General features: G+C 45.3%; 1 protein-coding gene across 2 annotated transcripts; it reads right to left on the reverse strand.

The window, feature by feature from the left end:
* Positions 1 to 19,879: 19,879 nt before the first annotated feature.
* TRMT12 (tRNA methyltransferase 12 homolog) lies at positions 19,880 to 174,367 on the reverse strand. Of its 2 annotated transcripts, none has more exons than XM_073549924.1 (8): positions 174,216 to 174,367; positions 158,017 to 158,196; positions 113,279 to 113,447; positions 102,288 to 102,486; positions 102,061 to 102,211; positions 101,876 to 101,985; positions 100,809 to 100,966; positions 19,880 to 20,378 (listed from the first exon to the last, which is right to left on the reverse strand). In XM_073549924.1, the coding sequence occupies exons 2-8, from the start codon at positions 158,088 to 158,090 to the stop codon at positions 19,995 to 19,997; spliced, it is 1,245 nt and encodes a 414-aa protein (XP_073406025.1). In that variant the 5' UTR covers positions 158,091 to 158,196; positions 174,216 to 174,367; the 3' UTR covers positions 19,880 to 19,994. The 2 variants fall into 2 exon arrangements, with proteins under 2 accessions (XP_073406025.1, XP_073406026.1); XM_073549925.1 differs by having other exon boundaries at positions 174,159 to 174,321.
* Positions 174,368 to 288,358: the final 113,991 nt, after the last annotated feature.

Here is a 288,358-nt window from a genome sequence, read left to right on the forward strand (position 1 = left end):
ACGCTCAGAGGTAATGGAGCCTTCTCCACATGAAATGCAGGCAGCAGACTATCCCCACCAAGGTGGTCTCTAACTTTCCATGGTTTAAGCAAATTAATATGGTAAACCTGTTCTGGCTTCCTCCAACCTGGTTAGTGTACCTTGTAGTATACTGACCCCACCTTCTCCATAATCTCATAGAGCCACTGTCACCTTGCAAGAAATTTGCTCTCTACTGTAGGCACAAGTACTAACACCCGATCCCCAGGATTTAAGGTTCTTACTTGAGCCTCCCGGTTATAGACCCATCCCATCTTTGGAAATTTTTTTTTTTTTTTTTTTAACATGCTCTTTAGTGTCTTATTGAATCTTTCTACCAGACCATCAGGGGATGATAGACCGATGTGCACAATTGTTTAACATTTAACAAGCGGTTAAGTTCCTTCATAATTTTTTACAAAAAGGGGGTTCCCTGGTCTGTTAAAAAATCTCTTGAGGAATCCCCTCCCACGAAAAAATTCCCATGCGTTCCTTTACTATGAGCTTAGCTGATGTGTGGTGCAGCCGAACGGCCTCAAGATATCGGGCAGCATTATCTAGAACTACAAGGATGTGTTGGTGTCCCCTTGCTCACTTATTGACAGGCCCAACCAGATCCATTGCCACTCTTTTGAAAGGTACCTCTATAATTGGTAAAGGCACCAAAGGACTCCGAAAGTGAGGCTGGGTACTGGTTACCTGGCACACTGGACAGGAATTACAGTACCATTTAACTTCTTCTGGACAGCTAGCCAGTAAAACCGCTGCAAAATTCGGTCTAGGGTTTTCATTTGGCCAAAATGCCCACCGAGTACATGCGCAAAGTCCATTACCAGCCTACGATATGCCTGAGGTACCAGTAACTGTTCTACCATTTCCCCAAGTATTTTCTCGACTCGATACAACAGATCTCGGTTCAGCTCAAAGCGTGGCAACACTGTAGTAGCCCCAGGTTGTTGGCGCTCCCCATTGATAAACAGTACATTTTCCCTGGCTCTTGCCAAAGTAGGTCAAAGAAGGTAGTTGCGCGGCGCCGTACCAAAATTTTCACCTGATACATTTAAGTCTGACAATTCAGGTCCCGGCGGCAAGTCTTCCACCTCTCCAGCCAATACTTCTATGGGAGAATTTTTCCCCTCCTCCACCGAAGGGAAGGTTATCCCTGCCGCCAGCCCTTCTTCCTCTGGGCCACGAGGTTCATGAGACAAAAAGGCAGCAACACTTACCTGCCCAGGTCTAAAGGGCCTGTCACACTAAGAGATATCGCTAGCAATATCGCTATAACTTGTGATGCTATAGCGATATTGCTAGCGATATCGCTATATGTGACACTTACCTGCAACCCGCTCCCCCGCTGGTTATCGCTGATTGCACGAGAACGTCCTGGACTGTTCCTCATCGTCAGCTTCCTACGGCGCTTCCTGCTGTGACGACGAGCGACGTGTGGAGCCGGGCGGGAGGACGCAGGATCACCTGGTGTGACAGGTAAGTAGCGACCCCCGTCCCCAGCGATGTCGCTGGTGAAATCTGCCTGTGTGGCAGCTCACTAGTGACCACTTAGCGATGTACCAGCGATCCTGACTGTGTCATATCACTGGTCAGGATTGCTGGTACATCGCTAAGTGTGACAATACCTTTAGAACAAATGCACTGCAGGGTGCAGCCAGCCCATAAAGCAAGATGTTAGCAACACAGGTGCAAAACCTGTGTCTGCTGTTTAAAAATGAAATTTTGGAGACCTTGAGTCTTCTTTAGTGGCTTTGCTATTTAGTTTAGTGTAGGGAACTTTGGCGCAGTTTACGGGCTCACGTATTTTGGCCAAAATATCAGCTAAGGCTGGTTTCACATTAGCGCTTTTGTGCGCAGCGCATCGGGCGCACCAGTGCGCATGCGCACTGCGCACCTATATTTTACATGATGTGCGCATGGTCTTGCGCATATTTGCGCTTTCGTGCGCATGCGTTTTTTTGTCTTTTGCGCCAGGCGCGTCAGACGCAACATGTTGCATCTTTGGTTCCGCCCTGTCTCGTTAAAACAACGCATGCGCACGGAATGCGCACGGAATGCGCAAAAACACCACATTGGAGCCTATGGGAGCGCAATACTTGCGCATGGTCTTGCGTTTTTATGCGCATGCGTTTTTTACATAAACATGACTGAAATTTGGTCTAGACAGTAAAAAAAAAAAAATTGAACCAAGGTGATAAAATGGTGTGGGCACTGGGATTCCACAATACTTTAAGGATTGCTCACTAGTGGACACACAGCACAAGCTGCACCAATGTAAGTATGAAAAACCTAATGTCTGGCTGAAATTTCAATACATTTCTATGTACTTATGTCTCTTTTTTTTTTTATTGCAGCATGTCTTCATCTGGTGAAGAATATGTCCCCGGGACAGGGCAAGAGGCAGAAGAAGTGAGTACTATGCTTCCGTATGGATTTGAAAAAATAAACACATGTGATTAATTTTTTTGGTTTAATTTTCAGAGCTCATCCTCCATCACGCCACCACCACCGGAGGAACGGCAGGAGCAGCAAGGCCAAGTGCGGGCGGGTAGACGTGATGTAAGTACAGACGGACTGTTTTTTTTTTTTTTTTTTACTTATTTTCTAGTCTGGTTTTTTTTTTTTTTGTTGGTATTTTTTAGTTTTTTTTTTTTAAATTTTCATGGTTGTTTTTTTCGATGTTTGTTGTTTTTTTTCCATTTATTTCCATTTAAAACAAATAATTTTTTCATGGATTGTTTATCAATATCTAGGGCTCAAAGTGTGTATGTGTGTGTGTTTGTGTGTGTGTGTGTGTATGTTTGTTTGTTTGGGTATATGGGCACGGGACTATGGGATGGAGGATATATATGATGGGTATATGGGCACGGGATAGAGGATATGTATGATGGTATATGGGCACGGGACTATGGGATGGCGAACATGTATCATGTGTATATGGGCACAGGCATATGAGATGGCGAATATGTATGATGGGTATATGGGCACAGGACTATGGGATGGAGGATATGTATGATGGAATATGGGCACGGGACTATGGGATGGAGGATATATATGATGGGTATATGGGCATGGGATGGAGGATATGTATGATGGTATATGGGCACGGGACTATGGGATGGCGAATATGTATGATGGGTATATGGGCACAGGCATATGGGATGGCGAATATGTATGATGGGTATATGGGCACAGGCATATGGGATGGCGAATATGTATGATGGGTATATGGGCACAGGACTATGGGATGGAGGATATGTATGATGGAATATGGGCACGGGACTATGGGATGGAGGATAATTTTAAATTTATATAACTAACCACAGTTAGTTACTATGCCCGGGCAGCGCCGGGCTCTTCAGCTAGTTATCGATATTTTTTTTTAAAAAATCTTTCAAAGATTAATGTTTGTCTTTCTTTTCTAGGCTCCACAGCGGGAGGAGGACCTCGCCCTGGACAACGACGAGCTCATCCGTCTAGTCCAGGAGCGAGTCCCGTTGTGGGACACCCGTCACCAACTGCACTCGGACAACGTGGTGATCCGGCGGCTCTGGAACGAGGTGGCCGCATCGCTGATGGATGGCTGGGACAACGCCTCTCCCCGGGTCCGCAAGGATTTTCGTAAGTATTTAAATGCAGTGTGATGCAGCAGTGATCTTGGCCGGGATCACCCAACTGTGTGTGATGCTATTAACTCCATGGAGTTTCTATCATCACACACAGTTGGATGATCACAGCCTCCAGTGCATAGTCTTACTTTTTTTCTTTTTTTTTTTTTTTCCATCACAGTGAACAAAGTCAGAACCCGTTGGCGCTCGATGAAGGACCGCTTCAACAGGGATATCCGTCAGGAGAATAAGGTTCGCAGTGGTGCTGCGGCAAGGACCGGCACGAAGTACCGATACCATCGTGCCTTGGCATTTTTAAGACCGGTCCTTGCCTCCCGAACGTAAGTATTTTCTAGTTGTATTGTGTTTTATTCTGTGCTTTTCTATTCCACAGGAGTTGGCGATTGTTAATTTATGGTAGTAATTTCTTTCTTTTCTTTTCACAGCACCTGGAGCAGCACCCTGCAACCTGGTCCCGAAGCGGTCCTTCATCAAGCTGCCCCGGACCCCTCCCAGCCATCCATCAGCGAGGAAGCACCTTGCAGGTCTGCACCACAGTCATCTGGAGACCAGGAAGCTGGTCGCTCAGGTGTTCCCCTGTCCCAGGTCTCTGCCACTGGTTTTGCGGGCACTTCCCGCCAGCAGCGGCAGAGGACCTTGGACAGGCCTCTCATGCCCGAGTTCGTTGAATTGAGCTCGGTCTTTCAGAGTAGCCTCAAGGCACTCTCCGATAGACTTGAGAGTGGTTTCCTCCTTTTGGACCAACGCTACAAGTCTATCGAGGGTCGCCTTGAGCGCCTGGAAGTCGACCTCGCCAGACCAGCGCATCATTTTTATACCCAAATAGCTCGGGACACGGCGGAACACCTTACCCCTGACCTCCAGTTGACTGTCATGCAGGCCTGCAACAATGCTTTTATGCAGGCTATGCAGCAGAGTAGGATTATGCAGCAGTCAGTGGTGGCATTTCCACCGGTGCCACCACTGACTCGTTTTACAGCATTACCTACTTCTGCTGCATATCACTGCACAGCCACCACACTTCCAAGCCTCGCCGGACACCAATATACCGCCCCAAGTCCGAGTGCAGCTGGACACTTACCCGCCAACACCATGCCAAGCGCTGCTCCTGCCTGGCCCACCACTGCTGCCGCCACCACCACTGGATGGCCCGTCGTCACCACCCCTGCCTTGAGCGCCGCAACCACCACCACCAGCGGGAGGACCACCCCGGTATGGACCGCCACAGCCACCACGCCTGCATGGACCGCCACCACCACCACCACCACCACCACCTCGGAGCAGCATCAGCTGGGGGACCCGCATTCAATATTTACGGCCCCTGCCAGGACATCCACCACCTCCAGCATGCCACAGCTGGAACAAGATCCTGGCAGGCGGTCAACAAGTGCCAGGCGGTCCCCCAGCTCCAGCCAGTCCCCAGCCTCCAGGCGTTCCAGAGGCTCAAGGCAGTCCAGAGGCTCAAGGCGGTCCAGAGGCTCAAGGCGGTCCCCGGGGTCTAGCCAGTCCTCAGGCTCAAGCGAGGACAGCAGGAAGACGACGGGCCACCGTCCTAAAAAAACAAAGAGGAGGACTCTTATCCTCCCTCCTCCCTCACCTCCCACTTCACAACTTTCCTTGCCTCAGCTCCCTTCCCCCACTTCTTTGGTTCCTCCTTCCCCTAGAACCCCTTACTCCACCCAAAGCCGTTCCTCATCCCTCCACACCCCCCAGTTTCCAGCAACTAAAAAATAATTTAAATAAATGTTATATTTTTTTTTCAAAATAATGTTTGGTTATTGTGTCTTTCGCCGCCTGCACACACTGCGCCCTACACTATGGTTTGTTTTTCTTTACTTTCTACCGGATGGTCAGCCATCCAACTCTGAAAGGGATACTATATTTCTTTTTTATATATATATATATATATATATATATATATATATATATATAAATAAAACAAAAATGAAATATAGTATCCCTTTCAGAGTTGGATGGCTGACCATCCGGTAGAAAGTAAAGAAAGGGAAACCACCAAAAAAAAAAAAAAATATATATATATATATATATATATATATATATATATATATAAATATATATATATATATTTATATAGATATATATTTATATATATATTTATATATTTATATATTTATATATATATATATATATATATATATATATATATTTTTTTTTTATTTTTTATTTTTTTTTTTATGGTGGTTTCCCTTTCTTCAATTTAACCTGGGCAGATGAGTAGTGGAGTTTGTTAAGACACAGTACACTGGGTACAGGTATAAAAAACCATGTATTTTATTTTTAACAAACAACAAAACTATTAAACCATTTGATCCTGCCATGCTACACGACCAACATCGGATAAAAAGTAGTCCGCAAATTGGTCCCTCATTTGGGCAACTTCGACTGAGGACCGAAGAGGGTGCTGAGTAAAATCTGGCAAAGGGTTGGCAGCAGGCTCATCCATGTCAAAGTTCGGCCGCTCCTTTGCCATAACAAAATTGTGGAGAACCACGCATGCCTTCACGACCTCATCAACTGTTTCCATTTTGAGATTGATGGCGGTGCTGAGAATTCGCCATCTGGACACTAGAATGCCAAAGGCGCACTCTACAGTCCTGCGAGCCCTCGTAAGCCTGTAGTTGAAAATTTTCTTGCGGTGGTCCAAGTCACGGCTGGAGTACGGCTTCAGCAGGTTTGGGCACATCTGAAATGCCTCATCCCCAACCACTACAAATGGCAGTGGTGGAGTTTGGGTTTGGGGAAGAGGCCGTGCCAGTGGAAAATTGAAATGGTTGCCGTACAACCTCCAGCCCATATCAGAGTTCTTAAAAGTCTGTGAATCGTTGCCCCGTCCGAATGCCCCTATGTCCACCGCCACAAACCGGCAGTCTGCATCCGCAATGGCCATTAGGACTGTGGAAAAGTACTTCTTGTAGTTGTAGTACTCGGAGCCACTTCTTGCGGGTTTTGTGATGCGGATGTGCTTCCCGTCCACCGCTCCTAGGCAGTTCGGGAAATTGCAGACTGCCCAGAATTTCTCCGATATTTGAAGCCACTTTTCGGCAGTGGGCAATGGCAGAAACTCCGGACACAGAACATCCCACAGAGCCCTGCAGGTGTCGGCAACAATCCCAGATAAAGTTGAGATTCCCAGCCGGTACTGGAAATGCAGGGATGAAAGACTCTCTCCAGTTGCCAGGAACCTGCCAAACATAAAAAGAAAAAATAATTATATTTCTGTCTTGGGTATTACTAAAAACACTGAAAATAAAAAAGTACATGGCCTAACTATTTTGCATGTTTTTTTAATACAACATAGCAAAAAAACATTTTATAAAGGCTTGGGATTAGTACATGCCAGAAGAAAAACCATTATGCAAAAAAGCAATTTCACAAAAATAATGTTAAAAATCAATAGCCAAAAAAAACCTAATTTTTTGGACCAAAAAAAAAATAAAATAAAAAGCCAAAAAAATTATGCAAACATAACAACACATACCGTAAGGTGACAAGGAGCCTTTCTTCGGGAGGAATGGCACGCCGGAGCTGAGTGTCCCTTCTCCGGATGTTTCCTTCAACCATACCCAGCAAGTCAAGGAAGCTTTCCTGGGACATCCGTGTATAGTCAGCAAATTTCTCCGGGTTTTCCTGTAGCTCGCTGTACAGCGTGTGATATGCTCCACGGCTTGGCCGGAGTTCGATGATTGGATGCCTCCAAAACCTACGCCGCTGCCGTCTCTGCTGTCTCTCCCTCTCCCTTTCTTGCTGGCAACAAAAGACATACGCCTGAGACAGCGCAATGTCAAGATCCAGCTTGAAGCGGAAATTATCCAGACGCAAGTCCATCTTGACACCGGAAACAGCAGCAAAATCTGATGAATTCAGCAGTACAGGGTCTATAAAACATTCCAATGAAACACGCCCACTGGTGACCCATTGGTGGTCAAAGATTTTGCTATTGTGAAATGTCACACCTAAAAACGCATGCGCATAAAAAACGCAACCGCATGCAAAAACGCATGTAAAACGCAAGTAACACTGCGTTATTTTGACGCATCAGCGTGCGCATGAAGAAAAAAAACGCACATTTGTTTTGCGTTTTTCTTTGCGTTTTTTATGCGCACGATGCGCTGCGCAAAAAAACGCTAATGTGAAACTAGCCTTATACCTCACTAATTTTGTACTTTTTGCACTATATATTTTTCAGGGTGCAGCTGAGCCCAGACACATCTGGTCTCGTATGAGGGGTGTTCACACTGGGATGCATTGAGGGTGTGCTGGTCAGCCTGCCTAATCGAATAGTAGGGGCGTGACTAATTAGGCTGTGAGCCAGACACTATGCAATTCCCTTTATTCCCTATACGGGCCTTTATTGTGCAATTTTATACGGGGCAGTCACCCCCTCCAGGAATGGGTATGTGGAGAGTGGCTGTTAATCTGGTATTTTGCACCTGTGTTGCTAACATCTTGCTTTATGGGCTGGCTGCACCCTGCAGTGCATTTGTTCTTAGAACTGGGCAGGTAAGTGTTGCTGCCTTTTTGTCTGCTGTTTAAAAATGAATTTTTGGAGACCTTGAGTCTTCTTTAGTGGCTTTGCTATTTAGCCACGAGGTTCATGCCCTACTTTGGGAGAATAACCTGGTTGCCACCGGTGCCGGCTGTTGTTCAGGGGGTGGGACAATAGTTGTCCAAAAGCACATTAAATAAAGGAAAGTCTGTTCCAAGTATCACTTCATAATGCAAATTAATCACAACCCCCACCTCGTGGCACTGTCTCCCTGCTAGTGTGTTTATCACCACTAGTGGTAGAATAGTCTTTTCGGTCCCCATGTATACACAACACCCCAATTTTCCGACCAGTATACTTGCTGGTTTGTACCCAGCTGGCTCGAATCAGGGTCACGAGACTCCCCGAGTCCAGTAGGGCCACAGCCGGGATGCCCTACACTTCAACCTTACACAAATGTTCCATACTGGGACCCTCTGGGGTGCCCATTGAACACATCGGTTTGGCATAGTGGGATTGGTGGTACCCAAAGTTTGTGTCCATGGGCTCAGCCAGGTGGGGGCAATCAGTTCTCATATGGCCTGGCTCCTGGCACTGCCAACAGATTATGGGGCCCCTTTCTTCCCCAGACAAGTCTTGAGTGGGCTTTCTGGGCTCTGCTCGCCGAGCCAGGGGTGGAGACTTAAGGGACCTTCCTGCTACCTTCCGGAGAGTCCCTCCCTGTAGCTCTTTGGTAGCCCCATATCTTTCTATGAGGTCTATCGTCTGGAGTGCATTAGTAGGGGATGCCTGTCCGACCCAGGTTTGGAGGGAGTGGGGCAAAGCACTCCAAAATTTAATCAGTCTCTAAGTGGTCCAGCATGGCCGTGGGAGACAACACCTCAGGCTGCAGCCACTTTTCTAACAAGTGCACAGGGTCGTAATACTGGAACCGAGCCTGCTGGGAAGGGGCAACCTCCCACTGGTGTACCTGCTGGGCCCAGACTTACACATTTACCCAAAGACATGCCAGTATCTCACCCTTGACGATTGTGTAGTCCACCCTTTGCTCAGTAGGTCCTGATAGGCTTTCAACGGTCCTGGGGCCAGAAACGGAGCGATTTCTACCCACTGGTCCCGGGGTGTTTCTCCCTCTCAGCCACTCCTTCAAACATCTCCAGGTACTTCTCAACATCATCAGATTTCTCCATTTTGGTAACCTCTTTCCAGACATCATGGATTCCCCAGGCAGTCCCTGTTGTCTGGGGTGTCGTGAGGCGCTGTATCAATAGCCAGTTGGTTTCCAGCTGCTGTTGATTAAATATCAGCTGCTGCGTAGCCTCTTGCTATCGCATGGCCTCCATAAGCACTTTTACCTTGGTCTCCATTACTGGAAAGTTCCCCACCTGGGTCTGCGCCACTCTTTTCACCCAGGACATAAGCTGGAGTACAGAGCAAAAATAAGCAAAAATAGCCCAGCCTCACTGTGTATTCCCGCATTCAAGCCACCAATTGTAGGGATTTGCTCTGGTAGGCAGAGGCAGGGCTGCAGTAATGAGGCAACACACTGGCTTAGAGTTCTACTTCAGTGGTTTAATAACACTTTTAAACAGCAGGTTAGCAGAAAGTAAAAGAAACATACTCCAGCTTGGAGAACCACTGGTCTCAGACTCACCCTTGCACGGACGGGCTTAAGGCTTAACTAAGCAGCTGCCCGGTCAGCGGCGGCTGCCAGGTGCCATTCCCAGGGTTGTTTTGAGTCTTGCTGCTAAAACTTTGCAGCACAGGTAGTCCAATAAAACAAGTTCAGGCTAACTCCAGCCAAGTTCCTCCTATCTTCCACACACACACAGTCACCATGTGCCAAACAACATCACCATTGCATAGCCCATAACCCCACCCACAGGTGAGGTACACATCACATGGGCTGATCACGTGATTGTGACATCATTGCAGATCCTCCTCTTTAGGGAAAATCCTGGCCAAACGTTATCCTGCTGGGAGAAATGTATCTCCCATCCAGCACTGCACTGTGATGACCAGCGTGATGAGCATACGTCACAATCCCACCACTGACACGGGTTTGTCAGCGGACGGAGGGACGCGACGCACTGCCGGCACACGGCTATCACAGGCACAGTGGGGGCTTATCTTAGTTATCCCACCACTGGCACCATGTAACCAAAACACAGCAAGCTAATCTTGCTCTAACAATTTACCGCAGGGGGGTATTTTGGATGCCCCACCACTGCTAACAACCTTCCAAGAACTGCGGGGATTTATGTATATCCCACTTTCTCAGTTCTACTTTGGAACTCGCAGCTCTCCGGCGCCCCCCTTACCCTCAGGTCAGTCAGGGAACTCCACCTAGGATAATTAGTCGCCAGACGGGCTGCTTGTTGTGCACGGCCAATTAGACTACTGCAGTAAGGGAATTATCAATGCTGTGGCCTCAACCACTCATTCAGCAATATAAGACCCTTCTGGACTGCCATCTAGCCCAACCAACCGTACACACCAAGCTGCCACCAGCTCCTGGTTTCTCCATTTAAGTTAGAGACTTAATGGAGGGGTTCGAAGCCAACCCGAACAGTAGCGTAATTATCTAAAAAAGGTGCATAGTTCGTTTCTTAGAGCATGAAGGCAGACTGAATAATTTTATAATTTATTTCCCAAATGGGCAGTGATTACAGATAAAAGTTGCTATAAATTGAGACATTAAGTATGTACAATGCAGTATAAAACAAAAGGATTAACAAAGAGTAACACTTACATGTGCTTAGTCGATATTAGGCAGACCATGTGGCTCGGGGGGATGGTCCGCTTAGCCAAACGTCCCCTGTTATAAATGAGTCACCGTAGGAGGCAAAAACAGAAATACTAGCTAAGTCCAGAAAACCAGAGAAGTTGGCAGCTATTGGATTGCAGACCCCTGAACCTATCAACAACAACTAGCAGTAGCCGTGGGGGGTTCCTACGGTGCCCTAGACCCCTCGATCACAGCCGGAGAACTACATAGCCTAAAGACAGAAAGGGAAATCTAAACTGCCCCAGAGCAGACCCCAAAGCAATAGGCAGCCCCCAACATATAATGACGGTGAAGCAAGATGAACAAACACTCACACAGATAGAAAGATAGGTTGAGCAAATGATGGGGCCCAAGCTAACTAAATAGGACAGGATAGGAAAGCTGCTGTCTGCAATCCGCCAAAAACCCTATCAAAACAAGGGCCAACAGGCTGATAGGGAAAAAGGCCCTGAAGACGCTAGGCTTCAAAGAGACTATATCAGTACTCAGGTATTTTCTGAAGACAGAGCAAAAAGGAATTCAACTAACCCTAGCAGGGAATGGCAGAAATTCAGAAAAACAAGGCAAGACAAAACACAAATGCAAAAAGCAGTGCAGAAAACTTAGCTTTTGAGGAGCAGGAATCAGACTGGTCTCCTAGAATCCCTCAGAGAGATCACCAGCAAGGCAGAAGGGCGTCGGCTGCCTTATATCCAGTCAGCAATTCCCGTCACCCAGTCATCATCATCATACCCAGGTGCTTGGTAATCAGCCTCACTACCTTCCTTCACCAGAAGAGGGAGTTCATCAGACCTCAATGGTGAAGGGGAAAATGAACTCACAACAGTCCCCACTCATCTGGGGTTCTTGTCAGCATGGACTCTGCAGCTCCAACTGACTGGAATTTGCCAGGGAATACCTTATAGCCTAGGGTCTGTGACATCACAAATTGGGCGGTCTGGTGAGGTCCAACCCCCCTTTCTCTAAGTTATGGTTTGGCTACAAAACTTAGGATAACTATATCTAAACGAGAAAAGCTCGTACCAACACAGATAAGCCATCATTGTTTGTGATTTACTGAATGGAATCCACCAACACCAATCATGCCATAATTAAGACACTCCATTTGAGAGCAATCCACATCTCAGTTTCTGGAGGGATTAGGATCATGAAAATTAGGGATTGGTAAGCTGGTTTCGTTGCCTATGCAGTGATATGGTTATTATATCTCTGAGATGTATGTTTTTTGCCATATGACTTGTTTTAATACTTCTCATATACTGGCACCCAGTCTCGTGTCCAGAACAAAATAGATCTTTTCCCTTTAGCTGTGCAGGGGGGGGAGGAGGAGGCTTCGAGAGGAGATGCTCGGTATCAGGTTTCAGATGCAGGCAGAGAGCACACACACACACAGACAGCTGCTAAAGGGGGAGAAACCAAAAGGAGAGGGTGGTGTTATGAATGGGAAACAGAGGAGGAAAAACAAGACAAGCTAAGTCTCAGAAAACCAGAGAAGTTGGTAACTATGCAGATTGCAGATCCCTGATCTTAACCGCACAACTAGCAGCAGTCCTGGAGCATTCCTACATTGGTCCTAGATGCCTCGTCACAATCGGAGAACTACATAAGCCTAAAGCAGTTAAAGAGGAAAACTAACTGCCCCAGAGCAGACCCCAAAGGAAAGACAGCCCCCCACATGTATTGACGGTGAAACAAGATGAAAATACAAACAAAGGCAGGAAAATAGGCTGAGCAAACTATGGGGCCCGGCTAACTAAAAAGGACAGAAAAGGAAAGACACTGTCTGCAATCTGCCAAAAACAACCTACAAAAATATTGTCCAACACTTCTGATAGCAAAATTAACCCTGAAGTCACTAGACTTCTAAACCTATATCAGCACTCTGAAATATTCTGAGACAGAGCAAAAAAGAGGCCAATCTAATAAGGGACAAAAAGCAGATTGGCAAATACTGATTAATAGGAGTGGAATTTCAGCATAGCCCCAGCAGGGGTAGGCTGATTACACAAAAAACTGAATTGACCAACAAGCGCAAGTGTGAACAATAGCAAAAAACAAACTTAACTTGAGAAGACTGGAAGAGAGCTGAAGTCAGGACCTGAGAAGCAGACTGAATCACCAGCACCCGGATAGGGCGTCGGCTGTCTTATATCCAGTCTGATACTCCAGAGATCCAATCGTTATCTTCCTCATCAGGTGGCAGATCACTACCACTTAAACCAACCGCACTACCTCCTGTCACCACCAGAGGGAGAACGGAAGGGGAACTCTCAACTGGTGGAGCAGAAAATGAGTTCATGACAGAATCCTGTATTTTGTCAAGCAGCGCATGGAAGTCCATAAATTAGTTCCATAAGAAAAGAACGAACTGGAGATGAAACGACTGGGAGTTATTCAGCCATCTCACAGTTCTTGGGCCTCTCCTGTCATCTTGGTCCCCAAGAAGGATGGTACAACACAATTCTGCGTTGATTACAGATGATTAAATGATGCCACCAAGAGTGATGCTTATCCCATGCCCAGGATTGATGATCTATTGGATCGTCTGGCCAGTGCCCAATTTGTGATCACGTTAGACTTGAGCAAGGGGTTCTGGCAGATACCCCTAACGGAGGATGCTCGGGAGCGCTCGGCCTTCATTACTCCATTTGGGCTTTATGAGTTCCTGGGAATGCCCTTTGGGATGAAAACTGCCCCCGCTACTTTCCAGAGACTGGTAGATCGACTGTTACAACAATGTCAGGACTTTGCCTGTGCTTACTTAGACGACATTGCCATTTTTAGCACAACCTGGGAGGAACATCTTAAACACTTGGGCATAGTTCTAGACTGTATCCTTACTGCAGGACTGACCATTCGCCCTGATATGTGCCAAATAGGGATGGCTGAGGTGCAGTACCTCGGGCATAGAGTAGGGGGTGGGACCCTAAGGACTGAGCCTGCCAAGGTGGAAGCCATTAGCAACTGGTGTAGACCCCAGACTAAAAAGCAGGTACTTGCATTTTTAGGAGCTGCTGGTTACTATCGCAAATTCGTTTCTAACTTCAGCACCTTGGCCAAGCCCCTAACCGACCTGGCCTGCAAGAACATGCCTAGGAATGTGATGTGGATGACTGCATGCCATGATGCCTTTTCAGCGTTAAAGACCGCCCTCGTCACTGCTCCTGTCTTGGCTGCCCCGGATTATAAGCGTAGGTTCCTCGTGCAGACAGATGCATCCACCTTTGGGATTGGGGCAGTACTTAGCCAAGTGAACGCCGCCGGAGAAGAACATCCTGTTGCTTTTGCCAGTCGGAAACTACTGGATCGGGAAGTTGCCTCTGCCACTATTGAAAAGGAGTGCCTTGCCATCGTAAGGGCGCTAAAAAAATTGCAGCCATACTTGTATGGCAGAGACTTTACAATTGTTACAGACCACAACCCCCTCACATGGCTGAACTGCGTATCAGGGGACAATGGAAGATTGCTGTGGTGGAGCATGTCCTAACAACCCTACAGCTTCTCCATCCAATACAAGCGGGGAAGCCAACACCAGAACGCCGATGGTCTGTCTCGACAAGAGCCATAGGCTCCCCAGGCTGACCTACCCCTGCCACTGTACAAGGAACAATAAATGGTTGAGCAATGTGGACTAAAGTGAGCAGGCCAGAGGTCTGTGTAGACCTCATAGCGTGCTCACTTATTATGGGGGGGGAGAGGTTGTGGTGGTGTGATAGGCTATGTGGATATCATTTTGTGTATATTTCTATTTCACTTATTTTCAGTGTTTTTCTTGTAAACATAGCCTGACTGTATCTGTCTCTTGATGACCCCCTGTAGTTCTTTAATCCCCAAGGCTCCTTTGTTCTCCTCTGGGAGGCCTTGAAACTGCCCCAACCTGTTTTACTACCCCTGGACACAAGGAAGGGGGTGGGGAGGACAGGAGCTGGTCAAGACAGTTCCTGTGTGGAGAGGATCGTGTAAAGACTGCACTTCAGAGAGAAGGACCCATTTTATCCTCTGGTGCTAGAGTTTTGGAATCTCGTCTCCCTGGACATTTTATCCTGTTACTGGACTACATACATTGTTGTTCTGACTATTGTATCCTCAGTGTGGTGGATTGTTTATGGACCTTCTAATTTTGCCTGTAATAAAGGTCTTGGGATTGTTCACCCTTCCCTCGCTCTGTTGATTGTGTGGTATCGGAGAAGGACCCCGTGACAGCTAGTCACAAGGTATGTGTTTCAGAGATTAAAGTGGTGGCTCGGACATGGAGAAAATAACAGCAAGGGTCACATAGTCCTTTATTGGATTCAATTGTAGGAAGATCTATGTGCAGTAGAGATTCCCAGACTAGCCACTGGGTGGCAGAAATACGTCATATACAGGAGCATCATGAACATGTAGTCTTTCTTCCTTAAAGATGGCAATTTGGCGCCAAAATTAACCAGGAGTGATGTTGCCTGTCTCAGGAATTGTCCCCAGAGCTCCCTCCGTCTCCAAACAGCGCCAAGGAAATTTTTGCTGGGTATCATTGGCTTAACGAGGTGATTCCCGGCTTCAATTAATGTCTATCTCCGCCATCCCTGTCCCCAGCACCCTCCGTGTTAATCAATATGGCACCTGCCAGAAGTGGGAAAAAAAAGCTTTCAGCACCGCCGCAGCAGCCTCATGTCCGTCCCCTCGGCAACCCGGTCTGTTAGGCAGCAGGGAAAAGAGGCGCGCATCACAGCGGTGAGTACCCGCAGCGTGTTGCCCGTCGGCAGAAGCCTCTCCGCTCCGCACCGGGGAGCCAGGGAGGGAAGGAGCAGGAGATCCGAAGGCGCACAGCAGCGCTCAGCGTATCAGAGCCGAGGGCCACAGGAGGGTCAGCGGGAACGGACAGATCTAGCTAAATCAAGCAGGGGGAGGGAAGGGACAGGGCTCAGCAGATTCACCAGACGGTACCTCCAAGGTGCATATCACCAGCACCGCTTCAGAGTCAGCAGCAGCTCCCTTGTGTTGTGAAGATGGTGTCCGTCTTCTTCCCAGCTGGTCTCCACAATCTGTTTCCCGGGTCCAGCCAAATTCGTGCTGATTTCTCCTCCAGAGGATGCAGGATGGGTTGAGATTAATCCTGGGGATCAATTTAGCACACAAGGCTCACTTATTTCCTAAATTTTCCTGGTTTTGCAGGAGCTCCTGTCAGCCACTTCTTTTCCCTAGTGCAGCTAGGCCACGCCCCCAGGACTGATTTTTTTTTCCTTTTCATTTTTTCACCTGTTCTTTAAAGCGCCATAACTATTGTTTTCCATCTACATTAGCTGTGTGATTAAGGTCCTGGGAAAGAGGGAGAGCGCTAAGCGTAGTAGGTGAGTCAATTCTGCTTGGTGAGAAAAGTACAACTTCAAACTTGCTCACCTGGTGTGGTTGTGCAAGGAGGCAAAATGTCTCACCCCAGAGGCCGTGGGGTACTCAGTGCCAGGCCCGTTGATTTCAATGGGAAATGTCACAGTGTCAGTGACCCGGTCCGTGGCCTCAGGCAGTCAATGTAAAAGGGGTAGAGTGATGGAGATAGTTATTGGATTCGTGACGCCACCTGTGGTTTCTGGTCAGTTTGACCAGCGCTGCAGGGTTGCTTCTCTGGGACAGATGTGGTGCAGCAATGATGTTGCAGTTCCCCACAGGTGGAGCTGTAGTCCCAGGGCATTAGTAACAGGAGATGAGGTAAATGGTGTAGTGTTAGGCACGGAGATGTAGCAGTGCTGGACGAGTGGCGCAGGAATAAGTGGAGGAAACAAGGGCTTGCAGTTTCAAAGGCTTTACTCAGTCTGGTGCACACAGATGCCCGCTTCAGTGCCGTGTCCTCCAGGTCAGGGGCTCAGCCAGCTCCCAAGCAAGATAAAGTACACCGTTCCAATACTCCGCCAACATGTGCCTTCTCTGAACATCTCCTCACTAACGACTAAACTGTAGTACTTGTAGTTGTGAATTAAACTCAAGTTCCTCCTTCCAGATGTTATTTAGAACTCCACTCGTACAGCAGACAGCTGTAGCCCGCTTCGAGGACCGCCTACTATCAGGTCCCGGCTCACACACGTTGCTATTATGCCCCCAAGTCTTAGGTGGGAATAAAGTGGTGACAGCTTCTATTTCTCTGGTTTCTGTTGCGGGAACATCAGTATCCATACAACCTCGGATACCGGTCTCCGGACCATGCGCTTTAACTTAAGGAAGGGCTCTGCTCTCACCCTTGTTCTCCATTCTCTTCTCCCCATGTTCCGTACTAATCTATCTTCCTTCTGAAGAATTAGGCTCTCTCTTGCTCCTTCCCGTGCAAACAGCTCCGACTCACAACAGTCTGCTGCAGCACTTGCTTCCGCTCCATCCCTCTCTGGGGATCTTCTCTCACTAACTTACCCTTTCCTAACATTGTCCCGCTCTCTTGTGCAGTCTCAGTTCCACCAGCTTCCCCAGCACCCTTCATGAACCAAAGCAGCTGGCTTACAGGGTGCTCCGCTATTCTAAAGTGTCTGTGCTGGGTGCAGGTGTTGGAGTGTGGTCAGGTGTCTTCACCTTACCTGGATAGTGGGGTACCACACCTCAGGAGGAGGTGCAGTACCTCTGTGGCGACTGTACCCTCAGGGGCGCCACAAAAACACTGGGAAAAGTTTGCAAACAAGGGTGATCCTTCCATTGGTATGCTGCCCGTCTGTAATAGCATGGAGATAATTTTCCTCTCCCAGAAAGAAATTTTCCTCCACGTGATACTGCGAATAAAGAAATGTCAGGGCGCTTCCTTCAGAGGATCCTTAACCCAACTTGGAGCAAGAAGGTTATTTAGCCAAATAATTGAGTATCTCTGATGTTAAATCAGATGATATTTTATTGGCTAGGTAAAATGCTAAATTTTATAAAAGACAATAAAATATTTTTTATTATAAAAAAACAACGTGTTTCGGCCATGTAGGCCTTCATCAGGTGTATAATAAAATGATTTTGTTGTAAGCTATTTATACCCCGTTTTCATTGCTAATGGGTGTGGTTATACTAACCAATCACTCTTAATCAAACTTTTTAGCAGTTTAAGTACGTATATTGTAACTTCATCCCCAAGAAAAGAATGTTGTGCACGCATATTATATAACATTATCCCTCCTTCACGGTTAAAACAGTATATCTGTAAATTTTAGGCAATCACACGTCAGTGTACATGTTAAAAAAAAAACAAACAAAAAACAACCTGTACATACGTTTGATTAAACACCTCACTTCTCTTGGTGCAAGTGGTCAGGTGGTAAACTAGAAGAACTGCAGGTACTAAAGATAATAAAAAACAAAAATATATTTATTTTTTTTAAAATTCAACCAAATGTTTAAAAAAAAATTTTCAAATTTTTTTTTAACAAATTAAAAAAACAAAAACAAGACAAGCGGGGAATCTATTGATTGATCTATGCGAGATCAGAGACCTGATTCATTCAGTCCATCAAGTATTGATTTTTTTATATTAAAATTTTTCTTAAAATGATTTATAATTTTACAATAGTCAACATTTTTTTTCCACATTTAAAAATTCCTAGAACGATTAAAAATTATATAGCACCTAGTTATTTACACCCCTCAAAAAAAACAATACCAATAAATGTGGCATCTGTCCAAAAAATGAGAAAAAAGGAATTTTTAACATGTGGGAAAAAATCATTGTTACTGTTGTAAAGTTATAGATCATGGTAAGAAAAATGTAAATATAAAAACAGCAATACCACATACAATTTTACCCGAGAATTAACCTGTGGTTCTGATTTTGTTGTGTATGTGGTGATCTGTGTGTGTGGACTTTTATATGTCGGCCGCACTACACAGTCACTACGAAATCATATGAATGGTCATAGACAATGTGAAAATAGGGTTTTTAAAACAAAGTTTATCTAAGCACATCACTCTATACATTCAAAGTTTGTTATGTATAAAAGGTCATGCCAATAGAACAAATACCTGCAGCAACGAGAAACAGAAAAGCAGTTATTAATGCCTAAGAGTCCTATTGGATATACAGACTTGGCAGTCTGTACCCTGATGGACTGAATGAGATCTCATATCTCATATAGATCAATCAATAGATTCCCCGTTTGTCTTTTTAAAAATTTTTTGAAAACTTATATATATATATATATATATATATATATATATATATATATATATATATATATATATATATATATATATATTTTTTTTTTTTTATTTTATCTATCATCTTTAGTACCTGCAGGTCTTGCCTGACCGCTTGCACCAAGAGAAGTGAGGTGTTTAATCAGGCATATGGACAGGTTGTTTTTTTTTTTTGTTTTTTTTTTTAAAATGCACACTGACATGTGTGAATGCCTAAAATTTACAGATATACTGTTTTAACCCTGAAGGAGGGATGATGTTATATAAGCACCGTGCACAACATTTTTTTCTTGGGGATGAAGTTACAATATACGTACTTTAAATGCTAAAGAGTTTGATAAATAGTGATTGGTTCCTCAGTTAGTATAACCACACCCATTAGCAATGGGGTATAAATAGCTTACAACAAAATCATTTTATTATACACCTGATGAAGGCCTACATGGCCGAAACCCGGTGTTTTTTTTTTATAACAAAAAACGTTTTAATGTTTTTGTCTTCTATAAAATTTTGCATTTTACCTAGCCAATAAAATATCATCTGATTTAACATCAGAGATAATTAGTTATTTGGCTATATAACCTTCTTGCTGCAAACTGGGCTAAGGATCCTCTGAAGGAAGTGCCCTGAAACTTCATTATTCGCATCTACATTGGCTGTGAGAGCCAAATCACTGGCAGAAAGAGGTTTATGTGACGTTTGTCTGCACATGGCACGCTCATCCTATAAGAGCATGTGGTCATAAAGCAGCCGGCGCTTGTGTTACTGGTCCCAGACTTAATATATAGCCTTCCATGGTACGGGGTTAATCACATTCTGCTTTATGTAATGTGACGAGACCCTCAGTACTAATGCACAATACCAAATAGTCCTTATATCATCAAATACAATGATGGCAGTAAGAAAATCAACATTATAACTTTTTTGGTAATGGCCGACAATCCAGGTCCAAGACGACGTGGTCCACACGTGGTGCGTAGGACTTCACCTTCTTGATACGGACAATGCGCGTCTGCCATGCAGTACTATGAATTTCTTGTAATAACGCCCGTATTTTAATCTCAGTAGCCTCTGCCCACTTTCTCCAGAATATTCTCTGTGATCTTCCGGCTTCCTGTGAGGTTGTCTCACTTTTATCACCCGTCTCATGTCTGCTGAGGAAAGCGTCCACATTGTGGTGAATATGCAGCGTGCCGCCAGTGCTTTTCTTCAGGACTCTACAAGCTGCAGGATATCCAGCCTCAGATGTCGGGATTAGGCCTAAATTCACACGGTCCGCTACACTGTGGAGCAACAGCTGGAAGAAAAGAAAAGAGAAATTATAGAACAAATGTCCATGCAACAGTCACTAACAAGGGAGGGTGGAAAAATACAGAATTCTTATGCAATGTGGATTTGCACAAAATTAGCGACTTTTGGTGGTTTCACACAAGTCTGAATCACCTCAGTAAAAATAAGCGGAGCTTTGAACAAATTATTAAACAGAATGTATGTAAGTACCTGAATAAGAATACAGTAATTAACCAGAGCCAGCATGGATTTGTAGCATACAAGTTATGCCAAACTAATCTTATTTCCTTCTTTGATTGAATCACTGATTGGATCAGGGAAATGCGGAAGATATAGTATATCTCATTTTCAACAAAGCATTTGATAAAGTATCTCATACTATTCTTATTGAAAAAAATGACCAACTATGGGACTGACAAGGCTACGGTTAGATGGATTCATAACTGGCTCAGTGATCGTACTCTGTCAGATATACTTATATTGTATACTTATTTATTCAGGACACTTTACCAGATGCGATACGCTAAATAAAATGTCACAATGTTTCTTATAAAAAATCTAGTGGTTTATTGGATTGTCCCCCAAAAAGCATCAATACAGGAAAACATAAAATAGGTGAAATAATTACAAAGAGATTGTCCATATCAAAGTTTGTTCCCCATCATTCCTGAATAGTAGATTGCGTCTGTCTCGGTCATGAGCATGGCTGAATAAAGAAGCATGAGGTTAACTCACATACCATCTGTCCAGCGTACAACCTGATATGTGTAGAGTGTGTGCCCCACTTCCTGTGGGTCATGTGTTATATACATACCACATAGCATGTGTTCTCTCTATATGGTGTTACCATTTACCCTGAGCTAAGTGGACAAGAGTAACACGTGTAATGTCAGCTAAACCTTCCACAAGGCAATGTGCTCAGTACAGAATTGAGTGTAATAAGAATACAATAATAACTAAATCAACAATTGATATTTAATATACTCAAAAAGTGGTAATAAATGGTTGAACTTCCAATTGGAAGAGTGTTTCAAGTGGGGTACCATAAGGCTCTGTTCTGGCACCAGTGTTGTTCAACATTTGTATAAATGTAGATAAGGGAACTGAAGGTAAACTTATCAAATTTGCATATGATGCAAATTTGGAGGGATAACTAACACTATAGAAGACAGATAAAGGATTCAAAAGGATCTAGATAAGCTTGAACAATGGGCAGCGACTAATAGAATGGTATTTAACAGGCAGAAATGCAAGATTCTACATCTGGGCAAAAATGAAAATGACATCTATAGAATGGGAGCAATAGAACTAAGCATGTGTGAAGAAGACTTGGGCACACTAATAGATCACAGACTGCACGAGTCAACAGGATGATGATGCAGCTAAAAAGGCAAATATAGTTATAGGATGTATTAAGAGAAGCAAAGAGTCTAGATCACGTGAAGTAATTATTCCCCTCTACTCGTCCTTGGTCAGGCCTCATCTGGAATACTGTGTCCAGTTCTGGGCACCACATTTTAAAAAATACATCGAAAAACTGGAGCAACTTCAGAGAACAGCTACCAGGAAAGTGAGCGGACTGCAAATTATGTCCCACTAGAAACTGTTAAAGGTTCTGGGAATATTTAGCTTGCAAAAAAAGAAGGCTAAGAGGAGACTTAATAGCTGCCTACAAATATCTGAATGGCCTTCACATTGTAAAGGGATTATAATTCTCATTTGCACATGGAAACATGAGAAGCAATGGACTAAAACTGGAAAAAAAAAACATTTTGACAGTAAGGATGATCAATAAGTGGAACAGGTTGAAACGAGAGGTGGTGCGTTCTCCTTCAATGGAAGTCTTCAGAGGCTGGACAGACATCTGAGATGGTTTAGTGACTCCTGCATTGAGCAGGGGGTAGGACACTATGACTCTGGAGGTCCCTTCAAACTCTAACATTAAATGAACCCTAGGAATCAGAAAAATGTATTTCTTTGGCCAATATAAGTACACATTTGCTCCTTTATTTCACAATACTTACTACTATCATTCTATGATTCTATCTCCCATATATCAGAAAAACAAGTCCTTCGACCCTATCTGACAAGTTATCGGAAGTCATGTCTGCATGTGACTCCAGAGCGCTGATTACGGAAAATCAGGGCCCCACTCTCACAAGTGGAAGCAGCACTTCAAGCATTTCCACCATTTCATTTTGATAGTCCACAAATGTCCCAGATGGTCATATCTTTCAAGCATTACTATGACCCATAGGAGTGGTGTAGTATGATACAGCGACCCATAAGAGTGAGATAATATGATACTGAGACCCTTAGGACTGGTGTAATATGATACTGAGACGCTTAGGACTGGTGTAATAGGATACTGAGGCCCTTAGAACTGGTGTAATATGACACTGAGGCCCTTAGGACTGGTGTAATATAGTACTGTGGCCCTCAGGAGTGGCGTAATATGATACTGCGGCCCTCAGGAGTGGCGTAATATGATACTGCAACCCTCAGGACTGTCTTAATATGATACTGAGGCCCTTAGGACTGGTGTATTATGAAACTGAAACCCTTAGTACTGGTGTAATATGGTACTGTGGCCCTCAGGAGTGGTGTAATAGGATACTGCGGCCATCAGGAGTGGAGTAATATGATACTGCGGCCATCAAGACTGGCGTAATATGATACTTCGGCCCTCAGGACTGGCGTAATATGATACTGCAGCCCCCAGGACAGGCGTAATATGATACTGCGGCCCTCAGGACTGGCGTAATATGATACTGCGGCCCTCAGGACTGGCGTAATATGATACTGCAGCCCTTAGGACTGGTGTATTATGAATCTGAAACCCTTAGTATTGGTGTAATATGGTACTGCGGCCCTCAGGACTGGCGTAATACGATATTGCAGCCCTCAGGACTGGCGTAATACGATACTGGGACCTCAGGACTGGCGTAATATGATAGTTCAGTTGGTATAATACTGTGTTCCCTGTGCCAGAGGAAGGTAAGAGGATTCCCATCAAAGCCAATGTTTCTAATCTTGGAGATCCTTATTCTATTCCCCCACTGTAAGGTCATCTATAAATTGTACAGATAATAACCTCTGTGATCCTGCTAATAACTAACTCAATATTAATCTATTGCATTATTAAAGATACTCATACTAATTTTAAAGCATTTAAAAACCTTAAGATTCCTGCCACCCACCAGAACCATTAGTGTCAACATTTCATTTTGTGTACCTTGAGGCAAGGCCTCATTTGATCATGGGCCATTTATTTCATTAAAGGGAATCTGTCACCCATTTTTAGCCCTATCAGCTGCCGACACCACTATCAGGGGCTTATCTACAGCATTCTGTAATGCTGTAGATAAGCCAATCGATGTAACCTGAAAGATAAGAAAAACAAGTTAATTATACTCACCGGGGAGCACAGACGGGTGCGGTGGGTGTCGCGGTCCGGAGCCTCCCATCTTCTAGAGATGATGTCGTCCTCCTTACTTCTGCCGCTGCTCCTACGCAGGTGTACTTTATCTGCCCTATTGAGGGCAGAGTAAAGTACTGCAGTGCGCAGGTGCCGGGAAAGGTCAGAGAGGTCCGCGGCAGAAGTAAGGAGGAGGACGTCATCGCTAGAAGATGGGAGGTGCCGGACCGGACGGCGACACCCATCGGACCGGACCGCGACACCCATCGGACCGGTCACCCGGGTGAGTATAATCTAACTTGTTTTTCTTATCTTTCAAGGTTACATCGGGGGCTTATCTACAGCATTACAGAATGCTGTAGATAAACCCCTGATGGCGGTGCCGTCACCTGATAGAGCTAAAAATAGGTGACAGATTTCCTTTAACTGAGACAATATCACAAAAAAAACCAACACATTTTGTTTTGTGTAACCACAGTGAAATAGTAGAAAACATGTTTACTAAAAACTAGCAAAAATACCAGGGCTTTCACTCGCTGAAAATGGTGTTACATTGTTTGTTACGCTTGCTAAGGTTACATTTTCAGTGTTGAATGCCGACCACAAGAGGTAGTAATGGCCGACACTATTACAGCCTCTATACAAGGGCTGGATGATTTCCTCAATACACAGAAGATTGCTGGTTATAGTAAATATAGCAACAAAATTTACAATTGGTGTTGAGGGGAACAACAACTACTCTTGAATGTTTTTTTTGTTAAATATTAAAATTTACTCTCCTTTCACAAGCACATAAGAAAAAAAAAAAATTAAGAAGTTGACCACATAGTGCAACCCTTCAACCTCCATCCCCCAGTGTATCTATTAGTGGTTAACAGCAAAGGAGTAAGACTGGTATACCTAAACACAGCTGCCAGAGACAGTTTTTGCTTTCTTAGCTTTTGAATTAATTTGCCCAATAGAAGGTCGTTTATTTGGACAGCATTTTAAAAAACAGTCCTTAGTCTTATGACCCTTAGTAATCACCTCACACTCAGAGATCTAATAGATGAATGTATGTACATAAAGCAGAAAATGTGTGACTACTCCACAGTCTGACTGTTCTAGTGTCACGCACAGTGTGGAAAGACGAAGTGCAACACGAGGGGAAGAGGGAAAGGAAGCCCAAACGCTAGGGAAAGGGGGAGTGGAGACCCCTAGGCAGATCTAATAGCGTCCTGTCTCCCCTACAATCCCTATATTGGTTCCACACGAATCACCAAGCAGGAACCTAAGCCCTGTATATCCCTAGAGCTAGGCCCTGAATAGTGAAGAGGGGATGCGCACTGGTCACTCTCCACTGTACGTTAAAGAGAAGGGAGACAAACAAGGGGGCAGCAACTTGAGCAGACTCAGAGGTAACACCAAACAGGGGAGGACATACCGCATATGCAGCTGATGTAGCTGCACCAGGGCCTGGAGGTGGAGTGGGGCCCTAGCAGGGCGACTAACACTGATGGTAATCTGACCTGTTTAACTTGCCCTGAGGCTCCGGGGGGCTCCTGGCCAGATTGCCCTCATGTGTGGCAGGCAGGGAGTGATCCCTGCAGCTCCGCTGCCTACAGGAGAATATGGCAGTGGAGCGGAGCTGCAGGGTTATATCTTGCGCTTCCTGCCCGCGCTTCCTGTCTGACACAGCAGTGCGGCTAGATTATGTCAGCATTTAGTGCGCGGCTGCATCAGAGAGAAACCTGCCGGCGATGAAGATGCTACAGCTGTGAGGAAGGGCGAAGAGGTGAGTGGTGCTGTTTGCATATGTATAGGTGGTGGAGAGGGCAATGATGGAGGTGGAGAAAAGGACAATCATGGGGTGGTGGGGGAGAAGGCAATGATGGGTGTTGTGGGGGAGAAAGCAATGATGGAGGTGGTGGAAAGAACAATGATGTTATGTGGTGGGGAGAAGGCAATGATGGAGGTGGTGGAGAGGTAAATGATGGAGGTGATGAGGAGGCCAATGTTTGGGGTAGCGGAGAGAGCAATGAAGGGAGTGGGTCTGAAGGCACTGATGGGTGTGGTGGAGAGGGCAATGATGGGGGTGAGTCTGAAGGCATTGATGGGGGTTGGTAGAGAGGGCACTGACGGGGTGGTGAAGGCAATGATGGAGGTGAAGAGGGCAATGATGGAGGTGGGGGATAGGACAAAGATGGGATGCAGAGAGGAGGAGGACAATGAGTGATGTGAGGGATTAGAAAAGGGGTACTTATAATGGACTTACAAACGGGGAAGTGGAGGAAGACGTTAGATATGGATGTAAAATGAATTGGGTGGTGGTGAAGGGTGCTAAGCACCTTATAGCGGTCCTCCCCATCTCACAATTGTAATGGTTTCCAAGAGAAAAAGGTCGCACTCTACGGGATAATGATGAATGTTTATTGACACTGAATTACATGTCACGTCGGGGATGTGAAGGAGATTGTGTCAAATGGCTGACTACGGCCGTTTCACGCTACTCAAGCGCTTCCACGGGTCAAAGTGCAGGAGGAAATGACGGGTACTATTGCACACCAGTCACTCCTCCTGCCAGCCACTACAAAACTAACAAGTGAAACAAACAAGTGTTAAGTGCAGACATATAAAAACACATACAATTTACCGCCTCAGCGGGAACAGTACCTTTACATGTAAAATTACAAAGATTACAAGGAACAATAAATGATTATCAGTATTACTAGTTAACCCCTATAATTAAGTTAACTCTTCTGGATGACCTATTCCGAACCAAGTATATGCTCCCATTAAATATAATATAATTATGATATATTGCAATTATGCCGTAGCTCCTGTCACCAGGATAAAAATCACTGACACCTATCTTTTTGCCATTTATATTATAATAATATCCTAGAAAAACTATTTTCTCCCGATCAAATCGGATTAAGACAAATTTAACTATGTAGTACAAAATTAAGCGAATAATAAACTGCCCAAATTTATGTAGATTTTTTATCAAGCAAAATACTATGCCCAATGTCATAAATGTATATACCTCCCAAACATGATTCGTGTGTTATAATCTCATAATTTTTAAGCAAAATACATATATATGAATCAGTTATCATAAAAAAATGGCCATATCTACTTTATCATTGAAACCTGATCCATTTCGATTCCCGCTGCAATAATAATTTATGCAAGTTCCCCCCTTGTGGGGGTAACATCACTTTTTCAAAACCCGCAAAAGTAAGGACACCCGGATCCGTCCCATGTACAGTCCTGACATGGTCAATGAGACGTGGCACTCCTTTTCCAGATTTTATCGACTTAAAATGCTCCCGAAATCGAACATAAAGCGGGCGTATTGTCTTTCCTATATAAAAAAACCCGACATGTACAGAAGATAACATAAACCACATGATCAGTCTTGCATGTAATAAAGCTGGACACCGTATGTCTAACTGCACCCATTTGCAGTGTACGATCAGTACAACGATACCTACAATAGGGACATTGTCCACATTTATAATTGCCTTTAGGTATTCCTTGATTTAACCATATGTCACGTTGAGTTATTAAACGATTCTGGACTAAAACGTCCCTAATCCTTGTACTGCGTCTATTGGAAATCAAAGGTCCTCTAGACACTATATCAATCAATTCCCTATCTTGTTCCAAAACATGCCAATGTTTCCTTATTACGGATCTGATTTGTCTATCCATAGAACCATAACGGAAACAGAAGGTAAATCTTTTTTCTTTCTTACTTTCTTTACTCTGTTGATTTATTATGCATCTCCTGTTGTCATCCCATTGTGATTTTACTTTTTGAAGTGTAGTATCTAATAAATGGTCAGGGTACCCTCGTTGTCTCAATCTCTCATGTAATTCTCTGGATTGTCGTTCCCGACCCTCGACTGAATTATTGACACAAAATATTCGTAAAAATTGACTGTATGGTAATGAATTGACAGTATGTGTGGGATGGTAACTATCAAACCGCAATACGGAGTTGGTGGCTATAGGTTTCCTAAAAACCGATGTACATATAGTATCATCCTTGATCTCCAAAAGGACATCAAGAAACTCCAATTTGGTACCTCCAAAATTATATGTGAATGCCATGTTCATGTGGTTCATGTCATTTAAATAGTTAACAAATTCCACAAATGTCTCTTTTGTACCCTCCCAGATTATGAACACATCGTCCACATATCTGAGGTATAGTCTGATGTGTCTGAAATACCTCTGCATATTATAAACATATTTCTCCTCAAAAGCTCCCAAGAACAAATTCGCAAACGTGCAAGATACCGGCGTGCCCATCGCAGTTCCCACATTTTGACAATACCATTTCGAATCAAAAGTAAAAGCATTGTGTGTTAGAATAAAGCTCAATGCATCACAAACGAAATCTATGAAACCTTGCTCTTTCCCTGTCGTACCTAAAATTTCCCTAATAGTGTCAACTCCCAATTGTTGAGGAATTCTTGTAGAAAGTCTCTATACATCTATTGATGTTAAAAAGAAACCAGGTTGCCACCCAAACTCATGTATTACTTCTAGAAAAGCTTTAGTGTCTCTTATATAGGACGGGATCTGAATAAGCATTGGCCGTAATAGCCAATCTACATATTGTGAAAGTGCCTCAGTCACTGATCCTATCCCAGAAACAATGGGGCGACGGGATTTGTGTATCTTAGGTACATGGTACCAATGGGGACGTGTAGGAAAGTCAGGCAACAATTTTTCTGCCTTTTTTTCAGAAATATTTTTTGTGACATATTGCCTGAGTAAAGACCTCAAATCATTTATGAATTTGTGGGTAGGATCCCCCATCAATTTCGTATATGTAACTGTATCTGATAGATGTCGATGGGCTTCTGCTAGGTACATGTCTCTCGGCAATAACACTGTATTTCCTCCTTTATCTGATGGTCTCACTACTGTGTCTGTCCATTCTCTAATTTCTCTCAATGCTGACTTCTATGCCACTGTCAAATTTGAGGGAGCTGTGGGATATACTAATGCCTCTACATCTTTAATGACTAACGTCTCGAATAAATCAATAAGATTTCCTGGGGAGACAGGGGGCATATATTGTGATGTTACCCCCCTAAAAAAGGTGTATAAATCGTTTGTGGGTAGTCACCACTAGATTCAGTGATACTCAACAATAGGGCAGCATCTTCATGCACTTCTGCCAATGTACCTACTCCTGCCATAAATCCCAAAGGACCCACTTCACATTGTACCTCCCCTGATAATGGAGTGTTAATGGGGGTTTGTAGTAAAAATTGCTTATGCAGATGCATCTTCCTAATGGATTTAAATAAATCAATCTTAAATTCTGTCAAATCAAAATTATCTGGTATACAAAAATTCAGACCCTTAGCTAATAATGAATGATGTGAATCATTCAACACATGATCAGTTAAATTTATTACTGCATGCGACAGTGTGTCCCTTATCGTCTCGGTCTCCATGAGACTTGCTTTCTCTTGCGGTTTTGTCCATACAGCCTTCCTCCTTCCTCTTCTGATCCTCCGCCTAAAGGGATATTTTGTCCAGACACACCTGCTTCTGCTGATACTTGCTGGTCAATTGCAGTCATGGATAAACTGGCTCCCTCTCCCATACTTGAATCAGAATCCGTTGTTAAATAATCTCTCCTGTTTGGAGCCTGATTCTGTTTGCGATAATGGCGCTTATATTTCCCTTTTCCTGATTGTCCAGTATGTACATTCATTCTTTGCTTATTCCAACTGAATATCTGGCCATTCAAAAAATCATGTTTGTCTCGTAAAAATTGGTCTCGTTTTCTAGACTTAATCTCTGCCTGCATCGGCAACAATTTGCTGTCCATTTTTTTATTAAATGTAAGCCACTGATTATCTGTCATTCTCGATTTTAACTCTTCTTGTGATTTCATTAATTCCTCTTTAACTGTATCATAATTACGCAAGTTGGTATCCAAGACCAATTGCAATAAATATTGCGAACATTTAAGTAGAATTTTCTCCCATTCTGTTCTAAAGGAAGCATCACCTTTGAACTCAGAAATTTCCTTCCACACTCTCAATCCGCGGGGTACACGTCCACAATCTCTGTAGGACTTCAATGAATTATTGGTCCAAAATAACTTTGTTTCCCTCTCAGCCAAATTCGTTAATTTAAATTCCAAAGCTTTAGTGCTTAAAGCCTGCACTTCATCACACGTTTCACACTCTTCATCCTCCCGACCAGCCTGTAAGCTCAGTCCCAGTGTGGCTGTATCCGCCTCCATGTCCAAAGACATGGTTAAACTACTTCATATGCTGCGTCTGGATAATCCAAACTAACAATCCGGTAACCAAGCGTGCTCAGTCCAGAAACAAATAAAGCTAATGAAGTCAATACAAGAAAGCGGGCGGCACCGCTGTTACCGTACTAAGGTCCGTGGGTGGCAGCAGGCGGAGAGCTCACATCCAGGACTCCCGGGTGCTTGACCTCGTAGCAAGACGATAGTAGTTTCCAAGAGAAAAAGGTCGCACTCTACGGGATAATGATGAATGTTTATTGACACTGAATTACATGTCAGGTCGGGGATGTGAAGGAGAGTGTGTCAAATGGCTGACTACAGCCGTTTCACGCTACTCGAGCGCTTCCACGGGTCAAAGTGCAGGAGGAAATGACGGGTACTATTGCACACCAGTCACTCCTCCTGCCAGCCACTACAAAACTAACAAGTGAAACAAACAAGTGTTAAGTGCAGACATATAAAAACACATACAATTTACCGCCTCAGCGGGAACAGTACCTTTACATGTAAAATTACAAAGATTACAAGGAACAATAAATCATTATCAGTATTACTAGTTAACCCCTATAATTAAGTTAACTCTTCTGGATGACCTATTCCGAACCAAGTATATGCTCCCATTAAATATAATATAATTATGATATATTGCAATTATGCCGTAGCTCCTGTCACCAGGATAAAAATCACTGACACCTATCTTTTTGCCATTTATATTATAATATCCTAGAAAAACTATTTTCTCCCGATCAAATCGGATTAAGACAAATTTAACTATGTAGTACAAAATTAAGCGAATAATAAACTGCCCAAATTTATGTAGATTTTTTATCAGGCAAAATACTATGCCCAATGTCATAAATGTATATACCTCCCAAACATGATTCGTGTGTTATAATCTCATAATTATAATCTCTTGGAAACTACTATCGTCTTGCTATGAGGTCAAGCACCCGGGAGTCCTGGATGTGAGCTCTCTGCCTGCTGCCAGCCACGGACCTTAGTACGGTAACAGCGGTGCCACCCGCTTTCTTGCATTGACTTCACAATTGTAATGCTATCAGGACTTAAATTTTTTGGGGCAGTGGGAGAAGAGTGGGTAAGGTGCATAGGTGGCGGAGAATGCTCAGTACCTGATAGCGTCTTCTCCAATCCCCAAATTCATTTGTATGTTATCAAGGACTTAAAATGAATGGGGGGTACACAGGACAGCTACTAAGGCTATGTCCACATGTTCAGGATTTGCAGGAGAAAATTCGGCTGTGTATCCTAAAGTGTTGGCAGGAAGAAAGTTGCGTAAAATACATTTTATCTCCACATTTCTGCCATGCTTTTGTTATGTATTTTTCCCCATTAGTACGGGTGACATATGCTGCAAAAATGAGATTATGCAGATTTTAACCCTTTTACTCCCAAGGGTGGTTTGCATGTTAATGCCCGGGCCAATTTTTACAATTCTGACCACTGTCCCTTTATGAGGTAATAACTCTGGAATGCTTCCATGGATCCCGGTGATTCTGACATTGTTTTCTCATGATATATTGTACTTCATGTTAGTGGTAAAATTTCATTCATATAACTTGCGTTTATTTGTGAAAAAAACGGAAGTTTGGCAAAAATTTTGAACATTTCACAATTTTCCAACTTTGAATTATTATGCTCTTAAATCACAGAGCTATAGCACACAAAAAACTTAATAAGTAACATTTCCCACATGTTTACATCAGCACAATTTGAGAGCCAAAATTTTTTTTTGTTACGAAGTTATAAGGGTTAAAAGTTGACCAGCGATTTCTCATTTTTACAACACCATTTTATTTTTAGGGACCACATCACATTTGAAGTCACTTTGAAGGTTCTATATGATAGAAAATATTCAAAAAAGTGACACCATTCTAAAATTGCACCCCTCAAGGTGCTCAAAATCTGATTCAAGAAGTTTATTAACCCTTCAGGTGCTTCACAGAAATTTTTTGAATGTTTAAAAAATGAACATTAAACTTTTTTCACAAAAAAATTACTTCAGGTTCAATTTTTTTATTTTACCAAGGGTAACAGGAGAAATTAGACTGGAAAAGTTATTGTGCAATTTGTCCTGAGTACGCTGATACCTGATATGTGGGGGGGGACCACTGTTTGGGAGCATGGCAGAGCTCAGAAGGGAAGGAGCGCCGTTTGACTTTTTCAATGCAAAATTGGCTGGAATTCAGATCGGATGCCATGTCACATTTGGAGAGCTCCTGATGTGCCTAAACAGTGGAAACCCCCAACAAGTGACCCCATTTTGGAAACTAGACCCCCCCAAGGAACTTAAATAGACATGTGTTGAGCCCTTTGAACCCCTAAGGGCTTCACAGTTTATAACGTACAGTCATACAATTAAAAAATCATTTTTTCCAGTAAAATGATCTTTTCACCCCCAATTTTTATTCTCCCAAGGGTAACAGGACCCCAAAAGTTATTGTGCAATTTGTCCTGAGTACGCCGATACCCCACATGTGGGGTTAAACCACTATTTGGGCACATGGCAGAGCTCGGAAGGGAAGCCACACCATTTGACTTTTTTGGCTGGAATTGAGATCGGACGCCATGTCACATTTGGAGAGCTCCTGATGTGCCAAAACAGTGGAAACCCCCCAATTTTATCTCCAACCCTAACCCCAACACACCCCTAACCCTAATCTCAGCCCTATTCCTAGCCCTAACCCTAATGGGAAAACGGAAATAAATAAAAAAAAAAAAATGTATTATTTTTCCATAACTAAAGGGGTGATAACGGGAGGTTTGATTTACTATTTATGGTGGGTTTTTATATTTGGTAGCTGTCGCACGCTAAAAGACGCTTTTCATTGTAAAAATAGTTTTTGCATCACTACATTTTGAGAGCTATAATTTTTCCATATTTTGACCCACCGAGTCATGTGAGGTCTTATTTTTTAAGGAATGAGTTGACGTTTTTATTGGTACCATTTTCGGGCACGTGACATTTTTTGATCGCTTTTTATTCCGATTTTTGTGATGCAGAATGAACCAAAATGCTTTATCATCATACCGCCGAACAAAGTGCAATAACGCGCGATCAAAAAGACGGATATAAATAACCATGGTACCGCTGAAAACGTCATCTTGTCCCGCAAAAAACGAGCCGCCACACAGCATCATCAGCGAAAAAATAAAGTTATAGCTCGCAGAATAAAGCGATGCAAAAATAATTATTTTTTTTATATAAAATTGATTTCATTGCATAAAACCGCCAAAACATAAAAAACGATCTAAATGAGGTATCGCTGTAACAGTTCTGACCCGAAGAATAAAACCGCCTTATCAATTTTACCACACGTGGAACGGTGTAAATGCACGCCCAAAAAGAAATTCATGAAATGCTGTTTTTTTTGCTTCGTTTTTTATTTTTATGGGGTTCAATAAAGGGGTTAACTAGTGGGACAGTTTTGTAGGGCGGGTCGTTACGGACATGGCGATACCAAATGTGTACTTTTATTGTTTTTTTTTATTTTCAAAAAATGAATTTATTAGGGAAATTTTTTTTTTCAATTTAGCGATTTTTTATAAATTATTTTTACACTTTTTTTTTTAACTTTATTACACTGTCCCAGGGGGGACATCACTGTCATGTGACAGATCACTGATCTGACATCACAGATCGCGGTGAAAGATCAGCGATCTGACGCAGGCACTGCAGAAGGCTTCCTCACGCCTGCGCTCTGCAGGCAGCGAGGAAGCCGGCTCCCTGCAGGCTCCTGCCTCCATATTGGATCCGGGGAAGGGAAGGAGGCCCCCAGAGCAGCGCAGCACATCGCGCTGCTGCGGGGGTCTCAGGGAAGCACGGAGGGAGCCCCCTCCCTGCCGATGCTTCCCTAAACCCCCGGTACACTGCGATCATGTTTGATCGCAGTGTGCCAGGGGTTAATGTGCCCGGGGCGGTCCATGACCGCCCCTGACACATAGTGCCATGTGTCAGCTGTGATAAGAAGCAGACACCCGGCCGCTGATCGCTATGACGTACTATTCTGTCCTTGGGACTTAGGTCTCAGGTTAAATGGACGGAATAGTACGTCTAATGTAGGAAAGGGGATAATCTACTGCAAATCTGCAAGGAAAAACTAAGCAGTGCATGCATGAGACTTCAGGGATCTCATTCACTTTTCCTGTACTGTAAAACCATATCTTCCGTGCACACATAGCCTTTCAGATAATTGGGTAGAGTCACAGAGTGAAAGATTTATAATATTGGGAGGCGGAGATTATAGGTAATGGGGGGCACAGTGGTGCTTATCACTTTATATTTTTAATGGTGCGTGGCTAATAGTATATTAACCCCTTAACCCCCAAGGGTGGTTTGCACGTTCATGACCAGGCCAATTTTTACAATTCTGACCACTGTCCCTTTATGAGGTAATAACTCTGAAACGCTTCCATGGATCCCGGTGATTCTGACATGGTTTTCTTGTGACATATTGTACTTCATGATAGTGGTAAAATTTCATTCATATCACTTGCGTTTATTTGTGAAAAAATGGAAATTTGGCGAAAATTTCGCAATTTTTCAACTTTCAATTTTTATGCCCTTAAATAACAGAGATATGGCACACAAAAAACTTAATAAGTAACATTTCCCTCATGTTTACTTTACATCAGCACAATTTTGGAACCCAAATTTTTTTTTTTTGTTAGGACGTTATAAGGGTTAAAAGTTGACCAGCGATTTCTCATTTTTGCAACACTTTTATTTTTACGGACCACATCACATTTGAAGCCACTTTGAGGGGTCTATATGATAGAAAATACCCAAAAGTGACACCATTCTAAAAACTGCACCCCCTTAAGGTGCTCAAAACCACATTCAAAGTTTATTAACCCTTCAGGTGCTTCACAGGAATTTTTTGAATATTTAAAAAAAAAAAACGAACATTTAACTTTTTTTTCACAAAAAAAAAAACTTCAGGTTCAATTTTTTTTATTTTACCAAGGGAAAAAGGAGAAATTGGAGTGCAAAAGTTATTGTGCAATTTGTCCTGAGTACGCTGATACCTGATATGTGGGGGGAACCACTGTTTCAGCGCATGACAGAGCTCAGAAGGGAAGGAGCGCTGTTTGACTTTTTCAATGCAAAATTGGCTGGAATTCAGATCGGACGCCATGTCGCGTTTGGAGAGCCCCTGATGTACCTAAACAGTGGAAACCCCCCAAGTGACCCCATTTTGGAAACTAGACCCCCCAAGGAACTTATCTAGATATGTGGTGAGAACTTTGAACCCACAAGGGCTTCACAGAAGTTTATAACGTACAGCGGTACAATTAAAAAATCATTTTTTCCACAAAAATGATCTTTTCACCCTCAATTCTTACTTTTCCAAGGGTAACCGGACCCTAAAAATGATTGTACAATTTGTTCCGAGTACGTTGATACCCCATATGTGGGTGTAAACGACTATTTGGGCGCATGGCAGAGCTCGGAAGGGAAGCAGCGCCATTTGACGTTTTTGGCTGGAAATGAGATCGGACACCATGTCGCGTTTGGAAAGCCCCTGATGTACCTAAACAGTGGAATCCCCCCACAAGTGACCCCATTTTGGAAACTAGACCCCCTAAGGAACTTATCTAGATTTGTGGTGAGCACTTTGAACCCTCCAGTGCTTCACAGAAGTTTATAACGCCCAGGCGTGAAAATAAAAAATCGTATTTTTTCCACAATCATGATCATTTAGTCCCCAGTTTTTTTATTTTCCCAAGGGTACCAGGAGAAAATGGACCCCAAACGTTGTTTTCCAATTTGTCCTGAGTACACCGATACCCCATATGTGGGAGAAAACTACTGTATGGGCACACGTCGGGGCTCAGAAGGGAAGTAGTGACGTTTTGGAATGCAGACTTTGATGGAATGGTCTGCAGGTGTCATGTGCGTTTGGAGAGCCTCTGATGTGCCTAAACTATTGAAACTCCCCACAAGTGACTCCATTTTGGAAACTAGACCCTCCACAGAACGTATCTAGATTTGTGGTGAGCACTTTGAACCCCCAAGTGCTTCACAGAAGTTTATAACGCCCAGGCGTGAAAATAAAAAAATCATTTTTTTTTCCACAAAAATAATATTTTTGCCCCCAGTTTTTTATTTTCCTAAGGGCAACAGGAGAAATAGGACCCCAAAAGTTGTTTTGCAATTTGTCCTGAGTAGGCGGATACCCCAAATGTGGGGGTAAAACACTGTTTGGGCGCATGGCAGAGCTTGGAAGGGAAGGAGCACCATTTGACTTATTCAACGCAGAATTGGCTGGAATTGAGATCAGACGCCACGTTGCGTTTGGAGAGCACCTGATGTGCCCAAACAGTGGAAACCCCCCAAATTCTAACTCCAACCCTAACCCCAACACACCCCTAGCCCTAACCCTAATGGGAAAATGGAAATAAATACTTTTTTTAATTTTATTATTTTTCCCTAACTAAGGGGGTGATAACGGGGGGGGGGGGGGGGGGGGGTTGATTTACTATTTATGGCGGTTTTTATATTTGGCAGCTGTCACACGCTAAAAGACGCTTTTTATTGTAAAAATAGTTTTTGCATCACCACATATTGAGAGCTATAATTTTTCCATATTTTGACCCACTGAGTCACGTGAGGTCTTATTTTTTGCGGGACGCGTTGAAGCTTTTATTGGTATCATGTTCGGGCACGTGACATTTTTTGATCGCTTTTTATTCCCATTTTTGGGACACAGAATGAACAAAAAACAGCGTTTCATGAATTTCTTTTGGGTGGTGCGTTCACTCCGTTCCGCGTGCGGTAAAATTGATAAAGCGGTTTTATTCTTCGGGTCAGTACGGTTACAGCAATACCTCATTTATGTCATTTTATGTTTTGGCACTTTTATTCTGCGAGCTATAACTTTTAAATTTTTTCGCTGACGACGCTGTGTGGCGGCTCGTTTTTTGCGGGACAAGATGACGTTTTCAGCGGTACCATGGATATTTATATGCGTCTTTTTGATCGCGCGTTATTGCACTTTTTGTTAGGCGGTATGATAAAACATTTTTTGCTTCGCTTTTATTTTTATTTTTTAAGGGGTTCGCTAAAGGGGTTGACTAATGGGACAGTTCTATAGGGCAGGTCGTTACGGACGCGGCAATACCAAATATGTGTACTTTTATTGTTTTTTTTTTTATTTCCAAAAAATGAATTAGGGAATTTTTTTTTTTTTTTTTAATATAGCGATTTTTTTAAAATTATTTTTACACTTTTTTTTTACTTTATTAGGTTGTCCCAGGGGGGACATCACTGTCCTGTGACAGATGGCTGATCTGTCACATCACAGATCACTGACAGATCAGCGATCTGTCACAGGCATTGAAGAAGACTTCCTCTTGCCTGCGCTTTGCAGGCACTGAGGAAGCCAGCTCCCTGCAGGCCCCTGAAGGTCCCCCGTCGCCATCTTGCAGGGAAGGAGACCCCCGCAGCAGCGCTGCACATTGCGCTGCTGTGGGGGGGCTCAGGGAAGCACGGAGGGAGCCCCCTCCCTGCCGATGCTTCCCTTTAACCCCCGGTACACCGCAATCGTGTTTGATCGCGGTGTGCAAGGGATTAACGTGTCGGATATCAGCTGTGATAATCAGCTGACACCCGGCCGCGATCAGCGGCGCTCAACACGTGGGCGCCGCTGATCGCTGTGACGTACTATCCCGTCCCTGGGAATTAAGTCCCAGGGCACATGGACGGGATAGTACGTCACATGGCAGTAAGGGGTTAATGGTGGGATATATATCCGTATTTGGGGGGAGACACAATACAATGTATGTGACCTTGTTATTTTCAGGGCTGCGAAGATCATCATGACAAGACTAGTCAGGGCTGGGAGATGTTGACATGAAGGTTTGACCAGATGGAGAAAAAACAGGAGACAGCAGCTCTAATCAGACGAGACGTCAGCAGTAAGTGCCAGGATGTAAATATTATTCTGTATCTGCACTGTGTGACGTGGAGTGATAACATTATCTGTAAAATCCCTTATTCTACATTCCCACATTTGTGTGAAATGTCCGTGTGCTTCCAGATTTTTTTTTATAGGATGGCACACGAACTTGTAGAGTTTTCTAGATTCATTCACACATACATGAAAATCATGGATCTAAGAATGAAATCCGTGAGGGTCAGAGAATGTCCTCTTCAGATCCAATTTTGAGGATCAGAATACGACATGCTCAATGAGTCTGGAAAAGCGGGCAGCACACCGACACTGCACACAGATACAGGAATGTAGCCTTATTACATAGAGCACAGTCTCTTAGAATACAATATACTTACTTATTATGTATAGTACAGTCCTTTAGTATATAGTGTACTCACGTATGCATAGCACAGTCCATTAGTATATAGTGTACTCACTTATTATGTATAGTACAATGCCTTAGGTTACAGTGTATTCACTTATGTATAACACGGTCCTTAGTTACATAGTTACCTCTTTTATTGTGTATAACACCATCACTTACTATGTACCATCCTCTCTAGTTATATATGGTCCCGTCCTTTATTATATAGCTTCCTCTGCTGTTATGTACAGCACTGTCTCTTACATAGTGCATTCTTGTTATTTTTGTCATTCACAGTGCCCTCTTTTATTACATAGTTCTCTCTTGTTAGATATATTTAAATTGAATGCTGATGGAGCAACCTTTCACCGGAAGAACAGTCCATCAGCTCCTCCATTAGAAAAGAAGCTTTCCCATACTCCATCAGCTGTCATTCCATTATACATCTAACAAGAGAGTACAGTATGTATTAAAAACAGGGCTCTTTACAATCCGATATGTAAGTAACGGTGCTGTACATAACAAGAGAGGGTACTGTGTAATAAGAGATGGCAATATACATAATAAAGGAGACTATATAATATATATACACATATATAGCTTTGTCGCCTAAGAAGTAGGGGGGCCCAGACACATTTCTGCCACAGGGGCCCCAAGCTGTCAGTATCCGCCTCGACACCAAATGTCCTCCAATGCCAGAGAGTAAATTAGCCAACTGCTATTGCTCCAAACCTTCACAAGGGAAAATGTGATTATCACCGGCAATTCCCTGAAGCAGACTGGTAATCTATAAACATCTAGGTCCAGGTGTATCAATTAGAGCCGGAGGGAGGTTGCCACAGGGTGCAAAATTCACAAGAATTAAGAAGGCGTCTGCAATGCCAAATGCAAAGCAACAATCTGTAGCATCTGACACACCCGTGACATCTAGTTGTCCATAGCAAGCAATCGGAGCTCAGCCTTCATTTTACCTGAGCAGCTTTACTGCTGAAAGTTGCACTCTGGTTCGTATAGGCAACCAGAATCATCTGTGAGCAATTCTCATAAATGAGGCCCAAGTTACTTCTGCAGTGGCTATAGTCAACCAGAACAATCTTATTGTGAGGCAATTCTAATAAAAAAAATTACAGACTTTAGAGCGACTTGTCAGGTTGCCGCATCTTAGCGACTATATGGCTGCTGCTCCTTTAACTCCTTTACCCCTGAGGGAGGTTTGCATGTTAATGACCCGGCCAATTCTTACAATTATGATAACTGTCACTTTATGAGGTAATAACTCTGGAAAGCTTCAACAAATCCCAATGATTCTGAGATTGCTTTTTCGAGATTTGTTTTTTCGAAAAATATTGTACTTCATGATAGTGGTAAAATGTCTTCGCTATAACATGCTTTTATTTGTGAAAAAAATGTAAATTTTGCCCTTAAATCAGAGTCATATTATTATTATTAAACCTTTTTATAGCTCCATTTATTCCATGGTGCTTTACATGTGAAAAGGGAAAATATAGACAAGAACAACATGTGCAAAACAAGACACACAAGTACAGAAGGAGAGAGGACCCTGCCCGCAAGGGCTCACAGACTACAGATATCAAGTAATGATATAAGGCATAGGGTGAAATAGATTACTGACATCTGGTAGTGTTGCTAGTGTTGCTGTAGTATTGGTATGCTAGATGCAATACTTTTTTCCAATGATGACCGCTCATTCATAGAGGCTATAGGGCGAATAGTGATGCCAGAAAGGTTGAACCTGAGCAGATGCGATTACCACTCTGAAATGCGAAGTGTGACTTGTGGAGATGAGTTCTTGTGCTCATGCGTGGTCACGTCAGATATACCAGGAAGGAATACTGCACTAGCGCTATGCACGGCTAGGCCCCCCCCCGGAAATACTGGGCATTGACCTGTACGGTCAACATCTAGGCCCCTCTTGCAACCCAGGAATTGGCAGTGTATATCGGGAAGACAATACAGGAATAAGGTATTCTAGCTACTAAAAACAGTTTTAGGCTGGAGTCATACTGCTGTATTTCTCCTGCGATAATCGCATCGCACTGCACGGACTGGCTGGCACCTCTCCTGACCTGAGCATGACATCGTGATGGATTACTATGCAGCTGTCAAGCTCAGGTCAGGAGAGGTGCTGGCCAGGGCAAGTTTTATGATGCAATTCTCGCACGAGAAATATGGCAGTGTGACTCCAGCCTTACACCAAAATTGTTGCCACGATGCAGATCTATGCATAGGAACATCCTCTGTATATATTTTTGATACTGGTTTGTGGCTATTATACAAATATTAGTATACTCTTTACCACCATGTAAGAGGAACTATGATTTGTTTATGCTTGGTACTAGGTACTAAATGATTGGTTGACCCCCTGTGACAGACCCTAGGTTTTAAAAGGTCCAGCAACCCATTTTTGTCTCATTATAGCCTTAACAACCTGATGACGCCAGTGGTACTGGTGAAACAGGTTGGGGATGTTTAGGGCAGCTTTTAATAGCACATGTCAGTGAACTATATTGGGGCAATAGATGTGGCATATAAAGTAGAGGCCGCACCTGAATCCACATGCCTGAATGAAGTGATATAAATATATAGGTACAGTGGGTACGGAAAGCATTCAGACCCATTCAATTTCCTCACTCTCCGCCTCATTGCAGCCACATGGCAAACTCAAAAAGTTAATCTTTCTCTTACCATTGTACACTCTGCACCCCATCCTGACGGAAAAAAACCGAAAGGCATATCTCACAAAATAGTTAATAAATAACATTTCCCACATGTCTACTTTACATCAGCACAATTTTTGATACATAATTTTTTTGTTAGTAAGTTATAAGGGTTAAAAGTTGACCAGCGATTTCTCAGTTTTCCAACAAAAAATTTACAAAACCATTTTTTTAGGGACCAGTGAAGGAAATAATTAATTTGATCCCTTGCTTATTATTTTGTAAGTTTGCCACTGACAAAGACATGAACAGTCTATAATTTTAAGGGGAGGTTAATGTTATCATTAAAAAATAAAATTCAGAAAATCACATTGTATCTATTATAAATTTATTTGCATTTTGCAGTGAGAAATAAGTATTTGATCCCCTACCCACCATTAAAGGGAATCTGTCACCCCTTTTTTGAGATATCATATAATGATATCATTCAATTGTGTGTCACATAAGGATTCTCTTAGCACTTTTGCTTCCCCCTGACCCCGCACCTTTCATGCATAAATACCTTTTTTATATCAGTTCAGATGTATGTAAACTGCCACGGTCCGGTCCGATGGGCGGGGCTTATTCACCTGCTCCCCCCCTCCCTGATTGGTTTACGCATTTCTTCTTGTGTAGAGCAAGACAGGGAGGAGGGGAACAGTTGAATAAGCCCCGCCCAGCGGACCAGACCGTGGCAGTTTACATACATCTGAACCGATATAAAAAAGGTATTTATACATGAAAGGTGCAGGGTCAGGGGGAAGCAAAAGTACTAAGAGAATCCTTATGTGACAGATCATATAATGATATCATTCAATTGTATCTCAAAAAAGGGGTGACAGATTCCCTTTAAGAGTTCTGGCTCCTACAGCCAGGTTAAGACGCTCCTAATCAACTTGTTACTTGCATTAAAGACAGCTGTATTACATAGTCACCTTTATAAAAGACTCCTGTCCATAGACTGAATTACCGTATATACTCGTGTATAAGCCAACCCGAGTATAAGCCGACCCCCCTTAATTTTGCCACAAAAAACTGGGAAAACTTATTGACTCGAGTATAAGCCGAGAGTGGGAAACGCAGCAGCTACAGGTAAATTTCAAAAATAAAAAGATACTAATAAAAGTAAACTGGTGGCCCCCATAAGATGCTCCTTATTAATATATGCCCCATATAATGCTGCACAAAGGTTAATGGTGGCCCCATAAGATGCTCCATATTAATATATGCCCCATATAATGCTGCACAAAGGTTAATGGTGGCCCCATAACATGCGCCATATTAATATATGCCCCATATAATGCTGCACAAAGGTTAATGGTGGCCCCATAACATGCGCCATATTAATATATGCCCCATATAATAATGCTGCACAAAGTTTATTGGTGGCCCATAACATGCTCCATATTAATATATGCCCCATGTAATGCTGCTGTGACTTAAAAAAAAAAAAAAATGACATACTCACCTCTCGTCCGCTGCTCCTCAGCGTCACTGGATCTCTGCAGTGACTGTTCAGGCAGAGGGCGCACACTAAACACATCATCGTGCCCTATGACATGAAAGTCACAGCCAGAGGACCCGGGAGACTGATAGGTGAATATGGCATAGCTGGCTCACCCTCCCCCAATCCTACTCACCCTCCCGGCGTCTGCATATCTGGCTCTGCTACATCTCAGTCCCGGCTGTCTGCATCTTCCTGTCTTCTTCCTGTGCGGTCACATGGTACCGCTCATTAAAGTCATGAATATTCGGCTCCACCCCAACGGGAAGAAGACAGGAAGGGAGATGCAGACAGCTGGGACTGGGATGTAGCAGAGCCAGATAAGCAGACGCCAGGAGGATGAGTATCATGTCTTCTGCTACCCCTCCCTCGCCGGCTTTCAGTTGTATGACTCGTGTATAAGCCGAAAGGGTCTTTTTCCTTTTTCAGCCCAAAAAGGGGCTGAAAAACTTGGCTTATACACGAGTATATACGGTAATCAGTCAGACTGTAACCTCTACAACATGGGCAAGACCAAAGAGCTTTCTAAGGTTGTCAGGGACAATATCATAGACTTGCACAAACCTGGTATGGGCTACAAAACCAAAAGGGTATGCTTCCACACTGCGTACTTGCAGCGCTTTGGACGCAGCAGAAACCCCGCTCCGCCCAAAGCGCCGCCTCCTGTTGTAAGCAAGGTGATACCACATGTGCTCATTGAACATATGCGTAATCACCGCATCGTATCTATAGACTGGGTTATTTATCTTACAGAGACGGAGCGTCTCAGCAAGATAAATAGACATGCTGCGGTCTGGAAAGATGTGCCGCAAGTCAGTAATTTTGGGTGTGTCATCTGCGTCCCTGCACGCATAGTGGACATGGGATTTCATAAAATCCCTCCACTTTGCTGTAACATCTGGACGCTGCGGATTGAATGCTGCGGCTGTACGCAGTGTTCAATCCGCAGCAAATACTGAAAACATACGCTATGTGGAAACATACCCTAAGTAAGGCTAGTTTCACACTAGCGTTTTTGAGCGCAGTGACGGCCTGCGCACGGCCGCCGCTAAGCCCCGCCCCCTGCCGCGCTTACGCCGGTAGCTCCGCCTACCGGCGCATGACGCTGCATGCGCCCTGCGTCCCCTATCTTTATCACTGGGGGCGAAGGCCGTGCGCAGTATGCGTTTGGCGGCGCATGCGCCTTTTTGACGGTGTGCCGGCGCAACCAAACCGCAACTGTATTATTTATTTGTGGTCGTGGGTTATATAGCCACCCACAACTTATGTTTCCGCCATCAGTTCCGATTTCGAGCTTGCAGCTCTCTGGCGCCCCCCCCTTACCCTCAGGTCAGTCAGGGAACTACACCTAGGATAAGTAGTCATAAGAAAGACTGCCCTGCCGTGTCCTGACTATTGGGCACTCTGCAGTGAGGGCGGTATGTATGTCCCCAGACCCAGGGCGGGTAATACACACATAAAACCTCTGTTCCGTCACTGCAGAGTTTCCCAAATCCCCTGAACACTGTGCTGCCACAAGCTCCTCGTTCTACATTAAAATCAATATCGGTCAAGAGCCAACCCACACGGTAACGTAATTAGCGAGGAGGTAGTGGCGGTATGTTACAGAGCAAGGAAAAACAAAATTAGTAAATTTATAGATTTACTGTAGAAAATATAGGCAGTGTTTATAACAATATAAAAATGTTGCAAAAAGAGATAAGATATAGTATATACAGACAATTACAAAATAAAAGGGATTGAAATATGAAAGTTACACATTTCAGTCAATGGTATGACGTGTTGACAGGGGAGAGGAGCACCTTCCCCAAGGGAAAATGGTCTATCAGCACAGCTTCCTAGCTGGCACTCCAGGCAAATGACACCCCACTGAGTCAGCATCTGAGCTTTATAGCTTTCCTTTGCTGACCTCACTGGGGGAGGCATGCTGAGCTCTAGGATATACGCCCCCTTTTGTCCAGTTATCAAAAAGTCTATTTGCTAGAACTCTGGGTGGAAATCTTGCAATGAGACAACAGGGGTATCATTTTTCTTATTACGAAATTACCTTTCTATTGAAACGAAACATTGTATATCTCTGTATTACTGGGAGGCATATACCCTTTTCTCGTGTTCTGGTGGACAAAGAGGTCACAAAACGTTGCTGGGTGTAGCCTCAATTGTGCAGATTCTAAAAATATGTTTCCTGCTCCTATGACTATTCTGTGTTATTAAATTTGGGTTTGAAGGAACAAAGAAAGCATGTGCTCAAACATTAACTTCCTGTTTGAGCAGGCCAGACTAGGGTCTCACATTACACAAGCTGGTATAGGGGGAGGGGTGGGGTGAGTGGATATTCCAACTGGAGGAAAAAGGGAGGGGGTTGGACGCTGCAGTGACGAGCCTGCACATAGCTCAGTAATGCATGGCACAAACGTAATGGGGGAAGGGCAGAACGAGCCCTGGAAGTGTACATAAAATGTAAACATTCATATTTTCTTGACAGGCAACATGCAAAATCTTACCTTGTGGGGTATCCTTGATCATGAGGAGGTTGAGAGAACAGCCTAAAATTACACGGGGGGAACTTGTTAATGATCTCAAGGCAGCTCTAACCACAGTCACTAAGAAAACCATTGCTAACACATTACACCGTAAAGCTTTAAAATCCTGCAGTGCCAGCAAGGTCCCCCTGCTCAAGAAGGCACATGTGCAGGCCCATATGAAGTTTGCTAATGAACATCTAGATCAGGGGTGGGGAATCTTTTTTCTGCCACGGGCCATTTGGTTAATTATACCATCCCTCAGGGGCCATACAAACTCTGCCCACAAAATACATTCTGACACTGGTGTCAGGATGTAATCTTTCATTGCATGCCCTTCAGGGTATGTCTCCACGGTCAGTATTGGCAGCGCTTTGGATGCAGCACATGTCCGCTCCGTCCAAAGCGCTGCTGGCTTTTGGACGTGCGGTGATTCTGCATGTGTTCAACCATACGGAATCACCGCATCCTATACATTGGATGGTGATATTTATCTTACGGAGACTCGCGTCTCCATAAGATAAATGGATATGCTGCAGTCTTGAAAGACATGTCGCAAATTCGGTTACACAGGGAAGCCGGAGGCATCCTTGTACGTATAGTGGAGACGGTATTTCATAAAATCCCCTCCACTATGCTGTAACATCTGGACGCTGCGGTTTGGACGCTGCGGCTGTACGCAGCGTCCAGTCTGCAGCGTTTACTGACCGTGGAGACATACCCTCAGTGTTCAGTAGTGAACACTGCGTGTGTGTGCTAACAGAGCAAAAAGAAATTAATGAGCTAGCGGCAATCAAATTACAGCTCCCTGCCCAAGAATGTGGTCCCTAAGAATCTGCCTGAGGGCCCGATAAAAGGTCATCGAGGGCCGTAGATGGCCCGGGGGCCTGAGGTTCCCCACCCCTGATCTAGATGATCCTGTGAGTGATTGGGAGAAGGTGCTATGGTCAAATGAGACAAAAATTGAGCTCTTTGGCATTAACTCAACTCACCGTGATTGGAGGAAGAGAAATGCTGACTATGACCCAAAGAACACCTTTCCCCCCACTGTCAAGCATGGTGGGGGAAACTTATGTTTTGGGGGTGTTTCTCTAAGGGCACAAGACTACTTCATCGCATCAATGGGAGAATGGATGAAGCCATGTACCCTAAAATCATGAGACAACCTCCTTCCCTCCACCAGGACAGCAACCCCTTCATGACCGGAGCTTTTTTCGGTTTTGTGTTTTCATTTTTCACTCCCCTTCTTCCCAAAGCCATAACTTATTTTTCCGTCAATATGGCCATGTGAGGGCTTATTTTTTGCAGGACGAGTGGTACTTTTGAACAACATCATTGCTTTTACCATGTCGTGTACTAGAAAACGGTAAAAAAATTTGCAAAAAAAAGTGCAATCCCACACTGGTTTTTTGCTTGACTTTTTTGCTAGGTTCACTAAATGCTAAAACTGACCTGCCAGTATGATTCTCCAGGTCATTACAAGTTCATAGACACCAAACATGTCTAGGTTCTTTTTTATCTAAGTGGTGAAAAAAATTCCAAACTTTGCTAAGAAAACAAAAATGTAACATATTCCGATACCCGTAGCGTCTTTATTTTTCATGACCTCGGAGTGTCAAGCGACACATCACCTAATCCAACTCCAGCTAAAACCAAATTTAGACCTGAAAAATCTGCTCTGGATCCAGGACCTGACCATCCACCATCTCAGCAATCTGCTAGCCCTCAAGACCCCAGCCAAGACATGCTCAGTAAACTGTTTAATTCTATGAACAAAAATTTTGAGCTATTAAGCCAAAAAATGGATAATAACTTTAAAAAAATATTGTGGGACCATCGACAGGCAACTAGCCAATCATGAAGAAAGACTGTGCAAACTTGAACGAAAGTCGAAGGAGTCCTCAGTCGACATTCAATACTTATCAGCCGAAGTACGAAAACAGAGTCAAAATGGCCGACCTAGAGGATAGAGGAATAATATTAAAATCCGGGGGATCCCCGAAAACATCCTCCAAGAAAATCTTACAAGTCATATCCAAGAAATTTTCAAGCTAGCCATCCCTGACCTATCCGAATCGGACTTGATAATAGACAGAGCACACAGGCTGCCTCGCCCGCCAAAAATTTCTCAGGAACTTCCAAGAGACACAATTCTTAGAGTCCATTTCTATCAAACTAAGAAAAGGATCCTAAATTATCTCAAGACCAACAAATTCTTCGCTGACCCATACAAAGATCTCAAGGTTTTCCCAGATCTATCCAAGGAAACGCTGGAACTACGTCGGTCCTTTCGTAATATAACTGCAGCCCTTCGGGACAAGGACATACCCTATAAATGGTGGTTTTTCCGTCAAATTGCTGGTCAACTATAGAGGGAGAATGATCCCCATCTTCACTCCAGAGGAAGGAGCTGATTTCTTGGATTCAAAAAGGAACAGTCATTCCAGGCATAATAATTGATCTAATCATACACAGCCTGCCTGCTTATTAACCTTTTTTTTTTCCAAAAGGTACTCAGGCCTGTAGTCTCTTATAATGGAGGTTTACTCTCCTATTCTAGTTCACTGAATTACCCCCGATATTATAGAGGTAGTTTCTTTGCTTTGACCTACTTGAACAGTTTTACAGTTTAAATTGTTCCGTTATATATAATTTGAAGCAAAAGTTGAAATAACATTTGATAGTTATTTCTTTTCATTAATTGGTCTAGTTGCTTTGTTAGCTTCCAACCTAAACCATTTACCAGCTCTCTCCTCATATCAGTGGTCCGTCTCTGTCTTTCCTCAGATATGAGTCTTAAATTCTTATCTTACAATGTTAGAGGCTTAAACAGCACTAAGAAAAGACACACTTTTTGGAGAGAGTTGATAAATGCACGTGTTGACATTGCATGTGTTCAAGAGTCGAAGTTCCTCAGAGACAACCACCCATACTTTCAACACAGCAAGTATCCTCATATTTATGAGTCTTGCAACTCTAGCAAGAAAGCAGGGGTTATAACGCTGATTAATGGATCTATCCCCTTCGAGGCCTTAGAGGAACATGGTGACGAGGAGGGTAGGTTCCACATATTAGTTTGCAAACTGAACAATCAGATCTGCACACTAGTCAATTTGTACGCACCCAATCGAGGCCAACATAAGTTTCTCATTAAGTTGATGAAAAAGGTATCATCTGTGAGGAGAGGAGATCTGTTTCTCCTGGGCGATTTTAACCTCACCCCAGACAGCATGATAGGCTCATCTTCACTATCTAGACCCATTACTGATAACCTAAACACTTGGCTTGATAAAAATGAGCTGTTCGACACTTATAGATTCCTAAATTCTTCTTCAGTAGAATTTTCACATTTCTCTGATACCCACCAATCCGCATCGCTAATCGACCTCATAATTTCTGATGTTTTTTCTCTTACCAGATTTGAAGATGTCTCTATTGGCCACAGAACAATGTCTGACCATGCACCGGTTATTGGAAAAATTTTTCTAGGTCCTCCGCTAAGAAATACCAAACTTTGGAGATGTAACGCCAACATTGTCAATAACCCCATACATAAAGCTACCTTACAAAACGCTATCAACTATTTTAATGTGAACAAGCCAGAAGACACCAGTCCGCTAACAAATTGGTGTGCTCACAAGGCAGTGGTAAGAGGTATCCTAATAGAGATTTCCTCTAAGAACAAAAAGGAAAATAACCTAAAAATTTCCAATATCCAAAAATCAATTCGGAAAATAGAAAACATAATAATTGGTTTGCCCTCGCCATCACCACAACATCAATCGGACCTATCAAAACTCAGAATTGACCTTAGGAATCTAATTCAGGCCCCCTATGAAGCCGCAGTGAGATCATCCAAATTCAATTACTATACCTCTCTAAACAAGCCCACAAAATACATGGCCAACAAAATTAAAAATAGCAGAATTCAAAGTAAAATAAACAGAATCAAATCTCTTGCAGGAAACTCCAAAATTTGCCATCTTCAAGAGATTTCAAATGAATTCGCAAAATTTTATGCCAATCTCTACAACTTAAATACCAACCCCACATCTTCGCTTCAGAATACAGCAGAAATTGCCAATTACCTCTCATCTATTAACCTCCCCCTTCTTTCAGAAAATGACCTTTCGTTCTTATCCGCCCCAATAGACAAATCAGAAATTGAGGAAGCCATCAACAAGCTCGACCTCCACAAATCTCCAGGCCCCGACGGGTTCACCAATACGTATTATAAAGCTTTCAACACTATCCTTTCACCTCACCTTGGCCTTTAACCATGCTTCCAATACAGGTCAATTTCCCTCTGAGATGTTGGAAGCTTCCATCTCAGTTCTACCTAAAAACAAAGGAGATCCAGAGGCTATCGAGAATTTTAGACCCATATCCCTCCTTAACACTGATGTTAAATTATATTCTAAAATTCTAGCGAACAGGCTTAGCTCCATTCTCCCTAGGCTTATTCACAATGATCAGCCGGGCTTTATCAAAGGAAGGCAACCAGCAGATGCCACAAGGAGACTGATAAACTCCATAAAATGGGCCAATGCTACCAAACACCCTAGAATCCAAATTTAGTTAGGGTCAAATGATTCACTAGTAAAATCCATAATGGCTCTTTACTCATCCCCCAAAGCCAGAATAGTTTGCAATAACCATGTATCTGACACATTCCTCATAAAAAATGGCACTAGGCAAGGTGGCCCCCTTTCTCCTCTCCTTTTCAATCTTGCCATGGAGCCCCCAGCAGAACGAATTAGAAACCATCCTTCTATCAAAAGGTATAGACACGCAAAACCGCCAATATAAAATTAGAATCTATGCCGACGACTTATTCCTTACTCTTACGGACCCCTGCATCTCCATCCCTGAAACTATCCTTGAAATTGACCAATTCTCTGCCATATCTAACTTTAAAATTAACCACCAAAAATCATATATTCTCCCGATTAACGTTAATGAAAAATCAGTCTCTTATATCAAAACAGTTACTTCTCTTAATTGGACCAATAAAACTCTTCCCTACCTAGGTATACTCATCTCCAAAAACCTCACACAGATGGTCAAATACAATCTTAATAAAATGACTGAAATCATCAATAAAGACAATGCCACCTACAAAACCAAACACTTAACCCCTTACCTACAAAGGACGTAATATTCCGTCCATGTGACCCTGGACCTAACTACCATGGACGGAATATTACGTCCCAGCGATCAGCGGCGCCCACGTGGTGAGCGCCGCTGATGGCGGCCGGGTGTCAGCTAATTATCATAGCTGACACCCGGCACAATGTGTCAGGGGCGGTCACGGACCGCCCCCGACACGTTAATCCCTTGCACACCGCGATCAAACGCGATCGCGGTGTACCGGGGGTTAAAGGGAAGCATCGGCAGGGAGGGGGCTCCCTCCGTGCTTCCCTGAGCCCCCCACGGCAGCGCAATGTGCAGCGCTGCTGCGGAGGGCTCTTTCCCTACAGGCCCCCGGATCCAAGATGGCGACGGGGGCCTGCAGGGAGCTGACTTCCTCACTGCCTGCAAAGCGCAGGCATGAGGAAGTCTGCAGCAGTGCCTGTGACAGATCGCTGATCTGTCACAGTGATCTGTGATGTGACAGATCAGCGATCTGTCACAGGACAGTGATGTCCCACCTGGGACAAGGTAATAAAGTAAAAAAAAAAAAGTGTTAAAAATAATTAAAAAAACAAAACAAAAAAAAAAAAACAAAAAAAAAACCAAAAATCGCTAAATAAATTAGTAAAAAAAAAAAAAAAAAAATATTCCCCAATAAATCCATTTTTTCAAAATAAAAAAAAACAAAAATAAAAGTACACATATTTGGTATCGCCGCGTCCGTAATGACCTGCCCTATAAAACTGTCCCATTAGTTAACCCCTTTAGCGAACCCCTTAAAAAATAAAAATAAAAAACGAAGCAAAAAATAATGATTTATTATAATACCACCGAACAAAAAGTGCAATAACGCGCGATCAAAAAGACGCATATAAATATCCATGGTACCGCTGAAAACGTCATCTTGTCCCGCAAAAAACGAGCCGCCATACAGCATCATCCGCAAAAAAATAAAAAAGTTATAGCTCGCAGAATAAAGCGATGCAAAAATAATTATTTTTTATATAAAATTGTTTTCATTGCAAAAAACCGACAAAACATAAAAAAACGACCTAAATGAGGTATCGCTGTAACCGTACTGACCCGAAGAATAAAAATGCTTTATCAATTTTACCGCACGCGGAACGGTGTAAACGCACCCCCCAAAAGAAATTCATGAAACGCTGGTTTTTGTTCATTCTGCGTCCCAAAAATCGGAATAAAAAGCGATCAAAAAATGTCACGTGCCCGAAAATGGTACCAATAAAAACGTCAACTCGTCCCGCAAAAAATAAGACCTCACATGACTCGGTGGGTCAAAATACGGAAAAATTATAGCTCACAATATGTGGTGATGCAAAAACTATTTTTACAATAAAAAGCGTCTTTTAGCGTGCGACAGCTGCCAAACATAAAAACCGCCATAAATAGTAAATCAAACCCCCCGCTATCACCCCCTTAGTTAGGGAAAAATAATAAAACTAAAAGAAAATGTATTTATTTCCATTTTCCCGCTAGGGCTAGGGTTAGGGCTAGGGTTAGGGCTAGGGCTCAGATTAGGGTTAGGGTTGGAGTTATAATTGGGGGGTTTCTACTGTTTGGGCACATCAGGTGCTCTCCAAAGGCAACATGGCGTCTGATCTCAATTCCAGCCAATTCTGCGTTGAAAAAGTCAAATGGTGCTCCTTCCCTTCCAAGCTCTGCCATGCGCCCAAACAGTGTTTTACCCCCACATGTAGGGTATCAGCCTACTCAGGACAAATTACAAAACAACTTTTGGGGTCCAAATTCTCCTGTTACCCCTTAGGAAAATAAAAAATTGGGGGCAAAAATATAATTTTGCGGAAAAAAATGTTTTTTTTATTTTCACGCCCAGGCGTTATAAACTTCTGTGAAGCACTTGGGGGTTCAAAGTGCTCTCCACACATCTAGATAAGCTCCGTGGGGGGGTCTAGTTTCCAAAATGGGGTCACTTGTGGGGAGTTTCAATAGTTTAGGTACATCAGGGGCTCTCCAAACGCACATGACACCCGCAGACCAATCCATCAAAGTCTGCATTCCAAAACGTCACTACTTCCCTTCCGAGCCCCGACGTGTGCCCATACAGTAGTTTTCTCCCACATATGAGGTATCAGCGTACTCAGGACAAATTGGACAACAACTTTTGGGGTCCAATTTCTCCTGTTACCCTTGGGAAAATAAAAAAAATGGGGACTAAAAGATGATGTTTGTGGAAAAAATACGATTTTTTTATTTTCACGCCCGGACGTTATAAACTTCAGTGAAGCACTGGGGGGTTCAAAGTGCTCACCACACATCTAGATAAGTTCCTTGGGGGGTCTAGTTTCCAAAATGGTGTCATTTGTGGGGGGTTTCTACTGTTTTGGTACATCAGGGGCTTTCCTAACGCGACATGGTGTCCGATCTCAATTCCAGCCAAAAACGTCAAATGGCGCCGCTTCCCTTCCGAGCTCTGCCATGCGCCCAAATAGTGGTTTACACCCACATGTGGGGTATCAGCGTACTCAGGATAAATTGCACAATATCTTTTAGGGTCCTGTTACTTTTGGAAAAATAAGAATTGAGGGTGAAAAGATCATTTTTGTGGAAAAAATATGATTTTTTAATTGTACTGCTGTACGTTATAAACTTCTGTGAAGCCCTTGGGGGTTCAAAATTCTCACCACACATCTAGATAAGTTCCCTGGGGGGGTCTAGATTCCAAAATGGTGTCATTTGTGGGGGGTTTCCACTGTTTTGGTACATCAGGGGTTTTCCAATCGAGACATGGTGTCCGATCTCAATTCTAGCCAAAAACGTCAAATGGCGCTGCTTCCCTTCTGAGCTCTGCTATGCGCCCAAATAGTCATTTACACCCACATATGGGGTATCAGCGTACTCAGGACAAATTGCACAATAACTTTTAGGGTCCTGTTACCCTTGGAAAAATAAAAATTGGGGGTGCAAAGATCATTTTTGTGGAAAAAATATGATTTTTTAATTGTACCGCTGTACGTTATAAACTTCTGTGAAGCCCTTGTGGGTTCAAAGTTCTCACCACATATCTAGATAAGTTCCTTGGGGGGTCTAGTTTCCAAAATGGGGTCACTTGGGGGGTTTCCACTGTTTAGGTACATCAGGGGCTCTCCAAACGCGACATGGCGTCCGATCTGAATTCCAGCCAATTTTGCATTGAAAAAGTCAAACGGCGCTCCTCCCCTACTGAGGTCTGCCATGCGCCGAAACAGTGGTTCCCCCCCACATATCAGGTATCAGCGTACTCAGGACAAATTGCACAATAACTTTTGCAGTCCAATTTCTCCTGTTACCCTTGGTAAAATAAAGAAAATTGAACCTGAAGTATTTTTTTTGTGAAAAAAAGTTAAATGTTCATTTTTTTTTTAATATTCAAAAAATTCCTGTGACGCACCTAAAGGGTTAATAAACTTCTTGAATGTGGTTTTAAGCACCTTGAGGGGTGCATTTTTTAGAATGGTGTCACTTTTGGGTATTTTCTATCATATAGACTCCTCAAAGTGGCTTCAAATGTGAAGTGGTCCCTAAAAATAAAATGGTGTTGCAAAAATGAGAAATCGCTGGTCAATTTTTAACCCTTATAACTTCCTAACAAAAAAAAATTTTGGTTCCAAAATTGTGCTGATGTAAAGTAAACATGTGGGAAATGTTATCTATTAAGTTTTTTGTGTGCCGTATCACTGTGATTTAAGGGCATAAAAATTCAAGTTGGAAAATTGCGAAGTTTTCAAAATTTTCGCCAAATTTCCGTTTTTTTCACAAATAAACGCAAGTTATTTGAATGCAATTTTACCACTAACATGAAGTACAATATGTCACAAGAAAACAATGTCAGAATCACCGGGATCCATGGAAGCGTTCCAGAGTTATGACCTCATAAAGGTAGTGTGGTCAGAATTGTAAAAATTGGCCCGGGAGTTAACGTGCAAACCACCCTTGGTAGTAAAGGGGTTAACCTGGTGGGGGAATGTCTTGACAATGAAAATGTTCACTATACCTAAACTTCTTCACATACCTAGATGTCTTCCTCTCCCAATATTCTCTATCCACCTTACCAGCATGCAATCACAGATAAATTCCTTTATATGGGGCCATAAGAAGCCAAGAGTTGCAACACAAATGTTATATAAAAAGAAAATACACGGAGGCATTTGCATACCAAATATCACAGCTCACTGTAACACGCTTTTAATCAGAGTGCTCACTGGCTAAACGATTCTCACAGCCCAGCCTGGCTTGATTTGGAAACTACTCTGAATAACAATGTACACCCCAAAGCCATACTTATCAAAGCTATTACCAATAACCTCCCCAACACTATTGCTCACCCAATCTTCCAGGCCATTGCTACAGCCTGGAAAAAGTTCTCAAAAACAAGACTAAAAATTCAGCAAATTGAAATAAAAAAAAAACAAAAAACTCCCCCTTACTTTCATAGCAAATCTCGTCAACCGTACTCTGTCTCCTATCTGGGCAGATTCCAATATTTTCAAACTAAGAGACATCTTCCACGAAAACAAATTCTCGCGTTTTCTTTATCTCAAGAGAAAATATAATATTTCCTCATCTTCTTTCCTAGAGTACCAAATCCTCAAAGACACCATACAATCCTTTCTAGACCTAAAATTCAATTTCTCTGAAGCATCTGTAAAGTTATTGAACAATCATGAACATCAGATCTTTTGGAGCCATAGCTTCATATATGATAATCTTAATAACCACACATTATTACTTAAAAATCCCTCAATGTTGAGTTGGGAGAAGGATCTCAACTCTTCATTCTCTGCTGAAAGTTGGGAGGACGCTCTTTCTTCAGTTTACCAGTCTGTAATGTCCATCCCACTACAGGAGACCCACTATAAAACTATCTCCAGATGGTATTACACTCCCAACAGACTTGCTCACATAGGTTCCTCAAACTCCCCACTTTGTTGGAGAGGATGCGGCTAAAAAGGGGATATTCTGCATGTCTTTTGGGGATGCCCAATGACTAAATTGTTATGGTCTCAAATCTCTTCATCTATAAATCAACAAAATAATTGGAAAGCCTTTCAACCTTACTCCCTGCATTGCCCTGCTTTCATTAAATTTGGATGAAATAGATTTTTCACTGAGACCTATTTTCAATCATATATGTCTCGTCACGAACACCATAGCATACCATTGGAAATCCAATTTTTTTACCTAGTTCTAATGACATAATTAAACTGATCAATCAACATAGATCACATGAGCTACAATTCGCTCTTCATAATGATCACTTCAACAAATTCTTCAAGGAATGGTCTGTATGGGACCATGTCTTCCCTCCCCCGTTAGTATGAGTTTGGTAGGATTTTTATTTAATAAAGTGGTCCCTCAACTTGATTTGTGACCTCCCGTTTATTGTACTTTATCCATTACTTCGATAGCTATGTTTGCGCTTGCACTTGATTTTGTATGATCTAACGTCTGTTGCGTCAATTAATGACTCGATGTTATTGTCTTGTTTTGTTTTGAAAAACAATAAAACTTTGGAAAAGCAAAACAGCTGACATGTCCCGGCTTTGAGGTGGGCTCACCGCCGGCGCCCACATCAAAGCGGGGCATACTGCCATCGGACGTACTATACCGTCTGATGGCAGTAAGGATTTAAAAATGGGTCGTGGCTGGGTCTTCCAGCAAGACAATGACCCAAAACATACAGCCAAGGCAACAAAGGAGTGTGTCTCAAAAAGAAGCACATTAAGGTCATGGAGTGGCCTAGCCAGTCTCCAGACCTTAATCCCATAGAAAACTTATGGAGGGAGTTGAAGCTCCGAGTTACCAAGCGATAGCCTCAAAATCTTAATGATTTAGAGATGATCTGCAAAGAGGAGTGGACCAAAATTCCTCCCGACATGTGCGCAAATCTCATCATCAACTACAAAAGACGGCTGTGCTTGCCAACATGGGTTTTGGCACCATGTATTAAGTCTTGTTTGACAGAGGAATCAAATACAGTATTTTTTGGATTATAAGACGCACCTTTTTTCCCCCAAATTTGGGGGGAAAATGGGGATGCATCTTACAATGCGGATATACCTTACCTGCCGCAGTGGAGCAGGGTCCCAGGGACGCTACTGGAGGAGGAAAGAGAGGAGCGTTGCTCCAGTCCGCAGGCTGGGATGAGGGGGTGTTTGGATGTGCGGCGCGCCGCTGCGGGTGTCCGGTGCTGCGCGGCTCTGCCGACATTTTGTGAAAGGCCAGAGCCCCCGCAGTTCCATGGTTTCCTATATGGTGGAGTCCAGGGAAATGGCAGTCGGGGGCGGCGCATGCGCCGATGAAGATCTCAGCACCAAGATTTCAGGAGACCATGAAACTGCGGGGGGGCTCTGGCCGTTCACAAAATGTCGGCAGAGCCCCCACATCACCGGAGACACCCAGCGGCGCGGCGCACATCGGAATACCCTCTCATCCCAGCCTGCGGCCGGCAGCAAAGCTCCACTCTTGCCTCCCCCAGCAGCAACCCTGGGACTCTCATTCACTGCAGTCACCACTTCCGGTAAGCAAGAAGATGCACCACCATTTTATTAAAAAAAAAAAAAAAAGAAAAAGTTTTTTCCTATTTTTCTCCTCAAAATTTGGGTTAAGTCTTATAATCCGGAGCGTCTTATAATCCGCAAATTACAGTACTTGCTTCTCACTACAAAATGCAAATAAAATTTATATAATTTATACAATGTGATTTTCTGGATTTTATTTTTGATATTCTATCTCTCAATGTTAAACTTAACCTACCCTTAAAATTAGAAACTGTTCATGTCTTTGTCAGTGGGCAAACTTACAAAATCAGCAAGGGATCAATTAATTATTTCCTTCACTGTATATGACAGAAAATACCTCAAAGTAACACCATTCTAAAAACTGCACCCCTCAATGTGCTTAAAACCACATTCAAGAAGTTTATTAACCCTTCAGGTGCTTCACAGGAATTTTTGGACCCATTTTTTTTTTCTCAAGGGTAACAGGAACCCAAAATTTGTTTGGCAATCTCTCCTGAGCATGTCGATACCCCATATGTGGGGGGAAAACCACTGTTTGGGCGCATGGCAGGGCTCAAAAGGGAAGGAGTGCCATTTGAATGCAAAAAAAAATAAACAAATCACATTTTCCCCACAAAAATGTTTCTTAGCCCCAAGTTTTGCATTTTTACAAGGGTAACAAGAGAAACTGCATTGTAAAATTTGCTGTTCAATTTCTCCAGAGTACACCATTATCCAAAATGTGGGAGAAAACTACTGTTTGGGCGCACGGCAAGGCTCGGAAGGGAAGGAGTATCATTTGACTTTTTGAATGTAAAATTTTCTGGAATCATTAGCGGATGCCCCTGATGTGCCTAAACAATGGAAACCTCCCCACAAGTGACCCCCATTTTGGAAACTTGACCCCTCAAGGAATGTATTTAAATGTGTGGTAAGCACCTTGAACCCCCAGGTGCTTCACAGAAGTTTATAACGTTAAGCTATGAAGATTTAAAAAAAAATAAAAAAAAATAAAAAAATGTTAAATTTAGCCCCATTTTTTCAAAAGGGTAACAGGAGAAATTGCACCATAAAATGTGTTGTGGAATTTCTAGCGAGTATGCCGATTCCACATATGTAGGGGAATACTACTTGTGCGGCACAATGCAGAGCTCAAAAGGGAAGAAGCGCCATATTGGAGCTTAGATTTTGCTGGAATGCTTTAAGGGTGCCATGGTAGAGCCCCTGAGGTGCCAGAACAGAAACCCCCTATATGTGAACTGGTTTTACAAACTACACTCCCCAATTAAATCATCTAGTATTGTAGTGATTATATTGACACCATATGTGCCTCCCAGAATTTTACACCATTGAGTAGTGAATAATGAATACCGTATATTACATTTTTACGACTAAAATTTTGTTTGTTTTAGTCCCAAGTTTTTAAATTTTCTAAGGGCTAATTAAGAACATTTTTTTACATCAAACTGACGTCCTTTTTTTCCCCACCGAGTGCACCAAAACCCTACATGTAAATTGGGATATATTTTTTAGGCACAGTGCAAAGCTCAGTAGGGAAGGAGCACCACACAACAGTGCAGATTTTAATGTTCTGGTTTGCAGGTGCCATGACTCATTGGGAGAGCCCCTGAGTTGCCAGAACAGCAGAAACCCCCATAAGTGACCCAATTTTACAAACTATACCTCACATCGAATTTATCTAGTGGTGCAGTGATCACACCACACCACGGGTGTGTCACAGAATTTTATACCATTGGGCAGTGAAGACAAAATTACATTTTTACCACCAAAATTTTGTTTTAGCCCCAGATTTTACATTTTCACACAAGAAGTGGGTAAAAATGGCACCATGATCTGTCCCACAATTTGTAATGAACATGACAATACCCCATAAGGGGCTGTACAGTACTGCTTAGCCATACAAAGAGACTTCTGGAGTGCAGATTTTCCTAGAATAATTTGCGGACTTCATATACAGGGCCCCCAAGTGCTAGAAGAGCAGAATCCCTCACTCAAGTAATCACAATTTGGAAATTATACCCCTTTGGGAATTTATCTACAGGTGTAGTGATGATTTTGACTCCTTGGGTGGTTTCCAGGCACAAGCAGCAATGAATGTTGCAGAGTGAAAATTGCAAACTGCTGATTATATTATATTATACATTATGCCCAACTCATGCTTCTGGAGACATACACTCGTAAGATAGGTGGGCTCTCATTGCTTCAGAAATGCCAAACATGCGGGCGCTAGAAGTGGTTTAGATACACTGTGGAGCTCAGAAAGGTGAGGGGCATTTGGATTTGGAAGCACAGAATTTGCTGAGTTTCTTTTGAGGGGCGAGGAGCCATTTTGCTTTTTCAGAGCCTTTGTGCTACTAATAAGGTGGCGGTCCCTATAATTCCGTTAACAGATGACGAGACCTGAGTGGAAACTTGTTTTTTGTGTGGATTGAGTTGAAGCTTTTCTTAGGATCATTTTACATAACATTTGGGATCACATTTATCCTGCGCTCTACGCCTAGCCCTTATATCGGGGTTTCCATCTAAATCTCCGAGTGATGAGATTCAGATGAAAGTACCGACTGATTCATTCATGATAATGAGGCAGCAGAGTTACTCTGGACTCCCGTCTGTCCTCTGTTCAGTGGAGTCCTTTTCAGACGTGCACAAACTATGGCCGACGGTACTTTTATGCAATCCTAAAAATACGGACACCACCGGATCACATGTTCCTATGGTGTCCACAGTTCCTCCATCTGCCTCATTATAGGGAATCTTCTGCCAGGGGGTTCCGTCAATCACGTATTTCAGAGATTTACATGGAAACCTCGTGTAAGCACTTAGTGCAGAATAAATGTCGATGAGCCTTACTGTGATATTTGGGAGACGCAATGAGCAAATCAACAGCAGGTGAAGAATTGGTTTTATTTTTTACGCCGCTCTTCGTGTTGTATAAGTGATATGGCGACTTTATTCTTCGGTTCAGTGCTATTACAGCGATACCAGATTTATAATCTGGTTTTTATGTTGGGCTGTTGTCACACACTAAAGACGCTTTTTATTGCAAAAACTAGGTTTTGCATCCCCATATTTTGAGAGCTATAATTTTTTCATATTTTGGCCCACAGTCATGTGAGTTCTTGTTTTTTGCGGGACGAATTGACGTTTTTATTGGTATAATTGTCAGACATGTAGTTTTTTTTATTTTTTTCCCTTTCTGATTTTTGGGAGGCAGACTGAACAAAAACCAGCAATTCAGGATTTTTTTTGTCATTCCACATGTGGTAAAATTGATAAAGCAGTTTTTTTATTCTTCGGGTTAGTATGATTACAGCCAGCTCTGGCAAAAATTAAGAGACCACCACATCAAAACCCTGTCATGGCGAGCCCAGTCTCCAGACCAGAACCCCATTGAAAACCTCTGGAATGTAATCAAGTGGATGATGGATAGTCATAAGCCATCAAAGAAGAACTCCTTTAATTTTTGCGCCAGGAGCAAAGTGAAAGACTGGTGGAAAGCATGCCAAGACGCACAAAAGCTGTGATTAAAAATCATGGATACTCCACAAAATATTTATTTCTGAACTCTTCCTGAGTTAAAACAATAGTATTGTTTTGAAATGATTATGAACTTGTTTTCTTTGCATTACTCAGGTCTGTATGTTGTATGTTGTATAACAGCAAGTAAGATAAAATATAACTTTTAATCCATAACTCTAAAAATAATCAAACCTAAAGTGTCACCAAAAGTGATTAAAACGAGATGCCCATACATTGGGTAATCCCCAAAGGATAATTGAATGCACCCAAAAGCATCAGATAGGAGTATAGAATGCAGTTAATGTAATAACCAAGCAGCAATCTATATATATTGGATACAGCATAAAAAATAGCAAAATGCCATAGCCAATTGCACTCATATGTTTATATACTGGCTAAACCAAGGAAAGGGAGAAGAGGTTCATAGCCACAAATAGATGAGAATAATAATAAAAGGAACAATCTCACCAATATTTTGCAGACGGTGAGGAGTCTCCAGGGATACTCATCATACATATGGATAGGCAGCAGTGGGAGTACAATACCCTGTCACAACCCTCATAAGCTGACCATTATCTGATCCCCAGACTCCTGCCCTGACAAGGGCAGTCCACAGCTAGCCCTAAATTGCACAAGCCCTACACATTCCCTTCAAGGAGTGTCCCAACGTGTTTCATCCAAGTAATTCTTCAGGGGACTAACGTGTTCAAAAGTGCCACAGTGCTAAAGCTCTCAATACTATCTGCTGTCTGCAGACAGTAGTCCCCTGAAGAATTACTTGGATGAAACGCGTTGGGACGCTCCTTGAAGGGAAAGTGTAGGGCTTGTGCAATTTAGGGCTAGCTGTGGACTGCCCTTGTCAGGGCAGGAGTCTGGGGATCAGATAATGGTCAGCTTATGAGGGTTTTGACAGGGTATTGTACTCCCACTGCTGCCTATCCATATGTATGATGAGTATCCCTGGAGACTCCTCACCGTCTGCAAAATATTGGTGAGATTGTTCCTTTTATTATTATTCTCATCTATTTGTGGCTATGAACCTCTTCTCCCTTTCCTTGGTTTAGCCAGTATATAAACATATGAGTGCAATTGGCTATGGCATTTTGCTATTTTTTATGCTGTATCCAATATATATAGATTGCTGCTTGGTTATTACATTAACTGCATTCTATACTCCTATCTGATGCTTTTGGGTGCATTCAATTATCCTTTGGGGATTACCCAATGTATGGGCATCTCGTTTTAATCACTTTTGGTGACACTTTAGGTTTGATTATTTTTAGAGTTATGTATTAAAAGTTATATTTTATCTTACTTGCTGTTATACTTTATACATTGTTGGGTGAGAATTCATTGTCAATCCCTGATTACTATTGGCATTTTTGCTGTATACTATTACTCAGGTCTGAAAGCACTGGTTCTTTTATTTAATTCTGACCATTTCTCATTTTTAGAAAAAAAAATTATTGCTTGGAAATTCAGACATGTCAGTAAGTTTATAGAATAAAAGAACAATTTATATTTTACTCAAAAATAGTAAAATATAAAGAGAAAAATCAGACAAACTCAAAATTTTGCATTGGTCTCTTCATTTTTGCCAGAGCTGTATGTTTTGGCATTTTTACACAAAAAGTATTTTATCGAAAAAATAATTATTTTTGCATCGCTTTATTATGAGAGTGATAACTTATTTGTCTGCCTGTCCTTATTTGGACCTGTACGACAGCTTGTTTTTTGCTGGACAAGCTGACGTTTTCACTGGTATCATGTTTATTTATATTTGTCTTTTTGATTGCATGTTATTCCACTTTTTGTTCGGCGGTATAATGTTAAAGCATAGTATTTTGCTTTGGTTTTTATTCTTTATGGTGTTCACTAAAGGGGTTAACTAGTGGGACAGTTTAATAGGTTGGGTCCTTCCGAATGCGGAAATACCAAATGTATAATTTTACTGTTTATATTTTTTTCGTTAAAATATTTATTAACGGGTACAATATATTTTGATTTTGCTTTTATTATTTTTACAATTTTTTTGAAACTGTATTTTTTTTTTTTATTTTGTCCCACTATGGGACTTTCATTTTTTGCAGGCTGATCGCTTGTATAGCATTTGGATGCAGCAGCATCTCTATGCTATGCAAGCTGTCAGCGCTGCACTGACAGGGTAAGTTGCTGATTATGCTCTGAGCATGATCAAGCAACGTTGCTAGCTCTGGTGACCCGGATGTCGGGTCACCATGGCAACGACTGTGACCCAGCGATGACATGCGGGGTCTCTGATCCAAGGGCAGAGGGGCTTTCTTCCCTCTGCCTGCTCGCAAAAATGCTGCGATTGAGTTCATTCAGTAACTCATTGCACTCATCTCAGTAAAAAGAATAAAAAAGAACCCCCAGAGAAGATGTCGTTTGTGTTCCAAGAGAGGAATGAGGCATGATACCCACTATTATTGCCCACAATGCCCATCATTGCCAGCCTTATGCCTCCTTGACTGCTTTAAAATCTTCCACACAGAATGCTATAGATAAGCCCCTAATGGTGGTGGCCACAGCTTATATGCGAAAAATGAGGTGACAGGATCCCTTTAAGATCATGTGAATGGGGTTCCTGCAGCCCCTTTTATATCCTCAGATGTGCCCCTGCATCCCCGAGAAACACAGGTATTACTTAGTGGTAATGTGTTTTTTCACAACCCATGAATGCAGAATGAGAGAGTGGATCCGTGCTTCAAGGACAGGAAACCTTCAAGATAAAAAGGGCGGCTCCTCTCTCCGCATCAGTTGTTCTACAGAGCAAGAGAGGAACTCCCAGATTAGTCTACACCCAAAAATAATACATTCATATTTATACTAAATCTAGCCACCAACACCCAAACTAGTGTTTAACAAAAACAAAGATTCACCGAACCAAAGAAGTGATCAAATAGGGAGGGAATATAAGGGTGCCGCCATGCGTCACGAAAAAACACACATTACCGGTAAGTAATTTTTTCAGTCACCCATGACGGCACCACAAGAGAATTTCAGAGACTTATATTCTTAGGGAGGGACCACAGCATGTAGAACCCTTCTCTCGAATGTGAAATCAGAGGAGGCAGATAGGTACAGCCTATAGTGTTTGAAGAAGGTGGATAGAGAGGACCATGTAGCCGCCTTACATATCTGGTCAATGGAGGCATCTGCTCTTTCCGCCAAGCACGTCACCATGGCACTTGAGGAATGGGCCTTTAGACCTTCAAGAATGGCGTTATCTGCACTGACATAAGCTAGCTTAATGGCCTCTCTAACCCACCTCGCTATAGTCTGTTTAGATACTCTAAGGCCCTTTCTCGCCCCCTGAAAGGATACAAACAGGGCCCTCTGCTTTTTCCAGGGTTCTGTCACGTCTAAATACTGCAGAAGGCACCTCCTAACATCTAGGGTATGTAGTTTTTCCTCCTTTTTGTTGCTGGGGTTTGGACATAAGGATGGTAATACTATTTTTTGTGCCCTGTGGAATTTTTTAATCACTTTACGGAGGTAAGCCGGGTCTAACCTCAAGAGTATCCTGCGTGTATGGAGGGTCTGCTGAAAAAGCCTGCATGTCACCTATCCTGCAGGCTGACCCAAGTGCTACCAGTAGGGCTGTTTTGAATGACATTACTTTTTCCGAGACGGAGAATAATAGTTTGAAGGGGCTTTCTCTTAATGCGGACAATACTAAATTAGATCCCATGGAGGGGGGCTAGGGGACGGAACTGAGCTGGATCTACCACTGGTCTTAACGAATCTGGCAATTCATCTATTACTTGCCAGTTCACAATTGTATAGGGCCCCCAAGGATTGAGACCTGTACCAAAGAGTGCCAATAGCAAGGACAAGCTCTAGACCCCTCTGAAGGAACTCCAGTAGAGATTGTAATGGGATTTCCCCTTCCTGTACTTCTCCTGAAAAGGATAGGAATTTCCTCCAGGTCCGCTTATAGATTCTGGTGGTCACTGGATTCATGCTACTAAGCCGGGTGGAAATTAACCTAGCCGAGAATCCTCTCTTTTCTAAGAGTGACCTTTCAAATTCCAGGCTGATAAATGCAGCCCGGACGTCTGAGGATGTAGAAAAGTCCCCTGGGATAGGAGATCCCGGACTTCCGGAAGGACCCAAGGATCTGATAGCGACATTGCTTTCAGCCAGTAAAACCAAGGCCTCTTCAGCCAGAACTGAGCTATCAGGATGACTGTGGCTCTGTCTTCTCTGATCTTTCTTAAGACTGAAGGGATAAGGCATACAGAGGGGAAGGCATAGAGTAGTCCCGATATCCATTCCATCCTGAAAGCATCTACCATGTAAGGCCTGTCTACCGGACTTGAACAGAATTTTTGGACTTTCCTCTTGTCTCACGAGGCAAACAGGTCTATCTGGGGTTGACCCCACATGTCCACAATCTGATCGAACACAGACTTCAGGGACCATTCTCCCTGTCTTGGCTGATTGCATCTTAGGAAGTCTGCTTTTACGTTTTCTGTTCCTCTGATATGCAGGGCCGATAAACGAGAGGTGTTTTTCTGCTAGTAGAAATATTTGTTCTGCCACTGCCATTAGTGATCAGAAACGAGTACCCCCTTGGTGGTTTATATAAGCTACTGTGGTCCGATTGTCAGACAGCACCCTCACATGGTGACCCTGCAGATGAGGCAAGTCATTTTAATGCTCTCTCCACCTCGAGGAGATCCCAATTGTTTGACGAGAGCCTCCTTTCCACCTGCGACCATGCCCCCTGCAGCCAGCGGGCATCCAAGTGGGCTCCCCACCCCCCAGGGACTTGAATCCGTTGTAACTACACTGGATACCCCATTCATCCATGGTACTCCCCCCCCCCCCCCCCCCCGGGTGTCGAATCAATCGCTAACCACCATGTGAGGGAACGGATCACAGTTTCTGGGAGGACTCGTTACTTTTCCAAGCGTCCCTGCAAAGCTAGTTCGATTTCTAACACGCACCACTGAAGACCTAGTACGTGGAACTGAGCCCATTTGACCGCTGGTATACAGACGATTAGAGATCCCAATAGAGACATTGCCCTTCTGAGGGACATTCTTGGATTTGCCACTGCTGAGGAGTTCAGACTCTTGATGTTCCTTTCCTTTTCTACCAGGAGGAGACATTCCTGGCTCACTGAGTTTATCACTAAACCTAAAAAACCTGTGTTGTCACTGGTTCTAACATGGATTTTTTTTAGATTTAGATGCCACCCCAAAGACTCTAAAGTGTTTTTGACCATCCTGACTCATTCCTGACACTGGAGAAATAAGTTCCCTACAATCAGAAAGTCGTCTAGATGTAGTATTTCTAAAATGTCCTTCTCCTGGAGATGAGCTGTCACTTCCGAAATCAGCTTCGTAAATACCAGGGGGGGGCTATTGCCAGTCCTAAGGGCAGAGCCCTGTACTAGAAGTGCCTTACTTTTGATTGTATTTGAACCGCCACTCTGAGAAACCTCAGATCCTGCTTGAGGATGGGAACATGATAATAGGTGTCTTTGAGGTCCAGGACCACCACGTAACAGTGTGGGAAGAGAACCTTCACCGCCGTCCTTCCAATTCCATCTTAAATGAAGGGACGATCAAGAACTTGTTTAGGGCCTTTAAGTTTATAATGGTCCTTAATGACGCATCCATTTTTTTTTAAAATCAGAAATAGGGGGGGAATAGAATCCCTTTCTTCGTTTCCCTAGGGGAATATCTTCCAGTACATGTTTTTCTATGAGAGACAGGATCTCATTTTCCAGGATAAGTTATTTGTGCTGAGAAGGCTGCACTGGGGTCTCCATAAATCTCTGGGCCTGATCCTACAATCTGGACGATCCCGGCACTGGAAGAAATTCTTTCCCAGGCTGGGAGGGAGAAAGAGCCTCCCTCCCAACAGGGAAAAAAAGTCATTGGTGGGCTCTCTGTATGGCTTCCTCTTGGAACTGCATCCCTTCCGAAAGGACCGCTGAAAGGATGGAAAGGGTGCTCTAAGAAACCCTTTCTTCTGATCCCCCGCTCCCAGTTTTTCACCTGGGCACCGATGTGCTTCCGGGCGGCGTCTTTTTGCAAAATGCCTACACATGCCTGCTTAGAGAGGGCACCTCCGAGGCGCTACCGGAACCTGGTGGCGACCGAAGCAGACCAGTCTGCCAAACCTTGGCCGTCCCAGGCATCCTCTTCCATCTTGACTTGCCGATCTTATCCTGAGGGTTCCCCATCAAGGACAGGAAACCAACTGATGTGGAGAGAGGAGCTGCCCTTTTTATCTTGAAGGTTTCCTGTCCTTGAAGGGCAGATCCCCCTCTCGTGGTGGCCTCATGGGTGATTGAAATTAACGGATTACATACCGTTAATTGTGTTTTATAGAGTTCTTGAAAGCACCCACTGAAAGAGGGGATCCGCCCACAGGAACAGGAAACCTACAGATAACAAAGGGGCAGTCCTCCTCGCCTCAGTTGGATTGCAGAGCATGAAAGGAACAGCCAAGAAAATTTTAGACAATCTGAACATGAAGACCATGTTGCTGCCTTACATATCAGATCAATCGAGATGTCAGCCTTCTCAGCCCAGGAGGATGCCATGGCCCATTCTGAATGGGCTCTTATTCCATCCAGAGGACTTTCACCTTTTGCTGAGTAGGCCAGACAGTTTGCATCTCGGATACATCTTGATAAAGTGCCCTTTGATCCATCTTGATAAAGTGCCCTTTGTGACCCAAAACTCCATAGCCCTACTCTGCCTCCAGGGATGAGTTCTGTCTATATAATGTAGGATAGCCCTCCTCACATCTATTTTTATGCCCTTAAAACAGAAATATGTCACACAACTTTGTTACTAAATAACATTTCCCACATGTCTACTTTACAAAAGCACAATTTTGGAAACAAATTTTTTTTTGTTAGGAAGTTTTAAGGGTTAAAAGTTGACCAGCGATTTCTCATTTTAATAAAATTTACAAAACCATTTTTTTTAGGGACCACCTCACATTTGAAGACACTTTGAAGGGTCTATATTGCAGAAAATACCCCAAATTGACACCATTCTAAAAACTGCACCCCTCAAGCTACTCAAAACTACATTTCAAGAAGATTATTAACCCTTCAGGTGCCTCACAGGAACAGAAGCAACATGGAAGGAAAAAATGAACATTTAACTTTTTAGTCACAAACATGATCTTTAGCAACAATTTTTTTATTTTCCCAAAGGTAACAGGAGAAATTGGACCCCAAAAGTTGTCCAATTTGTCCTGAGTACGCTGATACCCCGATATGTGGGGGGGAACCACTGTTTGGGCACATGGCAAGGCTCGGAACGGAAGGAGCACCGTTTGACTTCTTTAAACTAAAATTGGCTGGAATTGAGATCGGACGCCATGTCGTGTTTGGCGAGCCCCTGATGTGCCCAAACAGTAGAAACCCCCCACAAGTGACCCCATTTTGGAAACTAGACCCCCTAAGGAACTTATCTAGTTGTGTGTTGAGAACTTTGAACCCCAAGTGTTTCACTAAAGATTATAATGCCCGGATGTGAAAATATAAAATCCTATTTTTTCCCCACAAAAATGATCTTTTAGGCCCCAATTTTTAATTTTCCCAAGGGTAACAGGAGAAATTGGACCTCAAAAGTTGCTGTCCAATTTGTCCCGAGTACGCTGGTACCCCACATGTGGGAGAACACTAATGTTTGGGCACACGTCGGTGCTCGAAAGGGAAGTAGTGACGTTTTGGAATGCAGACTTTGATGGAATGGTCTGCGGGCGTCATGTTCAGTTTGCAGAGCCCCTGATGTGCCTAAACAGTAAAAAAAACACAAAACAAAAAAAAAACACCACATGTGACATCATTTTGGATACTAGACCCCCATGGAACAAATCTAGATGTGCCCCAACTAATCTAATGTTTCCGGTAAAGTAAATTAGTAGTGCATGGTGGTGTGGTACAATTTGAAGCAATCCTTCATACACAGGCCAGGTTTTTCGGGGCACGTGTCGCATTGATAAATGGTGTCCCTGCGTATTCCCTTTTTGTAACACACTCGGCACCTTTTTTGGGGCTTACCTTTTCTTCCGGTTGGCGGGACCACTCCCGGAAAATGCTGACCTGGTACAATACGAGCACCTTCAGTGCCAGAAGTACTGGGGCCCGCTCCTTCCGGAGTGCCAAATATCAGGGCCTTAACCACTACCTCCTGCTACTGAAGATATGACGTATCGGTGTGGCCTGCACATCGTGACAGCAGAAAAGCATTGAGCATTGCCATTTGGACAATGTGCACTGCCAGCTTTTTGTACCACACCTTGGCCTTTCTCAAAGCACTGTGCGGTTGAAGGAATTGATCGGAGAGATCAACACCTCCCCCAATGTTTTTGTTGTACCGCAGTACACAGGTCAGTTTGCTGGCCTGCGTAGAGGTACCCCGTACAGTGCAGAGGGCGCTGCCATCACAGTGTATGATGGTCAAGAGAAGGACATCCCTCATGTCCTTGTACTTGACCACCAGCAGACGGTTGCTACATTGGGCTCTGCTCTCACCTTTTCTGAGCATCTGCCCAAGTAACATTTTTGGGAGGCCTCTCTGATTTTTGCAGACAGTACCGCAGGCTTCGGTACCTCACGCAGAGAGGGATCTGTAGAGTGGGACGCTGATATAAAAAGTTATCAGTGTAGAGGTGATAACCTTTATCCATCAGTGGGTGCACCAAATCCCACACAATTTTCCCACTCACTCCCAGGACAGGGGGACACTCAGGGGGTTCAATCATGGTGTCCTTCCCTTCGTAAACTCTAAACCTGTGGGAGTACCCCGAGGTACTCTCACAGTTTGTAGAGTTTGATTCTGTACCTGGCCCTCTTGCTGGGAAGGTACTGACGGAATCACAGCCTTCCCTTAAAATGAACCAAGGACTCACCTATGCAAATGTCCCTTTGTGGGCACGTACACTTCAGCAAACTTTTTGTTGAAGTGTTCGATGACCGGCCAAACTTTGAACAGATGGTCTAAGTTGGGGGTCATCTCGTGTGGGACACTGGAGTGTTATATAAAATATCAACACTCTAATATTGCCGAAGTTGTGGCTTCTTCAGGATCCCCATATGAAGGACCAGGCCCCAAAACTGCGTCATTTCAACTGTATACAGGAGACCAGTTGGAAAATTAATGAACGCAGGTTTTGTTCCAAAAATTGACGAGCGTATAAATTAATTTGCTCCACCATGAGGTTAACAAAATCCTCAGAGAAAAAGACTTTGAAAAAGTCTATTTTTGTGAGGCCGATGGTGTCAAACTTGATTCCTGCTTCTGCCACAAAATCAGGAATCAGTGGCTCATAATTTTTGGGGAGCCCCGAGGAGGAAAATGAGGAGGGAGAAGAGGATGAAGAACCCAAAAAGTACAGAAACATGGGATCCTCTCCCTCACTATCAGTGTGGGAGGCAAGGAAAGAATATATGCTTCCTCCACCGAATAGCGCTGTTGGGACAAATTTGATGAGAAAAGACATTTTTTGTGTGAATATGGTGCTTTGTGTACTTTATTGATAACTGTATGTGTGTGTGTGTGTGGGGGGGGGGGGGGGGACAGAGATTGGTGTAAACTATTCTGAAAATAAAAAGCCAAAAGAAAAAAAAGCAAATAGGGAGAAAAAAATGCCAGTGGAAAAAAATGTCTAAAACAGCAGGCCCTAGCTCTGATAAGTGAACTGTTTCACCCATCAAAGTTCGGCGGCAGCTGTATGTGCGCACGGTGGTGGCGCAAGGGGGGGGTGAAAAAAAAGGAAGATGGCAGGCACAAACTCTGGTGAGTGAACTGCGTCACTTTTCAAAGTTTGGCTGCTGCGGGATGTGTGTACGGAATTGGCGCAAAGGGGGCTGAGGAAAAAAAGCGAGCACGAGTGTTGATCGGTGAACTGCGTCACCAATCAACGCTCGGCGACTGTGCAAAGGGGGGGTGGAGTAGGGTAAAATGAGGGGGAAGGGGGGTTGGAGTGGGGTAAAGAGGGGGAAGGGGGAATTGAGGTGGATGAAAAGAGATCGGGCAGGGATCAGTTAGGGCTGTAGTCAGGTGGCGCAAAGAGGGGGTGAAAAAAATGAAAAATGTGCGCAAAAAAGTTGGAGTGGTAAAAAGAGGGGGAAGGGGGGGATGAAGATAGATTGGGCATGGATCAGGTAACACTTACAGTTATAGGGTTTCTTTATTCTTTTTTCTGTCTTCTTTCTTCTGCAGGGATTGTGGTGCTACAGGCTGCTGTGACACCACAATACCCAGCACAGGAGCTCATGCTGTGTGTGACCGCTCTGCAGGAATCCTCAGCTTGAGTGAGGACCCCTGCAGTGCAGTCAAACAGTATCACTGGCAGGTGACAGACAGGTCACAGAGCGGTCACACCGCTGCTGTGAACTGTCATTGGTGGGATCGAATGATCACATCGATCCCACCAATCACTGCTCTGCCTGGTGACGATGACAACAGCCTAGGATTGGAGCTCACAGCTCCGGATTAATAGGCAGGTCACAGCCAAGTCACCAGCAGGGCACAGAGCGGTCACAGCATGACCACAGCTGTGCCCTGTGATTGGCGCGATCGACGATGACATCGATTGCGCCAACCAGCTCCTAAAGGCCCTACTGGGGATGATGAAATCATTTTTCAAGATGATGCAAAAACTGTGAAAAGATTCCTTGAAAAAAAGACACATAAGGACAATGTCATGGCCTGCAAATAGTCCAGATCTCAATCCAATCGAAAATCTTTGGTGGAAGTTGAAGAAAATGGTCCATGACAAGGCTCCAACCTGCAAAGCTCATCTGGCAACAGCAATCAGAGAAAGTTGAAGCCAGATTGATGAAGAGTACTGTTTGACACTCATTAAGTCCATGCCTCAGAGACTGCAAGCGGTTATAAAAGCCAGAGGTGGTGCAACAAAATACTAGTGATGTGTTGGAGTGTTTTTTTGTTTGTTTTTCATGATTCCATAATTTTTTCCCTCATAATTGATTTGACTTCATCATTTTTCCCCTATGGTTGGTTTAAAAAAGTAACCATTACTGACTACCACATTTTTTGTTCTTTATTTCTGTTAGTGTTTCTCAAAGCCAGAAAGTTGCCATTTGAAATGACTTTAGTTTTGTGCCATGTCTGTGATCAGCTTTCTTTTTTTTTTTTTTACAAAATTAAACAACTGAATGAATGAACATCCTCTCCAAGGCCGGTGATTCCATAATTTTTGCCAGGGGTTGTACTTTCAAAGACACAGTCATTCTGCCACTGAGGTGACCTTGCAGATGCTCTTCCGACTAGAAGATTTCTTGCTGCAGTCACCTAGTATGATATTGGGCCCACTGAACAGCTGGAATGCAGGACGTAAGGGACCCCAGGAGAGAGATAGCCTCCCTCAGGGACATATGAGGGTTAACAATTGCTGTCCTAACTTTATCCATTATAACTAGCATTTTTACCTCCAGGAGGAGACACCTTTGACTTACTGAATCTAGGTGTAGACTAGGAAAGACTGAAGAGTTACCGAGACTAGTCTGGATTTATCCAGGTTGATTATCCAGCCCAACACCTGTAAGGATGAAATAGCATCAGCATGATGACCTCTACAATAGAAGGCAGGCTTCCCTACTATCAAGAAATCATCGAAGTATGGAATAATCAGTGTGTCCCTTCAGACGCACATAAGCCATCACCTCAAATATCAACTTTCTGAAGATACGAGGAGACATGGATAGGCCAAATGGCATCGCTGCGAATTGGAAATTTCGGACACGACCTCATAGAATCATAGAATCGTAGAGTTGGAAGGGACCTCCTGGGCCATCTGGTCCAACCCCCTGCTCAAAGCAGGATTCGCTAAATCATCCCAGTCAGATGCCTGTCCAGCCTCTGTTTGAAGACTTCCATTGAAGGAGAACTCACCACTTCTCGTGGCAGCCTGTTCCACTCATTGATCACTCTGTCAAAAAGTTTTTTCTAATATCTAATCTGTGTCTCCTCCCATTCAGTTTCATCCCATTGTTTCTAGTCTTTCCTTGTGCAAATGAGAATAAAGTTGATCCTTCTACAATGTGACAGCCCTTTAGATATTTGTAGACAGCTATTAAGTCTCCTCTCAGTCTTCTCTTTTGCAAACTAAACAATCCCAGATCCTGCAACCCATGATGACCACCACTCTTAGGTACTGGTGGAACTCGACATGTATGGCCAGATGGTAGTAGGCATCCTTCAGGTCCAGGACAGTCATGAAGCATCTGGGAAATAAAAGTTTAATAGTCGACTTTAGAGACGCCATTTTGAAGGTGTGAAATAGAAGGAACTATTCAATCTCTTTATATTAATGATGGTTCTATAAGAACCATCTGGCTTGGAGACCAGGAACAAAGAGGAATAAAACCCCCTTCCTTCCTTGTCCCCCAGGACCTCTACCAGGACATGCTTAGATAACAGACTCAAAACTTCCAACTCAAGAGTCTCCTGTTGTGCAGGGGATTTAAGAGAGGTAAATATAAAGGAATCCCAAGATATTCAATGAAATTCCAGCTTCAGACCCGATGATACTAGGCTCAGAGTCCAGGGATTAGAAGTAATTTCTCCCCATTTATTGCAAAAGAATCTTAACCTGCCATCCACAGGAAGGTCAGGGTTAACGGAACTTGTTTCCGCTCTTAGAAGAAGATCCACTAAATAGGGCACTTTTTTGCTTGGTTTCCCTAGTCTCCCACTGGTCCTAGCTTTTATAGGACCTCGTTTAAGCGAATGGCTGTGTCATCATCCAGTCCAGAGTATGTTTTCTTCTGTCTTCTCTTTGGACTGGTCATGCGGGGGTTAATCCTCTCTGTTTCGTTCTGGAGCTGGCTGGGCTATTTCAGTCCTCTGCAGCCTGTGGGCCAGCGTCAGCTATACTGCTAGCTTCCAAGCTAGTACGTCTGACCTGTATTCCTTTAATGTTCCTTCTGCTCTTATTACCTGGACTTGTGTATGACTCGGCTTGATCTCTGGACTCTGCTTCTGTTTTACAATACCACACTTTCCGACTGACTTTTGACCCTCTGGCTTGTACCCTGACCACGTCCTACGTTTCTGATACCACGTTCCTGGTAGGTTCTGACTTCTTGCTCGTTCCTGACTACGCACTTGCTGTCTCCCTTGGTACTTCTGACTTTGGCTAGTCTGACCACTCTTTCTTTACCTGTGCTGTTGCTCTGTGTTACTACACTGTGTGTGCAACCTCTCTTCCCTCACAAGCCCCCCTGGTGGAGGTTGCGCAGTACTGCACTGCAGGAGCACGTTACATTCTGCTTCTTGATGGCCCTCCTGTAGGATGAAACAAATTGGCTAGGGAACCCCTTCTTTCTATCTCCCGCCTTAGTGAAGATCTCATCGAGTACCTTGCCAAACAGGTACTCATCCTGACATGGAACTGCGCAAAACTTAGACTTCACCCTTCCAGCCCTTCAGCCATAAGGCACGGTGAGCAGAATTTGCAAGACCAGATGACCTAGCCGCCAGGCGTAGGGAGTCTGCAGAAGCTTCCACTAGATATACAGTAGCTCCCCTGATCAATGAAATAGAAGACAATTTCTCTCTAGAAACTCCCTTCCTGATCTGCTTTTCTAACTGATCAACCCAGATCAACATTGATCTTGCTGCACAAGTGACAGATATAACTGGTCTAAAGGCCCCGTACATGACTCCCATGATCTTTTAAGGAGCGTTTCTAGAGGGTCAGATAGAAACCCAGAGTCTTCTATGGGTAGGGCAGACCGTTTCTAAGTTGAAGCTACTGCAGCGCCCACTTAGGGAACTTTGGACCAGGTTGCCAAACCATCATCAAAGGGATATCTCCTACAGGAAAATGAAGGGAGAAACCCTCGCTGTCCCTGCTTCTCCCACTCCTTCCTGACCAAGTCTTTCACTGCTGTGATCACTGGAAACGGCAGTCTCTTTTTTCCGAGAGGCCCGCAAACATGATCTCCTGCCGATTTTACCAGGTTAATAATGCTCCCTAAGGGGAAACAGGATCGTCCATCCTCGTCAGATGATGTTGAATGAGAAGAACCAGCGGACCTAACCCAGTCAAAATAGTCTGGGTGAAATGGTGGATGAAGATGAGGAAAAATCCAATATGCTAAATGACTTTTTTTCAACAGTATTTGCACAAGAAAATCCCATGACTGACAACATGATCGGTGATAACAAAAATTCTCAATTTAATGTCACCTGCTTAACCCAGCAGGAAGTACAGAGGCGTCTAAAAATAACTAAAGTTGACAAATTCCTGGGCCCGGATGGGGGTACACCCCCCGCCCCCTGAGTACTGCAGGAATAAAGTACAGTCATAGTTAGACCATTATTTTTAGTCTTTAAAGATTCCATAATAAAAGGGTCTGTACCACAGATACATAAGAAATGTGGTGCCAATATTCAAAAAGGGGGCAAAAACTGAACTTGTAAATTATAGGCCAGTAAGCTTAACCATTACTGTGGGTAAAATCCAGGATTGCTTTCTAAGAGATGCTATACTGGAGTATCTGAAGAATAACCTCATGACCCAATATCAACATGGGTTTAGGAGGGACCGTTCCTGTCAAACTAATCTGATAAGCTTCTGTGAAGAGGCAAGTTCCGGACTGAATCAAGGAAATGCAGTGGACTGGACCAAGGAAATGCAGTGGACGTGGTGTATATGGACTTTTCAAAAGCTTTTGATAAGGTGCCACTGAAAAGGTTGATACATAAAATTAGAACAATGAGGATAGGGGAAAATATGTGTAAGTGGGTTAAAAACTGGCTCAGGGATAGGAAACAAAGGATGGTTACTAATGGAACACACTCGGACTGGGTCACAGTTAACGGTGGGGTACCACAGGAATCAGTCTTGGGCCCGCTTCTTTTTAACATATTTATTAATGTCCTTGTAGGGGGCATAGAGAGTAGAATTTCAATATTTGCAGATGACACTAAACTCTGCAGAGTAATCAATACAGAGGAGGACAATTTTATATTACAGGAGGATTTATGTAAACTAGAAGCTTGGGCTGGTAAATGGCAAATGAGTTTTAATGGGGATAAATGCAAGAAGAAATAAGATGTATCATTATGTGCTTAATTGTTAAACATTGGACAAAACGGTCACTGAAAAAGACCTGGGTGTATGGGTGGACGACAAACTCACATTTAGTGGGCAGTGTCAGGCAGCTGCTGCAAAGGAAAATAAAATAATGGGATGCATTAAAAGAGGAATAGATGCTTATGAGAACATAATTTTACCTCCATACAAGTCACTAGTGCGACCACACGTATAATACTGTGTACAGTTGTGGTCTCTGGTGTATAAAAAAGACACAGCTGAACTAGAGCAGGTGCAAAGAGCGATCAAGGTTATTAGAGTACTGTGGGGTCTGCAATACCAAGACAGGTTATTACACTTGGGGTTATTCAGTTTGGAAAAACGAAGCCTTAGGAGTGATCTTATTATAATGGATAAATACAAGAGGGGACAGTACAAAGACCTTTCTAATAATCTTTTTACTCTTAGATCTGAGACGGGGACAAGGAGGCATCCTCTACATCAGGAGGAAAGAAGGTTTAATCATAAACGCAGATTCTTTACTGTAAGAGCAGTGAGATAATGGAATTATCTGCCGTATGATGTTGTAATGAGTGATTCACCTCTAAAATTTAAGAAGGGCATGGATGCCTTTCTTGAAAAGTATAATATTACAGGTTACATATACCGTATATACTCATGTATAAGCCGACCCTCCTAATTTTGCCACAAAAAACTGTGAAAACTTATTGACTCGCGTATAAGCCTAGGGTGGAAAATGCAGCAGCTACTGGTAAATGTCAAAAATAAAAATAGATACCAATAAGTAAAATTAATTGAGACATCAGAAGGTTAAATGTTTTTGAATATCCATATTGAATCAGGAGCCCCATATAATGCTCCATACAGTTCATGATGGCCCCATGAGATGCTCCATAGAATACACCCCATATAATGCTCCATAAAGGTTAATAATGGCCCCATAAGATGCTCCATAGAATAATATGCCCCATATGCTTCTCCATAAAGGTTATGGCCCCATAAGATGCTCCATAGAATATGCCCCCATAAGATGCTCCATAAAATATGCCCCCCATAAGATGCTCCATAGAATATGCCCCCCATAAGATGCTCCATAGAATATGCCCCATAAGATGGTCCATACATTATGCCCCCATAAGATGCTCCATAGAATAGGCCCCCATAAAATGCTCCATAAGATGCTCCACAGAATAGGCCTCCATAAGATGCTCCATAGAATATGCCCCCATAAGATGCTCCATAGAATATGACCTCATAAGATGCTCCATAGAATATGCCCCCATAAAATGCTCCATAGAATATGCCCCCATAAGATGCTCCATAGAATATGCCCCCCATAAGATGCTCCATAGAATAGGCCCCCCATAAGATGCTCCATAGAATATGCCCCCCATAAGATGCTCCATAGAATAGGCCCCCCATAAGATGCTCCATAGAATAGGCCCCCCATAAGATGCTCCATAGAATATGCCCCCATAAGATGCTCCATAGAATATGCCTCCATAAGATGCTCCATAGAATATGCCCCCATAAGATGCTCCATAGATTATGCCCCCATAAGATGCTCCATAGATTATGCCCCCATAAGATGCTCCATAGATTATGCCCCATAAGATGCTCCATAGATTATGCCCCCATAAGATGCTCCATAAATTATGCCCCCATAAGATGCTCCATAGATTATGCCCCCCATAAGATGCTCCATAGAATAGGCCCCCATAAAATGCCCAATAAGATGCTCCATTGAATATGCCCCTATAAGATGCTCCATACATTATGCCCCCATAAGATGCTCCATAGAATATGCCCCCCAAAAGATGCTCCATAGAATAGGCCCCCATGAAATGCTCCATAAGATGCTCCATAGAATATGCCCCCATAAGATGCTCCACAGAATATGCTCCCATAAGATGCTCCATAGATTATGCCCCTATAAGATGCTCCATAGAATATGCCTCCCATAAGATGCTCCATAGAAGTCTTCCTTCAACCTTAACCCTTTTGTGCCAGCAGACGTACTATCCAGTCCATGTGCCCCGGAACAATTAGACCATGGACGGGATAGTACGTCATGGCGATCGGGGGGTAGCGCGGCCGAGTGGCAGCTGATTCTCATAGATAACTCCTAGCACTAAGTGACAGACCGCCCCCAGCACTTTAACCCCCGGAACACTGTGATCAAATAAGATCGCAGTGTTCCTCTGCCTTTGGATCAGAGACCCCGCGACGTGACGCAGGGTCCTGATCGATGCTTTGGTAACCCAATATCGTCATGACGACATCCAGGTTACCAGTGCTGAGAAACTTCCTGTCATGCGTAGTGCATGTCAGGAAGTCTCAGGTCAGTGTGCAGAAAGTGCAGCGCTGACAGCTTATATGGCAGCTTATATGGCATGAAGATGCTGCTTCATCTGCATGCCATATAAGTGATCAGCCTGCAAACATTGAGTGTCCCCAAGTATAAAAGTAAGAATACAGAAAAAAAAAAAAAAAAAAATTTAAATAATTGTAAAAATATTTATAATAAATATTTTTATAATCAATAAATAAATATTTGAATGAAAAAAAAAATATATAAACAATAAAAGGTACACATTTGGCATTACCGCATCCATAACGACCCGACCTATAAAACTGTCCCACTAGTTAACCCCTTTAGTGAACGCTATAAAAAAAAGGCAAAAAAACAATGCTATATCATACCACCGAACAAAAAGTGGAATATCATGCGATCAAAAAGACGAATAGAAATAAACATGGTACCGCTGAAAACGTCATGTTGTCCTGCAAAAAACGAGCCACCATACAGTGTCATCAGCGAAAAAGTAAAAAAGTTATAGCTCTCAGAATAAAGCGAGATGCAAAGACAAAAGGTATTACGTACCTGGTAATGTGTTTTTTCGTAACCCATGACGGCACAATGGGAGAGAGGGGATCCGCCCTTCCAGGACAGGAAACCGTCAAGATAAAAAGGGCGGCTCCTCTCTCCGCATCAGTTGTTTTCCAGAGCATAAGAGGAACTCCGCCGATTAGTGTACACTCAAAATAACTTATACAACTACATATTTAATTTTTACAATTCACTCCTAGGGAATGACTAAGGTTGGAGTCACACATAGCGACTCACCAGCGATCCGGACAACGATATCAATGTGTCAGGATCGCTGGTGAATCGCTATGTGATCGCTGGTGAGCTGTCAAACAGACAGCTTCACCAGTGATCAGCACAGCGACGCCGAGCGCCCGCCGTCACTGTGCACGTTAGTAACCAGCGCGCTGATGCAGGGAGCTGGTAACTAACGTACACATCGGGTATCTAAGGGACGTGCGTCCCTAGATACCCGATGTGTACGTTAGTTACCAGCAGATCGCTGGTCTCCCGCCTGTCACGCAGCGATGCGTGCTGGCCAGCGGGAGACCAGCGACCAAAAAAAAGTCCTGGCCTTTCCTGTAGTGATCAGCGATACCAGCAGGGGGGCCGGTCGCTGATCGCTGTCACACACAGCGTTCTCGCTGGCGAGATCGCGATGTGTGACAGGGCCTTAAGATTCACCGAACAAACGAGAGTGATAAAGTAGGGAGGGAATTTAAGGGTGCAGTCATGGGTTACGAAAAAACATTACCAGGTACGTAATACCCGTGTTTTTCAGTCACCCATGACGGCACAAAGAGAGAATTTCAGAGATCTATGTTCCTAGGGAGGGATCACCACTTGCAGAATCCTTCTCCCGAACGTGAGGGCAGAAGAGGCAGAGCGGTCTAGCCTGTAGTGCTTGAAGAAAGTAGAAGGAGAGGACCATGTGGCCGCCTTACATATCTGGTCGATGGAGGCATCTGCTCTTTCCACCCAGGACGCCGCCATGGCTCTCGTGGAATGGGCCTTCGGACCTTGAGGAATAGCCCTGCCTGCACTAACATACGATAGCTTTATGGCTTCTGTCATCCACCTAGCTATGGTCCGTTTGGATAGGCCTCGTCATCTCTAAATAACGTAAGAGGCACCTCCTAACATCTAGGAAATGTAGTTTTTCTTCTTTCTGATTGGTTGGTTTAGGGCAGAAAGATGGTAGGACTATTTCCTGGGCTCTATGGAATTTTGTCATCACTTTGGGAAGGTATGTCGTGTCTAATCTCAACACCACCCTATCCCTCCATGACCTGAGTGTAGGGAGGGTCTGCTGATAAAGCCTGTAAATCACCTATTCTTCGGGCCGAAGTAAGTGCTACTAACAAAGCCATTTTTAATTAAACAACCTTCTCGGAGGCCTCTCTGTCAATTGTGACAATACCAGATTTAGAGCCCATGGAGGGGGCCCAGGTGATGGAGCCGAGCTGGATCTAGTACATGCTTTAATGAACCTGGCCACCCACCTATTATTGGCCAGATCACAGTTATATAAGGCCCCTAGTGATGAAACCTGAACTTTAAGGGTACTAACGGCTAGGCTGAGTTCTCGACCTTTCTGAAGAAATTCTAATATGGATTTTAACGGAATCTCTCCTTTCAGAACTGGCCCCAAAAGGGATAAGAATTTTTTCCAGATCCTTCCATAGATTTTAGCAGTAACCGGCTTCCTGCTACTAAGCAGGGTGGAAACCAATCCTGCCGAGAAACCTTTCCTTTCTAAAAGTGACCTTTCAAATTCCAGGCCATTAAATGCAGCCCGGACATCTGAGGACGGAGAAAGGGCCCCTGGGACAGGAGATCCTGATCTTCCGGAAGGACCCACAGATCCGTTATCAACATTACCCTCAGCCTGAGAACCAAGGCATCCTCGGCCAGAACAGAGCTATTAGAATCACTGAGGCTCCGTCTTCCTTGATTTTTCTTAACATTAATGGTATGAGGCATACTGGAGGAAAGGCATAGAGGAGCCCTGGTGCCCATTCTATACTGAACGCATCTACCGCCCACGGATCGTCTGCTGGGTTCAGGGAACAGAATTTCTCAACTTTCCTGTTGTCCATTGAGGCAAAGATGTCTATCCGAGGATGACCCCACATGGCTACTATTTGTCTTAAAACTGACTGTTTTGGGGATCATTCCCCCTGTCTTAACTGGTTGTGACTCAGAAAATCTGGCCTTGTATTTTCTGTTCCTCAGATATGCAGGGCCGATAATGAGAGGAAGAAACTTTCTGCTAAAAGAAAGATCTTTCCAGTTGCTGACAGAGGACGAGAGCAGGTACCCCCTAGTGGTTTATGTAGGCTACTGTAGTTTGATTGTCCGGTAGTACTCTCACGTGGTGACCTTGTAAATGAGGTAAGAGTCCCTTCAACACCTCCTCGACAGCTTGGAGCTCCCAGTATTTTGAATAAAGACCCCTTTCTTCCCGCCCCCAGGCTCCCTGAAGCCATAATGTGTAAGGCTATGTGCCCACGCTAGCGTTTTTAAACGCTCGGGAAAAGGATCCCCTTTTTCCCAGAAAACGCACGGAAAAAGACACGCGTTTCTTGCACGTTTTTTGACTCGTTTTTTGACACGCGATTTCTGGGAACATTGGGGATGGCTAAAAACGCTCAGCTATGTGGAAAATACCACCATGGTTACTTACCGGTAGCCGGTTTTTCCGGAACCCATGACAGCACCACATGAGAGAGGGATCCGCCCCGCCAGGACAGGAACCTACTGAGACATAAGGGGCGGCACCTCTCCCCCGCTTCAGTTGGGTTACAGAGCATTGAGAGGACTTCCCGGTTAGTTACATGTTTATCCAACACCACAACACTCAAAACACCCTACTAATTGTGCACACCATACAGTGAAAAAGGGGGGGAATGTACGGGTGCTGTCATGGGTTCCGGAAAAACCGGCTACCGGTAAGTAACCATGGTGGTTTTCCCTTCACCCATGACAGCACCACATGAGAGATTTTTGGAGACTTCGAAACACCTTAGGGAGGGACCACCGCTTGCAGCACCCTTCTACCAAAGGTTAAGTCAGCAGAGGAGGATAGATTTAATCTATAGTGCTTAAAGAAGGTTGAAGGTGAGGCCCAGGTAGCGGCCTTACAAATTTGTTCGATTGATACCTCTGCCTTTTCAGCCCAGGAGGTCGCCACGGCTCTGGTGGAATGAGCCTTGATGCCGTCAGGAATCGGGATACCACTAGCTGAATAGGCTACACTAATGGCTTCCCTGATCCATCTAGCAATAGTCCCTTTTGAAACCCCATAGCCTTTCCTGGCACCCTGAAAAGCTACGAATAGGGACTGTGACCTCCTCCACTGGCTAGTGGCAGATATATATTCTACAAGAGCTCTTTTAACATCCAGACTATGGAATTTTTCCTCCCCCAGATTTTTTGGATTTTCGCAAAAGGATGGAAGAACAATTTCCTGACCCCGATGGAAATCTGACACTACCTTGGGCAGATAACTGGGGTCTGTTCTTAACACTACCCTATCCTGAAAGACTTGCGTATAAGGAGGATTTACTGAGAGAGCCTGTAAGTCGCTTATCCTGCGGGCTGATGTGAGGGCTACTAACAGGATCGTTTTTAGGGTCAAAAACTTTAGGGGTAGCTGATGTAATGGCTCATACGGTTCTTTTGTAAGGGCTTCTAACACCAGGTTTAAATCCCAGGGGGCTATTCTAGGTATTGGAATAGGTCTAGCTCTATGGCAGGATTTAATAAATCTGGCTATCCACCTATCTGATGCCAGTTTGCAATTGTAGAGCGCCCCTAGTGCCGACACCTGAACCTTAAGTGTGTTTACTGCTAACCCCATCTGCAACCCAGATTGTAAGAACTCTAGGATGTCACTAATCGGAGGTTCTTTCCCTAACGGCTTACCCAAGAACTGTAGGAACTTATCCCATGTTCTGCCGTAGATGTTAGTAGTCACCGGTTTCCTGCTTTTTTGCAGAGTGGCCACCAGCCCAGGGGAGAACCCCCTATCTATTAAAAGCGACCTTTCAAATTCCACGCCGTCAGATGGAATCCTTTGACCTGAGCGTGTAATATTGGACCCTGAACTAGTAGGTCCGGGATTTCTGGCAGAACCCAAGGATCGGAGAGGGACATCTTCCGTAGCAGAGCGAACCAGGGCCTTTTTGGCCAAAATGGAGCTATTAGAATCACCCTGGCTTGATCGTTTCTGATTTTTCTTACCACAGTCGGGATCAGAGCTACTGGGGGGAACGCGTAAGCCAGTCTGAAGTTCCACTGGATGTGCAATGAGTCCACTGCCCATGGGTTTTCCCTTGGGTTTAGAGAGCAGAACCTTTCTGTTTGCCTGTTGTGCTTGTTTGCAAAGAGGTCTATCACCGGTTCCCCCCAAAGCTGAATTAACTTTTGAAAAATGGATCGGTTTAGTGCCCATTCTCCTTGCCTCAGGGTATTGCGACTCAGGAAATCTGCCTCTATGTTTTCTGCCCCTTTTATGTGTAGGGCTGTCACGGAGTGTAGGTGATCCTCTGCCCTGCTCAGAATGTTTGTTGCTGCTTCCATTAAGGAGTGTGATCTTGTCCCTCCTTGGTGGTTGATGTATGCCACTGCTACCTTGTTGTCTGACATGATGCGTACATCTTGACCCTGGAGTAGCGGAATGAAGTGGTTTAGGGCCTTGCCCACTGCCCACAGTTCTCTCAGGTTGGAGGATGCCTTCCTTTCTTGAGGTGTCCAGGAACCCTGACCTATGAGGCCCCTTAGGTGTGCCCCCCACCCCGAGGAGCTTGCATCTGTTAAAATTATATCTGTCGCCTGTCTGTCCCATGGTATTCCTAAGGTCAGATTTGTCTCGTTCAACCACCAGTTGAGAGAGTCTCTGGTTTTTAAGGAAAGCTCCAGCTTTCCTTCCAAACGCCCTCTTAGCGATCTTTGTGCTCTTAGTATCTCCCTCTGGAGTTGCCGGGTGTGAAACTGAGCCCACCTGACCGCCGGAATACAGGATGTTAGGGTACCTAGCAGGGACATTGCTTTTCTTAATGTCATACATGGTTGGTTTCGGCCCGCCAAGGCCAGATTTTGCACCTTCTCTATCTTGGACTCTGGGAGCAGACACTCTTGCCTTTCTGAGTCCAGTATAAATCCTAGGAAGGTCTGTTTCTTTAGGGGTTGTAATTTTGATTTTTTGAAATTGACTATCCACCCTAACTCTTGCAAGGTGTTGATCACCTGAGTCAGCTGTGCTGTACAGTGGTCCTCTGAACTGCCCACTATAAGAAAATCGTCCAGGTATGGTATTATGACCGTATCGTGAATCCGGAGAAAGGCTGTCACTTCCGCTATGACCTTGGTGAAGACCCTCGGGGCTATGGATATGCCAAACGGAAGAGCCCTGAACTGAAAGTGCCTTAGTGTGCCCTGAATATAAAGCGCTACCCTCAGGTATTTCTGGTAATCTGGATGGATAGGGATGTGGTAATACGCATCCTTTAAATCGACTACGGCCATGAAGCAATCTTGATGTAGCAGCTTCACTGCCGTAGTTACTGATTCCATCTTGAAGGTCGGGTTCTTTATCCATAGATTGAGGCGTCTGAGATTTATGATTGTCCTGAATGACTGATCCGGTTTTTTTATTAGGAAAAGGGGCGAATAAAACCCCTTTCCTTCCTGTAAGCGTGGCACCTCGGACAGTACCCGCTTGTCTATCAGGCTCAGGATTTCTGTTTCTAAGGCCAGTTGTTCTTCGGTCATCTTCCTGATAGGTGTGATGACGACCACGGATTTTGGCTGACGAATAAAGGGGATTTTCAGGCCTTCTTTTAGGATGCTCAGAATCCAGGTGTTGGAGGAGATCTTTTCCCAGGCCTGGAAAAAGAGTGCCAATCTCGCTCCTACTGGAATACTGGCGTCACTGTGGTGACTTTTTGGAGGTGGAGGTGCCTCCACCAAACATAAACCCTGATTCTTTCTTCTTTTTATCCTCCCATCCTCTCCTGTCAGCGGGAGGACGTCCTCTATTGAATCTTCCCCTCCGAAAGGGCTGTCTCCTCTGATCCATAGGGAATCTGGGGAAGCCTTTTTTCTTATCGCCTGCTTTCTCCAGAATATCGTCCAAGTTTTTGCCGAACAGGAATCGGCCATCGCAGGGGAGAGAGCACAAATTGGCCTTGGACTGAAGGTCACCTGGACAGCCTTTAAGCCATAACGCGCGTCTAGCAGCATTTGATAGCGACGCTGCTCTGGCTGTTAATCGCATAGAGTCCGCCGAGGTATCTGCCAGAAAAGCCGCTGCCCCGTGCAAGAGATACATGTCTGATAAGATCTTCTCTCTTGGGACCCTTGACGCCAGCTTCTCTTCTAACTGCTGCAGCCAGATCATGAGGGAGCGTGCCGTGCAGGTGCCCGCTATCGCCGGCTTAAGACCTCCTGCTGTTGCTTCCCATGCGTGCCTCAAATATGAGTCCGCTTTTTTGTCTAGCGGGTCTCTAAGAACCCCTGCGTCTTCCAAGGGCAGGGCCGACCTTTTGGAAGACCTGGACACCGCTGCATCTATTTTTGGGACTTTGTCCCATATTTCCGTATCCTTGTATTCAAAGGGGTATCGCCTCTTAGAAGCGGATGGAAGGGCCCCCGATTTTTCAGGCTTTTTCCACTCCTTCTCAATAAGCGCCTGGATTTTCGCGTTTACTGGAAAGGTTCGTTTTTTCCTCTCCTGAAGCCCCCCAAACATGACGTCCTCTAGGGTTTTAGCCGCCCTTTCTTCCTGTAGGCCCATTGTGGTTCTAATGGCCTTTAGGAGGGCATCTGTATCTTCTACAGGGAAACATGGCTTACCCCCTGTGTCACTATCTGAGGAGTCTGAGGAGGACGATTTTTCCGCCTGAGATGATACTGATGCGGAATCTGAGGGGGAACTAGGGAAATCCTTCCTGCTTTTTTTCCCTTTTTTCAATAAGGACTTAATTGAGCCTTCCATTTCTGACCTGAGGGCAGATATTAGATTGGCTGCGAAACTAGGCGCTTCCTCCGCCATAGTTCGCTGAATGCACGAAGCACAGAGATCTTTTTGCCAGTCTCTTGCTAGGGGAGATTTACATATAGCACAATCCCTATTGTTCTTCTTGCTTCCTGCTTTTCTGGGCCTTTCCTACAGGGTGAAGCATACAATAGAAAAACCCCCTATTAATATACTGCTGACATTCACGAAGATCACTCACCACCCGTAATCAAGGGTACCGGATTTGGAGGCTGCGTCGGAGCACCTGACCCGCGCTCTTTGGACCTTGAGGAGTGCCCCGACCTGCGGCTGGGGCGACTGCTGCTTGAATGGCTTCCATGCTTTCTGCCAGAGGGCTGTGAGGGAGGCAGGGACGCTGAACGTTCCTGCTCGGACTCCATCTTGCACCGCCGATCTACCGCTGTCTTCCCCTTTTAATTTGCATGCCTCCGCCTGGTGAGCGTCTTCCTCCCCTCCCCCCTGCGACCGCCGGCCCAGCGCTTCAGAAAGCCGGCCGGCGTCGCACCCGGCGCCATTACACCGTCGCCTTCTGCTGACGTCAGCCGGCGCACCCAGCATTCCAAGCGCCGCTGACGTCAGCGGCCGGAAGACGCCAGCGTCTCTCCCCTGCCACGGGGATCGAGATGCGGCGTGCGCGAGGGGAGGGCGGCGCGGTGGGGGCTTCCCGGAGCCACCGGGATCCCATCCACGCCCGCACGAACCCGGAGCCCCAGGGACCCCGGGGACTGCGCTTCCAGGACCCGACGGCCGGCGCTACAGGTAAGCTACCTGTTCTTCCCGCGCCGGGACGGGCCTGGGTCTTCTTTCTCTTCGCCCATGACAGGCACCGCCACAGTGGGATTCCTTCCAGGACAGGAACCCAACTGAAGCGGGGGAGAGGTGCCGCCCCTTATGTCTCAGTAGGTTCCTGTCCTGGCGGGGCGGATCCCTCTCTCATGTGGTGCTGTCATGGGTGAAGGGAAAAATGTGCATGCTGCGTTTTTAGCCGCTAAGCTATTCCTGAGCGGTTAAAAACGCATGCATTGGCACAAAAAGCCAAAAATGCATGCAAATGAATTAGAAGCATCTTGTAAGCATTTCTGCAGCGTCTGAGCCGGCACAAACGCTGCGGAAACGCTTACAAAAACACAGCCTATAGGTGGGCTCCCCATCCCCAGGAGCTGGCATCTGTTGTAACCACCATGGATGCTCTGGTCACCCAGGCACCCCTTCTGGGAGCTGAATCGATGTCCAACCACCATCTGAGTGACCGGATAACTGTCTGTGAGAGGGTCAACATCCCTTCTAGAAGACCCTGCAGAATTAGTTCATTTTCCAACACACACCGCTGAAGATCTGTTTGTGAGGAACTGGGCCCACTTCACTGCTGGTATACAGGCCATCAGAGATCCTAACAGCGACAATGCTTTTCTGAGGGTCATCCTGCGGGTCGTCATTGCTGACTAAACTAGTTCTTTGATCTTTCTTTTTCCTGTGGCTGAATCTATTACCAGACCTAGGGAAATCTGTACAGTCATTGGCTCTAGTTTGGACTTTTGCAGATTCAAACGCCACCAAAGAGTTTGTAAAGCATCCCTGATCAATGTGACTTGTTCCTGACCGTGAAGAAAAGAATTCCCCACTATCAAGAAGTCGTACCACTAAGATGTCCTTCTCCCGAAGATGAGCTGTTACTTTCGCGATCAACTTTGTGAATACTTGGGGGGCTAATGCAAGCCCGAAGGGGAGAGCTCAATATTGGAATTGATGTAACTTTATTTGTAACGCTACCCTAAGGAATCTTCGATCTTGTTTGCGGATGGGAACATGATAATAGGCGTCCTTGAAATCTAGGTCCACCATGTAACGCCGTGGGAAGAGGACTTTTATCGCTGATTTTACGGATTCCATTTTGAATGAAGGGACTACTAAAAATCTGTTGAGACGCTTCAAATTTATTATAGTACTCCAGGAATCGTCTGGCTTTTTTTTTTTTTTTTTTTTTTTAATCAGAAACAGGGGGGAATAATACCCCTTCCCTCTTAAGGAACCTCTTCCAAAACAATCTATTCTAATAAGGATGTCATCTTGTCTTCCAGGGCTTGTTGCCTCTGCTGAGAAGATTGAACCGCTGTTTATACAAAAAGTTCTGTGGTGGGAGATGATGGACATTCCACTTCAAGCCTGACCCCACAATCTGCAGGATCCAGGCACTGGAAGAAATTTTTTCCCAAGCCGAGAGGAAGAAAGCAAGCCTCCCTCCCACCTGGGCAAAAAAAAAGTCATTGGGGAGGCTTTTTCGACTCTCTGGAGGGCTTCCCAAAAAAGAAACCTCTCCCTCCTTTGGACTGTTTGTCTGGTCTGTCCCGTTCCCAGAATGTCTGTCTCTTAGACCGGCAACATCTCTGCAATGATCGCCGAAAGGACGGCTTCGGAAATCCTTTTTCCTTATCTTTTTTGTCTACCAGTCACATAGTCGACTGTACTGCTTTTATCAGTTTTTCCATTGCCACTGGTGGGTAACCGAACGCCTCTTCTTCTGAGCTACTAAAGGATAACACTGACTTATCCGAGTAGTCCTGCTCAGAGACCGTGGACATGGCATGAGATGAAGGGGATGGACTGGATTGTATCCTTCCCTTTACTACCCCTGGCTGCCGGGTTTTTTATCATGCTAACCAATCTATGCACTTCTGACTGGATTAAAGATTTTAGGCCTGCCAAAAAATTAGGGGTTCCTTCAGAAATAGTGCGCTCAATGCAATCCTGGCACAATTTTTTAGTCCAGATTTATGCCAATGGCTGCTCACATAAGGGGCATATTTTATTTTTTGTCTTCATTTTACTCTTCCTAGGGACCCCCTATTCTCCACTCCACCAATAATAAAGGGAGAGCAAAAGGAGAGGGAGACTGCATGAGAAAGAACAGATATTAGTACTCTGTACTTTCTCGTAGATCACTCACCACAGGGATACTTTATATGGGTACCGGATCCAAAGGATGACTGTCAGAAATGTCTCCAGCAGAGACTATGGCTCCTTCCTTCCTGGCACTGCAATGGTCCACCCGTATACTGCCCGAGTGGCTGCTGCTGCGGCGCTGTTGCTGAAGCTCCTGACTCATCCTATCACGCAGCCATGAAGGATACTTATATTTTTGGCGCAGCACCTGCTCCGACTGTAGCTACTCAGGTGACAGAGCCTCCATATTGTTGGTTCTGTATTCCGCGCTGCTAGTTTTAAAATATTCCTGACTCCATATAGCGTTTGGTTAGGCGCCGCCCCCTTTTTTCCCCTGGCCCTGCGTCATCAGACCGCGACTTCGGGTGCACGCCCGTGCTTCCGATGCCCGCATTCCTCCAGGAATTAGCCCCGGTAGACTGCGCATGCTCCAATGCCTACTCCGGTGCCCCGTCCCGGAAGAGCTCCATCCCTGCACACGTGCCGCCGGCCACCAGGACAACGTTGTGCAGCAACAAGTGCACAGTGCAGCGGGTGGGCGCCATGAGGCTGGCGCTAACACTTGGCGGAGTTGTACGTGCGGTCTGGCTCGCCGGGCGGGGTCTTCATGGCTGTGTCCCGCTAACTGCTGCTCTACCTCCAGGCTGCTTTGCCGAAGATCCGGAGGGAAAGTAACTGAACTCCTGCCCTCTGTCACTATCCCACAGCTTGCCGCTTCTGAAAGACTCACATGGGAGGGGCATGCGCTTTTACCTCATCCCACATCCATGTGCTTAGGTCTGTGGGTTTTCCGCCAGCTTGTTTCCCTACACTCATTCAGGGAGCATAGCCTGTCTGCTGCCTCTGAAATGCTAACGGCACCAGGTGACAGATGTAGCAGACCACTGCCTGCTGAACGCCATCTGTCCCTGGCCCGGGCATTCTTTGGTTTCACCCGGGCACTGATGTGCAACCGGGCTGCGCAGCCTGACAAAATTGCCTCCCCACGCTTAGCTCAAGGAGGAGGGCCTCAATGCTGCCTCCGAGGCGCTACCGGTACCTGGTGACAGACGCAAAAGACCCTTGTCTGCCAAACCCTGTCTGTCCCAGGCATCCTCTTATTTCTTCTATGATGGCATAACAAGAGTTCATCCTGAGGATTCCCTATCAAAAACAGGAAACCAACTGATGCGGAGAGAGGTGCCGCCCTTTTTATCTTGAAGGTTTTCTGTTCTGGAAGGGCGGATCCCCTCTCTCCTGTTGTGCAGTCATAGGTGACTGAAAAATAATTATTTTTTATATAAAATAGTTTCTTTTGTATAAAAGCGCCAAAACATAAAAAATGATATAAAGTGAGGTATTGCTGTAATCGTACTAACCCGAAGAATAAAACTGATTTATCAATTTTACCACACATGGAATGATATAAACACCCTCCCCCCCCCCAAAAGAAATTCAAGAATTGCTGGCTTTTATTCATTCTGCAAAAATCGGAATAAAAGGCGATCATAAAATGTGTGCTTGAAAATGGCTCAATAAAAACGTCAATTCGTCCCGCAAAAAACAAGACCTCACATGACTCTGTGGGGAAAATATGGAAAAATTATAGCTCTCAAAATATGGTGATGCAAAAACTATTTTTTTGCAATAAAAAGCATCTGCCATGCGCCCAAACAGTGGTTTACCCCCACATATGGGGTATCGACGTACTCAGGAGAAATTGCACAACAACTTTTGGAGTCCAATTTCTCCTATTACCCTTGGGAAAATTAAAAATTGGGGGTGAAAAGATAATTTCTGTGGAAAAAATGATTTTTTATTTTTACGGCTCTACGTTATAAACTTCTGTGAAGCACTTGGGGGTTCAAAGTGCGCACCACACATCTAGATAAGTTCCTTAGTGGGTCTATTTTCAAAAATGGTGTCACTTGTGGGGGGTTTCCACGGTTTAGGCACATCAGGGGCTCTCCAAACGAGAAATGGTGTCCGATCTCAATTCCAGCTAATTTTGCATTGAAAACTCAAAAGGCGCTCCTTCCCTTCCGAGCTCTAAAATGCGCCCAAACAGTGGTTTACCTGCATATATCACACAGAGTTAGGAGAGCTGGCAGGTGTTTCAACTGTGGCAACTTTGGCCATTTCCGGAACCAGTGCACAGCACCCCGGCAACCCAGGTCATCCCGCAGAGGAATAGGCCAAGAAAGGAACACAGAAGACAATGAAGAATCCTGTCCATAGGACAGAGGCGAAACCTGGTACGCCAGACGCCACGCCCCTGACAGGTGAAACCCCATCAGCAGACCTAATACCTCAAATCACGGGGGGCTGTCATATCTTTCCTTGTGGGCACTGGTGCAGTCAGAAGTGAAAATCCTCGACCCCACCAGTCTATCAGAACACTGTGTGTCTTATATGGGGACTGCAGGTCAAGACAGACGTTCCCTAGCTTGCAAGCCCCTGAGCATGTGGACACAGCCAGGATACTCTATCCTGTTTCAGTTTATGGTGGAGACCTGCCCACCCCACCTGAGGAACGCAGACCTACTGCAGGAACTGAAGGTGACTAAAGTTTCCCATGAAGATGTGACCTTGATCTCCTCTCCACCCCAGGCCCAGGAAGAATCAATCATGCTGGTGGCCCTACAAGAGCCTCACTCGAACCGATGAAAGCCTACCCAAGGAGGTGCTGGACATAGCACCCAGAAGCCTATGGCCCAAGGGAGACTTCAAGACTTCAAGTTGCACCAGTGCGGGTATCACTCAAGTCTGGAACCCCGGACGCACAGAAGGCCCAGAATCCACTGCTCATCACCCAGAGCTAAATTGCCTCTGACCAACTGGAAGTCTGAGTGGAACTGCTGTTCAAGAAATGGCCTAAGAACTTTGGCATGGGCCAGGAAAACTCAACCCAGAGAGACCACACCCGCTTCGTGAAATGGCTGCACTGCTTCCGGCTCCAGCGCCAGAGGATCATCTTGGACAAGATTCTGAAGGTGTTCCCTGAAGTTAATCCAGGCCCTGGACCAAAAGACAGCCACTCAGCTCCTCAAACTGATTAACAAATGCAGACCTGAGATCAAGCTGGGTGAAAGGAACTGCTGCTGGCTAAGAAGACACCCCAGCAAAAAGACCCCCTGTGAGAGCAAGAAAACTCAGCTGAACGTCACCTCTGACGAAAAGGACCCCAGCAAACGGCTTGTTTCCTGCCGGCCCTGTGCCAGAAGATGGGAGTCACTCACGGCACTGTGAAGACCAAGGCCAGATTGAGCCGCCTCACCCACGGGAATCATCATGCAGTCCCAGCTTTTCTCGGTCAAGAGGAAGACTGTGGAAGGAGAACCAGACTGGATTGAATGGTGCATAACCTGAGGACTGTGAGCGAAGCAACCGTGTTTCAAACCCCAAGCTGTGCCAGATCTGCACAATCTGTTGACAAACCTGCCAGCCACAGCAACGGTGCTCACAGCAATGGATCTGCCCGAAGCTCCCCTCAATGTTCCCCCTCACCTGGACGACCAGTTCCTGAAAACGCACAAGGGGGGTGCGGAACAAATGGACAGTGAGGCCCAAGAGGGCCCGGAACAGCCTTTCACAGCTCGCCAGAGCATTGTCCTCCATCCCCGTCAACTGGATTGCGGAGCATGCAGAAGTCATCGACATGGCTACCTGCACAGCGCTTTCCATGTCTCCTCTACTCTGCCTGACGGAGCAGCAACGTAAGTTCTGCAAAAACAGAGTCCAGTGGTGTCAAAAGCAAGTTCCTGAAGACACCGTATCGCCCACTGGACGAGACACTTGACAGATGACCGGAAGACCGCGGAGGAGAAGATGGCTCCCTCAACAACTCTGAAGATGCAGGCCTTCCTTAGTCTAGTCTCGTACTGCAGAACTTGGATCCCTGGTGCTCCAGGCTTAATGCAGCCTCTGTACAATTGCATCAACGCATTGAAACCTTCATCTCGTACAGGAAACTGAAAGACTTCATAGTCTCTGCGCCAACTCTAGGCCTCCCTGACTTCGAGAAGTCATCCCGTCCTGACCAAAACGGAAAAAGAAGGACCAAGATGGAGAAGGCCATGCTACTGGCCAGGCTTAAAACAGACCCACGGAGGAAAACCAGAGGCCTCTAGACTACCTCTCAGCCGGCCTGGATCCAGTTGCAAGGGGGGGGCCCTCCTGCATGAAAAAAATATCTGCAGCACACGCCCTCCTGACAAGGCTTTTCTCCAGCACTCTTCAGTGCTCTCAGCCGTTACCTCTCAGCCGTTACCTGTCTCTACTCCCACTCCCAAGGGGGGATGCGGATACAGACCCTCATATGAAAAAAGTCTGCAAGATACCGTAGATGGCTCCAGTTTTGCAGATGATGAAGGAAGATTCCACACGGGATGTGCAGTGACCAGCAATCAAGATATCCTATGGTCCAGAAAGTTGTCAGCCCAAGAGCCCAAGAAGCGGAGGTAATATAGCTGACTAAAGACCTGCCAGATTGCGAAGAACAAAAACTTCCAGGTACTCGCATGACATGGCACCCGACTTCGGACCCATCTGGGCTGCAAGAAAGTTCATCACAGCAAGCGGATCGACCGTGAAGCACCATGGAGCCATCAGACACCTGCTGGATGCTCTTCAACTACTAAAAGTGGTGGCAGTGTTAAAGGTCAAGGCACACGGAAAACTGAACACAGTAGAGACACGGGGCATCAACATGGCAGACGTGGCAGCCGAAAAAGCAGCCGGAGTTAGACAATATGGAAAATGGGAGAGGTCGTAGAGCTGGACGGCTACTACATGACGACTGAAGATGAGAAAACCTGGCAAACAGAAGTCAATGGGAAAACCGTTGAAGATGCCATCTCTGAATTGGACAGAAGTGCTGCCTCCTCCTCCACCAGCCAACAAGCTGAATCACATCCAGGATGAAGACTCTTGATGAAGGCTACATAGCCGAAACGTACGTCGGGTTGGGTACTCCTAGGCGGACTTATACTTCTGACCAGTCTAAGAGGTAATATCAAGCAATGAATTAATTTAGTGTGACTATGTTATTTACTCTCATTGGTGGCAGGTTCCGCCATTTGTGTGTGTTATAATAGTCTTTTAGCATGCATACTTGGACTGGCTATTATATATTATCTTGGGATAACAAATAATTATATTTGTATTAAGGGTTTGATACTATGAATTATATCCCCTGTCCATTACCTATGGTGTACCCTTTGATTTTTTCACTCATATTTTAATTATGGTCAGAATTGACTTTTTTACCACCTTTTCCTACATTCCTGTTATACTTCAATAAAATTATTTTTGTAATTTGTAAAAATTGTTGTATGGGATCTTTTTTCGTGTGTTTTTTTCTTGTATGCTATTTGTAATTGCGATTGTCCCATGATGTCCACAATAATACCCATTTATGCAATAATATATTCATATACTCTTATTGAATTATGTTAATGGGGTGTTTTCTTATGAAACTATTATGGGAGAGGAGGATGTATGCACTAGGCATATGTCAGTCCACTGGCAGCACAAAAGAGTTGCAGCACTTTGGGCCAGGAGCAGGATTTTAGGGCAAGTGATATCTAAGGGGGATTGTTATGGAAATATATATGTATTTCATCTAGATCTCTCTTGCCTGCTATAGGCTATATACTGCTATATACTCATATATACTGCACACAGATACATATTCACAGTTTGAACCTTATAACTAGTTGGTGGAAATAACCTGCTACCCAGTCATCTCATTGTCTTGTGACTTGAGAGATATCTAGCAGACATAGGGAATGAGGAAGTAAGACCAGATGGTCCAGCCGATATTGGAGACTTGCTGACGAGTGCAAGACTCCAGACAGTAAATCATGTGGTGTCTAAGTAACCCCAGGTCGGACACCCATATATGTTCATATAATCAAACTGACCAATTAGATAAGAAGTAAAGCATTTATGTTAATGAGTAACCACTCCTTAAACAAACTGATAAAAGACCATGACTATGAATAAAGTTTCCAGAGTTCTGCTGGAAGGTATTGCTGCTAACCATGTGTGGCGTCTTTCCTTCCTTGAGCGCTCAATAAGACTCTGTCTAACCAGGACAGGCCACAGTACACACAGGGGTAAATTCACCCAACCAAAAAATCCACATCAATATCAGCGGACTCAGGAGAAATCGCACAACAACTTTTGGGGTCCAATTTTTCCTGTTACCCTTGGGAAAATAAAAAAAAAAAAAACTGGATCTGAAGTAAATTTTTTGTGAAAAAAGTTAAATGCTCATTTTTTTTTTAAACATTCCAAAAATTCTTGTGAAGCACCTGAAGGGTTAATAAACTTCTTGAAGGTGGTTTTGAACACCTTGAGGGGTGCAGTTTTTATAATGGTGTCACTTTTGGGTATTTTCTATCATATAGACCCCTCAAAGTGACTTCAAATGTGATGTGGTCCCTAAAAAAAAAAAAAATGGTGCTGTAAAAATGAGAAATCTCGGTTTAACTTTTAACCCTTATAACGTCCTAACAAAATAAAAAAAATTTTGGTTCCAAAATTGTGCTGATGTAAAGTAGACATGGGGAAATGTTATTTATCAAGTAATTTGTGTGACATATCTCTGTGATTTAATGGCATGAAAATTCAAATTTGGAAAATTGCAAAATTTTCGCCAAATTCCCGTTTTTGGTTTTTTTTTCCACAAACGCAAGTAATAGCAAAGAAATTTTAACCATTAACACGAAGTACAATATATCACAAGAAAACAATGTCAGAATCACCGGGATCCATGGAAGCGTTCCAGAGTTTTAACCTCATAAAGGGACAGTGGTCAGAATTGTAAAAATTGGCCCTGTCATTAACATGCAAACCACCCTTGGGGGTAAAGGGATTAAAAACTGTTACTATGTTACTATCAGAAGAGGGGCTAGAGACAGGGGTAACACTCCTTGCACTGGTCCTTTGCTTCTTAGGCTGAGTTCACACGTTGCATTTTTTTCAAGTTTCCGCGGCGGTTTTAACCACGCGATTTTGCCGCGAAAACGCGAAAAATAAGCACTCCATGCATTCCTATGGGATTCCGCAATGCTGTGCTAATGCTGCGGTTTTTACCGCGGCAAAATCGCTTCACGGTAAAAACCGCAGCATTCTCATTAATTTTGCGGAATCGCGGCGATCCCGCACCCATAGGAATGCATTGTTCCGCTTACTTCCCGCATGTGGCTGTGCACACCATGCGGAAAGTAAGCAGAACATTTGCGGATGGTACCCACGGTCCGGAGGAGAGGAGACTGTCCTCCGGGCTTTGGGTACCATTATCCCTGTAAAAAATAGAACTTAAAATAAAAAATATTGTTATTCTCACCTTCCTGCGTCCCGCGCAGCCTTCCCGCCTCTCTCCACGCTCTCGTTCCCAGTAATCCTTTGCAAAAATGCCCGCGATGGCGGTCATCGCGATCCCGCGAGAACGTACATCATCGCGGGCATTTTCGCAAAGGATTACTGGGAACGAGAGCGTGGAGAGAGGTGGGAAGGCTGCGTGGGACGTCGGAAGGTGAGAATAACACCATTTTTTATTTTTTTTTTTTTACATTTTATCTTTTACTACTGATGCTGCATAGGCGGCCTCAGTAGTAAAAAGTTGGTCACACTTGTCAAACACTATGTTTGACGAGTGTGACCAACCTGTCAATCAGTTCTCCAAGCGATGCTACAGATCGCTTGGAAAACGCTAGCATTTTGCAAGCTAATTACGCTTGCAAAATGCTAGTTTTTCTGCGGGAAAATCGCGGGAATTTAAAATGCAATTTTCCCGCGGAATGGAATTCCGGAATTCTCGCGGTAATTTCCGCAAGAGTTCCGGTGCATGTGAACTTTACCTTAGGTTTGCCCGAACGTTCTAAAGACTTGTGATCCTCCCTAATCATTGCCCATATATTAGTGGACCTGATGGACGATTTCTCCTCTAGAGTCTGGCTGATACACTTTTGACACAGTCTCTTAACATAGGCATCAGGAAGGGGCTGCGAGCACAAGGCACATTCACTGTGTTTAGCCTTAAGCTTTTATAACTTAAAAAGAGGTATACAAAAAGAAGGGGTAATCAGCATAGTAGGCATATAACACTCACCCAGTGAAGCATGTCAATGTGGTACCGGTTCTGGAGGTGGAGGAACAGCGGGAGTTTGTAAACTGCACAGATTTCTCTCTTTGTACACTCTTAAGTGGAGTCACCCTCCCGGAAGTGACTACTGCTGCTCTTGGACTTGCTGTGAATCTGCACTTCCACCCCCAGTGGGTGCACCTCGGAATCTCCTGGTGAGAACATCTTTGGGGCACAGCAGCAGCAGGATGCCGCCAGACTTTATACATATCGCCATTCATTCACATCTCCATGCTTGAGATACACCTCCCCGGCCCCCGGAAGTGAATCCTAGGCACTTCCGGGTCAGGAGCGCTAACTGGCCATTGCACATGCGCGGGGCCCGAAACCCGGTCCGAAGAACGAGCAGGGTGGCCGATGCCCGCTCCCCCCAGGATGAGTGCCAGCTGTTCCAAACCGTACTGCGCTCCCACGAGCCAGGGCGACCCTTCCCGGACCCTGGCCTCATGCCAACCACCGCCCAACAAGGGGGGAGTCTGTCAGGCAGGGCTCCCCCGATGCTGCTTCTGGAGCCGCAGACCCTGCCGTTCCCACAGAGACCGCACAGTCGGCTGCAGAAAAGGCCCAGGTAACTTTTTCTTCTGCAGGTTCCCGTAGGAACAGGAAACCAACTGAGGAGGCAAGGGGGGGGACCACCCCTTTTTATCTGTAGGTTTCCTGTTCCTATGGGCCAATCCCCTCTCTCAGTGGGTGCTGTCGTGGCGAAAAAAAAAAAAAAAAAAGGCATTTTATACTAGTTCCACGCTGCATGTAAATTGTGTGGCCCAGTGTGATGGGTGTCCCCAGATGGTGATCAGCGCCGATCCCATCTAACTACACGCCGCCGAGAGGCACACCTTCGCAGGTCTCCGACTGCGAGACTTGATAGGATCTATGTCTTTCAAGGGTTTGTCACCATGTACAACTATATCTGTTAAAACGGAAGTAATGACAGGGATGTCAGAAAAATCCTCAGACGTTGGGCAATATAAGTGATTTCATCAATAAATACATACGGCTATGGCCAAAAAAGTATTAACACCCCTGCAATTTTGTCAGATAATACTCAGTTGCTTCCTGAAAATGATTGCAAACACAAGTTCTTTGGTATTATTATCTTCATTTAATTTGTCTAAAATGAAAAACAAAAACGAGAATGAAGCAAAAAGCAAAACATTGATCATTTCACACAAAACTCCAAAAATGGGCCAGACAAAAGTATTGGCACCCTCAGCCTAATACTTGGTTGCACAACCTTTAGCCAAAATAACTGCGACCAACCGCTTCCGGTAACCATCAATGAGTTTCTTACAATGCTCTGCTGGAATTTTAGACCATTCTTCTTTGGCAAACTGCTCCAGGTCCCTGATATTTGAAGAGTGCCTTCTCCAATCTGCCATTTTTAGATCTCTCCACAGGTGTTCTATGGGATTCAGGTCTGGACTCATTGCTGGCCACCTCAGAAGTCTCCAGTGCTTTCTCTCAAACCATTTTCTAGTGCTTTTTGAAGTGTGTTTTGGGTCATTGTCCTGCTGGAAGACCCATGACCTCTGAGGGAGACTCAGCTTTCTCACACTGGGCCCTACATTATGCTGCAAAATTTGTTGGTAGTCTTCAGACTTCATAATGCCATGCACACGGTCAAGCAGTCCAGTGCCAGAGGCAGCAAAGCAACCCCAAAACATCAGGGAACCTCCGCCATGTTTGACTGTAGGGACCATGTTTTTTTCTTTGAATGCCTTTTTTTTCTTCTGTAAACTCTATGTTGATACCTTTGCCAAAAAGCTCTACTTTTGTCTCATCTGACCAGAGAACATTCTTCCAAAACGTTTTAGGCTTTTTCAGGTAAGTTTTGGCATACTCCAGCCTGGCTTTTTTATGTCTCGGGGTAAGAAGTGGGGTCTTCCTGGGTCTCCTACCATACAGTCCCTTTTCATTCAGACGCCAACGGATAGTACAGGTTGACACTGTTGTACCCTCGGACTGCAGGGCAGCTTGAACTTGTTTGGATGTTAGTCGAGATTCTTTATCCAACATCCGCACAATCTTGCGTTGAAATCTCTTGTCAATTTTTCTTTTCCATCCACATCTAGGGAGGTTATCCACAGTGCCATGGGCTTTAAAATTCTTGATGACACTGCGCACAGTAGACACAGGAACATTCAGGTCTTTGGAGATGGACTTGTAGCCTTGAGATTGCTCATGCTTCCTCACAATTTGTTTTCTCAAGTCCTCAGACAGTTCTTTGGTCTTTTTTCTTTTCTCCATGCTCAATGTGGTACACACAAGGACACAGGACAGAGGTTGAGTCAACTTTAATCCATGTCAACTGGCTGCAAGTGTGATTTACTTATTGCCAACACCTGTTAGGTGCCAGAGGTAAGTTACAGGTGCTGTTAATTACACAAATTAGAGAAGTATCACATGATTTTTCGAACAGTGCCAACACTTTTGTCTACCCTCTTTTTTATGTTTGGTGTGGAATTATATCCAATTTGGCTTTAGGACAATTCTTTTTGTGTTTTTTCATTTAAGGCTAGTTTCACACTAGCGTTTTTGAGCGCAGCAATGGTCTGCGCACGGCCGCCGCTAAGCCCCGCCCCTGCCGCACCTCCGCCGGTAGCTCCGCCCACCGGCGCATGACGCTGCATGCGCCCCCTATCTTTATCACTGGGGGTGCAGGCCGTGCGCAGTATGCGTTTGGCGGCGCATGCGTCCTTTTGATGGTGCGCCGACCTGCGCCAAATGCAACCTGCTGCAGTTTGGTTGCGCCGGCGCACCGTCAAAAGGCGCATGCGCCGCCAAACGCATACTGCACACGGCCTGCTCCCCCAGTGATAAAGATAGGGGACGCAGGGCGCATGCAGCGTCATGCGCCGGTAGGCGGAGCTACCGGCGGAGGTGCGGCAGGGGGCGGGGCTTAGCGGCGGCCGTGCGCAGGCCGTCGCTGCGCTCAAAAACGCTAGTGTGAAACTAGCCTAAGACAAATTAAATGAAGATACTAATAACAAAGAATTTGTGTTTGCAATCATTTTCAGGAAGAAGCTGAGTATTATCTGACAAAATTGCAGGGGTGTCAATACTTTTGGCCACAACTGTATACCAACAGGAAGAAGCAGGAACACTGTCCAACATCTGTCTATATTAGGGGAAACTGCAGAGATTCATGTGACAAACAGAGAAGTGCGGCTCCTTCTGGCCCGGAGTCACAGTGGCATCACAGATGAAGATGGCACCACAGGCTCCCGAGAAGCAGCGGACCTGCTGCGGTATCCTTGGAATGGCGCAGCTCCACACAAAGCTTGTTTTCCAGTTTCGCGGTCAGTCGGACTCTCTTACCGTGAGCCCAGTTCCCAGCATACCAGACCACTTTTCCCTACGTATGACGTTTTAATAGGTCTTTATTCCATTTTTTGGGGAGGTAAGATGAAGACAACCAGTCCTGGCATTGTGCTTATTTTGTTTATGACTAAATATCTTATAGTTTGATGTGAGTAGAATGATGGAAAACTTGGGAACATTTATTACACCGTGGTTGACATGGAAACAAATCGACCCCTCGTGATAGAGTCACATCATGGGCCAATGTACTTAAAGTGATTTTTTCCACCACTGTTTATAAGCTGATCAAAGAGAACGGTTATAAAATAAAGAAACAAGTGTTACATTGGGGGGTCTAGTAATCCCACAGTCAAGAGGACCATCAATGCCTGGTGCAGTGTTGCAGTGCGATGTCCGTTGCAAGCTGGCTGCCATTTTGACGGATGTGGCACCGAGGGTTAAGCACAGGGGCTGCTATTTGACAATTAACAAGCCGGAGTCAAATCTTCAGGCAATTACGAAATTATATGCCACTAGTGTATATCTTTTGTAAGGGTGCTGGATTCTATATATTTTTTAGTTACACAAACTAGTCCACCCTCTTTTCCATGTTATCACACCTCTATGAGTGTGATAACATAATTTGCAGCCATTGCAAAGCTCGCACACGCACGCCGCACATTTCAGCAGCGTCACTGCGCCTCTGCAGTCAGGTGTACACTTCCCGGCTTCAGAGGGACCTTTGTGTATGGCCGAAGCCATCCTCTGACCTTTTGTTCATGTTCATTGTGCCTTTGAAACCAGAACCATACACACAGCTTTTGAGGTGCACTGCGCATGAGCGAAAGTTCAGAAGATGGCTTCGTCCATGCACAAGGGCGCCTCTGAAGCCAGGAAGTGTACACCTGGCTGCAGAGGCGCAGGGATGCTGTGGATATGTGCAGCGCTCATGTGCGAGGTCTGCAGTGGCTGGTCATGACAACACTTTAACATACTGTATAGGAAAAACTCTCTCAGTCCAGAGACCACGGGGTACTGTTTTGTTTGGCAATTATAGAAGAGACTATTCCATTTTTAATTAGAATAGATTAATAAGCAAAGTAATAATAGATTTAGTTACCTGTCTGTTGTCACCTTCATGAATTTGGCATTTTTGAGACACCTTGTTCAGCTCCAGGTTTCGTCGTAAAGCTGTCACAGCGTGAGGGTTCCACTCACAGGCATGAACGAAAGCTGCACCAGCGTGAACCAGGAATGGCAGGGTGAAGTATCCAATGCCTACAATTATAATTATCCATACAGTATTAAACATCTGCAGGAAAAGGGAATTGTTTTGCCATAACATTTGGGAAGATCTTTATCAATACTTCTAATTCTTAAAATTAACCTGTCAGATTCATACTGCCAAAAGCACGGTATGATGCCGTAAAGGGAATCTGTCACCTGTTTTTTCGACCTCAAGCTGCGGCCACCGCCATCAGGGGCTTATCTACAGCATTCTGTAATGCTGTAGATAAGCCCCTGATGTAACCTGAAAGAGAAGAAAAACGAGTTATATTATACTCACCCAGGGGCGGTCCGGCACCTCCCATCTTCTAGTGGTGAAGTCCTCTTCTTTGCTTCCCGTAGCGGCTCCGGCGCACTACTCTGCCCTGTTGAGGGCAGGGCAGAGTACTGCAGTGCGCAGGGGCCGGGAAAGCTCAGAGCGGTCCGGCGCCTGCGCACCGCAGGACTCTGCTTTACCCTCAACAGGGCAGAGCAGTGCGCCTGCACCGGAGCCATGATGGGAAGCAAAAAAGAGGACATCATCGCTAGAAGATGGGAGGCGCCGGACAGGACGGCAACACCCATCTGACCAAAACCAGACCCGGACCACCCCTGGGTGAGTATAATATAACTCGTTTTTCTTCTCTTTCAGGTTACATCTGGGGCTTATCTACAGCATTACAAAATGCCGTAGATAAACCCCTGATGGCAGTGGCTGCAGCTTGAGGTTGAAAAAATAGGTGACAGATTCCCTTTAAAGGGAATGGCATTTGGTATAAAAAGGATAAGGATTGACGGGAGAAAAAAATATTTCTACACATTGTACAAATGCATCCTCAAAGCTAGACAAAAATCAGGAGCAAAGGCAATGATGAACGGGGCCCATGTGTATAAAATTAGGAGGTAAAAAGCACACCATACCAGCGTAGAGATCCACGATGATCTCTCCAGAACACGCAAGAGTCGCTATTCTCTGTTTTTCTACTATGTTTCCAGCAGAGAACATGCACTTGGTCAAATCAAAGGTGTATCTGCAAATTAATGTGGAAATCGTAAGACCAGAAAAGTAAAAATGACAACAGAATTTTCCCTGTAGACGTACATACCGAATGCCATTGTCCTTGTGCTCCACCCAACCACTGTCCCCTAGGAGCAAAGTCACATTGGGTGATCTCAGGCCGTCGTTCTGCACACGGCCTTGTATTGCTAGGCGTTTAGCTCCTAGAGCGCGTGCTACACAGGACCAAAGCTCATCACCTACAGAAGATGAATAGTCACTTTCTGATTTCCAATGTAAGCTCTATTACTACCCAATAATAATGGTACTCTATACCTAACTGTCTCCATATGGGGTTAGAAAAGCAGTCCTTGCCCAAAACAACTAAGTCACCATGTTGCTGCCAAGAGTGAGGAAGATCGCTTTCAAAACTCTGTGTCCAGGTCAATCCGTAGCTTTTCAGAACGTTGTACAGGTCACTCTGTAATTTCTGTGCTGGGGGTTGAACTCTATGTCTTTTGGAGTGGATGGGATTCTGAAATACAGGCAACATGTAGAAGTACTGTAAGGTTCTCTAGATCAGATAAAAATACATTGCAAGCTAGAAGATGATTAATCACGCGTTGTAAGTATTCTGCAATTATTTCACATTGATTTCCCCCAGACCTACTACCAAGTCCTTCATTCTAAATGAAGAGTTACGTCTCACTTATATGAACTGCAGTCTACCACAATCTTTGACAAATCATCATGCGAATATGAAGATGTTTTTTTTTTTTGCATGTTAGACAAAGAGGTTGGATCCCTATAAATAATATTAGAGGTCTTGTCTATATTTATTCATCAAAGTTACTGAAACCAGGAATTGAAGCTCAAGGAGGGGGTCATTTGCACATTCTGGGAAGAGTGTAGAGTCGCAACGAGTCTGAAGATCTTTGGGTGTAGCGCGATCGAGATGCTTGAAGGAAATCTTTACAAACAGTTTAGAAACCATTCATTTTGTTCAATATGGGGAAGGAGATTACCCATACGATGTGGTGCTCTATAGCGCTATAGTATGCAAACATGAAATGTATGAAATTTGAATTGCATTACTGCACTAGAAAATATGAAAAATTGAGACTACTTAGCGCATAATTTGGCCAATTCATGTATACCTGGCAGCCACGATAAGGTGATTCTTGTTGCTGAGACCTGCCTAATGTGAATCCTCTTTAAGGCTGAAGCCTACATTTATATGGGAACGTAGGATCCTGCTGTAATTAAAAATGCCTGAGGCTATCTGCTGAACGGACATCATCTCATGAGAAGTGTGCTGTCTTCAATGTGCCCAACACAAAGATGTGTCTGATGGGGTATCATGACTCTTCAGTACTACAGCTGACTACCCATGCCTAGTAATACACATAGGAACAAATGATACAGCAAGAAAGGACCTGGAGACTATAGGCAGAGACTTTGACGACCAAGGCCGGAAAGTGAAAAAACCGAAGCAGGTTGTCTTCTTATCCATCCTTCCATTGGATGGACATTGAACAAGGAGAATGAACAGGATTTTACAGGTGAACAACTGGCTATAAGTCAATGGTGGAGTCAGCAATGTTTTGGTTTTCTTGACTATGGAGTGAATTGCTTACATGATGAACTCCTTGCTAGAGATGGGTTGCATCTTACAAAAACAGAAAAACACATTTGATAAAAGCCTTACTACAATCATAAGGAAAGCTTTAAACTACATGTAGAGCAATATGGGATGGGAAATATATGGCCAGGAAAAAGTATGCAACTAAAGAATTCTTTTGAGAACCTGCTATTAGAAGTGCAAATAAAAAATAAAAAACACAAATTCTGAAAGAAAATAGAGGAGCAAGAGAAATCGACTACAAACTAAAATGTGTCTATGCAAATGCGCAGAGCATGGGAAACAAACAAAGAATTAGAGCTGCTAACACAGAAAGACAAGTATGATGCCATGGGCATCACAGAAACTTGGTGGGATGATACACATGATTGGAATACAAACTTTGAAGGCTACAACTTATTCATTAGAAACAGGCTTAAGACGGGAGGTGTGGCATTGTATGTTAAAAAAGCGTACATCTCTACAGTGATCCCAGCTTCAGAGAATGGTAGATCTGTAGAAACTGTTTGAGTAAGAATACAAGGAGAGAACAGAAAGGACACTATTGTAGGTGTTTACTGTAGATCACCTAGACAGATTGAAGATATGGATGAAGATTTACATCAGATGTTTCCACTCAAAAAAGTACGACATAGTGATTGTTACTATCCTAATATTTGTTGGGGATCTCTCTCAGGCAAAAGTAATGGGTCCAGAAAATTCTTATCTTCTCTTGTCGACAACTTTATCTTTCAAAAGGTAGAAGAGAGAACAATAAGATAGGCCATCTTGAACTTAATTCTTACCAACAGGGAGGAAATGGTTGAGGAAATAAAGGTGGAAGGGAATTTGGTAGGCAGCGATTATGCTATCCTGGAATTTTAGATTACAAAAGCAGGAACTACAGCAAGGACTCAGACTTTAAGGTTGAACTTTAGAAAGGCAGATTTGAATGGACTCGGAAAGAGGTAGGAAAGGTCCAATGGCTGGATATTCTAAATGACAGAAATGTCCAAAAAGGATGAGAGATTTTGATAAAAGGAAATTCCCAATGCACAATCAGTAACAATCTAAAAAAGGTGGAAGAATTGGAAGCATTTAAAGAAACTAGGATACTCAGGATGATAGTGGTTTCCGTTTCTTAGGCACACTAGGTAATCCATTGTCCTAGATGAGACAGGTTGTCTCCCGAGTGGCTTAAAACCGTTAGAGTCTTATTACACCAGGGTGTTCATCTGGTCAGCCTTGGATGGGGTACCACCATATCAATAGTAAATTTTGACTCACCTATGGCCCTTTTGTATTTTTTCATGATATATTTAATGGGAAACTATAATTGACCCTTTTGCAATAAATAAAATTGAAATGCATAATATATGTTTGATGCCTTCTATTTGTCTTTGATCTATATAGTGAATGTGCCATCTGTGGGGACTTGAACTTGTGGTATTGTATGGGATCGTCCAGATTTGTATGGTTTGGTTGTTGTGCCTCTACAGGGTTCACCACCCTTCCTACTTATCGGTCATGGGTTACCAATCCCAGCTAATGGGAGGTGTTCCTGTTTCCTAAGGACTTTTTCCTTATACCAATGATGTTACTTGCTATAAGCAAACTCTTATGTGGCTTAACATTCACTCCCTATATGAGAATTCTCTTAAGAGAGTGAGCGCTTTATGAATGCAATTACACAATTTTTGCAATAGGGTATAGTTTTCCCTTTTTTAAAATGGCGCTGATAGATGAGATGTGTTACTGCGCTTGAATAGTGAGATCGCGCATGTCTGTTTATTTTTTCCATCTTCTAAGATGGCGCTGATTACCACAATGCACTACTGCGCATGAGCGGTAGTGTGATATACACCGCAGCTTATTTCCTGCCCTGCGCACTCTGCTATTGTGGACGCTGGGGCTTGGTGTTTCTAATGGCATTAGGGTGAGTCATATTCATTAAATGTACATTCATCAGCTGCCGCTGATAATTAATTATCTCTTGTGCATGATATTCATATCTTTGTGTATATTATGTTTTTATGTAATGCACTTTGGCACTTTATTTTAAGTGAGCACTCCTTGATTGTATATCACTATGCTGGAGATTCATCTTCATGTTTTTTATATTGCATAATTATTGTAAAATACCTGTATAACTGGTGTGCTATAAAAAAGCACTCATTTGTCACATTGCACTGCTTGAGAAAGGTCCACACCCTTTCTGGACCGAAACGTTGCACTGAATGGGCACATAGCCCGATGGGCTGAATAAATTTTCTTCATACTTTTGAAAAGGCGTGCTGCTTTCAATTTTTGATGGATGCTTTAAAAGGTTTGGTATATACCTGGGAGCGTGCACCCCCTTTTTTCTTATATTGTTTGTGCTGCTTTTTCACTTTTTCAACATATCAATAGTAGATATTATTCAATTACCAGCCATGAGCCATGTGGAGCAGACCTTTAACTGATTTTGAAAAAATCTGTATTGGGAGGAGACTTCCTTTGCAGTGTATTTCTTTGTTATGTGGGCTGCTGAAGAGGGAAGAGGTGCTGGGTACCTGTGTTCCCTATCAAGACCAATGGAAGAAGGAGCTAGGTAAAAACATCTGTACTTCTGATTGGCATAAATCATTCATTGTTACTCACAAACTATCTATATCATGTCACATCCAGGAAACTAAATTATAAGATCGTCTCCAGATGGTAAAGGACAGCAGACCGCATTCATCATATGTATCCTAATATAACAAATACGTGTTGGAGATGTGACTCCACTGTAGGTAACATGACTCAAATTTGGTGGTCTTGCTCCTGAATATCCAAATTGTGGACAGGATTGTTTGATCTCTTTAATAAATTATTCAGCACTAACTTCCTGAACTCTCCAGAAACCGCTTTAATATCAATATTCCCTATATTTATTTCTGCCATTAAAAAGGGACTATTTAGGGTGTGTGCACACGCTGCGGATTCTGCTGTGGTTCCGCAGCGGATTTGGCTGCTGCGGAACAGCAGCAGTTTTTGCTGTGGTGTACAGTACCATAATATCCTATGGATATTGAAATCCGCAGTGCAGACGGTGCGGATTTTTCCGCGTGGTTTTCCTGCGGTTTCTAAACCACAGAAAGAATTGACATGTCAATTCTTTCTGCGGATTCCGCTGCGGTTTGCCATCTCCTCCATTGTGGAGATGAAAAACCGCAGGTGTTTTGACCTGCAGATTAAACCTGCAGATTTTACAAAATCTGCGCGGCCAAATCCACACCCCAATCCGCAGCGTGTGCACGTACCCTTAGAGTATTTTTAGCTGCAATGAGACAGATTATCCCCAGACATTGGAAATCAATCACCATTCCTTCTAAATTGGAACGGGTTGAGGAGGTAGATAACCTTATTCACATGGAAGAGCTCATAGTCTGACAGTTGGCTGAACTTGGACTCATACAAATATATGAGAGCTTGGTTACCCAGGACATCATTCAGAAATTCATCTGAATTTAGCAATTGAATGACATCACCATTCTAGTGATGATGAGCCATTGATATCACACTCAGAATATGAAAAATTCCTCTCCCTATACCTTCCCTCCTGTGTTGGCCTTTGTGTTCCCCCCGTTTCTTCCCTATACAGTTATGTCTTGTCACTTGAATACAACAATTTATTCACATAACATGATAAAACGTTTCAATACCGAAACACAGAAAAGCACAGTAACGCTGTGTGCACACTTCCAGAATTCCAGCGGATTTTTGCTGCAAAAACGCTGCAAAAACGCATAAAATAAGCAGCCCATTGAATTCAATGGCATTCCGCACATGCTGTGCTAATGCTGCGTATTTTTACGCGGCAAAATCGCATCGCGGAAAAATACGCAGCAGGCTCATTCTTTGTGCGGAATCGCAGGAATTCAAATGCATTGTTCCGCTTACTTTCCGCATGTGGCTACCACGGTCTTGAGGAGAGGAAACTCTCCTCCAGGCCCTGGGTACCATATCCCTGTAAAAAAAAATAAAAATAAATAAAAATAAAAACCAGGGATTAGACCTACCGGTAATGATGTTTCCAGGAGTCCATCCTGACAACACCACCATGGAGGTTGTCATTCCTTTCATCCTTATAGGGACAGGAAATGCACGAGAGGTTACAGGTCCCCTCCCACTCCCCAGTGATTTTTACAATTACCACGTCAGTATGGATGCATTATTTATTGAGATTTCGTACAAGCATATTATTACAAATACAAGTCATCGGGAGGGAACTACCAGTGCTGTCAGGATGGACTCCTGGAAACAACATTACCGGTAGGTCTAATCTCCGTTTTAGAGGACGTCCCTCCTGACAGCACCATGGAGAATACCAAAGTAAGAATTCATTAGGGTGGGACTACTGCTTGTAGCACTTTAACACCAAAGGTAGTCTGGCTAGCTGCCAACGTGTCCAATTATAGTGTCTACAGAAAGTGTTTAGTGTAGACCAGGTGGAGGCCCAGCATATTTGCTCTACAGAGGCACCCGCCCTCTCTGCCCATAACGTTGCTATCGCCCTAGTGGAATGAGCTCTAAGCCCTTCTGGTATAGGTAATCCTTCAGCTTTGTATGCTGAGGAGATAGCTGACGTTATCCACCTTGCTAGGAAGTGCGTAGATGCTCCTTTACCCTTATTTCTACCCCTATATTGGACAAACAATTTTGTGTCCTGTCTCCACAGTCGAGTGGCCTCTAAGTAGCGTGTGACCGCTCGTCTGAAGTCTAATGAGTGAAAAAATTTTTCTTTATCGTTTTTCGGGGATGGGCAGAATGAGGGTAGGACTATCTCCTGGTTTAAATTCTGTGGAGATACTACCTTAGGGAGGAATCCTGGGTTGAGTTTTAGTACTATGCGGTCGTCAAATATTTGGATGTAGGGGTTCTGGACTGACAGGGCCTGAATCTCACCCAGCCGCTTGGCTGAGGTGATGGCTACTAAAAAGATGTTTTTTTGTGTGTGAGACATCTATCTCCGATATTAGCTCGTATGGGGGTCTGCATAGAGCGTTAAGTACCAGATTTAGGTCCCACGGGGGGAACTGTTTTCCTTAACGTGGGTTTCAACCTCTGGATGGCCTTTGTAAATGCGCTATCCATGGATGAGAGGCCAAGAAGTCAAAGAAAGTACTTAAATCTGCTATCTGGACTTTCAATGTGCTTGGCCTCAGACCTTTATTAAATCCTGCCTGGAGGAAGTCAAGGATTTGAGGGATATCTGGGCGAGACAGGTCTATGGGGGGTACTACCACCTTTTGAGCCAAACTTCCTCCAAATCTTAAGATAGATTGCACTCATAACGGGCTTACGGCTGGCCTGCATCGTTGAGATCACCTGGTCAGAGAGGCCTCTGGATTTGAAGATCTCCCTCTCAGGATCCATGCAGCCAACTGTAGGTTCTCCGGATTTGGGTGCAGAACTGGGCCCTGTGAAAGCAGGTCTTCTGTCATTGGTAGATGGAGCCAGGGCCAGAAGGGTACCACTAGCATCACCCATGCTCCTTCCTCCTGGATCTTTCTGAGGAATCTCGGTATTATAGCAATGGGGGGGGAACCCGTATAGCAGTCCCCCTTCCCATCTCTGATTCAAGGTGTCGACCCCCTCTGGATGGTCCGCTGGATTGAGGGAGAAGAATCTCTGTAGCTTGGCATTCTTTCTTGTCGCGTAGAGGTCCAGCTGGGGGGTTCCCCACCGATGGCACAAGTCTCTGAATATGTCCTCTTTCACTTCCCACTTGGTGGCTCGGACTTCTTGTCTGCTCAGATAGTCGGCTATGTTGTGCCTGGAGCCTTCTATATGTACCGCTGATTTGGAGCGAACATTGTTCTCCGCCCAGGTGAAGATGCGGGCTGCTAGGTCCTGAAGCTTTCTGTGTCTCGGACCCCCCTGATGACGTAGGAAAGATACTGTGGTCACGTTGTCTGACATGACTTTTATATGCTGGTCTTGTAGACTCGAACTGCTTCTTTTTAGTGTCTCCCAAACTGCTCGTAGTTCTCTGTAGTTTGAGGACTGTGAACTGATGTTTCCGGGCCATGTTCCTTGAAGGTATCTTCCTTCCAGATGGCCCCCCATCCTTACCTGCTGGCGTCCGTGACAATAGTTATGCATAGTGACAGGATCCAAGGCAACCCCTGGCTGATATTTTTGTGACTGATCCACCACTTCACAGATGATTTTAAGGCTGGAGATGGCCGAATCTCCCTGTCAAGAGAGGCCTGCCGTCTGTCCCATTTTGCCAGGATTTCTCTTTGTAGGCTTCTTGTGTGAGCCTGGCTCCACATCACGCAGGGTTTGCATGCTGTCAGGGTACCTAGGATCTTCATTGCAGCCCTTATGGATATTCGATCTCGCCAGAGCTGACTAACTTTGCTCATGATGGTTTTTTTTTTTGTTTGTTTTTTTAACTTCCGGTAAAAACGAGATTCTTTTTTCGGAATCTAACATGACTCCCAGGAATTTTTTCTGGGTACCGGGCTGCAGGTCCGACTTGTCTTTGTTGAGGATCCAACCTAGAATCTCGAGCGTGGCAATTACCGAGACTAGTTGCTTCTTTAACGCCGATGCGGAGTGGGATATTACGAGGAAGTCGTCCAGGTATGGCACGATGATTATGCCGTTTTGTCTTAAGTGTGCTACGATCTCGGCGACCAGCTTCGTAAAAACCCGAGGTGCTGAAGCTAGGCCGAAAGGAAGAGCCTGGAACTGAAAATGGTAGTACCGGCTTCCTATTTTTAATGCAAATCGAAGGAATTTCTGAGGGTGAGGGTGGATGGGAACGTGATAGTATGCACTTTTTAGATCTATTGTGCACATTGCAGAGTTCCGATCTATCAGCGGGATGGTGGTTTTAAGGGACTCCATTTGAAACCTTTTGTATCGGATCCATTGGTTCAGCGGCTTTAAATTTATAATGGTCTGACTCTCCCCTGACGTTTTTTTTTTTTTACTATGAAGAGAGTTGAAGAGTGGCCCTGACCTCTCTGTTTCTGGAACCGGAACCTTCTGACCTTAACAGTTCTTTTACGTCTGCCCATATAGGGTCTATAAGGGTTTTGGAGCGGGGATTTGTAACTACAAACCGTGCTGGGGTTTTTTTTTTGTGAATTCGAGGGTATAGTCCTGGGAGACCGTATGGAGAATCCACCGGTTCTGGGAGATGAGAGTCCCCATGCCCCCGAGAAGTGTCTGAGGTGACCCCCTACTGGTATGGCGTCATTGTCTCCTGCTCTTGGAACTTTGTCCGGAGCGAGAAGGGGGGCCCTACTCTTTCCCCCTTTTGGGTATTCCCAGCGAGTTGATCTCCCTTTCCCTCTATATTCCTGCCTTTGGTAAGGACGGGACCTCTGAAAGGGAAAATATCATTGTTTTTTCCTCGGGAAACCCTTTTTTGTTATCAGAGACATTCTCCAGTATTTTATCTAAGGCCGGCCCGAATACCTTCCTACCTGAGAAGGGTATGGCACCATGCGGAAAGTAAGCAGAACAATGCATTCCTATGGGTGCGGGATCGCCGCGATTCCGCTAAATTAACGAGCATGCTGCGTTTTATACCGCAATGCGATTCCGCCGCGGAAAAAAATGCAGCATTAGCACAGCATTGCGGAATCCCATAGGAATGCAAAATCGCGCGTTTAAAACCGCCGCGGAAACGCGAAAAAAACGCGACGTGTGAACACAGCCTAACAATAAATAATTATGGTAATTCTAATTGACCTAAAACGGGAAAGGTTTATTCTGATTTCATGTCAGATATTGAGACAAACATGCATATGTGACTTTTTATATGGTGGATGTGAACTTCTGGCTTCAACTCTATACACTGCAAATGTTGGGAAGGGGTTAAATATGATTTTACATGATAGATTTCCTTTGTAGCTGGCATATTAGCACAATTAATGGGAAAATTCAGAGCCCTAATTAACCCCTTAATGTCCAATGACGGACACAGTCCGTCATCAGACATTTCCCCTGCTTTGATGAGGGCTCCGGCGCTGAGCCCGCATCAAAGCCGGGACATGTCAGCTGTTATGAACAGCTGACATGTGCCTGCAATAGGCGCGAGCGGAATAGTCGTCCGCCCCCGTGCCTATTAACTAGTTAAATGCCGCTGTCAAAGCTGACAGCAGGCAGTTAAATAGCATTTCCGGCCTCCGGGCCGGAAATGACGTCATCACCGACCCCCGTCACGTGATCAGGGGTCGGCGTCATGTTGCCTGGACAACCAGAGGTCTCTATGATTGTTCCAGGCATATGGCTTTCAGCGCCACCCGGTGGTCGGCGATGAAAGAACAGCAGTAAATCTGCTACATATGGGCGATCTGCTCATCGCCCATATGTAGCAGAGCCGATCGGGTTGCGCAAGCTTCTAGCCTCCTATGGAGGCTATTGAAGCATGCCAAAAGTAAAAAAAAAAAAAATGTTTAAAAATAAAAAATAATTAAAAAACCTAAAAAGTTCAAATCACCCCCCTTTCGCCCCAATCAAAATAAAACAGTAAAAAAAAAATCCCACATACACATTAGGTATCGCCGCGTTCAGAATCGCCCGATCAATAAAAAAAAAAAGCTCAAAACGCCAGAATTACGTTTTTTTGGTCACCAAGACATTGCATTAAAATGCAATAACGGGCGATCAAAAGAACGTATCTGCACAAAAGTGGTATCATTAAAAACGTCAGTCCTGCACGGAATAAAAAAAGCCCTCACCCGACCCCAGATCATGAAAAATGGAGACGCTACGGGTCTCGGAAAATTGCGCAATTTTTTTTTTTTTTTAGCAAACTTTGGAATTTTTTTTCACCACTTAGATAAAAGAGGACATAGACATGTTTGGTGTCTATGAACTCGTAATGACCTGGAGAATCATAATGGCAGGTCAGATTTAGCATCTAGTGAACCTAACAAAAAAGCCAAGCAAAAAACAAGTGTGGGATTGCACTTTTTTTTTGCAATTTCACGGCACTTGGAATTTTTTTTCCCGTTTTCGAGTACAACTCGTCCCGCAAAAAATAAGCCCTCACATGGCCATATAAACGGAAAAATAAAAAAGTTATGGCTCTGGAAAGAAGGGGAGGGTAAAATGAAAATGTAAAACCAAAAATACCCCTGGTCATTAAGGGGTTAAACAGCAGGGCTGAGGGCGTCTGCCAGGACCAAGCAGCTCCTGCTCACTAATGGCGATCCCATGATTGGTGGCGGTTAGCGCCTCCTATACAGTATAAAGAGCACTTGCTCAATGTATACTGCCATCAGGAAGGCAGAGATGGTAAGCATTCACCCTTCGTGACTCACTTATCTCGTTTTGTGAATTGTTGCATCGTATTACTCTGTATTGTCTTCTATTGTTTGCACGCGAGGTTCTGCAGGATATTAAAAACCATTCCTGCCTCCTGTATGAGGAGTCTGGCTGTGTATGACAGTCGACTCCCGGCTTCTGCTAGTGCAGCAGTCAACACTGCAATGACATTTTAGAACATCATTGCAGAGTTAAATGTGGGCCACCGGACGTTTAAAGTCGTTGCACCATTACATTCTTCCAATGATTCAGTCACAGTTAGTTCGCCTCCACAGCCACGAGAACAATGGAAACTTGTAATGGGGTCAACAAAGAAAAGTTACAGTATAATGCAGACAAAAAAATAAAATGATTTTGTATCTATTTTTTAATAAAAGAAACCAATACTTACAGCTATCAAAATTTTAATGCAGGAGCTTCCAGGGACTATATTGCTTAAGAGATCTTCTTGTACAAATTCACTAAATTTTTCTTCAAGAACTGGAAGAGCGACCATACCATCACCAAATTTCTGTGCACAATACCGACCATCGAGAATGTCTGCCTTCTCCAAATACTCTCTGCAATAAAAACAAAGAATAGAGAAATGTGTGACTCAATTATAACCACCACCAGCAGACAGAGGTCACTCGGGGTTCAGCTCATGAATGGCCACTAGCCAGGTAACCCTGATTACAACTACGGGGGACACCATAATTGTGGGTACAGGAGAACCTTAGCAGATGACCTCACCGTAACTGGGAAAAAAATCTCTACACAAAGACCAACACTGATATTACCGTCATATGGTGACATATAGTGGTAGATACCAGTCCTGCAGAACATGTAAGAGATTACAGCACAGTTATAGAAGGTGACTCACAGCTGATATTTCTCATGGAGTCATCACTTTTCCCATCTTTTCCATCTGGCCCAGACCAACATGACAACTTCTCCAGCCAGGACTGAGCTGCAGAGATTACAGCACAGGCACATCTGACTTCTCACATTTCTAGCACTGTCCACATCTATCCACAACCTGCACAAACTGCTCATCCTCCTGTCACCCCAATACTGAGCCACTGTCCCCATTACTGCACCTGTTGTGTAATACAAAAGCCATCCTCTAATGCCCCACATACTAACGCCCCTACTGTGCCCCTTACATACTAAAATGTCTTGTTTGTGCCCTCTAGATGGCAAAATTGCTCCCTATATAATGTCCTGTGCAAGTGTCTTAGAAAACATTGTCGACATTTTGTCCCTAGAACGTAATAATGCTCCATGTTAACGTTTGACAATGCATGTCCCTAGAACAATATTCCTTAAGTGTCCACTTAAAATTTAATAATGTCCCCTGAGTCCCCCCATGTACAGTATGATGCCCCTGCACCTCTCCAGTACACAGTATAGTATATATAGTATGCAGTATTGAGTGCACACAGCTCCCCTATACACAGTATGGTGGGCCCACAGCTCCCATATACACAGTATGGTGGGCCCACAGCTTCCCTATACACAGTATGGGTGGCCCACATTAGCTCCCATGCTGTATAATGGCCCCTGTACTAGTTTCAATAATGTATAATCGCCCCCTAATTAATTTCCACGCTTTATAATGGCCCCCGCATTAGTTTCCAAGCTGTATAATTGTACCAGCATAAGCTTCCAAGCTATACAATGCCCCCATAAGCCTCCATGCTGTATAATGGCCCCTGAATTAGTTCCCACGCTGTATAATGCCCCCATAAGCTTCCATGTTGTATAATGACCCCCGAATTAGTTCACACGCTGTATAATAAACCCTGAATTAGTTTCCACGCTCTATAATGGCCCCTTAATTAGCTTCCATGCGAAAGGGGTGGAGGTGGGTGTCAACAATTGTGGCAAATATGAGAAATATATGCAGACACTATTAGAGTAGCGGGATTTTATATCCAAAATGTAAATTCAAATTAGCAATGGATGAAATATAACTTTTAATCATATGTTAAAATAATTGCCAAAACATCACCCTTGTGAAAACATCACACCACCAACCACGACAACGAAGAAAACAACAGATAAAAGATATACTCACAGGATCTCACTGTCCTGAAGTAGAGTATATGGCCTCTATTTCAATGCCAAGTCTATATTTTGGAATGGTTACTGGATGGATAAGATAACTAAGTACACCAGGCTTCCACTGGAGCAAAATGCCAATATCACATTCATAAAGTCATACCATCAATCTAAGCGAACCACCAAAATTATTACTGTAAACTCTTCAAAAAGTGCTCTGTGCATATCATTAGATTTTTGAAAATCCTCCAAAATAGGCTCAAAAAGGGGTTTTATACCAATCATGGATTGCTTGCAAATGAGCACTCATTGCATAAATAGAGAGTTGCAAATTGGCTAATAAACATGAGGCCATGTGAATTATTGCAGCTTGCTAGAGGAGGCAGAGGGGAGAAAAAGTTATTTTTTGCAGAATGATCCTAACCAAGAACCATGCTACCTCACTACAACTGTGAGCATTCACAATGATCAATTAGCATGAACATATCAAAAATGCCACTTTAGTATGCTCTTATTGCGGCTTTTACATAGACGAGGAATCCAGTCTCTCCAATAGATTTACCATGACACTAAGCCCATGTTGCGCTATCAGTCTGGTATTGCCTGCCTCCAGATCACCAGATCCAGGTCCCCCCCCCCCCACTTCTTTCCCTCTTCCCTTCACGTATTTAATAGTTAAAACCCTGGACAATAAACCTCGCTCATAATTTTCTCATATCTCACTGGATATTATACACATGGTTGTTGCCACGGGGTGTTGTGAGATTTTCTGAATCATGCCACTCTTGATTTTTTTGTCCCCTAACATATAAAACACATTTAAAGTGGGAGACATGCGCAGACATAGAAACTTTTTATTTTAAGGAAAGTTTATTATGGTCTATTGTTTTTTGGAGCTGTATTAGGTTTTTTGAGGATTCCCAACGGCAAAGAGTTAATTTTGTGGACGGCGCGATGTTTATGAGGGCCGCAAGATAATGGATCTGAACGGGAGCTTTTTTCGCTCTAAACTCCTGTTGATCACCATAGCGACAGGAGCGTTCCATAGGCCGGGTATGTGTGATGTCACTAATAGCGTCCGTCAACTGGAAGCGCGTCACACACCGGGGGCGTGTCTTTGAGTGACGCGGCCGCCAGTGAGTGTTATTTCAACCACGAGAGTGGGGGACTACGGTAAGGCAGCCGGATATCTTTGCTAAGACTCCCCTGATGAGTGTACTTTAACGAAACGCGTCGGGAGACGCAATCTGGAGGCAGGCAATACCAGACTGATAGCGCAACATGGGCTTAGTGTCATGGTAAAGCTATTGGAGAGACTGGATTCCTCGGTACCAGGTGAGATCTGTCTATGTAAAAGCTGCAATAAGAGCATACTAAAGTGGCACTTTTGATATGTTCATACAAATTGATCATTGTGAATGCTCACAGTTGTAGTGAGGTAGCATGGTTCTTGGTTATGATCATTCTGCAAAAAATAACTTTTTCTCCCCTCTGCCTCCTCTAGCAAGCTGCAATAATTCACATGGCCTCATGTTTATTAGCCAATTTGCAACTCTCTATTTATGCAATGAGTGCTCATTTGCAAGCAATCCATGATTGGTATAAAACCCTTTTTTGAGCCTATTTTGGAGGGTTTTCAAAAAACTAATGATATGCACAGAGCACGTTTTGATGCGTTTACAGTAATAATTTTGGTGGTTCTCTTAGATTGATGGTATGACTTTATGAATGTGATATTGGCATTTTGCTCCAGTGGAAGCCTGGTGTACTTAGGCTGGTTTCACATTAGCGCTTTTGTGCGCAGCGCATCGGGCGCACCAGTGCGCATGCGCACTGCGCACCTATATTTTACATGATGTGCGCATGGTCTTGCGCATATTTGCGCTTTCGTGCGCATGCGTTTTTTTGTCTTTTGCGCCAGGCGCGTCAGACGCAACATGTTGCATTTTTGGTTCCGCCCTGTCTCGTTAAAACAACGCATGCGCACGGAATGCGCACGGAAAGCGCAAAAACACCACATTGGAGCCTATGGGAGCGCAATACTTGCGCATGGTCTTGCGTTTTTATGCGCATGCGTTTTTTACATAAACATGACTGAAATTTGGTCTAGACAGTAAAAAAAAAAAATTGAACCAAGGTGATAAAATGGTGTGGGCACTGGGATTCCACAATACTTTAAGGATTGCTCACTAGTGGACACACAGCACAAGCTGCACCAATGTAAGTATGAAAAACCTAATGTCTGGCTGAAATTTCAATACATTTCTATGTACTTATGTCTCTTTTATTTTTTATTGCAGCATGTCTTCATCTGGTGAAGAATATGTCCCCGGGACAGGGCAAGAGGCAGAAGAAGTGAGTACTATGCTTCCGTATGGATTTGAAAAAATAAACACATGTGATTAATTTTTTTGGTTTAATTTTCAGAGCTCATCCTCCATCACGCCACCACCACCGGAGGAACGGCAGGAGCAGCAAGGCCAAGTGCGGGCGGGTAGACGTGATGTAAGTACAGACGGACTGTTTTTTTTTTTTTTTTACTTATTTTCTAGTCTGGTTTTTTTTTTTTTTTTTTTGGTATTTTTTAGTTTTTTTTTTTTAAATTTTCATGGTTGTTTTTTTCGATGTTTGTTGTTTTTTTTCCATTTATTTCCATTTAAAACAAATAATTTTTTCATGGATTGTTTATCAATATCTAGGGCTCAAAGTGTGTATGTGTGTGTGTGTGTGTGTGTTTGTTTGTTTGGGTATATGGGCACGGGACTATGGGATGGAGGATATATATGATGGGTATATGGGCACGGGATAGAGGATATGTATGATGGTATATGGGCACGGGACTATGGGATGGCGAACATGTATCATGTGTATATGGGCACAGGCATATGAGATGGCGAATATGTATGATGGGTATATGGGCACAGGACTATGGGATGGAGGATATGTATGATGGAATATGGGCACGGGACTATGGGATGGAGGATATATATGATGGGTATATGGGCATGGGATGGAGGATATGTATGATGGTATATGGGCACGGGACTATGGGATGGCGAATATGTATGATGGGTATATGGGCACAGGCATATGGGATGGCGAATATGTATGATGGGTATATGGGCACAGGCATATGGGATGGCGAATATGTATGATGGGTATATGGGCACAGGACTATGGGATGGAGGATATGTATGATGGAATATGGGCACGGGACTATGGGATGGAGGATAATTTTAAATTTATATAACTAGCCACAGTTAGTTACTATGCCCGGGCAGCGCCGGGCTCTTCAGCTAGTTATCGATATTTTTTTTTAAAAAATCTTTCAAAGATTAATGTTTGTCTTTCTTTTCTATTATTATTATTATTATTTATTGTTATAGCGCCATTTATTCCATGGCGCTTTACATGTGAGGGGGGTATACATAAAAACAAGTACAATAATCTTAAACAATACAAGTCATAACTGGTACAGGAGGAGAGAGGACCCTGCCCGCGAGGGCTCACAATCTTCAAGGGATGGGTGATAATACAGTAGGCGAGGGTAGAGCTGGTCGTGCAGCGGTTTGGTCGATCGGTGGTTACTGCAGGTTATAGGCTTGTCGGAAGAGGTGCCTTTTCTAGGCTCCACAGCGGGAGGAGGACCTCGCCCTGGACAACGACGAGCTCATCCGTCTAGTCCAGGAGCGATTCCCGTTGTGGGACACCCGTCACCAACTGCACTCGGACAACGTGGTGATCCGGCGGCTCTGGAACGAGGTGGCCGCATCGCTGATGGATGGCTGGGACAACGCCTCTCCCCGGGTCCGCAAGGATTTTCGTAAGTATTTAAATGCAGTGTGATGCAGCAGTGATCTTGGCCGGGATCACCCAACTGTGTGTGATGCTATTAACTCCATGGAGTTTCTATCATCACACACAGTTGGATGATCACAGCCTCCAGTGCATAGTCTTACTTTTTTTCTTTTTTTTTTTTTTTCCATCACAGTGAACAAAGTCAGAACCCGTTGGCGCTCGATGAAGGACCGCTTCAACAGGGATATCCGTCAGGAGAATAAGGTTCGCAGTGGTGCTGCGGCAAGGACCGGCACGAAGTACCGATACCATCGTGCCTTGGCATTTTTAAGACCGGTCCTTGCCTCCCGAACGTAAGTATTTTCTAGTTGTATTGTGTTTTATTCTGTGCTTTTCTATTCCACAGGAGTTGGCGATTGTTAATTTATGGTAGTAATTTCTTTCTTTTCTTTTCACAGCACCTGGAGCAGCACCCTGCAACCTGGTCCCGAAGCGGTCCTTCATCAAGCTGCCCCGGACCCCTCCCAGCCATCCATCAGCGAGGAAGCACCTTGCAGGTCTGCACCACAGTCATCTGGAGACCAGGAAGCTGGTCGCTCAGGTGTTCCCCTGTCCCAGGTCTCTGCCACTGGTTTTGCGGGCACTTCCCGCCAGCAGCGGCAGAGGACCTTGGACAGGCCTCTCATGCCCGAGTTCGTTGAATTGAGCTCGGTCTTTCAGAGTAGCCTCAAGGCACTCTCCGATAGACTTGAGAGTGGTTTCCTCCTTTTGGACCAACGCTACAAGTCTATCGAGGGTCGCCTTGAGCGCCTGGAAGACGACCTCGCCAGACCAGCGCATCATTTTTATACCCAAATAGCTCGGGACACGGCGGAACACCTTACCCCTGACCTCCAGTTGACTGTCATGCAGGCCTGCAACAATGCTTTTATGCAGGCTATGCAGCAGAGTAGGATTATGCAGCAGTCAGTGGTGGCATTTCCACCGGTGCCACCACTGACTCGTTTTACAGCATTACCTACTTCTGCTGCATATCACTGCACAGCCACCACACTTCCAAGCCTCGCCGGACACCAATATACCGCCCCAAGTCCGAGTGCAGCTGGACACTTACCCGCCAACACCATGCCAAGCGCTGCTCCTGCCTGGCCCACCACTGCTGCCGCCAACACCACTGGATGGCCCGTCGTCACCACCCCTGCCTTGAGCGCCGCAACCACCACCACCAGCGGGAGGACCACCCCGGTATGGACCGCCACAGCCACCACGCCTGCATGGACCGCCACCACCACCACCACCACCACCACCTCGGAGCAGCATCAGCTGGGGGACCCGCATTCAATATTTACGGCCCCTGCCAGGACATCCACCACCTCCAGCATGCCACAGCTGGAACAAGATCCTGGCAGGCGGTCAACAAGTGCCAGGCGGTCCCCCAGCTCCAGCCAGTCCCCAGCCTCCAGGCGTTCCAGAGGCTCAAGGCAGTCCAGAGGCTCAAGGCGGTCCAGAGGCTCAAGGCGGTCCCCGGGGTCTAGCCAGTCCTCAGGCTCAAGCGAGGACAGCAGGAAGACGACGGGCCACCGTCCTAAAAAAACAAAGAGGAGGACTCTTACCCTCCCTCCTCCCTCACCTCCCACTTCACAACTTTCCTTGCCTCAGCTCCCTTCCCCCACTTCTTTGGTTCCTCCTTCCCCTAGAACCCCTTACTCCACCCAAAGCCGTTCCTCATCCCTCCACACCCCCCAGTTTCCAGCAACTAAAAAATAATTTAAATAAATGTTATATTTTTTTTTCAAAATAATGTTTGGTTATTGTGTCTTTCGCCGCCTGCACACACTGCGCCCTACACTATGGTTTGTTTTTCTTTACTTTCTACCGGATGGTCAGCCATCCAACTCTGAAAGGGATACTATATTTCTTTTTTTTTTTTTATATATATATATATATATATATATATATATATATATATATATATATATATATATATATATATAAAAATAAAACAAAAATGAAATATAGTATCCCTTTCAGAGTTGGATGGCTGACCATCCGGTAGAAAGTAAAGAAAGGGAAACCACCAAAAAAAAAAAAAAAAAAAAATATATATATATATATATATATATAAAAATATATAAATATATATTTATATAGATATATATTTATATTTTTTTTTATGGTGGTTTCCCTTTCTTCAATTTAACCTGGGCAGATGAGTAGTGGAGTTTGTTAAGACACAGTACACTGGGTACAGGTATAAAAAACCATGTATTTTATTTTTAACAAACAACAAAAATATTAAACCATTTGATCCTGCCATGCTACACGACCAACATCGGATAAAAAGTAGTCCGCAAATTGGTCCCTCATTTGGGCAACTTCGACTGAGGACCGAAGAGGGTGCTGAGTAAAATCTGGCAAAGGGTTGGCAGCAGGCTCATCCATGTCAAAGTTCGGCCGCTCCTTTGCCATAACAAAATTGTGGAGAACCACGCATGCCTTCACGACCTCATCAACTGTTTCCATTTTGAGATTGATGGCGGTGCTGAGAATTCGCCATCTGGACACTAGAATGCCAAAGGCGCACTCTACAGTCCTGCGAGCCCTCGTAAGCCTGTAGTTGAAAATTTTCTTGCGGTGGTCCAAGTCACGGCTGGAGTACGGCTTCAGCAGGTTTGGGCACATCTGAAATGCCTCATCCCCAACCACTACAAATGGCAGTGGTGGAGTTTGGGTTTGGGGAAGAGGCCGTGCCAGTGGAAAATTGAAATGGTTGCCGTACAACCTCCAGCCCATATCAGAGTTCTTAAAAGTCTGTGAATCGTTGCCCCGTCCGAATGCCCCTATGTCCACCGCCACAAACCGGCAGTCTGCATCCGCAATGGCCATTAGGACTGTGGAAAAGTACTTCTTGTAGTTGTAGTACTCGGAGCCACTTCTTGCGGGTTTTGTGATGCGGATGTGCTTCCCGTCCACCGCTCCTAGGCAGTTCGGGAAATTGCAGACTGCCCAGAATTTCTCCGATATTTGAAGCCACTTTTCGGCAGTGGGCAATGGCAGAAACTCCGGACACAGAACATCCCACAGAGCCCTGCAGGTGTCGGCAACAATCCCAGATAAAGTTGAGATTCCCAGCCGGTACTGGAAATGCAGGGATGAAAGACTCTCTCCAGTTGCCAGGAACCTGCCAAACATAAAAAGAAAAAATAATTATATTTCTGTCTTGGGTATTACTAAAAACACTGAAAATAAAAAAGTACATGGCCTAACTATTTTGCATGTTTTTTTAATACAACATAGCAAAAAAACATTTTATAAAGGCTTGGGATTAGTACATGCCAGAAGAAAAACCATTATGCAAAAAAGCAATTTCACAAAAATAATGTTAAAAATCAATAGCCAAAAAAAACCTAATTTTTTGGACCAAAAAAAAAAAAAAATAAAAAGCCAAAAAAATTATGCAAACATAACAACATACATACCGTAAGGTGACAAGGAGCCTTTCTTCGGGAGGAATGGCACGCCGGAGCTGAGTGTCCCTTCTCCGGATGTTTCCTTCAACCATACCCAGCAAGTCAAGGAAGCTTTCCTGGGACATCCGTGTATAGTCAGCAAATTTCTCCGGGTTTTCCTGTAGCTCGCTGTACAGCGTGTGATATGCTCCACGGCTTGGCCGGAGTTCGATGATTGGATGCCTCCAAAACCGACGCCGCTGCCGTCTCTGCTGTCTCTCCCTCTCCCTTTCTTGCTGGCAACAAAAGACATACGCCTGAGACAGCGCAATGTCAAGATCCAGCTTGAAGCGGAAATTATCCAGACGCAAGTCCATCTTGACACCGGAAACAGCAGCAAAATCTGATGAATTCAGCAGTACAGGGTCTATAAAACATTCCAATGAAACACGCCCACTGGTGACCCATTGGTGGTCAAAGATTTTGCTATTGTGAAATGTCACACCTAAAAACGAATGCGCATAAAAAACGCAACCGCATGCAAAAACGCATGTAAAACGCAAGTAACACTGCGTTATTTTGACGCATCAGCGTGCGCATGAAGAAAAAAAAACGCACATTTGTTTTGCGTTTTTCTTTGCGTTTTTTTATGCGCACGATGCGCTGCGCAAAAAAACGCTAATGTGAAACTAGCCTTAGTTATCTTATCCATCCAGTAACCATTCCAAAATATAGACTTGGCATTGAAATAGAGGCCATATACTCTACTTCAGGACAGTGAGAACCTGTGAGTATATCTTTTATCTGTTGTTTTCTTCGTTGTCGTGGTTGTTGGTGTGAGGTTTTCACGAGGGTGATGTTTTGTCAATTATTTTAACATATGATTAAAAGTTATATTTTATCCATTGCTAATTTGGATATGTAGACACTATACACCCATATTCAAGTGACAACCTACCTATATGGGAAAAGTAAATAGTTCAGTACAAGAGAATCAGATCATATAAGAAAATGTACACAAAAATTGCGTATAATGAAAAATGCATACAAATCTTTATTGATAGAATAATACAAAAATGCATAATAGACTGACAAAGTAGGAAACCACAAGATGGCGCCACAGATCACAAGAATAACGAATTAGGGAGACAATCCCACTGTGTGCCAAACAATGATAACTCAATTGAATATATCCTGATACTACACTGCTTGCAGAATTAGGCAAGTTGTATTTGAGAGGATTCTTTTTATTATTGAACAACAACTATGATCTCAATCAACCCAAAAGACTCAAATATCAAAGCTTAATATTTTTGGAAGTTTGTGTGTTTTTTTTTTTAGATTTGGCTACCTTTGGAGGATATCTGCTTTTTCAGGTAACTATTACTGTGCAGAATTATTAGGCAACTTAATAAAAACCAAATATATGCCCATCTCACTTGTTTATTTTCACCAGGTAAACCAATATAACACAAAATTTAGAAATAAACATTTCTGACATTCAAAAAAAAAAAAAAAAATCAGTGACCAATATAGCCAATATTCTTTACAATGACACTCAAAAGCCTTCCATCCATAGATTCTGTCAGTTGCTTGATCTGTTTACGATCAACATTGCATGCAGCAGCCACCACAGCCTCCCAGACTATGTTCCGAGAGGTGTACTGTTTTCCCTCCTTGCAGATCTCACATTTTATGAGGGGCCACAGGTTCTCTATGGGGTTTAGATCAGGTGAATAAGAGGGCCATGTCATTATTTTTTCTTCTTTTAGACCTTCACTGGCTAGTCACGCTGTGGAGTATTTGGATGCATGTGATCGAGCATTGTCCTGCATGAAAATCATGTTTTTCTTGAACGATACCGACTTCTTGCTGCACCACTGCTTGAAGAAAGTGTCAACCAGAAACTGGCAGTAGGTCTGGGAGTTGAGCTTCACTCCTTCCTCAACCCGAAAAGGTCCCACGAGTTCATCTTTGAAGATACCAGCCCATACCAGTACCCCACCTCCACCTTGCTGGCGTCTGAGTCGGAGTGGAGCTCTCTGCCCTTTACTGATCCAGCATCGGGCCCATCCATCTGGCCCATCAAGAGTCACTCATTTCATCAGTCCATAAAACCTTAGAAAAATCAGTCTTAAGACATTTCTTGGCCCAGTCTTGACGGTTTATCTTATGTTTCTTGTTCAAAGGTGGTCATTTTTCAGCCTTCCTTACCTTGGCCATGTCCCTGAGTATGGCACACCTTGTGCTTTTTGATACTCCAGTAGCGTTGCAGCTCTGAAATATGGCAAAACTGGTGGCAAATGGCATCTTGACGCTTGATTTTCCTCAATTTATGGGCAGTTATTTTGCGCCTTTTTTTATCAAGATGCTTCTTGCGACCCTGTTGGCTATTTGCCATGAAATGCTTGATAGTTCGGTGATCACGCTTCAAAAGTTTGGCAATTTCAAGACTGCTGCATCCCCCTGCAAGACATCTCACAATTTTTTACTTTTCAGAGTCTGTAAAATCTTTCTTCTGACCCATTTTGCCAAAGGAAAGGAAGTTGTCTAATAGTTAAGCACAGCTTATATAGGGTGTTGATGTCATTAGACCACACCCCTCCTCATTACAGAGATGCAAATCACCTGATTTACATAATAGGCAGTTGGCTTTCAAGCCTATACAGCTTGCAGTAGGACAACATGTATAAAAAGGATGATGTGAATAAAATACTCATTTGCCTAATAATTTTGCACACAGTGTAGTGTCCTAAGTCTCATTGAGAGTAGGGTAATTCACAACCCATAGATAGAGAAGCACATGTAGTACAAGAAGGCGGCAGTGCGTCGAAACGCGCCGGGGCCTGGCACCACCACCCACATAAGGTAAGAACTTGTACCACATGTGCTTCTCTATCTATGCTTGTAAATTACCCTGCTCTCAGTGAGAATTAGGACACTAGTATCAGGGTATATTCAAATGATTTATTGCTATGTTCACTCCTGATGTTCATGCTCCTAATAAAATAGCTTAATATACGATGCATGCAAGTGACCTTCACATCTCTACAAGTGGCACACTATGACACATGTACAGTGGGATGAGAAAGTATTCAGCCCCTTGGCTTTCTATCTACTTTGTCACGTTACAACCTGTGTTTAAATATTTTTGTGATCCGATTTGTGTGTTATGCAGCAGCACTAAATAGTCTAATTAAATGAAGTGAGAGAAATATTGGCATAAATTAAATTTATGGGATCAAATAACTTAAAATTAGCAAGTGCATATGTATTCACCCTTTTCGCTAAGAAGCCTCTAAAAATTTCTGGTGCAAACAATTACCTTTATAACTTCCATGTTTAGTGACAGGACGTCCACCTATGTGCAATCCAAGTCTCATGCCTGTCAGTATATATACTTTACCTTCTCTGAAAGGCCACAGAGCCTGCAACACCATTAACCCCTTCCCGACATGCGCCGTACTAGTACTGCTCTGTGGGAAGTGCATTCCCGCAAACAGCAGTACTAGTACGACGGCACGATCGCGCAGCCTCACGCTGAGCGCCGCGGCGATCGCATGCGGGTGACAGCTGTATGTGACAGCTGACACCCCGCAGCAATGCCCACGATCGGTGCTAGCACCGATCAGGGGCATTTAACCCCTCTGATGCTGCTGTCAGTAGTGACAGCGGCATAGAGAAGCATCGCACAGGGAGGGGGCTCCCTGTGCGCTTCCATCAGAACGCGATGCTATCACGTTGTCCTTAGGGTCTCCATGGAGACCCCTGGCACCAAGTTCGCCACGGGGTCCTTCCGGGTCATTCAGTGAGGTGGCCTTTTTTTTATGACAGCAAGCCTCCAAGCCAACAGTATATAAAAAACAAAAAGCAATTCTTAAATTGCTGGTTTTTGATCATTCTGTCCCCCGAAAATCAGAATAGAAAGTGATCAAAAAATGTCATGTGCCTTAAAATGGTACCAATAAAAACGTCAGCTCATCCCGCAAAAAACAAGCCATCATATGACTCTGTCGACCAAAATATGAAAAAATTATAGCTCTCAAAATATGGTGATAGAAAAACTAGTTTTCGCAATAAAGAGTCTTTTAGTGTGTGACAGCTGTCAAACATAAAAAAAGGTATAAATATGGTATTGCTGTAATCGGACCGACCCGAAGAATAAAGTCGACTAATCACTTATACCGCACGAGGAATGGCATAAAAAATAAATAAAAGCAATTCTTCACATGCTGTTGATTTTTTCATTCTGCCTCCCAAAGATTGAAGGGTTGGCGCACATTTATCCTGCACTCTGTGCTGAGCACTTACACTGGGGTTTCTGTGTAAATCTCTGAAATACGTGATTCAGACAGAACCCCCCCCGGTGGAAAATTCCCTATATGAGGCAGATGAAATCACTGTGGACACCATATAACCCATGATCGGCGGTGTCCATGTTTTTAGGATTGCAGTTTTGTGCACTTCTGAAAAGGACACCTCTGAACAGAGGCCAGACGGAGTCCAGAGTAAATCTGCTGCCTCATTATAGTGAATGAATCCCTCGGTGGATTCATTTGTCACGTCACTCAGAGCATACCTCCCAACTATTGAAGAAAAAGAGGGACAAAGGCTGCGGCATGCGCAGCACGCCATGGCAAATTTTAGGCCAAGTCTCCGACCACACCCATTTCCATACCCATTTAGCACTGCTGATCACACTGACTGGTACTGAGGGCACAGTGGCTGGTACTGTGGGCACACTGGTACTGAGGAAAAGAAAGAACAGAGAGAAAGAAAGAAAGAACAGAGAGAAAGAAAGAAAGAACAGAGAGAAAGAAAGAAAGAACAGAGAGAAAGAAAGAAAGAACAGAGAGAAAGAAAGAAAGAACAGAGAGAAAGAAAGAAACAGAGAGAAAGAAAGAAAGAACAGAGAGAAAGAAAGAAAGAACAGAGAGAAAGAAAGAAAGAACAGAGAGAAAGAAAGAACAGAGAGAAAGAAAGAACAGAGAGAAAGAACAGAGATAGAGTGGAAATAAAGAAAGAACAGAGAGAATGAAAGATGGGAAAGAAAGAGAAAGAACAGAGAGAAAGCATGGACAAAAAGAACAGACAGAAAAAGAAAGAAAGAAAAAGGGGAAAGAAAGAAAGAACAGAGAAATAAAGGAAGAAAGAGGGGAAAGAAAGAACAGAGAAAGAAAGAGGGAACGAAAAAAAGCAGAGAGAGAGAGAGGACGAAAAAAGAACAGAGAGAAAAAAAGAAGGGAAAGAAAGAACAGCAGGAGAGAAAGAAAGAGGGGAAAGAAAGAAAGAACAGAGAGAAAGAGGAAAAAAATAAAGAAAGAACAGAGAGAAAGAAAGTAAGAACAGAGAGAAAGAGAGAGAGAGAGAGAGAGAGAGAGAAAGAAAGAAAAAGAACAGAGAAGGAAAGATTCTAAAAAGATACTAAAGCAGCCCGGCTCCCATTGTAGTGCCCACCTGAGTCTCCCGATGCAGGACATAGCATGATACGCTCACATGGCCGACATCCCCGAGTCCAAGGCGATCCCGCTGTCCGAGCTGTCAGAGGACACGGTGATTGATCTGAAGCATTCCCTGAATTGCCTCCATGGTTCCGTCACAATCTCCTCCCGAAATTACCTAATTTCCAGTCAGCTTCTAGCATGTCACTTCCGGTGGAACGTCACATGCAAATTTTAAAGTGCTCCTCGGGGCTCCGCTGTGTAGTCCTTCTGTGTCTGCGGGAAAAGTAAGCTCCCAGCCGGGGCAGACTCTCAAAATCGGGACTGTCCCACTGGATCTGAGACGTTTGGGAAGTATGAATGCTCCCTACCATAGACCTTGTACACGCACGGCTCCGCACACCTCATACACACGCGGCTCCACTCCGTACACCTCGCACACATGGCTCCGCTCCGTACACCTTGTACACAAACGGCTCCACTCCGTACACCTCGTACACAAACGGCTCCGCTCCATACACCTCGTACACACGGCTCTGCTACATCCACCCTGTAACCCCCTTCTGACCCCACACAAACTTCCCCCATCCAGCACGATGACAACCAGCACAGCAGAGTTCTGCATACAAGGAGGCCCCTGATCATGTGACCCCTGACTCCGAAGAGAACAGTCTAGCGACGTCATTGCTGGCTGTGAGGGGTCTCTCTGGGATGGCTAGGATGGGGTGCATGGGGGGCGTGTAGCTTATCTCAGTGCAGTACGGGAAAAATAGACTCCCGGGCAGGACAGCGGGGGGGGGGGGGGGGGGGGGGTGTTTCAAAATCAGGACTGTCCTACTGGATCCGGGACGGTTGGGAGGCTTGCTCACAGATTTAAATGGAAACCCCAAAGTAAGTGATCAGCGTAAGGCACAAGATAAATGTGATCCCAAACGTCATGTAAAATGTTCCCAATAAAAACTTCAACTCAATCCACAAAAAAAGGAAGTCTCCACTCAGATCTGTCATCTGTTAACATAAATATAGGGTGCTTCCATGTTACTGGCAGCACAAAGGCTCTGGAAAAGCGAATTGGTTCCTCATTCGCAAAAAAAAATTTCAGCAAATTCTCCGCTCCCAAATGCAAATGCCCCCCTCCCTTCTGAGCGCCAATGTGCCTAAACAATATTGAGTGCCCACATGTTTGGAGTTTCTGTAGTGAGGAGAGCCCACCTAATTTACAGGTGTGTATCTCCAGAAGCATGAGCTGGGAATCAGGGCTGTGGAGTCGGAATAAAATGGACCGACTCCGAAAATATATAATAAATTGGGTACAGTAGTTGAATGCAGAATGTGCTGAATATTTTTTCATAGGAATTTGGGAAAGTTATGAAATGTCCTTTAAATGGCTGTTCTATTCCTGATCCAAGGCTACATTCACATACAGCGTTTTTTGAGGACACGTTTTTCAGCTGCAAAAGCAGATCAGCTTTTTAAAAAACCGCATCACCTGAAAGGTTTTTGAGCTCATAGATAATGTTTTCAATAGCAAAAGTAGATTAGAAAAATGCCACACAAACTGACATGTTCATTCAGCCCAAAAATGGATCCTCACAAAACGATGTGTCTGAATGTCATATGTTGAAACCCATTGACTTTGCTGGGATGCCCAGAGTCACTGCATTTTACTGCAAAAAAAGGATCCGCAAAAACGCTGTGTGAATCATGGCCGTAGCCAGCGAGGGGCAGGGGGGGCAGCTTCCCCCCCTAGAAGCAGTGGCACGCACATATCAAAACTCACTTGTATGCTGCAGCGCTCCCATCCTGCACCGGCTCCAAACTGCAGAGGTCAATCTCCCCTCCTCTGTCCTGTCTTCGGCCATCTTCACCAGAGAGAGGAGGGGGAGGAGTGCCTGCCCTGCTCAGGATCTGATTCCTGGGCCCCGAACTGGAGAAAGTGAGAAAGTTGTGCACACGCTGCAGCTGGCAATAAGAGATAGTATGCAAAAGGGACATGCTAGAAATCCGATTGGAAAAGTGAGGAAATTGGTTATTGCCGCCAGAATCTCTAAAATTGATTCCATCTTGAAGAGACGTGCTGAGAAAGGGGCAATTGTCGATCAAGCCACTCGGTGGGGCAGCACTTATTTAATGATTGAGCGATTGCTTGAACTAAAACCGTTTCTTATAGATATGGCGAACCCTCAGGTAACCCTAAATGAAGGTCAATGGACACACTGGTGGCTGAATTGAAGGAATTGCTTAATCACCCATTTACCGGGACTAAAAAAATTACAAGCTGAGGATGTAACTCCTGGCATTTTCATAAGGGAGTGGAAGAACTTGCTATTTTGCCTGTCCCAAAGAGGAGGTTTAATCGCAGATGGCATTTCGGCTTCAATGAAACGGACAGAGACACAGCTATTGGAAAATAAAATTTTTCTGGCAGCTGTTTATGTGGACCCAAGACATCGTATACTGCTTGATGATCAACAGCTTACTAAAGGAAAAGAAGCTCTGACTGAGGTTGCAGTTAGGATGAGTGGCCTACAGGACTGCCAGGCGCAAGAGGACTTGGGTCCTGACAGTGCTACTGCTGCCATATCTTCATCCTCATCAAAAGAGGAGTTTGACTTTGACAAGTATTTGGATGACATGGAGCAGGCAAAGTGTTGCCGCAAGGAAAAAGATTTCACTCCGTCTCCTATTGCTAGCAGACTGACTATATTTCAGCAAAATGTTTCACTTGCTCTTAAAGAAATAGAAAAATTCAACCGTTCATCAAAACTGACATGAGGCAATTCCTTTATAACCAGAAATTGTTAGAGATGTTGCCCATGTGGTTACGGCTTTGCCTCCAACCCAAGTTAGTGTAGAGAGGTTGTTCTCTACCCATAAAATTATTAGGTCAGATTTGAGGTCATCTATGAAGGAGGATCTGATGGAGGCAATACTATTTCTTAGAACAAATTCACAGACTGCGCAAATGTTAGTGTTTTTGTTGAAAACTGTTTTTTTGCCATTTACATAGTTTATTACATAAAATATATATATATATACATATATATATATAAAATCGATATTACATAGTGTATTACATACTTACAATTTATTACTGTTTGTGTTCTAAAGTTGTATTCCAATAAAGATATATTATGTTCTAAATATCTTGATTATTGTATCATAAAAATGATTAAATGTCTGATGTCCACATTGTACTACAATAAATTTTTCACTTGAATATATGCAATATATGTGGGAGTCGGAGTTGGAGTCGGAGTAAGGGAAATTGAGGAGTCGGAGTCACAGATTTGGCTTACCGACTCCACAGCTCTGCTGGGAATAACGTACTGGTCACTACAACGGCAGTTCGCAATTTTCACTCAATTGCTGCCCGTTTCTAGAAAACACCCATGGAGTCAAAACCGTCACTACATCTGTAGATAAATTCCCAAAGGGTTATAATTTCCAAAATGGGGTCACTTGAGGGAGGTTTCCACTGTTTAGGCACCTCAGGGGCTCTCCAAATGTGACATGGCATCTGCTAATTATTCCAGTAAATTTTACATTAAAAAAATGGCGCTCCTTCTCTTCCAAGCTTTGCCGTGCGCCCAAACGGTAGTATTCCCTCACATATGGGGTATCAGTGTACTTAGGAGAAATTGCACAACAAATTGTATGGGGCTATTTCACCTGTTACCCTAATGAAATTGCAAAATATTGAGCTAAAAAAAGATTTATTTAGGAAAAAATGTGATTTTATTTCCACGGCTCTACATTATAAAACATCTGTGAAGCACCTGTGGGTTCATGGTGCTCAATACACATCTAGATAAGTTCCCTAAGGGGTCTATGTTCCAAAATAGTGTTAATTGTGAGGGGTTTCCACTGTTAAGGCACATCAGGAGGTCTTCAAACGCGACATGGCGTCCGCTAATAATTCCAGCATATTTTACATTCAAAAAGTCAAATGGCGCTCCTTCCCTTCTAAGCCCTGCCAAGCGCCCAAACAGTTGTTTTCCTCCACATATTGGGTATCTGCGCACTCAGGAGAAACTGCACAACAAATTTTATGGAGCAATTTCTCTTGTTACCCTTCTGAAATGCCAAATTTGGAGCTAAAAAAAGATTTATCTGGGAAAATTTTTTTTTTTTATTTTCATGGCTTAATGTTATAAACTTCTGTGAAGCACCTTTGGGTTCAAGGTGCTCAATGCACATCTAGATAAGTTCCCTAAGGGGTATAGTTTAGAAAATGATCACTTGTTGTGGGTTTCCTCTGTTTAGGCACATCAGGGGCTCTCCAAACACGACATGGCAACCGCTAATAATTCCAGCAAATTTTACATTCAAAAAAATGAAATGGCGCTCCTTCCCTTCCGAGCCCTGTCGTGTGCCCAACAGTAGATGTCCCCCACATATGGGGTATCGGCATGTTCAGGAGAAACTGCACAACAAAATGTATGTCTATTTCCGCCTGTTAACATTGCGAAAGTAAAAAAAAAAAAAAATTAGGTAAAAAGGAAAATTTTTGTGAAAGAAAAGTAAATATTTATTCTTTCCTTCTACATTCCAAAAATTCTAGTGAAGCACCTGAAGGGTTAATAAACTTCTTGAATGTGGTTTTGAGTACCTTAAGGGGTGCAGTTTTTAGAATGGTGTATTTTTGGGTATTTTCTGTCATATAGGCCCCTCAAAGTCACTTCAAATTTGATGTGGTCCCTAAAAAAATGGTTTTACAAATTTTGCTGTTAAAATGAGAAATCGCTGGTCAACTTTTAACCCTTATAACTTAATAGCAAAAAAAAAAAAATTGTTTCCAAAATTGTGCTGATGTAAAAAAGACATGTCGGAAACGTTATTTATTAACAACACTGCTCAAAAAAATAAAGGGAACACTTAAACAACAAAATATAACTCCAAGTAAATCAAACTTCTGTGAAATCTAACTGTCCACTTAGGAAGCAACACTGATTGACAATCAATTTCACATACTGTTGTGCAAATGGAATAGACAAGAGATGGAAATTATAGTGGTTCTGCAGGTGGTGACCACAGACCACATCTCAGTATCAATGCTTTCTGGCTGATGTTTTGGTCACTTTGAATGTTCGTTGTGCTTTCACACTCATGGTAGCATAAGACAGACTCTACAACTGGCTCAGGTAGTGCAGCTCATCCAGGATGGCACATCAATTCGAGCTATGGCAAGAAGGTTTGCCGTGTCTGTCAGCGTAGTGTCCAGAGGCGCTACCAGTAGACAGGCCAGTACACCAGGAGTTGTGGAGGAGGCCGTAGGAGAGCAATAACCCAGCAGCAGGACTGCTACCTCCACCTTTGTGCAAGGAGGAACAGGAGGAGCACTGCCAGAGCCCTGCAAAATGACCTCCAGCAGGCCACAAATGTGCATGTGTCTGCACAGTTAGAAACCGACTCCATGAGGATGGTCTGAAGGCCCGAAGTTCACAGATGAAGGTTGTGCTCACAGCCCAACACCGTGCAGGATGCTTGGCATTTGCCACAGAACACCAGGATTGGCAAATTCGCCACTGGTGCCTTGTGCTCTTCACAGATGAAAAGCAGGTTCACACAGAGCACATGTGACAGACGTGACAGTCTGGAGACGCCGTGGAGAGTGATCTGCCTGCAACATCCTTCAGCATGACCGGTTTGGCAGTGGGTCAGTAATGGTGTGTGAGGTGACATTTCTTTGGAGGGCCGCACAGCCCTCCATGTGCTCGCCAAAGGTAGCCTGACTGCCATTAGGTACCGAGATGAGATCCTCAGACCCCTTGTGAGACCATATGCTGGCGCAGTTGGCCTTGGGTTCCTTCTAATGCAGGACAATGCTAGACCTCATGTGGCTGGAGTGTTTCAGCAGTTCCTGCAAGATGAAGGCATTGAAGCTATGGACTGGCCTGCCTGCTCCCCAGACCTGAATCCAATTGAGCACATCTGGGTCATCACGTCTCACGCCATCCACCAACGTCACGTTCCACCATAGACTGTCCAGGAGTTGGCGGATGCTTTAGTCCAGGTCTGGGAGGAGATCCCCCAGGAGACCATCCGCCGCCTCATAAGGAGCATGCCCAGGCGTTGTACTGTAGGGAGGTCATACAGGCACGTGGAGGCCACGCACGCGCACACACACACACAATACTGAGCCTCATTTTGACTTGTTTTAAGGACACTGCAGTCCACTTTAATTTTGTGTGCGACTCCAAATCCAGGCCTCCATTGATTAATAAATTTCATTTCCATTGATGATTTTTGTGTAATTTTGTTGTCATCACATTCAACTTTGTACAGAACAAAGTATTCAATGAGAATATTTCATTCATTCATTCAGAACTAGGATGTGTTATTTCAGCGTTCCCTTTATTTTGAGCATTGTATTTTGTGCGATTTGACTCTGATTTAAGGACATAAAAATTAAAACTTTGGAAATTGCAACATTTTCGCCAAATTTCCGCTTTTTTTTTTTTTTTTTAACAAAGAAACGCAAGTCATACCAAAGAAATTTTACCACTATCAAAGTATAATATGTCACGAGAAAACAGTCTCAGAATCAGCGGGATCCATTACAGAATTCTAGACTAATGACCTCAAAGTGACAGTGATCAGAATTGTAAAAATTGGCCTGGTCAAAAAGGTGAAAACTGTCTTCGGGGTGAAGGGGTTAACAAGAGGCACCACTAACCAAACACCATGAAGACCAAGGAGATCGCCAAACACCACCATGAAGACTAAAGAGATCTCCAAACACCACCATGAAGATCAAGGAGATCTCTAAACAAGTCAGGACCAAGTTGTTGAGGAGTGCAAGTCAGGGCTGGGTTTTAAAAAATATCCCAATCTCAGATGATCCCCCAGAGTACCATCAAATCCATTATCATCAAATAGAAACATCATGATACCACACAACAAACCTGCCAAGAGAGGGCACCCCACCAAAACTATCAACCCGGGCAAGGAGGGCTTTAATCAGAGACAGCACAGAGACCAAAGGTAATCCTGAAGGAGCTGCAGAGCTCCCAAGCAGAGATTGGAGTATCTGTCCGTTCGACCAAAATAAGCCGTACACTCCATAGAGGTAGCCTTTATGGAAGAGTGGGCAGAAAAAAAGCCTTTACTTAAACACAAGTTGTAAGGCTCGGTTTGAGTTTGCCAAAAGACATGTGGGATACTTCTCACAAGCTTGGAGGAAGGTGCTGTGGTCAGATGAAACCAAAATTGAACTTTTTGGTCACCAATGCAAACACTGTCTGGTGCCAAACCAAAACAGCTCATCACCCCAAGAACACCATCCCCATAGTGAAACATGGTGGTGGTGGCAGCATCATGCTGTGGTGATGTTTTTCTGCAGCAGGGAAAGGGAAAATGGTTCTAGTCAAAGGGAAGATGGATAGTGCGAAATACAGGGATATTCTTGAGTTTCAGTCTGTCAGTGATTTGAGACTGGGACGGAGGTTCACCTTCCAACAAAGCAATAACTACAAGCAAACTGTTAAAGCAACACTCGAGTGTTTAAAGGAAAAAATGTAAATGTTTTGAAGTAGCAGAGTCAAAGCCCAGAGCTTAATACAAGCAGCTGGAGCAGTTTTGCCTTGAGGAATGGGAAAAAAATCCCAGTGGAAGATGTGTAAAGCTCAGAGTCTTATCCAAAATGACCTGCAGCTATAATTGCCGCAAAAGAGGTTCTACAGAGTACTGACTTTAGTACTGAATAGTTACGCATAGTGACGTTTTCAGCTATTTTGTCCTATTTGTTGTTTGCTACACATTAAAAAGAAAAACAAATGTTCAGTTGTCAGCATGTTTTGTCCATGAACTGATGCAAACACACAAAAAGTCGTAGTTACTCACCGGTTAACGGTATTTTTCGGAGTCCATGACAGCACCACCAGAGAGGGGATCCGCCCTCCAGGAACAGGAAATCCTACAGATACATAAGGGCGGCACCTCTCCCACGCATCAGTTGGTTTACAGAGCACAAGAGGACCACAATGGTTAATAGCATAATTTATATACAATAACCTACACGACTATTAATTACCCGTGTACATATAAGAGGAAGAAGTGCACACCCAAATTAAACTAAAGGGAGGGAATATACAGGTGCTGTCATGGACTCCGAAAAATACCGTTAACCGGTGAGTAACTACGTCCATGACAGCACCACCTGAGAGAATTAAAGAGAGTAATAATTACTTTAGGGAGGGACTACAGCCTGCAGAACCCTGACACCAAAGGAGAGGTCTGAGGAAGCACCCAGGTCTAGTCTATAATGGTTGTAGAAGGTGCTCAGAGAGGACCAAGTAGCTGCCTTACATATCTGGTCGATCGAGACCTCCGATCTCTCTGCCCAAGAGGTTGCCATGGCCCTGGTGGAATGCGCCCTCAGCTTGCCAGGGGCCGGTTTGCCTTTTGAGGTGTATGCTAAAGAAATGGCCTCCCTAATCCATCTCGCTAGCGAACTTTTTGAAGCCCTAAGGCCCTTTCTAGTGCCCTGGTAGGAAATAAATAAGGCATTATCTTTTTTCCAGGGGTCGGTAACTGTCAGGTACTCTAGGAGACATCTCCTAATGTCTAGAATGTGTAATTTCCTTTCCTTATCGTTCGTGGGATAAGGGAGGAAGGATGGAAGAACTATCTCCTGAGTTCTATGGAAACTGGAGGCTACTTTAGGCAGGTATACTGGATCGGGTGAAAAAATTACCCTGTCATCCCTGAATTGTATGTAAGGAGGAAGTCTAGATAGCGCCTGGATTTCACTCACTCTACGGGCTGATGTCAACGCTACCAGGAGAGCCACTTTAAGGGACAGGTTTTTCGTGGAAGCTGATGAAATAGGCTCAAACTGGGCCTCTATCATGGTCGTAAGGACTAGGTTTAGATCCCATGGCATAAATTTATTTCTCACTATCGGTCTGGACCTGCCTGTTGCTTTAATAAACCTATTGATCCAATGGTTACTGGCGATGTTGCAGTTGAACAGTGCCCCTAGAGCCGACACCTGTACCTTAAGGGTGCTGGTGGAGAGTCCCATGTCCAGACCTTTTTGAAAGAACTCTAAGATCTGTGCTATGGGAGTGGACTGTCCAGCTACTACCCCGGAGCTCTGAAGGAATTTCTTCCAGATCCTCACGTAGATTTTGGTTGTAAAGGCTTTCTGTTTTTAAGTAGGGAGTTAATTAGGGCCGGGGAAAAACCTCTCTTTTAGAAGTGCCCGCTCAAAATCCACGCCGTCAGATGTAGGCCAGCTACCTGAGGATGGCAAACTGGGCCCTGGGACAGGAGGTCTGGGATGTTTGGTAGGACCCAAGGGTCGGATACCGACATGGTCCTGAGGCATGAGAACCATGCTCTCCTGGGCCAAAACGGGGCGATCACTATAATCCTCGCTTTGTCCTTCCTGACTTTCCTCATCACCAGGGGTAGTAAAGCCAGGGGAGGAAAGGCGTATGCTAGGCCGAAGTCCCATTTGATTAGAAGAGCATCTACTGCCAGAGTGTTCTCCCTGGGATTCAGAGAGCAGAACTGAGGCACCTTCCTGTTCTCTCTGGTGGCGAAGAGGTCCACTTCTGGCTGCCCCCATTTTTGTACTATCTGGTTGAAGATGGACGCTTTTAAGGACCATTCCCCTTGCTTTAGAAGGTTGCAGCTTAAGAAGTCTGCTGTGATGTTTTCCCTTCCTTTTATGTGCAGGGCTGTTAAAGATAGGAGATGTTGCTCTGCCAACTGGAACAGCCGTTCTGCTACCTCCATCAGGGGCCTGGACCGAGTGCCGCCTTGGTGGTTGATGTAAGCCACGGTGACCTGATTGTCGGAGAATATTCGAACATGGCGACCCTGTAGATACACAAGAAGGTTTTTAACTGCCTGCTCTACGGCTGTTAGCTCTTTCAGGTTGGAGGACATTCCCAACTGATGGCCCTCCCACAGGCCCTGGATCAAGACTTCCCCCATGTGGGCTCCCCAACCCGTAGGGCTTGCGTCTGTGGTGACTACTCGGGTTATGTTATATTCCCAGGGTACCCCTCTGGCTAGATTGTTCTCGTCTAGCCACCATTCAAGTGATCTCAAAGTGTGTTGGGATAGAGTCAACTGGCCTTCTAGATAACCGCCCAGGATCTTTTGATGGCGTAAAACCTCGCCCTGTAGCCCGTTTGTGTGGAACTGGGCCCACCGGACCGCGGGGATGCAGGATGAGAGAGAACCCAGGAGGGACATTGCCTTCCTGAGAGAGAGGGTTATTGGTGGCGTTCAAGACCTGCTGACGTAGGCAAACTAATTTTTCGGGTGGAAGACGGCATTCCTGATTCTGCGAATCTAGGATTATGCCCAAGAACTGCTGGACCTTCATGGGCTGTAGACGGGACTTCTTAAAGTTTAGTAGCCACCCTAATCGTTCCAAAACCGATTTTGCTTTTTGCAATTGATCCAGACAATGGACTGCTGTTTTGCCTACAAAAAGGAAGTCATCCAGGTAGGGGATTACTAGGATGTCTGCCTCCCGTAGATGGGCCATAACTTCCGCTATAAACTTAGTGAACACCCGGGGGGCGACATATTGAAAATGCTGTAACGACCCCTCCAAATGAACTGCCACTCTAAGGAAATGCTGATGAGACGCATAGATGGGTATATGGTAATAAGCGGCTTTTAAATCCAACACCACCATAAAGCAATTTTCGAACAGCAACTTTATTGTGGAACTGATCGTTTCCATTTTGAAAGGCCAAATGACCAGGTATCTGTTGAGTGCTTTCAGATTAATTATGGTCCTGTAGGAATTATCTGGTTAACGGACCAAAAATAGGGGGGAGTAGAAGCCTTCGCCCGTCTCCGCCTCTGGTACCTTTATCAATACTCCCTTCTGACATAGGTCAACAACTTCGGTTTCTAGGGCAGTCTGTTCCGCCATGGAAGACCTGAGCAGGGTGACCCTAAAACTGTTCTGGGGGACACAGGCAAATTCGAGCTTTGGGCCTGAGCCTACCAACCCCAGGATCCAGTTACTGTTTGAGATCCGCGACCAGGCTTGGAAGAAGGTCGATAGTCTACCTCCCACCGGGGCCTCTAGTCATTGGGGAGGTTTCTTGGTCTCACGGGATGTTTCTTGGCGTCCCCCTCCAAAAATAAAGCCGGTACCTTTCCTCTTATCTTCCCATCTGCCCCGGGCCCTGGATGACCTCCTCCGAGAAAATCTCTTCCTAGCAAAGGGACGTCTATAGGAAGGGGTGGGCAGGGAAGGGAATTTCTTTTTATTGTCGCCAGCCTTCTCCAGGAGTTCATCTAGGACTTGTCCAAATAGATATTCCCCCTCACACGGGATGGAGCACAGCCGGGCTCTGGCCTGGATATCCCCGGGCCAGCATTTTAGCCATATAGCCGGTCGGGCTGCATTTGATAGCCCTGCGGCCTTGGCCGCCATTCTTGCAGAATCTGTCGAAGCGTCGGCTAAAAAGGCTGCCGCATCCTGGATGGTGGGTAGGGTTTTGAAGATAGATTCCCTAGAGGCTCTGTCCTCTAACTGCGTTTCTAGCTGGTCCAGCCAGATCATCATAGATCTGGCCGTGCAGATAGCTGCGACCGCTGGTCTCAGGGCGCCAGCCGACATCTCCCATGTGCCTTTCAAGTAGGAGTCCGCCTTTTTATCCAGCGGATCCTTTAACGAGACCATGTCATCAAAGGGGATAGTGGATTTTTTGGACGCCTTAGGCCTCTTTCACACATCAGGTTTTCGCCGTCAGGCGCCATCCGGCACTTTTGACAAAAACCGGATCCGGCGAAATGCAATGCCGGATCCAGTTTCCCCCCCATTGACTTGCATTAGCGCCGGATCGGGCCGGATGGCCATGCGTTTCATCCGGTTTTCGCCGGATCCGGCAATGTGTCGCAATCCGGCGTCTGGAAAAAACGGCTACTGTAACGTTTTTTGTCTCCGGCGAAAAAGCCGGACATGCCGGATCCGGCGTGTCCGGCTTTTTCACACAATGAAAGCCTATGAGCGCCGCAATGCGCCGGATCCGGCTATAGCCGGATCCGGTGGCCGGATCCGGTTTTTTGGGTCTGAGCATGCTCAGTAGCTCTGTCCACAAGACACATATATAAAAGCATGACAGTGGGACCCTCAGCCACACCCAACATGCCACCCAAGACAGCAACCAGGCGCAGGAGAAGGCAGGAGACCACTGCAGCACCATCAGCACCACCACCACCCCAAATGGATCAGCAAAGGGAACATGCTGAACAACGGGAGGGGAGTCCAGGAGCAGATGAGAGACGGTAATTATCAAATCCCCCATTCCTCAAAACTAGGGCCATGGAATATCAAGATATTCATTGGCCCTTTGTTTCTCAATATTCAACAGCCGCCCAAGAGATGCAGCAGCAGCAGTGGCAGCACTGGCAGCAGCAACAGCACCACCCACAGCCATGGAGTCTGGCCAGCAAGAGGACAGCACATCTTCTTCTGGGAGCCCTCCCTCGCATCGTCAGCGTTTGACGGTAAGTTTTTATTTCCAAAATCCATCATCTCTGTAATATATGTCTATTCATTGCCTTTTATTTCAAAACCGGAATCACAAGCTGAAGAGGAGCTCCCAGAAGAAGAAGGAAGGGGTGGACAGACACCTGGAGTTTGCATCAAACGCAGAAACACAACATCACACTACACACAACACATAGAAAACAATGTTCTGCAGACCTCACACAGCAAACAAATGCCAACATCCAAACACATACATTTTTTTCTTTTCTTCTCTAGTCTTCCCAATCTGGTGCTCGGCCAAGAGGTCCTCGCAGTGCCTCCCAGGGTCGTCGGCGACAGCAACGCGGCGGTCACCAGCGTGTAAGTATAATATTTAAGTGAAATTTTGGTACACTTTTTATTTCATGTATTAAGTGTGGTGACTAATTTTGCTATTTTTCTCTTTTACTTTAACAGCGTGCTCCCGACTCAGACGGTGAGGATGGAGGAATTGATGTTGACCACCTCATCGATCTCGTCAGAGAAAGGGAGCAGCTATGGAATATGGCTGACCGCCACCATGCTGACCTGATCGTTACCCGACGACTCTGGGAGGAAATCTGTTCGCTCCTTGTGGCCCGCTGGGAGGACCTCGATGCTCGGGCCCAGATTAAAGAGTGTAAGTATATATAGTACCGGTTGCTTGATGTAAACCAGTGTTTCCCGAACTCCAGTCCTCGTGGTCCCCACGGATCATGTGTTCAGGATTTCTATTTACTATGGAAATCCTGAAAACATGACCCCTGGGGACCATGAGGACCGGAGTTTGGGAAACACTGATGTTGTATACTAACCACTTTGTCCTTTCTCGTTTCAGGGGACAGAATTGTGAAGCGGTGGCGGTCTGTGAGGGATCGTTTCAAGAAGGAGTTCAATAAAGAGATGCGGGCCCCGAGTGGATCTGGAGGACGCAGGAGCAAGTACAAGTACGCACGAGCCCTGTCGTTCCTCCGGGATACAATGGTCACCAGAAGGTAAATATTACACACCACATGTGAAAAAAAAATGTTTAGATGTAACAATTTTTTTTCAGCCAGGGCCATGCCATGTCACTATTTTAATTGTTTTTTTTTCTCTTTATTCCACAGCACGGTGAGCAGAACTCGGGAGCCTGCACGATTGGACCCTTCTGAGGCGATCCCTGAGGAGACCGGCACCGAGGGACACTTCGACCGCCCCCGGTACATCTGCACCTTCCCAGCCTTCCCACACATTCGACCCATCTGTCCCATCCACCAGCACAGGAGCATCGTGGCCGCCTACATTACATGAAGCTGCTGGTGAGGAGATCGCTTTCCCTTTACCCCACCCTTCTGCCCCTGCCACCTCTAGTACACCTGCGGGTACTGGGCGGCAGCGGCAGAGGGGTCAGGAAAAGACTTATGCGCCAGAGTTCTTGCATCTGAATGCATCTTTCCAGAACTGTCTAAAAGTCTTGTCAGAGCAAATCTCCGCAGGCTTTCAGCAGATCAACTCCAGCATTCTGGAGGTGAAGACACTTCTGCAAACCATGCATTCAGAAGCAAGATCTTCGCCAAACCACACCTTTTTCAGGTCTGTTGTGGAGCGCATGGAAACGCTCTCTCCTACCCAGCAGATGCATGTAATGCATTCATGCCACGGTGCTCTCCAGCACGTTACCTCCCAACCTCCTCCTCCCACCCCAGTAGTTCCTCCACCTGCACCCCCTCCAGCCACTTTCCATCCTCCCCCTCCTATTACATACCAGCCACCTCCCCAGTACCAGCAACCTCCCCAGTACCAGCAACCTCCCCAGTACCAGCAACCTCCCCAGTACCAGCAACCTGCCCCGTACCAAACTCCTTCCCCATACAACTTGCCATGAACATCATCTGCTCCTACAGTCCCTGCCCAACCCTCCACTCCACCGCCCACCACCTCTTCTGCCTCCCACATGTCCACCCATTCTGTAGCTTTTTCCACACCATCACCTCTAACTGTTCCTTCCCCACCACGATCCCAGTCCTCTCTCCACACTCCCAGTGTCGAAGTGTCCCGCAGCCCCTCCAGCAGTATTTCCACCCCACACTACACAGATTTATAATGTGTTTTTGTAATAAAAATGGTCATTTGGTTTAAAACATTAAAAAAGTTTTTTTCAATTTAAAAACATTTTACAAAAAAAAAAAAAAAAAAAAAAAAAAAAATTTTAAATAAAAGTTAAATTATCGTTTTACAATGGTTGTCTGTCATTTCTTTCTGCGGCGAACTATGTTTAAAAAAAAAAGGTTAAATACAGGGTATTTCAAAGGTAAAAAGGTATTCAAAACCAGGTATATAACTGTGGGTAAATTTTAGCTTTTTGCCACAGTTGTGTTCCTGGTTGTGTTTGAAGCAAAGTATTTCACCTAAAAAGTTGTGTTTATTGTTGGTGATTTCCTTACAATGTACACAACTTTTGTTAAAAGGTGAAATACTTTGCATAAAACACAACCAGGTACACACCTGTGGCCTAAAGGTAAAAATAGTAAGACCATGACAAGATAGCCAACTTTGGTTGACAAAGGTATATACTGTTGGTACAGAAGGTACACAAGTTTGGTTAAGGGCACAAATCTTTCACACTCTGTCATCCTGCCAGTGTACTCTGCCTTGAGGTGACAAAGTATAGTGCAAAATTTTCCCTCATTACTGAAACCGTCACAGAAATTCTAGTGGTAATGTCATGGTAATCTTGCAAGGTGGTTTCTTCAGAGGTGTCCTCAATGGAAATGGGTTCCTTGCAGATAACAAAATTGTGGAGTACCACGCAAGCTTTGATCACCTCGTCCACAGTTTCTGTCTTGAGGTTGATCGCAGTCAATAGGACCCGCCATTTGGCTGTCAGAATACCAAAGGTACATTCAACCATTCTTCTTGCTCTTGTGAGGCGGTAATTAAAAATGCATTTTGGTCTTGACAATCCTCTGCTACCGTACGGTTTCAAAAGGTGTTCTGACAGCTGGAAGGCTTCATCCCCTACACAGACAAATGGCATAGGTGGACCAGATGTTTGCGGCAGCGGTCTAGGGGGTGGGAGCTGGAAGGTGTTTCCATACAGTTTACGCCCCATGGCAGACAGTTTGAAAACTTGAGAGTCATTGGAGCGGCCATAGGCCTCAATATCAACAGCAATAAATTTGCATTCCGCGTCAGCGATGGCCATGAGGACAATTGAAAAATATTTCTTGTAATTGAAATATTCCGATCCCGATCCGGCTGGCTTTACAATGCGGATATGTTTCCCGTCCACAGCGTTCAAGCAGTTCGGAAACTGACATATCTGTTGAAACTTTTCTGAAATTTCAATCCACCTCTCTGTTGTGGGCTCTGGTAAAAACTCTTCAGCTAAGGAGTCCCACAGTGCACGGCATGTGTACTTCACTATTTCAGATATGGTGGAAATCCAGAGTCTGTACTGGAAATGCAGTGACGAAAGGGATTCTCCAGTTGCAAGAAATCTGTGGGGAATTAAAAAACAATCAATTTGTTTAAAATCACAGCATTACATACAAAAAGTCAGCTATAACACTTGGAGCTGCAAACTACCACCAACAAGATTGCAGTGAAAGTGTGCTCTGATGCGAGCATATCCAATAAATGTGGCTTACCTTAAAGTCACCATCAGACGCTCTGCGGGTGAAACAGAGAAGCGGCAATAGGTGTCCGATTTTCTTATGAGGTGTGAAATGCGCCCCACCAAGTAATCAAAATTCTCCATTTTCATCCGAACATATCCAAAAAATGTATTCGGGTTTCGTCTAAGGTCCATGCAGAGTGTAGAATAGACCCCACGCGTCATTCTCTTGGCTGTGATGGGGTGGATCCACAAACGTCGTCTACGATGCCTGATGCGCTGCTGTCTCGCTCTCTCCTTCTCCAGAACAATCACCCTCAAACGATTCGCCTCCGCTGTAAAATCCGCCAAATTCTTCAAAATATTTCCAATCACAACATCCATCTTCACCAGTAACTTGCTCTTCTCTCCAACCTGTCAAAGAAGGGCTGTAGGAACACGCTATATATAGTTTTTCAGTAGCCAATCCCTTTCGTAAGGCTACAAGGGGCGATTTTAAAAACCGGATCCGGCGTAATCCGTCGAAAAACGGATCGAAAACCGGATGAACCGGATGAGATGGATCCGGTTTTGGCTGTCAAGCGCAAGACGGATCCGGCAGAAAACCGGTTATACTAAACATTTGCCGGATCCGGCGCTCCGGCACGACGCCGGAACGCGCCTGATGCCGAAAACCTGATGTGTGAAAGTAGCCTTAGCCACTGCTGCGTCCAATTTCGGGGCTTTATCCCATTTATTCACCACAGGGTCCTCAAAGGGATATCGCCGTTTAAAGGCTGGTGGTAGGGAGCCTCTTCTTTCAGGTTTCCTCCATTCCCTGTTAATCAAATGTTGGACCTTGTCATTTAACGGGAACGACTTACGTTTCCTGGGGTCTAAACCCCCGAACATTAGGTCCTGTGCAGACCGTTCAGGTCTGGTGTCTGTTACCCCCATGGTAGCTCTGACTGCCTTGAGTAGTTTGTCCACTTGTTCCAGACCTAGGCAGAAACGACTGGCGTCTTCCTCTGAAGAGGACGTAGACGAAGAGGTGGAGGGCTCTGAGGACTCTTCATTCCCTCTAGGGTCAGCTGAAGAGCCTGACCCTGAAAAACTCGCCCTCTTTCTCTTCCTAGACGACTCCCGCTGGGGTACGGATTTTAGGGCTTTAACCTCCGTCCTGATTATTTCCCTTAGACTTGTAGCGAAGTCAGGGGTTTCTTCCGCCACCTACAGGAGGGGGGACAGAGTAAGGAAGTATGCCTGTAATTTTCTGGGACTACACCCCCTTTTTTTTTTTTACCGTCTGCCGTATGCATGACTGGCACAGCCTCTTAGGGTAGGCATCCAGCAAGGGGCATTTGCAAAGGGCGCATTCCCTGCTTTTTACCTTGTCAGTACATTTCTTTCCCTATAGGAGGAAAACGTACGGGGGACACTGCGTCAGGGTACATTCACAAAGATCTCCTACCCTGAGCAAAAGACGTAGGTACCGGATCACGAGGGGGGGGGGGGTTCGTGGTTTCTAGCTGGATCCTTCGGCCTGGAGGAACTTCTGTGGCCGGATTGTCCAGTTCGTTTCTTCTTTTGCTGGGATCTGGTTTGGGACCTCTCTGAGGTACGTTCCTGCTCTTTGTCCAGCTGGGGCACGGGAGCTTCCTGCTCGTCCATCCTGCATCTGAGCTGAAGCTGCTCGTCAGTGCCTCTGTGCCCTTTTTCCCCCCCGGTAATCCGGGTTCACAGGTGACGTGGCCAGGTGCTGATTTTTGCCCCCCTCCCCTATTTTCCCCGACGTCCCTCCCTCTGCGTGCCGTGCCCCCCGCCCTGTCGGCACCCGGCGACGCACGGGGAGGGAGAAAACCGCCGGCACCCGACTTCCGGGACGGGCGCGCGAGGACGCGCAGGCCGCCAGCGTCACTTCCGGTATGGGCGCACGACGCCGCACAGGTCACGGCCCCACCGCATTACCTCCGGTCCGGACGCTGGTGAGGACGCGCAGACCACCAGTGTTACCGGCCCCCGCCGCATACTCTCCGGTACGGGTGCGCGCGAGGACGCGCAGGCCACCAGCGCCATGGCGGCGCCCGACACACAGCGCCCCCCCGGACACCACCGAGGCGCAGCCGCACGCCTCCGACTGCGATCCAGGCTGAGGGGGACCGCACCGGCCAGAACGAGGACCGGGATCAGGGGAGGAGAGGCCATACTTACCTGCCGGTGCCGGCTCAGGAGACGGGCATCCGCCGGACCCCGCTCCCACCTGCCCCGCACACTGACGTGGAACTCTGCACAGGCCACCGTGGCGCTTCCAGGGGACTCATAGAATCATAGAATCGTAGAGTTGGATGGGACCTCCTGGGCCATCTGGTCCAACCCCCTGCTCAAAGCAGGATTCGCTAAATCATCCCAGTCAGATGTCTGTCCAGCCTCTGTTTGAAGATTTCCATTGAAGGAGAACTCACCACGCTACCTGAGTCAGACAGCCGGCCTGAGGATTCCTCATCCATGATGGCATGATCTGTAGGGAATCCTGTCCTCCAGGAACAGGAAACCAACTGATGCGTGGGAGAGGTGCCGCCCTTATGTATCTGTAGGATTTCCTGTTCCTGGAGGGCGGATCCCCTCTCAGGTGGTGCTGTCATGGACGACCGAATAAAAGTGAAATTCCAGGTTGTGAGGTAGTTACACATAAAAAATGCCAAGGGGATTGAAAACTTTAACACACCACTGTACGCGACCTTTACATCTCTACAAGTGGCACACTATGACACACGTATGTACCTGTCAGTAATTGTATGCTTTTTCCTGCATGTTTATTACCGCAATTCCTTGATGCTGAGACACACTTGCCTTTATCTGTCCATTTGATTTTGTCTATTTCCTGAATGCATTTGAGCTTCTGTCTCCTACTTCTCCCCCTCCTGTGTTTCTGTGACTCGTCTCGCTGCTGTTCACACCCGGCCTATCTCATGTGCTCTTAAATAGTCATGAATGTAGAGTCCCAGGTCTGCCTGACCGCAGTCTAGCTTCGTAAGTGTGCAGCAGAAATATGCCAGAAATGGACCAGAAGTGAACAGAAGGTAGAGAAACCACTTAATAGCCCCCTCTGTGCCATTCGACTGATGTCGCGGTGATCGCATTAAAATTACGGCGCCATCTTACCTGTGGGAAGATGGTGTCGGCATCCCGGGGAATGTCCCCAACCACCCGCACTCACAATTCTGAACTGCCAATCGCAGCCTCTCTCATTGTTTCAGCCAATCAGATTGACTGAAATAGTGCGGTCCCAGCCTAAGATCGAGTACCGACTGAGAAAACCTCTCAAATTGGCGCGATCGACGATCACACGATTGCTCCAATTCCAGGGCACAGCCGCAGTGTTACTGCGCTGTGAACTGCCTGGATCGGTGCTGTAAGAGCACTGATTCTAGGCCGGTACCTAGGAAAGGCCATGCATGTAATCGTGGATTGCGCCAATCACAGGACACAGCCACGGTGTGACCACACTGTACCCTGCCTAGGATCAGAGCTGTGAGCTCCGATCCTAGGCCGGTGCCTAGCAACACCGGCGTCACCAGGGCCAGCTCTGATTGGTGGGATGGGATCGATGTGATCCCACCAATGACAGGTCACAGCAGCGGTATGACCGCTCTGTGACCGCACTGCAGGTCGTCACACTAGCTGAGGATTCCTGCAGTGCGGTCACACAGCTAGATCTCCTGCTGTGCTGGGACTTGTGGTGCCATGGTCATGGCCCGGACGCTTTTTGAGGCCATCCACAAATTCCTGCATTATACCAATAATGCACAGTGTCCCCGACAAGATGACCCCCAACTTTGACGGTCTGTTCAAAGTTCGGCGGGCCATTGAACACTTCAACAAGAAGAGGGCCAGGTACAGAATTAAACTCTACAAACTGTGTGAGAATACCTCAGGGTACACCCACAGGTTTAGAGTTTACGAAGGAAAGGACACAGAGAACTTTGGAGGAACTCCTGGGGTGGATCCGCTGGACCATGGCAACGAACCTCCCTTGGGCGAGCTGACCTGGTGGACCACCCCCTATACAGGGAGCGTTAGGGGCAGGCCCAAGACAGACTATCACCACGGCAGCTGGCACCCAGAGGACGGAGTCAGGGGTAACAGCGGGAGACTGGAAAGGCTGGCGGTGGACCAACAGGGCAGGTACACGGGAGACGGGCAGGACTGGAACGGAGGCAGGCACGGCAGCAATACGGAGAAGACAGCAAGGCAGAGGCGGGGACTGGAAGACACGGCCAAGATGCAGGAACAGGACGAGACGAGACCACGGGCAGGCAGGCACTAGGAAAGAGGAAAACGGAGAGGGCAAATGAGAATCAGGAACAGGCAATTGGAGCTGCAGGCAGGGATAAGCGCAGAGGGACGTGGGGCCAGGATCACTTGTGAGCACAAATGACAATCAGGCACCGCTAGGAGGAAAGGCGGCCTGATAAGGAGAATGTGCAGGGAACTTCTGGGTCAGGGTCGACCAAGGGCACAGAGCAGAGTGACAGGAGCGACCGCCCTCAGGGAGAACAGAGTGCGCGTGCGCTGCTAAACACAGCGCAGTTGCGCGCCCGTAGGGGAGCAGGAGAGGAAGCAGGAGGCAGAGCGGGAGCGCGCAGGGACGCCGAGGAGGGGTAAGAGTGCTGGGGGTCGGGAGGCGGCGGCGGCGAGAGGAGCGGCGTGACAGACACCAGGATTGAACCCCCTGAATATTCTCCTGTCCTGGGAGTGAGTGGGAAACTTGTGTGGGATTTGGTGCACCCACTGATGGATAAAGGTTGTCACCTCTACACAGATAACTTTTATACCAGCATCCCACTCTTCAAATCCCTCTCTGCGCGAGGTACTGCAGCCTGTCTGCAAAAATCAGAGAGACCCACCCCCGAAAACGCTACTTGGGCAGAAGCTCAGATGGAGTGACAGAAGAGCCCAATGTAGCGGACCACCTGCTGGTGGTCAAGTACAAGGACTCTTGACCAACATACACTGTGATGGCAGCGCCCTCAGCACTGTATGGGGTACCTCTACACAGGTCAGCAAACTGGAATGTGTGTACTGAGGTACAACAAAAACATGGTGGGTGGCGTTGATCTCTCCAATCAACTCTTCCAACCGTATAGTGCTTTGAGAAAGGCCAGGGTGTGGTACAAAAAGTTGGCGGTGCACATCGTACAAATGGCAATGCTCAACGCTGTCCTGCAGTCACGATGTGCACACCACAGCGATACTTCGTACCTTCAGTTCCAGGAGGTAGTGGTTAAATCCCTGATATTTGGCACTCAGGAAGGAGCGGGCCCCAGTACTTCTGGAACTGAAGGTGCTCATATTGTACCAGGTCAGCAATTCCCAGGGGTGTTCCCGCAAACTGGAAAAAAGGTAAAGGCACAAAAACGGTGCCAAGTGTGTTACAAAACGGGAATACGCAAGGACACATGCCCTGAAAAACCTGGCCTGTGTATGAAAGATTGCTTGAAATGGTACCACACCTCCATGCACTACTAATTTACTTAGATTTACAGGAAACAGTAGCTTAGTTCTAAAAAGGGGGGACATCTAGATAAGTTCCTTGGGGGTCTAGTTTCCAAAATGATGTCACTTGTGGTTGTTTTTTTTTTTTATGGTTTAGGCACATCAGGGGCTCTGCAAACAGAATATGACGCCCACAGACCATTCCATCAAAGTCTGCATTCCAAAACTTCAACACTTCCCTTCCGGGCACCGACGTGTGCCCAAGCAGTATTTTTTCCCCACATATGGGGTATTAGCATCCTCAGGACAAATTGGACATCTTACCCTGGGGAAAATTAAAAAATTGGGGACTAAAAGATCAGGTTTGTGGAAAAAATATGATTTTTTATTTTCACGGCTCTATGTTATAAACTTGTGTGAAGCACTTGGGGGGTCAAAGTGCTCGCCACACATCTGGATAAGTTCCTTGGGGGGCATCTAGTTTCCAAAATGGGATCACTTGTGGGGAGCTTCCACTGTGGAGGCACGAGGGGCTCTCCAAAACGCGACATGCCGTCCAATCTCAATTCCAGCTAATTTTAGTTTGAAAAAGTCAAATGGCGCTCCTTCCCTTCCGAGCCCTGCCATGCGCTCAAATAGTGGCTTTCCCCCACATATGGGGTATCGGCGTACTCAGGAGAAATTGCACCACAACTTTTTCTGTCCATTTTCTCCTTTTACCCTTGTGAAAATAAGAAAAAAATGTTGCTTAAAGATAATTTTTGTGACTAAAAAGTTCAATGTTCATTTTTTCCTTCTATGTTGCTTCTGCTAAAGTGGAACACCTGAAGGGTTAATACACTTCTTGAACATGGTTTTGATCAGCTTGAAGGGGTGCAGTTTTTAGAATTGTGTCACTTTTGGGTATTTTCTGGCATATAAACCCCTCAAAGTCACTTCAAATGTGAGATGGTCTTTAAAAAAATGATTTTGTAAATTTTGTTGTAAAAATGAGAAAAATCGCTGGTCAACTTTTAACCCTTATAGCTTCCGAACAAAAAAAAAATTTGTTTCCAAAAGTGTGCTGATGTAAAGTAGACATGTGGGAAATGTTATTTATTAACTATTTTGTGTGACAAATATCTCTGTTTTAAGGGCATAAAAATTCAAAGTTTGAAAATTGCAAAATTTTCCAAATTTCTTTTTTTTTTTTTTTTTTTACACAAAAAATGCAAGTTATATCGAAGCAACCCACCCTCAGGTGTAAAGGGGTTAAATGTAACTAGTTTTTCTTTTTGCTCAAACTCAACCTTTTTGCTCCATTAGGGTATGTGCATTTTTGGACATGCGGAATTGCACCAAATCCGCAATGTGGTGCACAACTAATGTTAATCTATGGGAATCCAGAATTGGTGTGCACATGCTGCGGAAACATGGATTTTTGTGAGTACTCACCGTAAAATCCTTTGCTCCGAGATGCTCATTGGGGGACACAGGTACTGTGGGTGTATGCTACCGCCATCTGGAGGCTGACACTAAGTAAACAACACAAGGTTAGCTCCTCCGCCGCCGCATACAACCTCACCCCGATTGCGGGCGGAAACCAGTTTAGTGCAAAAAGCAGTAGGAGAGTAACAAAAATCAGCCTTAAATGCAGATAACAATATGTCTGGAAAAAGTCCACCCTGACATCAACAAAGAATTCACATTAATTAAATACAAACAGAGCCAACTTGGCTAACAGGGTGGGTGCCGTGTCCCCCAATGAGCATCTCGGAGAAAAGGATTTTATGGGGAGTACTCACAAAAATCCATGTTTCTCTTTAGTCTCATATATATATATATATATATATATATATATATATATATATATATATATATATATATATATTTTTTTTTTTTTTTTGTTATAACTAACCGTAGTTACATTTGAACATGATATGTGATGATATTGCGGTCTTTAATGGAGTATGTAAAAGAAGAGGTTGGACAAGAAACGACAACACAATTCTTTTTTTTTTTTAATTAAATATATATCTTTATTTAGCTTACAAAAACCCATACAAATCGCATCAAATCTGCACGGATTTTCAACTGCCAAGAGAGGAAGAATCTGCGCAGAAAATTCCACAGGCAAATCCGCAATGTGTGCACATACCCTTAATCCTCACTCACCTTCGCTATCCCCAAACCACAGCACCCTCTAACCAAATAATCTCTCCTTCTCTCTTACCTCCCACCTGACCTGCTCCTCATCATCAGATCTCTTCTACTAAAAAATAAAACAAGCCGACCACTCTCCTTCTCCCACCTGTTCTCTCTGTTTCTCCTTAATGCTGACGACTTATACCCCAATTCAGGACCCAAACAGCTAATAATTCTCATTAATTCCCCCCCTCACCTTTGTATACCAGACCAGTCTCTTAACCCCATAACTCTCCAAAAATCACTGAAGGAGAGCTTACTCATCTCTCCAAATCACACCTCACCACTTGTGTACTTGACCCCATCCCACCTCCTCCCCAACCTCATCACCACACTTATCCCATAGAAATACATGTACTCCAGTCCCGGGTGCCATCTATCTGTGTGTGTAAACATTCTTCAATGGAGAATGTAAAAGAAGAGGTTGGACAAGGAAATGACATCACAATTCTTTATTTTTTGATAAATAATATATCTTGATTTAGCTTACCAAAAAATCATACAAGTCTGCATGAAAAAAACGCATCAAAAATGCAGGTGACCTGCCAGTGACCTCAGATACATTTAAATCCTAACCGTGGAAACATACCCTCACACTCTCGCACCTCTCAAGTCCATTCATAACTCTGCTGCCCAACTAATTAAACTCTCTCCTCGCTATACTCCTGCATCCCCCCCTTTGCAAATCTCTTTACTGGCTCCCAATTTTCCAGCGTATTCAGTTCAAACTACTAACACTGACCTACAAAGATATCAATAACGTCTCATCCGTATATCTCCGAACTAATATACCAAAGTCTTTCCTCACGTAATCTCCTGTCCTCCCAAGACCTCCTCCTTTCACCCAAACTTAAATCGCTCCTCAACCAATCACCTCCAAGACGTCTCCCAAATATCTCCCATCCTCTGGAATTCTGTGCCCCAACATGTCTGATTATCCACAACATTTGGATCCTTCAGACAGAACCTGAAAACCCATCTCTTCAAGAAAGCTTACACCCTGCAATGACCCTGCTGCCACCTCAACACCATCGGAGCTACTGCAAACCCTAACCTACTGTCTCCTTCCCCATAACCCTGTAGAATGTAAGCCCTGATCCTCTTCCCTATGTATCAGTCCATCACTGATAGATTGCTTACAGTAAGTGATCTGTATTTTGATGTAAATAAATAAACATGCATAATGACTACATCGCTACAAGTGCCACACTGACACATGTACGTGACCTCCGCATCACTACACGTACCACACTGACATGTTCGCGACCTCCCCATCTCTACAATTGCCACACCGACAAATGTGACCTCTGCATCTCTACAAATACCACATCGACACATGTACGTGACCTTCGCATCAATACAAGTACCACACTATGACACATGTACGTGACCTCCGCATATCTACAAGTACCACGCAATGACACATATAAGTGACCTCCGTATCTCTACAAGTGCCATAGGCGTGGTACTTGTAGAGATGGGGAGGTTACGTACACGTGTCACAGCGTGGTTCTTGTAGAGATGGGGAGGTCATAGTGTGTCATAGTTTGGTATTTGTAGAGATGGTCACGTACATGTGTCACATATGCACATCAGCTCTATGTTCACAGAAGGAAAAATGAAGCATATCAAGAAAAGAACACTGTCCTTACTGTGAAACATGGAGGAGGCTTTATGTTATGTTCTAGGGCTGTTTTATTGCATCTGGCACAGGGTGTCTAGAATCTGTGCAGGGTACAATGAAATCTCAAGACTATCAAGGGATTCTTGAGAGAAAAGTGGTGCCCAGTGTCAGAAAGCTTGGTATACTGATGCAGGTCATGGGCTTGCAACAGGATAATGACCCAAAAAACACAGCTAAAAACACCCAAGAATGGATAAAAGAGAAACATTGGACTATTCTGAAGTGGCCTTCTATGAGCCCTGACCTAAATCCTATTGAGCATCTTTGGAAATAGCCGAAACATGCCAGCTGGAAAAGGCAACCTTCAAACACGAGACAACTGGAGTAGTTTGTTCTTGAGGAGTGGACCAAAATACCTGTCAAGAGGTGCAGAAGTCTCATTGACAGTTACAGGAATCATTTGATTGCCTCAAAAATATTAAGTTAAGGGTACCATCATTTCTGTCCAGGCCTATTTCATGAGTTTTATTGTTTAAAAAATTCTGTGGAAGCGTGGTTGAAAAACAAATGTCTGACTTTCATTTGTTCATTTTTATAGATTTTTTATTTATTATTACTTTTGTCAGATTCAGTTTATTTCTGTGACCATTGTTGGTTTTTCTGTCATTAAACGAGGGGTACCAGCAATTTTGACCACGTGTGTACGTGACTCCCGCATTTCTATAAGTACAAAACTATGACACATGTACGTAACCTCCGCATCTCTAAAGGTGCCACACTATGACACATGTACGTGACCTCCGCATCACTACAAGTGCCACACTATAGAACAAAAAAGCTGACCTGCACCTCCATATAGCATGAACAGGTTCCTACTGCAATGAATACATAACTTGCAAAAAGGAGGAACACAGCAGCACTCTATAGAGACCAATATATATGCAAACGCAAAATATCATAATTGCTGAGTAAATTGTAATAAAAAGTAAAAAAAAAAAAAAGATGTTTTTTTAAATTACTTACAAAAGTGAAGGTGCTTAGCACATAAATTGGACAATTCATGCGAGCCCATCAACAGTGACAAAGTGACACTTCTCTGATGGGTCCCATCGTAAATGACTCTTGTGCTATAGAAGTCGACAGTGTGACTCTCTTGTGCTATAGAAGTCGACAGTGTGAATGGGCAACCATGCCTCTCCTGGGTTACAAACCTGCAGAATAAAGTAAGCTGGTAGGAACCACAGTTGATTATAAACTCCCTTGGGCTGATGGGTGGGGTGCAGAGTCGGAAAGGAGGCACTATGACACGTGTACGTGACCTCACCATCTCTACAAGTACCACGCTGACATGTACGTGACTTTCGCATATGTAGAAGTACCATGTTATGACACATGTATGTAACCTCCGCATCACATCTACAAATTCCACACTATGACACATGTATGTGACCAACACATCACTACAAGTGCCAAACTGACACATGTAAGTGACATCCCCATCACTACCATGCTATGACACATGTACATGACTTCCGCGTATCTACAAGTACTACACTATGACACATGTACGTGACCTCCCCATCACTACAACTGCTACACTATTACCTCTATTTCTATCAAACCCTTTTTGGACATTTTTGCACTCCCACTCCCAAAATAATAATAATAATTTTTATTTCTATAGTGCCGACATATTCCGCAGCACTTTACATTTCAGAGGGGATTTGTACAGACAATAGACATTACAGCATAACAATAATCACATAGATCATAACAGATACCAAGAGGAATGAGGGCCCTGCTCGCAAGCTTACAGTCTATGAGGAAAGAGGTAGACACGAAAGGTGGGTGGTAACAATTGCCCTGATTGTATGGACCAGCCATAATGTTAAGTGTGTAACAGTACAGACACAGAGGGCTAATGGATGCATAAAGCATGTGGGAACATGATGCGGGGAACCTGGTTGTGGTAAAACTTTTGGCTGTGCCACCCAGGGATAGATTAGGTTAATGCGTTGAGGCGGTAGGCCAGTCTGAATAAATGTGTTTTCAGGGCACGCTTAAAATTGTGGGGATTGGGAACTAATCGCATTGACCTAGGAAGTGCATTCCAAAGAATTGGCGCAGCACGTGTAAAGTCTTGGAGACGGGAGTGGGAGGTTCTGATTATTGAGGATGCTAACCTCAGGTCATCCGCAGAACGGAGGGCGCGGGTAGGGTGGTATACTGAAACAAGGTGATTTTAAGTAGTTAGCTGGTCGATTCATGCCCCATTAATTGTAATCTTTTTTTCCCAAGAGATGTGACAGATCAGGACAGAGACCCAACTTTTGAAAGACGCATTGACATGGCAGTTGGGCTCACATATATTGGCCAATCTATGCACTAAGTACCTTCTTTTTACTGTATTTTTCATAGCAATTTTGCAGATCAGTATTTCATATATCTAATATATAAAGCTCAATGTGGGTGTATGTATGTATGTATGTATGTATGTATGTATGTCCGTCCAGGATTGGCATCCGCACCGTCGCAGCTACAGCCACAAAATTTGGCAGTCACGTCTGGACCCCGAGAGCGTCATAGGCTATGTTATGAGGCGAAATTTTAACCCCGCACGTTCCAATTCACCAAACAATTTTGCTCCTATCTACATAATGGGGAAAAAGTGAAAGGAAAAGTGTTGGAGGCAAATTGACAGCTGCCAGATGTGAACAAGAGGGCTGTGATTGGTTGCTATCAGCAACAGTTTTCTTTGTAGACAGTTGTGGTAACTGAGGCATATTGTTCTTATCATTTCTAAGATGTTATCGTCCTTCTGTAAAGATGGACATAACACAATTTATTACCGTGCCAACATAGACCACCCTCTGACACAGACTGCAGGGGGAGCCCAGTATCACAAAGGATATGATTAGATACATGGCTCAGCAGTCAGTATCACACAGGATAGGATTAGATACACAGCTCAGTAGTCAGTATCACACAGAATAGGATTAGATACACGGCTCAGCAGTCAGTATCACACAGGATAGGATTAGATGCACGGTTTTTATGTGCAATATAATCATTATAATTTGTTACAACTAACCACAGTTGGTTACTATGGCCAGGCAACGCCGGGCTCTTCAGCTAGTACTTTATATAGTGCTCCCCCCATCAAACTGTAATGCAGTTTCAATGTTCTAGAATAATCATTTTTGGTAAATTATGGTGCAACCTTTATAGTTTTTCACACTATGACCCAAAGCAGACATGTTAAAGCACACATGGAATATGCTTACTTCCTTCTCAAATGTATAGTAATTACTGGCAGGCTCCCACATGTAGTTTGATGTTGCATTGCTGTAAGCCCTGGTGAGGAGTGATCCCGCACCGAGAAGCATTAAAAAGACGATTCAGACTGCGACATATCACTGCGGCACACCAGTGTACTTTGTGCTATGGACTGTACACACAACCTCCTGACGGACCCCTGTTCTGCGCTGATTTGCTGTGTGACACGTAGAGATCAATACAGATTTCCTCATCGGCCAGGACGCTCTGATTCATCAATGGTCAATGGTCATAGAAGCAGCGACCGTCCTGACGAGGCGACGGTGTGACCCTGACAGGCAATCACCGATAACGTGTCTGACCATATATATAATACAGAGCTGTATACCTGATGAGCAGAGCAGGAATCGCTACTTCTATCTCCACCACATCTCCTACGTTTATCGTAGATACAGTTTCCGTTACAAAGGATGGAGACGTCTGTAATTTATATCATAGGTCTCGTCGCCTATGAGGCAGAACCAGTACAAAAAACACAGAAATAACAAGTATACGACACCCAACATCCCTACCTGGCGCTGCGCTCCGACACCCAACGTCACTATATGGCGCTGCGCTCCGACACCCAACGTCACTACATGGCGCCGCGCTCTAACACCCGACGTCACTACATGGCGCTTTGCTCCGACACCCAACGTCACCACATGGCGCTTTGCTCCGACACCCAACGTCACCACATGGCGCAGCGTTCCGACACCCAACGTCACCACATGGCGCTTTGCTACGACACCCAACGTCACCACATGGCGCTGTGCTCTAATACCAGTCACTAAATGACACTGTGCACCGACACCCAACGTCACTAAATGGCGCTGCGCTCCGACATCCAACATCATCTCCCTCATCTTTAAATCCCCAGAAGGGAAGAGTAGGAGTGACAGCAGCAGTCACTGACCACATTGCAGCTATCGTTAGCCCACATGGCATAACTACAACGGTTTTTGCAAAATGTATGCAGCAATATCTCTCAATATCTGAAATTGGAAAATAGGGAAATCAGACTTTAATTTTTTTTCATATTTAACTTTGAAAAAAATAAAAATTGTGTGGAAATGAAAATTAAAACAACTTTTCTTGACATTCAAAGAAATTAAATAATCACATGAAACGACCACCGACAAATCCATACCAATGGCTGTCGCTGAAGATCACTGGCTGGTGGTGCAAACCCATTGTAAAGGGATTGTCTACTACCTGGACGCCCCTTGTTAAAATATTACATCCTCTCCTAATGCAGCGGCTCTCCCGGGGCTTTTGTGAGTCACGTGAGCGCTGCAGACAATCAGAAGCCGCTACTGAGCTGGTGCGTTCTCACTACATCGGCTATTCAGAGGGAAGAGAGCACAGAAGCAGTATAACGGCCGGCGATCACCTGCAGAGGGCGACGTGGTAGAACGATGAGGGAGGAGAAGTATCTGCACCCTACAAGGGACCAACTTACGATAATGAGAGGTGTCAGGTGCTGGGCGGGCCCTGTAACGCCGGACAGGCTCTCTCATTGTAACGCCATGTGGGCTCCCTAACGGTAACGCCAGACGGGCCCCATTGTGCCATGGTTTCACCACTTTGCCATCACTGCACTGCGAGGATGGGAATGAAAGCTGTTCTCCAGGAAGCCTCCTCTGCATCATGTGCACTGGGACCGTTCACCCCACATCTAACACCACGGCTTTCATTCTGCTTCTTACCTGTATCTCTGTGAAAAGGCAGCTCCTGTAACAACGGCAGGAACCTCAGAAACACAAGTTCCACCCGACTCCATGAGAAGCCTTCAATCACCGGGTCAGAGGTAACCAGAGGCCAGAAAATCTGTGACGTCACAGGTCAGCGTTGCAATGGCCATCTCTGTCCTTATGGTCTGCACATCACTGTAGGATTAATAAGAGAGACAGTGGTGAGACCCCCTACACACAGAAAACAGACGGGGGCAAGACTACCAGCTCACAACAATTCGTGGCGAGACCCCCAGCTCACAACAGACGTGGCGAGACCCCCATCTCATAAGAAAAATACGGGGCCTAGACCCCCCATCTCATTAGAAAAAAAAACGGGGGCGAGACCCCCAGCTCACAACAAAAAGACGGTGGTGAGACCCCCAGCTCATAAGAAAAATATGGGGCCTAGACACCCATCTCATAAGAAAAAAATGGAGGCGAGACCCAAGCTCACAACAAAGACGATGCAAGACCCCCAGCTGACAAAATGATGGGAGTGAAACCCCCAGCTCACAACAAAAGCTCAAACAGACGGGATCTACAGCCCTCATCTCATAAGAAAAATACGGGGCCTAGACCCCCCATCTCATTAGAAAAAAAAAAACGGGGGCGAGACCCCCAGCTCACAACAAAAAGACGGTGGTGAGACCCCCAGCTCATAAGAAAAATATGGGGCCTAGACACCCATCTCATAAGAAAAAAATGGAGGCGAGACCCAAGCTCACAACAAAGACGGTGCAAGACCCCCAGCTGACAAAATGATGGGAGTGAAACCCCCAGCTCACAACAAAAGCTCAAACAGACGGGATCTACAGCCCTCATCTCATAAGAAAAATACGGGGCCTAGACCCCCCATCTCAAAAGAAAAAAAACGAGGGCGAAACCCCCCCCATCTCATAAGAAAAAGAAGGGCGCGAGCCCCCCCCCCCCCCATCTCCTAAACAGACGGGGGGGCGAGACCAGCATCTCAAGTCAAATTCTGGGCCTTGACCCCCATCTCATAAGATAAAGACAGGAGCTGGGGGTCTCGCTCCCAACAAACAGACAGAAGCAGAGACCCCTCTCATAATCTTAGTCAAGAACTTGCATCTCTCTGGCACCCCCTTAACCTGCCGGTCAATAAGGGTATTGAGAGAGGATAAGAATATGATGCTCAGACCGCAGCTGCTCTAATTTACGTTGAACATTGCAGCACGCGACGTGACGGGATGTATATACGCCACTGTTTCCAGATAGAAAAATAAATATATATATACAGTATACAGAAAATATATATATATATATATATATATATATATATATATATATATATATATATATATATACACACACACACACACACACACACACATTGTATACATATCTCGATCCAGTCACCATCAAGTCCCCAACACCACATAACATGAAAGCTATGCTGCCACCACCGACCACTTATAGGTGGATTGGACACCTGTGTGGTAACGTGAATTTGCATAGAGTACGCGACGGATGGCTCATAGAGCAAAAAAATGAAGCTAGCAAGTTTATAAGTTTGTGAAAAAACAAAGGATCACACTGGCGCTGATCAAAATGTACCTGAAAGACAAGCTGTTGGCAGTCTGGCAGATATAGTGTGCTAATCTGCCTATACAATAGTAACTGTTCAAATGCAAATTAGATTGCCGCGCTCAATAGCAAGTTCCAAAGTTGCTGCTGAAATGAAACTGACCTGTCTTTGTCATTCACAAGCTGGGGGAAGTGTGACAGGGTCCTGCATGTGATGATCAGATGTCTGGGGAGTTTTCTGAACAATGGCCAGTGATGTCTGATTCTGGGAGCGTCCTCAAGTTGAAAAGAAACCCTGTGGAGACCCTTGCACAGGGCTGTGGAGTCGGAGTCGGAGTTAGTTTTGGTTGGAGTCGGAAGAAATGTACCGACTCCAATTAATATTTCATAATTGAACGTTCATATGAATTTTATAAATGTTACTCAAATATATATGTTCTATCAAACTATAAACAACAGTGATAAGCAGTTCTGCTGGAGATAGAGACATTTCTTACTTCTTGTGTGTCACTGTTCTCCACTGCCCTTATCTAATCTTATACTTGGTTAACCTCATGCTGCCCCAACCCCCCTACTTACAATGTATGAAACTGAAAGTGAAAATGTGTTGCAAATTCTTAGTAGTAAAGCTCCTCCTCTAGACTAGATCATACTAGGTGTGCTTCTTCCAAGCATCTCACAGCTGCCTGCTACTCAGAAGAGGAAGACTGTAAGAAGTATTATCCTTTCAACGAACTTTGCATCAGTTAACTGTGAGAACATGAGGAATAATAACAGTATTACTGACCACTATATCAGTTGTACGACCTGGCAATAATTTTGTACAATTGTTTTTAGGAAAAACAATTGTCATTTGGATTGTGAATGCAGAATTAAAAACCTGAGAAGGTCAAAGAAGCATCACATTAAATCAGCTGTATTTGAACATTTCACCATCACTCAAGATAGAAAACATTATGTCTGTCAGTGTATGACAAATGATCCAGACGAAAACAAATGCTGTGAAGCCAAGATGAGTGCATATTCAGGCAAAGATAAAAATGCTCCTACCAGAGCTTCTAATCTAAAGAGACATTTACACCGCTTTCATCCAGAAGTACTGAAAGCAGTGGATGAGAAAGACTGCATCCAAACCAATGAACCAGTGCCCAGCTCTTCCAGCCAAACAAAAGGAGCAGAGAACTTTGCAGCCATCAGTTGCAAGATATTTTGTCAGTGACAAAGTTACTGTGACAATGACAGTAGATACATTTAAGAAACAAATCATAGAGCTTGTTGTAAAGGATAGTGTGCCTATTTCATTATTTTCACGACCAGCTTTTATGTGTCTGAATGGGGAAATGGCCCGCAAGCTTGGTGTTTCTCTGGAGAGAGAGAGCATTAGAAAATTAGTAATCGAAGAAGCTTTTAAACAAAAGGAAGAACTTAAAAAAACTCTCAAGGGACGCTTTCTGTTTCTTAAAATGGATGCCTGCACACGTCACAGAGTAAACTATTTTGCCATCAATGTCCGATTTGTTTGTGACAAAAATGAAATAGTTACCAAGACATTGGCAGTAAAAGACTCCAAAGCTCATCACACCAGTGAGTTTCTCCAGGTCTTGGTGGAAAAGGTTCTGCAAGACTATGAACTTAAAAAAGAGCAAGTTCTTTCTGTCGTAACTGACAATGCTTCAAATATAAGTACTATTAAGCTAATGAATGAGAGTAATGATGGTGACCAGCAGCTAGAAGAACATTCTGGGTCCACAGACACAGAAATGTTTGAAATAGAGGAACACAGTATTGTAACTGAGGAGCAAACTGAAGTTGCTTCAGATGAACAGCAACATGATAGTTTAGATGATCTTGTTGAAACTGTGTCAATATGTTCTTTCATTCATCACATGCGCTGTGTTGTGCATACGCTACAGCTGGCTATAAGAGACAGTCTGCAAGAAGGACATGCTGCTGCACTGATTGGCAAGGTGAGAAAATTGGCTACTGTTGCCAGAACCCCAAAAGTTGACTCAATTTTGAAGAGACGTGCTGGAAAAGTGGCAATTATTGATCAAGCCACACAATGGGGCAATACTTACTTAATGATTCAGCGCTTGGTTGAACTGAAAACCTTTCTTGTAGACATGGCTAACCCTCAACTGACGCTAAATGAAAGTCAGTGGAATCAGGTGACTGAGCTGGAAAAATTGCTAGAGCACCCATTTACAGTGACTAAAAAATTACAAGCAGAGGACTTAACTCCAGGTATTTTCTTAAAGGAGTGGAAGAACCTGATGTTTCGCCTGTCCCAAAGAGGAGGGTTAATTGCAAGTGGCATTGCTACATCAATGAAACGGAGAGAGGAGCTACTATTACAAAATAACATTCTTTTGGCAGCTGTTTATGTAGACCCAATGCATCGGATTCTTCTAGATGATCAACAGCTAAGTAAAGGAAAAGAAGCTCTGTTTGAAATAGCAGTAAGGATGAAAGGGTTGCAGAACAGTCAGGAGGAACAAGAAGAATTTGGTCGTCCTGCCACATCTTCACCCTCATCATCAACTGATGAAGAATTTAATTTCGTAAAATATTTGGATCACAAGGACCGTGCAAAGCGTTCCCGCATAGAAGAAGAGTCATCCCCATCAAGGAACACAGCCAGTACATTTCAGCAGAATTTTTCATGTGCAAGAAAAGAAATTGAGAAATTTGACCGTTCATCAAAAATAACAGTGCAACAAGCGATTCCTCTGTATCCTGACATTGTCAGAGATGTTGCCCGAGTGGTTACTGCTTTGCCACCAACACAAGTTAGTGTAGAGAGGTTGTTCTCTGCTCTCAAAATAATTAGATCAGATTTGAGGGCATCCATGAAGGAGGATCTGACAGAGGCAATACTTTTTCTGAGGACAAATTTATAGATTTCTTCTTATTAACTGCATAAAAGTGTTTATTGCATATTTACTTAGGCTGGTTTCACATTAGCGCTTTTTCAGCGCACGCACGGCCGGGGGTAACTCCGCCCCCGAGCCGGCTCTCTGCCCGGCGTGCCCGCCCCTTGCTTGTAGCGCCGCCTACTAGCGGACAGCGGCGCCTGCGATCGGCGCACCCTATCTTTAGCATAGGGTGCGCAGATCGTGCGCAGGCCGTGCGCTAGTTGCGCTTTGACCTGCGCTGCGCACTTTTGACGGTGCGCCGTGCGCGCCAAAATCCGAAAAGTTTGATTTTGGCGCGCACGGCGCACCGTCAAAAGTGCGCAGCGCAGGTCAAAGCGCAACTAGCGCACGGCCTGCGCACGATCTGCGCACCCTATGCTAAAGATAGGGTGCGCCGATCGCAGGCGCCGCTGTCCGCTAGTAGGCGGCGCTACAAGCAAGGGGCGGGCACGCCGGGCAGAGAGCCGGCTCGGGGGCGGAGCTACCCCCGGCCGTGCGTGCGCTGAAAAAGCGCTAATGTGAAACCAGCCTTACAGTTTAGAAATGTTTATAAAAGTTATTTGCTATATTCTAATTGTATTCTAATAAATGTAGTTTTTGCTCTAAGTGGTCTGATTACTTATATGATGGTGAGAAACTGAATAAGCACGATGTTTAATATTTTACAACAGTAAATTTGTTGTTATGAATTGGCCATTTATGAAGGAGTCGGAGTCGGAGCCGGAGCCTGATAAAATCCGGGAGTCGGAGTCGCAACTGTGGCTTACCGACTCCACAGCCCTGCCCTTGCACACATCCGTCATTCACGGACAGGTGACGTCACCGCTTAGCCACACCCCCCGCTACCTCACTGTGGCGCCGTCGGCCGAGGCTACCCGCTGTGCCTTTCAATGTCTCCACGGGGGTTTCTTTTCAACGGGAAGACGCTCCCAGTATCAGACATCACTGGCCATTGTGCAGAAAACTCCCCGACGTCTGATCATCACATGCAGGACCCTGCCACACTACCCCCAGCTTGTGAATGACAAAGACAGGTCAGTTTCATTTCAGCAGCAACTTTGGAAATTGCTATTGAGCGCGGCAATCTAATTTGCATTTGAACAAATTTATAAGTTTACTCCAGAAAAAAAAAAAAATCGGCAGTGTTTACAAAAGATACAAATGATATTACCAAAGAGACAAAATACCAACATGTAGTTATGAAATAAAACAGGATGAAAATACAAAATTACTACATCTCAGTCACAGGTATGATGTGTCAATAAAGGGGAGGAGAGATCTCAAAGAAATAATCCAGTACCACAGCAAGGTGTTTCAGCTGCTTCTCCTGTCTCTGAACAATTGCCAAAGATGGACGTTCCTGTTTTATGCTTCGACCATAAAATTAGGAACTCCCACTTTGCTGACCTCACATATGGGCTGTTTTCTGGGAGGTACACATAGCTTGGAAAGTTATCAAGGAAGCTTACAGGCCAGTGATATTGGCATTATTTTTTCCCCTGCGATTTTACCGCTCTTTAGAGTCCAAATCGATAGGTGTTATGAATGGGTCACCGAGGAGAAAAAAAAGCAGACAAAGCTAAGTCACAGAAAACCAGAGAGGTTGGTAACTATGCAGATTAAAAGTAGAAGTAGCCGTGGAGCGTGCCTACGATGTTCCTAGATGCCTCGTCACGGCTGGAGGACTAAATAAGCCTAAAGCAAGAAAAGGGAAAACTGCCCCAGAGCAGACCCCAAAGGAATAGATAGCCCCCACACATGTACTGACGGTGAAACAAGATGAAGGCACAAACACAGGCAGGAAAATAGGCTGAGCAAATGATGGGGCTCAAACTAACTAGACAGGAAAGGAAAGACACTGTCTGCAATCACGCAAAAAACCCTACAAAAATCATGTCCAACACTTCTGATAGCAAAATTAACCCTGAAGTTACTAGACTTCTCCCACTATATCAGCACTCTGAAATATTCTGAGACAGAGCAAAAACAGACCGAACTAGTAAGGGACAAAAAGCCAATTGGCAAAATACTGATAAATAAGAGTGGAAATTCAGCTCAGATCCCAGCCGGGGCTGGCTGAACACACCAAAAAACTGAATAGACCAACAAAACCAAGTGTGAACATTAGCAGAAAAACTTAGCTTTAGATGACTGGAACAGAGCCGAAAACCAAGAGCTGACAAGCCAGAAGGAATCAACAGCAACTGAATAGGGCGTTGGCTGTCTTAAATCCAATCTGAGAGTCCTGAGATCCAATCATCATCCTCATTCTCAGGTGGCAGATCTCCACTGATCAAATCAGCCTCTCTACCTCCTATTACCACCAGAGGGAGTCTGGAAGCAGAACTCACAACTGGAGAACCAGAGAATGAACTCACAACAGGTATGTCTGTGATTTGCTGGAGGGCAGACATTCATTTCCCAGGTTTCTGATGGCCCTAAATGCCAAAAATCGCTGCCATGCATAACCTCAATTGCCCAGATCCTGAGAATCTAATTTTCATGTTTATGGGATTAATGTGTATTGTTGAATTTGAGTGTTATGCCTAGAAGACAAAGATTTTTGGAGGGAAAACACATTCGGCTCTGCCAGTGCTGGCAGGTACTAAAACGTCAGCATTCCAAAATGACTACTTGCTTGCGGGGGGGGGGGGGGGGGGGGCATGTGAGGTTTGGTCCTACAGAAACCAATGGTGGGAGGAGCAGTAGGCCAGCTCTGACCGTGTCCCCAGAAAATTGGAAAATAATTCATACCTTCCTGACAACCCACATCTCAGAAGAAAACTTACTACTCCGCATGACAAATCATACAACAGAGCGTCACACACACTGGTGGACATGTACACTACAGGCAGTCACAGACACTGGTGGACCCCAGAGCGTCACACACGCTGGTGGACACGGACACTACAGCCTGTCACAGACACTGGTGGATCCCAGAGCGACACACACGCTGGTGGACACCTACACTACAGCCTGTCACAGACACTGGTGGATCCCAGAGCGACACACGCTGGTGGACACGTACACTACAGCCTGTCACAGACATTAGTGAACCCCAGAGCGACACACACGCTTGGTGGACACGTACACTACAGGCTGTCACAGACACTGGTGGACCCCTGAGTGTCAAACATGCTGGTAGACACGTACACTGGGGCCTGTCACTGACACAAGTGGACCCCAGAGCGACACACATGCTGGTAGACACGTACACTGCAGCCTGTCACAGACACTAGTGGACCCCAGAGCGACACACATGCTGGTAGACACGTACACTGCAGCCTGTCACAGACACTAGTGGTCCCGAGAACGACACACACGCTGGTAGACACGTACACTACAGCCTGTCACACACACTAGAGGACCCCAGAGCGACACACATGCTGGTGGACACGTATACTGCAGCCTGTCACAGACACTAGTGGACCCCAGAGTGACACACACGCTGGTGGACACGTATACTGCAGCCTGTCACAGACACAAGTGGACCCCAGAGCGACACACACGCTGGTAGACACGTACAGCAGCCTGTCACAGACACTAGTGGACCCCGGAGCGACACACACGCTGGTGCACACGTACACTGCAGCCTGTCACAGACACTAGTGGACCCCAGAGCGACACACACGCTGGTAGACACGTACAGCAGCCTGTCACAGACACTAGTGGACCCCAGAGCGACACACACGCTCGTAGACACGTACAGCAGCCTGTCACAGACACTAGTGGACCCCAGAGCGACACACGCTGGTAGACACGTACACTACAGCCTGTCACAGACACTAGTGGACCCCAGAGCAACACACACGCTGGTGGACACGTATACTGCAGCCTGTCACAGACACTAGTGGACCCCAGAGCGACACACACGCTGGTAGACACGTATACTGCAGCCTGTCACAGACACTAGTGGACCCCAGAGCGACACACACGCTGGTAGATACGTATACTGCAGCCTGTCACAGACACTAGTGGACCCCAGAGCGACACACACGCTGGTAGACACGTATACTGCAGCCTGTCACAGACACTAGTGGACCCTAGAGCGACACACACGCTGGTAGACACGTACAGCAGCCTGTCACAGACACTAGTGGACCCCAGAGCGACACACACGCTGGTAGACACGTACAGCAGCCTGTCACAGACACTAGTAGACCCCAGAGCAACACACACGCTGGTGGACACGTATACTGCAGCCTGTCACAGACAGTAGTGGACTCCAGAGCGACACACACGCTGGTAGACACGTACAGCAGCCTGTCGCAGACACTAGTGGACCCCAGAGCGACACACATGCTAGTAGACACGTACACTGCAGCCTGTCACAGACACTAGTGGACCCCAGAGCGACACACACGCTGGTAGACACGTATACTGCAGCCTGTCACAGACACTAGTGGACCCCATAGCGACACACACGCTGGTAGACACGTACAGCAGCCTGTCACAGACACTAGTGGACCCCAGAGTGACACACATGCTGGTAGACACGTACACTGCAGCCTGTCACAGACACTAGTGGACCCCAGAGCGACACACACGCTGGTAGACACGTATACTGCAGCCTGTCACAGACACTAGTGGACCCCATAGCGACACACACGCTGGTAGACACGTACAGCAGCCTGTCACAGACACTAGTGGACCCCAGAGCGACACACACGCTGGTAGACACGTACAGCAGCCTGTCACAGACACTAGTAGACCCCAGAGCAACACACACGCTGGTGGACACGTATACTGCAGCCTGTCACAGACAGTAGTGGACCCCAGAGCGACACACACGCTGGTAGACACGTACACTGCAGCCTGTCACAGACACTAGTGGACCCCAGAGCGACACACATGCTGGTAGACACGCACACTGCAGCCTGTCACAGACACTAGTGGACCCCAGAGTGACACACACGCTGGTAGACACTTACAGTGCAGCCTGTCGCAGACACTAGTGGACCCCAGAGCGACACACACGCTGGTGGACATGTACAGCAGCCTGTCACAGACACTAGTGGACCCCAGAGCAACACACATGCTGGTAGACACGTATACTGCAGCCTGTCACAGACACTAGTGGACCCTAGAGCGACACACACGCTGGTAGACACGTACACTACAGCCTGTCACAGACACTAGTGGACCCCAGAGCGACACACACGCTGGTGGACACGTACACTACAGGCTGTCACAGACACTAGTGGACCCCAGAGCGACACACACGCTGGTAGAGACACGTACAGCAGCCTGTCACAGACACTAGTGGACCCCAGAGCGACACACACGCTGGTAGACACGTACACTACAGCCTGTCACAGACACTAGTGGACCCCAGAGCGACACACACGCTGGTGGACACGTACACTACAGGCTGTCACAGACACTAGTGGACCCCAGAGCGACACACACGCTGGTAGAGACACGTACAGCAGCCTGTCACAGACACTAGTGGACCCCAGAGCGACACACACGCTGGTAGAGACACGTACAGCAGCCTGTCACAGACACTAGTGGACCCCAGAGCGACACACACGCTGGTAGACACGTACACTGCAGCCTGTCACAGACACTAGTGGACCCCAGAGCGACACACACGCTGGTAGACACGTACACTGCAGCCTGTCACAGACACTAGTGGACCCCAGAGTGACACACACGCTGGTAGACACTTACACTGCAGCCTGTCGCAGACACTAGTGGACCCCAAAGCAACACACACGCTGTTGGACATGTACAGCAGCCTGTCACAGACACTAGTGGACCCCAGAGCGACACACACGCTGGTAGACACGTATACTGCAGCCTGTCACAGACACTAGTGGACCCTAGAGCAACACACACGCTGGTAGACACGTACACTGCAGCCTGTCACAGACACTAGTGGACCCCAGAGCGACACACACGCTGGTGGACACGTACACTACAGGCTGTCACAGACACTAGTGGACCCCAGAGTGACACACACGCTGGTGGACACGTATACTGCAGCCTGTCACAGACACAAGTGGACCCCAGAGCGACACACACGCTGGTAGACACGTACAGCAGCCTGTCACAGACACTAGTGGACCCCGGAGCGACACACACGCTGGTGCACACGTACACTGCAGCCTGTCACAGACACTAGTGGACCCCAGAGCGACACACACGCTGGTAGACACGTACAGCAGCCTGTCACAGACACTAGTGGACCCCAGAGCGACACACACGCTCGTAGACACGTACAGCAGCCTGTCACAGACACTAGTGGACCCCAGAGCGACACACGCTGGTAGACACGTACACTACAGCCTGTCACAGACACTAGTGGACCCCAGAGCAACACACACGCTGGTGGACACGTATACTGCAGCCTGTCACAGACACTAGTGGACCCCAGAGCGACACACACGCTGGTAGACACGTATACTGCAGCCTGTCACAGACACTAGTGGACCCCAGAGCGACACACACGCTGGTAGATACGTATACTGCAGCCTGTCACAGACACTAGTGGACCCCAGAGCGACACACACGCTGGTAGACACGTATACTGCAGCCTGTCACAGACACTAGTGGACCCTAGAGCGACACACACGCTGGTAGACACGTACAGCAGCCTGTCACAGACACTAGTGGACCCCAGAGCGACACACACGCTGGTAGACACGTACAGCAGCCTGTCACAGACACTAGTAGACCCCAGAGCAACACACACGCTGGTGGACACGTATACTGCAGCCTGTCACAGACAGTAGTGGACTCCAGAGCGACACACACGCTGGTAGACACGTACAGCAGCCTGTCGCAGACACTAGTGGACCCCAGAGCGACACACATGCTAGTAGACACGTACACTGCAGCCTGTCACAGACACTAGTGGACCCCAGAGCGACACACACGCTGGTAGACACGTATACTGCAGCCTGTCACAGACACTAGTGGACCCCATAGCGACACACACGCTGGTAGACACGTACAGCAGCCTGTCACAGACACTAGTGGACCCCAGAGTGACACACATGCTGGTAGACACGTACACTGCAGCCTGTCACAGACACTAGTGGACCCCAGAGCGACACACACGCTGGTAGACACGTACACTGCAGCCTGTCACAGACACTAGTGGACCCCAGAGCGACACACATGCTGGTAGACACGCACACTGCAGCCTGTCACAGACACTAGTGGACCCCAGAGTGACACACACGCTGGTAGACACTTACAGTGCAGCCTGTCGCAGACACTAGTGGACCCCAGAGCGACACACACGCTGGTGGACATGTACAGCAGCCTGTCACAGACACTAGTGGACCCCAGAGCAACACACATGCTGGTAGACACGTATACTGCAGCCTGTCACAGACACTAGTGGACCCTAGAGCGACACACACGCTGGTAGACACGTACACTACAGCCTGTCACAGACACTAGTGGACCCCAGAGCGACACACACGCTGGTGGACACGTACACTACAGGCTGTCACAGACACTAGTGGACCCCAGAGCGACACACACGCTGGTAGAGACACGTACAGCAGCCTGTCACAGACACTAGTGGACCCCAGAGCGACACACACGCTGGTAGAGACACGTACAGCAGCCTGTCACAGACACTAGTGGACCCCAGAGCGACACACACGCTGGTAGACACGTACACTGCAGCCTGTCACAGACACTAGTGGACCCCAGAGCGACACACACGCTGGTAGACACGTACACTGCAGCCTGTCACAGACACTAGTGGACCCCAGAGTGACACACACGCTGGTAGACACTTACACTGCAGCCTGTCGCAGACACTAGTGGACCCCAAAGCAACACACACGCTGTTGGACATGTACAGCAGCCTGTCACAGACACTAGTGGACCCCAGAGCGACACACACGCTGGTAGACACGTATACTGCAGCCTGTCACAGACACTAGTGGACCCTAGAGCAACACACACGCTGGTAGACACGTACACTGCAGCCTGTCACAGACACTAGTGGACCCCAGAGCGACACACGCTGGTGGACACGTACACTACAGGCTGTCACAGACACTAGTGGACCCCAGAGCGACACACACGCTGGTAGAGACACGTATACTGCAGCCTGTCACAGACATTAGTGGACCCTAGAGCGACACACACGCTGGTAGACACGTACACTGCAGCCTGTCACAGACACTAGTGGACCCCAGAGCGACACACACGCTGGTGGACACGTACACTACAGGCTGTCACAGACACTAGTGGACCCCAGAGCGACACACACGCTGGTAGACACGTACACTGCAGCCTGTCACAGACACTAGTGGACCCCATAGCGACACACACGCTGGTAGACACGTATACTGCAGCCTGTCACAGACACTAGTGGACCCTAGAGCGACACACACGCTGGTAGACACGTACACTGCAGCCTGTCACAGACACTAGTGGACCCCAGAGCGACACACACGCTGGTAGACACGTACACTGCAGACTGTCACAGACACTAGTGGACCCCAGAGCGACACACACGCTGGTAGACACGTACAGCAGCCTGTCACAGACACTAGTGGACCCCGGAGCGACACACACGCTGGTGCACACGTACACTGCAGCCTGTCACAGACACTAGTGGACCCCAGAGCGACACACACGCTGGTAGACACGTACAGCAGCCTGTCACAGACACTAGTGGACCCCAGAGCGACACACACGCTCGTAGACACGTACAGCAGCCTGTCACAGACACTAGTGGACCCCAGAGCGACACACGCTGGTAGACACGTACACTACAGCCTGTCACAGACACTAGTGGACCCCAGAGCAACACACACGCTGGTGGACACGTATACTGCAGCCTGTCACAGACACTAGTGGACCCCAGAGGGACACACACGCTGGTAGACACGTATACTGCAGCCTGTCACAGACACTAGTGGACCCCAGAGCGACACACACGCTGGTAGACACGTATACTGCAGCCTGTCACAGACACTAGTGGACCCCAGAGCGGCACACACGCTGGTAGACACGTATACTGCAGCCTGTCACAGACACTAGTGGACCCTAGAGCGACACACACGCTGGTAGACACGTACAGCAGCCTGTCACAGACACTAGTGGACCCCAGAGCGACACACACGCTGGTAGACACGTACAGCAGCCTGTCACAGACACTAGTAGACCCCAGAGCAACACACACGCTGGTGGACACGTATACTGCAGCCTGTCACAGACAGTAGTGGACCCCAGAGCGACACACACGCTGGTAGAGACACGTATACTGCAGCCTGTCACAGACACTAGTGGACCCTAGAGCAACACACACGCTGGTAGACACGTACACTGCAGCCTGTCACAGACACTAGTGGACCCCAGAGCGACACACACGCTGGTGGACACGTACACTACAGGCTGTCACAGACACTAGTGGACCCCAGAGCGACACACACGCTGGTAGAGACACGTATACTGCAGCCTGTCACAGACATTAGTGGACCCTAGAGCGACACACACGCTGGTAGACACGTACACTGCAGCCTGTCACAGACACTAGTGGACCCCAGAGCGACACACACGCTGGTGGACACGTACACTACAGGCTGTCACAGACACTAGTGGACCCCAGAGCGACACACACGCTGGTAGACACGTACACTGCAGCCTGTCACAGACACTAGTGGACCCCATAGCGACACACACGCTGGTAGACACGTATACTGCAGCCTGTCACAGACACTAGTGGACCCTAGAGCGACACACACGCTGGTAGACACGTACACTGCAGCCTGTCACAGACACTAGTGGACCCCAGAGCGACACACACGCTGGTAGACACGTACACTGCAGACTGTCACAGACACTAGTGGACCCCAGAGCGACACACACGCTGGTAGACACGTACACTGCAGCCTGTCACAGACACTAGTGGACCCCAGAGCGACACACACGCTGGTGGACACGTACACTACAGGCTGTCACAGACACTAGTGGACCCCAGAGCGACACACACGCTGGTAGACACGTACACTGCAGCCTGTCACAGACACTAGTGGACCCCAGAGCGACACACACGCTGGTGGACACGTAAACTACAGGCTGTCACAGACACTAGTGGACCCCAGAGCGACACACACGCTGGTGGACACGTACACTACAGGCTGTCACAGACACTAGTGGACCCCAGAGCGACACACACGCTGGTAGACATGTACACTGCAGCCTGTCACAGACACTAGTGGACCCCAGAGCGACACACACGCTGGTAGACACGAACACTACAGGCTGTCACAGACACTAGTGGACCCCAGAGCGACACACACGCTGGTAGACACGTACACTGCAGCCTGTCACAGACACTAGTGGACCCCAGAGTGACACACACGCTGGTAGACACTTACAGTGCAGCCTGTCGCAGACACTAGTGGACCCCAGAGCGACACACACGCTGGTGGACATGTACAGCAGCCTGTCACAGACACTAGTGGACCCCAGAGCAACACACATGCTGGTAGACACGTATACTGCAGCCTGTCACAGACACTAGTGGACCCTAGAGCGACACACACGCTGGTAGACACGTACACTGCAGCCTGTCACAGACACTAGTGGACCCCAGAGCGACACACACGCTGGTAGACACGTACACTGCAGCCTGTCACAGACACTAGTGGACCCCAGAGCGACACACACGCTGGTAGACACGAACACTACAGGCTGTCACAGACACTAGTGGACCCCAGAGCGACACACACACGCTGGTGGACACGTACAGCAGCCTGTCACAGACACTAGTGGACCCCAGAGCAACACACACGCTGGTAGACACGTATACTGCAGCCTGTCACAGACACTAGTGGACCCCAGAGCGACACACACGCTGGTAGACACGTACACTGCAGCCTGTCACAGACACTAGTGGACCCCAGAGCGACACACACGCTGGTAGACACGTACACTGCAGCCTGTCACAGACACTAGTGGACCCCAGAGCGACACACACGCTGGTAGACACGTACACTGCAGCCTGTCACAGACACTAGTGGACCCCAGAGCGACACACACGCTGGTAGACACGTACACTGCAGCCTGTCACAGACACTAGTGGACCCTAGAGCGACACACACGCTGGTAGACACGTACACTACAGGCTGTCACAGACACTAGTGGACCCCAGAGCGACACACACACGCTGGTGGACACGTACAGCAGCCTGTCACAGACACTAGTGGACCCCAGAGCAACACACACGCTGGTAGACACGTATACTGCAGCCTGTCACAGACACTAGTGGACCCCAGAGCGACACACACGCTGGTAGACACGTACACTGCAGCCTGTCACAGACACTAGTGGACCCCAGAGCGACACACACGCTGGTAGACACGTACACTGCAGCCTGTCACAGACACTAGTGGACCCCAGAGCGACACACACGCTGGTAGACACGTACACTGCAGCCTGTCACAGACACTAGTGGACCCCAGAGCGACACACACGCTGGTAGACACGTACACTGCAGCCTGTCACAGACACTAGTGGACCCCAGAGCGACACACACGCTGGTAGACACGTACACTGCAGCCTGTCACAGACACTAGTGGACCCCAGAGCGACACACACGCTGGTAGACACGTACACTGCAGCCTGTCACAGACACTAGTGGACCCTAGAGCGACACACACGCTGGTAGACACGTACACTGCAGCCTGTCACAGACTATGGCCGGTTCCGGTTGTATAACTTTCTAGCGCTTACAGAAATCCCGTGAGAAGCTGAGACCGGACTGTAATTGTGGAGTGCGGTATAGGTACCGGGCCGGCACTGTGCTTTGCTGTGAGATCGACTAGAAGAAAGGAATTGTTTTTTTGTTTTTTTGTGTTGAAAGCATGATGTCACCGGAAGGGGCGGGGCCTCCTGCAGGCCAGTGAGTGAGTGGAGTAGACCCGATAGAGGCAGTGGTTGGGCCTAGACTGTATGGGCTCCTTCCAGGTATATTTTCTTGAAGATAGCAGACTTTTTGGGCTGCTGCCTGACCCTGACTACAGCCCATACATGACACTAGAATGTATGTGCTTCTTCAAGGTATAAATTATTAACGCCGGCAGAACATAGGGGCGCCTGCCAGGTCCTGGCTGCATCCCATACAGTGTAGCCGGCTCACTGGTGAAGATGTAAGGGTATGTGCACACGTTGCAGTTACCCTGTAGATTTTTCCCTGCAGATTTTGTGTGGATTTCCCGTGTTATGACACCTGCGGATTGCTATAAAGGAGCAGGGTTCAAACCGCTGCGGATCCGTAAAAAGAATCCGCAGCATGTGCACAGCATTTTTGCTTTTAGATAGACTTTGATGGTACTGTACAACGCAGCAGATTTTGCTGCGGATCCACAGGGCCAAATCCGCAACGTGTGCGCACACCCTCAGGCTGTGTGCACACGTTGCGGATTCTGCTGTGTTTCCGCTGCGTTTTTGCCGCTGCGGAAACGCAGCAGTTCCGCTGACCAAGTACAGTACAATTAAACCCTATGGGGTTTCAAAAACGCTGTGCTGACGGTGCGTTTTTTTCCGCGCCGTTTTGCTGTGGTTTTTTTTCCGCAGCATGTCAATTGTTTCTGCGGATTCCGCTGCGGTTTCACACCTTTAACATAGTAGTGGTGTGAAACCGCAGGTCACTTTACCTGCGGTTTTACCTGCGTTTCCGCGCGGAAAAAAATGCAGCGGAATCCGCAACGTGTCCACATAGCCTAAGGGAGGGCCAGGACTGTAGTCGTGACCTGTATTCCGGTGGCTGCTGCGCCCAGCCCTTCCCCTATATAAAACAATACTATGCTCCTCGGCTTACATGCATCTCCAGATCCATCTTCACCCGGGCAGTTCTCTGGCCGTAACGGTCCCTCTTCTAGGCGACTCACATCTATGGAGACACAGTCCGAGACAACGTTAACACTTTACTTAGGATTTTGCACGTTACATCCACAGTTGGTACGCTATCACATTTATTTGCTTTCTGATCTTTCCCTTGCTTGCTGTCACTTCTGTGCAGTACACGCCCGGACCGGACCGTACTTGACTGCTTCCCAGTTCCTTCCAGGTGTAGGGAAGGTGACCTGACTGACAGACTGACTGGTCAGATTTAAAAAGGGAAAACAGCTAGGAAAGTTTAGGTGACGTGCAGTACCTTGAACTGACATTAGAGGGCAGGGAGGAGTGTGAGCATAGAACTTGACATCAGCTTAGGGCTAAGAAACCGTTGGTCATGGGGGGCGGAGTTATAGGGAACCAGGAAAGTTATAAATTTGACAGAAGGGTTCCAGAAAGTTCCAGTCCCCAGGGGGAGCTCAAGTGATGAGGAGACTGTGACAGTTGCTGCACTGTGAGGAAAACCTAACCAGGGGGACTGAGGAGAGAGAAAGTCAGGGGGGTGGTCCTGACATAAAGTGCCGCAGTATAGACGAGGCTCCGGGTGTAGGACACCGTATTTGGAACGACGTTTGACCAGTAAAATTACTGTTGGTGCACAGGCCTACGGCGGCCACAGTGACGGAGCTGTCAGAAGCGTTGCAGAGTGTAAAAGGGGAAGGTACGTACATATACGTCCCCAGAGAAAGTACGGTGCCGCAAGGTGTTCTGTAACCGGAGAGCTGTGAAGAGAAGTGCAGTGTGCTGTGAGGCCGTCTGGCAGACGGCGAGAGAGGGAGAATAAACTTGGACCTGTTGCACCCGAAACTTGCCTCCAGCTTGTGTCTCTACGTCACTGCGCGGTATAGAGAGGGACCACCCCCCAGCCCGGCCCAGCAACCCTACACTTGGCGTAGTCGGTAGGATCAACGTCGCTAATACAATATCTTCTGCGGCAGACCTGCCTGTCATGAACTCATTTTCTGCTCCACCAGTTGAGAGTTCCCCTTCCGTTCTCCCTCTGGTGGTGACAGGAGGTAGTGCAGTTGGTTTAAGGGGTAATGATCTGCCACCTGATGAGGAAGATAACGATTGGATCTCTGGAGTATCAGACTGGATATAAGACAGCCGACGCCCTATCAGGGTGCTGGTGATTTAGTCTGCTTCTCAGGTCCTGGACTTCAGCTCTCTTTCCGTCTTCTCAAGTTAAGTTTGTTTTTTGCTATTGTTCACACTTGCGCTTGTTGGTCAGTTCAGTTTTTTGTGTCATCAGCCTGCCCCTGCTGGGGCTATGCTGAAATTCCACTCCTATTAATCAGTATTTGCCAATCTGCTTTTTGTCCCTTATTAGAGTGGCCTCTTTTTGCTCTGTCTCAGAATATTTCAGAGTGCTGATATAGGTTTAGAAGTCTAGTGATTTCAGGGTTAATTTTGCTATCAGAAGTGTTGGACAATATTTTTGTAGGTTTTTTGGGCAGATTGCAGACAGTGTCTTTCCTTTTCTGTCCTTTTTAGTTAGCCGGGCCCCATCGTTTGCTCAGCCTATTTTCCTGCCTTTGTTTGTATTTTCATCTTGTTTCACCGTCAATACATGTGGGGGGCTGTCTATTCCTTTGGGGTCTGCTCTGGGCAGTTAGTTTTCCTCAGTTTCCCATTCTTAACAGAATCACCAGCCATACCGCAGATTCTAGGGTACTCAAAAGCAGGAAAGAATTGTTAGAGAAAGAAAAAAAGTGTCAGAATTTTTTTTCTTTTTTATTATGTATTTTTTCCTCTTTTTCTCTGGGGCCGTAGGAGGATTTTTTTCCTAATGGAGATTAAGCAACTGTCTGATCGTGTGGAGCAGCTTGCTGCTGAAGTGCGGGGAATTTCCACCTACCTTATTCAGTCAAATGCTGCTGAACCCAAGATTCCTACTCCTGATGTGTTTTCTGGGGATCGGTCTTAATTTCTGAATTTTAAGAATAATTGTAAATTATTTCTTGCTTTGAAGCCTTACTCATCGGGGAGCTCTGTGCAGCAGGTTAAAATTGTCATCTCCTTGCTGCGCGGCGATCCCCAGGATAGGGCTTTTTCTCTGTCACCTGAAAATCCTATTCTGACTAATGTGGATGCATTTTTTCAGGCCTTAGGGTTGTTGTATGATGAACCTAATGCCGTTGATCAAGCTGAGAGAACCCTGTTGGCATTAAACCAGGATCAGGATCCTGCAGAGTTGTACTGTCAAAAATTCCGAAAGTGGGCGGTCCTTACTACATAGAATGATAGTGCATTGGCAGCTTTCTTTCGGAAAGGTTTGTCAGAGACCGTAAAAGATGTTATGGTGGGATTTCCTGTTCCCTCTGGTCTGGATGATTCTATGTCATTAGTCATTCAAGTTGATCAGCGTTTACGTGAACGTAAAACTACACGGGAGGCACTGCCACCTTTTGAACAAATGTCTGAACCTATGCAATGTGATGGGATTTTGTCTAGGGCGCAACGTCGGGAGTTTAGAAGGCGTAATAAGCTGTGTTTTTTCTGTGGAGACGCCTCTCATACTATTTCTGTCTGCCTAAACGAGAGAAATGTTTTGCACACACATTTGCTGTGGGAAGTATACAACCTAAGTTCCTTTTTGCAATTACTCTGATCTGCTCCTTGTCCACATTTTCCACTAAGGCTTTTGTGGATTCAGGAGCAGCTCTGAATCTGATGGATTTGGACTTTGCTAAACGTTGTGGTTTGTCCATGACGCCTCTGCAGACGCCCATTCCTTTGAGGGGTATTGATGCCACTCCTTTGGCGGAGAATAAACCTCAGTTTCGACCCAGGTGATATTGCGAGTTGCCCCAGACCACCAAGAAAATTGTAAATTTTTGGTGCTGCATAATTTGCATGATACTATTGTTCTGGGGTTCCCCTGGTTTCAAACTCATAACCCAGTTTTGGATTGGAAATCTGTGTCTGTGGTGAGTTGGGGTTGTCAGTGTGTTCTTAGGGACGTTCCTGTTTTCTCCACCTCTCCTCAGTCTCATGAGATTCCTGATTATCTGGCTGATTTCTCTGATGTTTTTAGTGATAGTAAGTCTGCGTCTTTGCCTCCTCATAGGAGTTATGACTGTGCAATTGAGTTGATGCCGGGGTGTAAATTTCCCAAGGATCGGCTTTTCAACTTATCTGTACCAGAACATGATGCTATGCGATCCTATATTAAGGAGTCGTTGGAGAAGGGTCATATTAGACCATTCTCGTCACCGTTAGGCGCTGTTTTTTTATTTGTGGCCAAGAAAGATGGTTCATTAAGACCGTGTATTGATTATCGTTCCCTTAACAAGATGACGGTTAAATATCAGTACCCATTACCTCTCATGTCTGATTTATTCTCCAGAGTTAAGAGTGCCTGCTGGTTTACTAAACTTGACTTCAGGGGGCGTATAATCTTATTCGCATCAAGCACGGGGATGAATGGAAGACGGCGTTTAATACTCCGGAGGGACATTTTGAGTACCTGGTGATGCCTTTTGGGCTCTCTAATGCCCCTTCTGTCTTCCAATCCTTTATGAATGATATTTTCCAAGACTTTGTGGATAAATTTTTGATCATCTATCTGGATGATATTTTGATCTTTTCTAGTGATTGGGATTCCCATGTGGAACATATCCGGACTGTGCTCTGGATTTTGAGGGAGAATTCCCTGTTTGTTAAGGGATCGAAGTGCCTCTTTGGTGTACAGAGGATTTCATTTTTGGGATTTATCTTGTCTCCATCGACTATTCAAATGGACCCGGCCAAGGTACAGGCCATTTATGATTGGGTTCAGCCTACTTCTTTGAAGACTCTCCAGAAGTTTCTGGGTTTTTCTAATTTCTATCGTAAATTTATAGGTAATTTTTCTAGTATTGTCAAACCACTGACTGATCTGACCAAGAAGGGAGCTGATGTGCTGAATTGGTCTCCTGAGGCTGTCTCAGCATTTCAGGAGCTTAAGCGGAGATTTACTTCAGCTCCAGTTTTACGGCAACCTGATGTCTCACTTCCATTTCAAGTGGAGGTGAACGCTTCTGAGATTGGTGCAGGAGCTGTGTTGTCCCAAAAAGACCCTGTGACTTCTTAGTTGAATCCCTGTGCCTTCTTTTCTCGAAAGTTTTCCCCATCTGAACGCAACTATGACGTGGGGAATCGGGAATTGTTGGCCATGAAATGGGCATTTGAGGAGTGGAGACATTGGTTGGAGGGAGCTAGACATCAATTTGTGGTCCTCACCGATCACAAGAATCTGATTTATCTGGAGTCGGCCAAACGCTTGAATCCTAGACAGGCTAGATGGGCCTTGTTTTTCACTCGTTTTAATTTTGTGGTCTCTTTTCTTCCGGGCACTAAGAATGTTAAGGCAGACACCCTTTCTAGGAGTTTCTTTGCTGATTCTCTTAATGTGACCGAGCCTACTACTATCCTAGGTGAGGGGGTAGTTCTTTCTGCCATTTCGCCCGATTTGAGACGCGCCCTGGAGGAATTTCAGGAGGATAAACCTGAGCGTTGCCCTATGGGAAGATTGTATGTTCCTGACCAGTGGAGAAAGAGAGTGATGTCTGAAGTCCATTGCTCCGCATTGGCTGGTCATCCGGGTATTTTTGGTACCAGAGTTTTGATGAGTCTGTCGTTGGTGGCCTGCCTTATCTCGTGATGTCAGGAATTTTGTACAGTCCTGTGGGACTTGTTCTCGGTCTAAACCCTGTTATCGTTCTAGTGGGTTGCTGATGCCCCTGCCGGTGCCCAAGAGGCCATGGACCCATATCTCAATGGATTTTATAAAATATCATCTGGACGGAGTCTGAGCACCAGCTAAAGACGTTCCATGAACAGTTTAATCAATTTCATCCCACCATCAATTTAACACTCAACTACTCCAGCACTGAGATTAACTTTTTGGACACCATCATTAAGCTAAAAAGCAATGAAATAGAGACATCCCTGTATCAGAAGCCAATCGACCGTCCAACATACCTGAAATGGGACAGTTTCCATCCAAGACACATAAAGAACTCTATTATCTATAGCCAAGCCATCAGATACAATCGTATATGTTCCAACCCCATGGATAGAGACAAACACCTTGGTCGCCTCAAAAGGACCTTTTTGAATCCGGGTACCATCCAAGAACAATTGAAAACCAAATTACAAGAGCCACCAGAATGTCAAGGAATCACCTGCTACATTACAAAGCTAAAGAAGAAAATAACCGGGTGCCTCTAGTAGTCACCTACAACCCAAATCTGGAAGTGCTAAGGGGAGCTGCACGGAAATTACAACCTTTACTACAAAAAGATGCCAGATTACAATCCATTTTTCCAGACCCCCCACTGCTGTGTTTTAGGCAGCCCCCAAATTTAAGAAGCATCATTGTCAGAAGCTCCCTGTCCTCCCCAACAGCTGCAGGAACCTTACCTTGCAACCAGAAAAAATGTAAAACCTGTCCATTTATAATGACAACGGACAAGATAAAGATCCCCAATTCACATCAGGACTACAAGATCCCAGGTACTTTCAGCTGCATTACATCTAATGTGGTGTACTTAATTATTTGTACTAAATGTCCAACTGGGGGTCTGTATGTGGGGGAGACAGGGCAAAAGCTTAGAACAAGGATGAATGCTCATCGTCACACAATAAAAGAAAAAAGAATGGATCTACCTGTGACAAAACATTTTTGTATCCCTGATCACAGCAACATGGATATGAAATTACTGGTATTGAAAGGTAACTTCAAGTCTCAGAGAGAGAGAGAAGAGTTTGTGAGTATAAATTTAAGACGACCTTTGACACTCTCAGTGCTGGAATTAATGTGTCGCATGGATTTATGTCTTTTTACATCAATTAAGGAATTTGCTTCCAAGACCTTGTGGGGGCATCACAACACATTAAGAGACCCCAATCAGAAGACTATAAAACATCCGGACTCCTTATCTATGTACTGGTCCAATATTTATGTTTCTCCCTCTCCCATATTGATAGTTCTGCTTCACGTCACTTGTCTCATCTATTGCATTTTTTCTGTGCTGTATTGTGCATAAATGTGACTCTTCAGATTTTGTATTAGTCTATGCCTGATGAAGAGACCTGAGTAGTCTCGAAAACTTGCAATGTGTTACCATCTTTTCAGTTAGCCATTAAAAGGTATCAACCACTGAGGACTGTTGTGAGTTCATTCTCCCCTTCACCTTTGATGTCTGATGAACTCCCTCTGCTGGTGAAGAGAGGTAGTGAAATTGATTGGGATGGGAAGAACCTGTAATCTGAACAGGCAGAGTGTGATTGAACATCTGGAATTTCTGAGTGGATATAAGGCAGCAGACGTCCAGTAGGGCTGCTGGTGATCCTTTCTGCTCTGAGCTCTTGCATCCAGCTTAGTTCCTGTCTACTAAAAACTAAGTTTTTGCCCTGCTATTATTCCATGAGATTTTGTCTGGCTTCCTTAGCGTTTGTATTCAGCCAGTCCTGGTTGGGACTGGCTGAATTCCATTTTTGTCTCTGATCAGTTGATCTCTTTGCTCTGTTTTCAGAATATACCTGAGTGCTGATATAGTGATTTTGAAGTCTAGCGAATTCAGGGCCTTTTTCCCTATCAGACAGTTGGGACATTTTTGGTAGGGTTTTTTGCGGATTGCAGCCAGCATCTTTTCTGTCCTGTCCTATCTAGTTAGTTGGGCCCCATCGTTTGCTCAGCTTGTCTGTCTGTGTTTGTGTTTTAATCTGTATTTCACCGACAATACATGTTGGGGGCTGTCTATTGCTTTGGGGTCTGCTCTGGGGCAGTTTAGATTTCCCCTTTCCTTCTTTAGGCTTATGTAGTTCTCCAGCTGTGACGAGGGGTCTAGGGCACCGTAGGAACCCCCCACGGCTACTGTTAGTTGTGGTGTATAGGATCAGGGGTCTGCAATCCGATAGCTACCAACCTCTCCGGTTTTCTGGACTTAGCTTGCATTTTTGTTTTCTCCTCCTCCGGTGACTCATTCATAACAGAATCACCAGACCCATACCGCAGATTCTAGGGTACTCAATAGCAGGAAAGAATTGTAAAAAAAGAAAAAAAAAAGTGTCAGAATTTTTTTTTTTGTGTATATTTTTTCCTCTATTTCTCTGAGGCCGTAGGGGGAATTTTTTCTCAATGGAGATTAAGCAATTGTCTGATCATGTGGAGCAGCTTACTGCTGAAGTGCGGGGAATTTCCGCCTATCTTGCTCATTCACATGCTACTGAACCAAAGATCCCTACTCCTGATGTGTTTTTTGGTCATCGGTCTAAATTTCTGAATTTTAAGAATAATTGTAAACTATTTTTTGCCTTGAAGCCTAACTCATCGGGGAGCTCCGTGCAGCAGGTTAAAATTGTCATCTCTTTGCTGCGCGGCGATCCCCAGGATTGGGCGTTTTCTTTGAAACCTGATGATCCTATTCTGACTGATGTGAACGCATTTTTTCAGGCCTTGGGGTTGTTGTATGATGAACCTAATGCTATTGATCAGGCTGAAAAGGCCCTGTTGGCATTGAGCCAGGGTCAGGATTCTGCAGAGTTGTACTGTCAAAAATTCCAAAAGTGGGCGGTCCTTACTACCTGGAATGATGGTGCCTTGGCAGCTCTCTTTCGGAAGGGTTTGTCAGAAACCGTAAAAGATACTATGGTGGGATTTCCTGTTCCCTCTGGTCTTGACGATTCTGTCATTAGCCATTCAGGTTGATCGGCGTTTGCGTGAACGCAAAACTGCACGAGAGGTGTTGCCACCTGTTGAACAAATGTCTGAACCTATGCAATGTGATAGAGTTTTGTCTAAGGCGCAACGTCAGGAGTTCAGAAGGCGTAATAAGCTGTGTTTTTTCTGTGGAGATGCCTCTCATGTTATTTCTGTCTGCCCTAAACGAGAGAAACATTTTGCACACACATTTGCTGTGGGTGGTGTTCAACCTAAGTTTCTTCTGGCAACTACTCTGATCTGCTCCCTGTCCACATTTTCCGCTAAGGCTTTTGTGGATTCGGGAGCAGCTCTGAACCTGATGGACTTGGATTTTGCTAAACATTGTGGGTTTCCTATGACACCTCTGCGGACGCCTATCCCTTTGAGGGGTATTGATGCTACTCCTTTGGCGAAGAATAAACCTCAGTTTTGGACCCAGGTGGTAATGCGGGTCGCCCCAGACCATCAAGAAAATTGCAGATTTTTGGTGTTGCATAATTTGCATGATACCATCATTCTGGGGTTTCCCTGGTTGCAAATCCATAATCCAGTTTTGGATTGGAAATCTGTGTCTGTGCTGAGTTGGGGTTGTCGGTGTGCCCTTAGTGACGCTCCTATTTTCTCCACCTCTCCCCAGTCGTATGATGTTCCTGACTATTTGGCTGATTTTTATGATGTATTTAGTGAGAATGAGTCTGCGTCTTTGCCTCCTCATAGGAGTTATGACTGTGCAATTGAGCTGAGCCCTGGGTGTAAATTTCCCAAGGGTTGACTTTTCAATTTATCTGTACCCGAGCACGAGGCTATGCGATCCTATATTAAGGAGTCGTTGGAGAAGGGTCATATTCTATAGACCATCTTCCTCACCCTTAGGTGCTGGGGGTTTTTTTGTGGCCAAGAAAGATGGTTCATTAAGGCCTTGTATTGACTATCGTTCCTTCAACAAAATTACTGTTAAATATCAGTGTCCATTACCCCTGATTTCTGATCTATTCTCCAGAGCTAAAGGTGCTTGCTGGTTTACCAAGCTTGACCTCAGGGGGGCGTATATTCTTATTCACATTAAGCAGGGGGATGAATGGAAGACGGCATTTAATACTCCGGAGGGACATTTTGAGTACCTGGTGATGCCTTTTTGGCTCACTAATGCCCCTTCTGTCTTCCAGTGCTTCATGAATGATATTTTCCGAGACTTTGTGGATACATTTTTGATCATCTATCTGGATGATATTTTGATCTTTTCCAAGGATTGGGACTCTCATGTGGAGCATGTTCGGACTGTGTTCCGGATTTTGAGGGAGAATTACCTGTATGTCAAGGGATCGAAATGCCTTTTTGGTGTACAGAGGATTTCATTTTTGGGATTTATTTTGTCTCCGTCAACTATTGAAATGGACCCGGCCAAGGTACAGGCCATTTATAATTGGGTTCAGCCCACTTCTTTGAAGGCCCTCCAGAAGTTTTTGGGTTTTGCTAATTTTTATCGTAAATTTATAGCTAATTTTTCTGGTATTGCCAAACCATTGACTGATTTGACTAAGAAGGGGGCTGATGTGCTGAATTGGTCTCCGGAGGCTGTTTCTTCCTTTCAGGAGCTGAAGCGAAGGTTCACTTCTGCTCCGGATTTGCGGCAACCTGATGTCTCACTCCCGTTTCAGGTAGAGGTGGACACTTCTGAGATTGGTGCAGGAGCTGTTTTGTCCCAAAAAGATCCTGTAACATCTAAAATGAAACCCTGTGCTTTCTTTTCCCGAAAGTTCTCCCCATCCGAACGTAACTATGATGTGGGGAATCGGGAACTGTTAGCCATGAAATGGGCATTTGAGGAGTGGAGACGTTGGTTGGAGGGCGCTAAACATCAAGTCGTGGTCCTTACTGACCACAAGAATTTGATTTACCTGGAGTCGGCCAAACGCTTGAATCCTAGACAGGCTAGGTGGGCCTTGTTATTCACACGTTTTGATTTTGTGGTCTCTTTTCTCCCGGGCACTAAGAATTTCAAGGCAGACGCCCTCTCTAGGAGTTTCTTTGCTGATTCTCCTATTGTGACCAAGCCTGCTACCATCTTAGGTGAGGGGGTAGTTCTTTCTGCCATCTCGCCCGATTTGAGACGTGTTCTGGAAGAGTTTCAGGAGAACAAACCTGAGCGTTGTCCCATTGGAAAGTTGTATGTTCCTGACCAGTGGAGGAAGAGAGTGATGTCTGAGGTTCATTGCTCCGCATTGGCTGGTCATCCAGGTATTTTTGGTACTACAGATTTGGTGAGTCGGTCTTTTTGGTGGCCCGCCTTGTCTCGTGATGTCAGGAATTTTGTGCAGTCCTGTGGGACTTGCTCTTGGTCTAAACCTTGTTCTCGCTCTAGTGGGTTGTTGATGCCTTTGCCGGTGCCCCGGAGGCCATGGACCCATATTTCTATGGATTTTATCTCTGATATGCCTGTCTCTCAGAGAATGACTGTTATTTGGGTGATTTGTGATAGATTCTCTAAGATGGTCCATCTTGTACCACTCCCTAAGTTGCCATCTTCCTCAGAGTTGGTGCCCTTGTTTTTGCAACAGGTGGTTCGCTTGCACGGGATTCCTGCGAACATTGTATCTGACAGAGGAGTTCAGTTTGTTTCTAGATTTTGGAGGACTTTCTGTTCCAAGCTGGGAATTCAGTTATCCTTCTCCTCTGCATTTCACCCTCAGACCAATAGGCAGACGGAGAGAACAAACCAGACTTTGGAGTCGTATTTGAGATGTTTTATTTCTGCTGATCAGGATGATTGGGTTTCATTTTTGCCCTTGGCTGAATTTGCTTTAAATAATAGAGCTTGTTCTGCCACTTTGATGTCACCTTTTTTTGTAACTTTGGGTTTCATCCTCGATTCTCTTCAGGGCAGGTGGAGTCTTCTGCCTGCCCAGGTGTTGACACTGTGGTGGAGAGAATGCACCAGATCTGGGACCAAGTGGTGGATAAGTTGTCTCTCTCCCAGGAAAAGGCCCAGCGGTTTTCCAACCGGCATAGGACCATTGGTCCCCGGTTTAATGTGGGTGATATGGTTTGGTTGTCATCAAAGAATATCTCTATGACGGTGGCTTCTCCAAAGTTTAAACCTAGATTTATTGGACCTTACAAGATTTTGGAGATTCTTAATCCGGTCTCTTTTCGATTGGCTCTTCCTGTTACATTCAAGATCCATAACGTGTTTCATAAGTCTCTGTTAAAGAGGTTTGTTGAGCCAGTAGTTCCTGTGGTGGCACCTCCTGACCCTGTATGGGTTGAAGGTAATGTGGAATATGAGGTTGAGAAGATACTGGATTCTCGTCTGGCTAGACGGAGACTCCAGTATTTGGTTAAATCGAAGGGTTATGGCCAGGAGGATAATTCTTGGGTCCCTGCATCCGATATTCATGCCAAAAGATTGGTTCGTGCTTTTCATCTGGCCCATCCTGATCGCCCTGGTGGCGTGGATGAGGGTTCAGTGACCCCTCCTCAAGGGGGAGGTACTATTGTGAGTTCATTCTCCCCTTCACCTTTGATGTCTGATGAACTCCCTCTGCTGGTGAAGAGAGGTAGTGAAATTGATTGGGATGGGAAGAACCTGTCATCTGAACAGGCGGAGTGTGATTGGACATCTGGAATTTCTGAGTGGATATAAGGCAGCAGACGCCCTGCAGGGCTGCTGGTGATCCTTTCTGCTCTGAGCTCTTGCATCCAGTTTAGTTCCTGTCTACTAAAAGCTAAGTTTTTGCCCTGCTATTATTCCATGAGATTTTGTCTGGTTTCCTTAGCGTTTGTATTCAGCCAGTCCTGGATGGGACTGGCTGAATTCCATTTTTGTCTCTGATCAGTTGATCTCTTTGCTCTGTTTTCAGAATATACCTGAGTGCTGATATAGTGATTTTGAAGTCTAGCGACTTCAGGGCCTTTTTCGCTATCAGACGGTTGGGACATTTTTGGTAGGGTTTTTTGCGGATTGCAGCCAGCATCTTTTCTGTCCTGTCCTATCTAGTTAGTTGGGCCCCATCGTTTGCTCAGCCTGTCTTTCTGTCTGTGTTTGTGTTTTAATCTGTATTTCACCGACAATACATGTTGGGGGCTGTCTATTGCTTTGAGGTCTGCTCTGGAGCAGTTTAGATTTCCCCTTTCCTTCTTTAGGCTTATGTAGTTCTCCAGCTGTGACGAGGGGTCTAGGGCACCGTAGGAACCCCCCACGGCTATTGTTAGTTGTGGTGTATAGGATCAGGGGTCTGCAATCCGATAGCTACCAACCTCTCCGGTTTTCTGGACTTACCTTGCATTTTTGTTTTCTCCTCCTCCGGTGACTCATTCAGAGGACTCTCAATTCTGAATATTTTTCTATCTACTGGCTAACACGGTACAAAGATATACATCTTTCCTGTATAAGATTTTGGAGGTTCTTAATCCTGTTTCTTTTCGATTGGTTCTTCCAGTTACGTTCAAAATCCATAACATATTTCACAAGTCACTGTTGAAGAGGTTTGTTGAGCCAGTAGTTCCTGTGGCGGCACATCCTGATCCTGTATTGGTTAAAAGCAATGTGGAATATGAGGTAGAGAAAATATTGGATACTCGTTTGGTTAGACGGAGACTCCAATATTTGGTCAAATGGAAGGGTTATGGCCAGGAGGATAATTCTTGGGTCTCTGCCTCTGATATTCATGCCAATAAATTGGTTTGTGCTTTTCACCGGGCCCATCCTGATCGGCCTGGTGGCATGGATGAGGGTTCGGTGACCCCTCCTCAAGGGGGGGGTACTGTCATGAACTCATTTTCTGCTCCACAAGTTGAGAGTTCCCCTTCCATTCTCTGGTGGTGACAGGAGGTAGTGCGTTTTGGTTTAAGTGGTAATGATCTGCCACCTGATGAGGAAGATAACGATTGGATCTCTGGAGTATCAGACTGGATATAAGACAGCCGACGCCCTATCCGGGTGCTGGTGATTCAGTCTGCTTCTCAGGTCCTGGACTTCAGCTGTCTTTCAGTCTTCTCAAGTTAAGTTTGTTTTTTGCTATTGATCACACTTGCGCTTGTTGGTCAATTCAGTTTTTTGTGTAATCAGCCTGCTCCTGCTGGGGCTATGCTGAAATTCCACTCCTATTAATCAGTATTTGCCAATCTGCTTTTTGTCCCTTAGATTGACCTCTTTTTTGCTCTGTCTCAGAATATTTCAGAGTGCTGATATAGGTTTAGAAGTCTAGTGACTTCAGGGTTAATTTTGCTATCAGAAGTGTTGGACAATATTTTTGTAGGTTTTTTTGGGCAGATTGCAGACAGTGTCTTTCCTTTTCTGTCCTTTTTAGTTAGCCGGGCCCCATCGTTTGCTCAGCCTATTTTCCTGCCTTTATTTGTATTTTCATCTTGTTTCACCGTCAATACATGTGGGGGGCTGTCTATTCCTTTGGGGTCTGCTCTGGGGCAGTTAGTTTTCCTCGGTTTCCCATTCATAACACCTGCCTCGGAGGAATGGGAACGGACTTGGACTGCACTGTGTGGATTATAAACCCCTGTGGATTACAAATTACCAACCTGTGGATTAAAAATTGGGACCGCTGTGGCGTATCTGCGTTGCCAGCAGAGGATCCGGGGCGGTACCAGGTCCGGAGCAAGATGGCGGTGCTGCTTCAGTGAAGAGGAGAGATCCAGGTGTTTGCCGTTGTCTCCAATGGACTGGGGCCCCCTCCTACGTACCCTTGGGGACGGCGATATGTACCAGGAGGCCGACGCTCCCACATACTGGACCCTGACAAGCGGGTGGAAAGGCCTGCCGTCGCCCCACCCAGCAGAGGGAGTGGCACAGAGGAAAAGATTGTCTGCGGCTGTTTGGCGCCATTCGATTGCTGCCCACTGGACGGGATGCGACGCTGCTGTTGTAGAGGCATCGGCCGCCTGGAGCGGAGATGGCGGTGGGAGATCTATAACTCGGAGTCACGAACAGCCAGTCCGGTCTCGGGTGGAGGAGCAGAGCCATGGCGGAACCCACGGGAGCGGCCGCCCAAGATACCAGCAGAGAGCCCCTACGCGGAACCTTTGGGCCTGGAGGCCAGCCTCACCGGTTGGTGGAGTGAAGAGCGGAGACTGCGGGAGCAGCCGCGGGAAGATGTGACGGAGACCGCGGCGCCGGGGAAGGTGAGAGTTCCCCCGGCTTTGCCAGTGGCTCCGCAAGCAGCCCCCACCCCTCAGCCGCAGCGCGCGGCCTCCTGTGATCCCAAAAGTCTGGCCAAGGAAGATCCCACTGTCTATGCGGAGCTGAGTGGGGCCTCCACTCCCAGCCCCGAGCCGTCACGCCCGGTGTCGCCGGTGTGGAGCCTGTTTCCCGAAGACGCTGTTGCGTCCCCTCTGCAAGTGACGATATCCTCCCCGAAACCAGCTGTTTCTCCCGTTATGCCGGCTCCGGCTGAAGCTCCGGATGCAGTCCACCCTGCGGCCGCAGTTATGCCGGCATTGGAACTGGCTGCGGCCTATTTGTCAGGCCCTGTGGCCCAACATCCAGAAAACAAACATAACCAGCCGCCTCTGCCCTGTTTTCATCCCCGGCTAAGTCCCGCCCATCGGACTCCCGAGCTCACACCGGACCCTCCATTTGGCTCGCAGAAGTGGTAAAAAAGAAAGCCAGGGAGCAGGAAGTATGGAACCTGCTTCATGCAAAGGGGGAGGCTGGCTTGGCGTCGACATGATCTATGGGACGGCTCGTGTATATGAATATACCCAGGGGGTATGGGTTCATACGCGATCTGGCTAACGGCCAGAAGGTTTACATTAATGTGGCCTCTATTCGTCACGGCCGGGCTCTACACGAGGGGGACTTGGTGTCGTACTACAAAGAGTACTGTCTCCGCTGCTACTACGCGGTAGCTGTGTTTGCTGAATCCGAAATTCACGAGCCCCCATAGAAAGAACTCACAGGACACTCCTTACATCCCGGGAGCTCCACGGCTGTGGGGTCCCTCGCTGCCGGCCACTAGGAGATGGCTTGAACTTTCGAAATTTCGTTGCACCGTTGTGCAAATCACAAGGACAGTTTGCGTCCAAGTTAATGGAAAAAAAAAGTTTAATATAAAAGTTGAGGTTTTGTTTGTATTAAGCCTGGCAAAGCGGGGATGTGATGAGAGAGGAAGTGTCCATGTTAAAGAAAGGGGGAGGAGAAAATCTGTTATGTTTATGTTTATTATATGTTGGTTTTAACAAGCAATAGAAAAAATGTAAGAAAATGGGGTACTTGTGATATTATAGAGTTGTTCTGATGTATGATATGCACAAGAAAATGCGACCAGTCCGGGTAAGGGAAGGTCTGTGTGACCGAAGGAAGCATGAGACCGAAGGGGTCTATGAGTTGAGAGGGTCTGGGAGACCGGGATGCCGACCATGACTGGTAACTAAGAGAAAGACAAAGAGATGGAAGATGTGAAGCAGACAGTAGTCCTAGGTCAGGTCCCAGACATCATGGACACCCCAGGAAAAGGAAGGCGGGCGCTGGCGATGATCTGGTAGGTGTAAGGCCTCGATCATGGCGTACCGAATTGTGAAAAGTGACAGAAGGGAAGAGTAGGAGAGTAAGATTGTCGGGGACGACAATAGACAAAGGAAGGGGGAGTGTAGGGAGTGACCTGATGGACCGACTGACTGGTCAGATTTAAAAAGGGAAAACAAGCTAGGAAAGTGTAGGTGACGTGCAGTACCTTGAACTGACATTAGAGGGCAGGGAGGAGTGTGAGCATAGGACTTGACATCAGCTTAGGGCTAAGAAACCGTTGGTCATGGGGGGTGGAGTTATAGGGAACCGGGAAAGTTATAAATTTGACAGGAGGGTTCCAGAAAGTTCCAGTCCCCAGATGGAGCTCAAGTGACGAGGAGACTGTGACAGTTGCTGCACTGTGAGGAAAACCTAACCAGGGGGACTGAGGAGAAAGGAAGTCAGGGGGGTGGTCCTGACATAAAGTACTGCAGTATAGACGAGGCTCCGGGTGTAGGACACCGTATTTGGAACGACGTTTGACCAGTAAAATTACTGTTGGTGCACAGGTCTATGGCGGCCACAGTGACGGAGCTGTGAGAAGCGTCGCAGAGTGTAAAAGGGGAAGGTACGTACATATACGTCCCCGGAGAAAGTACGGTGTCGCAAGGTGCTCTGTAACTGGAGAGCTGTGAAGAGAAGTGCAGTGTGCTGTGAGGCCGTCTGGCGGACGGCGAGAGAGGGAGAATAAACTTGGACCTGTTGCACCCAAAACTTGCCTCCAGCTTGTGTCTGTACGTCACTGCGCGGTATACAGAGGGACCACCCCCCAGCCCGGCCCAGCAAACCTACACAGGTCTGAACTCACTACAATGACATTTCCTTCAGACTGTTTCGCCCCAGACATGAATTCATCAATCACTACACTTGGTGACCCCCGGTGAAGCATCCGGCCCGTCTGTACTGATCTCGTCGAAGCTCCAACTCTTTTCATCTCTTTAGTCCAGTCAACTTCTGCCCTAAAAGCATTGGCTCAGGCGGTAAGATGCCACATCTTCCTTTTTTGCTGTTCTGACCCACTGCTAAGACCTGCAGTGGCCGTGGGTAACATGGGCTATAACGATTTAACGTTATGTGACTGCCATGTTGTCCGTGCCTATAGCCCATGTGGACTCTTGGGCGCCCTGGCCGCACATCTGACTAAACCACCCTTCAGCACTAACCTTAACTTTCAGTAGCCCCTCCTATAATTAACCCTCTGGGAAGCTCCTATCAGATTCCACAAGCATGCCCCATCTAGTGGCCCGCAACTTAATTACAACTACCCAGTCTATGGGGGAACTATGTACTAAAAGTGCCCTCTAATATCCCAAGAAGGGTGCACTAACTTTCCCTGACTGTACATACACAAGTGACACATAATATACATGCAATATTATCATACAGGAACATGAAGCAAAATATATACAATTGCCTATATAATGGTAACACATTCAATTGACAATACCATAAGTAATGAGTGGTAATACATAATTACAAATGTAGCAGTACCACAGGCAATGATCATAAAAACACGTCTGTAAACATTAAGAACTGGAAGACCATCAGAGGGAAGGGAGGCATGAGAGACTTATCTTACCCTCTTATACTCCTCCTTTCTTTAAACTTGGTCGTCCCCGACCAAGGCATGATACAAATAAACATGAATAATAAAAACCACAAGAAAACCGTCAGAAGAACCGCAAGTCATTTGGCTTAATATGAGCCGTGTCCAATACGCACCGCAGTCCAAGTACCCAGTCTTTCAGGGTTTCAAGGGTAGGCAGTCCTAGGAGAGATGCTCCCCTTTTCCTTGAGGGGAGTACAGACTTTCTAGAGGCCTCCAGTTGAAGAAACAGTCTCCTATTTCCAGCAGAATGGACGCAACAAGCGCAACAAAAAAACCAAAAAGAGTCCATAGGCTCCAAGTATAACGCCTAGCTCACAGTACACCTAGCTCACAGTCCTCTAGGCCGGGATAAATTCACACAAGAAACATATGGGTCGCCCTCTCAGGGCTGTGGGGTACTCGGTACCTGGCCGGTATCAGCGGGATGTGTCACAGCAGCAGTGACCCGGTCCGTGGCCCTGGGCGCCCAAGTAATAGGGGAGATTGAATGGTGGAAATGCAATGGATTAGATGAATAGTTCGTGACGCCACCTGTGGTGTTCGGAAAGTGAGGTGTTGGGCCGACGCTGCATGCAGATCCTCTGGGACTGGTGGTGTGGTGCAGCAAAGATGTTAAAGCTCCCCACAGGTGGAGCTGTATTCCCAGGGCAGTGTAAAAGTAGATAATAGTTGGGAGACGTGGATGGTGCAGAAATGTAGCAGTGTTGAGGATGTTGGCGCCGGAATGAGTGGAGGACACAAGGGCTTGTAGTTCCAAAGCTTTACTCAGTCTGTAGTACGTACAGGTGCCTGCCTCCGTGCTGTGTCCTCCGGGTCAGGGGCTCAGTCGACCTCCAAGCAAGATGGAATGCTCCCTTCCAACTCTCCGTCAACATGTGCCTTTCTGAACGTCTCCTCTATAGCGCCTTTGAGTGAAGTATTCCCAGTACTGAGTTACACTGGAGTTCCTCCTGTCAGATGTTCCCAAGAACTATACTTGTATGGCAGACAGCTGTAGCCTGCTTCGGGGACTCCTTACTCCTATGTCCCGGCTCACTATCAATGTTGCTGTTGTGCCCTCAAGTCTTAGATGAGAGTAGTGCATTTACAGCCCACTACTCCACCGGTGTCTGCTGCAGAACCATTAGTGTTCATACAACCTCGGGGACCGGGCCCCGGCCTTGCGCTTAGAACTTTTAGGCAGGGTTCTTCCTCTAACCCACGTCCTCTGTGTTCCCTTTTACTCCTACGTTCCGTACTTATCCTTTCCCGTCTATGGAAGCTCAGGCTTCAGGTCAACATCCTTCTCCTTCTTTCCTTTCCTTTCCCGTGCCAGCTGGCTCAGGTCACTGAGGCAGCTGCAGCACTCCTTCCTCCATCCCTTCCTCCAGGGATCCCCACTCCTCCCGAGTGGCTTCCTTCCTTACTGACCTCCCGTCAGACTGACCTGTCCTCCTAAACCTTTCCGCTCATATATATTCTGAACTCCACCCACCTCCCAGCAGGTCTAGTGTTCCAAGTAGGGAACCACCAAAGGTGCTCTGCTTCTCTCTAAGCAAAGAGCCGCAATGTGGCTATGCTGAACTACTCTATTGTGTGGGGTGCAAGTGTTGGAGCGTGGTCAGGAGCCTCCAACTTACCTGGATGGTGGGGCACCACACCTTAGGAGACGGTGCAGTATCTCTGTGGCGACTGAGCCTCAGGGGCGCCACACAATCTTCTGATTTTCCATGCCCTGGTACTGGCCGAAGACTACTCCGCAGCCGCGAACTTTAGGATCCGACAGGGGGAACAGCAGCAGAGGTAACTAGTGATGGGAAATCTAGTTCATTTTGGTGATTAGTTCACCATGTGTTAGGGACGGCGGAACGCACTAAATATAAATAATAGGAAGTGCATTCGCCGCCCGGGGTCCACCGTGCAGTATGTGTAACAACCGCTGCTGAGTAATTGCAGACTAGCTATATGGCGGTATACTGCGCTCGGGTTAAACATCACCCGAGGTGCGCAGAGCAGACTCTGTTAAACTCACAGAGGCTGTTAAGTACAAATAAAGCATAAACGCCGAGCCTGTTAGCTTCACAGGTCTCAGCTGGCGTGCACACACGGTATACGGTCACAGGACACGGCCCAAGGCCGAGGTCAGTGTCCTTCCTGACCTACCGTGCGTGCGGCGTCGCTACCGCGGATGCCAGTAAGTGCTGCTAACTGCAGCACAGCGGTAACTACTGGTACCGTGAGGCATCACACTATCGGACGCTAGTGTAGCGGTGCGGTATGCACTGTGGCATATGGCTTGCCTCTGACTGGCGCTGACTATAACTAATTCCCTATCCACATGCATAATATCAGAGGGAAGGTGTTTTAAATGAGTCAGTCACCAGAATCATACATCCGTCACCATTCACACATCTAGCAAGTATAGCCTATACTAGCGCATGGCCGAGGGGCCATGCGGGCCTTTTATAGCCATGCGCTTCCGGGACCTTCCAGACCTCTGAGATTGGCCAATCAGATGAGGACAAGGACCTGAGCACGTGACCCCCGATCTCCACTGGGAGATCGTCTCGGGGGCATGCCCAGTAGCACGGCGAGAGGACTTAGCCTCTGGAGTGGTTTCCTGCAAAACAGGCTGCGATACCATTGCTGGTCCAGAGGTAGCAGCAACATCCAGACCCAGAGAGCTGGTCTGAGCAGGGTGCCTGGATTGCCGAGATTGCTGTGCAGGTCACTGAGCGGTCGGAGAGGAATGGGAGACCGCTGGATGTATGACTCTGGATTCCTGCTGTGCAGCTGCAGGAATCCGACACCTAACACCATGAACTAGTTCACTGAAAAGATTAGTTCTGGATTCTGCTGAGAAGAGATTGATCAGTTCTAGTTTGTTACACAGAAGCTGTGGCAGTAGAGTACTGATTCATAATGATTGTGTATGAGGGAGCTGAGAAGCAGTTCAGCATCCACCATTTTGAGAACAGAACAGGTGCCAGTGGTAAAGATTTTAGCAATACTGATCTAGGCTACAGGAGGCTAATCTTATCACAAAGACAGGTGAGGGGCATGAACCACACACAGAAACACTCTCTCTCTCTCTCTCAAACACATGGGTCGCCCCTCAGACCCAGGGCAGCGGGGTACTCGGTACCGGGCCAGTGTCAGGGGGATGTGTCACAGCAGCAGTGACCCGGTCCGTGGCCCTGGGCGCCCAATATCAGTGGCGGTGATGTTAATAGTATAGTTTATATGGATAGTTTGTGATGCAACCCGTGGTGTTTGGCAAATAAGATGTTGAGCCAACGCTGCATGCAGATCCACTGGGACTGATGGTGTGGTGCAGCAAAGATGGTGTAGCTCCCCACAGGTGGAGCTGTAGTCCCAGGGCAGTGTGGGTACAATGGATGAGGAGAGGCGCAGAATTGTATAGATGCTGTTACCCAGATGTAGCGGTGCTGGAGGTGTTAGCGACGAATGAATGGAGGACACCAGGGCTTGCAGTTTCAACGCTTTACTCACAGTTCTTGGTAACCACTGGTGCCCGCTTCCATGCCGTGTCCTCCGGGGTAGAGACTCAATCAACCTCCCGGGCAAGTCAGGGTTCTCCTCTCCAACACTCCGCCAACATGTGCCTTTCCTGAACGACTCCTCTATTGCGCCTTTTAGTGTGAAGAACTCCAGTACCGTAGTTCTCTGGAATTCCTCCTGTCAGATGTTCCTAGAACCTCACTTGTATGACAGACAGCTGTAGCCTCTATCGGGGACTCCTCTCAGAGTCCTGGCTCGCGAATCGGTTGCTGTTGTGTCCCAAGTCTTGGATGGGAGTAGTGCATATATAGCCAACTACTCCACCGGTGTCTGCTGCAGAACCATAAGTGTCCATACAACCTCGGGGACCGGGCCCCAGCCTTGCGCTGAGAACCTATAGGCAGGGTTCCTCTTCCAACCCACAACTCCTCTCTATTCTCCTACTCCTTCATTCCACGCTGTTCCTTCTCTCTCTTATGGAAGCTTAGGTTGCAGGTCTACGTCTTTCTCTTTCTCTTCTCTTTCCAGTGCCAGCTGGCTCAGATCACTGAGGCATCTGCAGCACTCTTTCTAAACTGAACTCAAACTGAACTCAAAACTAACTTCAGAACTGAACTCCTTCTCGCCTGACCTCCTGTCAGACTGACCTACAATTCTTCACTTCCCCCTCTTTTATACTAACTCCACTCACCTCCCAGCACATCTCATGTTACGAAGCAGGGTTCCACGAAGGCTGCTCTGCTACCCCCAGCCTGAAGCTGCTAGGCGGACCTACTGAACTATCCTGTGTGTGGGATGCAGGTGTTGGAGTGTGGAAAGGAGTTCCCAACTTACCTAGTTGGTGGGGCACTACACCTTAGGAGAAGGTGCAGTACCTCTGTGGCGACTGAGCCTCAGGGGCGCCACACACACATATCAGCTGTGTCTGTCTACTGTGCAATTTCAGTTTTTATTAATAATATTATTATTACTATTATATTTGTATTTGATGTGTGGTATAGTGTTTTACTACCTTCTTTTCCAGCATCAGGAGCTATAAAGAGCAAGTGTGAGACAGACCAGGGAGCTTCCTGGAGCTGTATGAGGGATCACTCTCTTTTTCTTCCCACTTGCTGTTGGCAACATCACGAAGGGGAGATCTAGACTGGAGGGCTTGCTCTTGCGATTGAACGGCACTGGGGACGTCCACCGGTACTCCGATGTTGACCCCAGACAAGGTCCCAAACGACCGTTGCCTGAGTGGTGCATCCTGAAAGCCATCTTCAGGAACAGGCAAAGGAGAAGTGGTCCAGACCCTGCGGAGTCGGAGCCTAGGTACCAGGGCACTCTCATTCTTTTCCTGTAATACATTTTACAGACTCCGGTCTCTCGACCACGTTCTTCCTCCGCACCATCGGCCGTACGCCATGATTCCAAAAGGCGCAGCACCTCAACCCTTGGCTCCGGGAACTGAGGGTCCACAAGTTCTGCCGGGACAAGCTCAACTTCCCACTGGCTGACACGTTCCCGCTTCTCTATCGCATTAGCCTTCTGCATCCAGTTCCGATAAACATGGTTATACATGGCATGTTTCTTCGGTGCCCTCCCGCTTCCAGGGGGGTCCACCTCCAGCCACTTCTTCCCTCCATTGCTGATCAGTTGTAAGGGGCGAGGTCTCCATCTCTTCATCCACTCCCACCAGGGGTGGACCCAACCATATTGCCAGACACGGTTTGGCGCCAAAGAGTGACAACAACGCCCACGAAGGACGCGGTTCTTGTTATTTACTTCTCTATCTTTTTGCGCTATTCCTACCGCCGCCATCATGGTTACAGCAAAGGTGTTAGTTTTTCCTCTCCCATCAGCCAAATTCAATGTAGTAGTCAAGTTCGGTGTTGTCAAAAAATTAATAGTAGACAAATTCAGTGTTTCTCCATCAACAGCAACCTCTGACTCCTTTTTTGGTCATCTTCCTGGGATACAGCAGTCGCACATACATTTTCATCATCTTTTTCAGCAATTTCTTCACATGGCAAGGCAACTGCATCATGCCAAACTTCATCTTTCTCAAGCTCATTCCCTCGCTGCACGGTGTCGACATCCTGCCGACTACGCCAAGCGTAAGGGAGGGCCAGGACCGTAGTCATGACCTGTATTCTGGTGGCAGCTGCGCCCAGCCCTTCTCCTATATGAAATAATGCTATGCTCCTCGGCATACCTGCATCTCCAGATTAATTTTCACCCCGGCACTTCCCAGGCCATAACGGTCCCTCTTCTAGACGACCCCTATCAATGGAGACACAGTCCAAGACAACTATAACACTTTCTTTACTTAGGATTTCACACTGTCATGGTCCAGTCCGGAGTTTATTTTCTGCTGTCTTCACTCTGGACTGGTCATGCAGGGGTTAATCTCCTTGGCCTCGTTCTGGAGCTAGCCGGGCTATTTCAGTCCCTCACAGCCTGCTGACCAGTGTTAGGGTGTGTGCACACGCTGCGGATTCTGCTGCGGTTCCGCAGCAGATTTGGCCGCTGCGGATCTGCAGCAGTTTTTGCTGCAGTGTACAGTACCGTAATATCCTATGGATATTAAAAACCATAGTGCAGACGGTGCGGATTTTTCCGCGCGGTTTTTCTGCGGTTTCTAAACCTCAGAAAGAATTGATATGTCAATTCTTTCTGCGGATTCTGCTGCAGCTTGCCATCTCCTGCAGATTCCGCTGCAGTTTGCCATCTCCTGCAGATTGTCGTGCGGATTTGTCAAAGACCTGCAGATTTACCTGCGTTTTATCTGCAGTTTTTCTGTGGTTTAGCCTGTAGGTTTCCCCTGCGGTTTGACACCTGCCATGGAGCATGTGCCAAACCGCAGCGGAATCCGCACAAAGAATTGACATGCTGCGGTTTTGAAACCGCAGCAAATCCGCACTGAAAAATCCACACTGCACAACGGTTTTCATTTTGCATTGATTTTAATGGTACTGTACACCGCAGCAGAAACAGCAGAGGATCCGCAGGACCAAAATTGCTGCGGATCCGCAGCAGAATCCGCAGCGTGTGCACACAGCCCTAGGGTTTCCCTGGTTGCAACGGCATAACCCGGCTATTGACTGGGGGTCCCGGGATATTGTTAAATGGGGACCTGTCTGTCCTTAAAATTGTCTTGCTACTGTGTCTGTCATCCATCTGTCTGGAGGGTATTCCGGAGTACCTGAAGGACTTTGAGGATGTGTTCTCCGAAAAGGAGGCGGAGGTTCTACCACCACACCACCCATTCGATTGTGCCGTTGATCTTGTTCCTGGTGCCAAATTGCCCAAAGCCCATCTGTATAATTTCTCCGGTCCTGAGCAGGCTGCTATGAAGGAGTATATCTTTGAAAGCCTCCGTAAAGGGCATATTCGGCCCTCTGTCTCCCATGGCGGTGGGGTTCTTTTTCGTGTTAAAAAAAAAAAGATGGTGGTTTACGCCCATGCCTCGATTTTCGAGAACTGAATATGATCACCATAAGAAACACTTAGAGTGTGTGCAGACGCTGCGGAATGATCTGCTGATTTTTCAGCGCGGATTTAGCAAAATCCGCAAGTCAAAAGACCTGCAGATTAGCTTGCAGTTTTGGCCTGTGGTTTCACACCTCTACAATGGAGCAGGTGGCCAACCGCAGCGAAATCCACAGAAAGATTTGACATGTCAATTCTTTCTGCAGATTTGAAACCGCAGCAAATCCGCACGGAAAATTCTGCACAGTGTGCACTGCGGATTTCATTTTCCATAGGCTATAAGGGTACTGTACAACGCAGCAGAAACTGCTGCGGACCCGCTACTCATAGTGTGTAACCTCTCTTCCCTCACCAGCTCCCCCTGGTGGAGGTTTGATTACACACACACACACACACACACACACACACACACACACACACATTACAGCCACAGTTGGTACATCAGAACATTTGCTTGCTTCGTGATCTTTCCCTTGCTTGTTGTCACTTCTGTGCAGTACACTCCCGGACTGGACCGTTCTAGACTGCTTCCTAGTTCCTTCTAGGTCTGATTTCACTACAATAACATTTCCTTCAGCCTGTTTTGCCCCAGACATGAATTCATCAATCACTACGCTTGATGACCCCCGGTGAAGCATCCGGCCTGTCTATACTGATCTTGTTGACGATCCAACTCCTTTCATCTCTTTAGTCCAGCCAACTTCTGCCCTAAAAGCATTGGCCCAGGAAGTGAGATGCCACATCTTCCTTTTCCTGTTCTGACCCACTACTAAGACCTGCAGTGGCCGTGGGTAACGTGGGCTATAACGATTTAACGTTATGTGATTGCCATGTTGTCCGGGCCTATAGCTCATGTGAACTCTTGGGCACCCTGGCCCCTTCTGACTAAACCACTCTTCAGCACTAACCTTAACTCTCAGCAGCCCCTCCTATAATTAACCCTCTAGGAAGCTCCTATCAGATTCCACTAGCATGCCCCATCTAGTGGCCCGCAACTTAATTACAGCTACCCAGTCTATGGGGGAACTATGTACTAAAAGTGCCCTCCTCTAGCGTCCCAAGAAGGGTGCACTAACTTTCACTTACTGTACATACACAAGTGACACATAATATACATGCAATATTATCATACAGGAATATGAAGCAAAATATATACAATTGCCTATATAATGGTAACACATTCAAGTGGCAATACCATAAGTAATGAGTAGTAATACATAATTACAAATGTAGCAGTACCACAGGCAATGATCATAAAAACAGGTCTGTAAACAATAAGAACTGGAAGACAATCAGAGAGAAGGGAGGCATGAGACATCATATCTTACCCTCTTACAAAGACACTATACTGTTATGATTGAGTCACCGTAGGAGGCAAAAACAGAAATGCTAGCTAAGTCCAGAAAACCAGAGAGGTTGGCAGCTATCGGATTGCAGACCCCTGATCCTATCACAACAACTAACAGTAGCCGTGGGGGGTTCCTACGATGCCCTAGACCCCTTGATCACAGCCGGAGAATTAAATAGGCCTAAAGAAAGAAAGGGGAAATCTAAACTGCCCCAGAGCAGACCCCAAAGCAATAGGCAGCCCCCAACATATAATGACGGTGAAGCAAGATGAAAACACTAACACAGACAGAAAGATAGACTGAGCAAAGACGGGGCCCAAGCTAACTAGATAGGAAAGGACAGGAAGGCTGCTGTCTGCAATCCGTGAAAAACCCTATGAAAATAAGAGCCAACAGACTTACAGTGAAAAAGGCCCTGAAGACGCTAAGCTTCAAAAAAGCTATGTCAGTACTCAGGAATATTCTGAAGATAGAGCAACCGGCAAAAGGCAGAATCCAGAAAATAAAGGAAAACAAAAACAACAAATGCTAACAGGCAAAGCAGAAAACAGCTTTAGAGGAGCAGGAATCAGACTGGTGTCCTAGAAGTCCACAGAGAAATCACCCGCAGGGCAGAAGGGTGTCGGCAGCCTTATATCCAGTCAGTGACTCCACTTAGCCAGTCATCCTCATTAGGCTCAGGTGCCTGATAATCAGGCTCATTACCTTCCTTTACCAGAATAGGGAGTTCACCAGACCTCAGTGACGAAGGGGAAAATGAACTCACAACAGTACCTCCCCCTTGAGGAGGGGTCACCGAACCCTCAACCACGCCACCAGGGCGATCAGGGTGAGCCCGATGAAAGGCACGCACCAATCTTTTGGCATGAATATCAGAGGCAGAGACCCAGGAATTATCCTCCTGACCATAACCCTTCCACTTAACCAAATACTGGAGTCTCCGTCTAGCCAGACGGGAATCCAGTATTTTCTCTACCTCATATTCCATGTTACCTTCAACCAATACAGGGTCTGGAGGTGCCACCCCAGGAACAACTGGTTCAACAAACCTCTTCAACAAGGACTTATGGAACACATTATGGATTTTAAATGTGACAGGAAGAGCCAAACGAAAAGAGACCGGATTAATAATCTCCAAAATCTTGTAAGGTCCAATAAATCTAGGCTTAAACTTAGGAGAAGCCACCTTCGTAGCAATATTTTTTGATGATAACCACACCATATCACCAACCTTAAACTGGGGACCAATGGTTCTATGTCGATTGGAAAACCGCTGGGCCTTTTCCTGGGAGAGAGATAACTTATCCACCACTTGGTCCCAGATCTGGTGCATTCTCTCCACCACAGTGTCAACACCTGGGCAGGCAGAAGGCTCCACCTGCCCTGAAGAAAATCGAGGATGAAACCCAAAGTTACAAAAAAAAGGTGACATCAAAGTGGCAGAACTAGCTCTATTATTTAAAGCAAATTCAGCCAAGGGCAAAAATGAAAACCCAATCATCCTGATCAGCGGAAATAAAACATCTCAAATACGACTCCAAGGTCTGGTTTGTTCTCTCTGTCTGCCCATTGGTCTGAGCGTGAAAAGCAGAGGAGAAGGACAACTGAATTCCCAGCTTGGAACAGAAAGTCCTCCAAAATCTAGACACAAACTGAACTCCTCTGTCAGATACAATGTTCTCAGAAATCCCGTGTAAGCGAACCACCTGTTGCAAAAACAGGGGCACCAACTCAGAGGAAGATGGCAACTTAGGGAGTGGTACAAGATGAACCATCTTAGAGAACCTATCAAAATTACCCAAATAACAGTCATTCTTTGAGAGACCGACATATCAGAGATGAAATCCATTGAAATATGGGTCCATGGCCTCCTGGGGACCGGCAAAGGCATCAACAACCCACTAGAGCGAGAACAAGATTTAGACCGGGAGCAAGTCCCACAGGACTGCACAAAATTCCTGACATCATGAGACAAGGTGGGCCACCAAAAAGAGCGACTCACCAGATCTCTAGTACCAAAAATACCTGGGTGACCAGCCAATGCAGAGCAATGAACTTCAGACATCACTCTCTTCTTCCACTGGTCAGGAACATACAACTTTCCACTGGGACAACGCTCAGGTTTGTCCTCCTGGAACTCTTGCAGAGCAAGTCTCAAATCGGGCGAGATGGCAGAAAGAACTACCCCTTCGCCTAAGATGGTAGCAGGCTTGGTCACCACAAGAGAATCAGCAAAGAAACTCCTAGAGAGGGCGTCAGCCTTGACATTCTTAGTTCCAGGAAGAAAAGAGACCACAAAATCAAAACGTGTAAAAAACAAGGCCCACCTAGCCTGTCTAGGGTTCAAGCGTTTAGCCGACTCTAGGTAAATCAAATTCTTGAGGTCAGTGAGGACCACAACTTGATGTTTAGCTCCCTCCAACCAATGTCTCCACTCCTCAAATGCCCATTTCATGGCCAACAGTTCCCGATTCCCCACATCATAGTTACGTTCAGATGGAGAGAACTTTCGGGAAAAGAAAGCACAGGGATTCATTTTAGATGTTACAGGATCCTTTTGGGACAAAACAGCTCCTGCACCAATCTCAGAAGCATCCACCTCTACCTGGAACGGGAGTGAGACATCAGGTTGCCGCAAAACCGGGGCGGAGGTAAATCTTCGCTTCAGCTCCTGAAAGGAAGCAACAGCCTCCGGAGACCAATTCAACACATCAGCACCCTTGTTAGTCAGATCAGTCAATGGCTTGGTAATACTAGAAAATTTTGCTATAAATTTCCGATAAAAATTAGCAAAACCCAAAAACTTCTGGAGGGCCTTCAAAGAAGTGGGCTGAACCCAATCATAAATGGCCTGTACCTTGGCCAGGTCCATTTCAATAGTTGACGGAGACAAAATAAATCCCAAAAATGAAATCCTCTGTACTCCAAAAAGGCATTTCGATCCTTTGACATACAGGGAATTCTCCCTCAAGATCCGGAACACAGTCCGAATATGTTCCACATGAGAATCCCAATCCTTGGATAAGATCAAAATATCATCCAGGTAGATAATCAAAAATTTATCGACAAAGTCTCGGAAAATATCGTTCATGAAGCACTGGAAGACAGAAGGGGCATTAGTGAGCCCAAAAGGCATCACCAGGTACTCAAAATGTCCCTCCGGAGTATTAAACGCCGTCTTCCATTCATCCCCCTGCTTAATGCGGATAAGATTATACGCCCCCCTGAGGTCAAGCTTGGTAAACCAGCAAGCATCTCTAACTCTAGAGAATAGATCCGAAATCAGGGGTAACGGATACTGACATTTAATAGTAATTTTATTGAGGGCACGATAATCAATACAAGGCCTTAAAGAACCATCCTTTTTGGCCACAAAAAAAACCCCAGCACCTAAGGGTGAAGAGGATGGTCTAATATGACCCTTCTCCAACACCTCCTTAATATAGGACCGCATAGCCTCATGCTCGGGTACAGATAAATTGAAGAGCCGACCCTTGGGAAATTTACACCCCGGGCTTAGTTCAATTGCACAGTCATAACTCCTATGAGGAGGCAAGGACGCAGACTCATTCTCACTAAATACATCATAAAAGTCCGCCAAATAGTCAGGAACATCATGCGACTGAGGAGAGGTGGAAAAAAACGGAGCCTCACTAAAGGCACACCGACAACCCCAACTCACCACAGACACAGATTTCCAATCCAAAACTGGATTATGAATTTGCAACCAGGGAAACCCCAGAACAACGGCATCATGCAGACCATGCAACACCAAAAATCTGCAATTTTCTTGATGGTCTGGGGCGACCCGCATGACCACCTGGGTCCAAAACTGAGGTTTATTTTTAGCCAAAGGAGTAGCATCAATCCCCCTCAAAGGGATAGGCGTCTGCAGAGGTGTCATCGGAAATCCACAACGTTTAGCAAAATCCAAGTCCATTAGGTTTAGCACTGCTCCCGAATCCACAAAAGCCTTGGCGGAAAATGTGGACGGAGCAGATCAGAGTAATTGCCAGAAGAAACTTAGGTTGAACACCACCAACAGAAAACGTGTGTGCAAAGCGTTTCTCTCGTTTAGGACAAACAGAAATAATATGCGAGGCATCTCCACAGAAAAAACACAGCTTATTACGCCTTCTGAACTCCTGACGTTGCGCCTTAGACAAAACTCTATCACATTGCATAGGTTCAGACGTCTGTTCAAGCGGTGGCAACACCTCTCGTGCAATCCTGCGTTCACGTAAATGCCGATCAACCTGAATGGCTAATGACATAGAATCGTCCAGACCAGAGGGAACAGGAAATCCCACCATAGTATCTTTTACGGCTTCTGACAAACCCTTCAGAAAGAGAGCAGCCAAGGCATTATCATTCCAGGTAGTAAGGACCGCCCACTTTCGGAACTTTTGACAGTACAACTCTGCAGAATCTCGACCCTGGTTCAATGCCAACAGGGTCTTTTCAGCCTGATCAATAGCATTAGGTTCGTCATACAACAACCCCAAAGCTTGAAAGAATGCGTTCACATTAGTCAGAATAGGATCATCTGGTTTCAAAGAAAACGCCAAATCCTGGGGATCGCCACGCAGCAAAGAGATGACAATTTTAACCTGCTGCGCGGAGCTCCCTGACGAGTTAGGCTTCAAGGCAAAAAATAATTTACAATTATTTTTGAAACTCAAAAATTTAGATCGATCCCCAAAAAATACATCAGGTGTAGGGATCTTTGGTTCAACAGCATGCGAATGAGCAAGGTAGGCGGAAATTCCCCGCACTTCCGCAGCGAGCTGCTCCACATGATCAGACAATTGCTTTATCTCCATTGAGAGAAAAAAAAATTCCCCCTACGGCCTCAGAGATCTAGAGGAAAGAATATACACACACTTTTTTTTTTTTTTTTTTTAAACACAATTCTCTCCTGCTATTGAGTACCCTAGGATCTGCGGTATGGCGGGTGATTCTGTTATGATTGAGTCACCGTAGGAGGCAAAAACAGAAATGCTAGCTAATTCCAGAAAACCAGAGAGGTTGGCAGCTATCGGATTGCAGACAGTAACAACTAACAGTAGCCATGGGGGGTTCCTACGATGCCCTAGACCCCTCGATCACAGCCGGAGAATTAAATAGGCCTAAAGAAAGAAAGGGGAAATCTAAACTGCCCCAGAGCAGACCCCAAAGCAATAGGCAGCCCCCAACATATAATGACGGTGAAGCAAGATGAAAACACTAACACAGACAGAAAGATAGACTGAGCAAAGACGGGGCCCAAGCTAACTAGATAGGAAAGGACAGGAAGGCTGCTGTCTGCAATCCGTGAAAAACCCTATGAAAATAAGAGCCAACAGACTGACAGAGAAAAAGGCCCTGAAGACGCTAGGCTTCAAAAAAGCTATGTCAGTACTCAGGAATATTCTGAAGACAGAGCAACCGGCAAAAGGAGATTCAGCTCATCTCAGCAGAGAATGGCAGAATCCAGAAAAGAAAGGAAAACAAAAACAAAACACAAATGCTAACAGGCAAAGCAGAAAACTTAGCTTTAGAGGAGCAGGAATCAGACTGGTGTCCTAGAATTCCACAGAGAAATCACCCGCAGGGCAGAAGGGCGTCGGCAGCCTTATATCCAGTCAGTGACTCCACTCAGCCAGTCATCCTCATTAGGCTCAGGTGCCTGATAATCAGGCTCATTACCTTTCTTTACCAGAATAGGTAGTTCACCAGACCCCCAGTGACGAAGGGGAAAATGATCTCACAACACTATACTGTATGGGCTCCTGTCAGGTATATATTATTGTAGATATAGACTGTATGGGCTCTTTCCAGGTATATCTGTCTGTGTGTTTATATTATATCTATATAGTGTGATTTGAATGTATGTGTGTATCACTAACCAATCACTAAGAATCTTTCATTTCACCAGAGCTGTTTAAAAGAAGCTGAGCTGTAATTGGTTGCTATGAGCAACAGTTTTCCCACTCGACAACACCTCAGCAGACACTGACATGGTGGGAGAAATCTAGCATCCCTGGGAACACAAGCTCCCAGTCATTATCTGCCCCCCAGAAAGGAGCAGAGAGCACATGTCAGAAATGAATCCCCCCCCCTCCCGTGTCCATATACCCATCACACATCTTCCATCCCATAGGCACATCTTCCCTCTTAAAGGGATCCCTGGTATGGAAGTTAGGACCGTTCCACTCAGTGCTGTGGGTCTGACCCCAGGATTCTATTAAAGGGATCATTGGTATGGAAATTAGGGCAATTCTACTCAGTGATCTGATTCTGTCCCCAGGCCCCTCTTAAAGGGATCCCCGGTATGGAAGTGAGGGCACTCTGCGCTTTGGTACTGACCAAAATGTTAATAAATGGATAGATTACCATCTGCAACCTCTTGTGTCCAGCCTTCCTTCCTTCCTCCGTGATACTGGGATCTTCTGCGCAGGGTCGACGGGCTTTGTCTTGAGAGTGATACTCTTTTAGTTTCAGCAGATGTAGAGTCCCTTTATACTAACATCAAACATACTGACGGATGGAGAGCCGTGAGATTTTTCTTGAATACATCTGGCCTATCATTAGGCCTAAGGGACCTTCTGCTGGAGCTATTAGAGTTCACTCTCACACACAATTTCTTTGTGTTCAAGGGGTCCTTCTACCTGCAGCTCCAGGGTACCGCAATGGGAGCGGCCTTTGCGCCTTCTTATGCAGGCCTATTCCTGGGGCTGTGGGAGAGGGACCTCTTTCTGTCAGATGAGGTTTCGTTAATGGGCCGCGTCCCCCTTTGGATGCGGTACATTGATGATGTCTTCTTCATCTGGCAGGGCACGCCCGTCGACCTTGAGCGATTGATGACCATTTTGAACAGCAATGACCATAACATCCATTTAACATTTACGTACAGTTCAGAGGCTTTGGATTTTCTAGATGTTACTGTTAGGAGGGACCCTGCCGGGTTTTTACAGACGGACATCTACAGAAAGACTACAGCTACCAACTCCTTACTTCACGCTACGTCATCTCATCCAGAACATATTATTAAATCTGTCCCAGTTGGACAATTTTTACGATTACGTCGTATTTGTTCGACGGATGAAACTTTCTTCTATCGTGCAAGTGAGCTCCGTCAACGCTTCTTAGATCGTGGATACAGCCGTAGATCACTGAAGCGAGCCTTTAATTGTGCCAAACACACTTCTAGACAAGATTTACTGTATAAAACGGGGTCATCTACTGAGTCTAGTGATCGGCAGGTTGTGAGGTTCGTTACCACTTACAACTCCAGATCTAATGCCGTTCGTACGGCTTTACAAAAGGCCTGGCCTATACTCCGTATTGACCCAGTCATTAATAAATTCACCACTGAAAGACCGTCTTTGGCATTTCGACGGGCAAAAAATTTAAGAGACCATTTGGTCTCTAGTCACTATTCTGGTGGTTATAGACCCTCATTCCTGGACTCTTTTACTCTCAGGGGTGGTTGTTCTCCATGTGGTCATTGTGTTGCCTGCCCCAACATATTGCGATGCAATGATTTTACTAACTCGGATTGTGATCAAACTTTCACCATTAAACAACGAATCACATGTACGACAAGATACGTAATTTATTACGCCACTTGTCCGTGTGATCTTATTTATGTTGGTCTTACAACACGCCAACTAAAGGTCCGTGTGCAGGAGCATGTGTTGGGGATCCAGGCGGCACAGGACCACATGGATGACTCCACCCTGAGAACTATTCCCAGGCACTTCAAAGATCATCATAAATGTGACGCATCTTTATTTAAAGTGCGTGGCATCGAGGCTCTGAGAATAGACATCAGAGGTGGGGGCCTATCTAAAAGGCTGGGTCAAATGGAAACCAGGTGGATCTGGAAGCTGCAAACGGTTCATCCGAGGGGCCTCAATGAGTGTCTGTCATTTGCTCCATTCTTATGATTGTCCTCCCTATCCCCTTTTCTGCTGCTGCCATTTGAGTGACTCTTTGTGTCTTTGGTTTTAACATTTGTTTTTATTTTAGTTTTAATTGCAGGCACCAGTCTGATGGTTTTCTTGTGGCTTTCCTTGTTGGGTTGGATACCTTACTTGTGAAGATGAAGATATATCTACTCCTCCATTGTTGTATGGAGAATATGGCGGTTTCAAGGCCTCATCTTTCCCTCATCGCAACACTATGAATGCTGGACTTATAATGCCTCTGTATTTTTGTGCCAGTCTACTCTATGGCACATTTTGAATGGAGAATTTGGCGGTTTCAAGGACTCTTTTTTTTTTTTTCCATCACAATACTATGAATGTTGGTTTAACAATGTCTTTGTATTTATGTGCAAGTTTTTTTTATGGCACATTTTTATGGAGAATATGGTAGTGCCCTTAGTCCTTATTCTTTCTCCATCTCATTACTATGAATGCTGGACTAATGATGTTGCTGTATCCATATGTAGGTGTATTTTATGGCTCAATATTATGGATGTGTATACTGATGTATATATCGACATGTATACAGCTTTTGCGCGGCTTTATGTATTTAAATTCATGTATTCGATTATATATGATAGGTATGGGCACTGAGTACTGGTTACTGTTATTAACTCTGTAATATTATGTGCTCTGCCTCTCATTTCACCGATTATTCTTGCTGCCCATGTGTAATTTATACTTTTAGTTTACATTTACATTTCTTGTTAATGCCCTATTTGCACTCCCCTATATATATTAATTAATTTGCATATCATTGGTGATGCATTACTACATTGTTATATTAGGGCACTTCATTATTCTTAGCGCTATTCAGCCCGCTTCTATCTTGTAAGGTCCTTTCAGGGACGCTCACTATTCCCCTTCATAGTTCTGGCAGATTTCCTGCCTTTTTCCCACATCTAAGATGGCCGCAGCTGTCTTTCCTGTTCCTGCACAGGTGTGGGTGGACGCGCTTCCTGTCCCGCCCCCGTCTGCCTGTGGTCTGGCGTCTGACGTCACGGGGCCCCGTGCTGATCAGCGCCAGCCCAGGCAGCGATGGGGGATGTGGGGGGATTGGTCAGCGTGACCCCTCATGATTGATGCTTATTTTTACTTCCCCTATTTAAACGGCAATTAACATCTTATTGACACGCACCCTGAGGAAGGAAGATCATTTCCGAAACGTACGTCGGGCCAGCTGAGCTTGGGATCCAGTGTCTCTCCCCTCTCCCCTCCTGGTATGTTTACCTTGCTTTTGTGTCTTTGCAATTTCACCCCTGATTATATGGCCGTCCAGCTGGGGGTTTTACCCCTTACTGTTTCTTACTGGTCTTCCTACTATATATTTGTCTATACTTAGACACTTATTTATCTTTACCACCAGGTGTTTACTCACGATAAGGGTCAGAGTGAGGTTTTTGACACTGTATACCCCTTTGCTCTGCTTCTGCTTGTGTCACCCTTTGTCTGTCATTGTTTGTGCTTTTCTACCTGTGTTATTTAATAAAGATTTGGGATTTTACCATACCTTGGACATCTATGCACTGATTTCCTTTTGCTGCTTCTTATTGATTACAGTGTGTCCTACACTGATTTTCCATGGGCTGATTGTGTTGGTTTTCTTTTCATCTGCACCCACACGTAATATATGATGTTATACTGTTTCAGCCTTGTGGTCTGTCATTTTTATTTATTTAGATTCCATAGGAGAGATAGAACAGAATGGAACGAAGGAGAATAGAAGAACGGTGGGAAGCAGGTTGAGAAAGAGAGAGAACCCTTCCAGTCCCGAGAGCTCAAAGGCCGGGGCCCGGTCCCCGAGGTTGATTGGAACTTTATGTCCAGCAACAGACACCGGAGAAGTAGTGAGCCACTAACGCCTTGCTCCCATCATAGACTTGGGACACAACAGCAACTGAATAGAGAGGCGGGACACAGTGAGGAGTCCCCGAAGCAGGCTACAGCTGTCTGTCATACAAGTAAAGACTAGGAACACCTAGAGAGAGGCATTCCAGGGTAACTAAGTACTGGAGTGCTTCGCACCTAAAGGCGCATTGGAGGAGTCGTTCAGGAAGGTACATGTTGGCGGAGTGTGGAGGGGAGAATCCTATCCTGCCTGGAGGTTGGCTGGAGCCCTGACCTGGAGAACACAGTACGGAGGCAGGCAGTTGTGTGAACTGCAAACAGTGAGTAAAGCTTTGGAACCGCATACTCTGGTGTCCTCCAGTTATTCCAGCACCACTACACCTGGGTACCAGCCTCCATACCATTCTGCACCTCTCCTCATCCATTGCACCTACACTGCCCTGGGACTACAGCTCCACATGTGGGGAGCTATACCATCTCTGCTGCACCACACCATCAGTCCCAGTGGATCTGTATGCAGCGTTGGCTTACCATCTTACTTGCCAAATGCCACGGGTGGCGTCACGAACTATTCTAATAAACTCTAACACCATTAACATCACCGCCATTAATATTGGGTGCCCAGGGCCACGGACCGGGTCACCGCTGCTGTGACACATTCCCGCCTTGACACCGGCCCGGTACCGAGTACCCCGCTGCCCTGGGTGTGCGAGGGCGACCCAATTTTGGCGTCACGAACAGGATGACGAGACCCGATGCCATCGGGTTCTGTGTGCCTTGGATTTACAACCTTTGAAAATGTGCAGAAGACCAAATTTAATAGACTGTAAAATGGACATTAGAAATGGCCGCTGGCGCAGAGAAGAAGGGCGTGAAGAGATGGGAGGTCCTAGGAAAAGACCGCGAAGAGTCTTGGGCCATCCCTGCCTGAATTACTATGTGACCGATGCATGGCCCACCCCCCGAGGGGTTCGTATACTGGCTTGGTATGGAGGCGCGGGAAGAAGATGCCGCCCCCGGAAGGAGGGGCAGAGAAAGCCAGTGGCGAGCAGAAGGGCGGAGCAAGAAGAAGAACGCGAGAACGCCATTATGGAGAGTGAGGGAAGGAGGCCTGTGAAGCGTGGGGAAGTGCAAACCCCCAGTGCCATGGCTGACGGCTCCAACCCTGATTCCGGAATGAACTGCCGGCAATTAGCCGAGGAAATTATGGAACTGACCACCCGGCTGCGGCTGAGGCAGGAGGCCTTGGGGAGATTGAGCCGGCAGCGTGCCCAGGAGGGGCCTACACCTGCGGTACTCGCGACATCGGTACCCGCCGCTGCTGCACGGATCTTTTCCTGGCAGACCCCACGGAGCTTGGAGCCACTGCCATGCCATCAACAGCGTACTCTGTTCCTTCCTTGCCGCTAATACCGGAGGAGTTGTACACAGCCCAGGGAGCTGAAGTGGAGGAAGAGGAGCTCCTGCCCGGACCTGGCGTGGCTGCGCAGGTCCTGCCAGCGACCTCCGCGGAACCGGAGCTGCCATGGGCTCCACTGCCATCCCCGGTGTCTCACCGGGCAGCATCCGCTGCCACACCACCTGCACTGGAGCAGAGGCCGCACCATCGGGAACTCCCAGGTATTTACCCCGGCCTTCCTAATGGGTTGATGAGGAGGAGGACCATGCTGGAGGGGGTACGGTTGGAGCCGGCATGCCCGATCCGACATCTACAGGTCAGAGGGGGATCTGGATCGTTTTGGGACGGTGATCTTGGGATCCCTTTACTGCCAAGTCCCCAGGCAGTTGCTCATCAGCACCAACACACTGCAGAAGCCTTAGGAGCTAGACCTCGTACCAGACAAGACCCCATAGCAAGGAACCAGAATCAGGATAAGAACGATTCCAGTTCAGCTTCCAGAACCCCAGGAGGGGACCAGCACTAAAAATCTAAATCTCGCTACCCAGGAGGGTTTGTTGCACCAGTTGTGCCTTGTTTTGCTATCATGTTTTAACGGTAGCACCTTTTGTTGCCTGCTTCTGATTGGCAGTGCTTTTCTACGAATGTGGAGATCATGAACGCCGTGTGATCCAAAACTTTCTTGTAAATAGTTTGCACCCCTTTGGGTACTCTCTCTTGGTTTAACATATAAAGAGACTCTTTGCGAAGATAATGTTTCTGCATGGACACTTTTCGAAGAATGATGTCTACCACAAGGGACACTGCAAGAAAGCCTGGCTGGGAGCAGTGTTCAGCAACTTACAAGAATTTTGAATGTTTTATGATAACGTATTTGATAATGTTATGTCTTATGAAAAGTAAATGTCTTTTATAGAATATTTGATACAGAGAATTAGAAAAGTTTTGAGATAGAATGTGAGAATTGAATAAAGAATGCAGAATTGAAAGTGACAGGCCAAGCGTAGATGGTCAGTGTCTTGCGTCCAGTAGAAGAGAAAAAGGAAAAGAGAATAATTGATAGAAAATGTAATAAAGAAAATGTGTTGAGTATACCACTTTGAATTAAGAATTGCACTTAAGTAAATTTTTGATACTAAGATAGGAAGTTAACCTGTTTGTAACGTGTAAGAAATGTACCTCCTACATTAGGAAGATTAGATAAGTATTGTTGAATAGCATTTAAAATTTTTTTGTGTGTTCCTGTATTGTACCTTTTGTTGTCTTACAGCCCGCGGACGTGCTGTGTTTAACGGGGGGGGGGTGTTATGAATGAGTCACCGGAGGAGGAGAAAACAAAAATACAAGCTAAGTCCAGAAAATCAGAGAGGTTGGCAGCTATCGGATTGCAGACCCCTGATCCTATACACCACAACTAACAGTAGCCGTGGGGGGTTCCTATGGTGCCCTAGACCCCTCGTCTACATAAGCCTAAAGAAGGAAAGGGGAAATCTAAACTGCCCCAGAGAAGACCCCAAAGCAATAGACAGCCCCCAACATGTATTGTCGGTGAAAAACAGATGAAAACACAAACACAGACAGAAAGACAGGCTGAGCAAACGATGGGGCCCAACTAACTAGATAGGACAGGACATAAAAGATGCTGGCTGCAATCCGCAAAAAACCCTACCAAAAATGTCCCAACCGTCTGATAGGGAAAAAGGCCCTGAAGTCGCTAGACTTCAAAATCACTTTATCAGCACTCAGGTATATTCTGAAAACAGAGCAAAGAGATCAACTGATCAGAGACAAAAGTGGAATTCAGCCAGTCCCAACCAGGACTGGCTGAATACAAACACTAAGGAAACCAGACAAAATCTCATGGAATAATAGCAGGGCAAAAACTTAGCTTTTAGTAGACAGGAACTAAGCTGGATGCAAGAGCTCAGAGCAGAAAGGATCACCAGCAGCCCTGCAGGGCGTCGTCTGCCTTATATCCACTCAGAAATTCCAGATGTCCCATCACACTGCGCCTGTTCAGATGACAGGTTCTTCCCATCCCAATCAATTTCACTACCTCGCTTCACCAGCAGAGGGAGTTCATCAGACATCAAAGGTGATGGGGAGAATGAACTCACAACAGTACCTCCCCCTTGAGGAGAGGTCACCGAACCCTCATCCACGCCACCAGGGCGATCAGGATGGGCCCGATGAAAAGCACGAACCAATCTTTCGGCATGAATATCGGATGCAGGGACCCAAGAATTATCCTCCTTGCCATAACCCTTCCATTTAACCAAATACTGGAGTCTCCGTCTAGCCAGACGAGAATCCAGTATCTTCTCAACCTCATATTCCACATTACCTTCAACCAATACAGGGTCAGGAGGTGCCACCACAGGAACTACTGGCTCAACAAACCTCTTTAACAGAGACTTATGAAACACGTTATGGATCTTGAATGTAACAGGAAGAGCCAATCGAAAAGAGACCGGATTAAGAATCTCCAAAATCTTGTAAGGTCCAATAAATCTAGGTTTAAACTTTGGAGAAGCCACCTTCATAGAGATATTCTTTGATGACAACCAAACCATATCACCCACCTTAAACCGGGGACCAATGGTCCTATGCCGGTTGGAAAACCGCTGGGCCTTTTCCTGGGAGAGAGACAACTTATCCACCACTTGGTCCCAAATCTGGTGCATTCTCTCCACCACAGTGTCAACATCTGGGCAGGCAGAAGACTCTACCTGCCCTGAAGAGAATCGAGGATGAAACCCAAATTTACAAAAAAAAGGTGACATCAAAGTGGCAGAACTAGCTCTATTATTTAAAGCAAATTCGGCCAAGGGCAAAAATGAAACCCAATCATCCTGATCAGCAGAAATAAAACATCTCAAATACGACTCCAAAGTCTGGTTTGTTCTCTCCGTCTGCCCATTGGTCTGAGGGTGAAACGCAGAGGAGGACAACTGAATTCCCAGCTTGGAAGAGAAAGTCCTCCAAAATCTAGAAACAAACTGAACTCCTCTGTCAGATACAATGTTCGCAGGAATCCCGTGCAAGCGAACCACCTGTTGCAAAAACAAGGGCACCAACTCTGAGGAAGATGGCAACTTAGGGAGTGGTACAAGATGGACCATCTTAGAGAATCTATCACAAATCACCCAAATAACAGTCATTCTCTGAGAGACAGGCATATCAGAGATAAAATCCATAGAAATATGGGTCCATGGCCTCCTGGGCACCGGCAAAGGCATCAGCAACCCACTAGAGCGAGAACAAGGTTTAGACCAAGAGCAAGTCCCACAGGACTGCACAAAATTCCTGACATCACGAGACAAGGCGGGCCACCAAAAAGACTGACTCACCAAATCTCTAGTGCCAAAAATACCTGGATGACCAGGCAATGCGGAGCAATGAACCTCAGACATCACTCTCTTCCTCCACTGGACAGGAACATACAATTTTCCAATGGGACAACGCTCAGGTTTGTCCTCCTGAAACTCTTCCAGAACACGTCTCAAATCGGGCGAGATGGCAGAAAGAACTGCCCCCTCAGCTAAGATGGTAGCAGGCTTTGTCACAATAGGAGAATCAGCAAAGAAACTCCTAGAGAGGGCGTCTGCCTTGACATTCTTAGTGCCCGGAAGAAAAGAGACCACAAAATCAAAATGTGTGAAAAACAAGGCCCACCTAGCCTGTCTAGGATTCAAGCGTTTGGCCGACTCCAGGTAAATCAAATTCTTGTGGTCAGTAAGGACCACGACTTGATGTTTAGCTCCCTCCAACCAATGTCTCCACTCCTCAAATGCCCATTTCATGGCTAACAGTTCCCGATTCCCCACATCATAGTTACGTTCAGATGGGGAGAACTTTCGGGAAAGGAAAGCACAGGGATTCATTTTAGATGTTGCAGGATCTTTTTGGGACAAAACAGCTCCTGCACCAATCTCAGAAGGGTCCACCTCTACCTGAAACGGGAGTGAGACATCAGGTTGCCGCAAAACCGGAGCAGAAGTGAACCTTCGCTTAAGCTCCTGAAAAGAAGAAACAGCCTCCGGAGACCAATTCAGCACATCAGCCCCCTTCTTAGTCAAATCAGTCAATGGTTTAGCAATACCAGAAAAATTAGCTATAAATTTACGATAAAAACTAGCAAAACCCAAAAACTTCTGGAGGGCCTTCAAAGAAGAGGGCTGAACCCAATCATAAATGGCCTGTACCTTGGCCGGGTCCATTTCAATAGTTGACGGAGACAAAATAAATCCCAAAAATGAAATCCTCTGTACACCAAAAAGGCATTTCGATCCCTTGACATACAGGGAATTCTCCCTCAAAATCCGGAACACAGTCCGAACATGTTCCACATGAGAGTCCCAATCCTTGGAAAAGATCAAAATATCATCCAGATAGATGATCAAAAATTTATCCACAAAGTCTCGGAAAATATCATTCATGAAGCACTGGAAGAAAGAAGGGGCATTAGTGAGCCCAAAAGGCATCACCAGGTACTCAAAATGTCCCTCCGGAGTATTAAACGCCGTCTTCCATTCATCCCCCTGCTTAATGCGAATAAGATTATACTCCCCCCTGAGGTCAAGCTTGGTAAACCAGCAAGCACCTTTAACTCTGGAGAATAGATCAGAAATCAGGGGTAACGGATACTGATATTTAACAGTAATTTTGTTGAGGGAACGATAGTCAGTACAAGGCCTTAATGAACCATCTTTCTTGGCCACAAAAAAAAACCCAGCACCTAAGGGTGAAGAGGATGGTCTAATATGACCCTTCTCCAACGACTCCTTAATATAGGATCGCATAGCCTCGTGCTCGGGTACAGATAAATTGAAAAGTCGACCCTTGGGAAATTTACACCCAGGGCTCAGCTCAATTGCACAGTCATAACTCCTATGAGGAGGCAAAGACGCAGACTCATTCTCACTAAATACATCATAAAAATCAGCCAAATAGTCAGGAACATCATGCGACTGGGGAGAGGTGGAGAAAATAGGAGCCTCACTAAGGGCACACCGACAACCCCAACTCACAGATTTCCAATCCAAAACTGGATTATGGATTTGCAACCAGGGAAACCCCAGAACGATGGTATCATGCAAATTATGCAACACCAAAAATCTGCAATTTTCTTGATGTCTGAGGCGACCCACATTACCACCTGGGTCCAAAACTGAGGTTTATTCTTCGCCAAAGGAGTAGCATCAATACCCCTCAAAGGGATAGGCGTCCACAGAGGTGTCATAGGAAACCCACAACGTTTAGCAAAATCCAAGTCCATCAGGTTCAGAGCTGCTCCCGAATCCACAAAAGCCTTAGCGGAAAATGTGGACAGGGAGCAGATCAGAGTAATTGCCAGAAGAAACTTAGGTTGAACACCACCCACAGCAAATGTGTGTGCAAAACGTTTCTCTCGTTTAGGGCAGACAGAAATAATATGAGAGGCATCTCCACAGAAAAAACACAGTTTATTACGCCTTCTGATCTCCTGACGTTGCGCCTTAGACAAAACTCTATCACATTGCATAGGTTCACTTTCATCTGGATGCTCATTTTCTCTCGATTTATTTGAGAGAAAATATCTGCCCCAGAGGTCTCAGAATAATGCATGAATCACCTTTTCCGGATGACTGTGAGTTCACAAATGACTGGAATAATATTGTAAATAATTGCATGTCAGAAATGTTATCTGCCCTCTTTAAAAAGAGGTCCCAGCTTTGCGATATAGCAACAATTAAGATCAAACAAATCTACAATGATCTTTTACCGTTTATAGCGCACCCAGAATATAGGAAAATAAATTCAAATGTGACGACATTTATTATGCAGCTAGAAAATGACACGATAATGAAGAAATCCAAAAAATTACAGAGGGACAGGGAAGATTATAAACGAAAAAACAATAACGAGAATAAGAACTTAAAGAGCAATTGTTTAATTGCCTCTACTAAAAATGATTCTGCTTCACTACAGCCTATTAATAAACAGACCTATACTGTATCTCTTACAGAAATAAAGAAATCAAATGGTGATTCGGGTGGATCTAGCCCACAAGCCCTCCATACCAAAACTCCTATTACTAATCTGGACAATAATTCTGTCTCCAGTATCCCCCCAGATAATATGAGTACTCCAAAATCCTCTGGCAAAGCTCTTAATAAGAGTTTTCTTAATCACTCCCAAACCCTGCTTGAAGCAAGGGAACACCTTGAAAAGATTAAAATTCAGATTAACAAAAACATTGCTGATAAGGAAATGGAAAAAGTAAAAATGTCCTCCACCTTCAAAAATTCTTGTCCACCCACGAAAGGGGGCAATGTTTCCCTATCGGTATCTTCCCCCCTTCCCATTTCATTACTGGATTTATCTATACATGATACTACACCAAGCATGCTTTTACCCTCTCAACCTTTCAATACTAATGAGCTTGATACTGTGAATATTCCCACAACAAGTGCTATTACTTCCTCAGAAATTATTAATACCATTATACTGGATAACTCCAATGTTTCCAAAAATGGTATTGTGCCTTTTTTACCCTGTGCTCTCAAGAGCACACCTCAAATAGATCAGTTCTTTCTTCCAAAAAAAGGAAAAAGAAAAAATGCTTTAGAGGAACAAGAGGTGGGAGAAAAAAAGAAAGGAAAAATACTACCTTAACAAGTAGTGAGGAGGGTCATGCTTCTAATATTTTTAATTTATCAGATTATGATCTTACCAGTAGTGAGACAGCCCTTCTCTCCAAAGGATTATCCTTCTGCCCTAATAATAAATCGAAGGATTTTGACCTCTTTTTGGACTTGCAGATTTTTATTAGAAAATTAACTCTCAAAAGACATTTTGCTAAAAACACCACAAAGGATTCTGCTGAAATGGATGAAGATGTTCATGATCTTTTTCATCTCGATGTACCTTATAAATCTAATTTTTATCCCCTTGAGGACAAAAGTCATCAGATTAATGCCTTCAGCGATATTGTACAAAAAGAGTTTGAAAAAATAACACGGAGGGGCATTAGTAAAAGGAAGAAACCTAATCTTAATAGACAAGAGAAACAAGCATTGAAATCCCTTTCTCTTAACAGTTTGATTGTGATTAGACAGGCTGACAAAGGTGGTGGGATTGTAATCCAAAATCGATGTGACTACATTAATGAAGCTCATAGAATTTTATCTGATACTAGCTACTACATTAAAAGCTCATTTAGCGATTATTCTAAATCTATTATAGCCTATAATGCTTTAATCATCGAGGGTCTTTCCCAGAATATTTTCAATTATAAAGAAAAAAAGTTTTTAAGCATTAAAAACCCAAGCATTCCTTTTTTTTATCACTTACCTAAAGTACATAAAGGTCTTTGCAATCCTCCTGGCAGACCGATAATTGCGGGTATTAACTCTCTAACCTCTAATCTAGCTCATTACATTGATAGGATTATGTTACCGCATGTATTTGAATTAAAAAGTCACCTCAGAGACTCAACTCATCTATTGTATCTACTCCAAGAAATCACTTGGAAACCACAATATGTTTTCATTACTATGGATGTGACTGCACTTTATTCTAATATTCCACATGATGTAGGTGTGAATTGTTTTCATCATTTTTTAAAATCTGACATTAGACTTTCTTTGGCTCAAAAGGATTTTATTTTAAAAGGTATTGATTTTATATTGAAAAATAATTTTTTTACCTTTGAAAAAATATTTTATCAACAAGTTAAGGGGACCGCAATGGGCTCGAAGGTAGCACCTACTTTCGCTAACCTTTTCATGGGGATTTTTGAAAATTCCTTTATTTTGAATGAAAATTGGAGCAAAAATATTATTTTTTATAAAAGATTCATTGATGATTTATTTTTTATCTGGGACAACTCCACTAACAATGTTGAAACTTTTATTCAGACAATAAATTGTAATGACTGGGATCTTTCTTTTACAGCAGCTTACAGCAGTCTTTTAATTAATTTTTTAGATATTAACCTTTTTATTAGAGAAGACAGAATATGTAGCAAAACATTTTTTAAAAAAGTAGACACCAATGGCTACATTCATTTTAATAGTGGGCACTACAATAAATGGTTGAATAACATTCCTAACAATCAATTTCACCGGATTAGAAAAAACTGCTCATTGGATACTGACTTTAAAGATCAGTCCAATATTTTAAAGAAAAGATTTTTTGCCCAAAAATACCCTTCACATTTAATTAAGAATGCCTTTAAAAACTCTATCAAAGTAAATCAGAGAGCATTGCTGGAGCCTAAAGAGCAAGTAATTACTGATAAGAACTTTTCAATGAATTTTATAACGCAATTCTCCATTGAACATAATGAAATCCGTAGAATTTTTCATAAGAATTGGCATATATTACTGAACGATCCCATTCTGAACAATATCCTTCCTAGGAATCCCGGGGTTACATTCCGTAGAGCCCCCACAATCAAGGATCTAATAGCCCCTAGCCGCCTGAGAGCTCATGCTAGCCCCATTAACGGTTACACCCTGAATTCAACTAAAGGAATCTTTAAATGTGGCACGAGGAACTGCTTATGCTGTTCTAATATAAATCATAAAGCTGATTATATAATTTCATTTTCTACCAAAGAGAAATTTATGATCCCTTTTGTTCTAAATTGTAACTCTGACTTTGTCATTTATGTCATTGAATGTCCCTGTGGTAAGCAATATGTGGGGAGGACCACACAACCCCTACACCTCAGACTGAACTCCCATCGGCATAATATTAAAAAAGGCCTGCTTACTCATGGGCTGTCCAGACATTACGCCTTGGTACATAATAAGAATTCGAAACTATTAAAAATTAGCCCTATCGATCATATACCTAAATGTGCACCGAACAGATCTACGAAACTAAATAGAAAGGAAGCCTATTGGATCTACAAATTAGGGAGTCTGAAACCACAGGGTCTAAATGAAATAACTGAGGTTTTTACCTAGACAGTGGAATTTTTGTTTATATCTATATTCACATGCTCTGCAACCTTAGAGGGAAAAAAAAAAAAAAAAAAAAACCCTCATGTGTATAGATGGCTTCTGAGTTCTTTTGCGATAATTTCTCTTTGTTCTATTTAAATTTAAAATTTTATTTGCACTATTTGTGTCAGTTTCCCTTGTTTATAATGTCAACCTAGTTATGCAGTCCCCGCCTTGTGGTTTTTAATATATTTTTTTATAGATTTGTTTGCACTTAATGCAATACCTAATTGCAATTTTATATTTATAATTAATTTTACAATACTGTGCCTCCTTGGTCTAATGAAAAAGAAAGGAAAAGGGAAAGGGAAAAAAAGAAAAAAAAAAAAAAAATTATTTATGTATTTGCTTAAATATTGCTTGTGCTTTAGCTCTAAAAGAGTGTTATATATATGAAAATCCTGTATAGCCTCCTATCAGGTTTAGCTCCTTTTGCCCTTGGGAGCAATCACTTTCATACCTCTGTCTTAAACATTATCTCTGTTAGTTGCATTTTGAAGAATTTTTTGAAGAGTTTTTTTTTTTTTTTTTTTTTTTTTCTTCTTCTTTAATTAAGCCCGGGTAAGCGCTACTAATTCTACTAGTCTGACATGAAAGAATGACCCCGGCTGATAATAGTATCTTATTTCTCCTTTAACTCAGCTCCCATGCATATATTGCCTAGTCATAGAGATTAGTGAACAGTGCAAGAATGTTACTGCCACTCCTTCACAGTAAAAAGACTTATGTGTCAGGGGGTGAACACTAAAGCTGCCTGCGATCTTATCTATTAATGAAGCCACCCATTCACTCTGCCGCTTTATCCTGCGTTTTTTCTTTGAGCAGTAGTTGGCTCCTGCACAGCGTCCTGTGTGTTGCTGCATCTGATATTAACCCCCTTTTTTATGTGCTTCATGTTATATCTAAAATTTGCCCATGATCTTTGTATTAGTGAAGTAATGAATCCATGCTGTTTGCGTTCTCATTCTGAGCAGCGCTGGCTGCTGTGCAGCTTCTCGTGTGTTGCTGCTTTTAGCATCCTTTATTATTTTTTAACCCATTTCCTCTATACTAAAAAATAATTTATATTTAATTTTTTAGAATTTAACTAAAATTATATATTTTTTATTGGTAATGAATTAAAATTATGTTTTTACTTTTTTCCCCTTTTTGTATTAAGATTGCAATGCTTTCAATGAAAAAAAGCGGTTTGCTGTTTCCATACGATAGTCCACTTGTAAGGTATCCACCTCTAAACAGGAATAAACTCCCCCCTTCCCCTTTTTTTTTTTTTTTTTTTTTTTGTTTAAATCGTAAATTTGACTTTATTATCTGTTTTGTAAACGAAAATTTAATCAAAAAATCTTTTAAAATACGTATTCTTTTGTAATATATCTTAGGTTAACTGTTAACCATGTGGTGTCATTGAACTTTGACACTGCATCATCTGACTTGTTGGCGCTCATTTTTTTGAAATCCAGCATCCTTACAAACCTATTTATGTCTGTGATACCTGTATGTATTTGTGGTATTTCCTGATGAAGGGGGCATGAGACCCCTGAAACGCGTAGAATAAAACCACTGCAATCATACAGCATTCTCCTGGAATTTGTCTAAAGCGGCAGCGCGGAATATAGCTACAAACTCCCTTTGGATTCATCATTTCTTTGGTCACTGAAGACCTGTGGATCTGCAGCAGCCGCTACCTACACGCTCTTATCTCATCCTAACCAGGTGAGCATATTTCATGATATACTGTCTTTTGTAACGTGGATAAGACCCTATTGCGCTTTTTTGTCTCCCCCTTTTTTTGCAATTGCATAGGTTCAGACATTTGTTCAACAGGTGGCAACACCTCTCGTGCGGTTTTGCGTTCACGCAAAATCCGATCAACCTGAATGGCTAATGACATAGAATTGTCAAGACCAGAGGGAACAGGAAATCCCACCATAGTATCTTTTACGGTTTCTGACAAACCCTTCCGAAAGAGAGCTGCCAAGGCACCATCATTCCAGGTAGTAAGGACCGCCCACTTTTGGAATTTTTGACAGTACAACTCTGCAGAATCCTGACCCTGGCTCAATGCCAACAGGGCCTTTTCAGCCTGATCAATAGCATTAGGTTCATCATACAACAACCCCAAGGCCTGAAAAAATGCATTCACATCAGTCAGAATAGGATCATCAGGTTTCAAAGAAAACGCCAAATCCTGGGGATCGCCGCGCAGCAAAGAGATGACAATTTTAACCTGCTGCGCGGAGCTCCCCGATGAGTTAGGCTTCAAGGCAAAAAATAATTTACAATAATTCTTAAAATTCAGAAATTTAGACCGATCCCCAAAAAACACATCAGGAGTAGGGATCTTTGGTTCAGCAGCATGTGAATGAGCAAGATAGGCGGAAATTCCCCGCACGTCAGCAGTAAGCTGCTCCACACGATCAGACAATTGCTTAATCTCCATTGAGAAAAAATTCCCCCTACAGCCTCAGGGAAATAGAGGAAAAAATATACACCAAAAAAAAAAAAAAAAATTCTGACACTTTTTTTTTTTACAATTCTTTCCTGCTATTGAGCACCCTAGAATCTGCGGTATGGCTGGTGATTCTGTTATGAATGAGTCACCGGAGGAGGAGAAAATAAAAATACAAGCTAAGTCCAGAAAACCGGAGAGGTTGGTTGCTATCGGATTGCAGACCCCTGATCCTATACACCACAACTAACAGTAGCCGTGGGGGGTTCCTACGGTGCCCTAGACCCCTCGTCACAGCCGGAGAAGTAACTAACTAGATAGGACAGGACAGAAAAGATGCTGGCTGCAATCCGCAATAAACCCTACCAAAAATGTCCCAACCGTCTGATAGGGAAAAAGGCCCTGAAGTCGCTAGACTTCAAAATCACTATATCAGCACTCAGGTATATTCTGAAAACAGAGCAAAGAGATCAACTGATCAGAGACAAAAATGGAATTCAGCCAGTCCCAACCAGGACTGGCTGAATACAAACACTAAGGAAACCAGACAAAATCTCATGGAATAATAGCAGGGCAAAATCTTAGCTTCTAGCAGACAGGAACCAAGCTGGATGCAAGAGCTCAGAGCAGAAAGGATCACCAGCAGCCCTGCCTTATATCCACTCAGAAATTCCAGATGTCCAATCACACTCCGCCTGTTCAGATGACAGGTTCTTCCCATCCCAATCAATTTCACTACCTCTCTTCACCAGCAGAGGGAGTTCATCAGACATCAAAGGTGAAGGGGAGAATGAACTCACAACACGGCCTGTGGCCCTGGGCGCCCATTGTAAAAGGGGTTGTTGCAGTGTGCTTAGGGTGATGAAAGTTTATAAGTGATTCGTGACGCCACCTGTTGTGAGTTCATTTTTCCCTTCACCGTTGAGGTCTGATGAACTACCTCCTCTGGTGAAGGAAGGTAGTGAGGCTGATTACCAAACACCTGGGCAGCTAGATGATGACTGGGTGGCTGGAATTGAGGACTGGATATAAGGCAGCCGACGCCCTTCTGCCTTGCTGGTGATCCTGCTGGATTCTTGGAGACCAGTCTGATTCCTGCGTCTCAAAGCTAAGTTTTTCTGCTCTGCTTTGTACACTTCAGTTTTGTTTTTGTTTTGCCTTGTTTTTTGGGAGTTCTGCCATCCCCGGCCGGGGGTGAGCTGAATTCCATTTTTGTCTCTGATCTGTTGATCTTTTGCTCTGTCTTCAGAATATACCTGAGTGCTGATTTAGTCTTTTGAAGCCTAGCGACTTCAGGGCCTGTTTTTCCTATCAGTCGGTTGGCACATTTTGGATAGGATTTTTGCGGATGGCAGACAGCAGCTTTCCTTTCCTGTCCTATTTTAGTTAGCTTGGACCCCATCATTTGCTCAAACTATCTTTCTATCTGTGTTAGTGTTTTCATCTTGCTTCACCGTCATTATATGTTGGGGGCTGACTAATGCTTTGGGGTCTGCTCTGGGGCAGTTTAGTTTTTCCCCTTTCTGTCTTTAGGCTATGTAGTTCTCTGGCTGTTATCGAGGGGTCTAGGGCACCGTAGGAACCCCCCACGGCTACTGCTAGTTGTTGTGGATAGGTTCAGGGGTCTGCAATCCGATAGCTGCCAACCTCTCTGGTTTTTCTGGACTTAGCTAGTATTTTGTTTTTTCCTCCTTCGGTGACTCATCATAACAGCCACCTGTGGTGTTCAGCAATGAGGATGTAAGCCGACGCTGCAGACAGATCCTCTGGGACACATGGTGTGGTGCAGCAATGATGTTATAGCCCTCTACAGGCATGGCTGTAGTCCCAGGGCAGAGTAGGTGAAATGACACATAGATGGTGTAGTGTCGGGCGCAAGGGATGTAGCAGTGATGGGTGGGTTGGCGCAGGAATAAGTGGAGGACACCAGGGCATGTAGTTCCAAAGCTTTACTCACAGTCTGTTGCAGGTACAGGTGCCCGCATCCATGCCGTGTCCTCCGGGTCAGGAGCCCAGCCAACCTTCAGGCAAGATGAAGTACTCCTTTCCAACGCTCCGCCAACATATGTGCCTTTTCTGAATGTCTCCCTCTTAGCGCCTTTGAGTGAAGTACTCACAGTACTGAGTTACACTGGAGTTCCTCCTATCAGATGTTCCTATGAACTCTACTTGTACGGCAGACAGCTGTAGCCTGCTTCGGGGACTCCTTGCTACCAAGTCCCAGCTCTCTCTTATGATGTTGCTGTTGTGCCCCCAAGTCTTGTGTGGGAATAAAATGATGACAACTTCTATTCCTTCGGTGTCTGCTGCAAGGCCATTAGCATCCGTACAACCTCGGGGACCGGACCCTGGCCTTGTGCTTAGAACTTGAGAAGGGCTCTCCTCTAACCCTAGTCCTTGTTCTTTTATTCTCCTCACGTTCCGTGCTAATCCTTCTTCCCAATGGAGAATCAAGCTTCCTTTCTCTGTCTCTTTCTTGTGCCAGCAGACCCAGATCACTGTGGCCTGCTGCAGCACTTCATTCTTCCATCCCTCTCCCGGGGATCTTCTCTGTCTCACTCTCTGTCCTTCTACATCCTCACTCACTGACTGAATGAATTACTGACTGAACGACTGACTCAACTCTTCCCGCTCTTTTATGTAAACTAAACTCCACCCACCTCCCAGCACGTTTCGTGTTCAAAGCAGGGAGCTGCTATGCTACACTCCAAGCAGGGAGCCGCCGAAGGTGCTTTGCTACACTACTTGGTGTGGGGTGCAGGTGTTGGAGCGTGGTTAGGTGTCTCCACCTTACCTGGATGGTGGGGCACCACACCTCAGGAGGAGGTGCAGTACCTCTGTGGCGACTGAACCCTCAGGGGCACCACACACCCCCCAATCCTGATATACATGGTCCTCTCACCCCCCCATGGTGTCCGCTCATTAAATATGCGCATATTTAATGAGTGGGTACCATTTGACCGCTGAAGCAGGAAGAGAGCAGCGCAGACAACATGGAACAAGCAGGGGAGCTGCAGAGAAGGGTATGATCTGACACCCCTGCTTCCCCTCCCCTGCCGATCCCCCCCCAGGTATATGACTCGTGTATAAGCCGAGAGGGGGACTTTCAGCCCAAAAGAATGGGCTGAAAATCTCGACTTATACACGGGTATAAATGGTATTTAAAAACCTGATCCTGCTCATATAGGTACTATACACATTATTAGGTTTTTAAATACATCAGTTAGGGACTGCTCTGATATGGGTTTCCTTGACGATTGGTAGAACTGTTTAGCATACTGATAGGAACTGAAGGAGTTAAATTGAGTTCTGTCTATGTTGCATTCTCTTGTTTAAAACCTTATCTGTTCTTCGAGGAGATGTCTCAGACATCTCCCTTGTGAACCAAGGTCAAATACCTCTGCTTTTTCGCCTAAGTGACTTTCTTTGTAGAAAACAAGTTGTAAAATCATTTGTACTGCGCATGACTGTAAATGTTAAAATTCTTTACTATAAAAGACGGAAGCCTAACTGATAAGCCAGAGGCGTCTTGAGAGGCATCCCGAGTGGTATTATACAGCCCGTGTCTGTGTTATTCTTCTCGACGGAGCCTTTGATTAGAGACATATGGTGCTTCACACCTAAGAACATCGGTCCTTCAGATGAAAGAGTAATCTGAGGGATCCCGACAGTTTCCTGGCGCCCGAAACAGGGACCTGATATAGGCACCTCTCCAAGACTACCCGATCTACAGACCACTCCAGTTACTGATGAAATTGTGAACAGCAGACCTAAACACCTGGCCAGGTAAGAGATCAATTTTTCTCTTCTCTGCTCTTCATAATCTATCATTATAACTAAGGTCCGTATAAAGGGGAATCTAGTAGAGGAGGGGGCCGTAAAATCAGGTCCATATAAGAACTCTGAGGAAATCGGGTGTGACACGCATATGTAATTTCTGCTCGAATGAGAGGTTACTGTAGGTTCTGTCTGTGCACAGCTATTTTTAGAAAAAGAGCTGATGCAAATCAAAATGGGAGAGGTCTGACATTACGGAATATAAGGCTGGGTGAACAGTTCATACTGCGCAGCCCGGACGGACAAGTTTTTCACAATAGATGATTCCGCACTAGAAATAGAGGAGGTTGTTGAGTGACTGCATTGATTTGAAGGACTGTGAAAAGTAGACAAATAAGCTGCACAGTAGGTATTCGTTCAAAGAGTGGTGATATTGCCTAACTGGGTCATGTGACAGCGTCCTTTCGGGGAGGTCACCGCCTAAGCTTAAATCAACACCCTTTACGAATAAACCTTGTGACAGATAAGAGTGTGACCGAATGAGCACAGGACCGTGAAATGAGCCCGTGACAGGATATGACTGAAGAACCCCGATAGATGGACACTTTGTTTACAATCCTGTGTGTTGTGGGAGTATTTCTGTTCGGATGCTACATAGCATATAAGTACACGAAACACGTAGTACACCGAGGAACAGACACTCCATTTAGCCTGTTAGCACCTTAGGAAGAAGGTAACGAGGTATAGTAGAGCCTAGTCTTGAGCTTACCCAATACACCACCTAAGGCAGGGGACTAACAGGAAGACAACAAGAGAGACAGGATAAGAATAAAGATAAAATGGGGAACAGTCAGGGAAAGACACCCGAAGAAGGAAATCGGTTATGTGATATAATTGAGGATAGATATGGAAGTAGTGCAGCAAAGAACCTGGAAAAAGTATTAATCAAATCCAAAGTGCAAGATAGGCAGGCTGTGTGAATCCTTGTATATATGTCTATGAGAACCTCTGAATAAGATGAGAGATGAGTAATTGAGTATAAAAAGAAAAAAAAAAAAATCAGTGAATGAGCACGTATGAATGAATCATCACACTTCGTTTTTGTGTCAAGAGATTTGTGACCTTTCTAGTTGTGGTGGAATCCCGGACAGATGCGTTATAGATATTTCAAATCTACATCTGAGACTGAATGAATTGAGTAATGATATAGTTCGTGTTATATGTGGCATTACATTGTAAAGTTTCCTGAATGCATTTGGCCAGAAAAAGGGCAAGGCATGGTTAATCTCATTATACAGTTATCTGCCCTTACAGTGAAATCCCGTGATTTTGAGTTTCTTTGTAGAAATTGATTTTGATAAGTCTAAAGAACTACAGAATTCTGTGAAGGACAACGCTGCATTCTGATGGGAGGGGGGAATGATACCGCTGCGTAGTTTTTCTTCTCCCTTCGCTCTTATCTCTGCTGAGTGTGAGCTGTGCTCAAAATTCTCTGTAATTCTATCCATAAGGTACGCGCTGAAAGATTTGTGCATTTTAAAGCAACAGTACTTAATTGAAGATTGGAAGTTAAAAGTAAGATATGGTGCTTAATTTAGAAGGGAATTGTAAGTGATTGTTTGGTTATTGTAAGTGATTGCTTGGTCATTAATGTGTTTGAACCTGCTTCTAGTTGTGTGATTGATTTGTATAGCAAATTGTGTCAAATTACAAGAGACAGAGAAGGAAGGAAGCAGTAAAACAAGTGGGACAAATATTGAAAAAGGCAAAAATACCAGAGTGTGAATGTTTGGATGTACAAAAAGGCACAGACAAGGGAAGAAAATAGCAAGTGAATAAATGATGCTTGAGAATGTGCAGCAGTGTGGAAGGTGTATTATGAATGTTTGATTGACAAAGTGTAACCAGAGACCCAGACAAAACAGATGGACTTGTAAACACTGTGGTCAGACTCAGACAAACCCAGACTGAATAGCTACTTGTGTGACCTGTGCTACTGACCTAAGAGAATTGCACTAAATCCTATCCAGACAAGATCATAAGAAGCTGACATAATAGTGTGGATAGTGGGTAGTGGGGACATTGGCCCTTGAGGAGTAAGCTGACAGTAGACATCAGACGGCCAACCCCATCAGGACCTAGAAGTGTGACTAGAATAAGAAAGATACAGGTGTATTATCCCTGGAGCCCCTCTGACCAGCTAGCTTTGCTGAAGCAGCTGCCTGCCCCTGAAGACCAACCATTCCCGTTTTACAGACACATAAAGGAAGTACAGCAGACATATAAGTGTACCTGGGCAGACCTAGAGAGGTTGGTGAGTTTAAAGGCAGGTGACGCACTAGATCATATAATTAAGACACACAGATGTGACAAAGAATCAGGCTTGGGGCATGGATGATAAATCTGCACGATCTGGGGAGACGTACTGTGAGTCACTAAGACAATGGGCTGCAGTGGAACAATCAGAGCAGTCTGTACTCCTGACTAATGTGACACAGCAAAGAGGAGAGAGAGTAGAGATATACCTTGGACGGTTACAGCTGAAATGGGCAGACATGGGGTACATTTGCATAAACCCACTTGATGTTAGAATACTGGTGAATGCATTCATTGACGGTATGAACAAAGACTTACGAGACGCAGTACAGACAGCCAGACCTGAATGGAGACATGTAGATCCGAAAGACCTCCTTAAGGTAGCTAAAGAAATTGAGCAAACAAGGACAATAAAACGACCTGTCATGTATGCTGGAGCACAAGGAAAAAAGTGGAGACGTAATAGGAAAGGCATGTGAGATGACACTGACGTTTCTTTTGACAATCTATTCCCCACATGACATCCATGCCATACTCCTACAAGTTCAACCAAAACATCTGTCTATGGCCAGACAGCTCCGACTTGAGTGTGCTCTACTAATTCCTGAGTATGTCACTCCTCAAAAGATGTAACGTTCTGAATCCAGCCACCCTCCTGCCTGTGGATTCAGAAAAGGGGGAATTGGTGACCGTATTGGCAAGTGAGGAAGGATACTTTGACATGACGCATGAACATGTCTGCATAGAACTGATGAGTCAGGAGACAGTTGGGTTTGCACACATTCATGAAAAACATGTTCCTAATGCAGACTTTGAGTTTCTTTTTTGTAGATGGCCCCAGATACCACCAGGATGGACGATTCTACACTGGATATGCAGTAGTATCCTCACATGAGGTAATCCGAGCGGAACCACTCTCTCCTCACATGTCGGCGCAGGAGGCAGAGTTGAAGGCACTCACTGAGGCGTGTAGAGCCGCTGCAGGTAAAGTCGCTAATATTTTCACAGATTCGAAGCCCATTAAAAATGCAGAGCTGGTGAAACAATTGATGGAGGCATTGATGTTACCAGTCCAGGTTGGCATTGTCAAGGTAAAAGCACACACAAAGGTGACTCCGTGGAGGTAGAGGGCAATAGAAGGGCGAACGAGGCTGCTAAAATAGCACAAGGCGGCCTAGAGAGAGCAGTGGACGGTGGCGGGGAGTCAGCGTATTCCAGCCACATTGGGTCTAGATGTCCTGAAATCCCTCCAGCAAAAGGCTGCCCAAACAGAGAAGGTACACCGGGGGAGACTGGGAGCTGAGCTGAACTCAAATGGAGTATGGGAGAATAAGGATAAAATGTGCCCACCAAAGTCCCTGTTCCCAATCATGGCGCAAGCAGCACATGGCCCCAATCACACCTCAAAAAGTCACATGTGTGCCATGGTAGATGCCTTCTGGATCGCTCCTGGCTTCAGTTGCGCAGCCGCGAAACTTGTACAATCATGCCTCATCTGTGCACAGCACAACCCAGGTAAAACAGTAAAAGTCCCTAAGAAAGCGACACCTAGGCCTCTCTACCCGTTTCAGAGACGGCAGATTGACGACATACAGCTACCAAGGTAGGAGTGTATGCAAATATCCTAGTATGTGTAGATCTCTTCTCTGGATGGCCAGAGGCCTACCCAGTGAAAACGGCTACAGCTCGAGCCACTGCAAAGAAACTGGTGATGGAACTAGTACCACGATTCGGTGTCCCTGAAACAATTGAATCAGACAGAGGTACACACTTTACTGCTGAGGTAATGCAAAATGTAATGCAAATGATAGGTGTAGAACAAGCATTTCATACACCCTACCACCCACAGAGTTCAGGGAAGGTAGAGAGAATGAACGGGACACTAAAATTGAAAATACAGAAAACCATGGAACAAACCCATAAACCATGGCCAGAATGTCTCCCATTAGCATTATTCTCAGTAAGGTACACACCCACGGGGAAAACTAAACTGTCACCCTTCGAGATACTGTTTGGAAGACCACCGAACACAGGGTTGTACTACCCACAGGTCTTAACACTCAATGTGGATAATTTGACAAGTTACGTAATCCAGTTGCAAAAGCATTTAACTCAAATGCATTCTCTAGTTTTCTCTTCCATTCCAGATCCAGATAGTGTGGAAGGAACTCACTGTCTACAACCTGGTGATTACGTATATGTCAAGAAACACTCCAGAAAGACCCTTGAACCCCGATATCAAGGACCTTACCAAGTACTCCTAACAACGCCTACTTCTGTTAAGTTGGAAGGACGACCAACCTGGATCCACGCATCACATTGCAAACTAGCCACAGGAATTAACGAAGCATAAGAGTGCATAATGTTTTGGTTTGGTTTTGTTGCATTATCTGTAATAATGGTAGCTGCGTGGGACAATCTAAATTCTCCAATGTCCTTGAATAATAAGTTTATACAACATCATGAAAAATTACTGAATGATTGGTCAAATCATTTGCTGGATCTGCACACATTCACCAGTATCGGCCACTAGTATTCCGTTCCTTGTTATTCCTATGCCACCCGAGGAATTATTTGCCTGGACCAGTTGTTCTGATACACTTGCTAATAATGCCACAAATAATGAGAAGTTATGGAACACAACTGTTGGAATACCTATTGTGGGATGGGTAGGATACCCTTGGTGGCAGGGTAATCTTTCAGGAAGTAATACATACCTTCAATATCTGGCATATAAAGGGGGGGGCTTGGGTACCCAGGAATAAAACTCGATTAACCTACCTGGGGCAAATTCCAATGTATGGCCTACAAGTTAGTTTTAATGTAACTTCCCACTCTACTGATGCCTTCAAACCAATACTGCTAGAAAGAAGGTTGCATAACACGTCCTGGGAGTATTCCAATTTATTTCCCCAGGGCAATAATGAAACTTGTTTTAATATTTCAGGTAATATACCTTGCAACGAGTCATCTGGATATGAGAAAGGAACTCCCACCTGTGGAAATCCCGATGTAGGGTATTGTAGCCCTTTAGGACAACTTCCAAATTGGTGTATGCTTCAGAATGTATCTGCGTTCATAGATTTAGTTCATAGACTGGTATTACAACATTCAGCCCTATGGGACCTACCTAGTGACATGTACTGGGTATGTGGAGACAATGCATATAAATGGTTGCCAGTAGGGGTAAAAGGTGCTTGTACTCTGGGTCGTTTGACTCCAGCTACCTTTGTTATTCCGAATGACCAGTTGAATACTCAGAGCATACCTAAACACACATTGTACAAAAGAGCTGCTGACAATACACCTCGCCTCTCTGGGAGACCACATATAGTGCAGATGAGTGTGGCTAATAAAATTGTCAGCTCTATTTTTATTTATCCTATGATCACTCAAATGTGGGATAAATTAGTCAGGGCTACAGATTACTTAGATGACCAAATATGGGATATATTGGATATATTGAACACCACCGTTGCTGTCCAAAATCAGCTCATCATAGCCACTAATCAGCATACCATAGTATTAGATTATTTAACTGCAGCGCAAGGAGGTATGTGTCAAGTCATCGGACCAGCTTGCTGTCATTATATAGATCCCAACAGCATTATAAAGTTAAAATTAAAAATAGAGGATGTACATAAACTTAGAGATCAGTACGATAAAGACAATGATCGTACTAAGGATAGTTGTTGGTCAGATACATTCTCCTTTCTTAATCCAGCTAATTGGTTTAAGGGTATTGGAGGCTGGATAACTGGGATTATACTAAGTCTATTACGTATTGTTGTTTGTATCTTCGTAATATATGTGCTATTGAAACTTGTTTTTTGGTGTATCTCTGTATGCAAGAAAAGATGTAGAAATAGATAAGGAAGTTTGACTGTAAACAACAAGAATTTAACTATTATTCCTTTGAGTCCTAGATTGACATCTCATTTCTGGCATGAAGGAGCGTACTCTTGCAATGATGGACGTGGCTTCAGTATCTGGGGGATGGAGAAGGTAGAAGACCTGTCTCCCTTGGGCAACCCGTCGGCCTGGGATAGTACCTGGTGAACGAGCCACTATCCGCTGTTGTTGCAGGATCCAGTGTTCCAGATTGTGGAAAATGAAGATGTCAAAGGGGGGAATGATAGGAACTGAAGGAGTTAAATTGAGTTCTGTCTATGTTGCATTCTCTTGTTTAAAACCTTATCTGTTCTTCGAGGAGATGTCTCAGACATCTCCCTTGTGAACCAAGGTCAAATACCTCTGCTTTTTCGCCTAAGTGACTTTCTTTGTAGAAAACAAGTTGTAAAATCATTTGTACTGCGCATGACTGTAAATGTTAAAATTCTTTACTATAAAAGACGGAAGCCTAACTGATAAGCCAGAGGCGTCTTGAGAGGCATCCCGAGTGGTATTATACAGCCCGTGTCTGTGTTATTCTTCTCGACGGAGCCTTTGATTAGAGACATATGGTGCTTCACACCTAAGAACATCGGTCCTTCAGATGAAAGAGTAATCTGAGGGATCCCGACAATACTGTACATTTTTTGCAAAAAACATATCAAACAAATACCTTGTTTTTGATCATCTTTTTACTAGCACTTGCTGTTTATTGTTACTTTTTTACAACAGGATATTTTTATACGCTTTGTGTTTCATATATTATTGTAAATATACTGTAGACTTAATGGGCTCCTTCCAGGTATATACAGTATTATTATAGATACATACTGTATGGGCTCCTTCCAGGTGCCTGACAGCAGCCCATACAGTGTAGCTGGCTCACTACTGAAGATGCTAGACTGTATGGGCTCCTTCCAGGTATATTTTCTTGAAGATAGCAGACTTTATGGGCTGCTGCCTGACCCTGACTACAGCCCATACATGACACTAGAATGTATGTGCTCCTTCAAGGTATAAATTATTAAAGCCAGCCGAATATATAGGCTCCTTCCAGGTCCTAACTGCAGCCTATACAGTCTAGCTGGCTCACTACTGAAGATGCTAGACTGTATGGGCTCCTTCCAGGTGCCTGACTGCAGCCCATTCAGTGTAGCTGGCTCACTACTGAAGATGCTAGACTGTATGGGCTCCTTCCAGGTATATTTTCTTGAAGATAGCAGACTTTTTGGGCTGCTGCCTGGCCCTGACTGCAGCCCATACATGACACTAGAATGTATGTGCTCCTTCAAGGTATAAATTATTAAAACCAGGTCCTGGCTGCAGCCCATACAGTCTAGCCGGTCACTACTGAAGACATTATACTGTACAGGCTCCTTCCAGGTATATTTTATTGTAGATACAGACTGTATGGGCTCCTGGTAAGTCCTCTAAGTGTTTTGGCTCCAGAAAGTAGTATGTACCATAGAATCGTAGAGTTGGAAGGGACCTCCTGGGCCATCTGGTCCAACCCCCTGCTCAAAGCAGGATTCGCTAAATCATCCCAGACAAATGTCTGTCCAGCCTCTGAAGACTTCCATTGAAGGAGAACTCACCACTTCTCGTGGCAGCCTGTTCCACTCATTGATCACTCTAACTGTCAAAAAGTTTTTTCTAATATCTACTCTGTCTCCTCCCATTCAGTTTCATCCCATTGCTTCTAGTCTTTCCTTGTGCAAATGAGAATAAAGATGATCCTTCTACAATGTGACAGCCCTTGAGATATTTGTAGATAGCTATTAAGTCTCCTCTCAGTCTTCTGTTTTGCAAGCTAAACATTCCCAAATCATGCAACCTTTCCTCATAAGACAGGGTTTGCAGACCGGTCACCATTCTGGTCGCTCTTTTCTGAACTTGCTCCAGTTTGTTGATGTGTTATTTTTTTTTGTATTTTTTAAATGTGGCGCCCAAAACTGGACACAGTATTCCAGATGAGGTCTGACCAAAGAGGAGTAGAGGGAAATAATGACTTCACATGATCTAGACTGTATGCTTCTGTTAATACATCCTAGAATTGCATTTGCCTTTTTGCTGCTGCATCACACTGTTGACTCATATTCAGTCTGTGATCTATTAATATACCTAAGTCTTTTTCACATGTGCTGTTGCTTGGCCCTATTCCTCCCATTCTGTATATGCTTTTTTCATTTTTATTGCCCAGATGTAGTACTCTGCATTTTTCCCTGTTAAAAACCATTCTGTTAGTTGCTGCCAACGGCTCCAGTTTATTTATATCTTTTTGAATCCTCTCTCTCTCTTCTCTAGTATTAGCTATCCCTCCTAGCTTTGTGTCATCAGCAAATTTAATCAGTTTACCCTCAATTCCTTCATCTAAATCGTTGATAAAGATGTTGAACAATACAGGGCCCAGGACAGAGCCCTGTGGTACCCTACTTGAGACATTCTTCCAACTGGATGTGCAGCCATTTACGACCACTCTTTGGGTCCGATAACTAAGCCAGTTATGAATCCATCTAACAGTTGCCTTGTCCATTCCATACCTAGTCATTTTTTCAATAAGGATTGTGTGAGATACTTTGTCAAATGCTTTGCTGAAGTCAAGATATACTATATCTACAGTATTTCCCTGATCCACCCAATCAGTGATTCCGTCATAGAAGGAAATTAAGTTAGTCTGACATGACTTATTAGTTACAAACCCATGCTGACTCTGTTTAATCACTTCATTCTTATCCAGGTACTTACATACATGTTGTTTAATAATTTGTTCAAAGATCTGTGTGTAGTAGAGGGGTTACAAGGACACTAAACTTCAGGAAAGCAAATTTCCAATGGATGAGAGATGATCTTGGTGCAATTAAGGCCGGTTTCACATTAGCGCTTTTTAAGCGCACGCACGGCCGGGGGTAGCTCCGCCCCCGAGCCGGCTCTCTGCCCGGCGTGCCCTCCCCTTGCTTGTAGCGCCGCCTACTAGCGGACAGCGGCGCCTGCGATCGGCGTACCCTATCTTTAGCATAGGGTGCGCAGATCGTGCGCAGGCCGTGCGCTAGTTGCGCTTTGACCTGCGCTGCGCACTTTTGACAGTGCGCCATGCGCGCCAAAATCAAACTTTTCGGATTTTGGCGCGCACGGCGCACCGTCAAAAGTGCGCAGCGCAGGTCAAAGCGCAACTAGCGCACGGCCTGCGCATGATCTGCGCACCCTATGCTAAAGATAGGGTGCGCCGATCGCAGGCGCCGCTGTCCGCTAGTAGGCGGCGCTACAAGCAAGGGGCGGGCACTCCGGGCAGAGTGCCGGCTCGGGGGCGGAGCTACCCCCGGCCGTGCGTGCGCTTAAAAAGCGCTAATGTGAAACCGGCCTAACTGGGACGATATCCTGAGACATAAAAATACACAAAGAAAATGGGAGACATTTACTAGCATCCTGAATAGGACCTGTGCACAATATATACCGTATGGGAATAAACATGCGAGAAATAGGAGGAAACCACTATGGCTAAATAGAGCTGTAAGGGGTGCAATAAGTGACAAAAATAAAGCATTCAGAGAATTAAAGCAAGTAGGTAGTGATGAGGCATTAAATAAATACAGAAGATTGAATAAATTCTGTAAAAAGCAAATCAAGACAGCAAAGATTGAGACAGAGAGACTCATTGCCAGAGAAAGTAAAAATAATCCCAAAATATTCTTTAACTACATAAATAGTAAGAAACTAAAAAATGATAGTGTTGGTCCCCTTAAAAATAGTCTGGGTGAAATGGTGGACGAGGATGAGGAAAAAGCCAATATGCTAAATGACTTTTCTTTCAACAGTATTTACACAAGAAAATCCCATGACGGATAACATGATCAGGGATAAAAATTCTCCATTAAATGTCACCTGCTTAACCCAGCAGGAAGTACGGCGGCATCTAAAAATCACTAAAATTGACAAATCCCCGGGCCCGGATGGGATACACCCCCGAGTACTGCATGAATTAAGCACAGTAATAGATAGACCATTATTTTTAATCTTTAAAGATTCCATAATAACAGGGTCTGTACCACAGGACTGGCGTATAACAAATGTGGTGCCAATATTCAAAAAGGGGACAAAAACTGAACTCGGAAATTATAGGCCAGTAAGTTTAACCTCAACTGTGGGTAAAATCCTGCAGGGTTTTCTAAGAGATACTATACTGAAGTATCTGGAGAAGAATAACCTCATGACTAGTGTTGAGCATTCCGATACCGCAAGTATCGGGTATCGGCCGATACTTGCTGTATCGGAATTCCGATACCGACTTCCGATATTTTTTCAATATCGGAATTCGGCATCGGAATCGGAAGTTCAGTTGATTGACGGCCTGACGTCATCATGATGCGCCGTCATTTCGGGCCTTCCGGGGGTCTCTGCCGGCCTGCCGGGGGGCTGTGCCGGCCTGCCGGGGGGCTGTGTGGACTGCCCGGGGTCTGTACCGGCCTGCCAGGGGGCTGTGCCGGCCTGCCGGTGGTCTGTGCACCCTGTGGGGGTCTGTACCGGCCTGCCGGGGGGCTGTGCCGGCCTGCCGGGGGGCTGTGCTGATGTCCGGGGGTCTGTGCAAGCATCGTCCGATGGGACTACAAGTCCCATCGGGCGATGCCTGCTACCATGACAGTGATTGACACATTAGCCAATGATGGGACAGTAGTAGTCCCATCATCCGGCTAATGTGTTAAATGTTAAAAAAAAAAAAAAAATACTACATACATACTACATGCATGCTACATACATACTACATGCTACATACATACTACATATATACTACATACATACTACATACATGCTACATACATACTACATACATACTACATATATACTACATACATGCTACATACATACTACATGCATGCTACATACATACTACATATATACTACATACATGCTACATACATACTGCATGCTACATACATACTACATACATACTACATGCATGCTACATACATACTACATGCATGCTACATACATACTACATGCTACATACATACCACATACATACTACATACATACTACATACTACATATATACTACATGCATGCTACATACATACTACATGCTACATACATACCACATACATACTACATACATACTACATATATACTACATGCATGCTACATGCTACATACATACCACATACATACTACATACATACTACATACATACTACATGCTACATACATACTACATATATACTACATGCATGCTACATACATACTACATGCTACATACATACCACATACATACTACATACATGCTACATATATACTACATGCATGCTACATACATACTACATATATACTACATGCATGCTACATACATACTACATGCTACATGCATGCTACATACATACTACATACATGCTACATACATACCACATATATACTACATACATACAATACATTCATACAATACATACATAGACATACAGTACATATAACATAGAGTAACATACTTACCAATACTTGTCACATTGTTCCCCGAAGCCATTGTCTTTTCCGGAATAAATATTAACATAACAAACCACAAAAATACTCACCCACGATCCGAAGCAGTCCACGAGTGTGTCCCACGACGATCTTGGGTAGAGAACTGCAGCATCAGATGATGCTGCCGTTCTCTACGGGCTGCAGGGATCCAATGACGGAAGGTAGGTATCCTTCCGCACTGTATTCCTCCGCCACTTAAAAAAAAAAAAGTCCCTAGTCTCACTTTATGCCATTGCTGCGTGGGAATTTCCCACACAGCAATGGCATAAAGTGAGACTAGGGACTTTTTTTTTTTTTAAGTGGCGGAGGAATACAGTGCGGAAGGATACCTACCTTCCGTCATTGGATTCCTGCAGCCCGTAGAGAACGGCAGCAACAGCTGATGCTGCAGTTCTCTACCCAAGATCGTCGTGGGACACACTCGTGGACTGCTTCGGATCGTGGGTGAGTATTTTTGTGGTTTGTTATGTTAATATTTATTCCGGAAAAGACAATGGCTTCGGGGAACAATGTGACAAGTATTGGTAAGTATGTTACTCTATGTTATATGTACTGTATGTCTATGTATGTATTGTATGAATGTATTGTATGTATGTAGTATATATGTGGTATGTATGTAGTATGTATGTAGCATGCATGTAGCATGCAGTATGTATGTAGCATGCATGTAGTATATATGTAGTATGTATGTGGTATGTATGTAGCATGTAGTATGTATGTAGCATGCATGTAGTATGTATGTAGCATGCATGTAGTATATATGTAGTATGTATGTAGCATGTAGCATGCATGTAGTATATATGTAGTATGTATGTAGCATGTAGTATGTATGTAGCATGCATGTAGTATATATGTAGTATGTATGTAGCATGTAGTATGTATGTAGCATGCATGTAGTATGTATGTAGCATGCATGTAGTATGTATATGGTATGTATGTAGCATGTAGTATGTATGTAGCATGCATGTAGTATATATGTGTTATGTATGTGGTATGTATGTAGCATGCATGTAGCATGCATGTAGTATGTATGTAGTATATATGTAGTATGTATGTAGCATGTATGTAGCATGCATGTAGCATGCAGTATGTATGTAGCATGCATGTAGTATATATGTAGTATGTATGTAGCATGTAGTATGTAGCATGCATGTAGTATATATGTAGTATGTAGCATGTAGTATGTATGTAGCATGCATGTAGTATATATGTGTTATGGATGTAGCATGTAGCATGCATGTAGCATGCATGTAGTATGTATGTAGTATGTATGTAGCATGCAGTATGTATGTAGCATGCATGTAGTATATATGTAGTATGTATGTTGCATGTAGTATTTATGTAGTATGAATGTAGCATGTATGTAGTATGTAGTATGAATGTAGCATGTATGTAGTATGCATGTTGTATGTATGTAGCATGTAATTTTTTTTTTTTTTTTTTTTTTTTTTTTACATTTAACACATTAGCCGGATGATGGGACTACTACTGTCCCATCATTGGCTAATGTGTCAATCACTGTCATGGTAGCAGGCATCGCCCGATGGGACTTGTAGTCCCATCGGACGATGCCTGCACAGACCCCCGGAGCCTGCACAGCCCCCCGGCAGGCCGGCACAGCCCCCCGGCAGGCCGGCACAGCCCCCCGGAGCCTGCACAGCCCCCCGGCAGGCTGGCACAGCCCCCCGGCAGGCCGGCACAGCCCCCCGGCAGGCCGGCACAGCCCCCCGGAGCCTGCACAGACCACCGGCAGGCCGGCACAGACCACCGGAGCCTGCACAGACCCCCTGGCAGGCCGGCACAGCCCCCCGAAAGGCCCGTACAGACCCCAGAGAGGCTGTACAAGGGCAGGAAAGGGTTTTTCTTATTCCGATACCGGAAGTCCCATAGACTTGAATGGGACTTCCGGTATCGGAATCGGCGATACCGATACTTTTTTTAAAGATCGGCCGATACCATCCGATACGATACTTTGAAGTATCGGACGGTATCGCTCAACTCTACTCATGACCCAATATCAACATGGGTTTACAAGGGACCGTTCCTGTCAGACTAATCTGATAAGCTTTTAAGAAGAGGTAAGTTCAGGACTGGACCAAGGGAATGCAGTGGATGTGGTATACATGGACTTTTCAAAATCTTTTGATACGGTGCCACACAAAAGGTTGATACATAAAATGAGAAGAATGGAAATAGGGGAAAATATGTGTAGGTGGGTTAAGAGCTGGCTCAGGGATAGGAAACAAAGGGTGGTTATTAATGGAGCACACTCGGACTGGGTCACGGTTAGCAGTGGGGTACCACAGGGGTCAGTTTTGGGCTCGCTTCTTTTTAACATATTTATTAATGACCTTGTAGGGGGCATAGAGAGTAGAATTTCAATATTTGCAGATGACACTAAACTCTGCAGGGTAATCAATACAGAGGAGGACAATTTTATATTACAGGAGGATTTATGTAATGTGAGGTAGCGCTGTCATTCAAGGTTGGGGGACACTCGCTTGGCAGCCACACAATCAGATCCAGCTTGGGTTTTCATAAGCCATAACAGTCCATGAGGTTTATTTGTCATCATAAACCACAGCAATATAAACAGCATTACAGGATAGCGTCCATTATACAGGCTATTCAGCCTCATCCTTATCTCACCCACGTCATGGTTCCCACATGGCTGTTTCTCCAGGCTGCAGAAATCCACTCACTCCTCAGGGTCTCTCAGACACTGGCCGCCATTACACACACAGCCACTCCACAGGCTGTTAGTGAGGAGATCCTTCTCCTCACGAGACCTTCCAAACTGGACCAATCAGGTCCCAGCATTCAACTACATGTGACCTACCCTAGCCACATTATATGGTCTATAGCCATGCCTACCGGGTCACGTGACTATGACCTCATCACAGGTCCTTCACACACTCACATAGCCTTTTAATACAGGCATTTTCAGACACACCCCTGGGTGGGTTTGTAGGTAACCAGAACCCGCCCATCTCTCTAGTTACCTGAAGATTTCTCCCTTATACTTAGAACCAACACCTCAGCAATGATATTGCTGATCACACATACACAAGTCTCCATCTCAAAGCCACCCACTTTGAGATACATAACTATCCTTCAGGATTCTGCCACTCATCCGTTCTCTTGGGACATCCACGCAGCGCCCCCTTGTGGACACAGTGGTCATTACACCACATACCCCGCCCCTCTGTTCAAACTTGTGGGGTTGAACACACAATCTTACACCAGGATCTCGAGACCGGGCACTCATTACACCTTGCCCCATAGGTCGAGAGAACCGTCTCCCTCTGTCATCCGGCCTCATTTCTACGTTAGGCCTCCCCCGCCCCCAGTGGTCAAAATATCGGTCATTGACTTTGATCCTCCAGTTGCAGTCTGTCTACGTCATCAGACACTGTTTAGTCACCACCCTCCTAGAGTGCGCTTCATCACCTGACTGTTCTCCCACTGACCGGCTCTCCCGGTTGGTACGGTCATCAGTCCTAATCGGCCCTACTGTCAGGCCTGAGTCTGCCTCCTTCAGCGTCTCACAGGAACTACGGTCTCTCACCGTCATCCTGCCAGTCGAACTACCACTTGCTGACACTCTTCGGCCATCTGCCCTGTCACTTCTTGGCGAAACTCTTCGGGTCCTTACATCTTGTTGGGTTGCAGGCGGCTGCCACCTGGTATTCCGTACTTCTTTATTAATTCGCTGATGGTCCAGCCTCAACTGCTCAATTTCTTGCAGGTACCCCACTCGATACTCCACGAGCATCCGAAAGTCTCTCAGGCTCTCCATGGAGCCAACCACTATGATGGGAATTCTACCCACTTCACTGGATACCTGGTCTTCATCATCAGGAGGGATCCTCACCCTCAACACACTGGAGCTATTCACAAGGTCTTGCATTACCTTCCTGGATCTTTCAATGATTCTCTCAACCAGAGCTTTGGGTACCGGAACCACGTCTTTCCGCAAACCCAGCCGATCCATAGCCTCCCTGGCTAACTCCAGGCCTCGAGCAGCTTTCACATTACTCTGCCTGACCAACTGCTTGACGTGGAGACACTGCAAATGCATCTCTTTCAGGACAGCTACCCGGTTTGCTGTATCTTCTCTGGCGTATATTATCACTAACTGCCGCGTCTCAGGTGCCCAGTGCACCTCACACGCCTTGACCACCTCTTTGAAAGCCTCATGTACACCTTACTCCGCACAGGCGTCTTGCATGTCTTCTGGAACGTCAATCACAGTCTTGAAGGACGTGGTCTTGCTCTCTTCCAGGCCAGGAGGCTCTGACCTTACCATAGACACTTCCCTCACTACAGTTGACCCGACAGGGTGACTGTCTTCTTCAGTTGTCAACTCATCAACTTCTCACGATTGGATCACTTCATGACCCTTGGCCACTATGGCTACTGGCAGTTCTGTCTTATTATCACTCACGCTCATCCGCGGTAAGTCTTCGTCCAACTTCTCTCGCAGAAGACTTTTTATTACTCCTCTGAGTTCCTCCATCTCTTCCTTCAGGTTCTTGTTCACACTTTGCCAGGTGGACAGGTGACCTCTGATCTCCAAGACTTCTTTCTCGAGCTCCTCGACCCTGTGCTCGGCCATTTGTCTCAGGACTCTTTCTTGTTTGACATGTTCATCCACCTCTTCTCTGAGGGCCTTATTCAGTCCTTGCCACGTTATCATGTGACCTTTGAGCTCAGAGACTTCTTTCTCTAGCTCCTCTAGTCTGTACTCCCTGTCTCTCTCAGAGCCACAGTCACCCCCAGAGTCTGAGTCACTCCGACCTGCCGAGTAATCCTTCCAGCTACCCATTAACCGTGCGACTACTTCAGCCGTCTTATCCACCATGTCAGCGTCAGTTTTGTCACGAGATGTCTGGTCCGTCCATTGGGCTGACGTACCCCTTTTCCCGGTCACTTCAACCTCTGACCTTTCCACGTCAGGAGCCGTCACCGTCTTCGTATTGGTCAGCCCAACAGTAGGAACGTCTCCACACTCCTGGCATATATCATCAAACCTGACAAAGTCCCGGCCCCACTCCAAGGCATACACTAAGTCTGATGGTATACTGCCCCCTTGGCACTCACTGCCTTCGAGCCCCTCAAACATTATTCTGTCTACCGCATAGTTCACTGTGACCCCATGTACCCAGCGAACCTGGACCATTTTCTCGGTCAGACAGAAAGTGAGAGGAGTTCCTACCAGCGTCACCTGACTCTTGGAGTCCAACCGTCCCGAGATCCCTTCCCGGTGTAGCATCACAGTGCACACTTCCGGCCAGTCATCACCCGGAAAGAATATCCCACATTCTGGAAATGACATACATGAACACTGCAGTTTCCCAGACATACCCACTGAGCCAACCAGTGCTGCCATTTCTTCAAACTCGGCCCCTTTCTGGACCACCACCCCAATTTGGGTCACCGCCTCCCTCTGAGACTCCACTCCTTTTTGGGTTACCACCCCAATTTGTGACTCCACCACCTTTTGGGACTCCACTTCTTTTTTGGTTACCACCCCAATTTGGGACTCCACCCCCTTTTAGGCTACCACCCCGATTTGGGTCACCACCCCCTTTTGGGACTCCACCCCCTTTTGGGATCTCCCCATGTCTGGTATAGCGTTCTTCTCAGACCACAGTTTACACCACACAGTTTATGTCTCTCACAATACCAGACAAGTCCTTGCTGGCACCACCACAGCTCCTGCTGTCACCGATCACCGGCACCACCGGCTGCTGTTCACACACACAGCAGCTGGAGTCACTGCAGCTCCTTCTGCGCCGTCTTCGTGGACCCGCCGATCCACCGGAAGCCGCTTGTCACCTTCGTAACCCCGCCGAGTTACCGGAAGCCGCTTGTCACCTTCGTGGCCCCACTGAGCCACATCAAGCCGCTTGTCACCATCTTGACTCCCACTGAGCCACTGCAGGCTGAGTCGAGAAAAAAGAAGAAAAAAAACACCACAAAAAACTCAAAAACTCACGTGTCCTGACTGTGTGCTTTTCAGGACGCTCCTGTCTCCACCTGAGACCGTCCAACACACAGGGCGCACCGGGTGCGATTCAGGGAGCGACCCTCCTCCCAGGGTCTCCCCACACACCGGCCTCACCAGGTCCAGGGGCTCGGCGGGTGCTCTTCAGGACATCTGTCTCCGCCTGAGACTGCCCAACACTTGTGCCTCACCAGGTCCAAGGTCACACCACATGCTCCTGGGATCCAACTCTCGTCCCAGGGCTGACCCTCCAGGACCTTTCCTCACTGAACCCTCCAGGTACACTGTCTTCCTCACTGACCCAGGTCAGTACCACACGAACACCTGTCCGATACCTGTGTCGGCCACACGGGTCACCGTTTTACTCATTGACCCAGGTCAGTACCACACGAACACCAGTCCATTTCTCCTGTGTTGCCCACACAGGTCCTGTGGTACCTCTTCTCCGCAGAGGCACCCTAGCAATCACCAGTCTCTTTCTCCTGGGGAAGCAGCCGCACTGGGCTCACCGATCCGGAGAGTGCCTTACTCACTAGGCCGCCCCACGGTTTCCAGAACCACAGCCGGACAGTGGCTTCCCCACTTGCAGGCCGTCACAGGCTCTGCTCACACGTGGCCGGTCAGCAGCACATCACACGGCTTCCACAACCGTCAGCCCTCCTGGCTCAGCGTTGCTCTTTGCCACCGAATTTTGCCGTCCTTATCCGTTGCTCCCAGCAACAAGGCTACACCACTGCCCGCATTCTCCACCAATTGTGAGGTAGCGCTGTCATTCAAGGTTGGGGGACACTCGCTTGGCAGCCACACAATCAGATCCAGCTTGGGTTTTCATAAGCCATAACAGTCCATGAGGTTTATTTGTCATCATAAGCCACAGCAATATAAACAGCATTACAGGATAGCGTCCATTATACAGGCTATTCAGCCTCATCCTTATCTCACCCACGTCATGGTTCCCACATAGCTGTTTCTCCAGGCTGCAGAAATCCACTCACTCCTCAGGGACTCTCAGACACTGGCCGCCATTACACACAAAGCCGCTCCACAGGCTGTTAGTGAGGAGATCCTTCTCCTCACGAGACCTTCCAAACTGGACCAATCAGGTCCCAGCATTCAACTACATGTGACCTACCCTAGCCACATTATATTGTCTATAGCCATGCCTACCGGGTCACGTGACTATGACCTCATCACAGGTCCTTCACACACTCACATAGCCTTTTAATACAGGCATTTTCAGACACACCCCTGGGTGGGTTTGTAGGTATCCAGAACCCGCCCATCTCTCTAGTTACCTGAAGACTTCTCCCTTATACTTAGAACCAACACCTCAGCAATGATATTGCTGATCACACATACACAAGTCTCCATCTCAAAGCCACCCACTTTGAGATACATAACTACCCTTCAGGATTCTGCCACTCATCCGTTCTCTTGGGACAACAACACAGCGCCCCCTTGTGGACACAGTGGTCATTACACCACAGTAAACTAGAAGCTTGGGCTGATAAATGGCAAATGAGCTTTAATGGGGATAAATGTAAGGTCATGCACTTGGGTAGAACGAATAAGATGTATAATTATGTGCTTAATTGTAAAACACTGGGCAACACTGTCACTGAAAAAGACCTGGGTGTATGGGTGGACGACAAACTCACATTTAGTGGCCAGTGTCAGGCAGCTGCTGAAAAGGCAAATAAAATACTGGGATGCATTAAAAGAGGCATAGATGCTCATGAGGAGAACATAATTTTATCTCTATATAAGTCACTAGTGCGACCACACTTACAGTACTGTGTACAGTTCTGGTCTCCAGTGTATAAGAAAGACATAGCTGAACTGGAGCAGGTGCAGAGAAGAGCGACCAAGGTTATTAGGGAACTAGGGGGTCTGCAATACCAAGACAGGTTATTACACTTGGGGTTATTTAGTTTGGAAAATCGAAGGCTTAGGGGTGATCATATTACAATGTATAAATATATGCGGGGACAGTACAAAGACCTTTCTAATGATCTTTTTACTCTTAGACCTGTGACGGAGACAAGGGGGGATCCTCTACGTCTGGAGGAAAGAAGGTTTAAGCATACACAGACGCGGATTCTTTACTGTAAGAGCAGTGAGACTATGGAACTCTCCACCATATGATGTTGTAATGAGTGATTCCCTACTAAAATTTAAGAAGGGACTGGATGCCTTTCTTGAAAAGTATAATATTACAGGGCATATACACTAGTTTCCTTAATATTGCGTTGATCCAGGGAGCTAGTCTGATTGCCGTATGTGGAGTCGGGAAGGAATTTTTTCCCCAATGTGAAGCTTACTGTTTGCCACATGGGTTTTTTTTGCCTTCCTCTGGATCAACATGTTAGGGCAGGTTAGGACAGGATATGGGTTGAACTAGATGGACTTAAAGTCTCCCTTCAACCTTAATAACTATGTTACTATGTTACTATGTTACTATCTTTCCTGGTATAGAAGTCAGACTCACCAGCCTATAGTTGCCTGGGTCAACCTTCTTCCCCTTTTTGAAGATAGGAACAACACTTGTTCTTCTCCAGTCTTCTGGGACTTCTCTTGTTCTCCAAGAATTTTCAAAGATTATGGAGAGGGGTTCAAAAATTTCTTCTGCTATCTCCTTCAGTACTCTGGGGTGTAATTCATCTGGACCTGGAGACTTGAATTCATTTAGGTTAGCTAAGTGTTTCCTCACTAGCTTTCTGTTTATAGATATCCTGGATTCTTCTATTCCCTTAATAGGACAGTGAAGAACAGTTGATGTTCCATTTCCTTTCTGAGAGAAAACAGATGCAATTAGGAATTTAAAAGTTCGGCCTTCTCAACTTCCTGTCTTACCATTTCATCATTTTCATCCTGTAAAAATCCTGGTAGACACATGCCTTTCATGTCTGTAGGTCTACTGTAGTTTGTGGGAGTTCTGAATCATTAGGCTAGAAGCAAAAACACTCATTAACTATTTGTATAAAGACGCATGAATTCATGATCTCCTCCTGTTTGGAACCTATTCGCTTTTTTTTTTTTTTTAATATAGTGATATGGAAGCAAATTTTACTGCAAATTCACATGAAAAGAATGCTTCAAATCCTCTTTGCTTAAGTTTCCTATTAATTTTACTGCAAAATCTTCAAAATTACTTTTTTTTGGAACAGCACTGTGTACACTAAAGCAGTTTTTTACAATTAAAAAGTAAAAATTGTCTTCAAATAATATTTGGCGTGGTGTTTTATGCAGATTTATGAGCAGCATATATTTTAAAATTTTAGTTAAAAAAACTGAACATGCCATTAGTGGTGATTTTTGCAGTGAGGAGTTCGGTAAGTAGAATTTGTACCTATTAGACATTTAGGCTGTGTGCACACATTGATTTTTGGATGCTTTTTTTCATTGTGGATTTGTCCCCAAACCTAAAAGGTGTCATGCATACGTTAAGTATATGTGATTTGAGGATTTGATGCCGATTAAAATTTGCAGCTTGTCAATTCTTTCAGCATTTTTTCACCCATTAATTTCAATGAAGTCGTTCAAATACGCAGCAAAAACAAAAGGTATAAAATGATTGTGAATTTGCTGCGTTTCTTTTAGGTTTTGGGAATGCTTTTTGTACAGTAATATATGCCATTTACGCTAGCAGAAAAAAAAGCGTGTGTGTGTGTATGCGGCTTTCTAGGAATAAATTGATTTAAAAAAAAAAGTGGGATACCTTGCAAATTTAATAGCCAGCAAAGGAGAGAAGACAGCTGGGGGCTGGTATTATTATAATAATTAATCTTTATGTTTATATAGCGCTAACATATTCCACAGCGCTTTACAGTTTGTACACATGGGACTCACAATCTAAATTCCCTATCAGTATGTCTTTGGAATGTGGGAAGAAACCAGAGTATCCAGAGGAAACCCACGCAAACATGGGGAGAACATACAAACTCCATGCAGATGTTGTCCTTGGTGGGATTTGAACCCAGAACACCAGCACTACAAGGCTGCAGTGCTAACCACTGAGCCACTGTGCTGCCCCTATTATTAGTCTGAGAAGAGGTATGCTTAATTGCCCAGCCCTCAGCCACCCCAGAAATGGCATTTCATATTTTAATGCCCAATTCTGGCACTTAGCCTAGGCTCTTCCCCGATGCCCTAGAGGGGTGGCAATTAGGGTAATGGAATTGGGCCTTAGTGTCAGCAGCTGTCACTGACAATAAGCCCAATAGTAATGGAGAGGTGTTAGCCAGACACCCTCATTACTAACCCTGTAAGTAAAGATTTAAATAAACACACTGAGCAAAACACCACTTTATTTGAAATAACCCAATATATTGACCACAAGATCAACTGTAATCCCAAAGCTCTGATATAGTCCAATGGTTACAGCAATGTCCCACATCGTCCACAACCATATGAAACTCCCTTCAGAGAACAGAGCTTCATATACTGTCAGACAGTGCCAGGGTTGCACAGCATAAGACCTGGCAGCTGACAGAAGCGGTGATGTCACTGAGGTTACTAAAAAGGTGATAGGTGCTGGATCCCACTCTGTCAGCTGTGCGATCCGATGCACTGTCACCACATATTGGGGTGCGCGCCAGGTTCTGCCTATTGCAGTGGGGTTCCAGCCTATGCATGATCATTCTATGAACCCTTCTACATAGTCTGATGACGTGGAACATTGAAGGACCTTGGATTAGGATTATTTAATTTATTTTTAATAAATGGGTAAATAAGGGAGTCTCAAAGAGACTTTACTATGACTGTCTAGGTCATATTTTATCTCTTCTCTGATGCACCTTAAGTAAGCTTTTTTGCACAAGAGCTTTACAGAAATTTTTTTTTCTTTTGCTGATCTCTCTGTGCCATGGCATAGTCCGTGCTCCATAAATAAGATAAATAAGATGAATTAGGTGAGGAGGATTTATATTTGTTTAGTCTTGAACAGTGTTTTACCTTAAATAAGTGTGTGCTACTTAATACTATTGGGTTAGTAATGAGGGTGTCTGGCTGACACCTCTCCAATTATTAACCCTAGGCCTTGGCTGAGGCTGGAATTTTTAGCCTGGAAAGGAGCAAATAAGCATGCCCCTTCCCAGACTAATAAATCCAGCCCCCAGCTGTCTGCTTTCCCTAGGCTGGTTATTAAATTTGGGGGAGGGGCGCTTACATCATTTAACCATTTATTCTTAGAAAGCTGACAGCTAATCTGCTTTACCACAGATTAAAAAATGACTTTATTATATTTCTGTGTCTGTCTCCTCTATCTCTCTATATAAGCTAGTTTTTTTCTAACTAGCTTTAATATTCATTGCTGTACAAAAAGCGCTCCAAGTAAAAACAAAAAACACAAGTGCAAAAGTATCAAAAATGCACGTGCCACACCCCGCAGGGCCATGGGGTACTCTGTATCGGGCCGGTTCTGTTACTTCAGGGGATGTCACAGCAGCAGTGACTCGGTCTGTGGCCCTGGGTGAGCAATCAAATGATGAAGGGAATAGTTATTATGGGGGATTAATTTGTGATGCCACCCGTGGTACTTGGCAATGAGAAGATGGGCGACGCTGCAGTTCAGGTCCACTGGGGTAGTTGGTGACGCAGCATAGATGTTACAGCTCTCCACTGGTAGAGCTCGGCCCCAGGGCAGTTGTATGTTTTATTTAAAATGGTGGAGACGGTTGTAATGCAGAGTGGATGATGCAGTAATAAAGCTAAGGACACAGCATGGTTTCAATTTCCTTTTACCTTGATAGTTCGGGGTGCAGACCAGGGGATCACAGATGGTGAGGGAGATCCGGTTAGCCTGGAAGCAGTTCAGGATCCACTGAGCCAGATGGATATGGAGGCCTCCCTACTGTGCTATTCTCTGAGGTCTTTGCTGCCTAAGGCAGTCCTTGGGCCTCTATTGCTGCTTTTGTATGGCAGGCAGTTTGAGCCCTGTTTTTTTTTTTTTTTTTTTACAGGTGTCGCTTCTTTGTAGCAGCTCCGGGCTCTCTTATGCTGCTGTGCCGCCGAGTGTTTTATGGGGTCAGGAGGCCTGCAGTCCCCTGCTCTCCAGATTTAGTTGTCGGGCTCTCTTTACACGTGCAGTCACGGACTCCGGCATTCTCTTTCCAGCGCTCAGCTCCAGGGTGAGCTTTCTCTCAGCTCCACTCCCCAGATTCCCCAAATTTCTCATTTTCTCCTCAGACTGTCAGCCCTCACTCCTTCTCTCCCTCCCCTCTGACACTTTCCAGAACAATCTCCTTACCTCAGCACTAACGCCTCCCACCAACTGTCACTCTCTTAAGCTACGCCCCTTTTGATCTGGAGTTAGAACAAGTGTTGGATGCTGGTTCTACCTGGTCAGGGGACCTCTCATTGCTTTCAGGCATGACATTACCCCCTGTGAGGGAGGCAATGCCACTGTGGCAACCGGACTTCTGGGGTGCCACACACATATTGTACACTTTTTTTTTTTTCCTGCCAAGAGACGCAGAAATGTATGTAATAAAATGCTCAACGTGTGCATAGAACGTTATGGTATATATACTTTAGATAAGTCACAGAAGGTGCGTCCCCCTGAAAATGTGTCCCTTGGACCAAGACAAGTTGTGCACTCCTGTTGTAGAGTGTATGGCCTCCTGGTTAATGGTACCTCCAAACCAGGCAATGGGCTATCGGTAGGTCCTACCAAAAAACTTTACAATGTATTGTATGGTGCTCCTAGTAGGCCGCAACAAAACAACATGCAGTCTAGCTAGTCCAGTAATTAACAGCCTTGATAATATCAGCCGTTAGGATATCTTTCCTGCAGCTGTACAACCTATTCCATTATTTTACATCTATGGCCAATGTAGAGGTCAAAGAAATAAAATTGATTGCTACCTGTGCTTTTTTTTTTTTTCTTTCCCATAGGATAACCCCATCAATCTATTTTTGTCATGGGCTGACAGTTTTTGCATAGCCTTGCACCATTTTATTTTGTACTGTTTGCACTTGGTATTGCAGTGATGTTATATTTAGTTGACTATGAGAATGTCACCAAAACGGTCTAATGATACTACACTGACGTGCACTACAGTTAAGCAATATGAATACCTTACCTGAAGGAAGCAGCAACAACAAATTGCTCTTATAATGATGGCATAGACGGGCCATTATTGATACAGAATAGGGTCATGAAGAATGTATCTTGATGATCCCTTTAGTCAGTCTTGTACTCAAGAAATTCTGATACAGTTGCGTGTGTGCCTTAAATCTGGGCATCGTACTGAAACACTGGGTTCAGACTCCCTCCCCACCCCAATGGCCCTCTAGAGTTGAGAAAATTACTGTTTAATCAGAAGGAGATCATTAGACGACTACTGCCAGGTAGTCAAGCATATTCACGAGCTCTGTATAACCCCACCTCCACCCACCACTGATTGCCTGCTTTCTGCCCATGTAAAGTGTACAGAGAGCTGCCACTCAGTGGTGGGGGTGGAGTTATAGAGCTCCACATTCAGAGATCTGCTAGATTTTTCAGCAGAGCAAACAGTGATTTTATCAAAATGACAGGAATCAACCTAGTAGCTGATACATCACTAGAACCAGGGTGTCTGTCTCTCCATTACATTGCTCTCACATGGAGTAGCAAAAACTTGGGGACAGATTCCCTTTAAGAATGTTTTCATTCTTGTACAAGTGAACATTGTTTCAAAAATGGTTTATTCATCAAAAGCATGTTGTTAGTAACATATGGTTTACACAGATGCATCATGGACTTTTCCTGCCATATGCATGAAATTAAAGGCTAAAACAGTGTTAAACTGACTCAATGTTTACAGTCAGAACAGGTTTACAATAAAAAAAATTCAAATTACACATACTTTTCAAACTTTTAATTATTTAAATATTGTATAAATAACATTTTAAACTATTACATATATTGTTTAATCACTTTAATATAATATTGTATAAACAACATATACAGATACACATTTCACATTTTATCAAAGTGCCTTTTTAGCATTGAAAACTTTAAACCTGTAGTTTTAATTTTCTTTACTTTTTAATCAACAACTGAATTCAACGTCACACATTAATGCTATAAACAGAGAATTTAAGTACTTCAAAAAACTTAAATAAAACATGTAAAAAAAATATATAAAAAGCCATATGGCTAATGTATAGATCCAAATTCTCATAGATCTAATACTGCTTACAATGCATACCTTTAACACTTGTATAACCATGGCATGAACTGGGGATATTCCAACATGGAATGATCATATAATGGTCATGTGTTTTCATATTATTGTTTGAAGAACTTGTCTTCATGATTTTACATTTTAAAGTAAAGTCATGGCCGATGGAGCTGTTATAAAGATTAAAAAAGGTAAAAAAAAAATAGTGAAGAAATCGTTCAAGCCACATTTGAAGTTTGGTTTTAATAAACTTTTGGTGCATAGGGGCAGGACAGTGGGTGGCGTCTTTGGCTCTGTCCCACCCCTCGGCTGCCTTTGGTGCCTGCTTCTGCCTCATTTTCTAAAGATTCTGCTATTGCCGTCCTCGCTTTCGCGGAATAATTTCCCATGTGTGGAGGCACATGTGCTGATTGACCTCCTGCCAGACTTCAGTAAGTTGGTGATGGTGGCAGTGCATGAGCAGAGCAATATCTTGACTCCTCATTAAGGCTGAGTTCACACGTGGCGTTTTTTTCGCGTTTCCGCGGCGGTTTTAACCGCGCGATTTTGCCGCGAAAACGTGAAAAATAAGCATCCCATGCATTCATATGGGATTCCGCAATGCTGTGCTAATGCTGCGGTTTTTACCGCGGCAGAATCGCTTCGCGGTAAAAAACGCAGCATGCTCATTAATTTTGCGGAATCACGACGATCCCGCACCCATAGGAATGCATTGTTCCGCTTACTTACTGCATGTGGCTGTGCCCAACATGCGGAAAGTAAGCAGAACAATTGCGGATGGTACCCATGGTCCGGAGGAGAGGAGACTGTCCTCCGGGCTTTGGGTACCATATCCCTGTAAAAAATAGAATTTAAAATAAAAAAATATTGTTATTCTCACCTTCCGACGTCCCGCGCAGCCTTCCCGCCTCTCTCCACGCTCTCGTTCCCAGTAATCCTTTGCGAAAATGCCCGCGATGGCGTCCGTTCTTGCGGGATCGTGAAGTCTTGCGGTCATTCGCGCGACGTCATTGCGAATTACCGCGAGACATCGCGATCCCGCGAGAACGGACGCCATCGCGGGCATTTTCGCAAAGGATTACTGGGAATGGCTGCGCAGGATGTCGGAAGGTAAGAATAACACCATTTTTTACATTTTTTTTTTTACATTCTATCTTTTACTATTGATGCTGCATAGGCAGCCTCAGTAGTAAAAAGTTGGTCACACTTGTCAAACACTGTGTTTGACGAGTGTGACCAACCTGTCAATCAGTTCTCCAAGTGATGCTACAGATCGCTTGGAAAATGCTAGCATTCTGCAAGCTAATTACGCTTGCAAAATGCTAGTTTTTCCGCGGGAAAATCGCGGGAATTTAAAATGCGATTTTCCCGCGGAATGGAATTCCGGAATTCTCGCTGTAATTACCGCGAGAGTTCCGCTACATGTGAACTTAGCCTAAGCCAAAATATAAAACTCCACAAGCGCTGGCAACATTGTACAGAAGACCGCCAGGAGATTAATCTGTGCATAAAGAAAGAATGGCGCAGGCGCAAACTATAAAAAAGGAAACAGATAAAGACAATGGAGGCAGGCGGATGGGCCAAGGCTGGAGACGAAGACCCTACCCCACACTCCAGCCCCTATGTGACAAAAACTTATTATTACACCAAAACTTCAAATGCAGATTAAAGAACAACCAGGAAGCAGATATCTTCACTAAAGAGTCTGAATAACAGCAATATTATGGCCATGCCTTTACTTTAACATACAAAATCAGTATTACAGTTACTAAAATCATCTAGAGAGTATGTTTCAAACAGCATTAAATCTAAATTCCAAAAATGCAATCTGCAATTTAACATCAAATATATTTGCAGATAGTCAAAATGTATTGTTTTTCTTACAAACCGGACATTAAAATTTTTTTTTGGGTGGTCACACATTTATCTTTAGTTGATAAGCTGACACATTTAAAATGATACCACTGATTGCAATCAGAGCATTCCACCATGCTTTCCTGGGGCTTATAAATATGGCAAAAGCAGAACTTTGTTAATGTGACCATTTTAAAACTAATTTTTCTCTTTCTGCTCTCATGGCGAAACATGGTCATTTGTTCCTTCTCTAAACCTTTAACTAAATGGGCCTGCATCTCACTTTGCACAAAATGTACCTTTGAAAGGTCAAAACCTTCCGTTATTGCTGTTGCGTCGGCTATGGCAAAAAGTCCGCAATCGCTTGACCCTTTTTGGTGTTGAAGGCAGTAGAATTTAACATTTAGACACTTATTGACCCATTTAAACAGTGAACCATTCAGTTTTGTTAGTTGTTTCTTTAGGGTGTCGGAAACAGTTGTGAAAAGCATGGAGTCATAAACCGAAACCAGAGAACTGCTGTACACAAATTCACCCAATGACCTCCAACATGGTGAATTTGCACTACCTTTTAGCATTTGTGTCATCAATATCAAAATGGGCCAAGATCATAGTATCTTGGAATCCAGATATGTTTGGATGTGTTTTTTTCTTTTCTTTTTTTTTTACAGCAGATACTGACAAGTGATCATGGTATTGTCAACAAGCTAACCATTGGAACAAATCTCAGCTCTATCATCTTGGGTTAGTTTAATGTTGTGAATTTGCACTCAAGCATTATCTTTTATTGGAATCAATGACTCGTTTGTGTCCTCCCCAATTAGTTTCCTACACCTCTTCCTTTTTTTTCGGTCAGCTTTAATCCCTACTCTATGCAGTTCTGGATTTTTTGGCTTACCACATTTTCTCTTAGGATGAACATGTAACAGCCATTTTGTCAATTTGACCTCTAAGGTGTTTTTTTTTGTTCACCATTTTGCAAAACATACATGCAATCAGTAAGCTCTTTCAATACTCTTACACATTTACTTTTTGGAAATGCTTTTTTTTTACTTCTTCTTGGGGGTAAATCTTGAAGTAACTTTTCTTCATCAGCATGCATATTTTCCTGGCTACAGTGTTCGTGTTCCTCTTTTTGATTTTGTCTGTATTTTTACTAAAACAGTCGTCATCATCTAGTGAAAATAAAGGGTTGTTTCTATAGGAGGCCCTAAGCTGATCCCTAAGCAAGGTGAGTACCGGAGCACTGCACAAATGTGTATACATGGCCATATCCTTGCATGTGCAATCAGAGCCAGCACAAACTGAAAGCACAATGGATTTTTCCATTTCACTGTGGATTTGAAAAATGCCAGCTGCTTCATCCGGGACTGCAACGTCTCCTCTTTCGACATCACTGTAATAACGCTGCATTACATGAGTAATACAATCACGTGGTGGATTGTGCAGAAATGATGGTACTTTCACATCGTACTTCCGATACTCTCCGGGACTGATTAAATTTATTTGCAAATACCTTAAAAAAAAAAAAAAAAAAATTTTATACACTAAACATTCCACGAAAAGTAAACGTAACGTATATTGTTTTATACAATTTAAGTCCCATTTACACAGTTAATCAGTGCATTACAATGCTTTCTCCATTAACCTGTTTAAAAATGCTATTCAATGGTCCAAGAAAAAAATAGACAAAATGCTTGTTCTTTGGGAATAGCTTAATTAATGAGGGCCACAAAAATTGTTGTTTGTAGCTTGTGCTGTATGTCTGTAAGTTGACAGAACCATGTTATTACAAGTAACCGGTCACATCCCCAAATGCCATCAACCTGCAGATACAGGGGTAATATGCAGGTTTATCTAGTTTGGAAAATGACCAGCTGCCACACACAAAAGCCCAACTATTGTGAGGAAATTAACTTTATCCCCCAATGTAGCCTATGGCTTTCAGTCATAGATTCGCTGGTCAAGTCATTGTTAGTTACATATTGAGCGGCGGCTACAACCACTCCCCAGTACTGGATGATAGACAGCAGTGTCGGTGCTGACCCAGCTGTCACGGTCATCTGGGGGCATGCTTATAACCACCACTCAATATTTGACAATGACTTGAGCTGCGAATCTATGAACAAAAGCCAAGGCTGTTGGGAGGAATAATATAGCCACATTTTCCATTTCGTCCCTCCGGACAGCACCATGGAGGTAGTCCCCCCTTGACCTATAGCGGGACAGGATCACAGAGAGGTTAAAAGGCCCCTCCCACCTCCACCCTCCAATGTTTTTCGTGTCCCAAAGGGGACTGTTGTATCAGAGGTTGCTCCAGGAGGAGTGAAGATAGAAGGTGAATGTTTGACGGGGCCCAGGGGAATCAGGCGGCTGGTCCAAACCTTCCCCCTGTCAAGTAGCCTGGGGCTGAAACCCTCCTGGGTGGGGGTCCCTCAGCCACAGAGACCAGGGCCAGGGGAATTGGGCGGCTGGTCCAAATCTTCCCCCTGTCAAGTAGCCTGGGGCTGAAACCCTCCTAGGTGGGGGTCCCTCAGCCACAGAGACCAGGGTGCGGATGAGGCCCCTGGGTAGAGCCGCTTCCTCTCGCAGTGGAGGCTCTCGGCTCCGACGCCGGCCTGCAAGCCACCGCTACTTCTGGAAATCGTGTGGCGGAGAAGGTCTTCGCTCCTCCGGTGATGCCAGAGCAGGTCGGCGTGCGTTCCACGGTAGAACGCAGAAGTGCAGAACGAGACAGGCAACAGGCTGGTTACCTGGATCTCATGGGGCACAGGAGAGGAAATCATTGGCAGTAATACAGCATTCCTGACTGGACGCCGCTTCCATCTATGGTGGGCTCTCGGCGTTACCAGCTCCCCCTGGTTTTCTAGCAGGTATGGAGCCAGCACAGGTAATTGAATGGTGACATTAACCCTTTGTTAGATTAACCCACTCGCCACCAATATAGGGCAATGGGAAGCCCACGCATTTTTGAACAAAGAATTAACCCCTTACAATAACAGCTACAACTCCCAAATTTTGCACACAAACCCTCATCTAATTATTAGTCAAGGAAATATAAAAACATGAAATGAAATGCTTTACTGAATGTAAACCATGTGTCATTTCATGTCGGGTTGGGGAATTATTTGATAGAGTTAATTAGCGGCTATTCTGCTATGAAGAACTCTGTGAAATATAAATATATATATATGTTTTTCACAATGACATGTGTGTGTGTGTATATATATATATATATATATATATATATAATATATTCTATAGGGTATACAGTGGGGCAAAAAAGTATTTAGTCAGTCAGCAATAGTGCAAGTTCCACCACTTAAAAAGATGAGAGGCGTCTGTAATTTACATCATAGGTAGACCTCAACTATGGGAGACAAACTGAGAATAAAAAATCCAGAAAATCACATTGTCTGTTTTTTTTTCATTTTATTTGCATATTATGGTGGAAAATAAGTATTTGGTCAGAAACAAAATTTCATCTCAATACTTTGTGATATATCCTTTGTTGGCAATGACAGAGGTCAAACGTTTTCTGTAAGTCTTCACAAGGTTGCCACACACTGTTGTTGGTATGTTGGCCCATTCCTCCATGCAGATCTCCTCTAGAGCAGTGATGTTTTTGGCTTTTCGCTTGGCAACACAGACTTTCAACTCCCTCCAAAGGTTTTCTATAGGGTTGAGATCTGGAGACTTGCTAGGCCACTCCAGGACCTTGAAATGCTTCTTACGAAGCCACTCCTTCGTTGCCCTGGCGGTGTGCTTTGGATCATTGTCATGTTGAAAGACCCAGCCACGTTTCATCATCAATGCCCTTGCTGATGGAAGGAGGTTTGCACTCAAAATCTCACGATACATGGCCCCATTCATTCTTTCATGTACCCAGATCAGTCGTCCTGGCCCCTTTGCAGAGAAACAGCCCCAAAGCATGATGTTTCCACCACCATGCTTTACAATAGGTATGGTGTTTGATGGATGCAACTCAGTATTCTTTTTCCTCCAAACACGACAAGTTGTGTTTCTACCAAACAGTTCCAGTTTGGTTTCATCAGACCATAGGACATTCTCCCAAAACTCCTCTGGATCATCCAAATGCTCTCTAGCAAACTTCAGACGGGCCCGGACATGTACAGGCTTAAGCAGTGGGACACGTCTGGCACTGCAGGATCTGAGTCCATGGTGGCGTAGTGTGTTACTTATGGTAGGCCTTGTTACATTGGTCCCAGCTCTCTGCAGTTCATTCACTAGGTCCCCCCCGCGTGGTTCTGGGATTTTTGCGCACCGTTCTTGTGATCATTCTGACCCCACGGGGTGGGATTTTGCGTGGAGCACCAGATCGAGGGAGATTATCAGTGGTCTTGTATGTCTTCCATTTTCTAATTATTGCTCCCACAGTTGATTTCTTCACTCCAAGCTGGTTGGCTATTGCAGATTCAGTCTTCCCAGCCTGGTGCAGGGCTACAATTTTGTTTCTGGTGTCCTTTGACAGCTCTTTGGTCTTCACCATAGTGGAGTTTGGAGTCAGACTGTTTGAGGGTGTGCACAGGTGTCTTTTTATACTGATAACAAGTTTAAACAGGTGCCATTACTACAGGTAATGAGTGGAGGAAAGAGGAGACTCTTAAAGAAGAAGTTACAGGTCTGTGAGAGCCAGAAATCTTGATTGCTTTTTTCTAACCAAATACTTATTTTCCACCATAATATGCAAATAAAATGAATAAAAAACAGACAATGTGATTTTCTGGATTTTTTTTTTCTCAGTTTGTCTCCCATAGTTGAGGTCTACCTATGATGTAAATTACAGACGCCTCTCATCTTTTTAAGTGGTGGAACTTGCACTATTGCTGACTGACTAAATACTTTTTTGCCCCACTGTATATCTATTCTTTCTTTATTAAACCTGTCAGTGTGAGTTTACTGTATAGCGCACTGAATTGCCGGCTTTTCTAAAAGACACCGGGTGCGTATTTCTTGCAAGTCACATGTGTGGTCCGTGTGTAATCCGTATTTTTTGCTCAACCATAGACTTGCATTGGCATATTACGGGCGTAGTACGCTGACAATCGCAGCATGCTGCGATTGGCACGGACCGTAGAATACGCCCGAGAAATATACGGCTGTTGGGAGCAAACTCATAGAGAATAATTTGTCCGTGTCTAATGCGTGCTTTTTACGCCTCTCACTCGTCCGTATTCCTCTCTAGTGTGACCCCGGCCTTACAGTCCATAGTCCCATTGCCTCACAGTAGGTAATCCCTCTCTGTGATGGGGAGAAAACTGCTCTCTCTAGCTATAGGGTATGGTTACTCCCACCATGGCAGTCTGGGTGTATAAATATCACTGAGACGATTGCCTTTTAGGCTATGCAAGTATATGTGTGCATATATAGATAGATAAGTTGACTTATATATAATGTCTGGACTAATGACTCATATAGAGGCAGTTCGAAATAATCTCTCATATCAGAGGATTTGTACCAACAACCCCCCCACCAACACCACTTTCATCGATTCCAGAGTCCAGACTCCCTGTGTCTAACATACTGTAGGTAAAACAGGAGTGATGATCCACGTTTCCCTTTCCGTGCTTCTAATGAGAAGCCCGATGTTGGTAATGGCAGGAGATATTACCTGCCAGATAGTGTATTTTCTTAGTGTCTATAATATGTAAAACTCTTACTTGGGGTTTAGACATCAAAGGATTCGGAATAGACGTGATCTCCTGGATGAGTAATGTATGTGCATCCCAATGCTCTGCCATTATCCATGTACTAACTGTTACTGGTTTGATCTTCCCGCAGTCCAGGGTCTCTGTCTTGCAGGTTTCCTTGATCTTTAACCAGGGTTTAACCTGAGCCCAGGAGGACCGATGAAGGAACAGTCTTTTGTTGTTAACCACATGCAGCGGATTATTGGTCTGTACATTCCTCAGGGTGTTGTGGCTGTGGCTATCACCATACTTTGCTGGGCAATAAGGTTTTTAAACCTATTCTGTGGCGGCGGAGTTTATAAGTATCTGTCACAACAACTATAATTCACTGCGGTTCATTATTGGTATTGGGATACAAGGGGTGTGCTTCACTCTGTTGTCGGTAGACAGGACCACTCTGCAAATGTCGAGAGTGTGGAAGGTCTCTTCCTTAGGGTTGGAAGAGCTTGGGCCGAATGAGGACAGTACAATGTCCTGATCCCTATGAAAGTTTGAGTAGAAAGGCGTGATCTAATCTCAAGATAATATTATCTGTAATGATTGCAAGGTAAGCTTCTTGAATTGACAGGGCCTGCAATTCTCCTATATGTCAAGCCGCAGTAATTGCGATTAAGAGGATGGTTAAAGGGTTAGGTTTTCATGGTCATGGAATCTAGAGGCTCAAATGGATCTTAGGTTAGGGTGTTGAGCACGGTGTTGAGGCCCCTGACTGCGGAGTTTAGGACGAATCCTGGCTGCTGAAGCCATAAAATCGTTTGATCCAGCGGTGGCTGGCCAGGTCAAGATTTAAAAAAAAAAAAAAAAAAAAGAAGGTGCTAAGAGCTGATATTTATACCTTTAGTGTGCTGGGGATAAGGCCCTGTTCTAGACCTTTTGTAAACGTCTAGGGTCTGTGCTGCACTGGGATGGAAGGGATCAGGGGTGCCTGGAGAGCACCAGGGCGTAAACCTTTTCCCAGACCTTGGCATAGATGGCCTTGGTTATTGGTTTTTGGCTTTCCTGAAGGGTTTGGATTACCCTATCTGAGAGCCATTTGGTTCTTAGGAATTCGGACTCAATAACCATGCTGCCAGGTTCCATTTGCCTACGTCCGGGTGTAGCAGAGGAACTTGGTGAAGGAGGTCGCCTTTTTGGGGTAGAAGCCAGGGCCTTCCTGGGCCATGGCAAGTAGGGCACTGTACCAACTTCTTCCGGGCCACAGAGGGGCGATTAATATTGTGGGAACTCGGTCCGTCCAGATTTCCTGAAATGTTTTTTGCCCGCATCGGTATGGGTGGGCAGGCATATGCGAGGTTGGAATCCCACCATTGGGTGAAGGGCATCTATTCCTTGCACTCCATCCATGTGGTTGAGGGAGACGAATACCCCAGTTTTCGCATTTTGCCTGTTGGTGTCTAGGTCCACCTCCGCCCCATCTTGAGTCTAGGGACAAGAATACCATCTGGTCCAGGCGCCACTCCTCCGGATGGACGTCTTCTCGACTGAGGAAATCTGCCTGGGTGTTGTCTGATCCTTTCAGACGCACTGACCAGGAGAAGATCCTTGCTGCTATTGCCTTCAGGCCAGCGTACTTCGTACCCTCTTGGCTGGAGATAGGCCACTGTGGTCATGTTGTCCGAGTAGATGCAGATGTGGCGATTTTGGATTAGCGATGATGTTTTTTACCGCTTTTCCTACCGCCTTCAGTTCTCTCAGATTTGAGGAACTGGTGCTGATGCTCGGCAGCCATCGCCCCTGAAAATAGGATCTCTCTACTACTGCGCCCCAGCCTCGTTGGCTGGCATCTGAGCGGAATGTTTTCAGGGGAAGCTAAACCAGGCTGACTCCCTTCTGAAGATTTCGGTAGTTCAACCACCACCTCAGGGAGGGGAATTCTTCCGGACAATGGAATTTGTCGCCGCGTAGGCCAGGCCGATCCTGGAATGTAAAAACACGTGGCTTTGCAGAATTTGGGTGTGGGCCTGAGCCCAAGAAACCGCCTGGGTGCATGTGGTCAGAGATCCTAGAGCATACATTGACTCTGAGGGTCGGTGCCCGCTGGTCCCTGAACCAGGTTCTTTTGTGGACAAGGTCGACCTGACAAACCTTAGGTAGGAAGGATGTCTTTCCCCTTGAGTCCGAGAGAACTCCCAGAAGCTTCCTTCTCGTGGAGGGATAGACCAGGTTCGGTATCCAACCCAGGGATCTTAATATCCCCAGGGTCTTTCCTACGTCTATCTTCTGACATGAGATAGATGGTACAGTGAGGAGGAAGTCATCCAGATATGGGATAACGCCTATCCCCTGGTGCCGGATGAAAATCATTGCTTCCACCATGATCTTGGAGAGAGACATGGTCGGATGGATTGGCACATGGTAATATGCACCCTTCAGATCTACCGTTGCCACTACCGCCCTGATTGACTCCATTTTGAATTGCCTGTACCGGACCAATTAATTTAATGGCTTCAGGTTTATGATGATTCGGTTTTTCTCTGATGGCTTCGTCACCAGGAAGGGACGTGCGTAATGGCCGTGTCCTTCTCTCGCTTTGGCACCCACGCGTTCTACTGGAGCAGATCTCTTGGTAAGGAGCCCTGAAGGTGTGGAGGCTGTAGGGAGGTTACCCCTAAGCATTACGGGGAAGGACTCTCGAATCCAATTTTTAGTCCATCTCGTATGGTATGGTGGACACTCTGATTTGTGGAGATGGACTGTCAGCGGGTGAAAAAAAAAAAAAAAAGAGCGAGAGACGACCCCCAACCGTGCGTCATTGCTTATCTGTGGTCTGTTGATGGTTAGGGACAAGGATGTTCCTGACCTTGCCCTCCTATACTCTTCCTGAGTATGTCAACAGGACCAGGGATTCCCAGCCAGTCTCTTATGCCGGCACTGGCCCAGCATCAAGCTGCTTAGTGGCTGTGATCTGATGAGGGCATGCAAATTCAGCTTAGAATAGCTGTTGACAGAGGTTTGGTCACCGGAGGGACGAAAAATCTGTCTCCTAGGATTTCTATGTTCCGGAAGAGATCCTTTTGTCCGAAGCCTTGTCCAGGATGTTATCCAGGACAGGCTTGAACACATAGTGGCCCTGGAAGGGGATGGCGCACCATTTAGAGACAAGTCGCCTCCCTTAGTATTTTAACCAGGGCATTCCTCTAGAGGAGTTAGAAAGGACAGGCGCTTTTGCGGCTACCCGGATCTGACGAGAGCAGTCACGCTCAGCCTAGGAGAGCCGGTGCATTAAAGAATTACCCGAGACCTGTGAATTACAGGCTGGTCTTCCGTCCTGGTCCCGGCCTGGTCTTAAGTTGTTTAGCGACTGCTAGCAGAAGCATCGGCTAGGAACCTCATTGATTTCTGCAGTAGGGGTAGGGAGTCAAGTATCTTTTCCCCTGAGGTGCACTGAGTCTGTGCGTAATCATAGAGACAGGGCATGTGGAAGCTATATTAGCTTCTAGCAGATTTGCAGAGGTGTCCCAGGACTTCCTTGATAAGATCTCAAATTTCTTTTCTTTCTTGATCCATTGGATCTTTGAGCTGGGAAGAGTACTCAAAGGGATAGGCTTTTTTTTTTTTTCCAGGGAGGCCTCCTTTTATGGAGGATCAGATTCTGTACGTTCTTGTGTACAGGACACCTTCTTTGGTCTTCAGCCCAACATCTCGTCCTGTACCGTGTATTTAACTTCTTCCTCCTCCACCCCTATGGTGCTCTTAACCATACTGATTAGCTCACCCATATTCTCGGAACCAAGTGATATTTTTTGTTCCCTGGTTTTAGGGGTGGACGTGGAAGAGGAACCCTCAATCTCCCGAGCGTCCTCTGAATCCGAAGACTGAATTTCGCCTAAGTCTGAGTCAGATCCTATCAGAGCTTTCTTCCTCCTCCCAGAGGGAGGCGTCTGGGAGAAGTGAACCTCCTGTATTATGAGGGATTTGGTGCTATCCAGGAGAGAGGGCTGCTCAACATGAAGGACCTCTCCGTACAGGACAGGCAGAGCTTTCTCCGTATGTCGAGGGAGTCTAGCAGCACACATTTTACACTTGTGGCTGGTCCTCTTAGGGTCAGAGACCTTTCTCTCCCTATATTAGAGAGAGGTATGCTACGCCATTTTAGGAAATAAATGCTGGATAGCCAGGGCCGACGCCTGCTATTTACAGTAGGAGGGGGTACGCTGGGCTCCGCTGATGCAGAGAGGGAGGGCTTGTTACCATCCATGCCGTCTACAGTCAGTGTCAGACAGGCATCTTACCTAGTGATCTCCTCACCCGGACCTTGAAAGATCGAGGTTCCAGCGTTGTTTGTGCACCTCCTCCTCCCTTTGGCCCAATGGGGGAACCACATGAGGACCCCCCAGAATGTGACCGCCGGTCCCAGGAGTAACGTGCCCCCCGGCACGCGCGTGCGCTCCACCGTGAAACGCATAGGACAGACCGGAAGTGACGTGTGCCTAAGCGATGCACGCCCCAGCGGAAAGCCCAGTAACGTCTGAAGTGGAGGAACGCCACCCCCAGGCAGCGTGAGCCCCAAGGAACCGGCAGCACGGAGTAGGAGGAAACCAGGAAGCTATCTGGAGCCCCCCGGCGTGCACATCACCGCCTCGCTTTACCCCTGAAGGAGGCGCAGGAGAGACGGGAGAGTCCCGAGTCCCACCATACAGACTGAGACGCGAGCAGCCACCGGAGGAGGAGAGCAAGGCCCCTGACCTCGGCTGCCCGGCATCTGACAGGTATCTCCAGCTGGTACTGGACGTGGGGTGCTCCCGATCACCGGTCACGGCAGCACCATCGTAGACCTCTTCATGCCCCATAGGGGACAGGAAAACACTGGTGGTTGCAGGAAGGGGAGGGGTATTTAATCTCTTTGTGTTCCTGTCCCCTATTAGGGTGGGGAAGACATCCTCCGATGTAGCTGTCGTGGAAGGTGACTGGAGAAAGCAGTAACTGCGGTCCGGCATCTGCAGGCTGCAGATCCAGTTTGTATCTCCGCTGCTACAGACTTGGTTTCTGGGTCTTCTCATTATGCCTCATGCTTATTCATGACGTCACGGACCCAGGAAGCCAATCCTGCAGCAGCGGAGATACAAGTTGGAGCCACAGCCTGCACCTGCCAGACTGCCCCACAGCGGCTAGCACTGCGCCATACATTAACGGACCTCCGCTGATGCCACCACTGCTGCACCATACATTACCCGACCGCTGCTGCTTCCACCAAGGCCGCCGCCGCTGCTGTGAAGAAGGGGGGTAAGAAAGACCACAGGGAGAAGGCAAAGGAGTGAAACAGACAGGGCAGGAAACAGACCAGGGGGAGAGAGAAGCAGAGTAGCTGCTGCATTTCCACGCTCGACTTGTACTTATGTCAATACATTTTCCTTTTTTTTTCTTCTTCTAGGTACCTCTGCTTATATTCAGGATGGCTTATACTCAAGTATATATGGTAGTTGTAAGGGTTCCTTTACAGACAAGGCACTCTGGGGTCAATTTTTAGGCTTGTAGTATCTTTCTGTATTACATTTATATAGATATCATGAATTTTATGCTGCTTATAGGGCTTTGACCAAAAGTAGTATGCAGCCAACATTCCAAACAATTTGACTTATCCTCAAATTTAATTAAAAATACATTTTAAAATGGCAGCATTCATCAAAAAATATATTTTATAAAAATCTGTACGACCATTTTTTGTATTAGCTTGTTTGTGGAAAAAAAAAAATGGCTCACTATCTTTCCCGCTTATGAAATTGTCAAGATTTTTTTTTATTGTACACAATACTGTAAGAAACTGCAAACACAGATGTACCTCAACTTGCAAATAATCTTTTACTTAAAAAAGTCACTATCTACTTTTACTAACAACTGCAATGTTGAATATATCAAGCAAATTTACACATTCATTATGTACATGGAAAGAAAATGCAAATGTATTACAATCACTTAATACTTAAGGCAGACCTGGGCAAGGGGCGGCCCCTGGGCCGCATTCGGCCCACCCACTGCCTGTGACTGGCCCGCGGAGGGGTCCCGGACTTCTCCGGTTCCTGCTTTCCTCATGAATCATTCATGAGGAAAGCAGAGGAGTCCCGGCAGACGCGGCGGTGAGTGGAGCGGACCCCGACCTCCTGAGAGCGGCACAGAAACATTGCCTCCAGCGCACCGCCCACACACCAGACCTGTGGTGCTGACTGGTCGAGGCTGGAGGGGGGCGTGGTCTGAGAGAGGGCTCCGTAGATGCCGTTGGTGGCGTCTGCTTGCAGCAGTATACATCACACCACGCCTCCAACTCTGTGCTAAAACGTACGGGCGTAGAGGCGTGGTGAGATCTATACTGTTGCAAGCAGACCAGTGACACTGTGGTGCAACATAAGGCTAGCATCAATTACTTTAGACTTGGTGTTTGGGTCTGGACTGGGTGTTTACGTCAGGCCAGGGTCTGGGACTCTGGGTAGAGTGGTCAGCGCCTAATAAAGCCCCTGTGAGCAGTACAGGAGTGGTACACAGATACCACTTGCTTCCTCCCCTGTCCCCTGAAGCAGCCACGTTCTTCTGAAACTTGGGCAGAGACTCCCATTGGAAGAATTAGGCAAGGTTAGCTGTTATAGCCCTTAAATATGTCAGCTAAAAAAAGAAAGATTGATGCAGAATGCAGAGTTTTTAACAAGGAATGGACTTCTAAATATTTATTTGCTGAAGCCAAAGGTAAAGCTGTGTGCTTAGGCTGGTTTCACATTTGCGTTAAAACAACGCTGCGCCCTGCGTCGTTAAGCCCCGCCCTGAGCCGGCTCCCTGCCCGCCCCATCCGGGATCACCGCCTACTTTCGCATTTGCGCGCATGCGATCGGCGCACCCTATTTTTAGCATAGGGTGCGCAGATCATGCGCTGCCAGTGTGAAAGTAGCGTGCTGCGCACTTTTGACGGTGCGCAGTGCGCGCCGAAATGCAACATGCTGCATTTCGGCGTGCACGGCGCACCGTCAAAAGTGCGCAGCACGCTACTTTCACACTGGCAGCGCATGATCTGCGCACCCTATGCTAAAGATAGGGTGCGCCGATCGCATGCGTGCAAATGCGAAAGTAGGCGGTGATCCCGGATGGGGCGGGCAGGGAGCCGGCTCGGGGCGGGGCTTAACGACGCAGGGCGCAGCGTTGTTTTAACGCAAATGTGAAACCAGCCTTAGTTTGTGGAGAGCACATAGCTGTGTTTAAAGATTACAATTTGAGTCGCCATTACGAGACTAAACATGCGGAGACATACAAGAAGTTGACAGGCAGAGCGGGCACAGGCATCTGAAGACTTGCTATCAAAACTGCAAAGGCAGCAAGGATTTTTTACAAAGCTCCATACAAGCAGGGATACAGCCGTCAGGACAAGCTTTGTAATATCCCACAAAATTGCAAGAAACAGTAAGCCTGTATTGGGTACATATAGTATTGGGTACAACTGAGTTAATTATATTAGTCCGGCCCTCTGACACCATCCCAATTTCTAATGCGGCCCCATGGCAAAATTGATTGCCCACCCCTGACTTAAGGTGCAGTAGACCGTAGGTCTGTATTTGTTTTTCCCTCATAATAGTTATTGCCCTTGCTGTCATTACCTGAGAAATGATGAGATCGCTCTTCAGAGTAAAAAAATTAAATTTTACCCTTCGCCACGACAGCACCCACTGGAGGTAGCAGGATCTGCCCCATAGGAACAGGAAACCTACAGAAAGATAAAAGGGGCGGTCCGCCTCTCCTCCTCAGTTTTGGTTTCCTGTTCCTAGGGGAACCTCAGGATAATCCTTCGGAAAGACATACCTGGGCCAGTGAACGCTGCCTGTGCGGTGTCCTTGGGAACGGCAGGGGCTGCGGTCCAGAAGCAGCGTCGGGGGAGTTTCCGTTAGATGGCTCCCCCCTCGTCTGGCAGGATAGATAGGAGTGATGACCGGGTCTGGGGGAGGCCGCCCGGATTCACCAGAAATTATTCATCCAATTCTCAGGACGAAATAAGGGCAAGAAGGAGTCAAAGAACATGATCACGAATTGGATCACACAATCTATCTGCCTGACCTACGCATCACAGGAGCTGGCTCCACCCGCCTCACTGAGGGCATATTCTACCCATGCAATAGCAACATCATGGGCAGAAAGGGGGAATGCTTCCGTCAGAGCGGATATGCAGAACCGCCACCTGGTCGTCCATCCACACGTTCACCAGGCGTTACAGGCTAAATTTCAATGGGGATTTAACATTTGGCAGATGAGTGCTGCAGGCTGTGATCCTCCCCCTAGAGAAACTAGCTGTTGGTATTACTCTGATGTAGCTGTCGTGGAAGGTGACTGGAGAAAATAGAATTAGACTTACCGGTAATTCGGTTTCTAGGAACCTTCCACGACAGCACTAATTTCCCTCCCTATCTGATATTCTTATTGGATGATTACTGCACTTTGGTGGTAACTATTTATACTGTTGTCCAGGAAAACACTGGTGCTTGCAGGAAGGGGAGGGGTATTTAACCTCTTTGTGATCCTGTCCCCTATTAGGGCGGGGAAGACATCCTCCGATGTAGCTGTCATGGAAGGTTCCTAGAAACCAAATTACCGGTAAGTCTAATTCTATTTTCCACCACTGCTAATGGAGGGTTAATAAAAACATACCCAAAGGGAGGAGGGGGGAGAGAGACAGATCGCTGCCTGACCCCAGTATAAGCCGTGGAGGGCACTTTCAAACCCAAAAAATGGGCTGAAAAACTTTGGTTATACTCAAGTATATACGGTATATAATGCAAAACAGAAAGACATGATAGTATAATTTTCTATTTGGAGACTTGAACATAACCAGAATCTATTTACAAATAAAATGTTAATAAGCCATAATGTTTGTTAGCACTGCAACCTTGCAGTGCTGGGGTCTTGGGTTCAATCCCACCAAGGACAGCATCTGCAAGGAGTTTGTATGTTCTCCCCGTGTTTGTGTGAGTTTCCTCCAGGTACTCCGGTTTCCTCACACTCTACAAATACATACTGAATTTAGATTATAAGCTTCAGTGGGGCCAGCGATTATGTTGGTAAAGCGCTGCGGAAAATGATTGCGTCAAATAAAAGCAAGCATAGCAAATAAAAACAGTGGAACTGTAAGGTAAGAAAATGCTAACAGATAACATGCTTACTTCTCTGTGTGGTAACCATTTGTGTGTAAAATCACATTCTAAATACAACATTTTTTTCTCCAAAAATCACTGCTTTGTAAATGAGTGCCAACTTATGATCCTCTTTTTTGGTACTGAGAGCTACATTGCGGAGCAATGTAAGGATCTCCTTCCTATTATGATAAACTCCATGGTCCCTTTTATTAATCCATTCACTCCAGGCTTTTTCACAGTGGAAATCACACAATTTGATATCAGTGGCTAATAGTGAGAATACCACACAAACACAAGACTAGATTAATAAAAAAAAAATTAAAGGCTTCTCAGATTGCTAAAGCCATTTATATACCCCACTCATTTTCTATCTGTCTCATGTTTCTGGCAATGTACCTACCAACATTTTTTGTAGTTTTCTTTTTTAATTTCTTGATTACCCAAATTTTTTTTAAAGGTAATTTCGAAAAACCTGTGGCTAGATCTAGCAGAGCACAGCATGCAGGGCAGATGACAGTCCTCGTAAGAAAGCTCATGTCAGCTTCTGTTCTCTTTGCATAGTTTTGGAGAAAGCCACTGCAGGAACCATATAGTGGAAGCTTTTCTGCAGGTAGAATTAAAGGTTTCACCAAAAGTATTTCAAAAATTCATTGTCAGGAAACATCATGTTTGTATGATCTAAAGGAAGGCTATGAGGCAACCTCCAGTTAATACCATAACATTGACTTAAGTTGCGTTTATCAAATTAATCTGTATCCTTCATTTTAAAGGGAATCTGTCACCTCATTTTTGGCCTATAAGATGCGGCCACAGCCATCAGGGGCTTATCTACAGCATTCTGTAAAGCTGTAGATTAGCCCCCAATGAAACCTGAAAGAAAAAGTTATATTATTATACTCACCAGGGGGGCATGGTCCGGTGTGGTGGGTGTCACGGTCTGGTCCGGCTCCTCCCATCTTCTAGAGATGACGTCCTCCTTACTTTTGCCGTGGCTCCTGCACAGGTGTACTTTATCTGCCCTGTTGAGGGCAGAGTAAAGTACTGCAGTGCACAGGCATTGGACCTCTCTGACCTTTCCTGGTGCCTGCGCACTGCAGTACTCTGCTCTGCCCTCAACAGGGCAGATAAAGTACGCTTGCGCAGGAGCCGTGGCAGAAGAAGGAGGAGGACGTCATCGCTAGAAGATGGGAGGCACTGGACTACGACACCCGTCGGACCGGACCCCCGGGTGAGTATAATCTTGTTTTTCTTCTCTTTCAGGTTACATCTGGGGCTTATCTACAGCATTGCAGAATGCTTTAAATGAGCCCCTGATGGCAGTGGCTGCACCACACAGGCCAAAAATGAGGTGACAGATTCCCTTTAACAATCACTTAGGCTCACAGCAGCGGTATCCCCACCAAAATTACATCAAAGGTTAACTTATATAAATAAGCAGTTACTATTTAGTAAATTTAAACAACAAAACTAGATAACATTACAAAATATATAGCTTTATTTCTATCATTTACCTTTAAATACTCTGGTTATCGCATTTTTTTCTTCCAAGCAGAAGTCCACCATGAAAGAAGTGGGTGAACAATCCACATTCCGTTCTCGAAATATATGTAACACCTCTTCGATGCTATTGCTATTTTCCTGTTGGGCCACTAAAGCTCCAACCACCATATAACAAACATTTGTTCTTACACATAGAAAGAAAAGTGGAAGTACATATCTAGTTGTTCTATATGTAGCATCTAAGGCTACTTTCACACATCAGGTTTTTTCTGACAGGCCGGATCCGGCGTCAAGTCTGAAAACCTGATTAAACGGATCCGTTTTTCTGCCGGATCCATCTAGGCAAAAATCGGGATCAGTTTCATCAGGTTTTCCATCCATTTCTTCCGTTTTTTTATCCGTTTTAAGACAGATCCAGTTTTTAAAATGCCCATGGGAGGTTCCCAAACATGATTGGCTACTGAAAACCTATATATACAGTGTTCCTACAGCCCAACTTTGACAGATTGTAGAGGAGCAAGTGGCTTGCGAAGATGGGAGGTGTGATAGCAAACATTCTGAAGATTAATGTGGATTTTACTGTTGAGGCGAATCGTTTGAAAGCGATTGTTCCGGAGAAGGAGAGAGAGAGACAGCAGTGCATCATGCGTCTGTGCCGACGACGTTTGTGGATCCACCCCATCACAGCCCAGAGAATGATGCCTGGGGTGTATTCTACACTATACATACAGCTACGAGGAAACTGTGAAATTTTTCTCATATGTTAGGATGCAAATGGAGAACTTTGATTTATTGGTGTAACGAATTGGACACCTCATCAGAAGAAGTGACACATATTTCCGCTTCTCAATTTAACCAGTGGAGCGTCTGATGGTGTACTCCTTTTCCCCTTTTTTTGTCACAGATTCCTTGCAACTGGCGAATCCCTTTCGTCACTCCATTTCCAGCTCAGACTTGGGATTTCCACCATCTCCGGAATAGTGAAGCACACATGCCGTGCATTGTGGGACTCTTTACATGATGAGTTTATACCACATCCCACAACAGAGAGTTGGCTGGAAATTGCAGATAAATTCCAACAAATCTGTCAGTTTCCCAATTGCTTGGGTGCAGAGGACGGGAAACCTATCCAAATCGTCAAACCTTCTGGATCGGAATATTTTAACTATAAAAAAAATATTTCTCCATTGTGCTCAAGGCCATCGCTGACGCTGAATACAAGTTTGTAGTGGTTGATATTGGGGCCTATGGCTGCTCCAATGATTCCAAAGTTTTCAAATTGTCTATGGGGCGTCATCTCTAAGGAAACACTTTCCAATTTCCACCCCCAAGACTGCTGCCTAAAACCTCTGGGCCACCAATGCCATTTGTTTGTGTTGGGGGATGAAGCCTTTCAACTATTGGAACATCTGCTGAAACCATACAGTAGTGGATTGACGCCAACTAAAAGAATTTTTAATTACCCCCTCGCATGAGCACGAAGAAGGGTAGAGTGCGCTTTTGGGATTCTGACAGCCAAATGGCGATTTCTATTGACCGCTATCAACCTGAAGACTGAAACTGTGGACGAGGTGGTGAAAGCTTGTGTGGTTCTGCATCATTTTGTTATATGCAAGGAACAGATTTGCATTGATGACCACCCTGAAGAAACCACCTTGCATGATTATCACAATATTACGTATAGAAGTTCTGTGTCAGTTTAAAGAATGAGGGACAAATTTGCTGAATACTTTATTTCACCTCAAGGAAGAGTAGACTGGCAGGATGAGAGAGTTTGAAAAATTTGTCTTGTACCTTGTAACCATTGATCTTCTTTACCCAAAGTCTTTTATGTTGTGAACTCATTTTCTGGTCTGCCTCTGGTTTCTGGTGAGGGAGCTCGTTGTGCTGACAGAGGAGTTGTGAGTTCTCTTTCCGGGCTCCCTCTAGTTGTGGCAGGAGGTAGTGAAGCTGATCTAATTAACAGAGACCTGCCACCTGATAATGAGGAAGAGGATTGTACATCTGGAGTCTCAGAATGGATTTAAGACAGCCGACTCTCTATTCCCATGCTGGTGATTTTTTCCTGCCTCCTGAGGTCTTAGTTTCCAGCTCAGTTCCTGCCTTCTCAAGCTAAGTTGTTCTCTGCTTATGTTCTCATTTGATTTGGTCTATTCAGTTTTTTTGTGCGGTCAGCCAGCCCCGGCTGGGGCTGTGCTGAATTTCCACTTTTATGTCATTGTATGTGCTAGTTTGCTTTTTGTCCCTTATTAGATTGGCCTCTTTTTGCTCTGTTCTCAGAATATGCCAGAGTGCTGATATAGTGGGAGAAGTCTAGTGACTTCAGGGTATTTTTTGCTATCAGAAGTGTTGGACATTTTTGCAGGGTATTTTGGCGTGATTGCAGACAGTATCTTTCCTTTCTAGTTAGTGTGGGCCCCATCGTTGGCTCAGCCTATTTTCCTACCTGTGTTTGTGCTTTCATCTTGTCTCACTGTCAATACATGTGTGGGGGCTGTTTATTCATTTGGGGTCTGCTCTGGAGCAGTTTAGATTTCCCCTTTTCTTGCTTTAGGCTTATTTAGTCCTCTGGCTGTGACGAGGCGTCTAGAATCATCGTAGGTGCGCTCCACGGCTGCTGTTAGTTGTGTGGTTAGGATCAGGGGTCTGCAATCCGCGTAGTTACCAACCTCTCTGGTTTTCTCTGGCTTAGCTTGGTCTTGCTTTCCTCCTCGGTGACCCATTCATAACACTTTTACCTTCTTTACCCACAGTATTTAACTTTGTTTTACCCAACATTTTTTACTTTAAAAACCTTAACTCAATAAAAGACAAATTTATACCAATAAAAAAAGTTATTTACAACTTCTTAAGAACCCAAAAAATTATAAAATCGACATAGTGGGGGGTGAAGATTGGGACACTTCAACATTGGGAGTATGGCAAGAGGAAAGTGGTGGTGGTGGTGAAGGATCAGTAGGTAAAACAGGTGAAGGGGTGGCGAAAGAAATAGAACTGGTAGACATGAAACTGGGAGTAGAATTTGGAAGGTTTGAGAGGCAGAAGTGGTGGAGAAGAGGGGTGGATTTGGGGCATGATGGGTGTTGAAGGAGACTGGTGGTATTGGGCAGGGAGTGGAGGCGCGGATGATGTGGTACGGGGAAAAATGCTGATATGGGGCATGATGCTGGTATTGCAAAGGAGGGGGAAGAGGGACAGTGGCTGCAGGGGGAGCAGGTGTGGAAGTACCGGGGTGGGTGGAGGGGCTTGTGAGGTAACAAGAGCTGGAGCAGACTGGCACGATTGCATTACATGTATTTGCTGATCAGGAGATAGCTTATCCATGCGCTCGAGTACTGACTGGAAAAATGTGTGGTTGGGAGCTTTACTTGCATCTGACTGCATCCTAACCAGGAGTGTGCGCAATTCAAGAATACTGTTGTTGAGCATATTAAATCCTGCGGTCATTTGCTCAGACAACAGTTTCAGACCGTTCTGGAAGGATGCACTCAGATGCAAGTGTGGGAGGAACGGTCCCCCCGTCGAGTGTCCGGGCCGGAACCAAGGGAGCCGTCATCTGGGTTCCGGGGGAAACTGTCCCCGGGGGACAGAATTCGGGGACGGACCGTTCTGACAGACAGATGGGCTGGGGGAGGGACCAGTATAAAGGAGGTGTGGATTTCCCCGGACACTGAGTCAGCAGACCGGGACAGAGACTGCAGGAGAGTGACTAGAGTGACTCACCAGTACGAGAGAGGACGCTCACCGAAGACTCCAGAGGGACGGTGCCCAGGTGATCGTCCAAGACTTGCTGCCCTGCTTCAGCCCGCGGCCACTGCGGCCCCAGTTGAACCCGCGGCTGCTGCCGCCTCCTCTCAGCCTGCGGCCTACCCGCGGTCACCTGCGGCCTCTGCCGCCTCCCCACAGCCTGTGGCTGCGGCCTGTTCCCCGCCACCCGCAGCCGCCCCGCTCTTGCCCGTGGCCGCGGCAAGTGCCGTGCCGTCGGCGGCCACCACCGTCCCGCTCCAGTCCGCAGCAGGGGCCGGGCCTCTGCTAACCGCGGACTCCCCATCGCAGGCGTTAGCTGCGCAGGTGGCCTGTCATCTGCCACCACACATCGCTGCCGCTTGCCCCAGTCCGGGGCCTGCGGTCCACCCGTCCAAGGACTCCGCCGGGGCCTGTGGGGCTCCAGTGTCACCAGCACGCCCGAGGGCGCAAAGACTTCGTCAATGCCTCAGCAACTGGGCCCAGCAACTACTACGCCGAAAGACCACCAACCCGGACGGTGAGGGACGTCTGGACAGCAGCTAAGTTGACTTTTCAATTAAGGACCCGTAGTCAGCCAAACCGCGGCCCTATAGTGACCGGCTATTGCCGGAAGTAGTCGTGATCTACTCATTTGTGTTTGCTTGTCTAGAGCCCCTGCGAGGGCAACACGTGTTACCCCTTTTTGTGATCAGGCCGTGACTGAGGAAAGTTCCTTCCAGTCTTATAAACGTTATTTTAGAAAGCATTAAATTGTCTCGTGACTCGTCACTGCATCCTGCGTACCTGCAAATCCCACATTTGGCGTAGTCGGCAGGATGCAGTCTCCGAGCGCAGACGGCGGTGCGCCTGATCAGAGTGGGGCTGTTTGCGCTGCTGATGATGGGGGTCCCCACTCCAGCATCTCCCTGGGGGCTATGCTGAGTAACCTGCCCCGGTTTTCTGGCTCTGACACGCTGTTGTGGAGCTGGACACAACGTATGTGGGGCCTTTTCCGCATGCACCCCATGACCCCCGATTTAGGGGCTGAGGTGGCCCTCATGGCGCTAGATGGGGAGGCCCAGAAGTCGGTAATGCTGAGAACCCCAGGGCGTCGTAACACCTTCGCCAGAGTCTTGCAGATCCTGGAAGAGACCCACGGGGATCAAACAGACGTGGGGGAGTTAAGAACCCGGTTGTTCAGTCGGATGCAGGGGGAGGGGGAGACCATCGCCCAGTATATGAATGCCCTCCAGCAGCTACACACCGCCATAGAAAGGAAGGACGGAATAGGGGTAGGGCCCATCGACATTACCCTGCGTGACCTGCTAGTGACTGGACTCCGGGACCCGCTAATCAAGCAGGCATTGCGGGAACAGGTCCGAGTGAACCCACATCTAGCCTTTTCCGAAGTGGGGAGTCAGGCCCGGGTGCGAGAGCAAGAGCAGGGGATGACTGCTCCTGTGGGGAAGGCCCGGAGCATGGAGTCCTCCGTAAGCGTTGTCGAAGAACCTGAATGGATTGAGGAAATGAGACAAGAACTGAAGAGTATCCGGGGCGAGCTGGCCAAAGTTAAGAAAAGAACGGAGCCCGCGCCCGGCCGACCTGGCCATCATTCCGGGCCCTGGGGGGCTCGCAATACCCGGAATGATACAATACAATACTCTGTGGATCAGGGAGTATATTGTTTGTTTTTTTCATATTTTTTCATAGATGACACTGGCTTCAGGGATCAAAGTGACAAGTGATGGTGAGTATGTTCTCTATGTTATATGTACTGTATGTCTATGTATGTATTGTATGAATGTATTGTATGCAGTATGTATGTAGTATGTCTGTAGCATGTTGTATGTATGTAGTATGTTGTATGAATGTACTATATATGTAGTATGTATGCTGTATGAATGTAGTATATATGTAGTATATATGTAGTATGTATGTTGTATGAATGTAGCATATATGTAGTATGTATGTTGTATGAATGTAGTATATATGTAGCATGTATGTAGTATGTAGTATATATGTAGTTTGTATGTAGTATGTATGTTGTATGAATGTAGCATATATGCAATATGTATGTTGTATGAATGTAGTATATATGTAGCATGTATGTAGTATGTATGTATGTTGTATATATGTAGTATGTATGTATGTTGTATGAATGTAGTATATATGTAGTATGTATGTATGTTGTATGAATGTAGTGTATATGTAGTATGTATGTATGTTGTATGAATGTAGTGTATATATGTAGTATGTATGTTGTATGAATGTAGTATATATGTAGTATGTATGTATGTTGTATGAATGTAGTATGTATGTAGTATGAATGTAGTATATATGTAGCATGTATGTAGTATGTATGTTGTATGAATGTAGTATATATGTAGCATGTATGTAGTATATATGTATGTTGTATGAATGTAGTATACATGTAGTATGTATGTATGTTGTATGAATGTAGTATATATGTAGTATGTATGTATGTTGTATGAATGTAGTGTATATATGTAGTATGTATGTAGTATGTAGGTTGTATGAATGTAGTATATATGTAGTATGTATGTATGTTGTATGAATGTAGTATATATGTAGTATGAATGTAGTATATATGTAGCATGTATGTAGTATATATGTATGTTGTATGAATGTAGTATACATGTAGTATGTATGTATGTTGTATGAATGTAGTATATATGTAGTATGTATGTATGTTGTATGAATGTAGTGTATATATGTAGTATGTATGTAGTATGTAGGTTGTATGAATGTAGTATATATGTAGTATGTATGTATGTTGTATGAATGTAGTATATATGTAGTATGAATGTAGTATATATGTTGTATGAATGTAGTATATATGTAGCATGTATGTAGTATATATGTATGTTGTATGAATGTAGTATATATGAAGTATGTATGTAGTATGTATGTACAGTATGTATGTTGTATGAATGTAGTATCACTGGCGTAGCGTGGGGGGGCGGGGGGGGCGGTCCGCCCCAGGCGGCATGTGTGTGGGGGTGGCGCGGCAGCAGCAATTCCACCCTGCAGTGCAGTGCAGCGGCGGGCAGGGAGCGATGCGATCACGGCAGCTCCGCTGCCTGCAAGAGTGAATAGCAGGAGCGGAGCGGCAAGGGTCCGTCCTGCTTCCTGCCCGGAGGCCGCGCTTCCTGTTTCACACAGAGGAGCGCCGCTGAATGACGTCATCATTCAGCGGCCGCTGCTGTGTGAGGGAGGAAGCGCGGGCGATGCTGCGGACAGGTGAGAGGAGAGAGGTGGTGTCTTGTGTGTATGTATGTATGTATGTCTGTGTGTGTGTGTGTGTGTCTGTGTGTATGATGGAGAAGGCAATGATGGGAGTGATGGTCTAGAAGGCAATGATGGGGTGATGGAGCAGACAATGATGGGGTGATGGAGCAGGCAATGATGGGGTGATGGAGCAGGCAATGATGGGGTGATGGAGCAGGCAATGATGGGGTGATGGAGCAGGCAATGATGGGGTGATGGAGCAGGCAATGATGGGGTGATGGAGCAGACAATGATGGGGGTGATGGAGCAGGCAATGATGGGGGTGATGGAGCAGGCAATGATGGGGGTGATGGAGCAGGCAGTGATGGGGTGATGGAGCAGGCAATGAGGGGAGTGATGGGGGTGATGGAGCAGGCAGTGATGGGGTGATGGAGAAGGCAGTGATAGGGTGATGGAGCAGGCAATGATGGGGTGATGGAGCAGGCAATGAGGGGAGTGATGGAGCAGACAATGATGGGGTGATGGAGCAGACAATGATGGGGGTGATGGAGCAGGCAATGATGGGGGTGATGGAACAGGCAGTGATGGGGGTGATGGAGCAGGCAATGAGGGGAGTGATGGGGGTGATGGAGCAGGCAGTGATGGGGTGATGGAGAAGGCAGTGATGGGGTGATGGAGCAGGCAATGATGGGGTGATGAAGCAGGCAATGAGGGGAGTGATGGGGGTGATGGAGCAGGCAATGATGGGGGTGATGGAGCAGGCAATGATGGGGGTGATGGAGCAGGCAATGAGGGGAGTGATGGGGGTGATGGAGCAGGCAGTGATGGGGTGATGGAGAAGGCAGTGATAGGGTGATGGAGCAGGCAATGATGGGGGTGATGGAGCAGGCAATGATGGGGGTGATGGAGCAGGCAATGATGGGGGTGATGGGGGTGATGGAGCAGGCAATGATGGGGGTGATGGAGCAGACAATTATGGGAGTGATGGAGCAGGCAGTGATGGGGTGATGGAGCAGACAATGATGGGAGTGATGGGGTGATGGAGCAGGCAGTGATGGGGTGATGGAGAAGGCAGTGATGGGGTGATGGAGCAGGCAATGATGGGGGTGATGGAGCAGGCAATGATGGGGGTGATGGAGCAGGCAATGATGGGAGTGATGGGGTGATGGAGCAGGCAGTGATGGGAGTGATGGGGAGAAGGCACAGTGATGGGGTGATGGAGAAGGCAGTGATGGGGAGAAGACAATGATGGGGTGATGGTCGAGAGGGCAATGATGGGGTGGTGGGTGAGAATGCAATGCTGGTGGTGGTGGAAAGGGCAATAAATGGGGGTGGTGGAGGAGGAGGAAATGATGGAGGTGGTGGAATGGGCAATGATGGGAGTGGTGGGGGAGAAAGCAAAGATAGTGGTGGAGAAGAAAATGATGGAGGTGGGGGAGAGGACAATAATGGGATGCGAGGGGAGGAGGACAATGAGGGGTGTGGGGGATTGGGATGGGAGGAAGGGGGACTTATAATGGCCTTAGGAACAGGGGGAGGTGGAGGAAGACATTATCGTTTATTATGTCTAACACAGTCCCTTAGTATATAGTGTACTCACTAATTCTGTATAACACCATCCTTAGTTACATAGTTTCCTCTTTTATTATGTATAACACCGCCCCTTATTACCTACCATCCTCTCTAGTTATATATGGTGCCGTCCCTTATTATATAGCTTCCTCTGCTGTTATGTATAGTGCTGTCTCTTACATAGTGTATTTTTGTTATTTTTGTTATTCACAGCGCCCTCTTTTATTACATGGTCCCCTCTCTTGTTAGATATAAAATGACTGCTGATCGAGGAGGCGGTGACCAGACGACCAGTCCATCAGCTCCTCCATTAGAAAGGAAGCTTTCCCATGCTCCATCAGCCATCATTGCATTATACAGCTAACAAGACAGGACGGTATGTAATAAAAAACAGGGCTCTATATAATCCAATATGTAAGGGACGGAACTGTACATAACAAGAGAAGGCACTGTGTATGGGACAGCAATATACATAATAAAGGAGACTATGTAATATATACCTGTATGTGTGTGTGTGGCTATATAATATCAATAATCTATCTATATATATATACAAGTGCCTACAAGTAGTATTCAACCCCCTGCAGATTTAGCAGGTTTACACATTCGGAATTAACTTGGCATTGTGACATTTGGACTGTAGATCAGCCTGGAAGTGTGAAATGCACTGCAGCAAAAAAGAATGTTATTTCTTTGCTTAATTTTTTTTTAAATTGTGAAAAGTTTATTCAGAGGGTCATTTATTATTCAACCCCTCAAACCACCAGAATTCTGTTTGGTTCCCTTAAAGTATTAAGAAGTATTTCAGGCACAAAGAACAATGAGCTTCACATGTTTGGATTAATTATCTCTTTTTCCAGCCTTTTCTGACTATTTAAGACCCTCCCCAAACTTGTGAACAGCACTCATACATGGTCAACATGGGAAAGACAAAGGAGCATTCCAAGGCCATCAGAGACAAGATCGTGGAGGGTCACAAGGCTGGCAAGGGGTACAAAACCCTTTCCAAGGAGTTGGGCCTACCTGTCTCCACTGTTGGGAGCATCATCCGGAAGTGGAAGGCTTATGGAACTACTGTTAGCCTTCCACGGCCTGGACAGCCTTTGAAAGTTTCCTCCCGTGCCAAGGCCAGGCTTGTCCGAAGAGTCAAGGCTAACCCAAGGACAACAAGGAAGGAGCTCCGGGAAGATCTCATGGCAGTGGGGACATTGGTTTCAGTCAATACCATAAGTAACGTACTCCACCGCAATGGTCTCCGTTCCAGACGAGCCCGTAAAGTACCTTTACTTTCAAAGCGTCATGTCAAGGCTCGTCTACAGTTTGCTCATGATCACTTGGAGGACTCTGAGACAGACTGGTTCAAGGTTCTCTGGTCTGATGAGACCAAGATCGAGATCTTTGATGCCAACCACACACGTGACGTTTGGAGACTGGATGGCACTGCATACGACCCCAAGAATACCATCCCTACAGTCAAGCATGGTGGTGGCAGCATCATGCTGTGGGGCTGTTTCTCAGCCAAGGGGCCTGGCCATCTGGTCCGCATCCATGGGAAGATGGATAGCACGGCCTACCTGGAGATTTTGGCCAAGAACCTCCGCTCCTCCATCAAGGATCTTAAGATGGGTCGTCATTTCATCTTCCAACAAGACAACGACCCAAAGCACACAGCCAAGAAAACCAAGGCCTAGTTCAAGAGGGAAAAACTCAAGGTGTTGGAGTGGCCTAGTCAGTCTCCTGACCTTAACCCAATTGAAAACTTGTGGAAGGAGCTCAAGATTAAAGTCCACATGAGACACCCAAAGAACCTAGATAACTTGGAGAAGATCTGCATGGAGGAGTGGGCCAAGATAACTCCAGAGACCTGTGCCGGCCTGATAAGGTCTTATAAAAGACGATTATTAGCTGTAATTGCAAACAAGGGTTATTCCACAAAATATTAAACCTAGGGGTTGAATAATAATTGACCCACACTTTTATGTTTAAAATTTATTAAAATTTAACTGAGCAACATAACTTTTTGGTTTGTAAGATTTATGCATCTGTTAATAAATCCTGCTCTTGTGTGAAGTTTGAAGGCTCTAACCTATTTGCATCTTATCAAACCTGCTAAATCTGCAGGGGGTTGAATACTACTTGTAGGCACTGTATATATATATATATACACACACACACGTAGCTTTGACGCCATAAAAGGAGGGGGGCCCGGACACATTTCTTGCACAGGGACCCCAAGCTGTCAGTGTCCGCCCCCTGTCCGCCAAAATAATTTGTACTTTCTGTTTTTTTTTCTGTCACATTATTAAAAATTATTATTAAAAAAAGCCATTAGGTCTTCATCCAGCATCATCAAGCTAATACATACATATATATAGAGAACTGCAAGAAGTTGAAAGTCTAGAAATTTAGAAATAATAGCAGAGTTAGTAGCAGACTAAAAATTAGATCTTTGAGTGTAGTGTGGGCTCTTCGGATGCTTCCGAATTATCAACGACCAAAGGGGAGGCAAATTTTTCGACCGCCCCGGGCGCCACAAACAGTTGCTACGCCACTGTGTAGTATATATGTAGCATGTATGTAGTATGTTTTTTTGTCTTTTTTTTACATTCAACACATTAGCCGGATGATGGGACTACTACTGTCCCATCATTGGCTAATGTGTCAATCATTGTCATTGTAGCAGGCATCGCCCGATGGGACTTGTAGTCCCATCGGACGATGCCTGCACACACGCAAGACCCCCGGCAGGCCTGCACAGACAGCTGGCACAGACCACCGACAGCCGGCACAGGCCCCCGAGAGGCCCGTACAGACCACCGGCAGCCGGCACAGGCCCCCGGCAGCCAGCACAGACCACCGACAGCCGGCACAGGCCCCCGAGAGGCCCGTACAGACCACCGACAGCCGGCACAGACCCCCGACAATCAGCACAGACCCCCCGCAGTCAGCACAGACGCGGTCTGTGCGCATCATGATGACATCATTTCAGCAGCCAATCACAGCCACAACAGTGGCTCATTGCATTGTGGGGACTTCCGATTCCGGTATCCGATATTGAAAAAATATCGGTACTCGGTATCGGAATTCCGATACAGCGAATATCGTCCGATAGCCGATATTTGCAGTATCGGAATGCTCAACACTAGTGATGATGTGTTTCTGCGATGCATGCAAGAAACTTGCCAATTGCAAGCCCACTCCAGGTATCTCTCCACCCCTTCGGTCTTCTTCTGGAAGCACCTCTTCTGCAAAATAATTGAGATATATATATATATCATTACATTCACCACGGGGTACAGTCCACAATTCAAACAGATCACTAATATCATACGGAAATATTTACCTATTTTACAACAAGATATAATTCTCAGAAAGATCTTGGACAATTACACAGTCCGATTTGTGACAAAAAGAGCGACTACATTAAAAAACCTTTTGTCTCCTAGTTTATTTGTGGACTTAGAACGAGATCAAAAGAAAAACTGTCTCAGTACCATTGGTTTCCACAAATGTGGAGCTAACGTGTGCAAATGTTGCTAATATGCCACAAAAGATAAAAAATGTGTCTCCTTTAAAAATAATTAAAACACTTGTCCGATGCGGTTAATTTACTGGGTTACTCTGCAGTTTCACGGCATTTTGCTAACAAACATAATGAAGATCTAAAGTCTTTCTCTTTCCAAGGAATAGAGAAAGTGTCCAAACCCACTAGGGGGGCAATTTACATGAAAAAATCCTGGCAAGGGAAAGTAATTGGATTTTTTTTACTGGAAACTCGAGTACCGTGTGGTTTGAATAGCCGCATGGACTTGATAACGCAATATTAAACATAAATGGTGATACTATAATAGTGGTTTCACAGTAACAGTAAGTGATCCAGTATCAAATAATTCCAATATTAACTATTCTTGTGCTGTGGAATATCTGAATGTTTCATATAAATTTCTGTATCTTATAGGTATCGATTGATTTTATTTGTATTTAATATTGATTTTAATTATTTGTTTTTTTCATGTTGGTGAAGTCCTTGGGGATGGAACAACACCGCAAAGGGTTACTGCTGGTTATAGGGTTAATTTGGCTGAATTAAATCCACTTGGAATCTCCTATACACACCAGCTAGTTTCTAGAAAGGGTAACACCCAGAAATTCAGTGGTGTTTTTCCCTGGCTTCATTCCTCACTTGGACCTGGAGGAAGACACATTTAGTGTCGAAACATGTCGTCCAAAAGGGATTGACTATATGCAAAATTGTTTCTGAAGAAACATGGAACCTTTTTAATGGAAAATTACCCCAAAAATTACATAACAGATGCATTTCAGCAAATTAATACCCAAAGAGACTTGTGCAAAATGGTTTGTCGCAGTATAGGGCAGACTTCAAAGCTGGGCAAATTGTAATACAAAACAGTTTCAGCACCTGCGTTGATTTAAACGGGGAGTGAAAGGGGAGTTGTGGACAAATCATACTGTGTATAGGGGAGCTGTTGGCCCATCATACGGTGTATATGGGCGCTGTACATTGGGGGATTCTGGGGATATTAAATATTAAGTGGGGCAATTAAAAGTATTATTGTTAGAGCACTTCGTGTATGTATTGTGAACATCAAAAGAATACACAGGGCATTATTACTTTCTAGGGGGAAAATGTGCTCACTGTTTTCTAGGGCACTTGCACAGGACATTAACATTTTCTAGGGGCCAGTTTTACCATCTAGAGGGCACGATTTTGTGTGACAGCAAATGGAGCAGTTATTGTGCCAAATAGCCGATGCTGTAAAAGGGACGACGGGCTCAGAGATAGCATATCAGGGATGGAGTGTGATAAAATTTAAGGGCTTTAAAATTTAAGGTCTTTGGGATTATTGTTCAGAATAAAAAAAAAATATATACATAAAAACAAAACCAAAAGAAATGTACCTCTAAGCGCTGAAGACGCGGGGGAGGGCTCCCAGAAGAAGAAGACATGTCTGCCGCTGGATGGATGTAGCTGACTGGCTTGGCTCTGCGGCTCCTGGCTGCTCTGCTGCTGCCTACTCTTCGGCTGGATGATCTGCGGCTGGATGCATGGTAATGGATGATGGCCTCACTGGCATTGTTTATATCTGTTTCCTGGGGGCTGGTCAGTTGGATCTGAGCATGCTCAGACCTAAAAACGGGATTCGGTAGCCGGATCAGGCTTTTTCCGGATCCGGCGCATTGCGGCGCCCATAGACTTCAATTATAGACAAAAACCGGAAGCGCCGGATTCGGCGCTGTCGGGTTTTTCACCGCAGACAAAAAAAAGTTACTAGAGACGTTTTTTCCAGATGCTGGAATCAAAAATGTTGCCGGATCCGGCAAAAATCGGAAGCAAAGGAAGGCCATGCGGCGAGATCCGGCGCTAATACAATTCAATGAGATAAAACCGGTTCCAGCGTCAGTATTCGCCGGTCCAGTTTTTCAAAAAATAGCCGGATCCTGCCTGTCAGAAAAAACCTGATGTGTGAATGTAGCCTAAGAGTATTATGCTGTTTCCGTATTTGACTAGCATTTTTTTGCCATTCTGACCGGTAACAAAGAAGAAAGTAATATTTTGTTTTGCCTTCCTCATTAACACTATGAGGACAACAATACAAGCTGAGTTCAGTATTTTCTTCTTTCCACTGCCAAAACAGCTCTAGCACCGTGCTCTAGTCAATAACCTAACTTCTTCCTTCTTTGGTAGAACGCCTCATTATAGTATCAATATCTTTCATGGTAGGGAAAAATCTTCTTGAGTTGATTGGAAATTCCTGTCCCACACACAGTTCATGGCGGACAAAATGATCAACTAGTTTTTTAATGTCCCGCTTTTTTGTGACTCCACTTTTAAATAATTAACTAATCTTGTCACTAACTCTTGGGTAAACTTTTTCTCTTATACAAGCAACCTAAACATGAAACAGGCAAGCAAACACACATTATGATATATATTATCCCAGTAACAAGTACAAACCTAACATGGGCAGAAGCGACTACACCTGATTAGTTATAAATCATATAACTAATTCTAAAAGTAGTTAAAGACATCAATATCAAAACAATAGACTAAACCTTAGATTTTGGGCCTGATTTACCAATAGTGCTATTTTTTATATCATGAAGAACAAAGAAAGCCCACCAAAATAAATGGGTAATATAACTCAATAGTATATGAACTACAAAAAAAATGGTTAAAAAATAACCCAACAACCCTAAAAATAATTTTTATTTATCTTCACAAAGGAATACTTTAAAATATAAAGACAATGCTACTGAAGATTAAAATACAAAATAAAATGAAGAGGGACTCTAAACTAATATCCAAAACAGGACATATATTGTAGTGACTGGTAGAGTTGAGCGAAATGGGTCGAACAATTTCAAAAGTCGCCGACTTTTGGCAAAGTCGGGTTTCATGAAACGAAACCCAACCCTAGGATGAGGTCGGCCACGAGGTCGTCGACTTACGCGCCAAAGTCGCGTTTCAAAAGTTTGTTTAGCGCTCTTTTTCAGCCAATTAGGATCCACGGACACTGTGGGCAACGTGATGACATAGGCAGGGGTCGCCACCATCTTTCAGAAGGGCATGCAAGTGATTGGCTTGCTTTGGTGGGCGTCACAGGGGTTATAAAAGGGCGTGCACGCCGACCGCCATCTTACTTCTGCCGATCTTAGCATAGGGAGAGGTTGCTGATTCTGTAGGGAGAGCGTTAGGCAGGGAAGAAGACAAAAAAACTGCTTCTGCTGCTAGCGATTTTGCCTGTGCAACACACCAGTCACTGTGTGTGCAGTGCAAGGGGAGGCTATATTGTGGTGGATCAGCGGTGTTGGTTGTTAGGCTGCCTTCTAAGGCTTCCTGACAGCTGCATTGCTGTTTCCCCACTGCTCTGCAAACTGCTTTTTTAAAAGCAATCCCAATTTTTTTTTTTGTCTTGCTAAGGTACTGAGCGTGCATTTATTCACACCATACAGCGGTGTACGCTCCTCACACAGTACCGTGTAACGGCTGTTATCACAGCCACAGTGAAGCTATCTGTGTGTCACTGTGGAAGGATAAGTGGAGGACTTGTTCCGTTCTTACAGACCTACACTCTAGGGAGATTCCTATTCTGCCCAATTCTACAATTCAGTTTTTTCACACCTGTGCCATCGAGCCTGTGACATAGCGCTCTGATATTCAGTGGGCCTCACACAATCCAAAAGTGTCCAGTGTCCACAAGTGTCTGCAGAAATTCAAAATCTCCCTTATCCTGTAGTCACTTTTTTCACACCTGCTGCATCCAGCCTGTGACATAGCGCTCTGATATTCAGTGGGCCTCACACAATCCAAAAGTGTCCAGTGTCTGCAGAAATTCAAAATCTCCCTTATCCTGTAGTCACTTTTTTCACACCTGCTGCATCGAGCCTGTGACATAGCGCTCTGATATTCATTGGGCCTCACACAATCCAAAAGTGTCCAGTGTCCACAAGTGTCTGCAGAAATTCAAAATCTCCCTTATCCTGTAGTCACTTTTTTCACACCTGTGCCATCGAGCCTGTGACATAGCGCTGTGATATTCAGTGGGCCTCACACAATCCAAGTGTCCAGTGTCCACAAGTGTCTGCAGAAATTTAAAATCTCCCTTATCCTGTAGTCACTTTTTTCACACCTGTGCCATCGAGCCTGTGACATAGCGCTGTGATATTCAGTGGGCCTCACACAATCCAAGTGTCCAGTGTCCACAAGTGTCTGCAGAAATTCAAAATCTCCCTTATCCTGTAGTCACTTTTTTCACACCTGTGCCATCGAGCCTGTGACATAGCGCTGTGATATTCAGTGGGCCTGCATCATCGTCTGGCTCCATAAGGCTTCGAAGGCTTAGTTTTCTAGGAGTTGGCAAACCGCTTTTAACGCCAGAGCATCAGGAAAAAGTTTTGTCTTACATTGCTGACTCAGCCTCCAGCTCTATCACCTCCTCTTCTGAAGTTGTAAAAAGTAAAAGCACTGAGTCGTCATTGGAGGCTCATGTTCATGAACCACACCTTTCCTTGTGTCCTTCACCACAACCAAGATTGAAGGATGACGCAGGCCATACTACTGATTACTCCATGGAGCTGTTTTCACATACCATGCCTGGATTATCAAGTGAAATGGTGAATTACCCAGGCCAAGATGAATCTGACATGGAGTGCACTGATGCACAGCCGCTGATAGATGATTCTGCTGGTACATTCACTCAGAGCACTACATTGTCCTCGCAGTGTACAGAGCCAGATTCTGACCCTGATGAGACTCAGGTGCCCCTTCCCGCACACTATACCACCATACAGAGGAAGGTGCACATGACATTGAAGAGGAGGTGATGGATGACCCAGTTGTTGACCCAGATTGGCATCCATTGGGGGAAGAGGGTGCTGCTTCCAATAGCTCAGATGAGGAGCATCCACAGCAGACATCGACATCGCAACAGCTGTTATCTGGCAGGCCCGGAGCACTCCAAAGACAGGTTCCAAAAATCAAAAGAGTTGCTGGACAGCTTGTCCAGAGGTTCAAAACATCACAGCGTGCTAGGCCGCAAAATGTCTGCCAAAGTAGGAAGAGTGCAGTGTGGCACTTTTTTGAACAAAATCCTCATGATCAGGCCAAGGTTATCTGTAAGAAGTGCGCAAAGACCTTTAGCCGAGGGAAAAATCTGAAAAATTTGAATACCAGTTCCATGCTTAGACATTTAACCAGCATGCACTTGCAAGCGTGGACACAACACCAAACCTCAAGTGCCACATGTGCAACTGATCACAAAGAAGGTAGTCAGCAACGCTA

Source organism: Dendrobates tinctorius, unplaced genomic scaffold (genome assembly GCF_039654945.1).
Source record: "Dendrobates tinctorius isolate UK_male_01 unplaced genomic scaffold, ASM3965494v1 ptg000162l, whole genome shotgun sequence".
NCBI classification, from domain to species: domain Eukaryota; kingdom Metazoa; phylum Chordata; class Amphibia; order Anura; family Dendrobatidae; genus Dendrobates; species Dendrobates tinctorius.

Bases quoted from the DNA above. Each gene is read 5' to 3' on its own strand.
- TRMT12 (XM_073549924.1), bottom strand. From the start codon at position 158,090: ATGGAGTCGGGTGGAACTTGTGTTTCTGAGGTTCCTGCCGTTGTTACA. The intron at 113,448-158,016 runs GTAAGAAGCAGA...TTTTTATTGCAG, and splicing joins GCCTTTTCACAGAGATACAG to AGAGTATTTGGAGAAGGCAG. The intron at 102,212-102,287 runs GTATAGAGTACC...CATCTTCTGTAG, and splicing joins CCCCATATGGAGACAGTTAG to GTGATGAGCTTTGGTCCTGT.